Source organism: Bos indicus x Bos taurus, chromosome 3 (genome assembly GCF_003369695.1).
Source record: "Bos indicus x Bos taurus breed Angus x Brahman F1 hybrid chromosome 3, Bos_hybrid_MaternalHap_v2.0, whole genome shotgun sequence".
Classification (NCBI taxonomy): domain Eukaryota; kingdom Metazoa; phylum Chordata; class Mammalia; order Artiodactyla; family Bovidae; genus Bos; species Bos indicus x Bos taurus.
The window spans coordinates 66,549,509-66,834,784 of NC_040078.1; the positions used below are offsets into that span (position 1 = coordinate 66,549,509).

At 39.6% G+C, this 285,276-nt stretch overlaps 2 protein-coding genes, 1 long non-coding RNA gene, 2 other non-coding genes and 5 pseudogenes across 8 annotated transcripts in view; 6 read left to right on the forward strand and 4 right to left on the reverse strand.

The window, feature by feature from the left end:
- Positions 1–40,668: 40,668 nt before the first annotated feature.
- On the forward strand, positions 40,669–41,674 carry LOC113890335 (annotated as a pseudogene).
- A 4,515-nt stretch (positions 41,675–46,189) lies between these two features.
- On the forward strand, positions 46,190–50,967 carry LOC113890501. Its single transcript, XR_003510508.1, has 4 exons — positions 46,190–46,514; positions 46,638–46,754; positions 49,515–49,667; positions 50,764–50,967. It is a non-coding gene; the product is annotated as an uncharacterized LOC113890501 (long non-coding RNA).
- Positions 50,968–57,837: 6,870 nt separating this feature from the next.
- LOC113890502 lies at positions 57,838–58,183 on the forward strand (annotated as a pseudogene).
- A 36,601-nt stretch (positions 58,184–94,784) lies between these two features.
- Positions 94,785–95,218, reverse strand: LOC113889709 (annotated as a pseudogene). Its single transcript, XR_003510324.1, has one exon. The product of XR_003510324.1 is annotated as a 60S ribosomal protein L35a pseudogene (transcript).
- An 11,831-nt stretch (positions 95,219–107,049) lies between these two features.
- On the forward strand, positions 107,050–109,254 carry LOC113890336 (annotated as a pseudogene).
- A 25,483-nt stretch (positions 109,255–134,737) lies between these two features.
- Positions 134,738–234,466, reverse strand: GIPC2 (GIPC PDZ domain containing family member 2). The gene is given in 7 exon segments (XM_027536803.1): positions 134,738–135,464; positions 162,895–162,976; positions 168,758–168,864; positions 193,065–193,118; positions 193,121–193,244; positions 204,477–204,662; positions 234,106–234,466. Coding segments are annotated over 7 exon segments (939 nt in total). The 5' UTR covers positions 234,346–234,466; the 3' UTR covers positions 134,738–135,318.
- On the forward strand, positions 199,381–199,484 carry LOC113890581. The gene has a single exon (XR_003510544.1). It is a non-coding gene; the product is annotated as a U6 spliceosomal RNA (small nuclear RNA).
- On the reverse strand, positions 219,790–219,862 carry TRNAG-CCC. The gene has a single exon. It is a non-coding gene; the product is annotated as a tRNA-Gly (tRNA).
- Positions 234,467–258,338: 23,872 nt separating the features above from the next.
- The window catches only part of DNAJB4 (DnaJ heat shock protein family (Hsp40) member B4), a 45,761-nt gene continuing 18,823 nt past the window's right edge, over positions 258,339–285,276 (reverse strand). For 2 of the 3 annotated variants that reach the window (XM_027536835.1, XM_027536833.1), the window contains exons 2-3: positions 262,844–263,412; positions 258,339–261,454 (exon numbers count right to left, since the gene is read on the reverse strand). In XM_027536835.1, the coding sequence (XP_027392636.1) occupies positions 261,221–261,454; positions 262,844–263,278 (669 nt within the window). In that variant the 5' untranslated portion in view covers positions 263,279–263,412 and the 3' untranslated portion in view covers positions 258,339–261,220. Of the gene's footprint in view, positions 261,455–262,843; positions 263,413–269,444; positions 270,088–285,276 lie in introns of those variants that run through there. The other variant, XM_027536832.1, reaches the window with a different exon arrangement.
- LOC113890592 lies at positions 282,109–282,204 on the forward strand (annotated as a pseudogene).

Below are 285,276 nucleotides of genomic sequence, written 5' to 3' on the forward strand. Positions count from 1 at the left end.
GATGGACAGGGAGGCCTGGCATGCTGCGATTCATGGGGTCGCAAAGAGTAGGACATGACTGACTGACTAAACTGACTAACTACATAACAGCAAGGCTATAGATGCACCATTGGAATTAAGTAATGAAATGAGATGAAATAGGGGTTTCTATAATGATCAGCCCAGTTAGCAGCCATCAGCAACATTTTGTCTTTCAGTTAACCCAAGAGAATAGGCAAACTGTCAAGCACCACAGGAGAGCAGGTAACCAGTGGTAAAGAATCCGCCTGCCAATGCAAGAGATGCAGGTTCAGTTCCTGAGCTGGGAAGATCCCCGAGACAAGGAAATAGCAACCCATTCCAATATTCTTGCCTAGAGAATCCCATGGACAGAGGAACCTGGCGAGCTACAGTCCATGGGGTCGCACAGAGTCGGACATGACTGGACCGACTGAACAACAGAACGACCAGCCCAGTCAGCAGCCATCAGCAGCATTTTTGTCTTTCAGTTAATCCAAGAGAATAGGCAAACTGACAAGGACCACAGGAGAGCAAGTAACCAAGTATTAGACTTCCTCTCTTGAAGATACTTATCAGTGAATAAAAGTGTTTTATGAAGAAACTGAAGGTTAGGGTTTCCAGAAGGCTGGCCCCATTTAAATTGTGGGTTAGCACAACATTTGGCTGGCAAAGAACTTAGACCTGCTCCATCTTGCTCCCTTCAGCCATTCACCTAATTCTCCCTGACAGTTCCAACTCAAAAATGTCAAGGGATGTCCATTCAATAACAATAAATATGGTTCAGTAAGATTTTAGATAAGTGTATTTCTCTCATCTCCTTCCTCCAAACTTGATCTCTGGAAAGAGAAGAAATATTCATTTTAATTTGTTTGTTTTAGAATCTGGATTATATTTCCAAATTAAATGGAAACCAATCATCTAAAAAAAGGGATTCGTTAAAATCTTATCAATACAGAAAAAGACACATGAACCCCAATATTCACCGCAACACTATTTACAATAGCTAGGACATGGAAGCAACCTAGGTTTCCATCAACAGATGAATAGATAAAGAAGTTGTTGGACATATATACAACGGAATATTACTCAGACATAAAAAGGAATGAATCTGAGTCAGTTCTAGTGAGGTGGATGAATTGAGAGCCTGTTAGAGTGAAGTAATTCACAAGGAGAAACAAATATCATATATTAATGCATATATATGGAATCTAGAAAAATGCTACTGATGAATCTATCTGAAGGGAAGGAATGGAGACGCCAACATAGAAAACGAACTTGTGGCCACAGCAGGGGAAGGAGAGGGTGGGATGAACTGAGAGAGTAGCATTGATATATATACACTACCATGTGTAAAATGTGGGAAACTGCTGGCACATTTATAAAGTAATAAAACCTGTATTGAGGCACATCATACGGAGTGAAGGAGGCAATACCTGACAAGGACTTAACACAATAATCAGTCAATGACTGCTCATATTCATCTGCTCACTCAATGTTTAGGAACAGCCTACTGTGTGTCAGATGCTCTGCAGTGGGAATACAAAAATGACCGAGACAGTCACAGCCCCTGTCCTTACAGAACTCAGAGTCTAGACAGGTTGCCCAGAGTTCAGAGGGAAAAAACAAAAACAACTTGATTCATGGAAACCTCCTCCTATGTATCTGGAGGGCTGCTGTAGTACAGAGTCACCAGTGCTGCTTATGAAATATTTCCAGCTTTCCTCTTTCCAAATACATCGTGGGATTATACTATATTTGCCTTGATATTAGGTATGCCCATATGACTTCCTTTGGCCAACATATGAACAGGAGGGACAGATGTCCCTCTTGGGCTAAACTTTTAAGTCATGGCTCCTGTCCCCACATTTTCTTCTCTCTGACAAGGTGATAACGGAACACTTGTTGATGGGACCTCCATCATCCTGGGTTCTTAAGTGACAATAATAAGTGGAGCTTCCCCTGCTAAACATAGCATGAAGAATAACTATATTTTTATTATACTAAGCCACTGAAATTTGAGGTTATTTGTTACTGTATAATATTCTATCCTGTCCCAAAAATATGGATGCTTTGTCTAATCACCCAAATATCATTACAAACTGCATTCAGTGCACTGAAAAATACATTTAAGAAGTTGACCTGATGAGCAAAGATCTGAAGGACAAGTTGAATTGTTTTAAATGACACAGGGTAAGGTGGGATATGGTATGCACAAGTGCATGGGAGCACACAGCACAAAAGACCTGAGGAAAGAGGAAGTAAAAGCCATTTCAGAAATTGATGAAAACACATGTGACTGGAAGAGAGATGAAAGGAAGAGATTCAGGATGAGGTAGCAGAAAGAAGACACGTAGGACTTTGAAGCCCTGTTAATGATTTCAGTTGTTATTCTAAGAGCAGGAGGAAGCCATTAAATGGTTGTAAGCAGAAAAATAACATGATTAAATTTGTGGCTTTGAAATGATAGTTCTGGATGTAGCATGTAAAACAGACAGGACACAGGCAAGAGTTAATACAGGGAGACCCGTTGGAGACTATTGCAGTAACAGTGCAGGCAAGAGAACGTGCTGGCTTAGGCTTGATGACAGTAGTAAAGATGGAGAGATATATGAGGAAATTTTAGAGATATTCAGGCAGCAAGATCAAACAGGGCTTTAATCATAGACTAGAAACAAGGGTGAGGTGGTTTCCACAGCTGTTTGAATTGTGGTGCAATCTCTGGAACAATAAACACTGAGGAGGAAGCAGGCTTTGGAAGGAAGATCATAAATTTTGATTTGGATATGTTCAAATGTAAGCTCCTCCAGCATCTGAAACTTCAACAAAAGTCTAGGCTATAAACATTAATACGGGCAATGATTTATTTGCATTTTGGAAAAACCAGAACATCAGATAAGAAGAGGGTGCCTAGGATAAAGTCTTAACGAATTCCTACATTTAAAAACCAGGAGAAGGATGAGGTCAAGTAGGGTGAGCAGTTCGATTGTGCACTGGATTTAGAACAAGGAAGTGATTGGTAACGTTAGCAAAAGCTGTTTCAATGGAAGTATGGGAATGGCCAAAACAAAGATGACCTTAAAAAATGATCATATTCACTCCTTCATTATTTGTTAAAACCTATGATCTGGTCTGGAAATAAAAGGGTGAACGAGACCAAATGAGTCCTTGCCTCCATGGTGCTAACAGTCCAGTGAGACAAAATAATTGCAAGTTATTTGTTGTGTAGATTACAACAAACTGGAATATTCCTAAAGAGATGAGAATACCAGACCTCTTTACCTGCTTCCTGAGAAATCCGTATGCAGGACAAGAAGCAACAGTTAGAATCAGACATGGAACAACAGACTGGTTCAAATTTGGGAAAAGAATACATCAAGACTGTATTTTGTCACCCTGCTTATTTAACTTATATGCAGAGTACATCATGAGAAATGTCAGGCTGGATGAACCACAAGCTGGAATCAAGATTGCAGGGAGAAATATCAACAACCTCAGATATACAGATGATACCACTTTAATGGCAGAAAGTGAAGAGAAACAAAGAGTTTATTAATGAAGGTGAAAGAGAATGAAAAAGCTGTCTTAAAACTCAACATTCAAGAAACTAAAATCATGGCATCCAGTCCTACCACTTCATGGCAAATAGGGAAAATGTGGGAACAGTGTCAGATTTCATTTTCTTGGGCTCCAAAATCAATGCAGACAGTGACCGCAGCCACAAAATTAAAAGATGCTTGCTCCTTGGAAAAATACCTATGTCAAACCTAGACAGTAAGCAGAGATGTCACTTTGCCGACAAAAGTCCATATAGTGAAAGCTATGGTTTTTCCAGTAGTCATGTATAGATGTGAGAGTTGGACCATAAAGAAACCTTAGTGCTGAAGAATTGACACTTTTGACTTTGGTGCTGGAGAAGATTCTTGAACTGCAAGGAGATCGAAACAGTCAATCCTAAAGGAAATCAACCGTGAATATTCATTGGAAAGATTGATGCTGAAGCTGAAGCTCTAATATTTGGGCCACCTGATGCAAGGAGCTGACTCATTGGAAAAGATCCTGATGCTGGGAAAAATTGAAGGCAAGAGAAGAAGGGGGTGACAGAGGATGAAATGGTTGGATAGCATCACTGACTCAATGGACATGAGTTTGAGCAAACTCGGGGAGATAGAGATGGACAGAGAAGCCTGGCATGCTGCAGTTCACGGGGTCACAAAGATTCAGACAAAACTTAGCAACTGAACAACAACAACAGCAATGTTATGTATTGGAGAGAAAACAAAAGTAAAATATATATGTAGGTACATACATAAATGGGAAGGAGGGTAAAGACAGAGGTAACAATTAAACTGAGCCATGAAGGATGAGAATGAGCTAGCTGTCCAAGGAGGTGAAAGTAATAAGGGAACACTGACTTCAGACACAGTGAACAATGAGCATGAAGACTCAATACATTAAAAAAGAAAAATGTCTTGTCATCAAGGAATTTCTAAAAGACGATGATGCCTAGAGTTCAAAGAGTAGCAGAAACTTAGGCTGGATCAAATCATGAGCTTTGTAAGACACAATAAAATGTTTGCATTTTACTTACTATATTGGTTTACTAGCACTGTCATAACAAAGTACCATAGACTCGATGGCTTAAAAAATAAAAGCAGAAATCTGGAACTTCCCTGGTGGTCCAAGGGTTAAGACTTTGCCTTCCAATGCAGGGGATGCAAGTTCAATTTCTGGTGAGGGAGTTAAGACCCCACATGCATCCAGGCCAAAAAACCAAAACATAAAACAGAAGCAGTATTGTAACAAATTCAATAAAGACTTTAAAAATGGTCCACATCAAAACAAGATTTATTTTCTCACAACTCTGGAAGCAAGATGTCCAAGATAAATGTTGTGGGCAAGGTTCTTCTGAGGCCTATCTTCTTGGCTTATAGATGACTAGGTTCTACTTGTATCTTTGTGGTCTTCCCTCTGTATCTGTCTCTGTTTTAATCTTTTCATATAAGGACACCAGTCATATTGTAAAAGGGCTCACTCTGGTGATTTCTCTTCATTTCGTAGATGTTCCCCAATTTATTCAACTAATACCATAACTGATGAATCCATTGACATGTGGATAATGCAATGATGAATATTGTTGCATGTGCATTTTTTCAATAATAAAATGATAGCTGAGGTATAACATAAAAACACAAAAATCATATGTGCATAGCTTGATAAACCATAAAAAAATCAATAGACTTAGGAAACATCTCCCAGCTGAAGAAAGAGAAGTATGTCAGCATCCCACAAGGCCCCCTTGAGTCCCTCTTAATCACTACCCTTTCCCTCTTCCCCAATCTTAACCATTATTTTGATTTCTAGCACCACAGGTTATTATTGTCTATTTTTGCACTTTGTATACATGGATTCCTATAATATGTATTATTTTATGTATAGATTCTTTCATTCAACATTATAAATGTGTGATTGATTCATATTGTTGTAGCATTGATTCACTAATATTTATTGCTGTATACTATTCCACTCTGTGAGAATACCATATTTTTTTCATCAATTGGAAGACCTTTTAATTTTATTTACTGAGGTATAGTTGATTTATAATATAATATGAGTTTCAGGTGATAACATAGTGATTCAAAATTTTTACCTATTATGCTCAATTTAAAGTTATAAAATATTGGCTATACTCTCTGTGCTAGCCAATATATCCATGTAGCTTATTTATTTTATACATAGTAGCTTGTACCTCTAATCCCTTGTCCCTATCTTGCCCCTCCTCTCTTTTCTCTCCCTAGTGATAACCACTGTTTGTTCTCTATATCTGTAAGTCTGTTTCTACCATTTGTCCAATTTTTTAGACTCCACATATAAGTGATACAACCTACAGTATTTGTCTCCCTATGGTTTATTTCACTGAGCATAATACCCTCCAGGTCCATCCTTCTTATTTCAAATAGCAAAATTTCATTCTTATTTATGGCTGAGCAGTATTATATTGTATATATATACTACATCTTCTTTATCCGTTCATCTATTGATGGACACTTAGGTTGCTTTCATATCTTGGGTATTATAAATAGTGCTGACATGAGCACTAGGGTGCATGTATCTTTTCAAATTAGTGTTTTCATTGTCTTCAAATATATACCTAGGATCACTAGACTACTATCATATGGTAGTCTATTCTTAGCTTTTTTGAGGAAATTTTACACCGTTTTCCATAGTGACTGCACCAATTTACATTCCCACTAACAGTTTACAAGGATTCCCTTTTCTCCGTATCTTCTACAACATTTGTTAATTGTGGTCTTTTTAATGACAGTCATTCTGACAGTCATGAAGTGGTATTTTGTTGTGGTTTCAATTTACATTTCTCTTATTATTAGCAATGTTGAGCATCTTTTCATGTACTGTTGGCCATCTGTATGTCTCCCTTGGAGAAATGTCTATTTAGGTCTTCTACTCATTTTTAATCTGATTGGTTTTTTTGATAATGAGTTGTTTGAACTGTTTATACATTTTGGATATTAACTCCTTGTTGGTCATATCATTTGCAAAGCTTTTCTCCCATTCAGTAGTTTGTCTTTATTTTGCTGATACCTTCTTTTGTCATGAAAAAGCTTTTAAGTTTAATTAGGTCCTTATGCATGCACTTATGGTCAATTATTTGTTTATTTTTGCTTTTGTTTCCTTTGCCTTAGGAAACAGATCAAAAAAAAAGTTACTAGGCTTTATTTCAAAGACTATTCTATGTTTTATTCTCTGGGTTTTATGGTTTCAGGTCTTAGATTTAAATCTTTAATCCACTTCATGTTTATTTTTTAATATGGTGTGAGTGAAAATGAAGTCACTCAGTCATGTCTGACTCTTTGCGACCCTATGGACTGTAGCCTACCAGGCTTCTCTGTCCATGGAATTTTCCAGGCAAGAATACTGGAGTGGGTTGCCATTTCCTTCTCCAGGAGATCTTCCCGACACAGGGATTGAACCTGGGTCTCCCACACTGTAGGCAGACACTTTACCGTCTGAAAGTAGTCCAATTTGAATATTGTTCATGTGGCTCCAGCTTTCCCAGCATCATTTATTGAAGAAGTTGTCTTTTCTCCATTGTATATCCTTGCCTCCTTTGTCATAGATTAACTGACCATAAGTGCATGCATTTGTTCCTGGGCCCTCTATTTTGTTTCACTGATCTATGTATCTGTTTCTGAGCCAGTTCCATACTGTTTTGATTACTGTAGCTTTGTAGTATAGTCTAAAGTCTGGAGTGTGATACCTCCAGCTTTGTTCTTTCTCAAGATTGCTTTGGTTCGCCCTAGTGACTTTATTTTAATTATCTCTCTAAAGACCCTATCCCCAAATACAGTCACATTCTGAGGTTGCAGGAGTGAGGGCTTCAACATATGGATTTTGGGGGGACACAATTCAGCCCATAAAACCTAAGCAAATAGGTATACCACTAAAGGGAGTTAAGCAAGAAAATAACATAATCCAATTTATATTTTAAGAGCAGTGTGGCTACAGTATACAGAAGAGATTGGAGAAAAGAAAAGCGGTAATAAGAAGACAAGTTAGCAGATTATCTCTGTAATCCAGACCCCAAAATAGACATTGTTAACCTGGAGCCTATAGATAGGCTTGGGAGGGAGTGATCCAAAATTTCCTTGATGCTATATACAGAATCATATGAGGGTGCATATGTACCCATAACGTGATTTAGTCTCAAAGCTCTGTTACATCCAAGAATCACAGTGCAATGCCAAAAATAAATTTAAAAATTAAGAAACCCCATGTTTTACTCATATTACTTAAAGGGACTCAAACGCAATGCATAAAAGCACTTACTAAAATACCTTCCACTCTCCTGCCCATTTTAGTCCTCTTCTACAGTTAGCTATACCAGGATCTCTCTCCTCAAAACTCCCAGGGTAAAACATTCTTCCACCAACACTTCATTGCCCAGAGTGCTTTCTCTTCTCTACATCCCTGCTTCCCTTCCTCTTTAAGAACTTTATCAAGTAGATCAACATAGCTTCTATTCTGCAAAAAATTAATTTTTGAAGGAAGAGAAAGAAAAAATCACTTCACTTCACTTAAAGGCTGAGGAATCTATTTGCAAGGCAGGAAGGTGGTGAGAAAAATATCTGAACATTCCAATATTAATCATTTTTGTCTTATGCATTTTCTAACAGTCTTGGCGTTCATCATAATCTGAAAGGTTTTGTTGAATTTGTTAAGAATTATCAAAAGAACAAGGGAGAGAGCTGGAGGGGCAGGGGTAGGGAGAGCATTGTGATTCTCAGGAACTGAGCAAGGCCATGTGACTATTCTCTCAGAGTCAGACTGGCCCATAAGGAGGCTACCACCATGACTATCCACTCTACCCATACTGCATCCCCAAACAACCAACTGGACCAACTGTGCACTGATAAGACTTCAAGCAAAGCTAACAGATTGGCTGAGTATTGCCTCAAAGGGCAAGTTCGTTGCAATTAAATGTATTCTGCTTTGAACATGATCCATTAGTAAACTCTGAGTAAACTGCCAATTTGGGTCATTCAAATCAGAAATAAGTGATCTTTTCATTCCAACCAATTAAAAAGTTAATAAAGATATGTAAACAGTGGTTCTATCAGACCACAAACCTGCTGTGTACACACCATAAAAAGACTCTGTGGTTAGACACAAAAGAAATGAAACACAGAGTATAAAAGATAGAAATAAAATGTGCCCTACCCTCACTTTCCTATCCCAGTTAATTTCTACCCAACCTTCAAGTCCCAGCTAAGGGTTTATCTCTTTTGTGAGCCCTTACTCCAGGCTCAAGTGAATGTCTTATCTGTTATTCCACAGAATCCTGTTAGCTCTGTCATTTTACTACCACAACATAATTAAGATTACCTGTCTTCTCTACTCAATTGTGAGCTTCTACAGATCAAGGACAAGATTTTCTTTTTTGTTTTATGAGCACCTAGCACAGTGCCTCGGAGAAGGCAATGGCACCCCACTCCAGCACTCTTGCCTGGAAAATCCCATGGATTGAGGAGCCTGGAAGGCTGTAGTGCATGGGGTCGCTAAGAGTCAAACACTACGCAGTGACTTCACTTTCACTTTTCACTTTCATGCATTGGAGAAGAAAATGGCAACCCACTCCAGTGTTCTTGCCTGGAGAATCCCAGGGACGGCAGAGCCTGGTGGGCTGCCGTCTATGGAGTCGCACAGAGTCGGACACGACTGAAGCAACTTAGCAGCAGCAGCAGCACAGTGCCTGGTACAAAGCAGGTAAATATTCACTGAGAAGGCTGGCTTCAAACTCTATGCTGTTTCTAAAAGAGAAGCAGACTGACAGTTACAAAGAACAAACTAGTGGTTACCAGTGTGGGGAGAGGCAATACAGGGACTGGGGACTTTTTTTAAAGGGGTTATTATGGGATTATATGAAATCGTGTATGTGAAACTTTGGAAAACTGTAAAGCACTATAGAATTTTTTAATCAATTAAATTAAGAAATAAAACTACACATACAAAACATTTGTGCTGTTTCTACTCTATTACTCTGCTTCCTGGAATAAAAAGATCTAAATTGTTTGCCTATCGTTTACCACCTGGGAAATTTTGCAGAGATGCTAGTTCTACACAGGAATTGGAGATATCCACAGCCCAAATTCCTGACTAAGGATTAAGTAGTTGAGCCCCATTTTCTTGAAAAGCAGTGGGAGACAAAAGCAGAAAGCTGATGGAAGCTAGTAGAGGAATTATGGAAGGGACTGTTCACCCATTCTTCAGTCATCTGTGGAAGCATGTTCTCATATTACTCAATCTTTTAAAGGGAACTTCCCAAACTGCTTCTAACCATATACCATCCAAAGTTTCCCTCTGAATCATTCAAGAGACATCCAGATGTGGGTTGAACAGCTCTAATTTATTGCAATAGTGTTTTTCTTAAGTATCACGTGTGTTACAACATCTCAATAAGGCTGTTTGCGGTTTGACCTTCTGAATCAGGATACAGAGAAGTTCCAACATCTGAGATTCATTTAATGGAAGCAAAAAAAAAAATTGAACCCTTCGATGAATCCACCTGCACTAGAATCACCTACCATGCTGTGCAAAATGCAGATTCTTGAGTCTGCCTCAGATCTCGTAAATAAGATTCTTTGAGGTTGGAGGTTAGAGATCTCCCTTCTTAATAAGCTCCTAGATAATTTCATCATCAAAACTCAGCTAAGAAATGGCATCATCAGGAAAGTCTCTTTTGGACCCTCACCCAGCTTACAAGTGACCCCAACACCTCTTATCATGCTTCCTACATTATCTGTCTCCCCTGCTACAATGGGTTCCAGGAGGGCAGAAGCTTCATCTTCAGGTTCACTGCTGATCCCCAGGGCTTTGAATAGTGTTGGTGAACTAAATAAAGGATTCTTATTTACTCTAAAATGAATAGACAGATGCTAGGGTTAAAGCTCCTATCCAGAGTATGTAAGGTTCTCTGGGATCTGGCCCCTGACTATCTCTCCAGGCTTCTCCTTCCCAACTCTTTGTTCACACTCAACACTCCAAAAACATTTGGTTTCTTTTTGTTCTTTGCACAACCCTTTTCTTCTCTATGCTTTTGCCCAATTTTTCTGTTCTTATCCTAAACCCCTATCACTATGTACAGTCTCCTCCATTCATACCATCCCCCATATGCAACTCCTTGGCACTATCTGGATTATTCCCATTCTTTCCTAAGTTTCTACTGAGGCTGCTCCCCCTTGCAGTAACTTTCCCAACATCCACAACAGTCTTTCTTCTCTGGGATCAGGGACAGCTATGCATATTTCCACCTTTACCCTTACCACACGGTTTAGTAATTACCTCTCTCTCTGTTGGTCTTCTACATGAGATTATGAATTTCTTGAGGATGTAGCCCATATCTCATTAATCTATCCATCCATTTTTATTCCAGTTCTTGGCATAGAGTAGCTGTTCTACAAATCACTGTTTAATGAAGGAATGAACAGATTGAGCAGACAGAGCCAAATCCTCAGACATAACCATTAACTGAAACAGGAACATGTGTATCTGAACACAGGCAAACTGGGAACTAGAATGGTTGATTCCATTAGGACACCAAGAGTTGAAGGCCTCTATGCAAAAAGTCATCTTATCAGATTGGCAAAAAATGTTAAAGATAGAAAGAGTCAATATGTATGGACCCTAAAAACCAGACAGAAGAAGTGGAGAATTCCAAGGTTTATTAAACAACTTACAGCCAGAAACTAACTCATAAGCCTGGATGCTGGTCAGAGCAAATTACTCGGCAAAATGGTGGCCAGGGAACACGGAGGGGGACTTCACTGGTGGTACAGTGGTTAAGAATCCATCTTCCAATGCAGAAGACACAGGTTCAATCTCTGGTCCGGGAACTAAAATCCCACATGCCTTGAGGCAACTAAGTCTGCATCCCAAAAACCAAGCCTGCACATCACAACTAGGGAGAAACCCACGCACCACAATGAAGATCCCATGTGCCACAACTAAAATCTGATGCAGCCAAAAAGAAAGAGAGAGACAGGGGAAAAAAAAAAAAAAACATGGAGGGAAGTAAAGAAGATGGGGTGAGAGTGGGTCCAAGAGAAAATCCATATGGTAATGAGTCAGTCATGATGCTTTCTGGGTGAGTTAGCTTTCCCCTGTGGCTCAGCTGGTAAAGAATCCACCTGCAATGCAGGAGACTGGGTTCGATCCCTGGGTTGGGAAGATCCCCTGGAGAAGGGAAAGGTATCCACTCCAGTATCCTGGCCTGGAGAATTCCATGACTGTATAGTTCATGGGGTCACAAAGAGTCAGACTTTCCAGCGACTTTCACTAGCCCTCAGCTGCTCTGGTGAGCCTGCAATAACATCTTAAAGTGACAGTGCTCCCCTAGATAGGGTCTGAAATGACTTGTCACTAAATACTAGTTTAAAGGAATGAAAATCATATTGTGGTTTTTACTAAAAGCCCAGGGTTTTCATTTCTCATTGCTGCTTCAACAAAGTACCACAAATTTAGTGGCTTAAAAATCAAAAATTCATTATCTTGCAGTTTGGGAAAAGTTTAAATGAGAGTCATACAGAGCTAAAAGTCGGGCACTAGCAGAGCTGCGCCTTCAGGAGGCTTCAGGGGATCATCTATTCCTCACTTTACCAGCTTCCAGAGGCTGCCCCCATTCTTTCGGGGCATGCTCTTTCTAGCAATGGTATCACTCTGACCTCTGCTTCCATTGTCACAGCTCCTTCTCCAACTCTTTCACTCTGACCCTCCTGCCTCCCTCTTTTAAGAACCCTTGTGGTTATACTGGGTCCATGCAGATAATCCAAGATAATTTCCCTACCCCAAGATCTTAAACCAGTTATGATCTTAACATTTGCAAAGTGTCTCCTGTCATGTAAGGGAACATATTCCCAGGATTAGGACATGAACACTTTGAGAGGACAATTATTCTACATACCACACTCATTCATAGAAAAAAAATTATTTTAAAGAATGAATCAGGTTTTGATTTTTTAAAGAAAAAACAGGAAATATACAGCTCTCAATTCCCTATCAGTTACAAGCAACAAAGAAAATGACACAAAAAACCTGTAAAGCAGAGGACAGAGGAAGGAAAATTATAATTGTGTAATAATGTATAGTTTCAAAAGGTTTTTCTCAATTAAAAATTCAGATATAAATGTGACACTGTCATTCCTAAAAGAAGATAACAATTGGACACCACTCCCTGCTTTTTCATTGGTTAGCATCTTTCCTTTTCACGTCCCCTCTCTCTGTGCGCAAGGACATGCTCCTGATACAGATGGTAACTGCTAAACGTATTGATGCCAACAATACATGTAGCACAGAGAATCAATTGAAAGACATGTAAAGGTGAGATAGAAAAGGAGTCAACCCAAGGCATGAAAAGGAAAAGAGTCTTTTTTTTCTCCACAAAGGAATGTTTTAAATGCTTTAAAAGGGACCTCTGAATTTGATTAAAATTATGAATACTCTAGGATTTTGTATTTATAAATTATTGAAAATAAAAAGTAAAATTTTTAATGTCATACATATATGATCATAATTTAAATGTACATTTCTGACCAGTTCAGACAAAGGCAAGTAACAAATTTTTTAGTAAATAGTGGCAGATGGTGCTAGTAGGAGCCAGTGCTAAGGAAATCAGGACTGCAAGGATTGTCACCAAAAGCAATGTAATTTACCCTCCTTCCGGTCACAAGAAAAGGAAAGTTATTATCAGCAAATAGTTGGTAATGTTGACGGACACTCAGTATATATCTTTAATTTGTCTAATTTTCCTCCCTGGATATAATAAAAGAGAAACAAAAGAAAAGTTCAGACTACTTGTCTAAGTCATAATTGAGGGTCCACTACAATTTTTTTAAGATAGCTTAATTTATTCCCACAAAACTATTCTCACAAAATTTTGAACATATTGAAGACTAAGTTTTGTTTAAATCAAGAAAGATGCCAGCATGTTTATCAGCACTAGAAAAGAGCTAAAAGTATAATAGAAGAGGAAGTAATACTGACTGGAGACACAGAGACCATGAGGGAAATGTCACTTCAACCCAAGACAAAGTTCTGAAACAGCAAAGGTAGTGTACTAGCTTCCTGTGGCTGCCACAACTAATTACCACAAACAAATGACTAAAAACAACAGAAACGTATTATTTCACAGTCTCACATTTCTGGAAGCCAGAAGTCCAAAATCAAGGTCTCCGGAGGTTCCAAAGGAGAATCCTCCCTTGTCTCTTCCAGCTCCCAGTGGCTGACATCATTTCTTGGCTTCTTTGGCTTGTGGCCACATCACACCAATCTCTGCTTCTGTGTCTACCTTTTATATTACCTTCTCCTCAGTGGATCTGTGTCCTCTCCTCTTCTGTCACAATTCTCCTTCTTCTCTCTTATAATCTCATCTTAAGATCCTTAGTTTAATTACATCTGCCATGGCTTTTTCCATATACAGTAACATTCAAAAGTTCCAGAGGTTTGGATGTGAACACATCTTTTGGGGACCACCACTCAACCCATCAACCCATCATAGGTAATAATTGTGAAGAGAGAGGTCTGAGAATTATTTGAGAGGTATAGTCAGCAGAACTTGATGATTAATTGTCTGCAGGGAATGGAGTGGAATAATGAGTTGAGAATAACTTTTAACTAAATACCGAGGAATAGAAAAGCTGGATGGAAGAACCCTTTTAAGGAAGAAGATGGCTTCTTTTTAAAATGTTGATTCTGAGGTGTCTAGATGTGCAACAGATAATAAGAGCTATGCATCTGAAACTCAAGAGAGAGAGCTGACTGGAGATAGAGATTTGGGAGCTTGTGAGCATATAAGCTGTCATTAAAAACCTCAGAGAGGATAATATTACTCAAGAAAGCAATAGGTAGCAAGAGTAATAGAAGATTGGCAATAGGCACTTAATGGTAAACAGGTATAAATAATTTCAGGAGAATATACAGGAAAAAAAATTCTGGAAATGGAGAAAAATAAGCAATGTCAAGTGGAATAGAAAGAAAAAGTGAGATGAGTAAAGTACTGAAGCAGATGATAGAGGAAGATACCACGTGGGTCTCCAAATGAAAAACAGTCCAATCAGAAAAGGCCATGAACATTTCACGAATGCTCAGAGAACAGCAAGGTGGCCAGAGCGGTGTGGCCAGAGTGAACAAGAATATAAGTAAGAAAGAGGTTGAGAGCTAACAGGAGTCCTTTACCTTAACACAAGTAGAAATTTTCCAGCCATCTTAAGGACTATTCATTTTATTCTAAGTGAAAATGAAAAGATATCAGATGGTTTTCTGCAGAGGAAAGACATGATCTGACTTATATTTTAGCAAGATCACTTGAGAAACTGTGTGAGAACAAGAAACAAGGCTCAGGGGCTTCCCAAGTGGCTGAGTGATAAAGAATTCACCTGCCAAGAGAAGCCTCTGCAATGAGAAGCCCACAGTGAAACCAGACAGTAGCCCCCACTCACCACAACTAGAGAAAAGCCCAAGCAGCAATGAAGACCCAGTGCAGCCAAAAATAAACAAATAAAATTATTCAAAAGAAACAAGGCTCAAAAGATATGTTGGAGACAGAATGTGAAAGCAAAGATATAAGTAGGGAAATCAGTTAGGAGGTTATTGCAAAATCTCAACAAGAGATGATGGTAGCTTGGAAAAAAAAAAAAAGTAGCTCTGAAGGTGAGATCAGTTCAGTTCAGTTCCTCAGTCATGTCTGACACTTTGCAATCCCATGGACTGCAGCATGCCAGGCTTCCCTGTCCATCACCAACTCCTGGAATTTACTCTAACTCATGTCCATAGAATCGGTGATGGCATCCAACCATCTCATCCTCATCCTCTGTCATCTCCTTCTCTTCCTGCCCTCAATCTTTTCCAGCATCAGTGTCTCTTCAAATGAGTCAGTTCTTCACATTAGGTGGCCAAAGTATTGGAGTTTCAGCTTCAGCATCAGTCCTTCCAATGAATATTCGGGACTGATTTCCTTTAGGATGGACTGGTTGGATCTCCTTGAAGTCCAAAGGACTCTCAAGAGTCTTCTCCAACACCACAGTTCAAAAGCATCAATTCTTCGGTGCTCAGCTTTCTTTATAGTACAACACTCACATCTATACAAGACTACTGGAAAAACCATAGCTTTGACTAGACGGAACTTTGTTAGCAAAGTAATGTCTCTGCTTTTTAATATGCTGTCTAGGTTGGTCGTCAGAGAAGGAAATGGCAACCCACTCCAGTGTTCTTGCCTGGAGAATCCCAGGGACGGGGGAGCCTGGTGGGCTGCCGTCTATGGGGTTGCACAGAGTCGGACACAACTGAAGCAACTTAGCAGCAGCAGCAGCAGGTTGGTCATAACTTCTCTTTCAAGGACCAAGCATCTTTTAATTTCATGGCTGCAGTGACCATCTGAAGTGATTTTGGAGCCCCCCAAAATAAAGTCTCTCACTGTTTCCACTGTTTTCCCACCTATTTTCCATGAAGTGATGGGACTGGATGCCATGATCTTAGTTTTCTGAATGTTGAGTTTTAAGCCAACTTTTTCACTCTCTTCTTTCACTTTCATCAAGAGGCTCTTTAGTTCTCCTTTGCTTTGCCATAGGGGTGGTGCCATCTGCATATCTGAGGTTATTGATATTTCTCCCAGCAATCTTGATTCCAGCGTGTTTTTCCTCCAGTCCAGCATTTCTCATGATGTACTCTGCATGTAAGTTAAATAAGCAGGGTGACAGCCTTGACATACTCTTTTCCCGATTTGGAACTCATTAAGATGAAGGGATGTAATTACTGATATGCTTGAAAGTGGAGTCATAAAGATGGTTGAAAGATTAAACACAGAGTAAGAAAATGACAAACCAAAGATGATTTCAAGAATCTTAATCAAAGTTACTAGAAGCCTACTAGTCATCAGGAAGCAGTACCCCTTCTATGCATAAACATTGGTTTTACCATGCAAATGAAATCTCAAGGTAAGGTCCTTGATTCCTAGTCCGTTGATTCCTAGTCCTTTATTCCAACCAGATTGCCTATCCTAAACCTCTTCTATGTAGTAATGTTAGTGCAACCACTGTTATGATCCTTTGAGGGGCATATCAAACCGTATGTCACTGAAGTGCAAAGTGCAAAAGTGAGAGCAAGAAATAAGCCTCAAAACATATGATGAAGACAGACTGTAAAGAGCTAGAAAAGAAATTAAGCTACTTTGAAAAATCTCACTTGATTGTCTTACAGCCCACTGCACTGCACACTACAGACATGCAAATGCACACATGTTCCTCTCATAAGTAATCAGAAAACCCAGTGATTCACTCCTCAGCAAAAAAGGTCCTGGAAAACTTCTGTTACACTGAACCCACTCATGCCACATCATTGCTGAAAAATTCACACTTGGGAGGAAGGAAAATTAAGAGTGTTCTTCATGGAACTAGGAGCCAAGTGCACATGCTCAATATGCCCCCTATATCAGGAATCACAAGCTATTAATATCATGAAATAATACCAGCAAACTGAACAGGGCTGCTTCTTGAACTCTCTGGGAGTCCTATGAGACATTTTACAGGTCAGAGCTTGGCAACAGCTTGGTACTAAGGGGAAATGATGGAGGGGCAGACTCTACTTTCAGAGCCTCTCAGTCACTCAGGAAACTCCAAATTATGGGAATAAGCTATTGCATATGCATTCACTCTGAAATTTATTACTGTTGCTCCAACATCTTCCATTCAAAGGCAGCCAGATTATTTCCCATGGGCATATGACTCCCACCGAGTCCAGAAGAAACTGTGCCAATCTGAGAAGAATACATTGGATCCTTCAGAATTTGAAAGTAGAACTAACATTTTAGTGCTGAGAATAAATATGAGCATCCCAGCATCCTTTCCCCTGGGAACACATTGTACCTGGAGGTTAGATGAGCCCACAAATGTTTGTTTAATCTACAGAGTTTCTAAAACACTATAAGCAGTACTCTGGGACCTACCAACATGAGAACCTTGTTTCTGTTGATTTAAAGTGTATTTTTGGAACATTTGTTATGTACCAGGCATCTTGCTTTACTGGGGTTTCAGAGTTGCAGAACACAAAGAACAGGGTCCTTGCCCCTGAAATGCTCACAGGAATGGTACAAACAAGAAGAACATCAGATCCAGAAGAAAGCAGTCAGTGCTGTGACAATAGCATGGATAGGGTGGAGGAAGCATGGGTGTGGGTAATGGAGATGGGAAGGTGGGGACACCCAGTGCTGACATCTGAAGGAAGACAGGCTCTTTGAGGTAGATGAAAGGGCTGTGCAAAAGCATGGCAGCAAAGCCCGCTCGAAGCTTAAAGTTGGGTCATATTAATACATCTCCCCTAGAGTTGTTACTACCTCTTGCTCACATGGCCTGTAGCCCATGAGGCTTTGAGCTGTCTATGGAGGCTCTGCTGGGCTAAGGTGAGATTTCTGGCAGAAGAGGAACCACTTAGGAGGGTGAGGACTCAGAGCAACTGCCAGAAAGCATGGAGCAGGCAGGGAAGGGCTAAGAGAAATGTAACATCTCCAGGAAACAGGAATGAGACACTTTGGGAGAGAGAGTATCATCAGTTCAGTTCAGTTCAGTCGCTGAGTCATGTCTGACTCTTTGCGACCCCATGAATCACAGCACGCCAGGTCTCCCTGTCCATCACCAACTCCCGGAGTTCACTCAAACTCATGTGCATCGAGTCAGTGATGCCATCCAGCCATCTCATCCTCTGTCGTCCCCTTCTCCTCCTGCCCCTAATCCTTCCCAGCATCAGAGTCTTTTCCAATGAGTCAACTCTTTGCACGAGGTGGCCAAAGTATTGGAGTTTCAGCTTCAGCATCAATCCTTCCAATGAATACCCAGGACTGGTCTCCTTTAGGATGGACTGGTTGGATCTCCTTGCAGTCCAAGGGACTCGCAAGAGTCTTCTCCAGAACTGCAGTTCAAACGCATCAATTCTTCGGCGCTCAGCTTTCTTCACAGTCCAACTCTCACATCCATACATGACCACTGAAAAAACCATAGCCTTGAGAGTATCATAGATCCACCATTATGGAGAAATTATTCTACTCCTCATGCTACGTAAGTCCTGGGAATATAAGGATCCATAAACTGTGTTCCAAGTGAAAAAAATTTTGAGATCTAATGGGTGGACCAATTTTAGTAACGTAAAATGGTGAACATGAGGGTATCTACTTCAGATGATTATACAAAAACTGCAGAATATAAGACATATACATAGTATTTGGCACATTCTCTATTAATATTATCAAATGCAAGTATTACTCATGTTCATGAACAGTGTACAGGATGCAAGACAAAATGGCTCATTCTAATGGGACAAAGACAGAAAGAGTTTGGAGGCTCCAATAATGAGGGTGCTTACCACACAGACTATAACAGAGTCTACAAGACATTCAGAGAGGCCTGAGACAGAGGCAAAACTGGCCTGCTGTGTGTTGGCCTCAAGCAGAAATTCAAAACCGCTCTCTGTCCCCACCTCCCAACATCCATTTTCAAAGGAGAAATACTAATACAAATCAGTTAAGTTCAATATTTATTAAATGAAAATAATAATAGTCATTAGAATTAGTAGTAGTACTGTGTCCCAGATAAAGTGCTGAAATCTTGACAGATATTCATGTCAGTTAATCTTCACAGTTAGAACACAGGTGTGATAATGAGTCTCATTTTACACATGAGAGAGTTTCATCTTTGTAAGAGCCACACTCTTAACCTCTTCTCTGCTCTGGTACCACCTACTATAGATAACTGCTCCTTAAAAGCATCCTTGGATTAAAAGTCTCTTGCTCCTTGGAAGGAAAGCTATGACAAACCTAGACAGTATATTAAAAAGCAGAGATATCACTTTGCCAACAAAGGGCTGTATAGTCAAGTGAAAAGTATTAGTCTAAAGCTGTGGTTTTTCCAGTAGTCATGTACAGATGTGAGAGTTGGACCATAAAGAAGGTTGAGCACCAAAAAATTGATGCTTTTGAACTGTGGTGTTGGAGAAGACTCTTGAGAGTCCCTTGGACTGCAAAGAGATCAAACCAGTCAATCTTAAAGGAAATCAACCCTGGATATTCATCAGAAGGACTGATGCTGAAGCTGAAGGAACAATAATTTGGCTACTTGATGCAAAGAACTGACTCATTGGAAAAGACACTGATGTTGGGCAAGATTGAAGGCAGGAGGAGAAGGGGACAACAGAAGATGAGATGATTGGATGGCATCACTGATGATGAGCATGAGTTTGAGCAAACTCCAGGTAACAGTCAAAGACAGGAAAGCCTGGTGTGCTGCAGTGGGGTCATATGAGGTTGCAAAGAGTTGGACACGACTTAGCGACTGAACACCACCACCACCAAAAAAAGATATACAGGTGGCAAATAAAGCATATGAAAGAGGTTTCGTATCATATGTTACCAGGGATATATAAATTAAAATATTGATGCAATATGACTACACACCTATTAGAATGACCAACATCTGGAACAGTGACAACAACAAAGGCTGGTAAGGATGAAGAGCAACAGGAACTCTCGTGGGAATTGCTGGTGGGAATGCAAAATGGTATAGCCATTTTGGAAGATAGCTTGGAGGTTTCTTACTAAACTAAGTATAGTCTTACCATAGAATCTGATAATTGTGCTCCTTAGTCTTATTCAAAGGAGTTAAAACCTTATGTCCACACAAAAATCTGCACAAGATATTTATAACATATTTATTCATATTAATAATTGCCAAATTCTTGAAGCAAACAATATGTCCTTCAGTAACTGAATGGATAAATAAACTGCTACATCCAGACAGTGATTCAGTACTAAAAAATAAGTTATCAAGTCATGAAAAGGCACGAAAAAACCTTAAATGTATATTGTTAAGTGAAAGAAGTTGATCTGAAAAACACTACCTAATTTATGATTTCAACCATATGACATCCTGGAAAAGGCAAATCTGTGGAGACAGTAAAATGATCAGAGGCTGCAAAGGACTGGGGGTGTGGAAGAACCAACAGGCAGAACACAGGAATTTTTAAGGCAGTGAAAACACTCTGCATGACATCATAATGATGGACACATCATTATACATTTGTCAAAACCTACAGAAAGTACAATACCAATAGTAAATCCTACATTAATTATGGACTTTGGGTGAATATGATGTGTAGGTCCACCAATTTTAACAAATCTACAATAACAGCAACAACCATTGTCATGAGAGATACTGATAATGGAGGTTATGCACATGTGGGGGAAGGCAGTAGAGGGAACGCTTTGCATCTCCACTCAGTTTTACTGTGAACCTAAAACAGTTCTAAAATAAATGCAATGTGATCAATAAATCTGTTTTAGTTCAAATTCACCAATAGTTTTTAAAGGCAAAGTCAAATAATAAGTCACTTTTGTCTCCCAGAGGATGAAAGGTAAGGGGAAATGAGCACTCCCATCCATTCTTAGTGAAAGTGTATATCGAAGCAACATGGGGCAAGATAATTAAGCAAGTCAAATCAAAAACCTTCGTAACTCCACACTTCTTGACCCAGTGATTTTATTTTTAAAAATTTATCCTAAGTAAATTATTATGCTTATGTACATAAATGCATATACAAGGATTTTAATAGTAGAAATATGTGTGCTCAGTTGCTTCAAATGAGTCTGACTCTTTGCAATCCTATGGACTGTAGCCAACCAGGCTCCTCTGTCCACAGGATTCTCCAGGCAAAAAATACTGGAGGGGGTTGCCATGCCCTTCTCCAGGGGATCTTCCTGACCCAGGAAGCAAAATGTGTACATACATACACCTGCACAATAAAATACTACGAAATCCTTAAAATTGCTGCACTGGAAGAAAATAATTGAAATGTACACTGAAGCCATAAGTGGGGGAAATATTACTAAAAGATTAACAGTGCTGTGATTATGAGGGGTTTATTTTCTTCTTTGCATATATCTGTATTTCATAAATTTCCTACAATAAACATGTGCTGCTTTTGAATGAAAACATCCTCATTGTTTGACCCACTCTCACAAAAAAGAGTTAAAAGAATTCCTACCCTGTGTTAGGAAAGGAAAGGAAAGTGAAGGCGCTCAGTCGTGTCCAACTCTTTGCGACCCCATGGACTGTAGCCTACCAGGCTCCTCCATCCATGAGATTTTCCAGGCAAGAATACTGGAGTGAGTTGCCACGCCCTTCTCCAGGAGATCTTCCCAACCCAGGGATTGAACCCGGGTGTCCCACACTGTAGGCGGACGCTTTACCATCTGAGCCACCAGGGAAGTCACTTGGTGGCTTCCTGACCCTGATGGCTCAGATGGTAAAGCGTCTGCCTACAGTGTGGGAGACCCGGGTTCAATCCCTGGGTCGGGAAGATCTCCTGGAGAAGGGAAGGGCAACCCACTCCAGTATTCTTGCCCGCCCCCCAAAAATGGGCTCAATGAAATATCCTGTGTTAGGCACTTTGAATACACTGTCTCTGATCTTTACTATAGTAAAGCAGTACCTTTACTATAACAAAGTAGCTATTACCTCTGTATTTTCAGTGAGGAAACTGAAGCACAAAGCAGTAGTAACTTTCACAAAGTCACTCAGATATACAATGATGGTTAAGCCATAGGGTGTCCAGATGAAACATTATTTCTGGGTGAGTCTGTAAATGTGGTTCAAGATGAGATTAGCATTTGAATTGATGGTCTCCATAAAATGGATTACCCTCACCCATGAGGGTAGACACCATCGAATCCCCTGAAGAGCTGAATAGAAAAAAATGAGTTCCAAAGAATAGGAAGGAGAGGTAAGAAAGCCTTCTTCAGTGATCAATGCAGAGAAATAGAGGAAAACAATAGAATGGTAAAGACTAGAGATCTCTTCAAGAAAATTAGAGATACCAAGGGAACATTTCATGCAAAGACGGGTGCAATAAAGGACAGAAATGGTATGGACATAAAAGAAGCAGAAGTTATTAAGAAGAAGTGGCAAGAATACACAGAAGATGTATGCAAAAAAGATCTTCATGATCCAGATAATCACAATGGTATGATCACTCACGTAGAACCAGGAATCCTTGAAAGTGAAGTCAAGTGGGCCTTAGGAAGCATCACTATGAACAAAGCTAGTGGAGGTGATGGAATTCCAGTTGAGCTATTTCAAACCCTGAAAGATGATGCTGTGAAAGTGTTGCACTCAATATGCCAGCAAATTTGAAAACCTCAGCAGTGGCCACAGAACTGGAAAAGGTCAGTTTTCATTCCAATCTCAAAGAAAGGCAATGCCAAAGAATGCTCAAAGTTCCACACAATTGCACTCATCTCACATGTTAGCAAAGTAATGCTCAAAATTCTCCAAGCCAGGCTTTAACAGTATGTGAACCATGAACTTCCAGATGTTTAAGCTGGATTTAGAAAAGGCAGAGGAACCAGAGATCAAATTTCCAACATCCGTTGGATCATCAAAGAAGCAAGAGAGTTTCAGAAAAACATCTATTTCTGCTTTATTAACTATGCCAAAGCTTTTGCCTGTGTGGATCACAATAAACTGGGAAATTCTTAAAGAGATAGGAATACCAGACCACATGACCTGCATCCTGAGAAATCCGTATGCAGGTCAAGAAGCAACAGTTAGAACTGGACATAGAACAACAGACTGGCTCCAAATTTTGGGGAAGGAGTACATCAAAGCTGTATATTGTCACCCTGCTTATTTAACTTATATGCAGAATACATCATGAGAAATGCCAGGCTGGATGAAGCATAAGCTGGAATCAAGATTGCTGGGATAAATATCAATTACCTGAGATATGCAGATGACACCACCCTTGTGACAGAAATTGAAGAAGGACTGAAGAGCCTCTTGATGAAAGTGAAAGAGGAGAGTGAAAAAGTTGGCTTAAAATTCAACATTCAGAAAACTAAAATCATGGCATCTGGTCCCATCACTTCATGGGAAATAGATGGGAAAACAATGGAAACAGTGAGAGACTTTATTTTGGGGGGCTCCAAAATCACTGCAGATGGTGGCTGCAGCCATGGAATTAAAAGACGCTTGCTCCTTGGAAGAAAAGTTATGACCAACCAAGACAGCATATTAAAAAGCAGAGACATTACTTTGCCAACAGAGGTCCATCTAGTTAAAGCTATGGTTTTTCCTGTAGTCATGTATGGAAGTGAGAGTTGGACTGTAAAGAAAGCTACGTGGTGAAGAATTGATGTTTTTGAACTGTGGTGTTAGATAAGACTCTTGAGAGTCCCTTGGACCGCAAGGAGATCCAGCCAGTCCATCCTAATGGAAAGCAGTCCCGAATAATTCACTGGAAGGACTGATGCTGAAGCTGAAGCTTCAATACTATGGCCACCTGATTCAAAGAACTGACTCATTTGAAAAGACCCTGATGCTGGGAAAGACTGAAGGCAGAAGGAGAAGGGGACAACAGAGGATGAGATGGTTGGATAGCATCACCAACTCATAGGACATGAGTTTGAGTAGGCTCTGGGAGTTGGTGATGGACAGGGAAGCCTGCCACGCTGCAGTCCATGGGGTCGCAAAGAGTCTGACATAACTGAGTGACTGAACTAAACTGAACTGATAAAATGGATTGCCCTCTCCCATGAGGGTAGATACAATCCAATTCCTTGCAGAGCTGAACAGAACAAAATGAGGAGGAAAGAAAGATTTGCCCCCTTCCTGCCTGCCTTCTTAAACTGGGACATCTGTCTTCCCCTTCCCTTGGACTGAGATTTTCACCACTGACTCCTCTCATTCTCAGTCCTTTGGACTCAGACTGGAATTATACCACCAGCTCTCCCGGGCCTCCAGCTTGCAGATGGCAGATCATGAGCCAATTCATGGTAATTAATCTCATAGGTGGATGATAGATAGACAGAAAGACAGACAGATAGATTGTACTAGTTATGTTTCTCAGGAGAACCTGACTAATACAAACACTAAGCAGCAAAGCAATATTTCAGCCCAGGACTGCTAGATTTCAGTCATTGCTCTTCTCACTACATCCAGCTGCCTTTAAGATTACTGCATCTGTGACTAGCCAACAACACTTGTCTACAGAAGTGAAAGCACTGGCTCCTAACCACTATTGGTTACACTCCTAACAATTTTTAGTGTCTAAAATCTAAAAGTTGCTGAAGCAAGGTAATAAAATAATAAATTTTTAGAAATATTCATATGAAAAATAGGCTTCTATGGGACCATTATGGAGTCACTATACGCTGTACAGAATCAAGAGTTAAATGAGGTTTCTTCCTCTGAAAACTTCATTAACACAATCATTCAGAGCCAGAAAAAATCCATCAAAATCCCATGATGTTAACTGTAATTTGGTACACTTGAGTGGAGAAAGAATCTATATGCTTCGGTTCTTCAAAAATGCTGATATAATGACAAGCATTCTACCCACTGCTTCACAGTCTTGTTTCCCACCTACACTTATAAGCATGAAAGTACCACAAGTCACAAAGTTGCTATTTTTTAAAACTTCCTTGGTGCATAAGACCAGTGGTCTGTCCTGGAAGGCTTCAGCTGACAGTGATACCCTGTTATACTGTACAGATTGTCCTTCACATTACCAGTCTCAGAAGCTTTGGGACCCAAATCATTGGCCTCCCTCAATAACCTTATTAGGGCCTCTCTGCTATATTCATATATTCAATTTTGAAATAATGACTTTTACAATTTATCATTGAATGAGCAGCATTATCCCTAAATAATTTTTTCCAAGCTTTATATAAAGGGTTTCTTTTTGTTAAGTGTCAAGAGTACTGGAGAAAAAGTCTGTATATTATGTTAACCATTACTTCAAACTTCAACCTTAGCTTTAATCTTCCTGGAGTCATCAACCAAAAGAAATTATCATTATAATATACCCTGCCAGGCACATCTATGTTGCTTCTTAAACTGCTTACAGCAAATGGCATAAGATACATTATCTAGTCAACTTTATATTGGAATTCTAAAACTTATTACAGAAAAATTTATAAATGGGAAAGAAGAGCAAAAAAACAAGTATTCTTTATTAATTTACCAAAAATCATTCATGTTGTTCCAAATCTTTACAAAAACCTTTCTCAAAAATGTCTACCAAATCGAACTGTGAAAGACTCTTTGTTTTTTTTAATTAATTTATTTATTTTACTTTACAATATTGAATTGGTTTTGCCATACATTGCCTTGAATCCACCATGAGTGTACATGTGTTCCGATCCTGAACCCCCCTCCCACCTCCCTCCCCATACCATCCCTCTGGGTCATCCCAGTGCAGCAGCCCCGAGCACCCTGTATCATAATTAAACCTGGACTGATTCATTTCACATAGATATTATACATGTTTCAATGCCATTCTCCCAAATCATCCTGTGCTCGCCCTCTCCCACAGAGTCCAAAAGACTGTTCTATACATCTGTGTCTCTTTTGCTGTCTCGCATACAGGGTTATCATTACCTTCCTTCTAAACTCCATATATAGGCGTTAGTATACTGTATTGGTGTTTTCATTTCTGCTTACTTCACTCTTTATAATAGGCTCCAGTTTCATCCACCTCATTAGAACTGATTCAAATGTATTCTTTTTAATGGCTGAGTAATATTCCATTGTGTATATGTACCACTGCTTTCTTATCCATTCATCTGCTGATGGACATCTAGGTTGCTTCCATGTCCTGGCTATTATAAACAGTGCTGCGATGAACATTGGGATACACGTGTCTCTTTCGATTCTGGTATCCTCAGTGTGTATGCCCAGCAGTGGGATTGCTGGGTCATATGGCAGTTCTAGTTCCAGATTTTTAAGGAATCCCCACACTGTTCTCCATAGTGGCTGTACTAGTTTGCATTTCCACCAACGGTGTAAGAGGGTTCCCTTTTCTCCACACCCTCTCCAGCATTTATTGCTTATAGACTTTTAGATAGCAGCCATTCTGACTGCCATGAAATGGTACCTCATTGTGGTTTTGATTTGCATTTCTCTGATTATGAGTGATGTTGAGCATCTTTTCCTGTGTTTGTTAGCCATCTGTATGTCTTCTTTGGAGAAATGTCTGTTTAGTTCTTTGGCCCACTTTTTGACTGGGTCATTTATTTTTCTGGAATTGAGCTGCAGGAGTTGCTTATATATTTTTGAGATTAATTCTTTGTCTGTTGCTTCGTTTGCTATTATTTTCTCCCGTTCTGAATGCAGTCTTTTCACCTGGCTTATAGTTTCCTTTGTTGTGCAGAAACTTTTAATTAGGTCCCATTTGTTTATTTTTGCTTTTATTTCCAATATTCTTGGACGTGGGTCATAGAGGATCTTGCTGTGGTTTATGTCAGAGAGTGTTTTGCCTATGTTTTCCTCTAGGAGTTTAATTGTTTCTGGTCTTACATTTAGCTCTTTAATCCATTTTGAGTTTTTCTTTGTGTATGGTGTTAGAAAGTGTTCTAGTTTCATCCTTTACAAGTGGTTGACCAGTTTTCCCAGCATCACTTGTTAAAGAGATTATCTTTTCTCCATTGTATATTCTTGCCTCTTTTGTCAAAGATAAGGTGTCCATAGGTGCATGGATTTATCTCTGGGCTTTCTATTTTGTTCCATTGATCTATATTTCTGTCTTTGTGCCAGTATACTGTCTTGATGACTGTGGCTTTGTAGTAGAGACTGAAGTCAGGCAGGTTGATTCTTCCAGTTCCATTCTTCTTTCTCAAGATTGCTTTGGCTATTCGAGGCTTTCTGTATTTCCATACAAATTGTGAAATTATTTTTTCTAGTTCTCTGAAAAATACGATTGGTAGCTTGATAGGGATTGCATTGAATCTATAGATTGTTTTGGGTAGTACACTCATTTTCACTATATTGATTCTTTCAATCCATGAACACGGTATATTTCTCCATCTATTTGTGTCCTCTTTGATTTCTTTCACCAGTGTTTTATAGTTTATATATATATATATATATATATAGAGAGAGAGAGAGAGAGAGAGAGAGAGAGGGAGGGAGAGAGAGAGAGAGACAGAGAGAGAGAGGGAGGGAGAGAGAGAGAGAGGGAGAGAGAGAGAGAGACAGAGAGAGACAGAAGGCAATGGCACCCCACTCCAGTACTCTTACCTGGAAAATCCCATGGATGGAGGAGCCTGGTGGGCTGCAGTCCATGGGGTCGCTAAGAGTCGGACACAACTGAGCGACTTCACTTTCACTTTTCACTTTCATGCATTGGAGAAGGAAATGGCAACCCACTCCAGTGTTCTTGCCTGGAGAAGCCCAGGGACGGGGGAGCCTAGTGGGCTGCCGTCTATGGGGTCTCACAGAGTTGGACACGACTGAAGTGACTTAGCAGCAGCATATATAGGTATTTTGTTTTTTTAAGTAGGTATAATCCTAAGTATTTTATTCTTTTTGGTGCAATGGTGAATGGAATTGTTTCCTTAATTTCTCTTTCTGTTTTCTCATTGTTAGTATATAGGAATCCAAGGATTTCTGTGTGTTAATTTTATATCCTGCAACTTTACTATATTCATTGATTAACTCTAGTAATTTTCTGGTAGAGTCTTTAGGGTTTTCTGTATAGAGGATCATGTCATCTGCAAACAGTGAGAGTTTTACTTCCTCTTTTCCAATCTGGATTCCTTTTACTTCTTTTTCTGCTCTGATTGCTATGGCCAAAACTTCCAAAACTATGTTGAATAGTAGTGGTGAGAGTGGGCACCCTTGTCTTGTTCCTGACTTTAGGGGAAATGATTTCAATTTTTCACCATTGAGGATAATGTTTGCTGAGGGTTTGTCATATATAGCTTTTATTATGTTGAGGTGTGTTCCTTCTATTTCTGTTTTCTGGAGGGTTTTTATCATAAATGGATGTTGAATTTTGTCAAAGGCTTTCTCTGCATCTATTGAGATAATCATATGGCTTTTATTTTTCAATTTGTTAATGTGGTGTATTACATTGATTGATTTGTGGATATTGAAGAATCCTTGCATCCCTGGGATAAAACCCACTTGGTCATTATGTATGATCTTTTTAATATGTTGTTGGATTCTGTTTACTAGAATTTTGTTAAGGATTTTTGCATCTATGTCCATCAGTCATATTGGCCTATAGTTTTCTTTTTTTGTGGCATCTTTGTCAGGTTTTGGTATTAGGGTGATGGTGGCCTCATAGAATGAGTTTGGAAGTTTACCTTCCTCTGAAATTTTCTGGAAGACTTTGAGTAGGATAGGTGTTAGTTCTTCTCTAAATTTTTGGTAGAATTCAGCTATGAAGCCGTTTGGTCCTGGGCTTTTGTTTGTTGGAAGATTTCTAATTACATTTTCAATTTCTATGCTTGTGATGGGTCTGCTAAGATTTTCTATTTCTTCCTGGTTCAATTTTGGAAAGTTGTACTTTTCTAAGAATTTGTCCATTTCTTCCAATTTGTCCATTTTATTTGCATACAGTTGCTGATAATAGTCTCTTATGATCCTTTGTATTTCTGTGTTGTCTGTTGTGATCTCTCCATTTTCATTTATAATTTTGTTGATTTGATTTTTCTCCCTTTGTTTCTTGATGAGTCTGGCTAATGGTTTGTCAATTTTATTTATATTCTCAAAGAACCAGCTTTTGGTTTTGTTGATTTTTGCTATGGTCTCTCTTGTTTCTTTTGCATTTATTTCTGCCCTAATTTTTAAGATTTCTTTCCTTCTACTAACCCTGGGGTTCATAATTTCTTCCTTTTCAAGTTGCTTTCAGTGTAGAGTTAGGTTATTTATTTGACTTTTTTCTTGTTTCTTGAGGTAAGCCTGTATTGCTATGAACCTTCCCCTTAGTACTGCTTTTACAGTGTCCCATAGGTTTTGGGTTGTTGTGTTTTCACTTTCATTTGTTTCTATGCATATTTTGATTTCTTTTTTGATTTCTTCTGTGATTTGTTGGTTATTCAGCAGCGTGTTGTTCAGCCTCCATATGTTGGGATTTTTAATAGTTTTTCTCCTGTAATTGACATCTAATCTTACTGCATTGTGGTCAGAAAAGATGCTTGGAATGATTTCAATTTTTTTGAATTTACCAAGGCTAGATTGATGGCCCAGGATGTGATCTATCCTGAAGAAAGTTCTGTGTGCACTTGAGAAAAAGGTGAAATTCATTGTTTTGGGGTGAAATGTCCCTGACAGAATGTGGTCCACTGAAGAAGGGAATGGCAAACCACTTCAGTATTCTTGTCTTGAGAACCCCATGAACAGTATGAAAAGACAAAATGATAGGGTACTGAAAGAGGAACTCCCCAGGTCGGTAGGTGCCCAATATGCTACTGGAGATCAGTGGAGAAATAACTCCAGAAAGAATGAAGGGATGGAGCCAAAGCAAAAACAATACCCGGTTGTGGATATGACTGGTTATAGAAACAAGGTCCAATGCTGTAAAGAGCAATATTGCATAGGAACCTTGAATATTAGGTCCATGAATCAAGGCAAATTGGAAGCAGTCAAACAGGAGATGGCAAGCATGAACGTCGACATTCTAGGAATCAGCGAACTAAATTGGACTGGAATGTGTGAACTCAGAACACCATTGTATCTACTACTGTGGGCAGGAATCCCTCAGAAGAAATGGAGTAGCCATCATGGTCAACAAAAGAGTCCGAAATGCAGTACTTGGATGCAATCTCAAAAAATGACAGAATGATCTCTGTTCGTTTCCAAGGCAAACCATTCAATATCACAGTAATCCAAGTCTATGCCCCAACCAGTAATGCTGAAGAAGCTGAAGTTGAACAGTTCTATGAAGACCTATAAGACCTTTTAGAACTAACACCCCAAACAGATGTCCTTTTCATTATAGGGGACTGGAATGCAAAAGTAGGAAGTCAAGAAACACCTGGGGTAACAGGCAAATTTGGCCTTGGAGTATGGAATGAAGCAGGGCAAAGGCTAATAGAGTTTTGCCAAGAGAATGCACTGGTCATGGCAAACACCCTCTTCCAACAACACAACAGAAGACTCTACACATGGACATCACCAGACAGTCAACACCAAAATCAGATTGATTATATTCTTTGCAGCCAAAGATGGAGAAGCTCTATACAGTCAACAAAAATAAGACTGGGAGCTGCCTGTGGCTCAGATCATGAACTCCTTATTGCCAAATTCAGACTTTAATTGAAGAAAGTAGGGAAAACCACTACACCATTCAGGTATGACATAAATCAAATTCCTTATGATTATACAGTGGAAGTGAGAAATAGATTTAAGGGACTAGATCTGATAGAGTGCCTGATGAACTGTGGTCGGAGGTTCGTGACATTGTACAGGAGACAGGGATCAAGACCATCCCCATGGAAAAGAAATGCAAAAAAGCAAAATGGCTGTCTGCGGAGGCCTTACAAATAGCTGTGAAAAGAAGAGAAGTGAAAAACAAAGGAGAACGGGAAAGATATAAGGATCTGAATGCAGAGTTCCAAAGAATAGCAAGAAGAGATAAGAAAGTCTTCCTCAGTGATCAATGCAAAGAAATAGAGGAAAACAACAGAATGGGAAAGACTAGAGATCTCTTCAAGAAAATTAGAGATACCAAGGGAACATTTCATGCAAAGATGGGCACAATAAAGGACATAAATGGTATGGACCTAACAGAAGGAGAAGATATTAAGAAGAGGTGGCAAGAATACACAGAGGAATTGTACAAAAAAGATCTTCACAACCAAGATAATCATGATGATGTGATCATTCACCTAGAGCCAAATATCCTGGAATGTGAAGTCAAGTGGGCCTTAGAAAGCATTACTACGAACAAAGCTAGTGGAGGTGATGAAATTCCAGTTGAGCTATTTCAAATCCTGGAAGATGATGCCGTGAAAGTGCTGCACTCAATATGCCAGCAAATTTGGAAAACTCAGCAGTGGCCACAAGACTGAAAAATGTCAGTTTTTATTCCAATCCCAAAGAAAGGCAATGCCAAAGAATGCTCAAACTACTACACAATTGCACTCATCTCACACACTAGTAAAGTAGTGCTCAAAATTCTCCAAGCCAGGCTTCAGCAATACATGAACTGTGAACTTTCAGATGTTCAAGTTGGTTTTAGAAAAGGCAGAGGAACCAGAGATCAAATTGCCAACATCCTCTGGATCATCAAAAAAGCAAGAGAGTTCCAGAAAAACATCTATTTCTGCTTTATTGACTATGCCAAAGCCTTTGCCTGTGTGGATCACAATAAACTGTGGAAAATTCTGAAAGAGATGGGAATAGCAGACCACCTGACCTGCCTCTTGAGAAACCTATATGCAGGTCAGGAAGCAACAGTTAGAACTGGACTTGGAACAATAGACTGTTTCCAAATAGGAAAAGAAGTATGTCAAGGCTGTCATTGTCACCCTGCTTATTTAACTCATATGCAGAGTACATCATGAGAAACGCTGGGCTGGAAGAAGCACAAGCTGGAATCAAGATTGCCGGGAGAAATATCAATAATCTCAGATATGCAGATGACACCACCCTTATGGCAGAAAGTGAAGAGGAACTAAAAAGCCTCTTGTTGAAAGTGAAAGAGGAGAGTGAAAAAGTTGGCTTAAAGGTCAACAATGAGAAAACGAAGATCATGGCATCTGGTCCCATCACTTCATGGGAAATAGATGGGCAAACAGTGGAAACAGTGTCAGACTTTATTTTTGGGGGGCTCCAAAATCACTGTAGATGGTGATTGCAGCCATGAAATTAAAAGACGCTTACTCCTTGGAAGGAAAGTTATGACCAACCTAGATAGCATATTCAAAAGCAGAGACATTACTTTGCCAACAAAGGTCCATCTCATCAAGGCTATGGTTTTTCCAGTGTTCCTGTATGGATGTGAGAGTTGGACTGTGAAGAAAGCTGAGCACTGAAGAATTGATGCTTTTGAACCGTGGTGTTGGAGAAGACTCTTGAGAGTCCCTTGGACTGCAAGGAGATCCAACCAGTCCATTCTAAAGGAGATCAGCCCTGGGTGTTCATTGGAAGTACTGATGCTAAAGCTGATACTCCAATACTTTGGCCACCTCATGTGAAGAGATGACTCATTGGAAAAGACTCTGATGCTGGGAGGGATTGGGGGCAGGAGGAGAAGGGGATGACAGAGGATGAGATGGCTGGATGGCATCACCGACTCAATGGACATGAGTTTGGGTGATCTCTGGGAGTTGTTGATGAACAGGGAGGCCTGGTGTGCTGCAATTCATGGGGTGCTGCAATTCATGGGGTCGCAAAGAGTCAGACACGACTGAGAGACTGAACTGAACTGAACTGAACTGATGATCCCGTTGCCATTTGCTGTTTGGGGCTCAAATTTATACACCCTTTCTGTGTTTCCTGTCTAGAGAAGATCCTTTAGCATTTGTTGGAGAGCTGGTTTGGTGGTGCTGAATTCTCTCAGCTTTTGCTTGTCTGTAAAGCTTTTGATTTCTCCTTCATATTTGAATGAGATCCTTGCTGAGTACAGTAATCTGGGCTGTAGGTTATTTTCTTTCATCACTTTAAGTATGTCCTGCCAGTCCCTTCTGGCCTGAAGAGTTTCTACTGAAAGATCAGCTGTTATCCTTATGGGAATCCCCTTGTGTGTTATTTGTTGTTTTTCCCTTGATGCTTTTAGTATTTGTTCTCTGTGTTTGATCTTTGTTAATTTGATTAATACGTGTCTTGGGGTGTTTCACCTTAGGTTTATCCTGTTTGGGACTCTGGGTTTCTTGGACTTGAGTGATTATTTCCTTCCCCATTTTAGGGAAGTTTTCAACTATTATCTCCTCGAGTATTTTCTCATGGTATTTCTTTTTGTCTTCTTCTTCTGGGACTCCTATAATTCGAATGTTGGGGCATTTAACATTGTCCCAGAGGTCTCTGAGGTTGTCCTCATTTCTTTTAATTCTTTTTTCTTTTTTTCTCTCTGTTTCATTTATTTCTACCATTCTATCTTCTGCCTCACTTATCCTATCTTCTGCCTCCGTTATTCTACTGTTAGTTCCCTCCAGAGTGTTTTTGATCTCAGTTATTGCAGTATTCATTATTGATTGACTCTTTTTTATTTCTTCTAGGTCCTTGTTAAACCTTTCTTGCATCTACCTTCTCAGTCTTTGTCTCCAGGCTATTTATCTGTAACTCCATTTTGTTTTCAAGATTTTGGATCAGTTTCACTATCATTATTTGGGATTCTTTATCAGGTAGATTCCCTATCTCTTCCTCTTTTGTTTGGTTTGGTGGGCATTTATCCTGTTCCTTTACCTGCTGGGTATTCCTCTGCCTTTTCATCTTGTTTATATTGCTGTGTTTGGGGTGGACATTCTGTATTCTGGCAGTTGGTGGTCCTCTTTATTGTGGAGGTTCCTCACTGTGGGTGAGGCTGGATGGGTGGCTTGTCAAGGTTTTCTGGTTAGGGAAGCTTGTGTCGGTGTTCTGGTGGGTGGAGCTGTATTTCTTCTTTCTGGAGTGTAATGAAGTGTCCAGTAATGAGATGTCAATGGGTTTGGTGTGACTTTGGTCAGCCTGTACATTGAGGCTCAGGGTTATGTTCCTGTGTTGCTGGAGAATTTGCATGGTATGTCTTGCTCTGGAGCTTGTTGGCCCTTGGGTAGTGCTTGGTTTCAGTGTAGGTATGGAGGAATTTGATGTGAGCTCCTTTCTATTAATGTTCCCTGGATTCAGGAGTTCTCTTGTGTTCAGAATTTGGACTTAAGCCTCCTGCCTCTGGTTTTCAGTCTTACTCTTACAGTGGCCTCAAGACTTCTCCATCTATACAGCACTGATGATAAAACATCTAGGTTAATGATGAAAAGTTTCTCCACAGTGAGGGACACTCGGAGAGGTACACAGAGTTACATGGAGAAGAGAAGAGGGAGGAGGGAGATAAAGGTGACCAGGGGGAATCAAAAGGGGCTAGAGCAAGCTAGCCAGTAATCACTTCCCTATGTGCTCTCCACAGTCTGGATCCCTCAGAGATGTTTACAGAGTTACACGGAGAAGAGAAGAGGAAGGAAGGAGACAGAGGTGGCCAGGAGGATAAAAGGGGGAATCAAAAGGAGAGAGATAGACCCAGCCAGTAATCAGTTCCCTAAGTGTTCTCCACAGCCCAGAACACACAAAGAGATTCACCGAGTTGGGTAGAAAAGAAAATGGGGAGGGGGGAGATAGAGGTGACCTGGTAGAGAAAAAGGAGAGTCAAAAGGGGGAGAGAGCAATCAGGCCAGTGATCTCGCTCCCAAGTAAAAATGGGTATTGAAGATTGGGTTCTTAAAGGTACAAAGTTGAAAACAAATACCAAAAAGCAAAGATTAAAAATCTTGAGTAGAGGTTAGATTCTCAAAAATACAATATTAAGGGGAAAAAAAAAAAAAAAACACCACAAAGTCACAGAAATTATAAAATATATGTATACAAAGTTTGCTTTAAAAATAGGGTCTTTCCTTCTTTTTTTCTTTTTTTACAAGGTAATAGTAGGTTATAAGGAGAAGGCAATGGCACCCCACTCCAGTACTCTTGCCTGGAAAATCCCAAGGATGGAGGAGCCTGGAAGGCTGAAGTCCATGGGGTCACTGAGAGTCGGACATGACTGAACAACTTCCCTTTCACTTTTCACTTTCATGCATTGGAGAAGGAAATGGCAACCCACTCCAGTGTTCTTGCCTGGAGAATCCCTGGGATGGGGGAGCCTGGTGGGCTGCCGTCTATGGGGTCTCACAGAGTCAGACACGACTGAAATGACTTAGCAGTAGGTTATAAAAATGAAAAAGGAGTAATGGGGACTTTTTTAAGTTATAAAAAATGATAATAGTAAAAATAAATCTAAGACTTTCTCTGGAGCTGTTGCGGACAGTGTGGGGTCTGTTCATTTTCAGATAGTTCCTTGGTCTGGCTTGTACTTCTCATGGTCTATAGGCCCCTTCCTATGCAGTCAGTGCTACCTACAGGGTTTTAATCTATTGCACCTGTCACCTCCAAACCAGTTCCCTCTGTTTATTTTAGCTTCTTCTGTTTGCTTGTCTCTTCACTGTCTAATTTCCGCCCTGACACAAGGGGAGCAGTGGTGGTCATTTTTTTTTTAGGCTCACTTGTTCAGTCGTGCTTTGGGGAGGGAGGAGCACTGCAAACAAATATCACTGGCATGTGTTCACAGTGATTCAGCCGCACTGGGTTTGCCCCCGTTCATGGCATGTGTGCTTTTCCAGTCTACACTGCTCAGATTCTAGGTTGCTTTGCCGGAAACTGTCTGATGCGGGCCCTGGTTTGCATGCACTTCCCAGGTCTAAGCCACTCAGGTTCAGGTTCTCAGGTACTTCACAAAGGCGCAGATTTGGTTGGGCCTGCATTTTGCGCCCATCCCAGGTCCAAGCAGCTCAGGTGACCAGGTCCCTGGCGTGCATAGTTGCCCCCAGTTGAAGGCTGCAACTTATCCCCTCCCTTGTCCCAGCTGCTAGGTTTTCTGGGTGTACAATGGGTATGCCTTCTCAGGTGTCCTGTGTGTCTCTTCTGGGAAGCTGATCTCTGGCTGTGACTCTCCCGGCGGATGTTGACCATCCAGAATCCCAAGAAGTCTTGGTTAGCAACGAAGTCTGCTTGGAGTTTGGTATAGGATGCCTCTCTGGGCCCGCGATTGCCCCCTTCCAGCTCTGGCTGCCCTCGCCTGCCTGTCTCTGGTGGAGGATGGGCTGGTCCTTAGCCAGCTAGCTCTGCTCAGTCCTTTGTTCTGTGAGCGTGCCTGGCGGTGGTGATAGCTATCCCACAGTCTGGGTTGCTATCTCAAGCTAGGTCCCTCAGATTGCCCTCAGGGCATTCAGGCCTTATCCTTATCCTAAGCAATGCGGCCCGCTCCTCCCTGTCCCTCCCCCGCTTGCTAGTAGGGAATGGGAGCCTCTGGGCTGTTGCACCGCTGGGAGTTGCTGTTAAGCACGTAATCTGTGGGTTTTAATTATTTATTTATTTTTCCTCCCAGTTATTTTGCCTTCTGAGATTCCAAGGCTCGCCACAGACCCACCGAAGAGAGTGTTTCCTGGTGTTTGGAAACTTCTCTCTTTTTTAAGACTCCCTTCCTGGGACGGATCTCCGTCCCTACCTCTTTTGTCTCTCTTTTTATCTTTTATATTTTGTCCTACCTTCTTTCGAAGACAATGGGCTGCTTTTCTGGGTGCCTGATGTCCTCTGCCAGCATTCAGAAGTTGTTCTGTGGAATTTGTTTGGCGTTCAAATGTTCTTTTGATGAATTTGTGGGGGAGAAAGTGGTCTCCCCATCCTATTCCTCCACCATCTTAGGACCGCCTCCAAGACTCTGACTTTGAAACAGACATCTTTCTCTCATTCTAGCTTTATGCAAAGAGAGAAATGGATGAATTATAATGTAAGAATATCTATGAACTATACTTTCTTGTTGTTGTTTAGTCGCTAAGTCATGTCTGACTCTTTTGTGACCCCATGGACTGCAGCCCACCAGGCTCCTCTGCCCATGGGATTTCCCAGGCAAGAATACTGGAGTGGGTTGCCATTTCCTTCTCCACATTGCTAGGTGAATTCTTTAATAAATGCTTTAAGGTGTGCCAGTGGTAAAGAATTCTCTTGTCATTGCAGGAGATGCAGGTTCCAACCCTGGGTCAGGAAGATCCCCTGGAAAAAGAAATGGCAACCCACTCCAGTATTCTTGCCTGGAAAATTCCCTGGACAGAGGGGCCTGGTGGGCTACAATCCATGGGGTCACAAAGAGTCGGACATGACTGAGCACATGCCCACAGAGCGTGCAGTTTACTGATTTACCTTGAGTTTAGAAAATGATACATAGTAAGGAGTATAATTGTGTCCCATTTATTGTGGATTAGATATGGTTTTTAAAAAAAATAGTCATCTGATACTGGAAACTAGGCCCATTGTCAGGAGTCTAACATGCTCTTTACTGTAAAATAAGGAAAATTCATTATTTCAATTTTCTTCTTCCCTTTATCATAATAGCAATCTATATTCAGCCATATTGCCTATACTAGTTCTATTTTCTTTTTCCGGGATCCCAGCCCATAGGAGTTAACTGGGTTCCCCTCAAAAAGAGGACATTCTAACAATAAAACAAAATTATCTCACCTCTGTAGAAACTCTTTTTTTAAAGTTATAGTCAGTAATATTGCATTAACTTTGTATGATGACTAATGATAATACGACATGGTGGTGATCATTTTGCAATGTATACAAATATCAAATCACTATGCTGTACACCTGAAACTAATACAACACAGTATATCAATTATACCTCAATAAAAACTATTTTTAAAAGGTTGAAGAATTTTCCAATAAGTATAAAAGATACCAGCAGCTGCTCTATTTCATAAGACAATATTCTTATGACAAAACTTGGGTAACAACAGCCCGGGAAACGTCTACAGTGATTGTCTCTCTGAAATAAACATCTGTGTCGATGGGGAATGAAGACACACACACATCTGTATTCAGAATTCAAACACAATTCCCAAGTGAAGTGTAAGAATTTCACTGATTTTTATGGGAAAGAAAAGAAAAATCTTCTACACTTTGTAAAAATTTTATATAACAGCAACCAAATTCAACTACACAAGACCATATCCTTCATCTGTGTTTGGGGGAACAATTAGGAAAATTAAAACTGTGTTGTTGTTTTTTTTAATAAGCTGAGTATGTCCAACAGTCTCTACCTCAACCCTATGATCCTCCTGTCCCGTTGATGCTAGCCTGCTATTTGTCTATGATGACGGTTTCTTTCCTAGTCTAGTCATTGATTTTTCCATTCTACAAAACACTTAGTCATGAATGTTATGTTTACAGGCTCTGTTGCAGAAGCATTTCTGTAGACCACAGGCAGCAGGGGCTGTCAGTCATGTGCCACTACCTTGAAAAAATACATGTTCCTCCCTTGTATTCCCATTCTTCCTTCCAAGGGTAGCTCACAATGGAAAGATTACTTCACTGGTCTTAAAAACACACTAGAGCAATCCCACTTGCTAAAGGAACCACACCCTGCTTGTCACAAAAGAGAGAATACTAGGGAAACACAAACATGAGAAAATGATATATGTGAGCTCATCCTGTCTCCTTTTGAATGTCAGCCCCCTGAGGGCAGGAAACATTTCTTCTTGGGGCTCCTTATGGAACCAAGTGTCCTCTATAGACAAGTGAATTTATAAAAGAAACTGAGGATGAAACCCAAGAGGCTTTTCTTACTGTTTAGTCTCCATTGTTTATTTTTTGTCTCTATGTAAAACCAAATTTTTAAAAAGAAAAGGATAAAGGAGTAAGGATAAGTGAAGGAGAAAGCCTAAAGGAGTAGTGTAACACTTTATATACACATCTGCCAACTTCAGAGACAGCCCACAAGATGGGCACTATTACACCCATCTCAAACGAAGAACTTGAGGTTCATAAGGTGGTATGTAATTTGCCATACCACACAACTAATAGTTGGCAGAGCCACGTTTCAAGCTCTGATGAGTACCCAGAACTCAGGGTTTGTGTACTGCCAGGTAAGTGCAGAACGTTTGACAATCAGCTGAGCTAATAGTCTGAATGAAAAAAACACTACCATGATCCTAAAATCTGACAAAAAAAAAAACAGTAAAATTAAAAAATTTATCTTGGGGACTTCCCTGGTAGTCCAATAGGTAAGACTCTGCATTCCCAATTCATAGAGCTTGGGATCAATGCCTAGTTAGGGAATTAGATCCCCCATGTCCAACTAAGAGTCTAAATGCTGCAACTAAGAAGCCCATTTAGAAAACTAAAGAAACTTAGAAAACTAAGATCATGGCATCTGGTCCCATCACTTCATGGCAAATAGATGGGGAAACAATGGAACAGTGTCAGACTTTACTTTGGGGAGCTCCAAAATCACTGCAGATGGTGACTACAGCCATGAAATTAAAAGATGCTTGTTCCTTGAAAGAAAAGTTATGACCAACCCAGACAGAATATTAAAAAGCAGAGACATTACTTTGTCAACAAAGGTCTGTTTAGTCAAAGCTATGGTTTTTCCAGTAGTTATGTATGGATGTAATAGTTGGGACTATAAAGAAAGCTGAGAGCCAAAGAATTGATGCTTTTGAACTGTGGTGTTGGATAAGACTCTTGAGAGTCCTTTGGACTTCAAGGAGATCCAACCAGTCCATCCTAAAGGAAGTCAGTCCTGAATATTCATCGGAAGGACTGATGCTGAAGCTGAATCTCCAATACTTTGCCCAACTGATGCAAAGAGCTGACTCATTTGAAGAGACCCTGATGCTGGGAAAGACTGAAGGCAGAAAGAGAAGGGGATGACAGAGGATGAGATGGTTGGATGGCATCACCGACTTGATGGACATGAGTTTGAGTAAACTCCAGGAGTTGGACAGGGAACCCTGGCATGCTGCAGTCCATGGGGTTGCAAAGGGTTGGACACTACTGAGCAACTGAACTGAACTAAACTGAATATCCAAAACAGATACATATTAAAACAACAAAAATGTATCTCCACCAGAAAGCAAGCTTAGGAAAGCATCTATAAAATTTCTACTTTTAAGAAACATAACTTCATGAAGAGTCCTCTGTAACAAAGTAGCTACAGAATGCTTACATAATGAGGCAACTTGTCTTATGGGATTACTACCTACAAAGGAGCTAAGAGTTGGGTACCACACTCTCAATACTTTTCTATAGCTAAGTAGCAAACTGCCACAAATTCAGCGGCTTTAAAAAAATACCACTTATATGAGGGAGGGGATATGTGTATACATATAGCTGATTCACTTTGTTGTACAGCAGAAACACATTTTTTCAATTAAAAAATAAGAATAATTTTTCAGAAGTACCACTTACCAGCACACAGTTTTGTAAAAATCCAGCATGGTATGGCTAGGTTTTCTATTTTCAGTATTACAAGGCTGTGATTAAGATGTTGGCCACCTTTTCCGGGAGCAAATCCGGTTCCAAACCCATTGTCGTTGCCAGAATTCAGTTCCTTGCAGTTGTAGGACTGAAGTCCCTATTTTCTAGGTAGCGGATGCCAACCTGGGAAGATTCTGCATTTAAAGTGGCTACATGCGGTGGTTTTCAGCTGGGAGGGGGCGGGGGGGAGGCGTTGGGGTGCGCCGATGCTGGCCTGGGACACTGGACCCCAGCCCTTCTCCCCTTGAGTAAGAGTCCAAGCAAGCCCCCAGCGAGCCTAGGGCCTTCAGCCATGGGTTCTCTGCTTGCAAAGGATGCCTACCTGCAGAGCCTGGCCAGAAAGGTCTGCTCCCAGTTCAACCCAAGCCACAGAAGCACAAGTCTGCTGGCAAAACTCGAGTCTCAGAAACTGTTAGGCCCCCCAAAAAGGAAGAAAGAACAGGAGAAAGCATGGGAGGAGAAGGCTGCGGAGCCAACGACACGGGCCCCTGCAGAAAAGTCTCAGACCAGGAAGACGGCCTCAGCCACTGCAGACGGCCTGGCCCAAGAGCCGGACTCAGTCTGCCTTGGATGTCCTGTGACAGCGCCTGTGTGAGAAAATACAGAAGGCCGGGGGCCAGGGCAGCGCCAAAGAGCTGTCTCCCCGGCTTTGAAGAAAAGATGGAGGAGAAAGCAGGAGCAGGACCCAAAGAGGAGCAGAAGGAAGGAGAGCAAAGGCGAAGGCAGCCCAGGCCTCGGTGGGAACTGAGGCCACAGAGACACCCGTGCCTGGGTTGCTCTTCAATAAGGTGGAGGTGACCAAGGAGTAGCCCGCCAGCAAGAAGCAGGGCTGGAAGTAGAGGCAAAAACCGAAGGGGAACCTCACGCCGCTGATGAGCAGGAACTACTGGCAGCGCCCGCAGGCGCCACGGGCCAGGCTGGAAGGGCTGTGGGACCTGGACACGGGCAAGGCCGGGGAATTAAAGGGAAAAAGCGGTAAAAAGATCCATGATGCCAAACGCCTGTTACTGGAGGCCCCAAGACATCAGGTGCATGTGGGCGAAGCGCCCTGGAAAAGATGCCGAGTAGCCAGGACGCGCCGAGGCGGGGCAACGCCTAGACAAGGCCCCCAAGAAAGGCCGATTCTGTCCTGGAGCAGACCGGCCTGGCCTCAGGGCCAGGCAGCCAGATCCAGTCCCGCCACGACCCCAGCCTTGACCCAGGCCGAAAGTGGGCATTTGCCCTGCTTGCCTCTCCCACTTGTGGAGAGGGCTCAGGCTGCACGTGTAAAAGCACCTTCAGATCTGGGGGAGGGGTGACCCAGATCCGGCTTCCAGCCTCCTCTGGTGAGGTAGAAGGCTCCCTGAAAGTTGCGGGGTGGGGGACAGGAAGCAGTGAGGAGAGAGTGGGCACGTGGGAGGCACTTCCCTGGCCCAGTTTTCCTCTCCCGTGTCCATAGGATCAGCAGCCTTTGTGACTGCTCTGTCAGTCCAAAATTCGGTTGGAAAGGACAAAAATCAACTCCTATAAGGCAGAGCTGAAGATGGAATTGACCGGTGGGTAACTGTGAGTAGGTAGGATCATCCTCAGGTGTGCCTGGAAGTGAATTATTCTATTTGTGGGCTTTCCTAGTGGCTCAGTGGTAAAGAATCCACCTGCCAATACAGGAGCCAATGCAGGAAGCCTGGTTTCCACCCCTGGGTTGGGAAGATCCCCTGGAGAAGGTAATGGCTACCCACTCCAGTATTTTCGCCTAGAGAATTCCAGGGACAGAGGAGTCTGATGGGCCACAGTCCGTGGCATCACAAAAGAGATGAGCAATTTAGTGAGTAAAACACAACATACAACAGAACCACATTTATCTGTAAGTTGGGTAAAAATTAAAATTTAAGACAAGCATACACATTAAAAAATCCTAAGATAACTACTACAAGACAGAAACAATGTTACCAAACAATGAAGAAAAATGGAGTGGGATGGACGATATCAGTCTAGAAGAGAGGAAGAGTAGAACCTAGAACTAACTGAGGATTAGTTCTAAGAGGATGCAGAGTATGAGGGCAGAGTTAAGTCCAAGCCCACAGGCAATCAGAATGAATGCAGGACAAAACTCGGATGAATTTTATGGTATGTGGATTATATTTCAATAAAACTGTTAATCAAGAAAATAAAATAAAATGGTTATGTGATTAGGTCAGGGCTACCTGAATAATCTCCTTCCAGTCACATGCATCATATAGCATGACCTAACATGCACAGAGTTGGACACAACTGAAGCAACTTAGCAGCAGCAGCAACATGACCTAACCACAGGAGTAAAATCCATCAAACTCCCAGTCTGGGGAACTAAGCAGAGGAGGAGGTAGGAAATCTTGGAGGCTTTCCTAGCACTCTGGTAGGAAGTGATATAGACTGAAAATATATGGCACACGTGATACATTGAACAAAAGAAACTAACACGAAAGAGTAAATGTTGTTTGATTCCATTTTTATGAAGTTCATAATAGGCAAAACTAGTCTGTGCTGCCAGAAATCAAGATAGTGGTGACCCTATTGGTCAAGGAGGGATGGAAATAATAGCGCAGGGGAAGAAAGACTTACTCATTCAATAACTACACATTGAACACACCTACCAGAGGCTAAGTTAAGGGGATTCCATGGCAATCAAAATAAGCCTCTGTCTTCATGGAGCTTTAAAAATCTATCAGGGAAGACAGAGACCATTAGAAAAATATCTACCATAACTTGTGATAAGCATCACACTGGGGGAAGTGGGAGGTCCTCTGAAAGCGTATGGCAAGGGGACCTAAATAGTTTAAGGGCTCCAAAAATGACTTTTAAATGGAGACCTGAATTAAGCAGGCAAATAAGGGAGTAATGGTTAACATAGTGACTTTGGTTGACTGTGAACTGATTACTTACCTGTAAGATGTGACTAAGAAAGGCCACGTGGTCTGCCTCTCCATCGTTGTGAGAATGGTCTCAAGGCGAGTAGAAACACCAGTCCTGCTCTAAACTGCACTGGTCAAGCAGTTCCCTTCTTGCTATGACATTTTGTGCTCTGGATATTCTTCCATAAAATGAACATTGACAAGATAGAGTTACTTGAAAAATAACCACCACATTGACACAGGAGCCTGAGTCCCTGTGAAAAGGAATACAGAAGAATACACAGTGGCTTCTGGCTCAGGCTCTGGAATCAGACTGCCTGAATTGTCATCCTGTCTTCACCACCAGCCACATGTCCATGGTCATTTACTGTCTGTAAGCCTCCACTTCATCAACTCTAAAGTAGGGGCAGTATTGCTACAGTGCTAAGAAATCTTTAGAGGATAGCTTTTTTAAAGAAAACAGAGGGACTATACAGATGTCTTAAGGTGGAAGAAGCATAGTTGTACAGCACAGTGCTGATAGATTGTAAATGCATGCAAGAAAGAACTCTCTGGCCACACTTTCAGACTCACTAGCCATACGTACTTGTCGCAGCCCAAACACAGAGAGCTCTTAAATGCTGTGCATTTGCACATCTCAGTCCTTTCTTCTGGCACATTTTACCCACCTTTGTTTGCCTGAAGAGCTTCTTTTCATCCTTCAAGTCTCAATTCACATGTTGCCCCATGGGGGAAGATTATCTTGACTGCACAAGCCAGAAATGAATGATCACTTGTCCATGCTCTCATAGCACTCTGAATATCTCTAAAGTAACATATATCAGGTTATACCAAAATTGCTTATTCATATATTTATCTCCTCTTTATGAGCCTCTTGAGAGATGAGACCATACACAGAACTTGGCACATAATAGACAGCAAAAAGAGAACTGTTCTCTGAATGAATTGAATGAATGAATACTGATACCTTAAGAGGCAGCGAATTCCTGCCACCAGGTATATTTAAGCAAAGAAGAGACATTTGTTTAGCAAAAATGTACAGAAATGATTGAAGCATCTGATACTGAACCAGCTAACCACTAAGCAGGACCCTCGAGTCCTTGGGGTTAGGTAAAGAAAACTGAGAATCACAAAAGCACAGAGAAGGAGCAGATGCATATTTGAGGAACAGCAAGAGGCTCAGTTTGGGTGAAAGAGAACAGGATGGAGATAGGACTGTAGTAAAAAAAAAAAAAAAAAAACCAAGGTGATACACCCCAAATGGCAAAGGAACATCATTTAATAGGGGTACTGTCTAAGAGGAGTGGGGAGACTTCCCTGGTGGTCCAGAGGTTAAGAATTCACCTGTCAATGCAGAAGACACAGCTTCAATTCTGGGTAGAGTAAGATCCCACATGCCACAGGGCAATTAATTACTGAACTGAGCTGAACAATTAACACCACAACTACTGAAGCCCGTGTACCCTAGAGCCCGTGCTCCACAACAAGAGACACCATTGCAATGAGAAGTGCAAGCAATGCAGCTAAAGAGTGGCCCCCGCTCACTGCAATTGGAGGGAACCCATACACAGTAATGAAGACCCAGTGAAGCCTTAAATAAATATCTTTTTAAAAAGAGGAGTAGGCAAGGTAAGGTATCCCTCATGGAATGATAAAGCCTACAGGGCCTAACAAGAGCAGGCTGCAGTTCCACAAGCACAACAGAAAAAGAAGAGGAGTTAACAGAACCCTGTGAAAGGGAGGTGTTGGGGTGCCTCCATTTGAGTCTTGGCCTAAGTAGAGGAATGGGATTTAGTCACTGTCAAAATCAGGGATGTACAGGAAGAGCGGGGAGGAATAAATATCCAGGCACTTCATCTCCCTCTGCTGTCACCCTCCAGCACCCTGCCAGTGCCTGTCAATGGCCACATCCAATGACAAGCCAGACAGCAAGGGAACTGGGGAAGGTAATCCACAGAAGGCAGCCTCCTGAATCCCAGAGCAGGACAGAGAAAGAGAAGCAGACTAGTGATTTTGGTGGGTAAAGCCAGAGGGGTCACCAGGTGATGCATTTTACCCAGTGAATAGGAAATAGCTCCACCCTATTTCTTGTTTTCTGTTCAGAATGAGACTTTTTTTAATTAATATTTTCCTGAAATAAAAGAGTTGTGACTGTCTGAGTCCTTCACTGTTTCCTGATACACAATGCAACAAAGCTTATTAGGTTGAGATTTACTTTTTTCTCCACTGCCTAATTAGAAGCTTAGCACCTCTAAGAGGACTATTTACAAAGCATTATCGCTGAACACATGGAGCCTTTAAAGATTTTTGACTCTCACAAACTCCTTGCCAGACTTTTCAAAATTAAGGTGTAGAAGGAAAGAATATCTGAGAAAGGAAAAGGCTGAGTCACCACATACCTTCACTTGCTTATGGCATTATGTACATCATCAGCAACAGGATTCAGCAAACCCTGACACTTCCTATTTTCAGACTGAAGGAGCAAATGATACAAAGCAGCAACACCATGTGTGTGAGAGTATGCTCCCCCCACCCACCTGTGCTTACACACACACACACACACACTTATTCTTTCTAACCTGTCATAAAGCAATCCTCTTTTCATGATTAGAGGCTGCATTCATGTTTAACTTCTGAAAATGAATCAAGTGTTCTTGAAAGTCTTGCCTGATTCCCCCACTCCACCAATACATCCACTCCCAAGGACAGCAGGAATACCAATTGGTCAACACATGGGCTTTTGCTTAGACTCAGGGCTGTGGTGCAGACAGATGCCCTCTGTGGAAAACAGCGAGGCCAATAAAGGCCAATGAGGTAAGAAACCACATGTACCCCTCAAACAGTAAATAACATTGTGTGGGTTTAATAAATCATTCTGTTATGCATCCAGTACACAGTATTTATCTTGCTACAAATATGTTTTGTTTCCTGACATCTTTTAAAAGAACAGTTTGATGACAGCAAACACTTTCTTTAATCTTCCTGATAGTTGCACCCAGAGCTGTTTTTGATACTGAGAACTGCACAAATAAATTGCCCACATCATATCCTGGTGCAATCTAAATCTCTGATTTAACTATGCTGTTTTATTGTCTTTCAAATAGACACGCTACAGCCGCTTTCCCAGTGAAGTCCAGTGCAAAGAGGGAGAGGTGTGCCAAAGAGGCCTGAGAGATGGACGTTTCCTCAGTGTGGGTAAGAGAACAGGCTGGAGGCAGGGGAGGGCGGCTGGAGCCCTGTGGATCCACACGCTGTGACCATCATTCAGGTAACTGCTCTTTCTTCGTCTTCTGAGGGGGTGGTTCTTGGCTGCTGGCTTAACTTTCAGAAAGTACCCTCCTTCTCCAGGCTTCCTGGATCAACTTCTACTTTTGCATCTTCTTTTCATTAGTAAAAGGGAAAGGAGTCACCACTGGAAAGCTCTGAGATTCAGAGGAAGTGAGTAAACAGCATTTTTATTTTTCCTTCAATGGAATATAAGTTCCTCAAGAGGAGAAGAAGAGTACAGGTAATTATATATAATTATATCTTATCAGTGTATTACCAATCAGAGGAGTGTAAGGTTTCTTATCAAATCAGATTTGCTGAGAAAAAAGATATGAGGGGTCTGGACTTTTTTGTTTTTCCAACAGAACCTTGTTTTGGTTTGGTTTTGTGTGTGTGTGTGTGTGTGTGTTTATTTCAAGGAGACATGATTTTCCTGGCTGTGACATGTAATGCTCCATTTTACCAGACTGCATTAAGCAGTTCAGCTTATGACTATAAACAGTCTCTGGCTTTTGTCATTAGGATGAGTTGTTCAAATGTAAGGTACTCAAAGATAATGTCCTCAAGCCATTTAAGCCAAGTTCTTTTATTCTTCATTCGAGTAAACATGTCTTGGATAACTTCTACGAGTTCTGGCATGGACAAGAGTCATTTGAGTCATATTCCAAGTCGAGATGGGTACTAATCCCCTCTTATTACCCTACCAATTAATAATGTCACAGGCTAGAGACACAGCTGGCCAGGGTCTCACCTATATGATCTGTATCAGGGAAAGCTAACTGGCATTAAGGCATGTGGGAGAAACCATAAAGCACAACATTTATACACAGTGATGCTGAACTTGGTCCGGGTTCAGTTCCCACATCTGCCACCTTTTAGGTCAAATAGGATAAACAATTTAACCTGAGAGTAATAAATACAAAGGACTTAGATGAAGACTTAGCATGTGGTAAATACTATACTAAATGTTAGTTACTTTTAGGACCCTGGCTTTAACCAGGCTCTGTCACCATCAAGAGGCATCATTAGGGATCAAGGCCTAGCCTTCCTCCTACTGAAGTGGCCGAGTCATTCCCTACCTTTTGCACCAGTCCCTGCTGATGCTGCTCTTGACAGCAGTGCCACCGCAGTGACATGAATGTCCTTCACCACCGTCCTCTCCAGCCTCTCAGTGCTGTCCCACCACTCTCCTGGGCTGACCCTGTTGCTCTCACAAATATAAGGAAAGATTCTCTCTCCACTCTTGTTACATCTCTGCTGCTGCTGCTGCTAAGTCACTTCAGTTATGTCCAACTCTGTACGACCCCAAAGACGGCAGCCCACCAGGCTCCCCCGTCCCTGAGATTCTCCAGGCAAGAACACTAGATTGCTAAATGTGACCCTGCTCTCTTTTTTTAGTAAATCTCCTGTAAAGGGTAGTTTCACCTTTTTAGTCTCCTGTAGGACAGTCTTTCAAATAACATGATAAAAGCTACCCCCTGAGTTGTCAGAAAACATTTGGGTGACAACTCCAATAACCTATTCAAAAAGTTCTTTCCCAGTGATTATAAAGCACTGTTCCAAGCAAGGAGTTAAATCATCTTGGTCTGTGCCTATATGTCAGTATCATTACACTTTATGTTTGCTGCCCCACAGCAACACACACACACACACAGTCTTGCATCATACCTTACTGGATATTTTTAGGACTTCCCTGGTGGCTCAGAGGTTAAAGCGTCTGCCTGCAATGCGGGAGACCTAGGTTTGATCCCTGGGTCGGCAAGATCCCCTGAAGGAAATGGCAACCCACTCTAGTATTCTGGCTGGGAGAATCCCATGGATGGAGGAGCCTGGTAGGCTACAGTCCACGGGGTCGCAAAGAGTCGGACACGACTGATCTACTTCACTTTCACTTTCTAAGGACTGATCAACAAATTATCTTTACAATATTCTCAGGGAACCTATCAAGTTCACATGCAAAAGAGATCTGAAGCATGTTTGGGACATGCTGAGGCTCTTGATATTATAGATTGGTTGGTATTATGTATTAGCCCCTTTCTGAGGCTATATATTAGGTTTCCTCAACTCTATTTTTCTTTCCTGATGTTTCCATATTAGTGTTTCTTAAACTGTGGTCAAGGACCATTGACATCAAAGTCATCTGACTTATTAAAAACTTAATTTCCCCACATCAGCTGAGCCAGGGTCTCTGGGAGGAAGGCTCAAATGCTTGAAGTTCTACAAGCTGTTCCTTCTATGCACTCTAAATAAAGTTTGAGAACTTCTGTTCTACATCATTTTGAAATACACATTGTTTTGAAACAAGCATTATGTATCTATCTTACCAGTTACATTGCTGGAAGTATTACAGTGATCTTTAACATAAAACCTTATATTCCATCCTTTGTTATTTAAAATATGCTCTTGCTATTGCCAAGGTAAAGAATATCTGCAAGGCAGGACAGCCACTGGTCTCAGGAATCAATGAAATCAAGTCAGTTTGCTTTCTTTAAGATAAAAAAATTGGCATAAATATAAAACAAAGCCCGTAATAGGAACTCCAAACAGTCTAGGGGTAGCCTAGTTGTTGGTGGATAAGCTTTTCAGTCAGTGAGACTAGGGTTCAAATTCCAGTAAGGATACTAACTAGCTGTGTGACCTTTACTTTTCTTAATCAGTCTGTTTTGATTTTCTCACCTGTAAAATTTTAGATAATACTGATAATATTAGATTTATTACTGATAATATTTATTATCTGATAATATTTATTTACTGATGATATTTATTACTGATAATATTACTATTATTACTAATAATAATAGATTTGTTGTGAGAATGAAGTGAGAAAAAGGTAGGTAAGGCACTTGGTATAGTACATAATAAACGTGTTAGAGCAGTTATCATTTCCACATGAGAATTATTCCTGATGGATTCTGAAATAAAGCAGACAGCTCTCATCTGAATAAAATCTTCAAGATGGTTAGTGAACTACTGGCCAGATGCTATCTTTCCTCTTTTCCAGATATCTAGAAACCTCAAAAGTGTCTTTTGCAAAGCACCAAAGAGCAGGACAAACAAGGCAAAAGAGTCAGATATCCTACCAGACAACTCCAGCCCTAGAGAAGAGTCTAGGGAAAGCATGGCAAAACCAGCGTATAAGATGGAGCTTTCAAAGGTGGGGCAGATTCACTCAACAAAATAGTTCTAGGACACGTGTCAGGCGCAGTTCCAAGCTGAGAATACAGCATAGAACAAAACAGACAAAAGTTTTTCCCTTGTGGGGTTCATACTCTAGTGAAGGGAAGCACACAATAAACAACTCAATTAATAAAATATACAATATGTCTGATAGTGAAATGTGCTTTGAGAAAAATCAAGCAAAAAATGGGAATAGGGACTTCCCTAAGGATCCAGTGGTTAGGACTCTGCACTTGCACTGCTGAGAGAGAACTAAGATCCCACAAGCCTCACAGTGTGGCCAAAATAAACTAAATGTGGCACTACAAAAAATAGGAATAAGCAGAACCAGGGTAGATAATAGTTAGTCATGGTAAAGCAGAAAGACCTATGTATTACCCCCTCAATGTCATCTCCCTTTGCCCTAAATCCACACGTGAAAGGTGACCACTTCATTAATTAATACTCAGCAACTATTTTCTGAAAAAAGGATATGCCTCAAGAGGAAACCAAAATCTTTGAAAATAAAGCAACCTTTACATACCTGTTTCAGCTGGGTAGAATTAGTATCTGGCACATTTAAACACTCAATAAATCGTTGTTGCAGAAATCAGTGGCTCAGCAAATAAGTGGAAGGATTACCACCTTTCAGGAAGGATGATTCCAGCTCCATCCACAGAGCCAGGCTGCTCTCTGTAATGATCACAACCTCCATAATAAGCAACAAAAACATGAACCTGATTGCTCACTAATCCTTGGTATTCTCCCAAGCACTTTATATGGATTATCTCATTGGAACCTTTCAACAATACTGGAGATTCAGGGGAGGAATTGCCCAGTACAGGCCTGTGGACACCATCTCTGTTGAGTAGTGTCCCTCCTGTTGAGAAGTGCAAATCCTTCTCAGTCAGTAAGTCAGGTCCTAAGTAGACTTCAGAGCAATGATTATGATTATCAATCAATAAGGATTATCAAATTATCAAACACAGGTGTTCCCATTTTCCAACCCAGCTGCCAGTGTCTTCTCAGCAAATCACTGTTTCTGATAACCATCCAGTCCAGACTAGAACTTTTTAATGTCTTTTCTCTTTCAGTCATTCTACTGGTATTATCCAGCATTCACTATATACAAAGCTCAAGATGCAGTCAGAGGTCCCTGCCCTCCAGGAATCTACAATCAGATCCTGAAAGAAGGCTCAACCCCGTAGAGCAGTGGTCCCCAACCTCCGGGATCTAATGCCTGAAGATGTGAGGTGGAGCTGATATAATAATAATAGAAATAAAGTACACAATAAATGTAATGCACTTGAATCACCCCAAAACCATCCCCCCCACCTGCAGTCAGAGGAAACCAGTTCCTGGTATCAAAATAATTGGAGCCACTGCTTTAGTAGAAGGAAACAAAGCAAAGCAATGTGTTTGCCCTGGGGTGCATACAACAGGTGTAAGAGGAGACTGAAGACTTTGATTTATACCTTCGGAGGCTGATTCAGATTTCTGGTATGGAGAACCATTGGAAGAACCAAGGACAGAGATATCTGTGAGTCAGAAAGGGTGGTCACATGCCTCGGAGATACAAGCTAGGTATGCTTTGGATACACCAAAGACCCAAAACAGGGCCACAGCTTGAACACATGGGCAGCTTCTTTCCAAGGAAAGCCAGTCACTGACAAGGCCAGAAGAGTCTGTGCCTGCCCTGCTGGACCCCACTGTGAAGATTTAAAGCTGAAAATCAGTGCTGAATTACAGGTCACAGCAACCAAACACCCAAACCATAATTCAGAAAGGGAGAATTGGATTTACCAGGAAAAACAAATTGCCTACGAAGGTAGTGCTGTAAGCAGTTCTGGAAACAAACAGTGCCCAGTTTATTTTTTTCAGTGTTTTAAAAGGAAAGAGACAACAATTAGAGAGGAAGTAGAGGTAACAGTGCAGAGGCACAGAGGAGCAGGGCTAAAAGGAGGGCCCTTAGGACCCTGCGCCACACGTGGTCCAAGTTGGATGCCAATCTAGTTCTCTTGCTTCTCTGCTTAAACCCACCAGAAGCCTCCCTGCTGCTGCTGCTGCTAAGTCACTTCAGTTGTGTCCGACTCTGTGCGACCCCATAGATGGCAGCCCACCAGGCTCCCCCCGTCCCTGGGATTCTCCAGGCAAGAACACTGGAGTGAGTTGCCATTTCCTTCTCCAATGCAGGAAAGTGAAAATTGAAAGTGAAGTTGCTCAGTCGTGTCCGACTCTTAGTGACCCCATGGACTGCAGCCTACCAGGCTCCTCCGTCCATGGGATTTTCCAGGCAAGAGTACTGGAGTGGGTTGCCACTGCCTTCTGACTAAGCAACTATAAAAGTATTAGAGGGAACAATTGCAAGAGTTCACACCAGGCCATGAATACTGCCCACTCTCATTAGTCTTTATCACCACTGGGAAGAACAAGCAGGAGAAGGTGAAATGGTGAAAACAACAAGTTGGGAGGTTCTAATAAAAGTAGTTTCCTAGTCTAATAGTAGTGACAGATGAACTGAAAAGTGAAAGTGAAGTCGCTCAGTCGTGTCCGACTCTGCGATACCATGGACTATAGTCTACCAGGCTTCTCTGTCCATGGGATTTTCCAGGCAAGAGTACTGGAGTGGGGTGCCATTGCCTTCTCCGAGAAGCCTCCCACTCTCCTTTAAACAGAGCCCCAACTCCTTCACTTGACCTTCCTCCACCAACTCCTTCAAAGACTTGCAAAACGTAGTGCTTCCCTTGGCTTTATCTCACCATTCCCGTCTCCCCTTCATCTATTCTGAACTGCCCTCAAGTCTTCCCCGGTGTTTCTATCCCAGTTTTCATTAGGTCATCACATGGAACACATTTCCCCTGTCCATCTTCATCTGACTGCCACCTACTTATTCTTCAGATCTCGGCTTAAATATCATTTACACAAAGAAGCTTTCCTTACCCTGGTTGAGGTTAGGTCCCTTTGCTCTGTTCGCATAATTCTCAATATTTCCTCTCTCATAATATTCATCAGCTTTGTAATCATTATTGATTATGAGTCTTTGCTACTAAATAGTAAACTTCATGAGTGCAGAGATTGTTGCAAGAACCATAAAACACCCATTAAATTAATCAATAGATTCAATTGAAGCAAAATTTATTAGGGGACTTTAGGTCCTTCTTTCTCCCTGAATTGTAAATTGCAAGGGAAAAAAAAAAAAAACACATAACATTAAGCAACATCTCAAAGGAGAAGAGAAAGGATAGTTCTTGCCTGTTGTGGCCTAGCAGCTTAGCTTTATGATCATGCATGCCTTTCTTCATTAGCATGTGCCCCCTACCAAGAAAAGTAATTCTATAAAATAATTTTACCTGCTTCCCAGTCCAAAAAACATTATCTTTCCTTTTAATTTATTCTCACTTCATTCGTTCAACATTTATAAAGCAACTTCAGTGTGCCAAGCACTGGCTCTTCCTACATTTTTGTTGTTTTCAAATTTTCACAGGTAGAGATTTAGGAGTTGGCTATAATAAAAATTCAGAAATGAACAAGATTTTAATTTCAGGGGGTTAAAAAGCTTAATAGTCAGAAATACATTTAGTATTGAGTTGCTGGCAACAGAAAAACTAGTGTGAATTGGCTTAAATCCATGACTTCATTGGCTCACAAGTCTTTTAAAGGCCAGAAGTTTTAGGCAGGTTTTTTCTCCAGAACTTCACAGAGTCCCTAGGCTTTGGCTCCTTTAGGATTCTCTGGGCCCTACCCTCTGAATGACAGCTTGCCCTTCTCAGTTTCCCTTGTAATAGCAGTTATTAGACATCTCACCTCTTCCACCTTGCCAAAAGAAAAGGAGCTCTTCACCTATTTCCCACAAATGAAAATGGAAGCCTGCTTCCCAGGAGCCTCCAGCAAACAGGGGAATTTCCTCCCCATCACTGTCTTGAATCTGGCCATATAACCATCCTGGAACCAATTGCCTCACCCAGGGAATGAGATACACTGGTTGGTTTCAGCCCTATAGGATCTACCAAATATGTTGTCCATTCCACACCAGGTGTGTAGCTGAGCAAAGGAAAACATATCCCTAAAGGGAAAAAAATTTGAAGACTATTAGAGAAATGAAGAAATAGACATTGATGAAGCAGTCAACAAGTGTTCATTACACAGGTATGTGGTCAGGCCACCCAAGATGGCTGTTCTCTTGCTTTCTGTACATCCCCTGATCAACCAGTACCTGCTTCACCTACACCCTACTCACCTGATCAACCTTCCCTCTTAATCATAGAGCCTAATAGGTAACTGCCTATGTGCTTGCCCCCTGCCCTGGCTGCTGATTTCCCTGGTAACTGAGGAACGAACCTGACAACTGGTAGCCTCCTTCTCCCCCTGGTAGTGAAGACTGCTGCTATGTCCTGCCTGCCATCTGCTGTACATGGTGGGATACTCCTTCAGAACCTTTTGCTTCAGATGCATAAGATCCCCTGTCCAATAAACCATTGATGTCTCTGCTGTTGTTCTGAGTTCTTTCCTAGGTCTCACAGCCAGGGAATTACAAGGTTTACAGAGTTTTCCAGAGCAGCATTCCAGTTTCTCTATATAATGCTCAAACGCTCAGAAATGTTTGACCCTTTGTGACCCCATGGACTGTAGCCTCCCAGGCTCCTCTGTCCATGGGATTTTCCAGGCAAGAATACTGGAGTGGGTAGCCATTTCCTTCCCCACCCAGGGATCGAACCTAGATCTCCTGCATTGCAGGCATATTCTTTACCAACTGAGCCACCAGGGAAGCCGGTTTCTCCACCTCACATAAAGAAATATGTCATCACTGCTGGGTAGCTTATAGAATCCTTGATTCTTAGGATTAAAAGGAATTACACATAGAGTCCAATCTAATCCTTCATGTTATAGTAATTAAGGCTGGGAAGATTGAAGTAATTTGCCCCCAAGTTACACAATTTAGTGAGCACCATCAAAAAGAACATAACTCAGATGTTTTTATTTTTGATCTAACATTCTTCTTGAGTGTCATTACAACACAACAAAATCATACCATATGATAAGTCATTTCTGTTATTCTATAAACACTGAGTTTATTGGCAGAGAATATTTTTTGTTGGGTTTGTGTAAGGATAGATAGGAAAAAGTGAAAGAATGGAAAAAGAGAATAGTTTTGATGTCTTTTTAATTTTAATTCACACAAATTTCTAACACATTTATTGACTGAGAAAATATGACGCTAGGACTTTGATAATGAGAATCTTCATGGTAAGACTTCTAAGTCCTGATCCCAGGGCTGAACACCATTTGGTGAAAAGACAAATTCCAGGCTCTGCTCTCAACAATTGGTGTGTTTGAGACCTACGAAATAATGCACATTTATAATGCTTTTGATCTGAGGAAGAACTCTTCAGAGTAGAGAAAATGTTCATGCTAGTCAATAGATAAATATCACAGACCCACCTGTGCTCTGGGACCTGTGAACTTTCCTCCAGGTCACAGAACTGCATTGCATTTTCAGGGCAGACCAGCTAGCAAGGGCCAGCTGTGGGTGAGGGAAGAATAGACAAGAGAAAACCAAAAGTGCCCTCCCTGAGCCTGGAGGATCTCTTCATTAGTACTCACACACCCTCTGGATATGGAGAGCCTACTCAACGGCAAAGAGTTTACTCAGATGGTACTTATCTTAAACCCTTATTTATCACTAGTATCTCTGCAGCAATTAGTTGTTTGGGTTTTTTTTTATTAATTGGAGGATAATTGCTTTACAACGTACAACAACATGAATCAGCCATAAATATATTACACATATATCCCCTCCCTCTTGACTCTCCCTCCAAACCCCTGCCCCCATCCCACCACTCTAGGGCATCACAGAGCACTGGGTTGAGCTCCCTGTTACACAGCAACTCCCCACTACCTATCTGTCTCACGTATGGTAATGTATATATTTCAATGCCACTCTCTCAATTCACCTCACCCTCTCCTTCCCCGGGTGTGTCCACAAGTCTGTTCTCTACATCTGCATCTCTTTTCCTGCCCTGAAGATAGATTCATCAGTATGCTTTTTCTAGATTCCACACAAATGCATTAATATACAATATTTGTTTTTCTCTTTCTGGCACACTCCACTCTGTATAACAGGCTCTGGATTCATCCACCTCAGTTCAACTGACTCAGACTCATTCCAGAGTAATATTCTATTGCATATATGTATGTCAACTACAAGTTGGCACTAGCCAAGGGCATTTGCCATCTGCTTCTGTGGAGATTGAATCCTGTGCTGCTGCAGCTGTTGACCTTTAACACCCCTAAAAGGAATTCAGTATCCTCTGTAACACTATATTTTGGTCCTTTCTTATCTCTTAGTCTCTTCCAGCACAAGGACTATATTTTACTCACAATTGAATTTTCATCCATTGCACAGAGTAGATGCCAAATTAATGTTTAGTGAGTTGGATTGAACTGAGTCATATGATGTCTGTCTTGCCTTCAAAGCATATTCAAATCACACTTTTCTTCCAGAATACGTCCTAAACTATCCTAACTGTAGGTTCAGTCTATGTCTTGAGTCAACATAGTTGCTTCCTCTATCCAACTCCAAAACTTCAAGTGCAGCCCCACCTCAACTCCCAGGACCATGTATAAACTGAGCCAGGAGACTGAGTAACTAGTCCACATTCCAGAGCTCAGCATTAAATCATCTTTGCCACTAGTCCAATCGTCCATTTATTTGTTTCTTTAATAAACATTTAAAAGCCAGCTTGGTGCCAGGCCCTATGCTGTCATTGTTGTTTAATCCCAAAGTCACGTCTGACTCTTGTGACACTATGGACTATAACCTGCCAGCCTCCTCTGTCCATGGGATTTCCCAGGCAAGAATATTGGAGTGGATTGCCACTTTCTTCTTCAGAGGATCTTCCCAACCCACAGATGGAACCTGCATCTCCTGAATTTCAGGCAGATTATTCACCACTGAGCCACCTAGGAAGCTCAGGCCCTATATCAAGTGCAAAAGAAATAAGGATGAAGATGTTATGAGCTGGGCCCTCAGGGAGCCCACAGCTAGTTAGTTGAGGGGCAGGGGGGACATTAAACAGGCAACCCTGTGTCAGACCCTGTATCATATTTTGCCCAATCTCCAGTCTCTGTGCTCTATTTCGTTTTCTTGGTATTCTCTGTCTTCTTTCTTGTTCCAGAAACCCCAACTCTCCAGACTGGAAATTGAAATCCTACTTGCAATCCTACTGTCAGGACAAAAGACTTGTGCAGTTTTCTTTTCCATATAACCAGCCCTTCTGCACACCGCTTTCCATTGAGTGAGAAAAGTCTGACTTCTTCACAGGGTCTCTGATTCTTTGTTTCAGGACTCTCTGACCTGGCTCTCAAGTTTGGCATCTAATATGAATTATCCAGTACTCTTTAGGATTAAAGTACATAATTCTCTGTGTATCCTATTTAGAACGGATATCCTCAGGATTCATTCCCCCAGATGTTCTAAATATCTGTATTTATTACAAGCCTCCCAGGCAATTTTAAAACAGATGGTCCAGAGACTTTAAGAAGCATTGTCCTAAGATTCACATATTCACTTAAATTTTAGAATTATCTACACTGTCTCTATCTCACCCCACCATCACAATTTGGACCCTGAAAACCTTCAAGGATTGGGATAATTCCCCAATTCTCCTGCCGAAGGAAGTGGAATTCAGTCAGCAGAAGACTTACTGTGCATGACTATGCTCTTTGACTTTTGAATATTATCTTCCCCAAAGTCCCCACCACTGGGCAGCGTACCTATTGGGACAGCTTAGATGCTTAATCTTGACCTCCTGGCCAGTTATGTGCTTGAACTCTGATCTATTTCTATTACCCCTGAAACATCATGCTTTGTCCATCAATACCTGAAAGTCAGTCAGTCTCTCACCTCTCTATCTGCTGTCACTATCTAGCCAGGTTTGGCTCCAGATTCCAGAATTCCCCACCTGGCCTATCCAAGTGATAATTATTGACTGTCTGTGTAAGTTCTCAGAAATCCCAGGCCATGGTCATATTTTCTTAGAAATCCCATGCTCTTTGAGGAAGACTCAGACACCGCTGTAGCAGAGCCCTGTGCCACCCACTCCTGCTCCTGCCTCCCCAGTGCTCGCTCTCACTGAGGAACAAGTTGGTCAGGAAACCACACCACAGCCATGCCCTTTAAAGACACTGGTAATCCTCCACTGGAGCCAAAGGTGGAGGATCACCCTCACCAGCCTCAATGTGAAGTCTCTGAAGAAGGTATGTGCTGACCTGATGAGAGGTAGGAAGGAAAAGAATCTGATAGTGAAAGGACCTGATCAGACTCTGAGGCCCACCAAGACAGAATAACTATGAGAAAAAATTCCTTGAGGTGAAAGTTCTAAGACTTGGGATCAATTTCAGATGAGGATCCACAAGCGACTCATTGACCTGCACAGTCCTGAGATTGTCAAGCAGATCACTTCCATCAGTAATGAGCCAGGAGTCGAGGTGGAAGTCACCACTGCCTATGCCTAAGTCAACCTTTTTAATAAACTGATAATCAGTTGTTAAAAAGAAAAATGAAATCCCATAGCACCAATTGTCTGTATCACTCAGTTCACCTGTTATGCCTAGATCTGTTACCAACATCCTATCTCACCAGCAAGATTGTAAATTAATATTACTGAGTATTCGTGGGTTAAATAATCACATAGGCCCTAACTATGGAAGACACAAAATAAGATATTTATAGTAAAAGTAAAGGACCAGAGGAACTGACATTACCAGAAAAGTCAGGCTTAGAAGAGATGCTGGAGTTCACACTGAGTTACCAGGGAAAAAAGTGATTTTTAACCATCGTAGTAATATTTTCCATTCACTGAGGACCAATCATGTGTACCAGGCACTGTACTAGATATATTAAATGTCATTCTTCTAATCCTTACAACTATCATTTGAAGAAACCTTTGACGCTCAAGGAAGTCTATAAGCTTTCCCATGATGACACAGCTAGAAAGTGAAGGAGTTGAGATAATTTAGGTTGACTCCAAAGCCCATGGTATATCTGCACACGTGTGTGCTAAGTTGCTTCAGCTATGTCTGACTCTTTGTGACCCTATGGACTGTAGCCTGCCAGTCTCCTTTGCCCATGGGATTCTGCAGGCAAGAATACTGAGGTGGGTTGCCACCCCCTCTTCCATGGTATGTCTACTACACTACAAACCAAGGAAATAATTATCACCAGCTCCTCAATTTGCCAGAGCTATTGCTAGAGCACATTATTCCTGTAAAACTCTAATATCACTTGAAAATTTTCAATGAGTTCAAAAGATTGTAAGAAAGAAATTTTTCCAAAATAATCAGGGAATTAGTGTATAGGTGGGAATACAGAGCATTACGGGAAAATGTCCTGCCCAACAGCTGTGTTCATTCCTCCATTCAACTCAGTGGTACTAAACATAAAGCCAAATGAACTCTGGGCATTTTAATATTGTTTCCTCTTTGGGGAACCTAACTTCTCCTTAATAGGACAGAAAAAAAAGCCCACCTAGCTGACTGTTGCTTGGTGCCTCATTCTACTAAGGCTTTATGGCTGAGCTTCTGTAGTTTGTGTCTGCTTGAAAGAGCCTCTGGCCTCTTTCCTAGTTTTAAAGGCTGTCCTCAGCAGGAACACTGGATTACTAGCCCTAGTTAAAGAGCACTTAGAGCCATGCTGGTTAAAACACTTGCATGACTTCCAGGCAACTGCAATAGAGGCCAAGAATTAATTAATTGATGCCAGTGGGAGTTGAAAGCTTGGGATAAGGGCACTGCAAAGCCTGGGAGCATCTGCCTCACACCACAAAGCTCACATTCCCAGCACTCCAGCTGCTGTGAGGAGTAGTGCTGAGAGCATTGCATTGAAGGAGTTACAAGCCCAGGTCTGGGTCTATGGGAACTTGAGTCTTGCTGATCTTTCTGAGGCTAATTCCTCATCTGTAAATAAGAAGAGTAATCCCTGTACTACTTATTGCAGAAGATTTTGTGAGGCTCAGATGAACTATCTGTATGTGAAGCCTCCATAAAGACTGTGACTGGAGTAAATGCCTCCCTCGAGTGCTCCCAGAACAATCCGTGCTTCCCCAACAAGCACTTGTTGTATTTCACAGTTATTACTTCTTTGTCTTGTCTTTCTCTTATGTACTGTACAATTCCATAAGGACAGGGATGGTATCGATATTGCTCAACACTGGCTCCTAGAATCTACCACAGTGCAGACTGCTTGGTTGTTGCTCAAGAAATGCCTGTGAGATGAATGAATAGTGCACAATGAATAATTGTAGTCCTATGTAGTGTTCTTTATTTTGTGGAAGCTTCATGCCACATGGTAAAACAAATCCCATGTCACCATCACTGTCAGCTACAGGCAACTTTTTTTTTTTTTTCACTTTATAACTGTTGTTTCATGCTCAGAAGCAGTCCTCAAGAAGTGTACAGTCCAAAGAGAATAATACATGTAGAGATGAAAAATCAAATTAAAAAAACACAGTAAATGCCATTTCTAATAAGTTCTCACTTTCAATTCAACTTTTTCAAAGAACTAACCTCTGGGGTAATTCCAAACATCTTAAAATTACAAGTTTCTCTAGGACTAAAACTACCATATGACCCAGCAATCTCAATATTATGCATATACCTTGAGGAAACCAAAACTGAAAAAGATATATGTACCCCAATGTTCGGGCTTCCCTTGTGGCTCAGCTGGTAAAAAATCCGCCTGCAATGCAGGAGACTTGGGTCCAATCCCTGGGTTGGGAAGATCCCATGGAGAAGGGAAAGGCTACCCAATTCAGTATTCTGGCCTACGGAAGTCCAGGACTGTACAGGCACAACTGAGTGACTTTCACTTTCACCCCAGTGTTCACTGCAGCACTATTTACAATAGCTGGGACATAGAAGCAGCCCAATGGCAGCCCACTCCAGTACTCTTGCCTGGAAAATCCCATGGACGAAGGAGCCTGGTAGGCTGCAGTTCATGTGGTCGCTAAGAGTCGGACACGACTGAGCGACTTCACTTTCACTTTTTACTTTGATGCATAGAAGGAAATGGCAACCCACTCCAGTGTTCTTGCCTGGAGAATCCCAGGGACGGGGGAGCCTGGTGGGCTGCCGTCTATGCGGTCACACAGAGTCAGACACGACTGAAGCGACTTAGCAGCAGCAGCAGCAGATGTCCATCAACAAATGAATGGATAAAGAAGCTGTGGTGCATATATACAATGGAATATTACTCAGCCATAAAACGGAATGCATTTGAGTTGGTTCTAATGAGGTGGATGAACATAGAGACCGTCATACAGAGTGAAGTCAGAAAGAGAAAAGCGAATATCACATATTAGTACATATATATGGAATCTAGAAAGATTATACTGATGAACCTATGTGAAGGGCTGAAGTGGAGACACAGACATAGAGAACAGACTTATGGACAGGGGCGGCGGGAGGATGGAAACATATACACTACCTTATGTAAAATAGATAGCCAGTGGGAATTTGCTGTATGTCTCAAGGAAATCAAACCAGGGCTCTGTGACAATCTAGAGGGGTGGGAGGAGATGGGAGGCGGTTCAAGAGGGAGGGGACATATGTATACCTATGGCTGATTCATTTTGCCGTATGGCAGAAATCAACACAATATTGTAAAAGAATTATCCTTCAATTAAAAATATTCGGCAAAACTAATACAATTATATAAAGTTTAAAAATAAAATAAAATTAAAAAAAATAAATCATGTTTGTAAAGCATATTTAATAAAACAAAGCAAATGCTCATATGAAAAAATAAAAATAAAAAAAATAACTACAAGTTTTTATATTTAAAGACCATAGACTGCCTTGTGTGTCCAGATGGAGTATTTTAAGTATAAATTCAATTGTGTAGAAATCCCAGATATTTTTGTGGAGGAGTGACTATTTTCTGAAAGCACTAATCACCAGAAGTAAACATGTGTAGGAAGGTGTGGAGGAGCGGGGCAGAAGTGTGTCAGAGGATGTTTCTGTAGATTCCAGTGAAACCTTTTTGGAGATAAATATGCAAAGACTCAAAACACAAAGGTAGGCACTATCATTTGCAAAGACCTACACGCAGTGAGAAGAAATTGGAAAACCAATGTACATTGCTTCAAAGCCCCAATATTTTTAGTACCTTGAAATTATTAAATTTTTATCTGCTTTTATGTGAAAGAAATATGCAAACTAACCTAACAACTTGAGCAGAATGTCAAGGGATTCTTCTGAAGGTTATTTTCTCTGTGATAGGACTACAGAAGAGACTTGGGTACAAGAGCATCACATTATACCAGGAAGCCTGGCAACACTTTTGGCAAGGAAGTGTTTGGTGAAGTCTTCATCACCACTGGGAAGAGCAAGCAGGAGAAGGTGAAATGGTGAAAACAAGTTGGGAGGTTCTAATAAAAGTAGTTTCCTAGTCTAATAGTAGTGACAGATGAACTAAAAAGTGAAAAGTGAAAGTGAAGTCGCTCAGTCATGTCCGACTCTGCAACCCCAGGGACTGTAGTCTACCAGGCTCCTCCGTCCATGGGATTTTCCAAGCAAGAGTACTGGAGTGGGTTGCCATTGCCTTCTCCAAGAGATCTTCCCAACCCAGGGATTGAACCCAGTCTCCCGCATTGTAGGCAGACACTTTACCGTCTGAGCCACCAGGGAAGTCCCTACAGGTGAACTGGTGAGCCCCAAAACAATAAGTTTGAAAAGATAGATTGTAGAGTTTCCTTTGTTGTTCAGTTCCTAACTCATGTCCAACTCTTTATGACCCCATGAACTACAGCACTCCTGGCTTCCTTATCCTTCACTTTCTCCCAGAGTTTGCTTAAATTCATGTCCATTGAGTCAGTGATTTCTTAAACATTTTTAATACCTCCCTTAGAGAAAGCAAATTTTTGATGAGTAAAAGTCCCCCTGAATTCATTATACAACAAATAATTCTGAGATGGGATCTCAGTATTTTTTGTTGTTATTCAGTCACCAAGTTGTGTCCAACTATTGGCAACTCCATGGACTGCAGCACACAAGCCTTCCCTGTCCTTCACTGTCTCAGTATTACTTACTTGCAGGAAGTTCATTTTAAGCTTTTACCTGGAATTGTGCCTATGGGAGACACTTTGGGGAGTATAACAGACACAGAGTTGTTCCCCAATATCTGTGCTCCCTTCTAGCTATGGCTGAGCACAAGAGCACCAAAAACAAAGACTTCATTTCCACCCTCCCCTGCAGCTAGGCATGCACATGACTAAACTCTACAAAGCGGTTTCCAGGAACCTTCCTTAAGGACTGGTGCTTATTGTTCGTTACCTCATCTTTGCCTCTTTCTCCTTTCTTCCTCCTGAGAGAGATGCTGCCATTTGGAGGCTGAGGACCACATTCTTGGTTGAAGCCTGCAACCTGAAGACTTTTAGAGCATAAGTCACTACTCCAGCCCTGGATGGCCTATGTTTTGACTTAAATGAGAAACAATGCATTTTTATCCTGATGAAACCACTATTATTTAGAGGTTTTCTGTTATTGCTGAACTTAAGCCTTGTTGATACAGGGAAGGTTTGTATTCAAAGTAGGTAAGAAGCAGTCCCCAACTTTAAGAAGTTTCATAAACCTAAGAAGAACATGAGTGGTATACACTAAACTGCAAATTTGTACAAAGCATAAAATTATTATAAAATTTAGAGTGTCACAAGTTCAAAATATTATTGTTGAGCCTGGGAACAAAAAAAGGAAGACAAGTCACCTCTGTTAGAAGATAAAGAGGGAAGGAATAGTGTGGCTCAAGTGGCATTTGAAATGGGCCTTAAAGAAGAATAGAATTTTGATAGATAAAAGTGGAGAGAAAGACAAAACAGGCAGAAAGAACAGCATTTCAAAGGCTAGAAGGAGAAAAGCATGGATTGTGTTCAAAAAAGTTTAAGTGATTCAGAGCTCAGGTTGTAGACAGTGATCCTTACTGATCACCCAATTGACCTATTTCCTTTCCTTGCTGCATTTTTTTCATGACCTTTGTCATGATCTGATTGTGTCAACTCTGATATCTGTTTATTTTCTAGAATAACCAGAATTTCAGTTCTCCAACCTTTTGGTTTCAGCAACTCCTTTACATCCTTAAAAATTATTTAAGGCCCCAAAAAGCTTTGGTTTATGAAGGATATATCTATAAATACAAACTGTATTAGAATGAGTATAGAGTTTTAGTTATGTAAGATAAATAAGTTATAGAGATATGCTGTATAACATGTCTACTATTAAGAACACTACACTGTGCACTTAAAATTTTTTCAGAGTATAGATTTAATGTTAAGTATTCTTTCACTCTTCTCTTTCATGCATTGGAGAAGGAAATGGCAACCCACTCCACTGTTCTTGCCTGGGGAATCCCCGGGACGGCAGAGCCTGGTGGGCTGCCGTCTATGGGGTCGCACGGAGTCGGACACGACTGAATCGACTTAGCATAGCATAGCATTCTTACCACAAGACAGGTGCCGAGAAAACTTTTGGTGGTCACAGATATATTTATTACCTTGATTGTGGTGATGGTTTTATGGGTGTATGCATATATCCAAGCTCATAAAATTATATACATGAAATATATGTGATATTTTGTATATCGATTACACCCTAATAAAGATGTTTTAATTTTTTTAATTGATAAAATTTTTAACATTTATGTAATCACTTTAAAATAACAAAAATAAACCCATTCCATGTTAATGTAAAGAACATTTTTATGGAAAAAAATGTTCACAAAAAGTCATTAAAATATAGCATTGTTTCACATTTTTGCAATTTTCCTTAATATCTGGCCTAATGAAAGACAGCTAGACTCCCACATCTGCTTCTACATTCAATCTGTTGTGATATCACATATCAGATAGCCTCTGGGAGACTTCACTATATACACATAAGAAAAGAAAATGAGAGTGAAAGTGACAAATAACATCTTAGTATTATTATGGAAACAATCTTTACTTTGCAGACACTCTGAGAGAGTTCCCGAAGCCCCTTAAGTTCCCTGACTAACTTTGAGAACCACTGAACTGGAATATAAACTCAGTGATGACAGAGATTATATTTAGTTCACTGTTACATTCCCAGCATCTGGACCTGGCAGATAGTATGCACTCAATAATGCTCATTGAGTAAACGCATGAACGTGAGGCTTTATTATGAAAGACACTGAATGCCAGGCTAATGAGTTTGCTATAAACTTAGTAGAAAAGGGGGAGCCAGAAGTGAGAAATCACTGGATGTGGTGTATTATCCCCCAACTGGAAATCCATGAATCTATTCCTGACTTAACTGTCTGTGTGATCTTCCTCAAGACAATCAACTCCTGTTCAATTATATTTTCTTCATCAGAAAAATAAAGTATTGCAATAAATATGGATTGTCACTTTCAACTCTCTTAATCTGCAGATTGTAGAATTATGTCACAAAAATATTAATTTTAAAGGTCACAAAATCAAAATTCCTTACTGATAACTATTCTCACATTTATTGATGCTAAGACTGGTCACCATGACTTCCCTGGCAGTCTAATGGTTAAGACTCTGAGCTTCCATTGCAGGAAAAACAGGTTCGATCCCTAGTCAGGAAAGTAAGATCCTACATGCCTCACAGTATGGCCACCCCACTCCCCCCAAAAAGAAGACTAATCATTAACTAGGGTCTTTAAAAGTAAGATTAGAGAATCAACATTAAACTTCAGTATAGCTAAAAGTGTTTACTTGGAAGAAAATATTTACTAAGGGAGGTCTCTTAACTTATTTAAATCTCAAATAATTCCTGTGATGTAGCAGTTTCTTTCCTACATTTTGCTAAATCAGGAGATACTAAAAAAGACATTCCTAGCCCCACACCTTGGAGTAACTAACAAAGTTAGGAGTTAAGTCTCCTGTGTGATTATGACTGCGTCTAAAACTTACTGTCTTAAAAAGGTATAACACTACCTCCTAGAAATTGAGATACTGCTCAAATTGGATATGTTGCTTCAATTTGGAAGAATGGATTGACAAAAACAAAAATATGGCACTTATGGAATCCAACTAATTACCACATTAGTTAATCTAGAATTATCCAAGAGAATTAGACTTTATCAGGTTAACATGGCAGGGAAAAGTGACTATATCCAGTTAATTAAAATGTATGAGACACTACGGACAAAGGTGGAGAAAAGAGGACAGAGCTTGGAAAATTTTGAGGCAAACATAGAAGAAAAAAAAAAAGACATCATCTCATTTTATTTTCAAACCTGAGCGTACCACTGAGAAAGAAACAGGCTCTGTTCTTCATCATTTCTTTGTTCGTTTTTGGCTGAAACAAATTAAGGTCATCCACCCTGGGAATAAATGAGATTTGCTCTGAGGTCGTTACCAAATCAGCAGTGGCACAAGTAGTCCTGCTAATGAAAATTATCCCAACCGTCTGACTCAGACATCATCTCAGTTTCAATTCCCTGCAGCCATTTGGTTGAAAAGATTTCATAATGATTTTTGAGAGACCATTTCAAGTTTGTATTTTATCTTAAGGAAAGAGAGGATGTGTTTGTTCTCTGTTTCGAATAAGAAATAAGCTTGACTTCATAAAGACTACATAGTGAGAACATTCACCTGTAGTTCCTTTCTTTCTTTTTTCTTTCTCTCTTTTTTCTTTCTCTCTTTTTTCTTTCTTTCTTTTTTAGGTAAGAAGTAAGTTGATTGAGATAGATACACAGTCCATAGACGGAGTGTGGACCATCTCAGAAAGGGAGAGGTCACACCTGTGGCTTCTTAAAAATTATTCCTCATTGCATCTTTCTTCCATTAAATTTCCCAGTAGTTGGAAAACCAACCCGTCAGCCTTTCCTTACCTACGTCTATGGTACTCTACTCTTCAATTATAACATCAGAGCTTATTATTCTTCTGCAGTGTGGTAAGACACATCAGTAAACCTCTAGTTATTATTGATTTATTGGGTACAGTTTGCTTCAGAACTTCTATGTGCCAGGTACTGTGTTGATACTAGGGATCCAAAAATGGGTGAAATAGATCCTTACCTTCAAAGTGGTCACTGTCTAGTGGGAGTTAGACAGATAAGTAGATAAATATTTCTTTGATGTGTTCATATTATCAACAATATGAGCAGCTATTGCATTCTAGGTGTTCATGGTAGGTGCTGGGCCTCTGTTCTTCACCAAAAAAAAAAAAAAAAGTATTACGACCCAAGTTAAGCAAAGATAAATTCAGAAAAAGAAGTAATTTAAAAAGTAGGAAATGAGCATTCTGATATGAGCTATGTGAAAATGAGACAGACTTTGTCTGAGATAGTCCTAAGCCTTTGAAAATGAGACAAAAGAACATGAAAAGGGCAGTCAGGAAGAAAGAATGAGAAAGAAAAGTCAATACCCCAGAAGCTCTGCCTGGTGAATTAGTAGCCTGACAAGGTGCCCCCATCTGGCTTTAAGGAGGCAGGCCAACCTAGGTTCTCCTTTGAGATTTTTCCATCAGTTGCATTAATGCAGCAAATTAGCATATTATTTACACTACAATCAAACCTGGGTATTGAGGGGTGCGGATGGAGGGAATTGGTGGTTAGTAGTTGAGTGTAAAATTATCCTAACACTACTATTCTGGTGAGAATTATCAACTGCTTTTTAGACACATCCTATTACCCATTTACTTTGATTCCAATCCAGCACCATTCTTTATGTTTACTAAGCTTTGGGGCTTATATTGACTTCCAGTTATTTCACTTGAGTAATACCCTTAATTAGTATAAGCATGAGTCCTTTATTTTCTCTGAAACACTGCCAAATTCAGTTTTCCCCTCAGCAAGGGGAAACTTAATTAACATTTTGTTAATTTCTAGAACCATTTCAATTTTCCCTTCTCTGGGGTTTCCACCTGCTTAGAGAAGGAGGAAATGTTCATAGATAAAGAAAACAGTAGATGAGGCATAAAAATTAACATGGAACTAATCCAATTCTCAAGATGATTCAGAAAACCTAGACTGTTTTGAGAACTATTGTGTATATGAAGTATTAATTCATATATAACAGGGAAAGGGGAGCCTTGAGACACCCTTGCAATCCCTTTGTTTACCCTATAGCTCCCACCACCTCTTTAAACTAATCCTGGCCTCTGCTGCCCTAGGAAATCTTAGACCATCATTGAAATTCAAATAGGAACAAAAGAAGTTAATTTTTAGCTTTTAAACTTACAGAGTTGAGGTCCTGCCATAAGCAATAGATTTGGAAAACTATTTAACCATCCACCTCTTCCATCCCTTCCCCATTCACCAATGAGGAGAACAAATAAACCTTTGCGGATTGGAGAGGGTGGCAAGAGTTTGGAGAAAAGGCAAAAAAATAAAAAATTAGAAATTATATGAGAGTTCTGTTCTTTGTCCTGCCCAGCCAGGGACCTGTGGGATAAAAGGGAGGTGGTTCTTCCTTTAAGACTAAGGATATGAGACAGACCTCAGTAAGAAACTCCCCTGCTGCTGCTGCTGCTGCTAAGTTGCTTCAGTCGTGTCCGACTCTTAGCGACCCCATGGACTGCAGCCCACCAGACTTCTCCATCCATGGGATTTTCCAGGCAAGAGTGCTGGAGTGGGGTGCCATTGCCTTCTCCAAGAAACCCCCCAGGTAAAATTGTGGGCTGTCTGGAAAGCCTGGAAAGAGCCCTAAGTTTCCTCCCAGTCCTTGAGTGGCATAGCAAAGCATCTGAACTTCCTATGCCTCAGATGCCAAGAGACACAGAAGTTAGCAGAGAGAATTACAGCTCTGAGGGTCCCACAGTGTAGCTGGCAGAATTCTGATTAATCCCAAGATTCACACCCCCTTGTGTCTGCCCTGTATTCTCTCCTTCCCTTGAGTGTCGGGAACATTTGTGAATATAATGAAATTTTACAACTGGAATTATGCTATCTCGTATCATAAAAGTGAAGGTAATTTGAAGATGTAATTAAGGTGCCTAATCTGTTGACTTTGAGTTAATCAAGAAGGAGATTAACCTGCATGGCCTTGGCATAACCAGGTGAGCCCTTTAAAAGGCCTTCCCTGTAGGGAGAGATTGGAAGTGAGAGCTTCTTCTATTCACCTTGAAGAAGAAAACAGCCATGTTTGAGGAGGACCTGTGAGAGGGCCACATGGCAAGGACACCCAGGGCAGCACTAGATGCTGAGAGTGGCCCCTGGCCAGCAGCTAGCAAGAAAATGAAGACCTCAGTCATAACACCACAAGAAAATGAATTCTGCGAACAGCCTGAATGAGCATAGAAGCAAATGTTTCCCCAGAACCTCCAGGTGCGAATATAGCCTGGCTGACCTCTTGAGTTCAGCCTTGGAAGACATAGAAAAGCGGACCCAACTAAACTGTGCCTGGACTTCTGAGTCATAGAAATTGTTGGATAATACATGGATCTTGTACAAACAGGCCACTCAAGATGGCTATTCTCTTGCCCTCTGTACACCCCATGCTCAACCAGTTCCTGCTTCACCTACACCCTACCCTCCTAGCTGACCTTCCTTCTTAATCATAGAGCCGCATCAGTAACTCCCCTCCACCATCTGCCCCTGCTGGTGGTTGTTCTAATCCTTGATCAGAACGTCTCCACCATGATAGTTTATCAAAGGGGAGGTGAGGGACATGCCCCTCTGCTGATTTCCCTGGTAATCAATGAGCCAGAAAGTGTTACGTCACTCAGTCATGTCCAACTCTTTCCGACCCCAGGGACAGAGCCTGCCAGGATCCTCTGGCCGTGGGATTTACCAGGCAAGGATACTGGAGAGGGGTACCATTTCCTTCTCCAGGAGATCTTCCTGACCCAGGGGTCAAACCTGCATCTCCTGTATTACAGGTAGATTCTTTACCATCTGAGCCACCCGGGAAGCCCCATCCTAATGTCAGTCCTACCTGTAAGTGGTAACCTCTCTTTCCCCCAGCTAGAGAAGACTGAGACTGCTGCCGTGACCTGCCTGTAATCTGCTATAGATGGTGGAGTGTTGCTTCAGGAACTTACTTCAGACATGTAAGAGCCCCATCCAATAAACCATGATGTCTCCATTGCTAACTCCCGGCTCTTTTTTCAGTCTTACAGCTGGGCAGTTCTAGGGCTTGCGGGCTTGCAGGGTGCAGTCCATATGCCACTAGATGTGTGGTCATTTGTTATCCAGCAATAAAAAGCTAATGCACATAGCCAGGTATGAGAGAATACAGGCTTGTACCATGAGGCTAAAGACTGGGTAACAATTCTGTGGATGCTGGCCAGGATGGGAGAGCCAGAGGCTCCACAGGAAAAGCCCTTTCTCGGGGGATAGCAACAAAGACCTAGACACGCAGAACTCTCCTACCTATTTGGGATGGAATTTGAACCTCTCCACAAGTAAACCTTAGTGGTAACTCCAGGGACAATAAAGTTGTGGAAGGTGCTGTTAAAAATCCTAAATTTTCAGGTTAACAAGGAAATCAAAAGAAGAACTCTAAGTTGTGTGTACCTAAATGACAAATTCAATATAAAACCCTGAAAATTATATCCAAATTTATAACACTCATATTAAGAAAATTGTAAGAATAAAAATAAACATAAATATTTTAAAATAAATAAAATTGTTTTAATTTTTAAATAAATTTTAAAAATAAAAATCCTAAATTTTACTGAAATGTGTAAGAAAAATGTCAGAAGTATCTGAATTTATTCCTAAATGTTGGGAGTAAGATATCTGCCTTATAGTAGGGATTCAGGCTAGAAATTCTCAGTTGTGGGGGAGGGAAAAGTTTCATTTTTGTGGCATGTGCTAAATCCATTTCCAGCAGGGCTCATCTTGCTACAATGGGCCCTCCTAGAGAAACCCAGGGTCAAGGGTAGATAAATCTTTTCTCCAACACTGTTACCCTGAGAAAATCAGTTTAAAATGAATGCAAGGGCAGCCTTTAAAAGTTGCCTTGAAACTCCCAGGGTAAAATGGCAGAATGAAGCCAGAACACAGGCCCTTGCCCACTCCAAACTTAACAAGGAGAATAGCAGACACAGATTAAGAACCAGCAGCCCTCAAAGGAAGGAACACAGCTTCAATGCAACATTTGAAATAGTGACTGGACGACAGAGAAATAGAAGATTCCAGGGATCAAGGTATGGAGTGTGCCTCTCCCTGCACACTCTCACCCTCAGCCATCCCCTACCTCCACTCTTCAAGCAACCTATGGGACACATGGTGAGGTGAGAGTCCTGGGCAAAGTTCACCAGTTTTCAATGATGCAAGAGGTTCATGGAGAGGGAAAATAGCAGCCAGAGAAATATCCAGGGGACCCCTTGATATGAGAATCTTCTTCACATAAGCTCACCATTTTCCTTCTAGCCAAAAGAAAGCAAGCAAAGGAGGGTTCTACCGAAAATACAGAAATAGCATCAAAAGAGCTTTAAGAAAAATGTAAAAACCCAACAGAAAGATGTATAATATTCAGACACAAATGTCTCAAAAGAGAGGAAACAAAAATTATAAATATGTAAAAAAGTTTAACCTCATTAGTAATTAGTAAAATTGCATTAACATCATAGTGAGATTTTCTTTTATATCTAGCTGACTGGTAAACACTAAAATGTGTGGCAATAATGAGCATAGGTATGGATGTAAAGGAATGAGGATTCTCATAAACTTCCTGTGGGGATAGAAATTATAAGCCCTGGAAAGCAGTTCAGCTTTGTTTTGGATTGGAAGAACTCATACCACATTTGGGTGTGTGCTCTGATCCATTGACCAAATAACCCTTAGGCTACCAGTTTTGAGGGGAGCCCAGAATTAAAGAAGTCTCTGCAGCAATTGCTATGGAAAATAGTATGATGTTTCATCCAAAAAATTAAAAACAGAACTACTCTATGAACCTGTAATTCCACTTCTGGGTATTTATCCAAAGAAAACAAGAACACTAATCAAAAATATTTATGTATCCCCATGTTCACTGCAGCATTATTCATAGTAGCCAAGCTATGGAAGCAATCTAATTGCCTATGGATAGATGAATGAATAAAGATGTGAGATACATGTATACATATGAATACTACTCAGGAGTGAAAAAAGAATGAAATCTTGTTGTCTGTGACAACATGAATGGATTTACGCTAAGTGAAATAAATCAGACAGAAAAAAATATTGCATGATCTAACTTATATGTGGAGTGTAAAAAACAAACAAACTCATAGGTACAAACAGGTGGTTGCCAGAGAAATTGTGTACAAAAGGTTCAAATTTTCAGTTATAAAATAAATTGTGTACGAAAGGTTCAAACTTTCAGTTATAAAATAAGTAAGTCTTGGGACATTAATGTTCAACATGGTGACTACAGCTAAATGAAAAGACCTCCTCTCTGCAGGAGGTCCAGGTTTCTATGCACTGCCACCTTCCACTCACTGCTCATCATCAGTAAATTCAGGGAGCTCCAGGATTAATAGAGAAATGGTATGGAGTCACTGGTAAGCCCTAATAAAAGAATGACAGCAAAGACCCTTAGGGTCCTCATCTGTTGCTAACTACTCACCTTTTTAAAAATAACATCTCCCAGCTTACTCCTGGGCCAGTTGAGACTAAATGCTCAACAAGACCCCATTGCCCATCATCATCTGTTAGATCCACTGTTAATGGTACCTATTGCTGCAAAACAAATCACCCCAAAACATACTGGCTTACAACAAGAACCCAGATTAACAGAGTTTACCATGCAACAATCAGAAATGAGAAATGTGCTCAAATGATTCTTAAATCCCCTGATGATTTTTAAGACAGTCACAGATTTTAGTAACTTTTGAACTGTGGTGTTGGAGAAGACTCTTGAGAGTCCCTTGGACGGCAAGGAGATCCAACATGTCCATTCTAAAGGAGATCAGTCCTGGGTGTTCTTTGGAAGGAATGATGCTAAAGCTGAAACTCCAGTACTTTGGCCACCTCATAAGAAGAGTTGACTTATTGGAAAAGACTCTGATGCTGGGAGGGATTGAGGGCAGAAGAAGAAGGGGACGACAGAGGATGAGATGGCTGGATGGCATCACTGACTTGATGCACGTGAGTTTGAGTGAACTCCGGGAGTTGGTGATGGACAGGGAGGCCTGGCATGCTGCAATTCTTGGGGTCACAAAAAGTCGGACACGATTGAGCAACTGAACTGAACTGAACTGAACCAGTGAGAACTTTCTGCCTCACTCTGCAAATAATTTCCAGACTTTCATTGACTTAAACAGTTATGTCTATGAACTGTAGGAATAGGAAACTGAAGGAACAATAGGTAGTGTGAAGTAGGTAAAATATGTCCTATATAAATCCTCACTTTCCCATAGTACAGTGCTTGAGAAAATTTTGGAACATCATTACTCTGAAATCATAATGTCAACAAAAGACACTGTTGCTGCTTATTCTCAAATGAGTCCTTACTAGGAAATCAATCTTGGCTTGCAAACCTTGGCTGCAGAAAAAGATGGCAAATACTTCTAGTCTCTCCAGCATAACTCTCTCAGCTGCATCTTTTTCCAGACAGTCACAGAAATGGGTCTTCTGAGAGTGCATTTTAAAGAAAAGGGAATTAATACAACGCCAATAATCAGGGCTTCCCAGTGGCACTAGTGGTAAAGACTCTGCCTGCAAATCCAGGAGACACAAGAGATGTCAGTTCAATCTCTGGGTTAGGAATTCTGGGTTAGGAAGATCCCCTGGAGTAGGCAATAGCAACTCACTCCAGTATTCTTGCCTGGAAAATTCCATGGACAGAGGAGCCTGGCAGGCTACAGCACACAGAGCCACAAAGAGTTGGACACAACTGAGCACACAGACACAAACACACAAAACACAATAAGCAGAACTGAACAAATGACTGTCTCCAGCTCCTTAGATGAGCTATGTGCTCTCTGACAGACATATCAGCATCTGGAGGCACATTCATGCTATATCTGTACTGTTAGAAATTGCCAGACACGGTGAACAGAAGAACCCAATCTGTATAACTTCTGAGACCCCAGAACTACCACAAAAAAATCTTTGGTGAGATTTCCAGCTAAGATTTAGAATACTTAGCCAACTTTCAAAACTATTCCCAAGCACAGCAGTCCACTGGAATTTCTGGGGTAAAAAATAAGTGGCTCACTGCCATTTCTCCTGTTCCATAAAATCAGCAAAAATTTTGATTAAAAGGTAAATCTTATCCTGCTTGGGGCCACATCCAACAGAAATTACATATGAACCATTTCAGGTCACTAGAGTCATTCATATCATTTCTACTTCAAGTTAATGAAGACAAGGTCAAGTTTTCAGCCCCCTGTGGGATCAGGCAGCATCTCTGTTCTCTGAGCAGTGTTCAGCCCTCTAGACGGCATCCCACAGATATTATCAGAACCAACCTAAGTATCTTGTTTCCTTGCTTCCTTGCAAGGTCCCTTTAAGAACCAGAAACATCATTTGAAACTATTTCTCACTGTCTGACCTGCAACTTACCTTCCCATCCTCATTATTGTTAAACTACTGAGTTAATTCTTGGCTCAGGTGTGAGTTTCTTAAATTCTGTGCTTCCTATACCTCTCCAGGAAGTATAACTGGTCCTATCTCCTTCAAACTCCCAGACCCTTGCACACTTTTCCTGCTTAGCAACATTATGCTAGCACTTACCTCACTGCAGTATCATTGTGGGGCTCCCCTGTACACCAGAAGACCCTGAAACTGTGTTTGGATCACTGCAGTGAATTCACTGCTTAGCACAGGGCCCAACACATGGCAGTTTCTAGTCAGTGTTTTTTGAATGAATGATCTGGTTTCTTGATTATAACCCTGAATTGCACTTTTGAATTTAGCGTCCAACCACAATTTCTTCCCCATGGTTTGGACCTTTTACTTAAATTCTGGCCTGGCGTTCAGTTAGGAGCCCAACCAGTTGTAGAGCATTCTGATCAAAACAGTCTGCTGCTCTCTCCTGGCCACAGCCAGCCTTGTGCCACCAGCAACTTTTTCTCTATCCCAAGTGAGAAATCTAACATGGTGGCTCAGATGGTAAAGAATCTGCCTACAATGCAGATTCAGGAAGATCCCCTGGAGAAGGGAATGGCTACCCACTCCTGTATTCTTGCCTGGAGAATCCCATGGACAGAGGAGCCTGGCGGGCTACAGGCCATGGGGTTGCACAGATTCAGACAGGACTCAGTGACTAACACTGTGTTCTCTACTACTATGAAGGGAATGGCAGAGACTAACACTTTTCAAGTGAGAAATAAAAGTATCCTTGAATACAAAGGTAGAAGAACCAATGCAAATCGATATCTGTTCATTGAAATACAATTCTAAGTAGTCTATCTGATCTGATCTGCCAGAGACCACATACACAGTTGACTACCTACCAAGTGATAGGCACATGCTATGTTTTACAGTCATCCTCTCATTTAAAGCCAACTTTGAGAGGAAGAGATCATTATGTCCATTCTATACATGAAAAAGTAAGATTCAAAAGTTTATGTAACTAGGACTTCCCTGGTGGTCTATTGGGTAAGACTCTGCCTGCCAATGCAGGGTACATAGATTTGATCCCTGGTCTGGGAAGATTCCACATATCACAGGGCAACTAAACCTGTGTATTGCAACTACTGAGCCCTCAAGCTGCGACTACTGAAGCCAGTGCATCTAGAGCCTGAGCTCTGCAACAAGAGAGGCCACTGCAATGGGAAGCTTACGCACCGCAGTCAAGAGTACCCTCTACTCACCACAACTAGAGAAAGCCCAGGCACACAATGAAGACCCAGCACAATGAAATATTCATTAATTAATTACTTTTAAAACTTATGGAACTAACCAAAGATGACATAGCTAAGTCAATAGTGGGGTTGGGATTCACATCCAGGTCTGTCCAACACTAAGGCCAATGCTATTTCCACTATATTGCTAAGTCATACTACACTGATCTTAAAAACTGGGCTCTGTTTACAAATATCCCTTCCCTCTTGGACCTCCCTTTTAACACAACATTGCAAAGCAGTTATATTCCAATTAAAAAAATGAAAAAATACTGGGCTCTACCAATTAATGCTCTTGAAATAGTGAAAAACAGCTTCAAATAGAAGACACCAAGACAGAAAAGGATAAATCTTGGTAAATAAATAAAAACAAAATCCTTTGGTCAAAGAAATTTAATGACAGTTAAGATAGACATAGCAATGCAAAATGTCGTGACTATGGATGAATTGAAAATGATGGTGCAACACATTAATGAGTCATAGTAAGGTTTTAAATAATTAGAAAAAATCAGACTAGGCTTTACAAGTAAGAATCTCTTATTTTCTTTAATAACAGTATCTTAGCAAAGAGAACACTACAAAGAACCAAGAGTTAATTATAAAATTGTAATAGTTTTTCCCACTCTGCTTTTTCAAGCACACAAACTATCTCATTAGTTGTTGTGAATACTAAATAACCCAGGCCAGAAGTTAGCTAGCACACAAATAACTGTGCGACACAAAATGTTCTCCTACAATCAGATGACTGAGCAAGATTACTCAGAGAAAGCATTTTCACTTTCAGATAATATTTGAATACTTACCTAGAGAAAGTATTTAACTATTTCCTTGATCAAATGACAGATAATAGTACAGACAGAATTTACATGTTTTAGAGAAAGCTGGAGTTTTCATATATAAATCTGGCTCCTTAAACTAGCTCCAAGTCCCCCAATTTGCCTTCTCTCCCAACACCCCTTCCCAACAAATTGACTGCTTTAATTTATTGCCAGCATAAAAAAAATAATAAAAGTTTACTTACTCAAAAATTCCAGCCACACTGCCTTTCTTCTGGTCCCTCAACCATTCCAGCTCTTTCCCATGTCAAAGCCATCATTCCCTCCGCCTCAGTCTCGGATGCCTCTGCATCCTTCTGTCCCAGACTACAGATGTTACTTCCTTGGAGCGGCCTTTCCCATCCACTGGATGTGAAACCATCTCTCACGCTGTTTTCTCTTGCCACTCCCCTCTCTTTTCCACCAAAGCACTGGCCACTGTTTGGAAGGATATGTTCCTATGTGAGTTTACTTGCTTAACTGTATCCATCCCTAACCCCATGAGGATAGGAATCTGGGGATTTGTTCATCACTGTTTATCCAAGATCTAGCCTAGTGTCCATTAGTTAATAGGAGCTCAAAGATATTTGCTAGGTGGTGGATATACAAGTGTCAAATACAGGGGAAACATTTGGATTAGAAATTGGACTTTAGGAGTCATTAGCATATTCACGATATCTAGAGCCATGAGGCTTACATTAAAGAAATGTTCTTGAAATGTGTGTGAAATATGTCTGTTCATTAATCATGGTCCTTCCCTCTGCTCTAGGCACAGGGGGGACCACTGATGGATCTCAGGCCCCCTAAATAGGATGCTGAGCTTCCAGTCAGTCTCAGAACAGAGGTGACTGTGGGCAGGCCATACATCCATTCACTGCCCTATCCTTTGATTCTCCACTGTACCAATAGTACCAATGGTACCAACTTTACTAAGAAGTGAGGTATACGCAAAGGAAATTATAATGTGGAGGGTGAATATTCTTAACTCTATGGTAACTAAGCATACGGAGAAGGCAATGGCAACCCACTCCAGTACTCTCGCCTGGAAAATCCCATGGACGGAGGAGCCTGGTAGGCTGCAGTCCATGGGGTCACGAAGAGTCGGACACTTACTGAGCAACTTCACTTTCACTTTCATGCATTGGAGAAGGAAATGGCAACCCACTCCAGTGTTCTTGCCTGGAGAATCCCAGGGACGGCGGAGCCTGGTGGGCTGCCATCTGTGGGGTCGCACAGAGTCGGACACGACTGAAGTGACTTAGCAGCAGCAGCAGCAACCCAGCACATATGAAGGTTAAGAGACATTCTATCAGACTAATCAGGGCTCAATCGGGGAAGCAGAATCACAGTGACTGATGATTTGTCATAGAGATGAAATCTTACACAACTGTAGTTAGGGAAATAAAAGCCTGGAAGGGGAAGGAAGGAATCAAAGAAAAAAATTAGCAGAGACCATGAAAATGGGGGCTTGTGAAGAAAGAAATGAAAGTGATTTCCTCTATGTCTGGTAGTCAGTTTAAAGTCACTGTGAGTCAAAAGAGTTGGCAGATGAGGGGGAAAAAACCTGGACATACATCATGGGAGAGCAAGAACAATCCAGAATCTGAAGACAAACATGAACCTGAAAGGAAGACTGAAACATACAAAGCAGAACCAGCATCTGTCTCTAACCCACAAAACAGGCACTGTGTGTGAGAAACTGATCTCCTTCACCAAGGAACACATGTATTTCTAGCCCAAGACTCAGAGAAATTGAAGGAAGAGATCTGGTAAGAGCTGGAAGAGCTGTGGGCCCTGCTGCCCCACAACAACTAGAGGAGTCAGCACATCAGACAATATACAGGGCCTTCAGCAACACTCTGGACCCTGCACTGCCCTCTGAACATGAAGCCCAATGCTTCACCTCCACCACTGGTGCTGGAAAAACAAGGATCTTGGTCTTCACATGTAGACTGGCCCAGTAAAAAGAACACAGGCCTTAACAATAGAAATAAAAGCAAAAATAAACAAATGGGATCTAATAAAACTTTCAAATTTTTTTTCATGCCACTTGTTTGCAGCCTTTATCTGCCCTTTAGGGCCCTAAGGCCCTAGCTTGGGGCAATCAGAGTGACACCCAGTAGAACTAAAAGCCATTCCAGAATTATCAAAAACTGAACAGCAGCCTTGGGGGACCTGGGTCATCACTGTACTTCCACAGCTGGAATGTTTTTCTCTGGCCTCAATTCATGTCTCAGGACCCCACCTTCCACCAACAGCGGAGTCTTCCACACACAGCACATCAACCTCTACCAGGAGGCCTTCCCACCAGATGTCCCACACTGGATGCCGAAGCCTTGGGAGCCAACAGGGCCACCTTCCGCTCCTGAAAGGTAGAGGAGTCTGGGTCCCAAGGGGACAAGGAGCCTAGATTGCCCCCACCCCTCTAAGGGAATTCTCTTTGCCCTCTACCCCACTGGTGGGAAACCATAAACAAAAGGAAAAGTCAGGGACACCCTTGATAACCCAGTGGCTAAGATTCTGTGCTCCCGATGCAAGGAGCCTGGGTTCAATCCCTGGTCAGGGAAATAATTCCCACACGCCCCAACTAAGAGTTTGCATGCCACAACTAAAGATCCTGCATGCTGCAGCAAAGATCAGAGATCCCGCATGAGGAAACTAAGACCCAGCACAGCCAAATAATTAAATTTTTTTTTCTAAAAAAATAAAAAAGACAGCCCACAGACTGGAAGAAAATATTTGCAAATGATGCAACTGACAAGAGCTTAATTTCCAAAATATACAAGAAGCTCATACAATGCAACAACAACCAAAAAAACAACTCAATCAAAAATGGACAGAAGACCTAAATAGACATTTCTCCAAAGACATACAGATGAACAATGAGCACACAAAAAGATGCTCAGCATCTCTAATTATTAGAGAAATGCAAATCAAAACTACAGCGAGGTACCACTTTATAATGAATGGTCATCATCAAAGAATCTAGAAATAATAAATGCTGGAGAGGGTGTGGAGAAAAGGAAACCCTCTTATATTGTTGATGGAAATCTAAATTAGTACAGCCACTATGGAAAACAGTATGGAGGTTCCTTTGAAAACTAAAAATAGAGTTGCTACATGATCCAGCAATCCCACTCCTGGGCATACATTCAGACAAAACTATAATTTGAAAGAATAGGCAACCCCTATGTTCATAGAAGCACTATTCACAATAGCCAAGATGGAAACAACCTAAGTATCCATCAACAGATGAATGGATAAAGATGTGATTTGTGTGTGTGTGTGTGTGTGTGTGTGTGTATAATAATGTAGTAAGCCGTTAAGAAGAATGAAATAATGTCATATGCAGCAGCATGGATGTAACTAGAGATATCATGCTAAGTGAAGTAAGTCAGAGGAGAAAGAAGTATCACATGATATCACATATGTGGAACCTTAAATATGACACAAATCAGCTTTTCTACAAAACAAACTCACAAACAAATAATAGACTCGTGGTTGCGGTTAGGTGGGAGAAGGATAGACTGGGAGTTAAAGGTTAGCAGATGCAGACTATCAAATATAGAATGAATAAATAAAAAGGTCCTACTACATAGCATGGGGAACTATATCCTGAAACTCCAGTACTTTGGCCACCTCATGAGAAGAGTTGACTCATTGGAAAAGACTCTGATGCTGGGAGGGATTGAGGGCAGGAGGAGAAGGGGACGACAGAGGATGAGATGGCTGGATGGCATCGCTGACTCGATGGACGTGAGTCTGAGTGAACTCCGGGAGTTGGTGATGGACAGGGAGGCCTGGCATGCTGCGATTCATGGGGTCGCAAAGAGTCGGACACGACTGAGCGACTGATCTGATCTGATCTGATCTGATATATCTCAGTATATCCTCCAAGAATACTGGAATGGGTAGCCTATCCCTTCTCCAGTGAATCTTCCAGACCCAGGAATCAAACCAGGGTCTCCTACATTGCAGGCAGATTCTTTACCAACTGAGCTATCAGGGAAGACCACAATGAACCATAATGAAGAAGTATATGGAAAAGAATATATGTGTATGTATAACTGAGACACTTTGCTGTATGTCAGAAATTAACACAACATTATAAATAAAATATACTTCAATGAAATTTAAAGAAAAAAGAGCACAGGCTTTAGAATCTGCTATACATGGATTCAAGCCTAGCTTTACCCATTTGAGGCAGGAGAATTCTAACCTACTCTCAGTGACTCACACCCTTTTATAATTCCCCCCTTGACTTGTGCATAGGAAGGGATATCAGTTTCTTCATTAGTTTTTACTATATGACACAGCTGACTTTTAAAAAGAGCTTTAGTGGGCCTGACCTAATCAGGTAAACCCTTTAAAGGAATAGGGCTTTTCCTGGCTAAAGAGATTTAGGGCATGAAAAGAATTCAGCACAAAGAAGACTCTTTATTATTGGATTTGAAGATGGGAGGAACCACGTGGCAAGGAATGCAAGTGGCTTCTAGGGGTTGAGACTGGCCCAGCTGACAGCTAGCAAGAACACAGGGATTTCAGTCTTATAACCACAAGGAATTGAATTTCACCAACAAGAATGAGCTTATAAACAGATTCTTCCCTAGAGACTCCAGGGGGAAAAGAAAATCCTGGCCAACATCCGAATTTCAGCCTTTGAGAACATAAGCAGAGAACCCAGCCTCACTGTGACCAAGCTTCTGACCTACAGAACAGTAAGCTAATAAATGGACACTGTTCTAAGTTGCTAAATTTGTGGCAATTTACTATGTCACAAAGGGAACTAACACACAATAGCTAAATGAACTTGGATCCACTCCATAACTGCTGAGCTTGTGTATCCTCACATGTAAGTCCAGTTTAGTTCAATCGCTCAGTCGTGTCTGACTCCTTGTGACCCCATGGACTGCAACACACCAGGCTTCCCTGTCCATGACCAATTCATGTCCATCGAGTCAGTGATGCCATTCAACCATCTCATCCTCTGTTGTCCCCTTCTCCTCCTGCCTTCAATCTTTCTCAGCATCAGGGTCTTTTCTAATGAGTCAGTTCTTTGCATCAGGTGGCCAAAGTATTGGAGTTTCAGCTTCACCATCAGTTCTTCCAATTAATATTCAGGACTGATTTCCTTCAGGACTGACTGGTTTGATATCATTGCTATCCAAGGGACTCTCAAGAGTCTTCTCCAACACCACAGTTCAAAAGCATCAATTCTTCTGTGCTCAGCTTTCTTTATAGTCCAACTCTCACACCCATACATGACTACTGGAAAAACCATAGCTTTGACTATATGGATCTCATGTAAAATGGGCATGATAGCTGCACTGCAAGATTCTGGTGGAGTCTGAATGGAGTGATGGTAGCAAAGTGTTTGCTGTGGCTGCTGTGGAATGTTATACATAGGCACTTAATAAAGTCTAAATTCTTTTACTGTATTTATTTATTTTTTTGGTTGCCCTGGGTCTTTGTTGCTGCAAGCAGGCTCTCTCTAGTTGCAGTGAGCGGATGCCACCCTTCATTGCAGTGCATGGGTTTCTCATTGTGATGGCTGCTCTTGTTGTGGAGCACGGGCTCTAGGGCTCATGGGCTTCAGTAGATGCAGCATTCAGGCTCAGTGGTTGTGGCCTGTTGGCTCCAGAGCATGTGGGCTTCAGTAGTTGTGCTGCAGGAACTCAGTAGTTGTGGCTTGCAGGCTCTAGTGCTCAGGCTCGGCAGTTGTGGCACACAGGTTTACTTGGTCCATGACATGTGGAATCTTCCTGGACCAGCTATTGAACCTGTGTCCCCTGCATTGGCAGGCTGACTCCTATCCACTGTACCACAAGGAAAGTCCAAGTCTGCATTCTTTAATGTCAGAATAGTGAGATTTGACCCTATAAAGAGAGTCTCCTGGGATAGGAGATACATGGCTATTCCACAGGCCCCAGCAAGAAGGATTTAATTTCTTGTGGAAGGAAGAACATGGGTGTTAATACCCACATCCAATTCTTGGAACCTGTGACTATGTTAGGATATATGGCAAAGGGAAATTAAAGCTGTAGATGGACTTAAGATTACTAACCAGATGACTTTGAAATAAACTGATTATTCTAGATTATGTGGATATGTGTGTGCATTCATGTTGAGTCGCTTCAGTCATTTCCGACTCTTTGCAACCCTATGGACTGTAGCCCACCAGGCTCTCTGTCCATGAGATTCTCCATGCAAAAAAACTGGAGCGGGTTTCCATGTCCTTCTGGGGATCTTCCTGACCCAGGGATAGAACCCATAGCTCCCGAGTCTCCTGCATTGCAGGCTGATTCTTTACCCACTGAGCCACCTGCAAGCCCAGATACATATGTGTATAACTCCAAAAATGAAAACCATAATGTCTGAAAAATATACTGCTAAGATTAATAGCAAATTAGACATTCCAGAATAAAATTTCAAGTAAACTTGAAGATTGGATAAGAAAGTTACACCCAATTAAAAACTGCCTACTAGAAACTCACTTTAAATATAAAGACACAAATAGGTTAAAAATAAAAGGATGGGAGAAAATATACAATACTAACACTAGTCAAAAGATTCAGTGGTCACTTTGCTATACACCTGAAACTGAAAACATTGTCAATCAACCATTCTCCAATATAAAGCAAAAAATTTTTAACTAAATAAATAGGATGGGATTATCACAAAGAAAGAAAGGTTCAGTGGCTATTTTAACACCAAAGGAGAATTCAGAGCAAAAAATATTACCAGGACAGAGTCATTTCATAGTAATAATTGAGTTATTTAATTCAATGAACATAATAATCAGAAAATTTTATGTACCAAATAACAGAACACAATTCATGAAACAAAGCCAATTAGAACTGCAAGGACAATAAAGAAATCCACAAATTATCATCAGAGATTTCAATATCCCTCTCAAAAATTGATAAAACAAGTACACAGAAAAAGCAGTAACAATATGGAAAAAGGTTATTGATGCGGATTGTGTTCCCAAAAAAGATATGTTCAAGCCCTAGCCCCTAATGCCCATGAATGTGACTTTATTTTAGAAACAGTGTTTTTGCAAATACAATCAAGTTAAAATGAAGTTGTACTAGATGTACTATATGAGGGGGTCCTAACCCAACGATTGGTGTCTTTATCAGAAAAGGGAAATTAGGACATAGACAGGGAGAAAACCATGTGACAATGACCAGAGAGACTACAGTGATACATCTTCAAGCAGAAGAACACCAAGGATTGCCAGCAACCACCAGAAGCTAGGAAAAGCCAAAGAAATCCTCCCCAAGTGCCTTCAGAGACAGCATGACCCTGTTGATGTCTTGGTTTTTTATTTCTAGCTTCAAAAACGTCAGAGAATAAATTCCTACTGGTTTAAGCCACCCAGTCTGTGATACTTTGTTACAGTAGCCCTAGGAAACTAATACGACTGTCAACTAATTTGTCCTAATTGACATTTATAGGACACTCCACCCACCAATAGCAGAAAACATGCTCTTTTCAAGTGCAAAGTCAAACTATGGCTCATATTCCGGACCTTAAAACAAGCCCTAGTACATTTAACAATAAGAACAAGTATATTCTCTGATCAGAAAGAAAGTAAACAACAGGACTTCTCTGGTTGCTCAGTGGTAAATAATCCAACTGCCAATGCAGGAGACACAGGTTCAATCCCTAATCCAGGAAGACCCTACATGTCCAGGAGTAACTAAGCCCGTGCACTGCGACTACTGAGCCTGTGCTCTAGTGCCCAGGAGCCCACCCAGCACATCTACTGAAGCTGCACGCCTTAGAGCCCCTGCTCTGCAACAAGAGAAGCCATCGCAATGGGACTGTGCACCGCAACTGGAGAGTAGCCCCTTCTCACCAAAACTAGAGAAACGCCTGTGCACCAGCAATGACCCAGCACAGTCAAAAATAAATAAATAAATTTTTTTTAAAGAAAGTAAACTATAAGTCACTGGCAGAAGAATAGCTGGAAAATCCCCAGACATTTTTAAACTAAATAACACACTTCCAAATAATCTGTAGATAAAAGAAGACTGAGATAAAATATTTGCAAATCATATATCTACAAACGTCTTTTATCTAGAATATATAAAGAATCTCAAAACTCATTAATAAGAAAATACATAGTCTCAGAAAAAAGGGGCAAAAGATTTTAATCAGCAAAATGAAGAGGCAATCTACTGAATGAGAGAAAACATTTGCAAACTACACATCTGACAAGGGCTTAATATCTAAAATATATTTTAAACTCATGTAACTCAATAACAAAAAATAACAAATAATCCAATTAAAAATTAGCAAAGGCATTATTATAGAAATACAGATCAAAACTACAATGAGTTATCACCTCACACTGGTCAGAATGGACATCATTTAAAAATCTACAAACAATATATGCTGGAGATGATGTGGAGAAAAGGGAAACTTCTTACACTGTTGGTGGGAATGCAAATTGATATAGCCACTATAGAAAACAGTATGGAGATTCCTTTAAAAACTAGGAATAGAACTACCATATGACCAACAATCCCACTTCTACAAATATACCCTGAGGAAGCCATAATTGAAAGAGACTCGTATACCCCAATGTTTGTTGCAGAACTTTTTACAATAGCTAGGACATGGAAGCAACCTAGATGTCCATCAACAGATGAATGGAAATAGAAATTGTGGTACATATATACAGTGGAATATTATTTAGCTATAAAAAAGAACACATTTGATGCAATTCTTATGAGGTGAATGTACCTGGAGCCTATTGTACAGAATGAAGTAGATCGGAAAAAGAAAGACAAATATTGTATATTAACACACATATGGAATCTTGAAAGATGGTACTAATGAATTTAGAAAGATGGTACTATTTGCAGGGCAGCAATGGAGATGCAGGCATAGAGACCAGACTTGTGGACATAGTAGGGGAAGGAGAGAGTGGGACAAATTGAGAGAGTAGCATGGAACCACATGCATTACCGTATGTAAAGTAGATAGCCAGTGGGAATTTGCTGTGTAACACAGGGAGCTCAACCCCATGCTCTGTGACAACCTAGACGGGTAGGATGGGGTGGGAGATGTGAGTAAGGTTCAAGAGGGAGGAGATATATGTATACCTGAGGTTGATTCATGTTGATGTATGGCAGAAACCAGCACAATATTCTAAAGCAATTATACTCCAATTAAAAAACAAAAATTTTAATGAACAAAGAATCTACTTGACATTTTTCCAAAAGAGATATTCAAATGGTCAACAGGTACATGAAAATGTGCCAAATATCACTAATCATTAGGGAAATGCAAGTCAAAACTAAAATGAGAAGATCACCTCATACCTGTTAGGGTAGCTAGCATCAAAAACATAAGAGATAACAAATCCTGGTGAGGATGTGGAGAAAAAGGAACACTTGGTGCATTATTGGGAATGCACAAATTGGAATGTGAATTGGTGCAGCCACTATGAAAAACAGTATGGAATTTCCTCAAAAATTAAAAGGAGAATTACCATATGATCCAGTGATTCCACTTCTGATTATATATACAAAGAAGTAAAATCACTGTCCTGAAGAGACATCTGCATCCCCATGCTCACTGTGGCATTATTTACAATAGCCAAAACATGGAGGAAATGAGTGAAATTAGTCAAAAGGTACAAATTTCCAGTTATAAGATGAATAAGTCTGGAGATGTAATGCAGAGCATAGTGACTATAGTTAACAACAGTGTACAGTATACATATATATATATATATATACACTATGATTCTAGTTATATAAAAATCTAGAAAATACAAACCAATCTCTTGTGACAGAGAGAAGGGGAAGCAAGAGGGAGGAGGCAGACAGAAAGGATAAGGAGGGAGAGATTACAAAAGAACATGAGGATAATAATAATAATAGAGGACACGAGGAAATGGCTAGTGGGAAGCTGCGGGGAGCTCCGTTTAGTGCTCTGTGGTGACCTAGAGGGTGGGATTGGCAGGGAGAAGTGGAAAGAAGATCCAATAGGCAGAGGATATATGTATACATACAGTTGACTCACTTCATTGTACAGCAGAAAGTAACACAATATTGTAAAGAAAATATACCTCAATAAAAATAAATAAATATTTTTTAAAGAAAAAAGAACATGAGGAAACTTTGGGGGCTGATAGATACGTTCACTGTCTTGATTGTGGTAATGATTTCACAGGTACACTATGTCAAAAGCCATTAAATTGTATGCCTTTGAAAAGTATAGTATAGTTTATTGTATGCCAGTTATATGTTTTTAGGTGTGGAGTAAAGATCAAGGCAAACAGTGAGCCACAGATCACAGTCACAATTGACTGAGTCAAAAGCTGATCTGATACTATCCAGAAGACTCACAAATTTCTGCTGCCTAGGACCTGCTCACAGACACCACTCCCTGAAATCCACCTTTCTGTTCTTATGAGCCTGCTTTGTTCCTCACAGCTACATGTAATCTTATAATAAAGCTTTCTCCATAATCTAGAGTTAACCTGGTTGACTGTTTCTTAAAGCCAAAAATCCAAACTAAAAACTGGTTGACTCTCTGTTTCTTAAAGCCAAAAATCCAAGCTAAAAACGTCTTTGATGGAAACCTAGATGGTCAAGGCAAGTGGGCAGATTACAACAGGTAGGATTTAAATGTTTAATATAAAGGTGTCTGCTGCTGCTGCTGCTGCTGCTAAGTCGCTTCAGTCGTGTCCGACTCTGTGCAACCCCATAGACGGCAGCCCACCAGGCTCCCCCGTCCCTGGGATTCTCCAGGCAAGAACACTGGAGTGGGTTGCCATTTCCTTCTCCAATGCATGAAAGTGAAAAATGAAAGTGAAGTTGCTCAGTCATGTCCGACTCTTCGCGACCCCATGGACTAAAGCCTACCAGGCTCCTCCACCCATGGGATTTTCCAGGCAAGAGTACTAGCCTAAATAAATTCCTCAGAATCCAAAAACTTGCAAATATGAATGAGAAAAGTTCCATTAAGTGGTATTTGATACATGTTTATGGAACTACTATAGATCTCTAAAGAATCAGTGTGAACTAGAAAGGGATCAAAAGATAAAAGGGAAATCATATCTTTTTATTGAAATATAGCTGATTTAAAATGTATTAGTTTTGGTGTACAGCATGGGAAATGATATCTTAATTTCCCAAATATGTAAGGGATAGATTCTACAACTTTCACATCATGAGTTTGACATCAGTTCCAGGAAGAATTCTGAAAGACACAAAGTGGATGCATATGAGTTCATTCAAAAGAAAACAGCTGTCACCAAAAGCCAATATAGAGCCAGTCACAGCAAGTCACACTACTCTGAAATCATTTCCTTTATGACAGAATTTATAATCTGGAAGATCATCAAAGTGTCTTTCTCTTTCATTAAAAGTTGGTTTTTCTCCAGAATTCTGTCCTTAGCATCGAGTAGAGTTGCTAATTCAGTCAGATGTAAACTTGGAGCTTCTAAGAAGAAATGACTGAAGAGAATCTGCCTGGGTGTGAAGAAAACACAAAAGAAAACAGAATTAAGCAATGAAGACAGAGTTCAGATGATATTTGAGCCCCTGGATCTCCAGCTCTACTTAGAGTTGGACCTACCTTTGACTTTTTAGACGTTCGTCGATCCTCCATCACTTTCTTACTTGCTTGACAGCTTGCTTGCTTATTTGCTTACTTCATTTATTTATGTATTTCGTCATTTTGGCCGACCTTTTGTTGATCTGAGCTGTAGCTTTTGTCATTTGCAACCAGTTGTTCATACTAATACATTTGTATTATTTGTATTTGTTTTTTTAATATAAATTTATTTATTTTAACTGGATTTGAATGAATGTTTGTTCAACATCATACTTAGTTAAAAGTTTCTCCGCACTTCATTTTATCAGACTTGATTAGCAGCACTATGAGCCACTTTGGCACTAACATTTTAAAACTATATAGTGAAGTTGCATTTCATCCAAAACAGGGTGCCCAGCATGATGAAGAATCTTGAAGCAGATAGATAAGAAACTGAGGGTGTTTACTCTGCAGAAGAGAAGACACGGTAGCTGCCTTCAAATATTTGACAGGCTCTCATGTATTAAAGTGTATAGATTTGTTCTGGAGTGCCAAGGAGTAAAATTTAGAGGAAAGCAGATTTTAGTTCACCTGTGCTCATTTTTTGTGCTCAATTCATTTTGGCTAACCTGTGAAGAACACTAAAGATGAGGTTCAGGACTTTGCTGGTGGTCCATTGGTTAAGAATCCACCTGCCAATGCAAGGGATAAGGGTTTGATCCCTGGCCCAGGAAGACTTAACACATCATGGGGCAACTAAGTCCATACAGCAAAACTACTTAGGCCATGCTCTGCAACTACTGAGCCCGTGAGACCTAAAGCCTGTGCTCTGCAACAAGAGAAACTACTTCAATGAGAAGCCCATGCACTACAGCTAGAGAGAAGCCCACACTCACCGCAACTAGAGAAAGCCCGCACACAGTGACAAAGATCCAGCACAGTTCAGTTCAGTAGCTCAGTTGTGTCTGACACTTTGCAACCCCATGGACTGCAGCACGCCAGGCTTCCCTGTCCATCACCAATCCCCACAGCTTGCTCAAACTCATGTCCATCGAGTTAATGATGCCATTCAACCATCTCATCTTCTGTTGTCCCCTTCTTCTCCTGCCTTCAACCTTTCCCAGCATCAGAGTCTTTTCCAATGAGTCAGTTCTTCATATCAGGTGGCCAAAGTATCAGAGTTTCAGCTTCAGCATCAGTCCTTCCAATTAATATTCAGGATTGATTTCCTTTATAATTGACTGGTTTGATCTCCTTGCCATCTAAGAGACTCTCAAGAGTCTTCTCCAATACCACAGTTCAAAATAGACCCAGCACAGCCAAAAATAAATAAATAAAAAGGAAGTACATCATTCCAGCCCATTCCAACAGTAAGATACTATGATATAGTCAATATACTCTATCACATATTTCTCTGATTACTTGTACAGATAAGAATAGCCTTAGGAAGGACTTCCCTGGTGGCCCAGTGTTAAACTCCACCTTGCAATGCAGGGGCATGCATTAAGTCACTAAGTTATGTCTGACTCTTTGCAACAACATAGACCATAGCTCACCAGGCTCCTCTGTCCATTGGATTTTCCCAGCAAGAACACTGGAGTGGGTTACCATGCCCTCCTCTGGGTGATCTTCCTGACCCAGGAATCAAACCCACACCTCCTGCGTCTCTTGCATTGCAGGTGGATTCTTTACGCTGAGCCACCTGGTCCCTTCCAAGGCAGGGAGTCCAGGTTCAATTCCTGATCGGGGACCTAAGATCCCACATGCCACAGAGTGTGGCCAAAAAAAGAAAATAGCCCTAGGAAAATTTTAGCAGATGTTTATTGAGTGTTCCCTATGTGCCAGGAACCATGTGTCTTTATACTTACTTATACCTCCATCCTTCCATCGCTGATACCATGGCATCTCTGTAAAACTAAAAACATTTCAATACTACCACTGGTTCATACATACATACAGAATTTCATATTCTTGTTAATCCATAAAGAATTTCATATTCTTGTTAAAATTAAAATAATTTCAGGAAATAAAATGTAGCTCCTATTTAATTTGAGTATCAGATTTGGATAAAAGCTCAAATAACTCTGCACATGGTCCGTAATCCAATTTCCCAATTGTGTAGTTGAGCATCTTAGAATCCAAGTCAGATATTGTTAACTGACCATCCAACAGCTACTCTCTATTGTTTCTTGCTAAGAGATCCTGATTCAATTAGATAGGTGATATGCTCAGCCTCAATGAGTGAATCATATATTCGTTCCATATATATTTATTCAGTACCTCTTATGCACCAAGCACTCAAGACTCTAAGGCTATAAATGAAATAGCAGACAAAGTCCTATCGGTTTGAAGTTTTAATTCTAGTACAGAAAGACAGATCAGAAACAATAAATATACTACTACAGCAAATTAAATGGTTAATTACATGATTTATGGCATTATGAAGAAAAAGTAGAGCAGAATAAAGGGAATGGAAATGCCAGTGGTAGAGTTTGGAAGCAGGTTGCAGTATTAAATAGAGTGATCAGAATAGGCCTCATTGAGAAGGTGAGAGAGTTGAGCAAAGCCTTGAAGGAGGTGGTGTAGGAGTGAAACAGGCTGATATCAAAGGGAAAATCATTCCATGCAAATCAAAACTACAATGAGCTACCACTTCACATCTGTCAGAATGACCATGATTAAAAAGTCTACAAATAAATGCTGGAAAAGATACAGAGAAAAGGGAGAAGGAAATGGCAACCCACTCCAATATTGTTGCCTGAAGAATCCCATGGACAGAGGAGCCTGGAAGGCTACAGTCCATGGGGTTGCAAAGAAGCGAATTAGCATAGTTGTTATATAGCAATAAAATGTATTTGTATGCATTTATGTGTCTCCAACTCAGTTGTAAATGTCTTAAGAGCAGAGAATATAACTGTCATTTTTATATTCTCAAATTTCTCCACTAATGCCTAGTAAAATCATAGGCAATCAGTAAATATTTACTGAATGAATGTACTTGCCTCTAGAAACCTAAAGTTCAATGCATAAATACATAAAATTTTGACTGTTAAAAAAAAAAAGATACAGAGAAAAGGAAATCTTCCTACATTCTTGGTGAAAATGTAAGTTGGTGCAGCCACTATGTAAGACAGTTTGGAGTTTCCTCAAAACACTGAAAACATAATTACCATATGATCCAGCAATCCCACTCCTGGACATATAACTAAAGTATAATTTAAAGATACATGCACCCCAATATTCACAGCAATACTATTCACAATAGGCAAAACATGGAAACAACCTAAATATCCATCAACAAAGGAATGGATGAAGAAGATGTGATACATATATACAATGGAATACTGCTCAGCCATTTGCAGCAAAATGGATGGACCTAGAGACTATCACACTAAGTGAATTAAGTCAGACAGAGAAAGACAAATAGTATATTACACCACTTGTATGTGCAATCTAAAATATGGCACAAACGAACTTACCGGCAAAGCACAAATAGATTCACAGACATAGAGAATAGACTTGTTGTTGGAAAGGGAGTTGGGGGAGGAAGAACTGGGAGTTTGGGTTAGTGGATACAAGCTATTGTATGTATAATGGATAGACAACAAGGTCTTACTGTATAGCACAGGGAACTATATTCAATATCCTATAATAAACCATAATGGAAAAGGATATGAAAGAGAATGTATGTAGATGTATACCTGAATCACTTTGCCATACAGCAGAAATTAACACATTATAAATTAGCCATACATCATTTTTTTTTAAGATAGAGAAAAGCATTCCAGACACAGGACACAACTTGAGCAAAGACGCTGAGGAAGGATAACTGGCAAGTCAGAGGCAGAGCAAGGAGGCCAGTAGGACAGCAGAGGAGCTCACAGAGGGGAGAGCAGTAGATGATGAAGTCAGAGAAGACACAAGGGTCGGATGAAGCAAGACCCTGTAAGCATTAGAAGTCTTTGCATTTGAAGTAAGCATTGAAGGGACCCTTCAATGGGTTTTGAACAGAGAACTGAAATCAGTTTTTAATCAGTTAAAAATTGATTTCAATTTTGGAAGGCTCACTCTGACTACTGTATTGAGAATAGGCTGTATAATGGCTAATATAGACACAGAAAGACTAGTTTGGAGGCTACCACAGTGACCCAAATAGAAGAGGATGGTGTTTTGTATCAGAATGGTAGCAACATAGGTGGTTAATAGGGATCAGATTTTGAATATATTTTGAAAGTAGAACCAACACAATTGCTCATGGGTTGGATGTAAAGTATGAGAGAGAAGTTGTTTGCCTCCAAGGTTTTTAGTCTGGCCAACTAGAAGAATGAAAGTGGTCATCAAATAAAAAGAAAGAAGTTAGAACAAATTTATAAAGGAACAGCAGGAGTTCACTTTTAGACATAAACTGCATGAGAGATCTGACCTGGAGATATAAATGTGGACATTATTGCCTTCAGTTCAGTTCAGTTCAGTTCAGTCGCTCAGTCTTGTCCGACTCTTTGCGACCCCATGAATCGCAGCACGCCGGGCCTCTCTGTCCATCACCAACTCCCAGAGTTCACTCAAACTCACGTCCGTCGGTGATGCCATCCAGCCATCTCATCCTCTGTCGTCCCCTTCTCCTCCTGCCCCCAATCCCTCCCAGCATCAGTCTTTTCCAATGAGTCACCTCTTCGCATGAGGTGCCCAAAGTACTGGAGTTTCAGCTTTAGCATCATTCCTTCCAAAGAAATCCCAGGACTGATCTCCTTTAGAATGGACTGGTTGGATCTCCTTGCAGTCCAAGGGACTCTCAAGAGTCTTCTTGCCTTGTTAATGGTATTTAAACCATAAGACTGGAAGACATCTCTAAGGGTGACTATGGATAAAGAAGAGAATCAAAGACTGAGAGCAAGCCAATGTAAGAGGTCAGGAGAAGAGAAGGGACACCATGGGAGGTTGACAGAAACAATAGTGAGATGGAAAAAAGGCATGAAACCCTGCCAAGAGCCTTATCCCCATCATCCTGACAGAAAGATTGGGAAAGGATGCAGGAGCCTGCAAGTGACTCAAGCCTCCACAATAAAGGCCTAGCGAGAGTCAGAATGCTCATTTCCAAATGTCTGGCTCTCCATGAAAACTTTTGAATTGAGTGAAAATGAAAATACAGCATATCAAAATTTGAAGGTTGCAGCTTAAACAATACTTAGAAGGAAATTTAGAGCATTAAATCTTTTTTTTTTTTTTTCCCCCTGGGGAAAGTTTTATTTATTTATTTTTTTTTTAATTTTTTCTCTCTAATTTTATTTTATTTTTAAACTTTACATAATTGTATTAGTTTTGCCAAATATCAAAATGAATCCACCACAGGTATACATGTGTTCCCCATCCCGAACCCTCCTCCCTCCTCCCTCCCCATACCATCCCTCTGGGCCGTCCCAGTGCACCAGCCCCAAGCATCCAGCATCATGCATCGAACCTGGACTGGTATGGTACTGGCACAAAGACAGAAATATTGATCAATGGAATAAAATAGAAAGCCCAGAGATAAATCCACGCACATATGGACACCTTATCTTCGACAAAGGAGGCAAGAATATACAATGGATTAAAGACAATCTCTTTAACAAGTGGTGCTGGGAAATCTGGTCAACCACTTGTAAAAGAATGAAACTGGACCACTTTCTAACACCATAGAGCATTAAATCTTTATGTTAGAAAGGAAGAAAATTCTCAAATCAGTTATCTAAGTTTCTGACTTTAGAAACTAGAAAAGATGAGCATAGTAAAACCAAGCAGAAAGATAGAAAAAATAAGGATAACAGCAGAAATCTATAAGGAAAGAAAAGCAATAAGATAGAAAAGCAATAGAAAAAGCTAAATAAAACAAAAAGCTGATTCTTAGAAAAGATCAGTAACATTTGTAAACTCCTAGCCAGACTGATCAAGAAAAGAAGAGAGAAGACACAAATTATAAAATATCAGGAATGGAAGGGAGCATATCATTAGATAAATCTACACCTAGGAAAAGAATAATAAAAGAATATTATTTTATAAAAACTCCATGCCTATAAATAAAATGGATGAATTCCTTGAAAGTCACACTGCCCAAACTCACTCAAGAGAAAACAGATAACCAGTCCTACACCTATGGGAATTTATCTGTATTTGCTATTCATGTACCTGCAAGGTTTTGCCCCAGATCTTTATATTCAGCACCCAGCTCAAGAGTGAAAAGGCTTTCTCTGACCCCTCTAACTAAAGTAGGAATTTGGTGTTACAGTCTTCAAAGTATTTATACCATGTGAAGTTATCTTGTTTACGTTTTATGTATGTGTTCCTGTCTGTCTCCCTACTTGACTGTCTTGTTCACTAGTGTAGCTGCAGGACTTAGCCCAGTGCATGTAAGGCGGCAGACCTTCCACAATAAAATGAAGAGTACTTCAAAGTCCATTTCCTAACAGTCTCCAATTTCTCTGGACTAAGATGGATCCACCTGGAGTGCAGACTTCAACAGTCCAACTTCTCCATCTAAAGCCCAAGCGGATGACTCCTTCTACTAGGTATTGTTCTCCTAGTCCCACTACCCCGAAGACTGAAGGAATTAAATAAATTCAACTAATCTGAAATGCTGGGAAAAGATGACGGCAGGAGGAGAAGGGGATGACAGAGGATGAGAGGGTTGGATGGCATCACTGATTCAATGGACATGAGTTTGAGTAAACTCTGGGAGTTGGTGATGGACAAAGAGGCCCAGCATGCTGCATTCCATGGGGTCGCAAAGAGTCGGACACAACTGAGCGACTGAACTGGACTGAACTGAAATCTGCAATAAAACACCAACCAGGAAACAGAGGCAAACAAAATATTCTTCTGCTTAAATGTCTAAATGTGGTAGAAAAAATCTTTTTTCCCTTCCTGCTTCCCATTTACATACACATTTAATCATCACAGCAAACCTGAAGATTAGGTATTGTTATATTTCTTCTTTTTTTTTTACAAACCCACACTTTTATTTATTTTCAAGAAGTTTAAATTCTCGAAGGGTACAGCATCACACGAATTCTGTGTCCAATGGCCTTAGCAGGAAGGTTGCTTCGGAATTTGGCACGAACCATGCCACTGTTTCCATGAGCTCGAGTTATCTTTCCCCAAATTACTCTGGTTTTGTTAGGTTTTCCACCAGGAGTTACTGTGTTGTTCTTTGCTTTGTACACATAAGCACATGTCTTGCCTAAACAGAATTCAGTTTCACCTCCAGCATATACACCTTCAATTTTCAGGAAAGCAGTGTGTTCCCTTTGGTTCCGTAGACCCCGTTTATAGCCAGCAAAGATGGCCTTGGACCACAGCCTTCCAGACATATTTGTCGTTTTAGAAGTCCCGTTCCCAGCAGGCCTTCACAAGGTCCAAGATGGCTGAAAGAGCAGGTATTATTATATTTCTTTTTATAGATGAGGAAGCTGAAATAAGTCACACAATTATTAACTGCAGAGCCAGAGGTGAAATCCTGGCTGATGGGTGCCAGAAACTGGGCCCTCAAAAACCAACAAACAATACTGAGCTCCTAACATTAAAAGGTAGATTCCCTGCCTGAAAGATCCAGGGCACTTTTCTCTTCCCTCCATCCTATTCAACAAACCATCCATACCAGAGCAGACTAAGAGGATAGTCCCTGGGGCAGCATGATCCTATCTAGACAAGGCAGGGAGAGAGGGGGATTCCAGATAAAAGGGGGCCCAAAGGAGGAAGAGAAAAGTTTTTCCTTACTGACCATAATAGATGTCTGCACATGGCATGACCCTGTACAAAGAACTCACTCTTTTTTACTCAAGCCCAAAGTGAAATACTATTTTTTACCTTATCTCAACAATTTCTATATGACTGACTGCAGATGAGGCTTTCCCAGTGGCTCAAGAGGCCCAGGTTTAATCGCTGGGCAGGAAGATTCCCTGAAGAAGGGAATGGCAATCCACTCTAATGTTCTTGCCTGGAGAATCCCATAGACAGAGGAGCCTGGTGGGTTACTGCCCATGGAGTCAGGACATTTTGCCCAAAGCCCTTCGGATGCCAGCTTCCTCATAACAATTAGTAACCGTGAGGGTTTTGAGCTGCAGCATGAATGTCCTGCATAGTTCTTTCACTGAAAAAAAAGTAAACCTAAATCAAAAGAGATTTTCTGCCAAATTTGTTCCCTCAAATAAAAAGCACAATTTTTTGTCCAGCCAAGAGGAAAAAATTTAACTTAAAAAAAAAACTCACCTGAAAAGCCCAATTCCTTGGGTAAATAAGGTCAGATAACTTGACACCTAACACACAACATATAATCTCCTGAAAGACTTAATAATTCTTTCACATCAGACCCAGTAATGTTGCCAATGTAGCCAATAAGCCCGTCAGGAAAAGTCAACAACTCTGGGTTTTCTTGCTAAAAGAGATCTGCTCTTTACTGATTCCAAATACTGCATCTACTTCCATGGTTCTCAACCTACTAGACTTACCCCTTCCCTTTTCAACACTACTCCCTGGACAGCCCTAAAATGGAATTTATGCAAAACTATAACCTATCTACCGGAGAAGGCGATGGTACCCCACTCCAGTACTCTTGCCGGGAAAATCCCATGAATGGAGGAGCCTAGTAGGCTGCAGTCCATGGGGTCGCTAAGAGTCGGACACGATTGAGTGACTTCACTTTCACTTTTCACTTTCATGCATTGGAGAAGGAAATGGCAACCCACTCCAGTGTTCTTGCCTGGAGAATCCCAGGGATGGGGAAGCCTGATGGCCTGCCGTCTATGGGGTCGCACAAAGTTGGATTTAGCAGCAGCATAACCTATCTACACACATGACTTTTAATAAACCAACATAATGCCCTGACTATAACACAAAGGAGAAACAAAAATAATAGAATTTTTAATAAAATGCTCAGGTACAGCAATACACGAAGATTAGTGAAACAGTTGATGCATCTACATGTGGAATCCACGGGAATTTGACTTCTAACAAAGATTGATTTAGGTATGTTGTGTTGGGCATGCAAATGCCAAAAGCAGCCTGGCCACTGGGTGACGAGGTTTTCCAAAATGGGGAACAACCCTTGGTAAAGTCTGAAGCTAATCATGTACACTCTTCCTTCAATTTACACAACTTTTGTGGTCACAGAAAATCCAACCTATTTTTAACCCATAGAAAAAGTACTATGAGTAATATGTAAAGCTACTTCCCAGGTGATGAAAAGAATCTGCCTGCCAATGCAGGGGATGCAAGAGACACTGATTCAGTCCCTGGGTTGGGAAGATTCCCTGGCTCTGGAGTAAGAAATGGCAACCTACTCAACTATTCTTGCCTGGAAAATTCCATGGAGTGGGAAGCCTGATGGGCTACAGCCCATGGGGTCACAGAGTTGGACACAACTGAGAACACACACAGCACATATATGCAAAGTGTTATTAGGTTCCAGACTCATAAACAACCTTTTCACCTACTTAAGTGACTGATGAGACATTCAAAAGTTATGTAGGATATCAAGCAATTCTTCCTTGTAAAAGACTGTCCTGCAGATTGCAAACTCATTGTAGCCCTGGCGCATAAGATGCCGATAGCAATGTCTCACGCAACCAAAACATCCCCCAATTTTCCAACACGCCCTCTAGGTACATTATCATTCTTGTGATGATCAGACATACTTTTATCCATGTGTTTATGAAAATAAGAACATTTTAAAAGAAATCCACTTCAAAGTTCAATTTTTTTCAGACTTAGCTTTAACTCTATATCTGTTACCTACATCAGAAGAGTACAAATATGAGTTTTGGAGTCATATCTGAGTTTAAGGGCTTCCCAGGTGGCACTAGTGGTAAAGAACATGCTTGCCAATGCAGGAGACCTAAGAGACACAAGTTCAATCCCTGGGAAAGGAAAATCCTCTGGAGGAGGGAATGGCAACTCACTCCAGTATTCTTGCCTGGAGAATCTCACAGACAGAAGAGCCTGGTGGGCTACAGTCCATAGGGTCGTAAAGAGTCAGACATGACTGAAGCAACTTAGCACACACACATCTGTGTTTAAATCTCAATTTCATCACTAACTACCTGAGTGACCTTAAGCAATCCCTTAATCTCTCTGATCTCCAGCTCTTTTCAATGAAAGAAAGAAAGGATGCCTTGGTAGCAGGACCACAAACTTGACTCACACCCAACTCAGTGATGTCTTGATTGTCCATAAACAAATCTGGTACTTCTCCCAGGCTCCCATTCACTAGTTAATGGAAAAGAATTAACTGCAGTTTAAATTCAATCCAATCTGCTAATTTAAACAATCCCTTTGGGCAGTATTGAGAATCTTTAGTCAGAAAAAAAATGTTTAGATTCTCAGCCTGTGTTCTGTGTTTGAGACCTGTGAAGTTGGGCCTCTCATCTGGTTTAAGGCTCTGCTATCACAATCTTGGGCTTCCCAAGTGGCACAATGGTAAAGAATCTACCTGCCAAAGCAGAAGACACAAGAGACTCCAGCCCAATCCCTGAGTCTGGAAGATCCCTGGAAGAGAAAATGGTAACCTGCTTGAGTATTCTCCCCTGGGAAATCCCATGGACAGAGGAGACTGCCAGGCTGCAGTCCATGGGGTGGCTACAGTTCATGGGGTCACAATGAGTCAGACACAATTGAGCACATCACAGTCCTAAAATCATTAGTCTTTGAACAAAGTGTTTGTATTTCTGTTTTGCACTAGGCCCAGAAAATTATATAGCCAGTCTGGGCCTTCAGACAGCTGCCTCCTTGCCTAGCTTCTCTCCTGAAGATAACAACTGGGCATATGAAGACGAGGTATGAATGAGTCCTCATGACACTGATGGAAGGCTCTCCTGGCTTCACGGAGTCATTGGAATGCATTAGAAAGTTACTACTGGTCTCAAGATACTGACCATTACTCACTGGGGCTTTTAGCTTGGTCAGGATCCAGCAACACTTCTGCATGACTCAACCTTGCCCCTGTGATGCTGGCTGCAGACTGTACAGTGATTTCTCAGTCCATTATCCAGTCTACTGGCCTGGCAGTCCACCCTGTCTTGTCAGGGCAGGATAGAAAGATGGTGCCTTGGGAAGCCTACTGGCTTTTGTCACATCGTCCATAAAATATGGGAAGTAGGAGCATCATAGGAAAAATAAAACTGCAAGATCTCCTTTTGACCCTGGTGTTGTGGTCATACCCTCAAGTTGGTACAGATGGACAGAATAAAGATGAGATTTCTAGAGCCCCCAACTTAGAAACAGGCAACATCTCCCCTCTTTACCCTTACTATTGCTCTCATTTTTGAGATATAATTTGTTTCAAGCCATGGGGAAAAGTTATAAGACATAAATTATTATCTTCTCTTCCTATTTCCTTCCACAATCTCCTTGGCCAAAAAGTATGTGTGTTGGGGGTGGGGGGATCTTTACATTTAGTACATCATATCCTCCTACTTCTTGATGTCAATTCTGTTAAGCCTTAACTGTGGACAAGATGCCTTCTCTATATGATGGGAACCCCCTATGATCTGAGCTTTCTAGGCTCAGCTAGTGATGTGTGAAATGGAAATAATTTGGCAAACCCTCCATCTCCACAGCAACTGACTAAGAGGGTCAAAGCTCACCTTCTCCTTGTCTAGGACAATAAACCTCATGGCTCCCCCTCAGAAGTCTGCCCTTTGCAAATAAAACTATGACAGAAGAGGGAAATTTAAAGGCATCTATTTAATATTTGCAAAAATATTAAGCCAAGAACATTTATTTTGCAGATTAGTTTTGGTTTTTAGGTTTCTTCTCTTTCAGCAACCCAACATTTTCCTTGGGCTTCCCTGGTGGCTCAGCAGTAAAGAATCCACCTGCAATGCAGGAGACCCAGGTTCAATCCCTTAGTCAGGAAGATCCCCTGGAGGAGGGCATGGCAACCCACTCCAGTATTCTTGCCTGGAAGAATTCCATGGACAGAGGAGGCTGGGAGACTACAATCCATGAGGTCACAAAGAGTTGGATACAACTGAGCAACTAAATACACACCTTTTCCTTTTACAACTAATTCTTGAGTATAGACACTATCCAAAGCAATCCAAAAGAGATTCTACACAATATTTAGGGATGGAATCAGCTCCACTCCTAATCTCCTCTCTGAATCATAGCTCTGTATCTTTCTTTAAGTGGTCCATTGGGTCCTGACTTTGCATATACAAAATCGAATCCATTCATCTTTCCCAAAAACGAGCTTTCCTTTTTGACTTTCTTTTCTTATAAGCAGTAAAAAAAAAAAAAAAAAGTAAATTTATAACAATAGTTCACAACCTTTCCTGGTTCATGGCATCCTTAGTATTTTGTTCATTTTTTCACAGTGCCCCTGGACCAAAAGAAATACTTAATAGTTCCATTAATTAAGTAGCTAGATCCAAATAAATTTGTAAGTATGTATGTCCTAACAATTTAATTATATTTTAAAAGCAATACATTTAAAAATATTTAAAAGTAATACAAAATTTTAAATAATATTTTGTTTTTTAACCACATTTACTTAATAGCAGGACATATGCACCTGTTGGGACCACACAACTTCTGCAATCTTGGAACCAACTTGGACACCACCATACTCACGTCCTGCTTTACAATCATTTTCATGCAGTGCTTGCTTTTAATCACAGAAACCACCAAAAATCCACTTTGCAAAGATACAACAACACCAAAAGGAGCTTATCATTATGATGTTGACATTGTGACCTGCATCAAGCTAGTAGTTTTTGTGATGTCCAGCAGTCTTAGAATATAGTTATGTTTCCCTCAAAATGGTGAACTATCCTGCAACAGTCCCTGAGAATTCACTGTGGTGTCCCAGGCCACCTCCCTCACAGTTTAGGGACTGCAGGGTTAGAATGACAGCTTGGAACATGCTTTGATAGATGAATGCAGTAATGACTCCCATGAGTTATGCCTCCTTGTACCCCTACTCTCAAGCCAACATGACTTGCTTTGACCGAGACATTAGTAAATGTGACATAGGCAAAGGCTTAAAAAATATATGTACTTTGGGGTTTCTCCTCTCTCGCTGCTAGAAAACCTTCTGCTGCCATGTGGGTATACCCAGGCTATCCTCCTGAAGGATAAAACACTTGGTGGGCAGAGGGTCCAGTCATTCCAACCATCCCAGACATGTGACCATTCAGCTCAAGCCAAGATAACCCAGACTGAAAGAGCTGCCCACTGACCATAGAAAATCATAAAACTTTTTTCATTTTAAACTACTATGTTTGGGGCATTTTTTTTAGGTGATTAAACTAAACGATACAATGTTAAAATAACTGTATTTTATACTTTAGTCAATAGGAAAATCAACAAGAGAACTTTCTTAATTGAATTGAATAGAGTTATTAAATAAACGAATGCATGATCATTTAATTATCCCTTTAAAATTCTTTTAGAAATATCTTATGATTTCTATAGTCTCAGCAACAGATCTTGAAGTTTGATAAGCATTTCATTGACAACAAGATTAGAAACTTGACTTCATTTGTTTGAACCACAGTTCCTAAAATTATAATGTAAGTGATTATTAATCTATAAGGAAGCCTGATTGTAAAGGAAAACTGTGAATTTTAATTTCGTTGTCAAAAAGGTGACTATAAATTTTGTTGCAAAGTATAAGAATAGCCCCTTCAACAAGGTCAGACCACTGACCACTATAACTAAGTGGCCGAAACCCAGCTGCAAACTCAGAACTAAGTGAAAATGGCCTTAGAGCAACAGAAATGTTTGCCACAAGATGCTGAACCTTGCTACTAATCAGAGCCATTCCCAACCAAATGCTTTTTTGACATAGCATAGTCTCAACCACATCACACAGATGGTCAGATGGAACGGCTGTCAGCAGGGAAAGTAGGCCATGACCGTGAAGGTACAACATGGAGCTGCTCTTTGGGACTACCTGTTTCTGTGGACTCAGAGAACATCACCATTCCACAGCACAATAAGACATGTTCTTCGTAAGAATGAGACTGCATATCAGGAAAATATTGAAGGCTTGCGGAAATAAATTGAAAGCCCTTCAGTAAGATTTCCATTAAAAATGATGAAGAAAAATAGTATACATTTTTGAGGTAGTAAATGCTAGTTATCTAGAAACTTAACTTGTGTGGAAAATTCCGTTTCCCAGGAGCCATTGAGAATGATGATGATTTGGGCACCTCCATGAATTAGAGGTCTTTATCTGCACCAGCTCACCCTGGGCTTGTTAGTATCTACAGTTTTATTTTCTTGAGTAGAAGAATTCTCCCACCCCTCAATGGCCCCAAGATGTCTGAGGCACTGGCTCTTCTCAGACTTCAGCCCATCTTCCCAGGAAGGAGACCAAATGGGGCAGCGGGGGAACAGGATGAATATGGTCTCATTTCGGCCTACGTTCCTTTCTGACCAGGTGAGGCTCTGCAGAAAATGGAAAGGAATGGAGTCAGTAGCCACAGATCATGAGGGGGCTGGTTCCTGTGTGAGCGTCCATGTAAGGAGGTGTCCAGATGGAAAGAGATGACCCAATTCCAGATCTCCTCCTTGTGGCCAAGACCCTGCTCATGCCACCAAGAAAATCAAGACAAAAGAAGAAGGGAAAGCACACACTAGCCACCATGAACACAGAAAGCACAGTGGTGAAAACAGCCTGAAAAAACTGAAAACATTAATTGCTCAGTTATGTCTGACTCTATGCGACCCCATAGTCTGTAGCCCACCAGGCTCTTCTGTCCATGGGATTCTCCAGGCAAGAATACTGGGGTGGGTCTCTATGCCCTCCTCCAGGGGATCTTCCTGACCCGGGGATTGAACTCAGGTCTCCCACATTGCAGGTGGATTCTTTACCATCTGAGCCACCAGGGAAACGCAAAATACTGGAGTGGGTAGCCATTCCCTTCTCAAGGGAATCTTCCAGACCCAGGGAAGCCTATACAGAAGCAAACATGTAATGAACCTATTTTATGTCATTACAGAAACTTTCTAAAATAGAGATGAGAAAAGAGAGAGGAAAAGAGCAAACTGTATACATAGATATAATAAGTGTGTTTATACATGAAGTACTATATTAGAATCTATGTGTCAATATGGGCAACAATGGATTGTTTTGAATTGCTACATCATATCCAATTTTATTGACACACCTTTTAAATCCATCCCATGTTTTTTAATGTTTGAATTCTATTTTGTTGTTATTGTGATTTCTTGCAGGCATCAGGAAGCCCCAATTCAAGGCTATTTGAGCAATAAAGAGGAGACTGACAGGTGGAAATCAAGATATCAACCTTAGTTTTGATTTAAATTGCATAAAGAACATGGGTCAGGTATGCAACCCTTTGAGATTCCTAAAGCAGAAGCTGGAATTAAACAGAATTTCCCAAAAATGCACAGACAGGGCTGGGAAACCACAGCCTTCCCAGTGGAGGAACGCCTTCCCATAAAAGCGCCCCCTGCAGGAAGCTGATGAGAGCATATGCTCTCCACAGGCAGACATTCCAAAGCCTCCTAAAAGTGGGATTCCTAGTCAAAGCTGAAAGCATTTCTGAAACTTTGCACACATACTATCCAACTGCAGAGAAAGGTGGTACAGACATACTCCCAACAGCAATGATGAAAGTGCTTCCTCTTCACACCTTTTGTTATTGTGACAGGTTCAAATGGTATCACGTTGTTTGGTTTGCATTTCTCCTTGTGTAAATTGTTCCATATAAGTATTGGCCATTTTTATTTCTTATCTTCTGACTGCTTTCATACGCCCTTTATCCATTTCCCTAGTAAGAGCTTCATATTCTTATTCATTTGTAAGATGCAAACATACTCAAGCAAGTCGCTCTTCTTAATCTTGAAATTATGATGCATGGAGTAGTAGTCAGCATCATAAGCCTGACAAAGCATGATGCTGATGTTAAGAGTGATCATTTCCATATTTATTAAAACTTTTACTTGGGCCAAAACAAGAACCTATTTGAAGAAGAGATGGGTTTTCAGAAAAGACCAAGGTTTATTGCCCATAGAAGTTCTCAGATTTAGTATCTTCTGATATTTAGTCCATGCATTGACATTTTTATTCCAAATCTTAAGAAACTTGATTATTGATCCAGAAATTTCTGGATGTATCTTATTTCATTACATATTCAACACATATAAATTTTAAATTTTGGATAAAAATGTAACTACTTGTTCTTTTTTTTTTAACTTTACAATATTGTATTGGTTTTGCCATATATCAAAATGAATCTGCCACAGGTATACATGTGTTCCCCATCCTGAACCCTCCTCCCTCCTCCCTCCCCATAACATCCCTCTGGGTCATCCCAGTGCACCAGCCCCAAGCATCCAGTATCGTGCATTGAACCTGGACTGGCGACTCGTTTCATATATGATATTATACATATTTCAATGCCATTCTCCCAAATCATCCCACCCTCTCCCTCTCCCACAGAGTCCAAAAGACTGTTCTATACATCAGTGTCTCTTTTGCTGTCTCGTATACAGGGTTACTGTTACCATCTTTCTAAATTCCATATATATGCATTAGTATACTGTATTGGTGTTTTTCCTTCTGGCTTACTTCACTCTGTATAATAGGCTCCAGTTTCATCCACCTCATTAGAACTGATTCAAATGTATTCTTTTTAATGGCTGAGTAATACTCCATTGTGTATATGTACCACAGCATTCTTATCCATTCATCTGCTGATGGACATCTAGGTTGCTTCCATGTCCTGGCTATTATAAACAGTGCTGCGATGAACATTGGGGTACACGTGTCTCTTTCCCTTCTGGTTTCCTCAGTGTGTATGCCCAGCAGTGGGAATGCTGGATCATAAGGCAGTTCTATTTCCAGTTTTTTAAGGAATCTCCACACTGTTCTCCATAGTGGCTGTACTAGTTTGCATTCCCACCAACAATGTAAGAGGGTTCCCTTTTCTCCACACCCTCTCCAGCATTTATTGCTTGTAGACTTTTGGATCGCAGCCATTCTGACTGGCGTGAAATGGTACCTCATAGTGGTTTTGATTTGCATTTCTCTGATAATGAGTAATGTTGAGCATCTTTTCATGTGTTTGTTAGCCATCTGTATGTCTTCTTTGGAGAAATGTCTATTTAGTTCTTCGGCCCATTTTTTGATTGGGTCATTTATTTTTCTGGAATTGAGCTGTAGGAGTTGCTTGGATATTTTTGAGATTAGTTGTTTGTCTGTTGCTTCATTTGCTATTATTTTCTCCCATTCTGAAGGCTGTCTTTTCACCTTGCTTATAGTTTCCTTTGTTGTGCAGAAGCTTTTAGATTGCCATCAGAAACTTCAGGTATAAACTAATGACTCAGGCAAGTTGCAATGTCAAAATGATTGAACTTATACAGACGTTATGGAACTAACAGTTCCAGGATGTTGATCCATAACGTGCCAAGAATAGCTACTTTATATTTTTTGGTATTACCACTGACAAACAGAATACTCTTCAAAGAACTTTTATGGTTTATTCAATAGTAGTTTTATAAAAGGTCATAAAGCAGTGGATATTGAACAGTCACTCATAAACAATGGCTTAACAAAAATGACTTCAGCCATTCTTTCTATTAAGAAAATCACCAAATCATCAAATTTCAGAATTCTAGGATTCCTGCTATTATGCTGTTCCCAAATCTTTCCTATATCATCTTTATGTTTCTCCATAACAAAAATGATGAGAGCTATCATCATTCATCACCATTCATTAATTCAATAGACATTTTTAAGAGCCTACTAACATCCCTAAGAACTTAACTACATTTGGAGCTAAGGATAAAGGCAAGTAAAATAGTTCCTGCTGCTGCTGCTAAGTCGCTTCAGTCATGTCTGACTCTGTGTGACCCCAGAGACAGCAGCCCAACAGGCTCCCCCATCCCTGAGATTCTACAGGCAAGAACACTGGAGTGGGTTGCCATTTCCTTCTCCAATGCATAAAAGTGAAAATGAAAGTGAAGTCACTCAGTCGTGTCTGACTCCTAGTGACCCCATGGACTGCACCCTACCAGGCTCCTCCATCCATAGGATTTTCCAGGCAAGAGTACTGGAGTGGGGTGCCATTTCCTTCTCCAAAAATAGTTCCTACCCTCAAGGAAAACATGGTCTATAGCAGTGGTCCCCAACCTTTTTGACAACGGGACCAGTTTCCATGGACAACTTTTCCATGGACTGGGTCATGGGATGATTTAGGGTTAATTCAAGTGCATTACATTTATTGTATACTTTATTTCTATTTTGTGGCAATCTCAGGATATTCTGCCTTGACTTAGGGTTAGGGTTCAGGCTCCTATAAGAATCTAATGCCACTGCTGATGTGACAGGACATGGAGCTCAGGTGATAATGTTAGCAGAGGGGAGTGGCTCTAAATATAGATAAAGCTTCACTCACTTGCCCATCACTCATTTCCTGCTGTGCGCCCCATTTCCTAACAGGCCACAGACCAGAATCAGTCTGTGGGGCCCAGGGGTTGGGAACCCCTAGTCTATAGTTTATGGTCCAGCAGAGGAGACAGTCTACAGCTTACATAATGAGGGAGATAGGTAAGTATTAAAGAGAATGCACTGTGATATAATCAAGCACTAAGACAGGCACTGAGTCTGAGGGAATCAGAGGAGGCTTCCAGGAGGAAGTGATGAATCGCTGAATCCTGGAGAATGAGCAGGTTCTAGCCAGGAAAAGAAAACAAGGGTAATTCAGGGGAGCTTGTGTATAAAGGCACAGAGGCAGGATGGGCCACAAGGTGGAGAACCGCTATAAGAGGTTCAGTTCAGAGTAGGGGAGAGGACAGACAATGGTGAGAGACTGCATTACGGAAAGAATATTCCATCTTTATCCTCAATGAATGCTGACAAAAATTGATGACAAAAAGGCTATTCTTACCCTCCTCTTCCATCTCACAAAGAAACAAGCCCAGGGAGACTAAGTGACTTGCCGAGGGTTGTATATTTCACAAATGACTAAGATAAGATTTCAGTTTAGAAATTCTTATTCCAGAGCCACAACTCATCTGCTCAGCATAAACGGATTTTATACTATGCTAGGAGTTATAATTTGACCTGGGAGGTGATGGGAGGCCAAGAATTTTGGAGAATGACATGGTCCGCTGTGCCTTTCAAAAGGATGGCACAAGTTACTGAGGGGAAGAAACAGGGCTACATATGAGATGGAACCACTACATATAGTTATATGTGTTGTATCCTCTACAAGCTAGGAAGAGTCATGAAATGGCACCTTTGACATGGTACAGCGCCTGACCTACACGGCCAGATTTAGTGTAGTTGCAAGTAAGGAGGCTAATAAGGTACTCCAGACATAAAATGTAGGAAGAGTTGAAATAGAAAAGGGCAGTGGCAGAGACAGGAAGGGTTCGTAACACAGAAATAATGATATCAAATCAACAGGAGTTAGTGGCTGGTTGGTTGAAGAAGGTGATGCAGAGAGACCAAACATAAAATGGCTTTATTTTGTGTGAATCTTAAGTTGTAACCACATTTTAGAATCCCCTTCCCTATTTAATTCTGAGTTAGATGTGGTTCTTTTCTTTTTTAATTACTTTACAATATTGTGGTGGTTTTTGCCATACATTCACATGAATCAGCCATGGGTGTACATGTGTTCCCCATTCTGAACCTCCCTCCCACCTCCTGTGCTAGAAACTTGCACGAATTTGCATATGATTTCACAAGTGAAAGGAAGCTGCAGCCCTTATGCTCTGAAGGTCGTCACAGTTAGAGGTAAGGTGAGGCAGACCCAGAAAAGTGGCAGATGCCAGTCTGCCCTCTTCCTCCTTCCCCACACTATAGCCTTCAGGGCCAGCTGTTCATCCTGTCTGCCTCCTCTGCTGACCAAAGGCTGGAATCTAGGACCAGGTCCCAGCCTTGCACAGACTTCTACACTTGCCCCCTTAGCGGTCCCTCACAGCAGACTCCCCTCAAGCTCTGACTTGACCATGCCACTGCTACAGAAGGACGACTTAGTGACTCCCCTGATTCATCCACTCTCCTTTCTGGACCCCTCCTTCTCCAGCTTCAGTTTCTGGTCCCAGCAGGCTCTGTTGCAGCAATCTGAATAAATTGAGTCTTGTCTCCTGCTGTCCCTGACAGCACTATGGGGCCTCCATCCACTCATCATGAGAGGAAACACAGTCCTAATGCAAAGAAATTTGGATCAGAGAAAAAGCATACCGGGGCCATGCCAGTCCTCCAGGAACTGCAGGCCCTGAGGCTGCCTAACCTCCCAAAGTGCCTTTGCAACCAGATGGACAGAAGGACCTTGCCTTCATTCTGGAGATCCATATCTAGAGATTCATACCCAGACAAATGCCATGTCTAAAGGATATGCTGAAAATCCAAACTCCAGAAAAGTGTGAAATTTCTCTTGGAACTGGGCCTCTAAATAATTTTCAAACCAGGCTTTTCTAAGAAAAATGTGCTCAAAATCCAGTAAGCTTAGTTACTGGTATTCTTAGCAGGATTTTCCATTCTCTTTCATTCTTGGTCTCTTTATTACAACTTAATCTTTTTAAAATCCTATTTTGGATCATTTGAACTTCTCAGAAGTACTTTGGATTATTGGAATTACAGACTTCATTTTGAAATTGCTTTTCATGGCTCAAAAAGTCTTATTATAGTGGTGCCTTCTTTCATCATGCTTTTTAAAGTCAAGGGTTCCTGGGATATGCTCTTAGAAGAATTAAGTCAGTTTTACTGAATTTTATCCCCTACCAGTTTTGGTTTTATTACCTTATTTGCCTCAGGGAGTTTAACAGTATAATTAAATAGGTTCTTTAGATATTAGTTGCTTTATTCTACCTCATTTTAAAGCTTTTGGATTTTTTGGAAATCTAAGAACTTTCAGATAGGTTTGTGAATATTTTTTACACAACCAAGTTATGGAGTGACTTATTCAGATGTGGGTGATATTTGTTCAATATGTGAAGCTGAATTTCAGAAAAGTATTCTTCCCTTCTGTCAGCATATATTTTTTGAAGAGTGCATTACCTTATGGTTTTACAAAAAGAATGTATGTCCACTGCACAAGACTGTGATTTTAGACCATAGTCCCAAATGGAAAGATGGGGCTGTCTCATCACACCTTCAAATATAATTAAGCATTATAAACTATTAAAACCACAAAATACTAATTTCATTTGGTTACAGTCACTATTGCTAAAGGCATTAGGATGGATTTCAGTACTAAAAACTAAAAAAAATATTTCCAAACATTTTTAGAACACTGGACTAAGATTTAAGCATGTTGTAATTTTTGTTAATTTAAATGAGTGAAAGAACACTGTTTTTGAAAATATAACAGTCAACCTAATTTGTATGTCAACAATACTTCTTCAGTCCTAATTACTTGGCCTATGATTGCCATCTAAAATTGTAAATATGTTTTCTTGTTAACTTTACCAAAAACAGCAACTGGATAGCTAACTAGAACTAATTGTTTTAGAGGAATTTGGGTCTTCTTTTCTGACACTGTTTCAGAATAATGAATATTTTTCATAATATTTTAAGATAGATTTCTATTCAAAATCTGAAATTTTAATTTTCATAAGATATATTTTATATGAAAGTTTCATATGCTATATTTTACCTAAAACCATTAGATTTTCTAAGTGCATATTAATTTACTGAGGATGATATATTTTAATATGGTATTACTTTTTGTTCTATGATTAGCAATCAGTAAGAATTAACCATTAAATTATCTCAAAACCTCAGTGTTAGTGCAAAGATTACATTATGGTGTGGCTTCCACCCAAACCTACTGTCCTCAAGGTAACCACCATCAAGCTGAAACAGAAGGACATAGGGGCAAGGAGGCAAATAAATAAACTTGAGAACATCTAGGCAAAACTTTGAATATAAATACTAGCATGTGGAACTGACTAGAAACTAACAGATCAAAAACGTTTTAAACTTCTAGGTAAACTGTACTGCCAAATAAACATTATTTTAACCTGAAAAAGCCTTTGGCTGTTGCCCCCCAAAATTGAGAACATGAAATGTGATCACTAAGCTGACGACAGCTTTTGCAGTCTGCTAAAGCTACAACTCATACCAAAATGGACCCTGCTGAATTCAATAAGAAAATTAAGAATCAATAACCTCGAGAAGAAAAATTCTTCTTTTTAGGTTATTTTAAAGAAGTTTTTTAAAAAAGATTTAAAAAAAAATTTTAAACCTGCTTCTTTATGAAACTGTGTATATGCACGCATACACACACACATGTGTGGTATGTTTCCAGACAATGAATGACATTCATGCAACAGAACATAATGAGATGGTCTTCATTTAATGCCACATTTGTCAAGCTCCCTCTATGTGGCAAGTATCCTGCAGGTGTCTATGGTTGGAAGATAAATAAATGATTTACCAGGACTTAGAATCACTCACAGACTAAGACAATTGGTAGGGACATAGACAGCTTAACCAGGATACATGAGGGCACATGCTATTATAAAAATAGAAACCACCAGAACTACAAAGGTTGAGAAAGAATCAGGAGCAACTGAATTTCCTTAACCCAATAATGAAGATCATTCTTGATCAGACCCAGTCTGCCTTTGAAGGATGAAATCTTACTACTTTTCTTCACACAATTACTTGCTCTCATACCCAAGCTCCACTTTTCCACTTCCATGCCTTGCCCTCTGCCTCAAATTCTCTATGACCTATTGCTGGGCACCGTTTAAAGTGCTACTAAAATTTCACCCATGAAATCATCTCTGGTGCCAATGGGGTGGACTGTTCCCTCTCTGAGCTCCCATCAGCTCTTACTGCCTCTCAGGAAGTTACCATTCTCTGCCATGTAGCATAGCTATTTTCTCACTTGCTGTCTTTTCTGTGGAGACTAAACTGTAAACCCCCTGAGAACCAGGAACATTTCTAGTCATTTTTTATATTCCCAGTACCAGGTATGGCACTTTGTAGGTACATAGTGGATGTTCAATAGGTATTTTCTGAATTTAGAATTTTAAGCCCACAACTCACTCCCTGAGGATGCTGCCTCAGCACATATCAGTAGTCACTGTATGCTTTGGTCCAGAGCCTAAATGTTGGTTGATATATCATGTTTTCTCATGGGAGGAGGGCAACTGTGTAAGAGGATTCAGTAATAATGAACAAGAAAATAAAAATAATGCTTACTTGTTTCACAAAAATTAAGAAAGTTCAATAGACAGTAGTTTACTGGTTAGAAAAGATTGAAATCTCCAAGTTTTCTGTACTGTAAAGGAATCTTTTCTGGAAGAATCTCTATTAACTTTCAAAATATCATGTTCAGCATTTGCTCTTGAACAATCAGAAAGAAGAAAATGGGTGACCGCCTCCCTTTTGAATATCAATACCATTAGCAAATTTTGGAGTGAGGATAGGTAGGCGAGGAGAAAATATTGACGATAAGGTTCCCACAATGATGTCATAAGAGAGTTAGAAGCTAAAAGTTTTAGTATGCATAAGTTTATTTAACTGAGGTGAACTTTAAGTTTTTGTTAACAAGAGCAGACAAGAAAGAAAATATAAATAAATCAATCCATGGATAACATCTCCGTAAAGTATATGGATAGTAGAGAGATTTTTGTGGAAGTAGTCCCAATCTGTTGGGTTCTGGAGCCCCTTGACAACGGTAATTATTATAAGGAGATGTTAAACAGGAACAGCAAATCTTGCCTGTGGATATACCTACACGTACGTGCTACCATTTGACACAAACATGTAGATATTTCACTGATGAGTAACAGAATGTACGACAGGTTGGAGGAGCCAGGTAGGCTGATGTAGCTTCTCACATAGGAAGAGCTGTCAGAGGCAGAGATGGGACTCTACTCATCACCATCATGGGTGCACATGATCAGTGCGTGTGATCATGGCAGGAGCATGGGCTTTGAAAGCCTTGAGCAGAAAAGAGAGGTGGTAGAGTCAGCACAATGGCATAGGCTTCGTAGTGAACAATAGGATTGCTCAGATCTTTAGAAAGCTACCACATTCATAAAATTCTGTGTATGGTTACTTTTTTGTGGGAAATGGTTAAGGGGCTGAGCTTCTGGATTTGGCCCTTGGGCTCATTTGAAATAGAAAAAAAAAAAATAGTAGGAGTAAAAGGAAGCATGAGGCATTAAAGAGGGGAAACTCAAGGAATCGTGAGTAGCACTTTGCCTGTTACAGATCCTAGAAATAGAGCTCAAGCCTAATTTAATCTGATCTTCAGGGGACCTTGAGCAGTATCTGAGTTTCTTATATAAATTCACTTAAAAGTGTTCCTGAATTCTTAGAAGCGTTTTGTCATTGCGTGTTTCCTCAATTCCAATTGATGGGATAATGCAGAAAAAAGTTTTATATTTAAAAAATCAATTTTCATACTATATGAGTTCAGAATTAGTACTTTCAGAGCACTGACCTGTTATGACTGGTATCAAGACAAACACGAATTTGTTAGCTTCATCAGATAGGGAAGGCTGAACTGGATCCACTGCAGACTATAAAATGCCATGGAGGCCACAGTCTTTTCTGAAAGCATCTATAAAACTAAACACACCCTGCCCCATGTTCTATGAATAAATAGAACTGTTGGTCACAAGGAAGGCCCAGAATGGATGTAAATGGTCCAGTTCAGTTCAGTTCATTCACTCAGTCATGTCCAACTCTTTGGGACTCCATGGACTGCAGCACGCCAGGCTTCCCTGTCCATCACCAACTCCCAGAGCTTATTCAAACTCATGTCCATCGAGTCAGTGATGCCATCCAACCATCTCATCCTCTGTCGTCCCCTTCTCCTCCCGCCTTCAACCTTTCCTAGCATCAGGGTCTTTTTCAATGAGTCAGTTCTTTGCATCAGGTGGCCAAAATATTGGAGTTTCAGCTTTAGCATCAGTCCCTCCAATGAATATTCAGGACTGATTTCCTTTAACATTGATTGGTTTGATTTCCTTGCAGTCCAAGGGACTCTCAAGACTTTTCTCGAAAACACAGTTCAAAAGCATCAATTCTTCAGTGCTCAGCTTTCTTTATAGTTCAACTCTTACATTCATACATGACTACTGGAAAAACCATAGCTTTGACTAGATGGACCTTTTTTAGCAAAGTAAATGGTCCAAGCTTTCATCAAAGCTTCTGCTTTCCTTTTCTGTCACTATTTCATTTAATCCTCACAACAACTTTACATGGAAGTTAATATTATCTTGGTATTAAATATGGAGAAACTGAGGAACAGAACTGACCAAGTTCACACAGTTAGTAAAGTTCACACAGTTAGTAAATAGCAGGACCAGAGTCCAAAACTATTTATATGACTGTGAAGCCCATGAGCATAATGATTAATAAGTCAATTAATCAACTACTTTTTGAGCATCTACACTGTATAAAGTACTAAAATAAGCATACTGTTAGCAAATGCTACATACATTATTGTATTACTCATCATTCTCCAAAAAAACAGAACCAATAGGATATATGTATGTGTGAATATGTATATATTTATTATGGAAGTTGGCTCACATGAAAACAGAGGCTCATAAGGCCAAATCTGCAGTGTGGACTGGCAGGCTTGAGACCCAGGAGAAATGATGCATCTCTAGTCCCAAGCCCAGCAGGCACAAGCCCAGGAAAGCTGATGGTAGCTATGAAGTCCAAAGACCGTCTGCTAATGACTTTCCCTCACTTGGGTGAGGGTTGGCCTTCTTGTTCTGTTTAGGCCTTTAACTGATTGGATGATGCCGACTCACATTATAGAGGTCAGTCTGCTTCACCCGACCCATTAAAATGTTACTCTCCTCCGAAAACACCCTCACAGAAATGCCCAAAATATGTTTGACCAAATATTTGCACACCCTATGGTCCAGTCAAGTTGACACATAAAATTAATTGTCACAATTATATTTAAAATGAGCCTTCCTCTCTCAAACCTTTTTTATAGTAACTTCATAATTTATATACTTTACTAGCCTGGGATTTAATCCAAGTACTTTTTAGTCTCAAACACTTGCTGCTGCTGCTGCTGCTGCTAAGTCATTTCAGTCTCTGTGCAACCCCACAGATGGCAGCCCACTAGGCTCCTCTGTCCCTGGGATTCTCCAGGCAAGAACACTGGAGTGGGTTGCCATTTCCTTCTCCAATGCATGAAAGTGAAAAGTGAAAGTGAAGTTGCTCAGGCGTGTTCGACTCTTAGCGACCCCATGGACTGCAGCCCACCAGGCTCCTCCATCCACGGGATTTTCCAGGCAAGAGTACTGGAGTGGGGTGCCATTGCCTTCAGGATATCATTTACATTTGTACCTCTTATTTTTAAACTTTAAATTAGATTTTAAATGAAGATTTTTCAATTACTGTGTCCTCAGGAAACTTGTAAATATACTAAGACATAAGTCTGAAATTAATACTGTCAGGATTAAGCTCCTATCTAATAAAAACATTACTTAAATAAGTATTTTTTTTCCACATTTACCGTATAGATAAAGATAAGAAAAAAAAGTCAGGGAAATGAGTACTGAGGAGGCACAATGTGAAAGTGAACATGAACTTGCTCAGTCGTGTCTGACTCTTTGCGACCCCATGGACTGTAGCCTACCAGGCTCCTCCGTCCACGGAATTTTCCAAGCAACAGTACTGGAGTAGGTTGTCATTTCCTTCTCCAAGAGATCTTCCCGACCCAGGGATCAAACCCAGGTCTCCCGCATTGCAGGCAGACGCTTTACCTTCTGAGCCACCAGGGAGGAGGCATAAAAGAAAACTTAAATCAGGTGGCAAGAAATATTACTAATAACAGAATTAAAAATAGCAGTTAATAGAACGTCTGGTGAAAAAGAAAGCAAACCTTAGAACTATGAGAACAAAATCTAGAACAATGAGTCCCTACTCTCCTGCTCAGAGCAAAGGATTAGTGCAAGGGTTAGGACTAGGTCTCAGTTTTTAGGCTCCCTGAGGGCAGGAATCACATCTTTATGTACCCTGTATGTGGTAAAATACAGGCCTTACAATAACAATTCAATAATTGTTCAATAATTTTTTAAGTTAATAAATGGATATTTGAAGAAAAATAAACTAACAGAGGGAACAGAAAAAATCAGAAAGGCACATAGGGACTTCCCTGACAGTCCAGTGGTTAAGACTCCACACTCCCAATGCAGGTGGCACAGGTTTGATCCCTGGTCAGGGAACTAATATCCTATATGCCATGTGGGCAAAAATAAATAAATAAAAGGGATATGATGTGGTTTGGTTACAGCCCCACTAAGTACACAGGCTGAGACACCAAGACCTCTTTAGATCATCAAAATTGAAGGATTTACATGAGAGCAAGTGGAAGAAAAGTTATGACCAACCTAGATAGCATATTCAAAAGCAGAGACATTACTTTGCCAACAAAGGTCCGTCTAGTCAAGGCTATGGTTTTTCCTGTGGTCATGTATGGATGTGAGAGTTGGACTGTGAAGAAAGCTGAGTGCCAAAGAATTGATGCTTTTGAACTGTGGTGTTGGAGAAGACTCCTAAAAGTCCCCTAGACTGCAAGGAGATCCAACCAGTCCATTCTGAAGGAGATCAGCCCTGGGATTTCTTTGGAGGGAATGATGCTAAAGCTGAAACTCCAGTACTTTGGCCACCTCATTCGAAGAGTTGACTCATTGGAAAGGACTCTGATGCTGGGAGGGATTGGGGGCAGGAGGAGAAGGGGACGACAGAGGATGAGATGGCTGGATGGCATCACTGACTTGATGGATGTGAGTCTGAGTGAACTCCGGGAGTTGGTGATGGACAGGGAGGCCTGGCATGCTGCGATTCATGGGGTTTCAAAAAGTCAGACACGACTGAGTGACTGAACTGAACTGAAGTTCCCAAGGCCTGCTGGGCTTGCTCAAGTCAAGAAAACACTTTGTTCCCTAGAGCAATGTGCTCATGCTCAGTTGTTTCCGTTGTGTCCAACTGTGACCCTATGGACTGCAGCCCGCCGTGCTCCTCAGTCCATGGGATTCTCCAAGCAACAGTACTGGAGCAATAGGACATATCAAAAATGAGCTATGTAAGAACTTTACTGCTTTCTTTTATTCATCCACCCACCTGGTTTTTTCTTTTTTTCTAAAAAGCTAGTTATTTTTCTAGGTTAATTAAGAAGAGTGTTCATTTGTAATTCTTTTCTAATATTTCTTTCTACCACCTTCAAATATTTGCACTTTGCTTTTCATCTTGAAAAGTCCTTTTTGAAGCACTCGTATCTAATCCCTGTGTGCTGTTAGAAATGCAAGGTCAGTTTCACTTTACGTGTAGCATTATGGAAATTCTGATGCAATCACAAGTCAGACACTCCTTCAAAGCTCCAAGAATTCTCCTGCAGATATATAGATATAAAGAGAGATGCAGGCTTGATCCCTGGGTCAGGAAGATCCCCTGGAGAAGGAAATAGCAATCCACTCCAATATTCTTACCTGGGAAATCCCATGGACGGTGGAATCTAGTCAGCTACAGGCCACGGGGCCGCAAAAAGTTGGACGTGACTGAACAACTGAGATTTATTCATAGCATATATACAAATACATATACAGCAAACCAAAAAGCTTTTCACTTCATAGAGTACATTTTTGGGGGAAGAAACCCAAAGTTTTATCATCAATATATGTAAAGCACCAATTAAATAAAGCTATCATTTCACAGCTTTCAGAGCAAGAGCAGAATTCCTCGTCTAGAGTCCAGACTATTACATCTGAGGAAACTGCCTTGAGATTCTTCAAACTCCAACATCTCATCTACAAGAATTTGTTGTTGTTGTTCAGTCACTCAGTTGTGTCCCACTCTTTGTGACCCCATGGACTTCAGCTCTCCAGGCTTCCCTGTCCTTCACCAACTCCTGGAGCTTACTCAAACTCATGTCCATTGAGTTGATTATGCCACCCAACCATCTCATCCTCTGTTATCCCCTTCTCCTCATACCTTCAATCTTTCCCAGCATCAGAGTCTTTTCCAATGAATCAGCTGTTCCCATCAGGTGGCCAAAGTATTTCAGCTTCAAGCTCAGCATCAACTCTTCCAATGAATATTCAGGATTGATTTCCTTTAGGATTGATTTGTTGGATCTCTTTACAGTCCAAGGGACTCTCAAGAGTCTTCTCCAATACCACAGTTCAAAAGCATCAACACTTCGGGGCTCAGACTTCCTTATGGTCTGTTCAAATTTCATGCATTAAAATATAGTATTAATGTCAACTAATAGAGGTTTGGTTAAATAAATTGCAATATATTAAACAACGGGCAACTGTACAGTCATTTAAAAGATGGATAGAAGAATATGAAATGGAAAATATAGTACATGTTTAGGTTAGGAGCAAGATTATAAAATACTATTAGAGAATAATTTAACTTTGAGAGAAAGAACTGAAAAATGTGTATCAACATAATTTTAATTATGTATTTGTGGTAAAATTATGCATGATTTTTATTTTTTCCTTGAACTTTTCCATATTCCTAACTTTTCTATGGTGCTTAAATAGATTTAAAGTGTTTAAATACAGTCAGTATCATCCATTCAGCAAAAGATACCTAAAAAGCAAGTTACTGTTTCCTATTAAATCAAGTACAAGCCTCTTTTCCATGATCTTTGAACTCATTCTTGCCCTTTCTTTCTAGTCAAATGTAAGACAATTTATTCCAAAACTTAGCAGGTGGAAACAGTGCAGATTTTCAGCTCACAGTCTCCATAGGTCATGAGTCTGGGCACAGCTTATCTGGACTCTCTGCTTCATGGTCTCTCAGTCAAGCGGTTGGCCCAGGATCTACAGGTTCAAATCGGGAAGGACTGACTTCCCAAGCTCACTCCATGGTTGCTGGAGCATTCAGCTTCTCACATGCAGTTGGACTAAAGACCTCAATTCCTTGCTGCCTGTGAGCCAGAAGTTTCTCTCATCTCCTGGCCACATGTGCCTCGCCCACTCAGCAGCTGTTCACCAAAGCATGAGAGAAGACAACAGAGAGGATCTGTTAGCAACAGGGAAGTCGCAGTATTTTTTAACTCAATCTCAGAAGTCCGGCCATAGTCTATTGTCTAGAACTAACTCATGAAGCCCAGTCAACTCTCAAGGAGAAAATTGCACCAGGACATGAATACCAATAGGTGGGATCCCTGGGAGCCATCTTAGGAATGTGCCTACCACATCATCCTATCAAATTGGTCTTTTTGCAATTTCTCTGCTTTACCTTAGAAGTCTCTTTTATTTCCCTCAACTCCCTTCCTTCACAGTCTGTAAGTATATAAAAGTAAATAACAAAAGTCAAGTTTTTTTATTTTACACTTAAGTTTTTAGATAAGATAAAATCATATTTTTCTGATGATAAATTGATGGATTTTTTTGGAATGTGTATGTCTTTAGGGGATTTTGTGTTCCCCTAATGTGAAATAAAAAAAAACTCTATCACCACATTATTTATAATACCTGAAAGCTATTTTTAAAATATAAATAAAATATAAATTTTCACTGTATATAAATTATGATCTGAAGAGTAAAAATGTTAGTCACTCAGTTATGTCCAACTCTTTGCAACCCCATAAACTGTAACCGACCAGGCTCCTCTGTCCCTGGAATTCTCCAGGCAAGAATACTAGAGTGGGTAGCCATTCCCTGCTCCAGGGGATTTTCCAGATTCGGGGATTGAACCAGAGAATCCTTCACTGCAGGCAGATTCTTTACTGTCTGAGCCACCAAGGAAGCGCATGTAAATTATGATATCAGATCAGATCAGATCAGTCGCTCAGTCGTGTCCGACTCTTTGAAACCCCATGAATCACAGCAGGCCAGGCCTCCCTGTCCATCAACAACTCCCGGAGTCCACTCAGACTCACGTCCATCGAGTCACTGACGCCATCCAGCTATCTCATCCTCTGTCGTCCCCTTCTCCTCCTGCCCCCAATCCCTCCCAGCATCAGAGTCTTTTCCAATGAGTCAACTCTTCTCATGAGGTGGCCAAAGTACTGGAGTTTCAGCTTTAGCATCATTCCCTCCAAAGAAATCCCAGGGCTGATCTCCTTCAGAATGGACTGGTTGGAACTCCTTGCAGTCCAAGGGACTCTCAAGAGTCTTCTCCAACACCACAGTTCAAAAGCATCAATTCTTCGGCGCTCAGCCTTCTTCACAGTCCAACTCTCACATCCATACATGACCACAGGGAAAACCATAGCCTTGACTAGATGAACCTTTGTTGGCAAAGTAATGTCTCTGCTTTTGAATATGCTATCTAGGTTGGTCATAACTTTCCTTCCAAGGAGTAAGCGTCTTTTAATTTCATAGCTGCAGTCACCATCTGCAGTGTAGAATAGTCATCATTAATTAATAATAATATTAAAGTATTAAAATCATCTAGTAGAAGAACATTTAGAACATTGGAAATAATTATATTGTTAAATTTTTTTAAATCAAGATCTAAAGCAATATAGAAAGTGCTATACAAATAATATAATCACTTTGTTAAAATATATAAGTAACACATAGAAATAATACTGGAAGTATATGCATCAAAATATTAAGAATTTATCTTTGGGTATTAAAATCTCAAGTGTTTTTTCCCCTTCACAACTTTCAGAACTGAATATTTTATTAATACATTATTATTATATTTATTAAATGTTTATTATTATTTATAAATAATGTTTTATTTCCTCTCAGCAATGGAATATCTAAGATTAATGTCTATTACTAATATTTAATGTATACATGTGATCAATGTTATCCCAAAATTCCTAATGGAAGCTTTAAATAATCCTTATAGTGCCAAGCAGTTTGAAATTCAAGTAATGTAAATGGATTTTAAAAGGTTTTAAAAATTCATAAAGTTACAGCAATCTTACACAGTAAACAGAATATTATGTTAAGGCAAAGAGCAAGAGGGAAGATCAATACTCTAGGATTCTTCCAGATAAAATCTCTTTGGAGAAGAGCATTGAGTATAACAGTTTTTGAAGAAATTAATTTTTTTCATGTACTATTTGAGCAGCTATTATTGTGCAGGGAGATACTTCTACAGCTTTAAATTCAATTTGTTAGTTTGTAAACATAAGATCCAAGTTAGTATATAAATTTTTTTGTTCGCTATATTAAATTATTTTAATGTGTCTAACAGTATTTTCTAATTTGTTCATTGAATTTATGTGTAAAACAAGTTTTTAATAAATTTATTTATATTTAATTGAAGGATAATTGCTTTACCATATTGTGTTACATTTTTGATAAAAGTTATTTGTTTTTGTGTTTTTGGTAAATCAGCCTTCTCCTATTTTTGTTACATTATGGGAAGCAGGAAAAAAATTAAAAGAGAAAGCCCCCCAACCATTAAATATCCCCTAGAGAACACCACTATATTCCAAATTAGGATCATTCATAGCTTCTGGTAGATAAAATTCATCTGACTAAAAAAAAAATTTTTAAAGAACAAAATAGAAAATGAAGAAAAATTAAACCCAGGTTTCCCAGATTTCTCTTTTAATGTTTCTTCATTTTCTATTTTATCCTTTAAAAATTAAAAAAAAATTTAAGCAGATGAATTTTATCTACCAGAATCTGTGGATGATCCAACTGATAAAGAGCCTCTTGATGAAAGTGAAAGAGAAGAGTGAAAATGCTGGCTTTAAACTCAACATTCAGAAAACTAAGATCATGGCATCCAATCCCATCACTTCATGGCAAATAGATGGGGAAACAATGGAAACAGTGGCAGACTTTATTTTCTTGGGCTCCAAAATTACTGTGGATGGTGACTGCAGTCATGAAATTAAAAGACACTTGTTTCCTTGAAGAAAAGCTATGACCAACCTAAACAGCATATTAAAAAACAGAGACATTACTTTGCCAACAAAGTTCTGTATAGTCAAAGCTATGGTTTTTCCAGTAGTTGTGTATGAATATGAGAGTTGGACTATAAAGAAATCTGAGCACTGAAGAATTGATGCTTTTGAACTGTGGTGTTGGAGAAGACTCTTGAGAGTCCCTTGGACTGCAAGGAGCTCAAACCAGTCCATCCTAAAGGAAATCAGTCCTGAATATTCATTGGAAGGACTGATGCTAAAGCTGACTCCAATACTTTGGCCACCTGATGTGAAGATCTGACTCAGTGGAAAAGACCCTGATGCTGGGAAAGACTGAAGGCAGGAGGAGAAGTGGATGACAGAGGATGAAATGGTTGGATGGCATCACCAACTCAATGGACATGAGTTTGAGTAAGCTCCGGGAGTTGGTGATGGACAGGGAAGTCTGGCTTGCTGCAGTCCATGGGGTCGCAAAGAGTCAGACATGACTGAGTGACTGAACTGAACTGAACTGATACATAGCAGTAACTGACACAATATTGCAAAGCAATTATCCTCCAATTAAAAAATAAATTAATTTAAATAAAAATTTAAAAATAGAAACCTCCCAATCTTTCCAAAAGCAAATTTAGTCATGTGAAAGTGTCTAGCAAATCTTCTTTCATAAATATTATCAATTTTTTTATATCTTTCATGATAATATTTTGATGTAGTCAGTCTTCTTTTATAGTAATATTACTTTTCCAAGTATAGAAATAATATATAATTCTCTCATTGTAGAGAATTTGGAAAACAGACAAAGGTGCAAGGGAGAAAACAAAAGTCACCCAAATTGTAATACCCAGATTTTACTACTGTTAATATTTATATTAATTACTTTCCTTTTATATACTTTGCTAACAAAATGTATCCTAAATGTAATATGTCTTTTCATTTCACTTAACATTATACATTTTCTCATGATAGTAAATGTTTTTAAATAAAGCATTTCAATGACATTCCATCATGTTGATCATCTTTGTATCCAAAACTCTGTTCAAGCGTTCAAAAATTTTATCAAGTTTTATATCAGTTCAGTTCAGTTCAGTCGCTTAGTCATGTCTGACTCTTTGCGACCCCGTGAATCACAGCAGGCCAGGCCTCCCTGTCCATCACCAACTCCCGGAGTTCACTCAGACTCATGTCCATCGAGTCACTGATGCCATCCAGCCATCTCATCCTCTGTCGTCCCCTTCTCCTCCTGCCCCCAATCCCTCCCAGCATCAGAGTCTTTTCCAATGAGTCAGCTCTTCGCATGGGGTGGCCAAAGTACTGGAGTTTCAGCTTTAGCATCATTCCTTCCAAAGAAATCCCAGGGCTGATCTCCTTCAGAAGGGACTGGTTGGATCTCCTTGCAGTCCAAGGGACTCTCAAGAGTCTTCTCCAACACCACAGTTCAAAAGCATCAATTCTTCGGTGCTCAGCCTTCTTCACAGTCCAACTCTCTCATCCATACATGACCACTGGAAATACCATAGCCTTGACTAGACAGACCTTTGTTGGCAAAGTAACGTCTCTGCTTTTGAATATGCTATCTAGGTTGGTCATAACTTTCCTTCCAAGGAGTAAGTGTCTTTTAATTTCATGGGTGCAGTCACCATCTGCAGTATTATGCTACTATTTTAAATTAATTGATAAAAATTTAGCATTATGTTTTTATGCTCTGCAACAGGTTCTATAAAATGGGATTTATCTTTTTCCAAAACTTGAAAAAACTCACTTTTTCTAACTATGTGCATAAAGAGTCATTTGGGAGGTGATGAACTAGATTTTCTACTTACATTAAATCAATTTAGGTAATTTTTTCCAGAAAATTACATATTTTATTGGTGGTGGAAAGTCCTTCTCAACCAGGGAAGATTGTTGATGAATATCATAGTTTTCCATATTCTTCAAGATTATTTAAATGGTAAGGTATGAGAAGGCAAATTAGGTACTTATAGCTCACTGCAATCATATACAAGAACCTCTCTACCAGCTTATAAAACTCAATGTCTAAAATACCATATGATACCACTTACATGTGGAATCTAAAATAGGACACAAAATGAACTTTTCTATGAAACAGATGCAGACTCACAGACATAGAGAATAGACTTTGCCAAGGAGGAGGGGGCAAAAGGGGATGGATAGGTTAGGAGTTTGTGATTACTGGAAGCTTTCTATATATAAACTATCCATTGGTGTATAGAATGGATAAACAGCAAGGTCCTGTTTTATAACACAGAGAACTATATTCAGTATCCTGTAATAAATAATAATGGAGAAGAAGATGAAAATATAAATGCTGTTGTTCAGTTGCTAAATCATGTCCAACTCTTTTCAACCCTATGGACTGCAGCACGTCAAGCGATGCTGTCCTTCACCATCTCCCGTCCTGGAGTTTGTTCAAATTCATATCCATTGAGTCAGTGATGCCATCCAGCCATCTCATCCTGTCATATAAGTACAACTGAATCACTCTGATGACTAACAACATTACAATTTGATTTACAATACAACATTTACAATACAACACATTACAATACAATACAATACAACATTACAATTTGATTTACAATACAACATTGTAAATCAACTATACTTCAGTAAAATAATTTTTTAAAAAAACTCAACATCTACCTGAAAGTGTAACAACAACAACAACAACAACAACAATATTTAACAATACATTTGTTAAATATTTACTCTGCTCCAGATAAAATGCTAAGTGCTTTAGGTATATACTCTAATCTAATCCTTAGTACAACCCCACAGCAAGTAGGTATTATTATTCCCATTTAAGAGATGAGGAAATGGAATGTTGGAGAAGTAATTTATCCAATCTGTAGGTTGTGGCCCTGGTCTAGCACTCAAGTCTGAATGACTCCAAGTCATTTCTTTAACCATTTTGCAATACGTCTCCCATTATGAGCCATTTTTCCCTACTGTTCCTTTTGATATGTTTATATATATTAATTATTTCTCTCACTTATTGCAGATGAAAGAATCTAACTGAAAAAGAAGGAAAAAGAATTTGACACTATTACATATAAAAGGCTTTATCATCATGTACGAGGGATAGGTGTACAAAATTTCAGACTTTCCCCAAAATTGAAAATGTTATACATTTCTACAGCATTGTCTTGCCACAATGGAATTCTAAGCAAAGCTTGTTCTATGGTACATTAAATGATATAGCAATGATATTATCACTCAACTTGACATCTTATAGCCAAGAGATTTGCAGAAGCATGAATTTCTCAGTGTGTGGGTCATTTAAAATATTAATTATCTACAATTTTTAAAGCAAAAGTCAAAACACCTATTATGAGAATGGCCAAACTAGTATCACAACAATCAAATAGTCAGGGGTGGAATTATAGTAGCCACAAGTCAGTGACTAAAATAATTAGAGAATAAGCATTCAGTTAGATCAATTCTTAGCACAAATAAAGGAAAGTATCACTACCATTTAGCATCACTTGCATTAACAAAATCCAATTTGGAAAGTAAAAATGTAATTCATTGAGAAGATGCTTTGGCATGAACAACAGGGATGCAAGAAAGCCATTTGCTCATTTAGATCAATTAGGAGCATACTAGTTCCCTAATATGATTTGTCAGTGCCCATTGCAATGAATCCCCTATAATAATGAAGTAAGCCTAAGAAAAGTCCACTTTTGTATAGGAACAAAGGATCTTTTTAAGGAAAAGTAAGAAAATTGAACCATTTGAATCACCAAACAAGTAAAATACAAACGAAACAAAAACGCAGTGGACAGTAGCCCACTCCCTGAGTCCCAGACTAAAAACAGCCCTGATGTCCCATATGACCAATGAGAAATACAGAAAAGGGCGTATACCAACAAGTTGCCTCCCACCACACACCTCAACAAGTAATCTATGAAGCTCACTTTTGCTTCATATCTTCAAAAAGAAAATCCTATAACGTACACAATGTTTTCTTAAGACAACAGGGTCTGCTTGGGTGGTACTATTTTATTCTATGTCCAATGTTTCACCAACTTTCACATAAATATCTGCAAAAGATGCTAGCTATTTCTAATTCACTAAAAAACTGGTTTTATTTAAAAGTAGAAGTGTGGTGGCACAGATAGTTTACCAATTTATATAAATACATTCTGGCTATCCAGAAAAACATCTACGTCTGCTTTATTGATTACACCAAAGCCTTTGACTGTGTGGATCACAGCAAACTGTGGAGAATTCTTCAAGAGATGGGAATACCATACCACCTTACCTGCCTCCTGACAAATCTGTATGCAGGTCAAGAAGTAACAGTTAGAACTGGACATGGAACAACAGACTGGTTCAAAACTGGGGAAAGAGTACATCAAGGCTGTATATTGTCATCCTGCTTATTTAACTTATATGCAGAGTACATCATGTGAAATGCCTGGCTGGATGAAGCACAAGCTGGAATCAAGATTGCCAGGAGAAATATCAATAATCTCAGATATGCAGAAGACAGCATCCTTATGGCAGAAAGGGAAGAAGAACTAAAGAGCCTCTTGATGAAAGTGAAAGAGGAGAGTGAAAAAGTTGGCTTAAAACTCAACATTCAGAAAACTAAGATCATGGCATCCAGTCCCATCACTTCACGGCAAATAGATGGAGAAACAATGGAAACAGTGACAGATTTTATTTTCTTGGGCTCCAAAATCACTGCAGATGGTGACTGCAGCCATGAAATTAAAAGACGCTTACTCCCTGGAAGAAAAGCTATGACCAAACTAGACAGCATATTAAAAAGCAGAGACATTACTTTGCCAGCAAATGTCCATCTAGTCAAGACTATAGTTTTTCCAGTGGTCATGTATGGATGTGAGAGTTGGACTATAAAGAAAGCTGAGCGCAGAAGAATTGATGCTTTTGAACTGTGCTGTTGGAGAAGACTCTTGAGAGTCCCTTGGACTGCAAGGAGATCCAACCAGTCCATCCTAAAGGAGATTAGTCCTAGATGTTCATTGGAAGGACTGATGTTGAAGCTGAAACTCCAATACCTTGGCCACCTGATGTGGAGAGTTGACTCATCTGAAAAGACCCTGATGCTGGGAAAGATTGAGGGCAGGAGAAGGGGACAAAAGAGGATGAGATGGTTGGATGCCATCACCGACACAATGAACATGGGTTTGGGTGGACTCCAGAAGTTGGTGATGGACAGGGAGGCCTGGCATGCTGCGGTTCATGGGGTCGCAAAGAGCCAGACATGATTGAGCAACTGAACTATCATTAACCACCTAAGCATCCATGCTATTTCTGTAACCAATTACTAAACTCTAGGGATTATGAAATCCTTATAATCAAAACAACATAAAGACTTTGGATATTCAAAATAAAATCAATGCTTACAGCAGGGCTTTTCAGTAGGTCTAGTGAAGGGACATTTTCTAGAAGCCACTGATTCCTGCCAACTTCCATTTGCTTTAATATCTCCATGACTGAGCAACTTCACTTTCACTTTTCACTTTCATGCATTAGAGAAGGAAATGGCAACCCACTCCAGTGTTCTTGCCTGGAGAATCCCAGGGACAGTGGAGCCTGGTGGGCTGCAGTCTATGGGGTTGCACGGAGTCAGACACGACTGAAGCGACTTAGCAGTAGCAGCAGCATTCTCTGTGAGCCTCTGTTGTACCATGACCAGTCATAAAACCCAAAGAAAACATTTTGAATTGATGGTGTTAATTTGTGATTCAACTGCTTCTTTTATGGGCAACTCTACCTCATACAGCAGCAGGAAATCATTCATACATACCCTGGACCTGAATTAACAGGTATGATCTGTAAGAAAGCCATTCTATATTATTATAATGAAAGGAAATTATTATAATTCCAACTCTAAACACTCTTGTTTCTAACAAATGCCCTTTAACGATAGTTGATGAGTCTCTCAAGTAACATCAGGTGTTAATAGAGCTAATATACAACAAGAAGGAAATATCCTATGATGAGTGTAAAAGTCCTTGATGTACCTCAAATTTGTTGGTAAATTATTCAAATGAGAAAAATATCAGAGAGAACAAAAGCTAGTTCAAGTAATAACTATTGAAAGAGTAACATATGAATCAATGTCTGGCCAGAATTCTATCTCAATGGAAACAAGCTTTTTAGTGATGTGAATCATCCCCTTGATATTCAGTATGAAGTCCAAAGAAGCTCAACTTGTTTTATTTATTCAGGCAAAGAACAAGTAAATTCACAATTAACTGTTTGCTTGAATCTTATTTAAAAGTTTTGAAGTCATGGATGAGGTTTTAACGTTTTAAATGTTCCTATTTAATGTTATGCTTGGTATGAAACCGGCTGTAATTTTCACAGGATATTAACCATAATTACTTCTGCAGCATATCAGCACTCAGTCATTTCTCTGCCTCTCGGGTCTAGAGGAATCTTGGTTGGTTCTGTAGAATTAGTCATCCCTCTGAATACTACCTGAAACTGCATGATCTAATCCCCAAGAGTCAGAGGAGAAGCTATCTGGGTATCAAAGGCACTTTAGTTGTCAAGGGGCTATGCTTAGTGGGATCTCTGATGAGCTCAAAATCTGTAGACAAGTCAGAATGGATACAACGAAAGTATAACAAATACCTGATCTGCTATTCAGGTTCACATGGGGGAAGATAGACTCGAGGGAGAAGTCAAGGCAGGTAATGCCACATTCTGGACAGCCAAGGTAAATGTATTAAATTGCCTAGTGAATTCTGCCATATTGGACAAGAAGGTAGTGGAGAGTTTCTAGTTAATGAAATAAGCATTAGATCACCTGGAGGAATCTTTCTGGAAGCTAATTAATTTCTAAAGATTAAGCCAAGGTTATTAACAATGTTTATCAAGAAAATCAAAAAGAAGAACCACAGACTTACTCCTTGGACTTTTAGAATGATCACACTTGAAAATTCTACCTCTATCTCAGTCAGGGTAACTTCCCACTCCGAATTTCTTTCCACCTCATTTCAATAGGAATTAAATAAACATGTCCAAATTACAAATGAATATGTAACCCCCTGGAAGGAACATGATTGATTTAATTTTTAAATCACCACAGGTACAAATAGTCTTACTTTCAGTTTAATATTGAGGGAAGCCTCACAAATATTTCCTACTCATCAACTCAAAAGTTAATATGTTGAAATTGACTACTCATGTGTACAAAAGAACTGAGTAGGGAATATGTTCAGGGAATTTATAATCATCTCTATAAACTCACCCCTTTGGCATATAAATTAAGAATATGAGTCCACAAATAAGCCTTCTGAAACAATATAACTACCAATTCATTTCTCAGAACTCAAGTATCTTAGTCTTAAAATGGTTAATGATAAGATTCCATGCTCCATGAAACTTCAATTGCTAATGACATTTTCAAACAGTAAATGGCATGCAGTGTATCTGATAACAAGCTGTTGCTTTTTTTAATTTGTTGCATCCTATTAAAAACAAGTCTGAAGAACACAGCAGTCACTCCTTAATAGTTTACTGAAACATAAACAAATAATGACTCCAGAAGCAATATACCCAAAGCCCAAATCAAAACAACTAAACTATGAAATCACTTCAACCCAAAGAAGCATTGAAGGATTTCTAAGGCCAGTCCTTTTTCTCCAAAAAATGGTCAGGACTTTCTTTCCTTAATCTTGTTTTTTTTTTTTTTCCAGTCAAACTAGCAAGAAATTATTATGCCAGTGACTATAAAAAATCTGGACTTATTATTAATACTAATATTTTTTAACCTAAAACTATTAAACTATTAAAATCCTTTAGCATATGGTTTCTAACCTAAAATCTGTTACTTTATACTTCTTGGCCTGACCTCTGTGTATCTGCTCCCTTACTCAGAGCAGTTAACTAGGTCTATAAACCTTGTGTTCCTAGTTTTGATCCCCTCCACATCTTTCATCAGTTGAGTGATTCAGAACATTGCTCTGGTAAAGTATTAACAGGATCAATTTTGCAGAGAGTTCAGGACAAATTCAAAACTAGTTTCAAATACTGTCTTTGCCACTAACCAAAATATGTGCCCTAGAGCAAGTTAATTTTTTTGTACCTGTCTCTTTATCTTTAAAATGGGGATAATCTTGACCTACCTTGGAGGAGGCTGAGGATTAGGTGAGGTGATAGCATTTCCTGCGGTTGGACACACAGTAGGCACTCAACATATATTTGTTGAAATTTCTCATCAATAATTACTTTTTTGTTGTTGTTTAGTTACTAAGTTGTGTCTAACTTTTGTGACTCCATGAACTGTAGCCCACCAGGCTTCTCTGTCCATGGAATTCTCCAGGCAAGAATACTGGAGTGGGTTGCTGTTTCCTTCTCCAGGGGATCTTCCCAACCCAGAGATCAAACCCACATCTCCTGCATTGGCAGGCAGATTCTTTACCACTGAACCACCAGGAAAGTCCAATTACTTTTTTAGTGCTTGATATATATCAGGCTCCATGATGAGTGCTGGGGGTAGAACTATGAGAACGACATAAACATTCCCACCCCGAAGAAGCTGATATTCAAACAGGAAATACAGAATAAAAGCAAATTAAGAAAATAATCACAAATAACAATGTGTTGTGATGGAAACAAAGGCTGAGATCAAGAATACAGAGAATAAAGGAAATGGAGAAAACCAAAAAAGACTTTTCCAAAGAACTGGCCTTTAACAACAGAAAGATGACAAGGACCAAGCTGTGCAAATAGGAGAAAGGATGTTCAAGGCAGAGAAAATAGCAAGTGAAAAAGATCTGAGAAAGGTAAGAGCACAGAGGTCAAAAGAAAGTTCAACATAAGCAGAGCACAGAGCTGAGGGAGTCAGTGGAGCGGGCAGCGCTTTAGAGGGCACAGTAAGGAGCTTGAAAAGGAGTTCTGCCATCCTATTAATATTTCATTTGCCAGTGTCTCAGCAGGGGGTCATGTGCTAGCTCAGGTCAGCCTCCCAAGTATAGAAGTAACCCCCCACATGTCACCAGGTGTTCAAGAGACCATTTCACTTTTCTAAAGCTTATGTGTAATTTTTAAAAAAGAGTCTGGTTCAACACATGCATACAGGGGCTACACAAGCATTCAAACAATAACAACAGGGTTTCCGGGGTGACAGTGATGGGCTGTAACTGGGTAGTAGTTACAGGTGTTCCCTTTTCTCAACCATTCATACACTTCCTGCATGTCCTACACGACATTTAAAAATAAAACTATTCTAGGGTTAAAAAAAAGATGGTTAAGTCTCAAAAACATAACATTAAATGAAAAACATCAGTTGCAAAAGGGCACAGTCAGTGTGATACAACTGGAGTTAATTGTAAGAACACAAAGAGCAATGCTACATGTTGTTTATGGTTATATACATATACATTAAATGTATGAAAACTGGAAAAAAGAGCCTGGAAATTGAGCCGTCAGAGTAATAAGCCAGATGTTCCAACTGATGAGGTAACACTCCTGCAGGACAACCAGCAATTCTGCTGACAGACAAAACCTTCGCTAAACACTGATGATAGAAACAAATAGGGGGTGGGAAGAACTGGCTCTATGAAGGCTGGTGCTCTCTGGTCAATGATTCAAGCTTCCTCACAGGTCTTGGGTGCTCAAACACCACTCCTCACTATGGGTCTGTCTCCCTGTGTGCCATGATGAAAGATCGGAAATCTTTCAAAGAATTTTGTTCCTGTCGGTGTAAACACTCCATGTAACCATAATGTGGCTGCAGGAAAACAAGGTCCCATCCTCCCCCGTTTGGGCCCCTAAGACCTGCCCTCTCTCTGCCCTTCACACACACGTGCACACACACACTTTAGCCCATAGCCTTTAGTCTACCCCTGTGAAATTTCCTCATTCCCCTCCCCGCGTTAGTCCGCACCTGTGAAAGTTCTTTGTCTTGCCTCTGTCCCCCTAGTTCTTTCACAGTAGACTCTGTGAAACTTTTAGTAGAAGCTGAGTCTTCCAAAAAGTCGTGCCCCTTCCTTCAAAGAAAGAAGAGAGCTTCAAGTCAAACCTTTTCAGAGAAGAAAAAAAATGAGGCGCTGACACTTTCATTTTAAAGGAATCTGAACACTCATGTCCTGCAGTAAACCTCTTTAGAGCACCTTCATTACCAGTCAGCAAAGAGCCTGCTGGAGCAACCACAGGGAAATGATAAAATGTGGATAAAATAGCCGGCAGTGACACTGGAAAGAAGTAGACATATTCAGTAAGTATTTTTTAGAATTGAAATGACTTGCTGCTGAATTTGACAAAGTAAAAGAGCAATGAGGTGAATTATGATGCCATTTCCTATTACAGAAAATTAAGGAAAGTAAGACTTTTAAGAAAAGTCTAATGTTTCATGCCAGACATGCTAAGGATTTGACACACTTGGTGGAGATGTCAAGGAAACAGTTGAATATCTGAGGGTAGAGCTCCAAAAGAGGCCCATCCTTCTGATTTGGGGGTTGAAAATATAATGATGTTTAAAGGCACAAGAACAGATGAGTCACCTAAGAAGAGGTAAAGTAGGGGATAGGCCCAAGGCCTGAGGAACACCGTGGGTGGAGGTCAGGTTCCCTGGTAGCTCAGCTGGTAAAGAATCCACCTTCAATGCAGGAGACTCCAGTTTAATCCTTGGGTTGGGAAGATCTCCTGGCAAAGAGACAGGCTACCTACTCCAGTATTCTTGGGCTTCCCTGGTGGCTCAGATGGTAAAGAATCCACCTGCCATGCAGGAGACCTGGGTTCAATCCCTGGGTTGGCAAGATCCCCTGGAGGAAGGCATGGCAACCCACTCCAGTATTCTCCCCTGGAGAATCCCCATGGACATAGGAGCCTGGCGGGCTACAGTCCATGGGGTCACAAAGATTCAGACACGACTGCACAACTAAGCACGGCACCACACATGCTAAAAACACAAAGGCCTAGACAATCACGTGTGTTATTCCTGTCATTTGGACAAAACTAAGGAGTCTGACATTTAAAACCCCCAATTTTTGTTGTTTTCGTCATAAAAACACTCATCACTTTTTTTCATTAAAAGCTTTTTATTTGAGTTCTATTTGAAATATAAGAAATATAAAGTTATGTTAGCTTTGCAAATAATTTATATTTGATCAATACATGAAATTTTATACATTGTAAGTAGAAATACAGCAAATATTGTTTTTAAACAATATCAAATATAATTTTAATTTCACATATTAATAGATTTCCAAGTTCAATCTCAAAAATACATCTTAAAGTGTAAGATATGATTTTTATAAAAGAGAAAAAAATTTTCTTTTCAAAAAAATAGAATATTTTACCTGTATATAGTCAATGCTGTATGCATGGCACAAACAGTTCAAAATACAAAATGTTTACTTAAAACTATCCTTCAGAATTTTTTTATTTTTTTCTATAGCTTGAAAATATTTATGACCGTACATAAGTGTCATGGAGATGTAATGCCTCCAATGAAATAAAGATGTCATATTCAACTTTTGCTTGCCCTTCTAGCAGATAATAACCGTGAGTCATTTCTTGGAACTAGGTTTTCAGGTAACAGGTAGGGACAGGCTGTGCCACTGGTACACTTCACAATCTTAGAAACATTTTATAATCATGATAAATTACTCTGATAGCACTTTCAACCTGTGTCAAGAAGATAATAAAAGTGCATTTTACACAGAGCACTAATACTTGGGACTGTGAGTTGAATAGCAGCTTCTATCTCCTTACTCACCCACAGCTTGAGTAAAATACTCACCTGTCCTTTTAATCTATTACTTCCTCCAGAATCACAGCATACTATTAGTATCCATATTTTTCAGCTGTATCACTGAGTGAAAGGGTAATCATATGATCATTCTTTTACATCTTTGGTGGATAATTGTGCTCTATTAGAAGAACCATTATTTTGAAAACACCATTTGCAGATGAAATTCATTTTGCTACTATGCTAGGGAGGCAATAACTGAAGGAAACAGGAAGGCCCTCTCTGGACTTGATGGAGGTCTAGCAACAACAACAAGCTAAATAAATGTGCCTCACTTGGAAAATGTCTACTTGTTAAAGGTGTGGGGGAATACTGCAAATTAAACATTATTTGGAAAAATTATCTCTATTTAGCTAAATATCTGTCACATTAAACTATTGGCTATAGCAGCTTCAAAAAGAGGTTAACTGATTAAATCTTTTATAATTGAATTCTTAAAGAGTTTCACATGGTATAATTATATAACGGTGTTTCTGAAACATCACAGAAACCCAAAATGTACTCATTTGTAATCATCAGAATGTGTAAACCTGGTCAGACCCAAGCTATGCTCAAGAACCCAAAGTTCAAACATCCTTTGATTTTTCTCCATGGGGGGAAAAAAAATGGAGTGAGGTCTTAGTGGCCACTGAAAGGTGCTGTTTTGTGTGAAAGGAAAACAAGAATAAAATAAATAAAACAAGAATCAAAATTTTAAAAAGAATAAAACAATCATCCTCCACTATGAAAAAAAAGTTCTTTGAGAAAAAACAACAGAATTCTGAAAATGTTTAGTGGTTCCCAGAAACATGGCACAGTTAAAAAAATGTCCGTGTCATTGTAACAGTAGAAGGGTATCCCCATCTTGTAGACTGTAAGACCTGAAACCTGTTTTTTTAATGCACTGGGAATTTTACCAAAGGCACAAAAAAGAGAGATATTTTCAGGTAAGAGAACAAAATGACATAAAGAAACTGACCTTGTTATCAGTTTAGCAGTAGAGGTGAAAGAGAACATTTCAAGGCAAAAACCTATTACTAAGAAAGCACCTGTGCCCAGCTAAGACCCTTAATGATAAATGCTCATATAATGTTAACAAGCAAGTTACCGTTGCAATTGTACATGATTGTCAGTACCTTACACATCAAAATTCTAGAGAAATCATGGTAAGGACAACCACTTTGTAAATACGGGATTCCATAAATCACAGGGAATTTGCACCAAGTGTCAGCATTCATCCATATCCAAAAGAGAAAGAGAACCAGACAGCATCAATAATAAACAATGCCTCATCATTTCAGATCTAACATCTAGTGCCAAAAAATTTGTTTTGTTTAAACTGAAATATTTCTGTGAACCTCCTAAGTCATCCAATAACTTCCCTATCCCAAAAAATATCAGCTCTTTTATAGTATGTTCTTCTACAAGAAATGGTATTAAGAATTAACAGGTACGTGGGAACCTCCAAAAGAAATTCACTAAACAAGTAGCAACAAATTACTACAGCCTGAGCTGGATCCTATTTCCAAATGATGGGCAAGGGCAGTAAGACAATCCACTTCCTATAAACTATTTTTGTTACATGTTAATGACAAACAGTTTCTGTGAAGGTTTCAGATCAATGAGACAAAGAATATCAAGCTTCAAAGAATTAAATGTATGTGAAAAAGAGGGTGGAAGGCAGTAAAACTGAAGTTGCACCAGAAAACAAGTTATCTAAGCATTAACCCAGCATGAAAAGGGAACTACTTATGATTTCCTAGAATATACCTCACACAGGTTATTATTTCCGATTACTATGGCAGCATGCAGCATTTTCCATCTAACACTTTAGAAAAATGCTTGGTCACACCATGCTCTGCCTTATTAAGTGATCTATGTTGAAACCATTCATTTCCATTTCCCTTACATCTGTAAAATGTCAAGTAACAGTGATAAGACAGTCATTTACCCTCAATTTTCTCAATAATGTAAGGTTTTAGAGAGAGTGCATTAGAACTCCAAAGTAATAGAACATATTTTTCTCAACTTTCCCTTCCTCCTGCATTTTCACTTGGGGGAAATCTATTCTGATAGCATCTCCTTAAAAGTTCAGGAGGCTTAAAAGTTTTGCTCTTTAACCACCCCCAAAAATGTCCTCAAACACAGCTATTTTCTGAGTGAATATCTTTCAAAAGAAAAGTTCTACAAAGACTATAAAAAACTTTCTCTGGAATGCTTATAAAGGGTAACATAAGAGTAGGTATGAGTGGAAAAGAAATAATGTTGTAAGAACTGCTAAAAAAAATTAAATATTAGTGTTTTCTAACCTATCTTCCTCTTTTTCACCTTCTTCTACACATGCAAACACATATACAATAGATTTCAACAAGTTTAAGAATCAAGAAAGCAATTACAAAGAAGCAAAAAATAAAAGTTAATCAATCCTTGTTTTAATAAAGACAGAAAGTAGGCCATAGACTTAAACAGGCTGTAGGAATCTTCCTCCCCTTACTCAGCAGGTTTAAAAATATATATATGTTACTAGACATCTAGTAGGCATGATTCACATTTCATGTTCTGAACTCATCCTGATAAAACTAGTATAACAAAATGAAGACTGTATGAGGCAAACTATACTGCAATCCCAGTTTTTACTGAGTTAAGATCTTGCAAAATTACAAAGCTATTGCAATCAACTTTTATGTGAAAAACAAAACACGGCTGTCAATGGGAAACAAAATTATCTACTTAGAAATACTCTCTAAAACTAACTTTTAAAAAGCTTTTGAATGAATATTAAAATTGGTTACATTTGAGGTAATTTATCTTAAGCATACTCCATATACAACTGCATTTAAAAAGTGCCCAAAAATCAAGACTATATTTCAAAAGAATGTATTCATACACATAAAACCAAGCCAGAGTCCATAACAGTGTCTGAAGGCAGATCTTACTTTTTTCTTAAGGAACAATGGTTCATTCTTCCAGAGTCGATCATTCGCATCGTAATCATTCTTGTTTGGCATCACCAATGACTCCCCAAACATCAAAGACAAATTCATCTGGGAATGCAAAGTCTCCAAGAGTTTCATCAAGTGCCACAGCAAATTCATCTGGATTACCTTTGTCCTTTCCAGCTTCAAACATTGTAGTAGCTATCAAAAATAATTTTTAAAAATTAATGATACATGAAACAGCATCAGAGGACTGAGAAAAAGGGCAACAAGAAAAGCATTTTCTAAAAGTTACACAGATACATATATACATACTTCTAGCACAAAATAAGATGCTATCATCACATATCAAGTTAGCAAAGATGTTTTAAACCATCTATCTTCTGCACCCAGGTTTGCAGCTGCTACCCCGACCCCTCCTCTGTCTTGAAGTCCATCAGGTAGGAACTTCTGGTGTTCCTGTGGATGGAGCAAGAGTTCCTAAAAGAAAACCCTGTGGCTAACCCAGACAGGAAACCCAGAGTACACCCTTCCCCACTTCCCCATAGTCACTAGCTCATTCTGTCCCCTCTGCCAGTCCCCCACCCACAACTATAAAAAAAGACAAAGAATAACAGTTTGTAATGGAGCAATCAAGCTGGAGAGAAGGGGGGGAAATCTGTCTACTCATGGAATTGAAGTAGCTCTTTTTGAGTCCATTTCCAGTTTGGGTTAGAAAGTGAAGATGGTGCCCTGGTTCTGTTTTTCTAATGAGTTGCCTGGACATATTTTAAGTCTGGAAAACCAGCATCTTCAGCAGTAAACATTCCCATGAGACCTGCACCACCTGGCAGGGACCCCATAAGACAGCTGGCTTTTTGTAATTCCTCTAAAGCACTAGCTACCAGAAGAGACAGTGTGGATGCGATTTGGGACTTGGGTGAAAATCTGCTGGGTAAAGGGAAATACCAAAGCCCAGCCTCTTTGTCTCCCCCAGGTTAATGTTTATATATGTATGCTGCTAAGTCGCTTCAGTCGTGTCCGACTCTGTGCGACCCCATAGACGGCAGCCCACTAGGCTCCTCTGTCCCTGGTATTCTCCAGGCAAGAATACTCGAGTGGGTTGCCATTTCCTTCTCCATTATATATGTATACATATATATATAGTTGTGCCGGATCTGTATTGCTGCACACAGACTTTCTCTAGTTGTGTAAGCAGGGGCTACTCTTCACTGTGGTAAGCAGGCTTCTCATTGCAGTGGCTTCTCTTGTTACAGAGCACAGGCTCTAGGCACACAGGTTTCAGTAGTGCAGCATGCAGGCTCAGTAGCTACGGCTCATGGGCTTAGTGGCTCCATGGCACGTGGAATCTTTCCAGACCGGAGATCACACTCATGTCCCCAGCATTGGCAGGCAGATTCTTATCCGCTGTACCACCAGGGCAGTCCTCAGGTTAAGGTTAAACAAACCAAAGGTTGTATGATTTCTATGAATGAGCCAAGAGGTTGGTCCTTCCAATGAAAATCCACTAGATCTCTTAAGGACATTTAAGAACTGTTTCTCATCTCAAACATTTCAGTACTAACACGGGTAGGCTGGGGGAAGGGAAGAGATGTGGCCCATAGAGGAGCACCATAATCAGAGCAGAAGTGGATGTGGATGGGGTGACCTGGGGCAGGGGTCAAAGTCCTAATTAAGAAAGAAGGGCTTCCTCTTGGCTGGACAGCCTGATATAGGGTGGAGTCCAGGTATGGGAAGGGGGAAATGGGGGAGGGGAGAGGAAGACAGCAGCCACAATGATGAGACATTGGTTATATACATGGGCACGGATCACATAACCATATAAACACTGAATAATGGGAACCAAGTTTTGTCACTGTTAGGGAAAGATTAACAGGAAAAAGGAGAAAACTAGAATGAACTCTGCTAAATTAGAATTGTAGAGATCAGTGAAATACGTATTTTTGGAGAGAGATGAAAAACTATAGAGGTAAAGACATGAACACACACATTCCCCAATCCACTGGGAGGGCCTGGGAGAAGTGACATCCCAATAGCAATGAGCAGACAAAACACCCAGATCTTGGTTGTTAAACATCATTCTCCCCTAAAAAGAATCAGAGTTCCTCAGAGAAATGGCTGATTCCAGGGCTAGAGTAGGCAAAGTACAATATGAACCAAGAATGTCTCCTCCAGAAACTAATGTCTCCCCAAAAATGGTAGGAACATGTGAAAAGACACAGAAATCAGAATGGAAGAATTCCCATTGACCCAATGAGGGACAATCTGAGCATCAGAATTAGTGATGGTCATAGATTATAATCCTATTGAACAAAACAGGAAACCAAGAATCCATAATGAAATGATTGGTTGATTGACAAATAGATGGATGAAAGTTTGGTTGGTTGATTCACAAGGAACAGGATATTTACATAGCCTCAAAATATATCCTCACCAAATACTTATTATGAAGAGGATAACTTTACAGTGGAGAAGCTTAGCAGATACCACCTAAAGAAGTCATCAACATAACATCATAAACAGAACAAATCAAAGTCCTATGCCTCCAGGTAAGATATAATGAAAAGAACACAGCACTACATTTATGATATTTCTGCCAGAGGTGCAACCTGAATGCTATTATGGAAAAATAATCCAAAACTGAGGCACATTCTACAAATAACTGACTTGTACCCCCCAAAAGTGTGAAGGTCATAAAAATCAAGGCTGGGAAACTGTTCCAAATTGACACAAGGAAAAATAACACAGGATTTTGAACATGCTCTTTTGCTGTAATGAATATTAAGGTACTTGGTGAAATAAAAACAGGATATGATTAGATGTTAGTAATGTATCAATGTTAATTTCATGATTTGGATAGTTATGTTAGGGTTAGACAGGAGAATAGCTTTGTTTATAAGAAATACACACTAAAGTGTTTGGGGGCAATAGTATATTGTTCATTTATTCTCAAATGGTTCAAGAGAAAAAAATTTGTACTGTATAACATTTCTATAAGTTTTGAGATTGCCTCAAAAAATATTTTAAGCAATAAAAAGTGAGGGAAAATTGAATCTCTTCCCTTTATAATCCCCCTGTCTCTCATCTTGCCCCAGGCTTCAACCATGACCCCAAAGCTTCTCCATTTACCATTAACCTAGAAATACATACTTCAAAAGGGAAGGAGGTCCAGCTGCAGGCAGATCTGTTCCAATCCAAAGGCCTTGCCAGGTTTCTTAAAACTTTTGTGTATTTTTAATGTACGCCAAGGCTGGCCAGGATATAGTGAAGCAAACACTCAAATATACTGGTGTGGACCTTGGTATTAATAAATTTGGCTTTTGAAAAACAATTTGACAAGTATCTATCTTTTAAATGTTCACATCCTTTGATCTATTATTACTATTTCCACTTCTGAGAATCTGTATGTTTTCTTCCAGTTTTATTAAGATAAAATTGACATACATTCTTGTACAGGTTTAAGGTACCCAGCATAAAGATTTCACTTATATACATCATGAAATGATTACCACAATGAGTTTAGTGAACATCCATCATCTCACATAGATACCAAAGAGTGTTTTTTCCTTTGTAATGAGAACTCTTAGGCTTTACCCTCTTAATTTTCATAAATATCCTAGGGCAGTGTTAACTATAGTCAGCATGTGTGCATTCCTAGTATTTATTTATCTTACAGCTCAAAGCTTGTATCTTTTAACTACCCTAAGCCAATTCTCCCTCCTCTTACCCTCCACCTCTGGTGGCCACAAATCTGATCTTTTTCCACGAGCTTAGTTTTTGGTGTTTGGTTTTGTCTTCAGATTCCACATAGAAGTGAGATCATACAGTGTTTTTCTTTCTCTGACTTATTTCACTTAGCATGTCTTCAAGTCTCATCCATGTTGTCACAAATGGCAGGATTTCCTTCCTATGGCTGAATAATATTCCATTGTATATATACCTCAACTTCTTTATTCACCTGCCCATAGGTACTTAGGTTATTTCCTTAGTCTATTTTCTTAGACTGATGTGAATAATGCTGCTACAAACACAGGGTACAGATATCTCTTCAACACAGTATCTTCATTTTCTTCACATAAGAGAATCTATACTTTTTTTAAAAAGTCTTAAAAATAGAAAAGAATTTAGCATTCATATTTTGTTTTTAAAAAACCTAAGATACAGAATCATTTTTTTATTTAATAAGACACAGGATCATGAAGTCACCTTTAGCATGATGAAATAAATTACATGAACTATTTTGAAGTAATTTTAAACAATGTTTATAACTTTGCAATAACGTGAGGAAATATTTTTGTTTTAATATTTACTGAAAAAGAAGTACAAAAATTTTATATTACAATCACACTACATTTTTACAAAAATTTCTACATAGCATGGGTAAAAAGAGAAGTGTACGTTAAAGCAAGCCTGTATGCAAGACAGCAAAAGAGACACAGATGTATAGAACAGTCTTTTGGACTCTGTGGGAGAGGGAGGGGGGGATGATTTGGGAGAATGGCATTAAAACATGTATAATATCGTATAAGAAATGAATCACCAGTCCAGGTTTGATGCAGGATACAGGAAGCTTGGGGCTGGTGCACTGGGATGACCCAGAGGGATGGTATGGGGAGGGAGGTAGGAGGGGGATTCAGGATGGGGAACACGTGTACACCTGTGGCAGATGCATGTTGGTGTATGGCAAAACCAATACAATATTGTAAAGCTAAAAAATAAAATGAAATAAAATAAAATAATAAAAGAAGAAAAAAAAAAGAAAGAAAGACCCTTTGACAAAAAGAAGATGAAACCAGTCAATCTTAAATGAAATCAACCCTGAATACTCATTGGAAGGACTGATGCTGAAGCTGAAGCTCCAATACTTTGGCCACCTGATGCAAACAAGCCAACTCATTGGAAAAAACCCTGATGCTGGAAGAGTGAAGGCAGAAGGAGAAGAGAGCGACAGAGGATGAGATGGTTGGATGGCATCATCGATTCAATGGACATGTACTTGGGCAAACTCTGGGAGAAGGTGAGGGACAGGGAGGCCTGGTGTGCTGCAGTCCATGGGGTGGTGAAGAGTAGGATAAGACTTGGAGACTGAACAACAACAATCTTAATTATCTGCATTTTTGTTTAATTTTTAGTTGATAGCTCAAAATTCTGCTTGACATTTTCAAAATGTAGGTCTTGGGTTTGTTATTTTCCATCTTCTATCTCTAGAATAGTTTTTCATCTTAACTTTTGATATTTATCATAAACTCAAGTTATCATTTTTATGACCTTATGAATTAATAATACCAGTGCATTGTTTCCATCAACAAAATAACTATCCCATGTAAAGTAAATCTGTTATAAGTCTTGAACTTCAAGTGGATTCTTCAGACTTCTCCTGTCATATATTGAAAAGAGCCTAGCATTGTGCCTGGCATGTACTTCAATTTCAGTAAAAAAATAGATTAATAAAAAAAAAACATGTATAATATCATATAAGAAACGAATCACCAGTCCAGGTTTGATGCAGGATACAGGAAGCTTGGGGCTGGTGCACTGGGATGACCCAGAGGGATGGTATGGGGAGGGAGGTGGGAGGGGGGTTCAGGATGGGGAACACGTGTACACCTGTGGCAGGTGCATGTTGGTGTATGGCAAAACCAATACAATATTGTAAAGTAAAAAAATAATAATAAAAAAATTTTAATTAAAAAAATAAAATAAAGGGAAGAGAAAAAAATAAATAAAATAAAAATATTGTTAGAATCTAGGCAATTGCTATGAAATACTATTTTAAAAGTCTTCTAACCATACTGTATGTTTGAAAATCACCATTATAAAATATTAGGGAGAGAGACCTCTACACACACAATGGAAGAAAATTTAAAATACAGTAGATAAATCCAAATTGGAGAGAAAGTTTTTGAGTGTTTTTTTTTTTTTTAGCTATGGCCTATTCGATGCAGTAAAACTATATGAGCTCGTGGGTACCAGCTGTATTTTAGAAATCATTTCCTATGCCACTGAGAAACACTCTAATGTCTACAAGGAATGCTGCTCTCGACAGTATCACAGTCAAGAAAGGAGGAAAGCAGCCCTCAGAGTGCATTTCCGCACCGTGAGAGCCAGGTGCTCAGGAAACAGACGACATTCCCTGTGCACCTGCCTGGGTCCCTTCACTCCTCAGGTAGTCTTGCCTTGGGTCTTAACCACAACACTAGCTTCACCATGGCTGCTGCAGAGAAGTCCCGAAGCTTTGCTCCATCTCCGACTTCCCTCACAAGTTTACAATATTCCTTTCTGAATAAGGGGTACACAAGTCTTCTAGTTGTGTTCTGTTAGCATCTCAGCCAGCATGTCAAGGAACCAAATGACTTCTCTCGGAATGAACTGCTACTCCTCCTGTTGCTACCAGTGTCATTAACACTGCAATCATTCTCCCTATTACCTTTCTCTTCTTGCCTGTGTACCAAACACTGCCTCCCCTTGATTCTATTTCAGCAACCTCTCTAATCTTCACTCCATCCTCACTGCCACCATACTATTTCCTTTTACGCTATATATACATATATAGCATATATTATATACGTGTATATATATAATACACACACACATACAATGAAGGCTTGTTTTGTTCCAGGCTGTGGGATAAGGATTCAGCAAATAAAAATCTTCTTTTACCCTTGTGACAATCCTAAAAGGTAGATGTCACCATCGCTTCCCATCGCAGTTTTCTGTTGCTGCTCAGTAAACCACCCCCAACCTTTGTGGCTCACAGTTCTGCAGGTTGACTGTGCTCAGCTGGGCGGTCCTCCCTTGGGGTCTCTCATGTTGTTGCAGTCAACACCAGGAGTTGGAGTCATATGAAGCCTCAGCCGGCTTCTTTACTGACATGTCTGCATCTCAGCTGGAATGACTGGAACAGCTGGGGACTGATGAACATCTCTCTACCCTACCTTTTGTTGAGGTTATACCATGCTATTTCTTTAATCTCTGGGTCTAGTCACAAACCACCTCTCAGAGGCACATTAGATTTCTCTTCCTAAAGGACAGCTCTGATCCTTATAGGTAATAAGACGAAAGGACCAGGAAGCTCCTCTCCACCTCTGGACTGTGTCATTCACATATATGAAAATATTCCTTTGGTCACAGGTACAATCTTAAAAACTCTACACCCTAGTCTTGCACTCTGAAGTACCCCCACCTCCCAAATGGCTTACTCCTTTGCACTAATGCTGTACCTTAGAAATCTGACAACTCAAAAAAACCATCTTTCCTCTCTTTCCTACCTTTGCCCAGGACAGCCTCCTCCTAATCCCAGCTCTACCACTAAACTCCTTTGTCTCCCTCAAGGCTCCTTCCTCCATGAAATTCTGGGTCCCCAACCGGTGGAAGTGATATCTGCATTCCCTAAAGCCTTCTGCCTTCAAAGTGCTATCATACTTGAATATGTAAACATATTGTCTGAGATCTTGGCAAAATGCACATACTGCTTCAGTAGTTCTGCAATAAGGTCTGAGATTCTGCATTTCCAATGACCCTCAGGCAATGCCAGTCCCTAGACCACACTTTGAGGAATAAGGTCTTATAGAGCATATTTAACATTGCTCTACATTGTCATTATTTTCATCTACATATCACCCCTATTAAAAAAATAAACTCCCAATAGATCTTGAAAGTTTAGTCAGTCTTTTATGCCCAGGGGAACTAGTTTGGAATCTTATATACAGTATGTGCTGGTAGATGGGTAGGTACAGAAAGAATCCTTGTAATTACACTTAAAGAATTTTTGCACCTGCGCAGTTAGCATGCACTCAAGAAAGTGAGGCCCAGAACTCTGATCCTGTAGCCAGGATGTGAAAGAGCAGCCAAAACTTAAAATATTGCAAAAGTAGGGTTCAAGTTCAGAATTTTGTTTATGCTGCAATGCTAAATATTTCTCATAGGGCCTTTCTCATAGACAGCCTTTATTGAGACAGTTACCTGAAGATCATACTGACAATCATACAATCTCTTTAAGGAAAAAATAAGATGTGCACAAATAAAAGATATAAGGGGAAGGGGACATTCATTTACCTATGGTTGATTCATGCTGATATTTGGCAGAAACAAACACAATATTGTAAAACAATTATCCTCCGATTAAAAATAAATACATTTCAATAAAGCAAAAAATAAAAGATATAAGGAAATCTACAGACCATTCAGAAGCAGAAAAAAATGGTGCATATGATTGATGCTCTTAAATGCTGGAGGAAACAATGACCAGGATCAGATGTTCGCTGACGGACACTGAATCAATCAGCCTCTCCCTCCCTCCCTCCCTCTCTCTCTCTCTCTCTCTCTCACACACACACACACACACACACACACACACACAAGCTAAAAGAAACAACTTGCTCCATGGTTCTGGTGCCTCAAGAAGTTCAGCAGCCCGGTCTAGTACACTGAGCTCAGGAACCTGGACCTGACCTACCCTGACTTGCAATCTCTGGTTTGTGTTCCTTAGTCACAAAATGAAAAAAAAGAAAAAAGAAGATGGTTTAAAATGCCCAAACAACAACCTTAAAGTCCAAACTGTACAATCTCACTATGTTGGCACAGCAGAAAGAAAAACTCCCATCCTAAATACAGCCTCAGAGTTGGCCAGACCCAATGCATGTTTCTACCTTTACTACCACTACCAGTATTACTAGTAATAATTGTTAGTAATCATTGCTAAGAATGATAATAGCTATACCTATTATTCATGATGCAACAGAAACTTTATACATATTTAATGTAATGCCTTGGCAACCCAATAATATTATATCCTTTTACAAAGACAAATACCCTTTTACAAAGACAAATAAATTATGGTTCAAAGTTTAATAATTTGCCCAATGGCTAAAGCTTCAAAAATGATATCAGGACTCTTACTCCCAGTGGATTCACTATTTTTGTGCCTCTTAACAGACATTCAGTCAGTAAACATTTACCAAGTATTTACTCTGGGAGAAGTACTGGGGTAGGAGCTGGGATTAAAAACTGAGCAAGTTATCTGCCTTCCATGAACCCCTGGTCTTGTAGAAGCAAGAAAAGTATCAATTAGGCAGCTTCATGGTTATGTTGGAAATATTGTATGTAATATAATGTGCCACAGATCTTTGCAAAACCTGTAATTTGCTATTATATTTTAAAAGAAATTAAGAACAGAGCATGCTCTGAACAAATTATGAATTGTTTGCTAATGTTCATAAATTTGCTATGTCTATAAATTATAAACATAGATTTTAAATATGTTTTACAAGAGAAATTAGCTGGTATTATAAAAGATTGACTCTCTGATTTAAGAGAAAAGCAAAAGAAACTTTCAAAAAAGGAAGTACTTTTTAGAAAGTTTTATTACATTAACATAGTGACAGCTACTAAAATGCTTTTAATCTATTAACTATATTATATCTGCAATATGCCACAACAATATTTAGCACCTGAATTTAACCTGGCCAAAAAAAAAAAAAAAATACCACTAAAATGCAGAATTTGTTATACCACATAAAGCAGCTAAGTGCTGACCTCTAGTGGCCATACTGAGAATATCTTTATATTAATACCACTACTGAATAATCTTTGCATGCTAAGTCACTTCAGTCGTATTCAACTCTTTCAGACCCTATGGACTGTAACCCGCCAGGCTCTTCTGTTCATGGGATTCTCCAGACAAGTATACTGTAGTGGGTTGCCATGCCCTCCTTCAGAGGATCTTCCCAACCCAGGGATCGAACTCACGTCTCTTACATCTCCTACATTGGTAGGCAGGTTCTTAACTGCTATCACCTGGGAAGTTGGAACGTCTTGAGGAAAGTGATGCAGTGAGCTATGGAAATATCAGAAGATGCATGTAACTATGAGCCATGTAAATATCTGGAGATCTCTGGGAGAAAAGTGGTCCAGGAGGAAGTTCCAAGGCCCCATGAAGGATGCTAGCTAACATGTTCTGGTGGTGGTTTAGTCATTAAGTCATGTGCGACTCTTGCAACCCCATGGAGTGTAGCCTACCAGGCTCCTCTGTCCATGGCATTCTCCAGGCAAGAATACTGGAGTGGGTTGCCCTTCCCTTCTCCAGGGCCCAGCCCAGGGATCAAACCCAGGTCTCCCAATTTGCAGGCAGATACTTTACCAGCTGAGCCACCTGGAAATCAAACCTGAGTCTCCTGCACTGGCAGGCAGTTTCTTTACCACCTGAGTTATGAGGGGCACCCTCAATAACCTTTACATCATTATTAATTACAAACCTATTTTGGTGATATAGGTCAATTTATATTTTCCATTTTTAATACTTAAACATAACTTTTAGACATAAGATACCACTGCAGGTGAAAAATCTTGGAATCAAAGTCCCAAAACTAAATCTCAGTCCTTAATTTGTTAGCTGATTTTGGACAAGTTACCAAATGTCTCTGAATCTGTCCTCAAATCTAGAAAATGGCACATAGCAGGATTTAGATAAAGGTAAGTGACACTGACTGCAGCCATGAAATTAAAAGATGCTTACTCTTTGGAAGGAAAGTTATGACCAACTTAGATAGCATATTCAAAAGCAGAGACATTACTTTGCCAACAAAGGTCCGTCTAGTCAAGGCTATGGTTTTTCCAGTGGTCATGTGTGGATGTGAGAGTTGGACTGTGAAGAAGGCTGAGCACGGAAGAATTGATGCTTTTGAACTGTGGTGTTGGAGAAGACTCTTGAGAGTCCCTTGGACTGCAAGGAGATCCAACCAGTCCATTCTGAAGGAGATCAGCCCTAGGATTTCTTTGGAAGGAATGATGCTAAAGCTGAAACTCCAGTACTTTGGGCACCTCATGCGAAGAGTTGATTCATTGGAAAAGACTCTGATGCTGGGAGGGATTGGGGGCAGGAGGAGAAAGGGACGACAGAGGATGAGATGGCTGGATGGCATCACTGACTCGATGGACGTGAGTCTGGGTGAACTCCGGGAGTTGGTGATGGACAGGGAGGCCTGGCGTGCTGCGATTCATGGGGTTGCAAAGAGTCGGACACGACTGAGCAACTGAACTGAACTGAACTGAAGTGACCACTATTGTTAATTTTAACCATTAAATCTATAACTGTGCCTCTACATAAGGTCTCCAACACTTAGTTTCCCTAAGAGTTTCCATAAATATCAACCCATTTCAAGCAACTTACATATGTGTCAAACATCAAAAAACAGAGCCAGCATGGAATGTTTAAGGAAAATCTATTTCCAAAATTTCTTTGGCTTTATCTGAGAAGGATGACTTTCTATAGTGTTCATTGCTTTGAATTCACTGAAAAAAAAAAAAAAAAGAAAAGAAAAGAATTCTAGGAAGAAATGTCATTATCTCTAAATAATATTATCATACACTTTTAAAAGATCTTTAAAGATTTTACAGGGTTTCCCAGGTGGTGCTAGTGGTAAAGAACCTGCCTGTTAATGCAGGAGACATAAGAGACATGGGTTTGATACCTAGGTGGGGAAGATCTCCAGCATGGCAACCCACTCCAGTATTCTTGCTTGGAGAATCCCATGGACAAAGGAGCCTGGCGGGTTACAGTCCATAGGGTCACAAAGAGGCAGACATGACTGAAGTGACGTAGCAAATAAGATTTTACAGGAAAAAAATTACTGAGAAACTATCATTCAAATTTCCTTCTGACACATTTCTAGATCTCTTTATAAATTAAACTGGTGTCATCAGAACCTACTGTAGTTCCATATACAATTTACACTACTGCCTTAAATATTCATGAAGAAACTTGCTTGACAACTTTCCTTTAAGTTAGGTCAATCCCATATAAGGTCTTACAGGACTCAAAATCTTCCAGAAACCATTTTCTCCCATGGATAACATTCCAAGGCAAGCCACACCGACTGACATTGGGTTGGTTGTGAAATAGGTCACAACTTTACAGCCAAATGACGTACTATTCCCTTCATAGCAGTAGAAGAACACAGTGCTAGTTGCTCAGTCGTGTCCAACTCTTTACGACCCCGCAAAAAGACTGCCAGGCTCCTCTGTCCGTGGAATTCTCCAGGCAAGAATACTGGAGTGAGCAGCCATTCCCTTCTCCAGGGGACCTTCCCCACCCCAGGGATCGAACCAGGGTCTTCTGCATTGCAAGTATTCTTTACTGACTGCATTCTTTACCAACTGAGCCACCGGGGGAGCCCTTCATAAACTCATTCAAATTGTTTGCCATTTCCTAATGCCACCTCATGCGAAGAGTTGACTCACTGGAAAAGACTCTGATGCTGGGAGGGATTGGGGGCAGGAGGAAAAGGGGACAACAGAGGATGAGATGGCTGGAGGGCATCACTCACTTGATGGACGTGAGTTTGAGTGAACTCCAGGAGTTGGTGATGGACAGGGAGGCCTGGCGTGCTGTGATTCATGGGGTCGCAAAGAGTCGGACACGACTGAGCGACTGAACTGAACTTAACTGAATGGTAAACACATACTAGTGCTTTTCTGAGGATAGTGTTTCAGGTTTTAGTCCTTTTATTGCCATATTACTTCTTAAAATTTTTAACAAAAGCATATTAACAACTCCAAAATAACATGATATCAATGTAATTTGCATTAAGACTTAACATTTCTGAAAGCTAAGAAATACTTGGAATACAAACAAGTATATTCATTTGTCTGTTGAATCAGTGTCACATTTGTGATTCATATTTCATGCTAATCAGATATGAATAATGAGAGAAACTCCTAATTTAACAATGGCTGACATTCTCCAAATAATTACTTTCCTTAAACTTTACCTCCCTAGGTGACTGATCACATTGCTAATCATGTATAATGATAATGACTTTTTGTGTCATTGGAGAATTTGCTACAGATGATTAATTAACTTTATAAAGTGATTACTAGTTAATTTACAAGGAATTTGTGAGAAATGTTTAGTGCCCTGAATTTGTCAAAGTGAAAGAAAATTGATCCTTAAAGTAAGGATCTTACTTTAATTAAGATTCTTTCTTAATTCATCTATAATTATTGTACCATTGCCCAACACTCTTCCCTGTACACTTGTGTATTTTAATAACAAAAGTTTTATTGTTAAATATAATTTATTTAGCTATGCCTAATTTATACTTAAGTAGCAATAGGACCTATACCCAAAATCAAGTTCTAAAGCTGAGCACTGCTTTAAGTTCTCATTTTTTTAAAGTGTGGTTTTCCTAAAGCTTATCAAGACCCAGCAACTGATATCCTAATGCCTGAATCTTACAATATTTATAAAATATGAAAACCTCTTAATTGAATAGAGATATATTATTTTTCTAACATATACTACCTGAGTTTAAGCGGGCTTCCCTGATACGTCAGTTGGAAAAGAATTGGCCTGCAATTCAGGAGACCCCTATTCAATTCCTGGGTCAAGAAGATCTGCTGGAGAAGGGATAGGATACCCACTCCAGTATTCTTGGGCTTCCCTTGTGGCTCAGCTGGTAAAGAATCTGCCTGCAATGCAGGAGACCTGGTTTCAATCCCTGGGTTGGGAAGATCCCCTGGAGAAGGGAAAGGCTACCCACTCCAGTACTCTTGCCTGGAGAATTCCATGGACTGTATAGTCTCTGGGGTAGTAAAGCAAAGAGTTGGACATGACTGAGCAACTTTCACTTCACCTAAGTTTAAGAACATTGACATCTCTAAATCCCCTTTACTCTCATTGGCAAGTTCATTTTATAACTGTTACAGGCCCACATCATTTATGCAAATCTCTATATTTTTCCAAATACAAACAGATTGGGAGAAATGTTTTAAAGCACTTCTTTTCTATAGGATCATCTCAGCTCTAACTTTGGATCCGTGTATAGCAGTGAGGAATTATATGCAAATTTTATATTTCTCTTTAAGGAACTAGAAAAGAGTACCCCCTTTTTTTTAATTACATCATCTGTATAGCCAACATAAATTTTGGTTTTAAAGTTCAGACAGGCAGGGAAGAAATTAGGATAAACTCTATAAGAAAAAATGAAGATGAGTAGAAGTAGAAAAGGAAGAATGAGTTTTAAACATTCCTAGCTGATGCAGAGTAAAATACTTTACCTGGTAACAAGTAAATCAAATATTCCAAGTCTTTGACTTTAAAAAATTTATTAAATATCTGATACAAACACACTCATGCCAACACACACAGATGCAGACAGGTAACAAACCCCACCACTATCATGCCCATTCACTATTTCCCCACCCAGCACCCACTTGCCCTTCCTAAAGGGAACTCTTAATTTATCATCTTGCTTCAACATGGGAGAGGCCAGGACCTTCACAATCTCAGCCCTTGTACTTCAGAGTCTCTCTCTGTTCCACAGACAGAGCCTGTGACCCAGACCTAACCACTTTCTTGGTCTCTGTGACTGGTTCACTTGAGACAATGAGACAATTCTGAGCATTTTGTTTGAATGGCTTGATAAAGGCCCTCCCCCTCTCCTGTTGTGCTTGCCGCCAGGAGGCTGTAGAGGGTGGAGCCATGACTGTCATTGTGGCTCCATGAGGGAAGGTGTGAAGCTGTTAGGGGATACCATGGAGACTTGAAATGAAGCCAGAATTGAGAGAAAACAAACCACATCCTGATGACAGCATGAGAACTCCAGATCTAACCATTTTTGAAGCAGGATTTACCTCTGAACTTTTCAGCTGTAAGAACCAAGACATTTTCCCTCCTTTTTCCCCTTAAACCAGTTGGAGATTTCTTGAGTTCATTGTTTCATTTGTTATTTGCAACTGATAGAGTCTTAATAGATAAGTCAACACTGACATTCTAATGATGAAATAAGAAATGCACAGAATGCTCAAATGGCCTTGTTAGTCACACACCAAGTGTGTCTACTTTCTTTATGTGATTCGTTGTTCACAAGGTTTAGTAATCTTATTAGATGGGTACAACTTTAATATTGTAATAAATATATAATTTATCCATTAAATCTGATGTATTAAATTCTTTTCATACATCATTTACAAAATTTTTTCATACATATCTTTTAAATATGTACATATTGTTAAATATGTTCTTACTGAAAAACTCAGACTTAAATTGAAGAAAACCACAAGATCATTCAGGAATGACCTAAATCAAATTCCTTACGATCATAAAGAGGAAGTGACAAACAGATTCAAGGGATTAGATCTGATAGACAAAGTGCCTGAAGAACTATGGATGGAAGTTCATGACATTGTACAGGAGGCAGTGATCAAGAACATCTCCAAGGAAAGAAATGCAAATATGCAAATGGTTGTCTGAGGAGGCCTTACAAATAGCTGAGAAAAGAGAAGCAAAGATGAAGAAGCAAAGGAGAAAAGGAAAGATATACCTATTTGGATGTACAGTTCCAAAGAAAAGCACAGAGAAATAAGAAAGCCCTCCTCAGTAATCAATGCAAAGAAATAGAAGAAAACAATAGAATGGAAAAGACTGGAGATCTCTTCAAGAAAATTAGAGATACTAAAGGAATATTATTATGAAAACCTAGACAGCATATTAAAAAGCAGAGACATTACTTTGCCAACAAAGGTCCGTCTAGTCAAAACTATGGTTTTTCCAGTAGTCATGCATGGATGTGATAGTTGAACTATAGAGAAAGCTGAGCACAGAAGAATTGATGCTTTTGAACTGTAGTGTTGGAGAAGACTCTTGAGAGTCCCTTGGACTGCAAGGAGATCCAACCAGTCCATCCTAAAGGAGATCAGTCCTGGGTGTTCATTGGAAGGACTGATGTTGAAGCTGAAACTCCAATACTTTGGCCACCTGATGCAAAGAGCTGACTCATTGGAAAAGACCCTGATGCTGGGAAAGATTGAGGGCAGGAGGAGAAGGGGATGACAGAGGATGAGACGGTTGGATGGCATCACCAACTCAATGGACATGGGTTTGGGTGGACTCCTGGAGTTGGTAATGGATGAGGAGGCCTGGTGTACTGCAGTTCATGGGGTCGCAAAGAGTCGGACACGAATGAGTGACTGAACTGAACTGAGTGACTGAACTGAACTGAACTGAAGGGAATATTTCATGCAAAGATGGGCACAATAAAGGACAGAAATGGTATGGACCTAACAGAAGCAGAAGCTATTAAGAAGAGGTGGCAAGAATACACAGAAGAACTATACAAAAAATATCTTCATGATCCAGATAACCACAATGGTATGATCACTGGACTAGAGCCAGACATCCTGGAATGTGAAGTCAAGTGGGCCTTAGGAAGCATTCATTCACTATGAACAAAGCTAGTAGAGGTGATAAAATTTCAGCTGAGCTATTTCAAATCCTAAAAGAGGAGGCTGTGAAGTGCTGCACTCAATATGCCAGCATATTTGGAAAACTCAGCAGTGGCCACAGGACTGGAAAAGGTCGGTTTTCATTCCAGTCTCAAAGAAGGGCAATGCCAAAGGATATTCAAACTACTGAACAATTGCACTCATCTCACACGCTAGCAAAGTAATGCTCAAAATTCTCCAAGCCAGGTTTCAACAGTATGTGAACCATGAACTTCCAGATGTTCAAGCTGGATTTAGAAAAGGCAGAGGAAGCAGAGATCAAACATCTGCTGGATCATCGAAAAAGTAAGAGAGTTCCAGGAAAACATCTACTTCTGCTTTATTGACTATGTCAAAGCCTTTGACTGTGTGAATCACAACAAACTGTGGGAAATTCTTCAAGAGATGGGAATAGCAGACCACCTTAGCTGCCTCCTGACAAATCTGTATGCAGGTCAAGAAGCAACAGTTAGAAATGGACATGGAACAACAGACTGGTTCCAAATCAGGAAAGGAGTATGTCAAGGAGAACATATATTGTCAGCCTGTTTTTTTAACGTATATGCAGAGTACATCATTAGAAATGCTGGCCTGGATGAAGCAAAAGCTAGAAGCAAGATTGCCAGGAGAAATATCAATAACCTCAGATATGCAGATGACCACCACCCTTATGGCAGAAACCAAAGTAGAACTAAAGAGCCTCTTGATGAAAGTGAAAGAGGAGAGTAAAAAAGTTGGCTTAAAGCTCAGCATTCATTCTTAGAAAACTAAGATCATGAGATCCAGTCCCATCACTTCATGGAAAATAGATGGGGAAACAATGGAAACAGTGAGAGACTTTATTTTTGGGGGCTCCAAAATCACTGCAGATTTGGGCCATAAAATTTAAAGATACTTGCTCTTTGGAAGAAAAGCTATGACCAAACTAGACAGCATATTAAAAAGCAGAGACATTACTTTGCCGACAAAGGTCTGTCTAGTCAAAGCTATGGTTTTTCCAATAGTCATGTATGGATGTGAGATTTGGACTATGAAGAAAGCTGAGCACCGAACAATTTATGTTTTTGAACTGTGGTGTTGCAGAAGATTCTTAGAGTCCCTTGAACTGCAAGGACAGCCAATCAGTCAACCCTAAAGGAAATCAGTCCTGAATAGTCATTGGAAGGACTGATGCTGAAGCTGAAACTCCAATACTTTGGCCACCTGATGCAAAGAACTGACTCATTGGAAAAGAACCTGATGCTGGGAAAGATTGAAGGCAGGAGGAGAAGAGGATGACAGAGGATGAGATGGTTGGATGGCATCACTGACTCAATGGATATGAGTTTGAGTAAACTCCAGGAGTTGGTGACGAACAGGGAAGACTGGCATGCTGCAGTCCATGGGGTCACAAAGAGTTGTATACGACTGAGCAACTGAACTGAACTCAACATATTGTTAAATGATCACCACAGTAAATCAAGTTAACATCTATTATCATATATATTATTTAAGTCCATAAAACAAAAAACAGCTTATGCAGAAAATATTATTTGTAGATTAAAATCTGAAGTTTAAGAGAGCTATACAACAAACAACCCAATCAAAAAATGGTACAGAAGACCTAAATAGGCATTTCTCTAAAGAAGACAAACAGATGTCCAACAGGAACATGAAAAGATGCTTGACATCACTATCAGAGAAATGCAAATCAAATCTATAATGTGGTGACCTCACTCCAATCAGAATGGCCATCATCAAAAAGTTTACAGATAACAAATGCCGGGAAGGGTGTGAAAGAAATGGAACCCTTCTATACTGTTGATGAGAATGTAAATTGGTGCAGCCACTGTGGAAAATAGTATGGAGGTTCCTTTAAAAACTAACAGTAGAGCTACCATATAACCCAGCAATCCGGAGGGGCAGTCCTAAGGTGGCGGAGCACTAGGACGGGGAGGCCACTTTCTCCGCAACAAATTCATCTAAAGATCATTTGAACGCTGAGCAAATTCCACAAAACAACTTCTGAATGCTGGCAGAGGACACCAGGCACCCAGAAAGGCAGCCCATTGTCTTCAAAAGGAGGTAGGACAAAATATTAAAGATAAAAAGAGAGACAAAAGAGTTAGGGACAGAGACCCATCCCGGGGAAGGAGTTGTAAAAGAGGAGACGTTTCCAAACCCCAGGAAACCCTCTCACCGGCGGGTCTGTGGGGAGTTTTGGATTCTCAAAGGGCAACATAACTGGAAGGAAAAAATAAATAAAACCCACAGATTATGTGCCTAACCACAACTCCCAATGGAGAAGTAGCCCAGATGCTCGCATCCACCACCAGTAAGTGGGGGCTGAACAGGGAGGTGCGGGCTGCATTGCTTAGGGTAAGGACCAGGCCTGAATGCCCTGAGGACAATCTGAGGGAGCTAACGTGAGATAGCACCCCAAATTGCGGGATAGCCAGAGACAGAGAGAAAAAAGAGAGAGATAGAACCTTCCCCTGAAAAGCTCTAGCCTAAGGCACTGCCAGGCAGCTCACAGAACAAAGGACTGAGGAAATACCAGAGGAGAGCTAGACCAGCCCATCCCCGGAGGCAGAGAAGCAGGCTGGCGACAGCCTGAGCGGGAAAGGGGCAATCTTGGCCCCAGAGACAGCCTTCTCTACCAAACTACGAGCAGGCTCCCAGTTGCTAACCAAGTCTTCCTGGAATCCAGGATGGTTGACATCCGCCAGGAGGGCCGCAGCCAGAGATCAGCTCCCCAGAGAAGACACACAGCGCTCCTGCTGTGCACCCATGAAATCTAGTGGCTGGGACCAGGGAGGTGATAAGACGCACCGCCCAGCTGGGGAGAGTGCACTCGCCAAGCACCTGGTCACCTGAGCTGCTCTGACCTGGGAAGGGCACAAAACGCCTTTGTGGAGTACCCAAGAACCTGAACCTGAGCGGCTTAGACCTGGGAAGTGCACGCAACCCAGGTCCTGCCTTATACAGTCCCCCTGCAGAGCAACCTGGAGCCTGAGCAGTGTAGACTGGGAAAGCACACATGCCGTGAGCGGGGGGCAAACCCAATGTGGCCCAGACACTGTGAGCACTCCCCACACACGCCAGTGATATTTGTTTGCAGTGTTCCTCCCTCCCCACAGCACAACTGATAAAGTGAGCCTAAATAAGTGACCGCCTTCACCCCCTTGTGCCAGGGTGGAAATTAGACACTGAAGAGACTTGCACCCAGAAGAAGCCAAAATAAACAGATAGAACCACTTTGGAAGTGACAGGTGCAACAGATTAAAACCCTGTAGTTAGCATTGACTCTATTGGAAGGGGCCTATAGACCTTGAGAAGTATAAGTTGGAACAAGGAACTATTTGAAACTGAACTGACTCCATGCTGCCCACAACAGCTCCAGAGAAATTCCTAGGTATATTTTACTATTATCATTTTTTTTTATTTTTTAAATTTTTTTACTTTTAAATTCCTTATTACTCCTTTAAGTTTTATTTTTATAACCTATTATTACCTTGCAGAAAAAAGACCCTGTTTTTAAAGCAAATTTCATATATATTTTTAATAATTTTTGTGATTTTGTTTTTTTTTTAATATTGTATTTTTGAGAATCTAACCTCTACTCTAGATTTTTAATCTTTGCTTTTTGGTATTTGTTATCAATTTTGTACCTCTAAGAATCCAATCTTCAGTACCCATTTTTACTTAGGAGTGTGATTACTGGCTTGATTGCCCTCTCCCTCTTTTGACTCTTCTTTTTCTCCCCCAGGTTACCTCTATCTCCTCCCTCCCCTTCTCTTCTCTACTTAACTCTGTGAATCTCTTTGGGTATTCTGGGCTGTGGAGAACACTTAGGGAACTGATTACTGGCTAGATCTGTCTCTCTCCTTTTGACTTCCCCTCTTCTCTTCTTGATCAACTCTATCTCCTTCCTCCCTCTTCTCTTCTCAATGTAACTCCATGAACCTCTCTGGGTGTTCCCAGCTGTGGAGAGCACATAGGGATTTGATTACTGTCTAGTTTGCTCTCCTCCCTTTTGATTCCCCCTCTACTCCACCTGGTCACCTCTATCTCCTTCCTCCCTCCCTCTTCTCTTCTCCATGTAACTCTGCAAACATCTCTGGGTGTCCCTCACTGTGGAAAATCTTTTCTCCATTAACCTAGATGTTTAATGATCTGTGCTATATGGATAGAGAAGTCTTGAGGCTACTATAAGAATAAGACTGAAAACCAGAGGCAGGAGGCTTAAATCCAAAACCTGAGAACACCAGAAAACTCCTGATTCCAGGGAACATTAATCAATAAGAGCTCATCCAAAAGCCCTCCATACCTACACTGAAACCAAGCTCCACCCAAAAGCCAACAAGTTCCAGAGCAAGACATACCACGCTAATTCTCCAGCAATGCAGGAACATAGCCCTGAGCTTAAATATACAGGCTGCCCAAAGTCAAACCAAACCCATAGACACCTCAAAACTCACTACTGGACACTTCATTGCACTCACCAGAAAACAGACACAAGCTTCCCGAACCAGGAAACCTTGACAAGCCACTCGTCCAACCCCACCCACAGGGAGGAACCTCCACAATAAAGAGGACCCACAAACTTCCAGCATACAGAAAGGCCACACCAAACACAGCAATCTAAACAAGATGAAAAGGCAGAGAAATACTCAGCAAGTAAAGGAACATGATAAATGCCCACCAAACCAAACCAAAGAGGAGGAGATAGGGAGTCTACCTGAAAAAGAATTCAGAATAATGATAGTAAAAATGATCCAAAATCTTGAAAACAAAATGGAGTTACAAATAGTCTGGAGACAAGGATTGAGAAGATACAAGAAATGTTTAACAAGGACCTAGAAGAAATAAAAAAAGAGTCAATCAATAATGAATAATGCAATAACTGAGATCAAAAACACTCTGGAGGGAACCAACAGTAGAATAACTGAGGCAGAAGATAGGATAAGTGAGGTGGAAGATAGAATGGTGGAAATAAATGATGCAGAGAGGAAAAAAGAAAAAAGAATTAAAAGAAATGAGGACAACCTCAGAGACCTCTGGGACAATGTGAAACACCCAACATTTGAATCATAGAAGTCCCAGAAAAAGAAGACAGATTACTGTACCCAGCAAGGATCTCATTCAAATATAAAGGAGAAATCAAAAGCTTTAAAGACAAGCAAAAGTTGAGAGAATTCAGCACCACCAAACCAGCCCTTCAACAAATGCTAAAGGACCTTCTCAAGACAGGAAACACAGAAAAGGTGTATAAACTCGAACCCAAAACAACAAAGTAAATGGCAATTGGATCATACTTATCAATAATTACCTTAAACGTAAATGGGTTGAATGCCCCAACCAAAAGACAAAGACTGGCTGAATGGATACAAAAACAAGACCCCTATATATGCTGTCTACAAGAGACCCATCTCAAACCAAGGGACACATACAGACTGAAAGTGAAGGGCTGGAAAAATATATTACACAAATGGAGACCAAAAGAAAGCAGGAATAGCAATACTCATATCAGATAAAATAGACTTTGAAATAAAGGCCGTGAAAAGAGACAAAGAAGGACACTACATAATGATCAAATGATCAATCCAAGGAGAAGAGATAACAATTATAAATATATATGCACACAATATAGGAGCACCGCAATATGTAAGGCAAATGCTAACAAGTATGAAAGGGGAAATTAATAGTAACACAATAATAGTTGGAGACTTTAATACCCCACTCAAACTTATGGATAGATCAACTAAACAGAAAATTAGCAAGGAAACACAAAATTTAAATGATACAATGGGCCAGTTAGACCTAATCGATATCTATAGGACATTTCACCCCAAAACAATGAATTTCACCTTTTTCTCAAGTGCACATGGAACCTTCTCCAGGATAGACCACATCCTGGGCCATAAATATAGCCTTGGTAAATTCAAAAAAATTGAAATCATACCAAGCATCTTTTCTGATCACAATGGAGTAAGATTAAATGTCAACTACAGGAAAAAAAAATATATATATATATATTAAAAATACCAACATATGGGATTCATGTTGATGTATGGCAAAACCAAAACAATATTGTAAAGTAAAAAAAATTTTTTTTAAATACCAACATATGGAGGCTAAACAACATGCTTCTGAATAACCAACAAATCACAGAAGAAATCAAAAAGAAATCAAAATATGTATAGAAATGAATGAAAATGAAAACACAACAACCCAAAACCTATGGGACTCAGTAAAAGCAGAGTTAAGGGGAAGGTTCATAGCAATATAAGCTTACCTTAAGAAACAAGAGAAAAATCAAATAAATAACCTAATTCTACACCTAAAGTAACTAGAAAAGGAAGAAATGAAGAACTGCAGGGTTAGTAGAAGGAAAGAAATCATAAAATTTAGGGCAGAAATAAATGCAAAAGAAAGAAGACCATAGCAAAACTCAATAAAGCTAAAAGCTGGTTCTTTGAGAAGATAAATAAAATAGACAAACCATTAGCCAAACTCATCAAGAAAATAAGGGAGAAGAATCAAATCAATAAAATTAGAAATGAAAATTGAGAAACCACAACAGTTCATTTCAGTTCAGTTCAGTTGCTCAGTCATGTCTGACTCTTTGTGACCCTATGAACTGCAGCACGCCAGGCCTCCCTGTTCATCACCACCCGCGGAGTCCACCCAAACCCATGATCAAGTCGGTGATGCCATCCAACCATTTCAGCCTCTGTCATCCCCTTCTCCTCCTGCCCTCAATCTTTCCCAGCATCAGGGTCTTTTCCAATGAGTCAGCTCTTCGCATCAGGTGGCCAAAGTATTGGAGTTTCAGCTTCAACATCAGTCCTTTCAATGAACACCCAAGACTGATCTCCTTTAGGATGGACAGGTTGGATCTCCTTGCAGTTCAAGGGACTCTCAAGAGTCTTCTCCAACACCACAGTTCAAAAGCATCAATTCTTCTGTGCTCAGCTTTCTTTATAGTCCAACTCTCATATCTACACATAACCACTGGAAAAACCATAGCCTTGACTAGACGGACCTTTGTTGGCAAAGTAATGTCTCTGCTCTTTAATATGCTGTCTAGGTTGGTCATAACTTTCCTCCCAAGGAGTAAATGTCTTTTAATTTCATGACTGCAATCACCATCTGCAGTGATCTTGGAGTCCAGAAAAATAAACACTGTTTCCACTGTTTCCCCATCTATTTGCCATGAAGTGTTGGGACCAGATGCCATGATCTTAGTTTTCTGAATGTTGATCTTTAAGCTAACTTTTTCACTCTCCTCTTTCACTTTCATCAAGAAAAAATGAAGAAATACAAAGGATCATAAGAGACTACTATCAGCAACTAAATGCCAATAAAAAGGACTACTTGGAAGAAATGGACAAATTCTTAGAAAAGTATAACTTTCCAAAACTGAACCAGGAAAAAATAGAAAATCTTAACAGACTCATCACAAGCACCAAAATCGAAACTGTAATCAGAAATCTTCCAGCAAACAAAAGCCCAGTCTTCACAGCTGAATTCTACCAAAAATTTAGAGAAGAGCTAACACCTATCCTACTCAAACTCTTCCAGAAAATTGCAAAGGAAGGTAAACTTCCAAACTCATTCTATGAGGCCACAATCACCCTAATACCAAAACCAAAGATGCCTTGAAAAAAGAAAACTACAGGCCAATATCACTGATGAACATAGATGCAAAAATCCTTGACGAAATTCTAGCAAACGGAATCCAACAACATACATCATGACCAAGTGGGCTTTATCCCAGGGACGCAAGGATTCTTTAATATCTACAAATCAATCAATGTGATATACCACATTAACAAATAGAAAGATAAAAACCATATGATTATCTCAATAGATGCAGAGAAAGCCTTTGGCAAAATTCAACATCCATTTATGAGAAAAAAAAAAAAACTCTCCAGAAAGCAGGCATAGAAGGAACATACCTCAACATAATAAAAGCCATATATGATAAACCCACATCAAACATTATCCTCAATGGTGAAAAACTGAAAACATTCCCCCTAAAATCAGGATCAAGGCAAGGGTGCCCACTCTCACCACTACTATTCAACATAATTTTGGAAGTTTTAGCCACCACGCTCAGAGAAGAAAAAGAAATAAAAGGAATCCAGACTGGAAAAGAAGAAGTAAAACTCTGTTTGCAGATAACATGATCCTCTACATAGAGAACCCTAAAGATTTCACAGAAAATTACTGGAGCTAATCAATGAATATAGTAAAGTTGCAGGATATTAAATTAACACACAGAAATCCCTTGCATTCCTATCACTAAAAATGAGAAAACAGAGAAATAAAGGAACAATTCTATTCACCATTGCAATGAAAAGAATAAAATACTTAGGAATAAACCTATCTAAAGAAACAAAAGATTTATATATAGAAAACTATAAAACACTGATGAAAGAAATCAAATATGACACAAATAGATGGAGAAATACACCACGTTCATGGATCGGAAGAATCAATATAGTGAAAATGAGTATACTACCCAAAGCAATCTATAGATTCAATGCAATCTCTATCAAGCTACCAATGGTATTTTTCAGAGAATTAGAACAAATAATCTCACAATTTGTATGGAAATACAAAAAGTCTTGAATAGCCAAAGCAATCTTGAGAAAGAAGAACGGAACTGGAGAAATCAACCTGCCTGACTTCAGACTATACTACAAAGCTACAGTCATCAAGACAGTATGGTACTGGCACAAAGACAGAAATATAAATCAATGGAACAAAATAGAAAGCCCAGAGATAAATCCACACGCCCGAGGGTTTGGGGGCAGGAGGAGAAGGGGATGACAGAGGATGAGATGGCTGAATGGCACCACTGACTCGATGGATGTGAGTCTGAGTGAACTCCGGGAGTTGGTGATGGACGGGGGGCCTGGCATGCTGCGATTCATGGGGTCGCAAAGAGTCGGACATGACTGAGTGACTGAACTGAACTGATAGACATCTTATCTTTGACAAAGAAGGAAAGAATATACAACGGAGAAAAGATAATCTCTTTAACAAGTGGTGCTGGGAAAACTGGTCAACCACTTGTAAAAAATGAAACTAGAACACTTTCTAACACCATACACAAAAATAAACTCAAAATGCATTAAAGATCTAAATGTAAGACCAGAAATTATAAAACCCCTATAGGAAAACATAGGCAAAACACTCTCTGACATAAATCACAGCAGGATCCTCTATGACCCACCTCCCGGAGTAATGGAAATAAAAGCAAAAATAAACAAATGGGACCTAATTAAACTTAAAAGCTTTTGCACAACGAAGGAAACCATAAGCAAGGTGAAAAGACAGCCTTCAGAATGGGAGAAAATAATAGCAAATGAAGCAACTGATAAAGAATTAATCTCAAAAATATATAAGCAGCTCCTGCAGCTCAATTCCAGAAAAATAAATGACTCAATCAAAAAATGGGCCAAAGAACTAAACAGACATTTCTCTAAAGAAGACAGATGGCTAACAAACACATGAAAAATGCTCAACATCACTCATTATCAGAGAAATGTAAATCAAAACCACAATAAGGTACCATCTCACGCTGGTCAGAATGGCTGCTATCAAAAAGTCTACAAATAATAAATGCTGGAGAGGGTGTGGAGAAAAGGGAACCCTCTTACACTGTTGGTGGGAATGCAAACTAGTACAGCCACTATGGAGAACAGTGTGGAGATTCCTTAAAAAACTGGAAATAGAACTGCCATATGACCCAGCAATTCCACTGCTGGGCATACACACCAAGGAAACCAGAATTGAAAGAGACACGTGTACCCCAATGTTCATCGCAGCACTGTTTACAATAGCCAGGACATGGAAGCAACCTAGATGTCCATCGGCAGATGAATGGATAAGAAAGCTGTGGTACATATACACAATGGAGTATTACTCAGCCATTAAAAAGAATACGTTTGAATCAGTTCTAATGAGGTGGATGAAACTGGAGCCTATTATACAGAGTGAAGTAAGCCAGAAAGAAAAACACCAATACAGTATACTAATGCATATATATGGAATTTAGAAAGATGGTAATGATGACCCTATATGCAAGACAGCAAAAGAGACACAGATGTAAAGAACAGTCTTTTGGACTCTGTGGGAGAAGGCGAGTGTGGGATGATTTGAGAGAATAGCATTGAAACATGTATATTATCATATGTGAAACAGATCACCAGTCCAGGTTCAATGCATGAGACAGGGTGCTCAGGGCCGGTGCACTGAGATGACCCTGAGTGATGAGATGGGGAGGGACGTGAGAGGGGGGTTCAGGATGGGGAACACATTTACACCCATGGCTGATTCATGCCAATGTATGGCAAAAACCACTACAATATTGTAAATTAATTAGCCTCCAATTAAAATAAATTAATTAATTTAAAAATAATAATAACCCAGCAATCAATCCCATTCTGGGCATATATCCAGAAAAGATGAAAACAAAACTCTTTAATTCAAAAAGATACATGCGTCCCAGTGTTCATATCAGCACTATTTACAATAGCCAAGACATCGAAGCAATCTAAGTGTCCACTGACAGATGAATGGATACAAAAGATGTGATATGTATATATACATATACACACACACACACAATGTAATACTACTCAGTCATAGGAAAGAATGGTATATTGCCATTTGTAGCAACATGAGTGGAAGTAAGACAGATAAAGAAAAATATGCTAATATCTAGAGACTGGCATACTGAGTGAAGTAAGTCAAAGACAAATATCATATGATATCACTTATAAGTGGAATCTAAAAAATAATATAAATGAACTAATATACAAAACAGAAACAGACTCAAGGACATAGACAACAAACTTACTGTTAGCAAAGGGGAAAGGGAGGGAGGGACAAATTAGATGTTTGGGATTATCAGATATACACTACTATACATAAAACAGATAAACAACAGGGATTTACTGTATAGCACAGAGAACTATATTCAATATCTTGTAATAACCTATAATGGAAAAGAATCTAAAATATATATCAATATATAACTGAATCACTCTGCTATACATCTAAAACACAATATTTTAAGATCAGCCCTACTTCAACTTTTCAAAAATAGTTAAACATTTTCCTGTAAAAAAAAAAAAAAAACCTGGAGGTTTAGAAAAGTTGACTTGGCTTTCAGGCCTAAAAACTAGTAAGGGATAAGGGTCAAGTGTTCTTTTTACTTTTATATATTATCTTCATTTTCATTATGCTTTTGATCACTCCACAAACACTTTTTACCTTGAAAAGTATAATTGACTATAAATGCAAGCAAGACATAAATAAGCATTAAGTTCCATAAAATTAAGACATATGACTTTTTTAAATAGTATGATCTTACCTAAATCAGTATCTCGAATTCCCATGTACAATTCAAGAAGATCATCAACCTTTCCAATCGCCTTTTCCTTGGCTTCAGAAGGCTTTATCGAAGAAAAGAGAAATAAGACATTTTTACATGCAATCTCTTGAATGCTGAGGCACACATGGGGGAAATCTGAAATAGAGCCAGTTCCTGGTTGTGTACTTCAGCTAATTTTAATGGAAATATATCTAGAATGTGCCCTGTAATTCAATACAAATCAATACAGTAAATACTTATTTTTAGTGTTTGTGATAAGTATTATAGATTCAAAGAAGAAAAACTAGGAATGCTGTCTCCAAGTAGCTAGCAATCTAGAAGGGAGAGAGATGTGAAAAAAATAGCTATTTAACCACAATAAGGACAATTTCTAAAGGATGTCAAAGGTACAGAGGCATCATAGGGGCAATAAATTTTTTTTATTTATTAATTTATTTTTGGCTGTGCTGGGTCTTCTTTGCTGTGTGTGGGCTTCATTAGGTGAGGTTCAAGGGCTCAGTAGTTGCAGCTCATAGACCTTAGAATTATGGGCTCAGTAGTTGCAACACTCAGGCTTAGTTGCCCCACGGAATGTGGGATCTCCCCAGAGCTGGGATAGAACCCAGGTCCCCTGCATAAGCAGGAAGATTCTTAACCACTGGACCACCAGGGAAGTCCCAGTGGAAGTAAATTTAAATCTCTAAGAGTCCAGGAAGACTTCAGAAAGGTGACTTAAGAACTGTGTTTTCAAAATTAACTGGTGTCAGATAAACCAGGACAGATAGAAGGCAACAGAGACATGAAGTCTGTGTGGGGTCACAGAGTCTGATAGAAAAGTACAGCAAGTTAAAGGGACTGCAAGATATCCCATGTGACATGACTAGATCTCAAGGGGTCCTGTGTGCCTTGAAAAGGGCAGAGCTCACCCCAAGAGTAAAACATCCTAAACACATACGTCTAATTATTTGTACCATAGTCACCCATCCTTATCTGTGGTTTTGCTTTCCTCCTCAGTTACCTCAGTCAACTGAGGTCCAAAAATATTAAATGGAAAACTCCAGAAATAAACAGTTCCTAAGTTTTGAATTATGTGCCATTGAGTAATATGATAAAACCTCACACCATCTGCTCCATCCCAGAACCCCCAACCATCAACATCATCTGCTCCTGAGATCCAACCTTCCCCATCATCACAGCTAGATGATCCTCCTTCTGACCTAGAGTAAGAAGGCTAATGCTACGTCACAATGCCGGCATCATGCGCCTCACTCCATCTCATCACACTGGCATTTTATCATCTCACATTCGCACAAGAAGAGTGAGTCCAGTAAAATAAAATCTTTAAAGAGAGAGACCACGTTCACATAGCTTTTATTATAGTACATTTTATACTTGCTCTATTTAACTATTAGTTGTCATCAACTTTTACTGTGCCCAATTTATAAATTAAGCTTTATCATAGGTATATATGTACAGGAAAAACAGTATACACAGAACTCAGTACTATCTACAATTTCAGGCATCCATTGAGGGGTTTGGAATGTGTCTGCTGTGGATAAGAGGAGACTACTGCATGCATTCTTTATCAATTACATATATAATATGTGTATTAAGGGTACCAAAATATTTTTGTTCTTCCTAACTATTTAGTAAAAGTTTCTATGAAAAAACATGATCACATATATTTTATTGTTCTTTAAAAATCTTGGTTTAATATTTGGTAAAGTCTGGTTCTATATGTTTATTTTAATATTTGGTTTTAAATCACTTCAGAGCTGGGAAAAAAAACTGCCCAAAGATATTAAATGCGTGACCATAGGTACAAATATTGAATTCAAGATTAAGTTGCAAAAAATTCATAATACTTTGAATACTGCCATAAATATAGGTTGTTTTGTATTCTCAAAACTTATTTTAAAATACATTTTACGATGGACAGGGAGGCCTGGCGTGCTGCGATTCATGGGGTCGCAAAGAGTCGGACACGACTGAGCGACTGATCTGATCTGACACTAAAATTTTATTTTTATTTCCTTGAGGATATTATTACAACTTTCATGTACTTTTATTTATATTAACTAGGCCTTTAAAACAATGAGACAAGAGACATGATATATCACTCTTGACTTATTTACAATGTATTTTGAATAGTCTGCGTAAAGTGACAGGCTATGCAAAGTAACTTAGGTATTTATCTTTGCATTTATACAGATACATTGCAGGTTATTGCAACAAGTATCAGTACTCCTCACACAAAAATGGCCACCAAGATCTTACTATTCTAAACAGCTCTTGATTTCATCAACCCTCTTCCATTCACATTCTGATTGCCTGGGTTCAGTCCTAATTGTTTTTAATTGAAATATAATTGACATATACTATTAGTTTCAGGTATACAACATAATGATTTTATATGTGTATATACTGTAAAAAAAAAAATCACCACAGTAAGTCTAGTTACCCATCACTACACATAGTTTTCTCTTCCTTGTGATGAGAACTTTTAAGATCTAGTCTCTTAGCAACTTTCAAATATATAATATAGTATTATCAACAATAATCACCAAGCTGTGAGTCCACTCTCAGGACTTACTTATAACTGAAGGTTTGTACATTTTGACCCCTTTCATCCATGTCACCCAGCCCGCCTGCCCAACTCCCTGCCTCTGGCAACAACCAATCTGCTCTGTTTCTACACAAGGTGTGGTTTGTTTTGTTTGGAATGGGAGAGGGGGAAATAATAAAACTGAGGTCATCCAATATTTGTCTTTCTCTGACATATTACACTATTGTTCAAGTCCATCCACATCCTACAAATGGCTGGATTTCCTTCTTTTGACTGAATAATACTCCCTCGTCTTTTCTTATGTGCAGAGATTTCCTAATGGGTCTCCGCACCTGTAATCTTCACCCTCGCAAATCTACCCTGTTCAGCATTCCATCCCTAGAACCAAGGGATTTTTCTAAAACACAAAACCGACTTGCTGCTCCCCTTGCAATCTTTAAATAGCCACCCGCCCCGACCCTTAGCATTATTTACAGACCCTTCACGCCCTGACCCAGGCCTCTATCTCCAGTCTCAACACCTCCCACCAGATACTTTCAGCAGCCACACTCCAGCCTCATAGACATTTACAAGGTTCCCATATCCGTTATCATTTCATGCCCAGAACACTCTTCTCTCCATCTGTGACTAACTCAACTATTTCTTATGGAGGCAACTCTCCCAATTTCCCCCTTTACTGATTCCTAACTATAGCTCATCAGCTAGCCCCTTCCTTGTGACATTACAAAACAATCTGGTTTTTAACAGTTTATTTTCATGCCTCTTCCCTTTAAAGGAAAAACAAGGTCTTTAATCACCTTTGTGTTACCAGCCCCTGGACTGTGCCTGTCTCAACAAACACACACCAAGTAACTCATGCAAGTGGAGTATTGTTCAGTTTTCAGAATTTGTGCTAGGTGATGAGCTGCATGGTTTCAAATCTTTAGTGTTTGAAATTAAATCATAGGTATTAAATTTGTATCAAATTTAATATTAGTGCCAAACTAGTTTTCCCCCCCTTTATTATGAGCTATTTTAATTGCCCTATTTCAAGAAACAGGCTATGCAAATAGGAAGAGAGATTTAGAGTTTATCTTGGAATGAATCTTTCCACCTCCTCAGGCAGATCTTCAGTTATTCTTTCTCATTCCAGCACCTGATACACAACTGCTGCTCATAAATAAACAGATATATGTGATCCACGGTAACTGTTAGAAGATAGCCTCCCTCCTGAAGTGACATGGACTTTTTCCTGCCGACTCCAGTTTCTATGCAAGCAGTTTGAAGGTCTGTGCTTTTCCCCTCCCAGCCTCCACTGCAGAGCACAGCTGGGACCCCCAGCTCCTTCCCCCCTCTTACAGATTCCTTTCTTCCACCTAGGTGTGTTCACTTGTTCAATGAACACTTACTGGCCTTCAGCAGTATGCCAGGCAGCAGGCTGAGCACTGAAAAAGTAAAGACTCTGAAACGACCAGGAGTTACTGCCCTGGGTTTTTTCACAAACCTCATCATCTCTCACTTTCAAAATGCTTCTGGCCCTCCCGGCCCTCTCCGCTGTCACCAGCCTCCATTTCAATCTACTCATTCACCCAGGAACAAGACACCCAACTCGGAATCTTCCTCTGGAGTCCCCAAAACTGACAACATCCTAGGTGACTCCAACGTTCAAGATGACAACCTTGGCCTCATGGTTCCTTAAGTATCTGCTCCAACAAACCACACCCATGACTGACCCTGACATCGTCCCCCACAAGCTCTGGATCCTACAATAACAGCCTCCTTACCATTCATCTGTCTCACTCTTTTGTTCTTCAAGCAGCTAGACGCCCTAGGACAGTACATATACACAGACACGTCCCTCCCACCTCAGGCAGGCAGTCTGGAGCTCAGAAGCCTGCTGTCCTGCCTCCCCCACAGGAGGGCTTCATCACTGCTGTCTTCCTGTGGTAAGCAGGCCTGCCATTTGCCACTTTGAATCCTCACCACTGCTGCCCTCTTCTTCTGCTTTCCTTCCCTCCATTCATCTCTTCTCCTGGTGTTTTTCACTTAAATACTGACCTTTTCATAGACAGCCAATCAGCAAAACCCTTCCTCCCATCAAGCATAAATGAATCACTCACTAATTCATTAAATTCAAAGATCTGAGCTCCTCTGAAGTGTCAGGCATTGTTCTAGGTGCTGGAGATATGGCAGTGATCAGGACAGATGAGAACAAGACAAGGAACAAAAAGGAAACAAAGATCCAATGAGGCCCAACAGGTTCAGCGCCTTAGAGAAAATAAAGGGTAAGGAAGACTGGGCAGAGGGCAGGTGGCAGGAACTGCTATTATATTATGCTCAGAGGTTAGACAGGGTGGGACAAAGACAGAAATTGAAGGCAGCAAGGGAGTAAGCCATGCCCATAAGCAAGGAGTGCATCAGCCAGACATACCACCTCATACAGAGGTCCTGAGATAGGGATGCATTTAGAGTGTTTGTGGACAGTAAAGAGACTCAAGTGGCTGAAGCAGGAGGAGGCAAGAGGAGAGAGAGATGAGATCAGAGTAGAAACACACAGTCAAATCATGCTGGTCCTTCTGAGGATGTTAGCTTGTTACTCTGAGGGAACCCCCTAGAGGATTTCCAACAGATTGTTACAGAAAAGTAACAATCTCATTTGTATTTTCAAAGGATAACCCTAGTTGCTGTGTGGGTAAAGAGGGTAAGAAGGCAAGGGAGAGAGAAAGCAGGAAGCATGAACTAGTGACCATAATAGTTGAGATGAGCTGTTGCTGCCTTGGGTCAGAGTGGGGGGCCAGAGGTGGGGAGAAGTTGGTCGCTCTGGTCTGCTGTGGAGGTGGAGCCACCAGGATTTGCTGATGGAAGGGGTGTGGGACATGAAAGAGGAGACCAGATGATTATCAAATGCTTTGCCTGAGGAGACTGGTTTTCATGAACATCATCTTTCACTATCAAAATCTCAAATCTGTTTACTCCTACAGGTGGCTCAGTGACTTTTTCTTAGATCTCAGAGAGCTTTGGCTGATTTAAGTTTTTAGGCAGTCCAGATGTCTGTATACTCTAGAAAAAACTGACTGCAGGTAGCTGAGGACTGCTGTATCACAATCTCTCCTCACACACTTAGTTTCTGTATTTCCTTCTCAAATGCCTTCAATAACACTCATATTGTCTAAGTAGACAATGAATTAAAGACCATGCCTTAATTAGAATACAAAGCCTTTTACTTAATCTTGTGATTTTACCTTTATTTTCAGCTCTGACAAACATGAATGTTCATGCATTTCCAAGCCGAATAAGGATTAAGTGAACCTAACATACCACTTCCTCCACGGTGGCAGGACCTTTCGATCTCAGACGAAGTGTCTCCCTTCCCGTACCAATCTTTCCTGTTGATGACTTTCCAGCTTTTGACCTGGGCTCCATATCTATAAAAATACAATGGATAGGGAAAGGTACACATATTAAGAATTTCAAATGATGGCTATAAAAGCTAATGGAGTTTCCACCATAAATTTTTGTACAGTTATTGTAAAATTTTATAAAATCTGATAGAATTTCCCAAAATAAATTCACCTGTCATCCATTTTTCTCATGCAAGAGTCTCTCAAATGATAGAGAGGTATGGGAGGTCTGACTACAAAAAAGAAAAGGGAATATGTGAAATGTGCTGATGGGAAAGACTGGAAGTTACAAGGAACAAAAATTAAAACAGTTGGTTTTATTCTAAGAGTAAAGAAGTCTATGTGGCATGAAGGCAGAGGTTGGTGTGCAGCTGGACTTCATCAAGGTTATGAAGAAGGGAAAGAGTCATGTCTTAATAGAAGACAGGGATGGAGGCACCATTATTTGAGGACCTACCTTCTGATTGACACTTTAAATACAAAATCCCATTTAATTCTCACACTAACCTAAGAGGCAAGTTAGAGCCATCACTTTACAGAAAAGGAAATTGAACTCAGTAGAGATTGGAAGTGAAGTTTTAGTCATTCAGTTATGTCTGACTCTTTTTAACACCCTGGACTGCAGCCCGCCAGGCTCTTCTGTCCATGGAATTCTCTAGGCAAGAATACTGGAGTGGGCTGCCACTTCCTTCTCCTGGGGATCTTCCCACCCAGGGATCAAACCTGGGTCTCACATTGCAGGCAGATTCTTTACCATCTGAGCCACTAGGGAAACAATTGGAGCTGGGATTCAAATCCAGGTCTTGTGACCCCAAAGTCTGTATGCTTTCCTCCACAACACTTCACCACCACACCTCTCGGAAGCACAAGGAATACATTCAGAGGTGGATGGATGAGATAGGCAGGCTCCTCAGGAGGCTAGGAGCAGGTTCCCAGGAAGGAAGTCCTTTCAGAAGGCAGGAGAGAACAGGGAGCATGATGGAGCAAGAGTTCACGATGGTGCTGCTCCTTTCTATGTGTGTGTTTTATTTTGGTTGTGTTTTTCCAACATACCAAGAGTCATCCCTCAATATCAGACAGTAACATAAATGAGTGAAAGGGTAGAATGGAAATGGAGGATGACTCCCAAGAGGACCCTATCTAGGCCACTCCAGCGACTGCCTGCCCTGTCAGAAAGTAAACACTGCGTAGACAGATCTCCTGTTTGTTTGCAAAGAAAATGAATACTGTTTTGTGCCAGAGTTTTAACTTTTAGCAATTAAATCAAACTTTAAAACAACACAATGACAAAAATAAAAGATTTGTGGATCAGGTTCCAATCACAGGCCACCAGTTTTGAACTCCTGCAGGTATCCCCCCAGTCTTCTTGACTGAGGACTCTGGAGCAGCAGTTTGAGGCAAGGATGGAGGTGGGGGTGGGAAGACACAGCAACCAGCCCGGGAGATAACTGAGCTCCAATGCAGAGTTGCAGGGCAGCCTGTGGTGTGTGAGCGGGTAGTGAGATCTGTACAGAGCACTGAAGGACATCAGGTGGTCTGCATGAATGCATCCTTCCTTATAATCAAGGGTAATTTTCATCTTTAGCAAGCCCTGTTTCACTATTGGGGATCTACTCCAAGGTGGGTAGGATTTTACATGTTAATTTTAGCATGTATTTGAGGACAGAGTCACCAAAACACATAAGTTTTCCTCTGAGAGTGAAATTATTAAAAATACTAATTGAGGGACTTCCTTAGTGGTTCAGTGGTTAAGACTTCACCTTACAATGCAGGGGTGTGGGTTCCATCCCTGGTTGGGGAGTTAAGATCCCACATGCCTTGTGGCCAAAAAGCCAATGCATAAACAGAAGCAATATTGTAGCAAATTCAATAAAGACTTCAAAAATGGTCCATATTTTAAAAAAAAAATTTTTTTTAATGATCCTGTGACACCCAGGACAGTTCCCCTAACCCCAAACCTCTAAATGATAGCTGACAGAGCTCATGCTGATCATGATGGCCTGACAGATGCTCGTGAGACTAGAGCTGTATCGGCAAGTTTACAGCATCTGCCTTGGCAGTCACACTGTGTCCCATCGGAGGGAAGAAAATTAACAGGAGGAAAATGCTCACTCAGCACAGAGTTTCCAACAGAATACCCAAAGAAGAAGGTGAGGTCAGTCACCAGCACTGACCAGGATTTCGCATTGACCAGGCTGGAGTCATGTACAGAGGTGTATGGCTGTCAAGACAGTCTCAACCTGAATGATACTAACCTCCAAGATAAACGACCTTACACACATCCACCAAGATTTCACCAGGCAACCTACTCCATATAATGTGTCTTCCCATGGAAGTGTGCTGAAGGGTGGGAAATGCTCACTTAACGCCTGTGTTTGGTCTACCACTACATACACATTTCTGATTGCAAAGTAATACACAGGCGTTCTGACTTATCAACAAGTCTTTTGTAAATTTGGTAAGCATGCATAACCCTAGAGAATTGCCCAAGTCTTAATACACTGGAGAAATTAAAGATTTCTGGGATGTATGAAGCTAAGGACCCAGGCCCTGGAATGCTGGAGGGACTGTCATCCAGGCTTGAGAAGTCAGCCAGCCTCCCTATGTCTCTATGTACCTGGCTCTCACCTGAAACACCAGTAGCTAAAAGAGAAAATGTGATGTAGAGTGGAAGATTGTTTTCTAATAGGTTTTATTTTTTAAAGTCATGGTCTTTCCAGTAGTTATTATGGATATGAGAGTTGGACTATAAAAAACGTAGAGTGCCACAGAATTGATGCCTTCAAACAGTGGTGCTGGAGAAGACTCTTGAGAGTCCCTTGGACTGCGAGGAGATCAAACCAGTCAATCCTAAGGGAAATCAACCCTGAATACTCATTGGAAGGACTGATGCTGAAGCTGAACCTCTAATACTTTGGCCACCAGATGCGAAGAGTCAACTCATTGGAAAAGACCCTGATGCTGGGAAAGATTGAGGGCAGAAGGAGAAGAGGGTGACAGAGGATAAGATAGTTGAATGGCATCGCTAACTCGGTGGATGTGAACTTGTGCAAACACCAGGAGATGGTGAGGGACAGGAAGGCCTGGCGTGCTGCAGTCCATGGGGTCGCAAAGAGTCAGACATGGCTTGGTGACTGAACAACAACAACTTTTTAAAGCAGCTTTAAGTGCACAATAAATTGAGAAGACAGAGCTCTCCCATACACATCTTGCCCCAACATATGCATCACCTCCCCCATGATCAACACTCCCCACCACAGTGGTACATTCGTTACAATCAATGAAACTACACAGGCACACCACATCACCTCAAGTTCAGTTTACATCATGGTTCACTCTTGGTGCTGCACATCCCGTGGGTTTGGAAGAATAAATAATGACATGTCTTTATCATGACAGTATCGTGCAAAGTAGTTTCATTGCCCTAAAAATTCTCTGTGCACTGCCTGTTCACCCCATTTTTTTTTTTTTTAAATCACTATGTTTGTCAAGTCATCTTCGGCTCCAAAGTGTTATCTCAAAGCCAACCACTTGGTGGCACCAAAACAAAAGCTGAAATTTTAGGTCTGGCTTAGCCTCCCAAAAGGCAGTTTTTATGGCTGAAGAAACAGAAGCCATGTTCCTCTACCATCCTGATTCAGGGAAGTAAATCAACCGGTTTATACATAAAACCAGGCAGGATGGTCCTGTTAGCCTGCAGGGGAAAGAAAAGTTTTGGTTTTTTTTAATGTTTGTAAATATTGTTAATCTGGCTTACTTGTAGGGTGCTGGCCCATCTAAGCTTCTCAAACCAACCAGGCTGAGCCCTAAATCCACCATTTCACTCCTCATGAATGGATGTGCATACGGCCTCTCTTGGGGATGAGGATGGGAGGAATGCAGTTGACACAGGAGACACTGGTAATCAGTCTGCAGCTCCAAGGATCCACTAGATTCCGGGCTCCCCCCTGCCCCACCCCATGTCACCCAGAGCACAGGACACTCACAGCTCAAGGGTGCACAGCAGGCTCCCACAGCTGAGATGATGTCACCAGGAAGCAGTCGTCTCCCAAACCCTTTTGTGGCAATTATATCTATTACTCTAATTATTTAATTTAAAACTATATGAACTGATGAAAGAAGTGTGAAACAGAAGAGTTATTATTACTAGGAAAACCAGGTTAACTGCTTTGGAAAGATTCCATAAAGGCGAGTTGGGGGGAAGAAAAAAAAAAAGTGTGGGCAAGATGACACTAGGAGATTAGGAAAATATCTTTAAACATCCAGCATTTCACATATCTGGGTTTTAGATATGAAACAGAACCCATAGATGTGCATTACCATTCTGATCACTAAAGAAAGACTTAATGGAACTCAAATTTGTGTCCTCTCAGAGTTTTTTACATCTGAAGAGTAGGGAAAGAATGAAGATTTATGTTTTAAATAAAATGCTTATATCTACTTGTCATTTTTTATGATACCATTTTAACTGGCATTGTCAGTAAACAGCCCGGCCCCTGCTACATCCTGACATTCAGGGAGAGATGGGGGAACAGAGGAGGTGGGGAGATGTCTGTCTCTGGTCCCACCCTGAACCCCAGGACAAGAGGAGGGCTGACATCAGCCAAGGCCCTGTCTTCAGGCGGAGAACAAGTAAACCAAGTTGTGTGGGTTAGCTCCCCCACCCACACAGGGTGTGGGGAGGTGGGGCATTCTCCTGCTTTTGCACAGAACAACCTCTTGTTCTGTTCCCTTGAGGGCCTGAATTGGCCTGGAGTACAATTCAGAGTAGGCTCAGAGCCCTGATGTCCAATAAGAGGAGGGTACGTACAGACACAGTTGTATCCAACAAGAGATGGACTTAAAAATCAGAGACTCTGAGTTAAAACACAGCTACTCATTTACAAATTCTGTGAAGTTAGGAATAAGTCCTCATCTGCAGGGATTCCCTCGTAGCTCAGTCAGTAAGGAATCTGCCTGCTATGCAGGAGACCTGGGTTCAATTTCTGGGTCAGAAAGATCCCCAAAAAAGGGAATGGCTACCCACTCTAGTTTTCTTGCCTGGGAAATCTCATGGACAGAGGAGCCTGGCAGGCTATAGTCTATGGGTTCAGTAGAGTCAGACACGACTTAGCAACTAAACCACCACACCTCATCTGCGTGTGCACTGAGAACACCAGCTAGATAGAATGCTGTCTAACGCGTTCAGACGGCTGCCGGGTGAAAGGTGCCATGCCCAGTGGTCCGACTCACACACAGGGGCGGCTGCTGAGGCACTTGCTTCTGCTGACACATCCACCCTGGAAAGAGAGCCATCTGCTCTTCCCACACCCTCTCCCACAAAACCACTTGCATTGCTTTTCTCGGGATGAGAAACGTGCTAAAGTCTCTCTTTGAATGTTCAGAAAGCTATCACTTCAAATACAAAGGTCTCCTTTTCATTCTATCTCCTGTAGAACTGTGATTTTTCTCCCTTCCATTTACAGAAGGGTACAAACAAAAGATGACCCACTACCATACTCAGATTCTCCAAAGTGGCCCAGTTGAATTTAAGCCAAGCCCCTCAGGGGAGCACTGAGCAGTGGGGGCCCTCCAGTGTCCATCTCACTGGAGCCCCCAATCCCCACTCAAAACGTCTCTTGTTAGAGTTACATGACACCATGTGATCAAGTGAGCAGACACATCAACACCCCATCCTGGAAGAGGAAATATACAGCCTCCTCCTCTAACCACCTGTGTAGGTGAACTAAGCTACTTCACCAGATTCACTAATTCATTTCTATAATTTCCAGCTCTGGTGTTACACAGCAACAAAACGGCAGCCAGATGGCAACTCAGGACTTGCAGGACTTTGCAAGTTGTATATGCCAATGACCTTCAGCATTGCAGGCCCAGAAAGGCTTTTTTCCAGTGTTCCCAGAGCTGACCTGAGTCTTAGGGACTGATTCACATTAACCAGATTCACAAGAACAGATGTCATCACATCACTGTATTAATCATAGGGTCCAAGTGGGCTCCCGTACTTCCCTCTCATGAGCCAGAAACTTCCTGGGCAAAATGTATAAGCAAAGACCCAGCCATGAAGGTCCAAGACAGCAAGGCTAAGGGAAGAAAGAGAAGGCAGTGTGCCCCAGACCCTGGGTTCCAAGACTCCAAAAGCAAACGATGGACAGGATGTTTTAGAGTCCCTCCCAACTGCACGGCTCTCAGTTTATCAGGCCTCTACCCTTCTTGGGAATAAATCACTTGAAATTTTTTTACCACTGGGTACCTAAGAAGCTTAGTGAGCATGGCTGACACTGGGGAAAAGGACATGAGCACAAAGGATAATTCTTATGGGCCAAGGCTGTCAACAGGTAGCTCAGTGGCACATGGTCCACAGGCATGTTTGCAGAGTGGGCAGTGTTTTCAGACTTTTTAAATTAATTGCCAACTTTTAAAAGTTGGGTGATTTCTCATCAAAAATCAAATGTTAAGTTTCTCTTGGAGGCTGACACATGCCTACAAAACAATAATAATTAGAGTTGACAACTTTACTTTGGAGTCTGCAGCTCTCTGCCCTCCTTTTCAGACACTTGGGCTTCCCTGGTGGCTCAGCTGGTAAAGAAACCACCTGCAATGCGGGAGACCTAGGTTCAACCCGTGGGTTGGCAAGATCCCCTGGAGAAGGGAAAGGGTACCCACTCCAGTATTCTGGCCTGGGGAATTCCATGGGCTCTATAGTCCATGGGATCGCAAAGAGTTGGACACAACTGAGCAACTTTCAATTTCAATTTTAAATTTCATCAAGATATAGAGTTTCTCACTACATATGATTATGAAGCATTACTTGCCATTTCTTATACTAGTGCCTGTCTTAGAGCACACTTTTATTTCAAAGAAATAAATACACACACACACACACACACATATATATATATATATACTATAATTCATCTAGGGACAATAACGTGGATCATCTGGGGAGGACAATTTAAAGGTAATGTTGGGACTTCTCAGGCAGTCTAGTGGTTAAGACTTCACCTTCCAATGAAGAGGATATGGAATCAATCTCCACCATTGGTAAGAGCCCACATGCCTTGCAGCCAAAAAAAAACAAAAAACAGAAGGAGGACTTCCCTGGTGGTCCAACGGTTAAGAATCTGCCTGCCAGTGCAAGGGATACAGGTTCAAGCCCTGGTCTGGGAAGACTCCACTGCTGCAGAGCAACTAAGCCAGTGAGCCACAACTACTGAGACCCGAGTGCCTGGAGCCAGTGCTTCACCACAGAGAAGCCACCACAGCGAGAAGAGCAAACACCACAGCTAGAGAGTAGCCACCCCGAGCCACAGCGAAGACCTGATGCAACCAAACATAAATAAACACAATTTTAAAGTACAATTTATTTTAAAAAAAAGAAGCAATATTGTAACAGATTCAATAAAGACTTTAAAAAAGAGTCCACATCAAAAAAAAAATCTTTAAAAAATAAAATAAAGGTGATTTTTTAAAAAACTGATCATTTAATATGTCCCAGGTACTAGAAATTCTCCCAGCTGGTTGCTCCCAGCATCAGGGATGGGCCACACAAATGGAATCTAATTGATCCTCTCTATCACAGTGATGGTTTCAGAGGTGGACACATGAACAAGGTCAGTGAGAAAAAAATCTAAGGACTTCTGCTAGAAATTCTGAGATAAGGACACTCTCCTTTTCTGTTCTGTGTGAATAAGGAAGCACATGGTCCCAGCCGTTGCTGACCATCATCTTGGGCCACCTTAAGATGACCTATAGATGATGAAGCTGATGCTTCAGGCAGCAGAACAGAAAGGAAGGACAATAAATGGGGTCCTGATCACATTGTATGTGCCCTTACATAGAGCTTTGTTGATGGATCACTCATGGATGGTTGATTTAAAAGATTCCCTTTTCTGCATTAGCCAGTTTGGTAAGGTTTTCTACTGTCTCCAACTGAAAGATACCTCACAGATACAGAATTGTGTCTGAGCAATGAAGCTTCTAAAAAGACCTTCCAGGACTTCCCTGGTGGTCCAGTGGCTAAGAATCTGCACTCCCAATGCAGGCGGCCTAGGTTCAATCCCTGGTTAAGGAACTGGATCCTGAATGCAACAAGTAAAACCCAGCACAGCAAGATAAATAACATTTTTTAAAAAATAAAAAGAACTTCCAATGCCTGAACTTATACAAACAGCACTGTCCATAAACAGCTCCTGTGCTCCCCTCTCTACCTTCACCCCCACCACACACGCACTCTCTCTCTCTCTCTCTGAATAGTTGACATAATATCTAGCTTTGCCCCAGAATTTAAAAATTTTAACTGTCCATTCCCTTTTTCTATGTGTCCTTCCTCTCCTCAACATTCCTCATATGTCTTTAGCAATGGGGTTGTTTTTGTTTTGATTCAGCTGGTAGGGTGCTGGCGCAGATAAGAAGGAAAAGGAGATAAGTGGATGCCACATACACAAGGCAGCTATTGGATCAAAGGGCTGGCAACACGTGACCCAGCCCTCCCCACCCCACCCTCCCACAAAAAAAGGCTAAAGAAAGTGACTTAACTGCTCCTTTGATGAGACTTAACAGTGTATGACAAGTGTCAGAAGGGAAATACTATGCCAAAAATCATCTTGTTCTTTTAGATAAGGTGTCATCTAAGAAAAACTCAACCCTATTTTTCACAACTCCCTGAAATTACAGAATGCAACTCTGGGATAATTTTAATCCAGAGGAGACTATGTTACAAAAAAAATATTATAAACCTCTAGACTCTAATATTAATACAAAGAATTTTAAAGGATGGCTAAAGTATTTTCATCCTTCTATACTTATTTTATCCATAGGATGATTTTATGGGAATTCAAAAACTGTTCACTTTTATTAGTGGTTTATTACACATATTTTTCCTCCAGCTTTTAAAAAGTTTAGTAGTTGCAAAAACAATCCCACCAATTTAAAAAGTCGATACAGTGTAATCTACCACATTTCTAACATAGAACCACTTAAGATAATACTAAAGTAAACTTTCTAAAAAGAGTATATAATTAAAAACTATAAAGCCTCTAAAAGCAAAATGATTCTATTTCTCTACTTCCTAGACTAGGAATCCTTGTCTTTTTTTTTTTTAAATAACTGTTTTCTGGTTATAAAAGTTAATAGTTTATATTTAAAATGTGAAATATACAAGAAACCTAAAGAAAAAAGTCAGGCTTTCCAGATGGCACTCAGTCAGTTCAGTCAGTTCAGTCACTCAGTCGTGTCTGACTCTTTGCGACCCCATGAATCGCAGAACGCCAGGCCTCCCTGTCCATCACCAACTCCCGGAGTTCACTCAGACTCACGTCCATCGAGTCGGTGATGCCATCCAGCCATCTCATCCTCTGTCGTCCCCTTCTCCTCCTGCCCCCAATCCCTCCCAGAATCAGAGTCTTTTCCAATGAGTCAACTCTCCGCATGAGGTGGCCAAAGTACTGGAGTTTCAGCTTTAGCATCATTCCTTCCAAAGAACACCCAGGACTGATCTCCTTTAGAATGGACTGGCTGGATCTCCTTGCAGTCCAAGGGACTCTCAAGAGTCTTCTCCAACACCACAGTTCAAAAGCATCAATTCTTCGGCGCTCAGCTTTCTTCACAGTCCAACTCTCACATCCATACATGACCACTGGAAAAACCATAGCCTTGACTAGATGGACCTTTGTTGGCAAAGTAATGTCTCTGCTTTTCAATATGCTATCTAGGTTGGTCATAACTTTCCTTCCAAGGAGTAAGCGTCTTTTAATTTCATGGCCGCAATCACCACCTGCAGTTTGGTAAAGAATCTGCCTGCCAATGCAGGAGATCGAGATATGGGTTTGATCCTGGATTGGGATGATTCCCTGGAGTAGGAAGTGGCAACCTACTGCAGTATCCTTCCCTGGAGAATCCCATGGACAGAGGAGACTAGGAGGCTACAGTCCATGGGGCCGCAAAGAGTCACACGCAACTGAGCATATACAAACAAGTCATTTAAAACCCACCTCCAGAGATAACTGTTAACATATATATATATATATATATATATATATATATATACACACACACACACACATACTGCAAGTCATTTTTCTTCTATATTTAAATATAGTTTAAAAAAGGATATTACTGTACATTGTTTTGTAATTGCCTTTTCATTTAATCTATCAAACATTTTACTATACATTAAGACAACTGTTTATCTGCTTAACTTTTTCTGAAGACACACTCTGACAATTTTGAGTGTAATTTGTCAGATCCATTTCTTACAATTATATGACAACTCCCATTATACAAATACTGTTATTAATAGAATGTGCATTATTAGAAAAAGAGCAATTTTACCAATGTGACATTACCTTTACACTGTTACACCATATTAAGGAAGACATATCACATATTAGCATCAGTTTTGACCCCTTTGTCTATTGCTATTTTAATTACTAAGCCTACAAACAGCCAAGAACTATTATCTACCTTCTATTTGTGGTTGTCATTAATTCCAAAGGCTCCTTAAATGTTGTAGTTCTAAGAAATCAATCACTGTTTAGGGTAAGTGAACTGGTTAATACAGATGACAGAGTTTTTCCTATAATAGAATATAATAATTTTACTTTTCATGGGTTAAAAACACGAATACTTAATAAGTTTTCCTTAATGAGAGTTTATAGCTAGAATAGAAAAGACTGAATATTTAGCCTGGGTCTTTATCCAAGGCGGGGCTTCCCTTGTGGCTCAGCTGGTAAAGAATCGACCTGCAATGCGGGAGACCTGGGTTCAATCCCTGGGTTGGGAAGATCCCCTGGAGAAGGGAAAAGCTCCCACTGCAGTATTCTTGCCTGGAGAATTTGGGAAGATCCCCTGGAGAAGGGAAAAGCTACCCACTCCAGTATTCTTGCCTGGAGAATTCCATGGACTGTATAGTCCATAGGGTCACAAAGAGTTGGACACAACTGAGTGACTTTCACTTTATCCAGCTGAGTCTTTACATGGAAAACACATTTATCAGTTACACCCAGCATTCATCTAACACATCCGCCACACCCCACGAAAGAGAACTTGGCTCCTCATTTATCTTCTCCCGGAGTATCTTTGTGGTAAATGCCAAACCCAGGTCTATCTAGATATAAGAAGGGCAGAATAAACTCTGGGACATAAAGAGATGATTAAGTGGCATGTTCCAGCCCCCAAATTTGACCTTAAATCTTTGCCAAAAAAAATACATGAGAGCATCACTGTCACATAAAATGCAATGTATCTAAAATTAAACTTCTCTCCCTTTCTCCCAAACCATTACTACATCCAACTGCCCCATTTCCAAATACCACTTTTATCACAGGCTCTGATAATAGAAACCTGGGGTCACATTTGTTTCTTCCAAACCCTTGTCTCCTCCCTCTTTTAGCTAAAGAGCATAATCCTACCTCCAACCCCCATTTGTGCCTCTGTAATATTATTCAGCCAAATTCCCACTGCTGCCTCCAATCCCAGGCCCTATTATTTCCTCCTGGACTGCTGCAGCAGCCTCTGACATGGCATCTCCTCTAATCAAATACAGCCAACATTCCTCTTCCAGGCTTAATTCCCCAAAGGATTTCATTACTTCATTCTTTGGTTCTAATATCTCAATGATTCCCTGTTATCCTCTCCAACAAGCTCAGGTTCCCCACCTAGTTTCCAGAGATCTTCTTAACATGGCTTAGAGCTGCTTTTGCAGCCTGATTTGCTGTAGTCCCTCCAAGACTAGGCTGTTTTCCACAGGAAGCCCTCCTTCCTTGTCTGTACTTTCCCTGCCATCTTATAAGGCCAAGTTCAACTGTAATCTTTTTCAACAATCTTCCTCACCTACTAATATCTTTACCCTTTCTTCATCATTCAGTTGCTAAGGCATGTCCAGCTCTTTGCTCTGAGAGCTCTTAGTTTATGTAGTTCGGTTCAGTTGCTTAGTCACGTCCAACTCTTTGTGATCCCATGGACTGCAGCACTCTAGGCTTCCCCGTGTTTCACTATTTCTCGGAGTTTGCTCAAACTCATGCCCATTGAGTTGATGGTACCATCCAACCATCTTATCTTCTGTTGCCCTCTTTGCTTTTGCCTTCAGTCTTTACCAGCATAAGGGTCTTTTCTAATAAGTGGGTTTTTTGCATCAGGTGGCCAAAATATTGGAGCTTCAGCACCAGTCATTCCAATGAATATTCAGGGTTGATTTTCTTTAGGATTGACTGATTTGATCTCCTTGCAGTCCAAGGGACTCAAGAGTCTTCTCCAGCACCACAGTTTGAAAGCATCCATTCTTCAGTGTCAGTCTTCTTTGTGGTCCGACTCACATCCGTACATGGCTACTGGAAAAACCATAGCTTTGAGTATACAGACCAACTTAAATCTCTGCAGTGGATTTAAATTTTTGCTCCACAATTCTGGAGAAAAGAATATCAGATGGAATCTGACTAGAAGCCCCTCACTTTACAACCTTGGTGAGAAATTGAGTCTTGGTTTTGCTTTGGAGTCTCCCCCTCTCAGGATCCAAAAGACTGATGCGGTGCTCAGTGCAACACAGATGCTACCCTGAATCTCAATGTCCAAGTCAATACACCCATGCCCAGGGCACAGAGACGCTTTAACCTCAGATTGCAAGGAGACAGCTCTTACAGCTCTGAGTTCCCTTTGCAACTCTATCAGGGGTCCTATCACCTCTCATGGGGAGTTCCATGGGAATGAGATGCTGGTAATTTTGGATTACTTGCAGGAGAAGATGAGCACATGTCCTTCTACTCTGCCATCTTGGAGTTTCACACGATAGCAAAGTAATGCTCAAAATTCTCCAAGACAGGCTTCAACAGTATGTGAACTATGAACTTCCAGATGTTCAAGCTGGATTTAGAAAAGGCAAAGGAACCAGAGATCAAATTGCCAACATCTGCTGGATCATGGAAAAAGCAAGAGAGTTCCAGAAAAGCGTCTACTTCTGCTTTATTGACTAGGCCAAAGCCTTTGACTGTGTGGATCACAACAAACTGTGGGAAATTCTTAAACAGATGGGAATACCAGACCACCTTACCTGCCTCCGGAGAAATCTGTATACAGGTCAAGAAGCAACAGTTAGAACTGGACATGGAACAACAGACTGTTTCCAAATTGAGAAAGGAGTACATCAAAGCTGTATATTGTCACCTTGCTTATTTAACTTATATGCAGAGTACATCATGAGAAACGCTGGGCTGGAGGAAGCACAAGCTGGAATCAAGATTGCTGGGAGAAATATAAATAACCTCAGATATGCAAATGACACCACCCTTATGGCAGAAAATAAAGGAGAACTAAAGAGCCTCTTGATGAAAGTAAAAGAGGAGAGTGAAAATTTGGCTTAAAACTCAACATTCAGAAAACTAAGATCACGGCATCCGGTCCCATCACTTCATCGCAAATAGATAGGGAAACAATGGAAACAGTGACAGACTTTATTTTTGGGGGCTCCAAAATCACTGCAGATGGTGACTTCAGCCACAAAATTAAAAGATGTTTGCTCCTTGGAAGAAAAATTATGACCAACCTAGATAGTATATTAAAAAGCAGAGACATTACTTTACCAACAAAGGTCCGTCTAGTCAAAGGTTTTTCCAGTGGTCATGTATGGATGTGAGAATTGGACTATAAAGAAAGCTGAGTGACAAAGAATTGATGCTTTTGAACTGTGGTGTTGGAGAAGACTCTTCAGAGTTCCTTGGACTGCAAGGAGATCCAACCAGTTCATCCTAAAGGAAATTAGTCCTAAACATTCATTGGAAGGACTGATGCTGAAGCTGAAACTCCAATACTTTGGCCATCTGATGTGAAGAACTGACTCACTGGAAAAGACCCTGGTGCTGGGAAAGATTGAAGGTGGGGAGGAAAAGGGGATGACAGCGGATGAGATGGTTGGATGGCATCACCGACTCAATGGACATGAGTTTGAGTAAGCTACAGGAGTTGGTGATGGACAGGCAAGCCTGGTGCGCTGCAGTCCATGGAGTCACAAAGAATCAGACACACCTAAGCTACTGAACTCAACTGGGACACTGGTCTTCGATACTGTTGGGACATGCTAAAGCTATCTGTCCCATGGCTTATTTGTTAGGGAAATGCCTTCCCAATCTTACCACATCTTCTAGCCTCCCTCACTCTCAGCCTCAAGACCATTCCCAACCATGGAATATCAGCTCTCAGCTGAACTATGCTTTGTTTAAGTCTGTATTACAGCATATAGATCATATGGTTTGCATTATATTCTAAGAAAGGGGCTATTCTGGTGGCTCAGTCAGTCAAGAATCCAACTGCAATGCAGGAGACTCAGGTTCAGTCCCTGGGTTGAGAAGATTCCCTGGAGAATGAAATGGCAACCCATTCCAATATTCTTGCCTGGGAAATCCCATGGATAGAGAAGCCTAGTGGGCTACAGTCCCTGGAGTGGCAAGTGTTGAACACAACTTAGCAACTAAACCACCACCATTACCACCACTGTCAAACAGACAGTAACACAGAATGTTAAGAACAGAAGCCTCAGGAGTAAACAAGAATGGAGTACTATACTTGCACTAAATGACCTCCAGGAGGTATAAAACTGCCCAAAACCTCAGTTTACTTATCAGGAAAATCCTCACAGGAACAACACAAGGATTAAGTCAAGCCAGAATAGTAGAAATCCTAGTAGCAATGACTTACATTTATGTAGCACTATGTGTCAAGCATTATTGTGTGTGATTTACATATATTAACTCATTCAACCCCCACGACACTTTATGGATAAGTAAACAGACATGGGGCTTCCGCAGTGGCTCAGGGGAAAAGAACCCATAGGCAATGCAGAAGACTCGTATTCAATCACTGAGTTGGGAAAATCCCCTGGTGAAGGAAATGGCAACCCACTTAGTATTCTTGCCTGGAAAGTTCTGTAGACAGAGGAGCCTGGCAGGTCACAAAGAGTTGGACAATACTGAGTGACTAACACTTTCACTTCACTTCAAACAGACATAGAAGGGAATAAGTAAGTAGTCCAAGATCACATAAGAAGTAAGCAGCAGAGACAGGAATTCAACCCAAGCAGTCTGGCTCAGAATCTATGCTCTTATTCATTATACCATATTGCTTCTAATATTCTCTTATTCTTTATACCATATTGCTGCAAATGGTAACTATGACTGCTATTGGTAGAACTACTTGAGTGTTAATGTACTTGCCTCTTTATGTAAGTTGCAAGCTCCTTGAGGAGAATAAAAACATGCTGACTCATCCATAATAAGTGTTAGGAAGCTGGCTCTGGAGGCTCATTGCAGGGTTAGAAGCCTACCTCCCTCCCTCACTAGCCAGCTCTAAAACCTTGGACAGATTGCCTAACCTTTTAGAATGGTTGTAAGGATTAAATTATTTCCAATTTAGAAAGTACTTAGGAAAGTGAATGGCAGCTATGACAATGACATACTGATATATTTCATTATTTGATATGAGATGTGATTTACCATCTGTCCTTCCAGGATACAGAAGAGGGCCAGAGCTCTCAACAAACACTTGCTAATCACCAACTCACCCACTTTGCTTTCCTTGCTTCATGTGGGCTCATTTTGTTGCTAAAATTACTCTTTACTTCCCTGGCAGTCCAGCGGTTAAGACTCCATACCCCCCATGCAGGGGGCACAGATTCAATCTCTGGTCAGGGAACTAGATCCCCCAGGCTGCAACTAAATATCCCACATATTGCAACAAAGATCAAAGATCCCACATGCTGCAACTAAGAGCTGGAGCGGCCAAATAAATAAATAGTTTTCAAAATAAAATAAAATTACTCCTTAAAGAAAGGGCTATACCTTCAAGATAACAGTAATACTAGCAGCTAACTTTTACCAAACACTTCTATGCAGCAGGGATTATTCTACGATTATTTTCATGTGTTTAGTCATTTAATCCTCACAACAGCCCAATGTTGTTGATGCTATGATCTTTATTTTTGTGGAAGGAAACCAAAACACAGAAAGATTAATTCATCCAATATCATATTAACACACAGCCCAGATGTGGCAGAGTCTACGGATTTAACTACTTACACTTTGGTGTCCCTTTAGCAACATATTCCTTAGTACATATAAAAGTACCAAAAGCACTGTTGCTTGAATAATGTTCACTCAAAATACCATGAATAATAGAAATTATTTTTTAAGTGTTTGAAGTGTCTATCTAAAAAGTCATAGAGTTTCCCTTAATAGCAAATAGACTTAGTCCTTGAAAATGAACACATCCGTTAGGCTGAATCACAAAGATGAGGTCCGAGTTTTCCAGCTGTGAATGACTCAAAGGACTCGGACGTACTTCACATACTGAACATCCTATTCTGATGGGCACACAGCACAGAAATGAGGTCTCTAAAAGAAGACAGAGCCCAGAGATCTGTAACAAAATCTAACCTCAAAACAAAGACTATCAATGCTTTAGGAGGCACACATTCTTTCAACTCCCTTTTTGGTTTTCAAAACACTTCACAGAAATATTTTAGACCTCCTTCCACAAACCTCTTTCCATAAAGGGCAACAATAACAAAGTAAAGAAATTCTCCAGGATAAGTGAAGTGGAGACTCATCTAAATAAAACTGAATCAAAGTCTCATAATATTTACTAAAGACCTCATAGGAAAATAAACTAGTTGAGCAAGTCTGATCCTAAAGCCAGTTAAATGGAAGAATGAATTTTCATAGCCTTGGGAAACTTAGGTTTATAGGGCAGACTCTGGAGGGTTGAGCTCATTGTAGAGACATGTTCCTTTTCACTGGCAAAAGAGGAAAGGAAGTGAGCCATGCCCTAAAAAAAAAAAAAAAAAATTACCACTAGAGGCATTCCAGCCGCTACTTGATAAGGACTGGGAAGGCTGCCATCAACTCCTAGCTAGAAGGAGGAAAATTTGGATCTGAAAGCAGCTGACCAGGAGAAACCATGTTAGGTATGAATAAGATTTCCCATTAAATTGCAAGGTTTTAACAAGGGAGTCATTTAAGCCAGTTGCTACTGTGATACAAAGTGAGAAATATATATATATATATAATGTGTGTGTGTGTGTGTGCGCGTGCGCTTAGTCACTCAGTCGTGTCTGACTCTTTGCAACCTCATGGACTGTAGCCCCCCAGGCTCCTCCGTCCATGGGAATTCTCCAGGAAAGAATACTGGTGTGGGTTGCTATGCCCTCCTCCAGGGGATCTTCTCAACCCAGGGAATGAACCCAGGTCTCCTGCATTGCAGGCAGATTCTTTACGGTCTAAGTCACCAGGGAAGCCCAAGAATACTGGAGTGGGTAGCCTATCCCCTCCCTGAAAAATCTTCCCAACCCAGGGATCGAACTGGGGACTCCTGCATTGCAGGCAAATTCTTTACCAGTTGAGCCACCAGGGAAGCCCATATACATTATATCATGACCCATAAATACAGACCTAACCGAAATACACATATATGCATATATGAAAACATTGAAACCAAACACTTACCCTTACTAGGCACAAAGCACTATGAAATTTCCAATTCTATTCTATTTTGTGTTCTCAACACACTGGTTGAGACCTACTAGCTGAAAACAGTGATTTAAACCAGCAGAGGAGATTCTGAGGGTATGTTTTATAATAATAGCCATTATTCCTCCCTCAGAGCCCCACAGCCAAGTTAGGAAAACTGCAATGGCGCATCTGTTCTTGGGACAAGTGACTTGCTCCTGAGTGCTTGGGTAAAGGCCAGCCAGACACTGGCTTCTCCATGTCCAGCCATTCCTCACTGTGCTGACTATTCTTTCTAGTCCTTAAATGCAGGGTTCCCCCACAGCTCTGGTCTTGTCATTTTTCTCTTATTACTCTGAGTAACTGGATTTTATTTCCATGGCTTCAAAGTACTCAGAAATCCCATTCTGTAGGTCCCAATTCTAAATGCTCACCTACCTCTTACAGATAGCCAGCTGAATTGCCCCACAGATTTCAAACTCTTAAGACTCAAAATTGCACTGTAATTACAATCTCTTTTCCCTGTCTCCTCACCTAAATCTTTCTTTTCCAGTTTTCCTCCTCTCAAAGAATAGCAACACACAATCCACAAATCTGTGAGTCACAATTTGCGATTTCTTTTCCTTTATCTTTACATCCAATGGGTTACCAAGTCTATGTTCTTAATATTCAGTGGTGGTTGGTGATCCCATGCAGGGGCCCTGGGTTCGATCCCTGGTCAGGGAACTAGACCCCACAGGCTACAACTAAGGATCCCACTGCCACAGTGAAGATGGAAGATCCTGCATTCTTCAACTATGACCTGGGGCAAACAAACATTCAGTGGTATGCAGGTAAATGTTTGACAATCAACCTTCCAAATTAAAAAAAAAAAAAAAGCAGCAGCAGCCCTGACTTGCAGCACTTGCCTATTTCCATGATGTAAACACCCACCCAGGGCCAATTTCAAGCAACCAACTTGATGCCACTGAACACGGAATTGAAACAGATGGGTATGAATGGCTCCAGCACACTACTGTCTGTTCCAAGGAACCATTTCTTATCTCCATACCTACTGGTACTGCCTTCATTCAGGATTTCATCTTTCTTCTTCTCAACACAACAGTCTTTATTGATTTCCTGACCTCTAAATCATGCCCTACCTTCTGACATGTCTCCAAAATACCTATCTAAAATCCAAGTCTCATTAAGGTTCTCCACTGCCTAACCCCCCAGTGGTTCTCCACTGTCCACCCTTTAGCTGCATACATAAGGCCCTTGATAATTTGGTCACAGTGACTCTTGAGCTTCTTCTCTTGCCACACCACCACCAGAACCTCTATTCTAATCACACCCCCAAGACATCATATTCTGAGATACACAACACTGCTCTGTGATTCTGCACATTGCTTATTCTAGTCCTACTTCCTAGGACAACCTTGTCTAATTTGTTCTCTGAGTCAGCCTCTTAAGATTCAGCTCAAATTCCTTCTCCAGGAAGCTTTTTCTAAACTCCTTGGTTGGTTTGATATATCCCATCTTTAAGACCTCCAGTACCTTCTATCACTTCCAACATCCTTTATTGAAATTTTTTGTATCTGTCTCTTCCCACTAAATATGAGTTTCTTGAAGGCAAGAACTGGTCTTATTTATGGATATACCAATTATGTAGTGTGGTAATGGAACACACAGGAGGCTCTCAATAAACAATGACTATTACCCCAGCAAACTTGTACCCTAAGACCATTGTATGCTAATTACTCAATTATTTGTTAAATGAAAACATATCAGTATATTCTTACCATCTGCCCAGGGCCAAAGAACTGCTAAGATACCTTACCTATACCTTCTATATTGTCAGGAAGTCCAAGATCTACTGCCATAGTAAAAGAAATTGCACTATATTTTCTTTCTTTCTTTCTTTCTTTTTTTTTTTTTTTTTTGCTTATTGGCCTCTGCCTCAATTTCCCAGCACTATCACAATGAAGAACCACATAGCTTAAACAACAAAAGCTTGTTTTCTTACAGTTATGGAAGCTAGAAGTCTGTTGCCAGGGTCACTTTCTTCTGAGGTCTATCTCCTTGGTTTGCATTTGGCTGTCTTTATGTTCACATGGTATTCTCCCTCTATGTGCCTCCATGTCCAAATTTCCTCTTCTTATAAATACACCAGTCATATTGCACCAGGAGCCACTCTGATGACCTCATTTTAACTTAGTCACCTCACTAGAGATCCTATCTCCAAATATAATCACATTCTGAGGTACTGGAGACTAGGACTTCAACATACAAATATTAGGGGGACATGATTCAGTCCATGACAGCCTCCTAGACTGTGAGTGCCTCAAAAGGCAGGAGCTATACATTAAGTCTTCTTTCTTAATATCTGCCATGCCTAGCAGAGTACCTGGAACACAGCCGATTTTCAAATTATTTGTGGAATATATAAATGAAGGGTCTTCCAGGAGTGCAGTCCAAATCTACGGAGTGAAGCCCCTTCCAAGTTTGGTGGCCAGCATCAAGAAGAGTTTTAGCCCTTCCCTGAAAGAGAGCTTGATATTGTCATGGTCTCCAGATGGCCCTGTACTAAAGAGCCATTTATACAGAACCCAACACTTAGTGGAATAATAAAATCCTTAAGATTGGACACCTAAAGCCAGTTGACAATATTCTCTTTCTCTCCAGACTCATTCTGATATGCTCAGACTGATAGCATCATGCATGGCTAGAATCAAAGTCAAAAGAAAACAAACACTTCTTTACCTAAAAGACGTGTAACAGCTTAAAGAAATGGTTTGCTGCTAAGTCACTTCAGTCGTGCCCGACTCTGTGTGACCCCATAGACGGCAGCCCACCAGGCTCCCCTGTCCCTGGGATTCTCCAGGCAAGAATACTGGAGTGGGTTGCCATTTCCTTCTCCAATGCAAGAAAGTGAAAAGTGAAAGTGAAGTCGCTCAGTCATGCCCGACTCTTCTCGACCCCATGGACTGCAGCCTACCAGGCTCCTCCGTCCATGGGATTTTCCAGGCAAGAGTACTGGAGTGGGTTGCCACTGCCTTCTCCAAAGAAATGGTTTAAAGGCATGGAAATCTGCCTTTTCCTACCCAAAAAGAAAGTTCCTCCCCTTCAATGTTCACCTGTCAGTTAAGTAGCCTGCCTTCTCTGCTATCAAGATGGACATATGACCTAATAAACTCCCCCTCCAAGGAATTTGAATCCTAATTGGAGTAACCTAAAGATACATGCATTGGAAGTGACTTAGCAGCAGCAGCAGCATGAAGGGTTCTTGGTTCATACATCCCTGAAACAGGCTTGGTTCCTACCTTTCCAAGACTTGATTGAACTGTCTTTGTTTCTGAGACCAAACTGATAGTCTCTCCAAAAACTGACATTTCCTAACATTAGAAAGTGCTTATTGTGTAGCTCTCAAAGAATCTGGACACATATATGGACCCCAGACGTTGGGTGTTGGTAGTGGTGAATGTAAAATATAGAAATAGAGTGGGCAGCAAGGAGTTCCTCATCAGCAAGCAGCTCATCCTATCTGCTGTGTAAGCACATCGCTGCCAACTACATTATTCCCTCCTGTATTTTGGGACACAGTCCACATGCCTTCCCCAGCTAAATTGTTGGGAAGTTGGTAGGAAAACGTCAAGACACTGGAGTGTGTGGCTATTTCTGACAGCTTTTGGTAAAGTCCCAGAAATGACTTAGGTCATTTTGGCTGAAGCTATAAAATTCTGCCTTACCTAGACTGGCCCTTTCTCCTGGTAGGAATCCAAGATGACAGAGAGTCAGATAATCATGAAGAACTTTACATTTGAATCAATTCATCAATGAAAATGCTAGAAAAACACAGGCGGGAAGGAAACATAGTGAAAGATAAGATTGGGATGGAGAAAATGGGGCCAAGACTGGTCCCCCATGAACCTCCTGATGTATACTGCCTTCCCAGCAAAAAGCTAAGTGCTGGAAAAAGGTCACAGGATGAGAAACAAATGAATTGCCTTTATCCAAGAGGCAAAAAAGAAAGGCACCAAAATTAAGGGCTCAAAGCTAGGCAGAGAAACCAGTCTTATTCTAAAAGACCCCAGGCTAGAGCCCAGAGGCAAAGATCAATCAACAGAGTAGAAAATGCATATAGACCAGCAGGTATAATTTGAGTTAAATTGAGTGAAGCTGCCTTTGAAACCTTGGAAAACAAAAACTTGTTACTGCTCCCAAATCAATCTCTAGGTACCTTAACCTTTATCACCAGAATGTGAGCTGCCAAAATAACGTAACCTCATTAGGAAAAACCTATTCATTGTCCTTTTCAAATTTGTCCATGGAATTCACATGAAGCAAAGACCAGGTTCAGCCACTGCAGGCATGTAAGGCAGTGAAGTACACCAACTATCTACACATGTGTCTCAAATATTGAAGGAAAACTCTAATCATGGAGCTGCTGCTGCTGCTGCTAAGTCGCTTCAGTCGTGTCCAACTCTGTGCGACCCCATAGACGGCAGCCCACCAGGCTCCACCATCCCTGGGATTCTCCAGGCAAGAACACTGGAGTGGGTTGCCATTTCCTTCTCCAATGCATGAAAGTGAAAAGTGAAAGTGAAGTCGCTCAGTCGTGTCCGACTTTTAGCGACCCCATGGACTGCAGCCTACCAGGCTCCTCCGTCCAAGGGATTTTCCAGGCAAGAGTATTGGAGTGGGGTGCCATTGCCTTCTCCGAATCATAGAGCAGGAATAGCTAAATACAATGACCTCTGTGTAACATCCAAGACTATTATCAACCTAACATCCAACTTAAGGTGTATCAGCAACTCTCTACTAAAAAACACAGGGACCACAAAATTTATATGCAGACAAGGAAAAATAGGAAGAGATTAACTCTGGAAAATAGATTGTGGTAGAGATAAATGTAGAAAGAAACTATATTACTTGAATTGTTCTAAGAGAAAAACTTAGATTTACAAAGAACCTAAATCAAATACTATTTATCTCAAACTGCCTACGTCCTATCATTCTATATACTATGATGTCTGGGAAGCTGGTTACTAAACAAAGCCATTTCAAAAGGAGCTGCTAACGTTGTTTACAATAGCCAAGACATGGAAGCAACCTAAATGTCCATCGACAGAGGAATGAATAAAGAAGATGTGGTACATATATACAATGAAATATTACCCAACCATTAAAAAGAACGAAATAATGTCATTTTCAACAACATGGATGGACCTAGAAATTGTCACACTGAGAGGAGTAAGTCCAAGACAGAGAAATATCATATGACATCCCTTATATGTGGAATCTAAAAAGAAATTATACAAATAAAGTTATTTGCAAAACAAAAACAGACTTACAGAACAAAGTTATCATTGTCAGGGGAAAGGATTGGGGGGAGAAATAGTTAGGGAGTTTGGGATCGACATGTACACAGTGCTATATTTAAACTGGATAGCCATCAAGGGCCTACTGTACAGCACAGAGAACTCTGCTCAATGTTATGTGGCAGCCCAGGTGGGAGAGGAGTTTGGGGGAGAATGCGTACATGTATATGTGTGGCTGAGTCCCGTTGCTGTCCACCTGAAACTATCACAACACTGTTAATTGGCTATACTCCAATACAAAATAAAAGGTTAAGTGAAAAAAAGAAAAAAGAAGGAGCTGCTAGATGGAAATCTGAGTGCTGGCCCACCTTCCTCTGTGGTAAGTGAGCTCAGATGCTATAATACACCATCTAGAATCATGGTATCTGCAGCAGTAGTTCCTAGAATGGCCTCTCCCGGAGCAGCAAGGGCATAAGACATCCTTTTCTGACATCTTCTTGGAACTCTGTCTCCCACAAGCAATGCCACCTATACCACATTTCTATTACATGGCACAGAACCACTTGGAAGCCAGAGAAATTTTTTCAATTTCATATGGCTAGGATCTGCCCCTTACTTGTTAAGGGTGGGGAAATAAAATTGCCCAGACCTGCCACATTCTCCCATCACTGTCATTAACTGCCCTGAGAAAACAGACACTGGAAACAAACTATAAGGAATCTTTATGTTGTGCGATAGACGAAAGAACATAAGGTAGGTGGAGTCACGGATGAGTAAGGGCAGGCCTAGGATGATTCTGCTGAAGATATTTTAACACTGATGAACACTAGGCCATCATTTGGCTCATTAAAATAGTGCTGTGATTAAGGGTAGTGAGAGAGAGAGGCTGGCACATTTTCCTGTAGATGAGATGGCCCTGGGGGTTTGAACAACAGTTGGAACACAGCTGCCATGGCTAAAACCAAGCGAGTACAGATGCCACACCAAAGCAGAAGCAGTTCCCTACCATTCCATGCTGCCAAGTTCAAAATGCCAGTGGAGGAAAAGTATTGAAGGAAGTATTTAAAATAGACTAGATAGCTACTTTAAATACCAATTCTATGTGTAACTACAGTTTCTGCTACTGAGGTCCTTGAATGACAGTTACTACTGTTTAGAGAGCTCAGTCAAACATCTCCCTGCTCAGCAAGATGAATCAATGCAGTGTGCTGTTCTTCGAGCTTGGAACAAATTCATAGTCACTAGACATTAGACTTCATAACTCCAAATGCCCTTTTAAGAAAATGTTCTTCTAAGCATTTTTTTTCTCCTTTTATGTTTGTTTTCCTTATAAGTAGAGTTGTCTATCATTTCCTATGTTCTTAACTGATATTCAAAAGCACATGACACCATATCACAGTACTCAGTTCCCTGAGAAAGATAAGCTAAAATGACTTACCGAAGGCCTTCTTAGGTTCTATTAATGTCAAGGTAAAGAGTTCCTCTTTTTTAGTTCCTTTAACTTCTTAGCAACATCAAAGTGACGCCACCCAACGATATTTTCTCCATTGATGGCTTCAATGTGATCCCCCACACAGATTGTTTTAACTGAATCAATTATGCTGTCATCTTTAATTCTCTGAAAGAAAATTAAGGGTAATAATAAAAAAATAGCAACATGCAACACTACTTTTCAAGCTCTTAAGACATTATGTATAATATATTGACAAAAACCCATCCATGCAGCTTAATGTTCAGTTAAAGACAGAGAAGACCAAACAACAAAGATAAGCATCCTGCTCCCAAACATTCTTTTTTGTCATTCAGAATTCAGCTCCATCAGGTCACCATCTCCTCTGAGCAGCTTTTCCTGACAACTGCCAGCCCATTCCTCCAAGATTAGGCAAGGTGCCTAATCTCATGCCTCTGTAGTACTTTCTGCTACATGTGCTGAGCTCGAAGCTAAGCACTTTACAGTCACGATCTCATTTAACAACCTTTATGAGAGTCTCATGTCTTAGATCAGGAAGATCAAGCAACTTGCCAAGTTCAACAGACCACAGTGCAACTTTCCATTTTCTTGTCAGCCTCCACTTTTCCATGGACAAAGGAGCTTGAAGGGTTACAGTCCACAGGCTGGTAAAAGAGTTGGACATGGCTTAGCAACTAAACAACAACAAACTCCACTACTGAACTGTAATATCCTTGGGGATAGAGATGCTCTTATTCACCATCGCACGCCCTGTGCCTAGCACAATACCTACCTAAAATTGTTGTTGAATCATTTCAACATGAGACCCATTGTTATTGTTGTTGCTCAATCACTAAGGTACATTACATCAGAATAAAGCTTGAGCTTTTTCTATTGACTACATTCTTTAAACCCTAGTTACAAAGCCAAGACAAGAATTAGTACAACCTTAACCAAGAAAATTGATATGTAGTAGATAGGTGTAGTCACCACCGGGGAGCCAATGAGAAGGATTTTCATTTACATATCACTTTTTATTTATATATTTCAGGTGAGGAGAACTTAGGACCCAAGTAGAAATGTCAAATTGGTATTTCCTAACTCTATAATCAGAGAAGGCAATGGCACCCCACTCCAGTACTCTTGCTTGGAAAATCCCATGGATGGAGGAGCCTGGTGGGCTGCAGTCCATGAGGTTGATAAGAGTCGGGCACGACTGAGCGACTTCACTTTCACTTTTCACTTTCATGCATTGGAGAAGGAAATGGCAACCCACTCCAGTGTTCTTGCCTGGAGAATCCCAGGGACAGGGGAGCCTGGTGGGCTGCTGTCTATGGGGTCACACAGAGTCAGACACGACTGAAGTGACTCAGAAGCAGCAGCAGCAACTCTATCATAGGTATGTGCGTGTGTGCTAAGTCACCTCAGTCCTGTTGACTCTTTGTGACCCTGTGGACTGTAGCCCACCAGGCAGGCAAGAATACTGAAGCAGGTTACCATTCCCTCCTATCACAGGTATGAAAACAACACATCAATAGTCCAGACTTTCAAAATGAGATGTAAGACTCCCTGCTGCTGCTGCTGCTAAGTCGCTTCAGTCGTGTCCAACTCTGTGCGACCCCATAGACGGCAGCCCACCAGGCTCCCCTGTCCCTGGGATTCTCCAGGCAAGAACACTGGAGTGGGTTGTCATTTCTTTCTCCAATGCATGAGAGTGAAAAGTGAAAGTGAAGTCGCTCAGTCGTGTCCAACTCCCAGCGACCCCATGGACTGCAGCCTACCAGGCTCCTCCGTCCATGGGGTTTTCCAGGCAAGAGTACTGGAGTGGGGTGCCACTGCATTCTCCGTAAGACTCCCTAAGATAATACTAATAATTTCTGAAAGAATTTTAGGGACAAGAACTTCCACAAAACTCTACACAGGTAACAACCCAGCAGAAGATATATAAACTCTTCAACAGCATTGAAGAACACGGCAAAATGCAGGCCACAATCTGCCCTGGGCATCACAAATCCTTTTTGAGAATGACCCGATAGAATTATTAGGGGCTGCTGTTATTGTGTTGGAGAAGGCAATGGCACCCCACTCCAGTACTCTTGCCTGGAGAATCCCAGGGATGGGGGAGCCTGGTAGGCTTCCGTCTCTGGGGTCGCACAGAGTCGGACACGACTGAATCGACTTAGCAGCAGCAGCTGTTATTGTGTAATAGATCTGTGTGTATCCTGCATTTTTATCAGGTAGAATAACAACATCTTCTGAGTCAGTAGAGGATTGATCCTTGTGTCCAAGAGTTAAGAGAAAAACTGATCCCATGTACCCTAGCATCTCCATAATATTGTCACAAGAAAAAACAAGTTGTAGAAGACTAACCTAGGAAGGCTAGTCATTTTTAATTTTTAAACTTTATTACAATATACCAAATCCTATAGTAGGTTTCTTTTTTATCACCCAATTTCAAGAACATGGCTATGTTCACTGTAATAACTGTTAAAATGCTTTATGCAAATGATACAATAATGCCAATTCAAGTGGAAATTATTATCATTACAAGTAATTAATTATAAAGCAAAAAGCCTTGAAATTTCATAATCTGACAATATTTTCTTTAGTAAATCCATATTCAACTTACAAGCTACAGAAACAAACAAGGGTAACCACAACACATGATACCACTCAGTACAATTGGAGTTTCTAAACTGTCATAGAAACATAAGTGAAATTAAACAAAAGACTAGAGCTTAAGAAACAAAGAAAAAAATTAATATTTTGTCATCTCACCATTTTTAAGTCATTGGAGAATGTGAAAATCTATAACTCATTCTTAATTTTTATTCTAATTTATTTCTTGATACATCTTGAACCTATTTTTCCTTTGATGACCTACATTATACAAATTTCAGCTCCACATATTTTTCATTTTTAAGACTTATTGTTGTCATTTTATTTATAAAATAAGCATTATATAAAACTGAAAGATTTTAAAGACAACTATGAATCAAACCAGTAAATGAAGGGCAGAGTAACAGAATATAGGGTAACCAGAGCCTATGAGTAGCCACAGGTAGCCAGATCAGTGTCCAGAGAGTGGAAAGACAATTACCAGAAGTCAGCAGGCAGCAAGGTGAGAATCCAGGTGAGCAAGAGAAAAATCAAAGCATAGGTAATCATCAGAGCCAGCAGATAAGAATCTGGGATAAAGAGAGAGGAAAACCAACATAAGAAACTTGGAGAAGGGTATCATAAGGTGAATCATATGTAGAAGCAAAGTGGGAGACACTGATGCTATATTATGTGGGTTACCTGAACCCCAACTTCCTAAGTATAGAATAAAGAATGAGGTAGCAACTGAGACAAGCTTCTGTAATCTATTATACTTTAATAATCATACCATAACTTGATATGGGTTAAAAATATTGCTAAAAGTGCTGCTCAGGCACAAAGGACTTCGGAGAAAAAAAGAGGTATTAATTCTATATTTATATTTGCTGAGTCACTTAATATCATTCTCTATAACACTTGGAACTTTCTGTCATCAGGCTTTAGAGTTTGATGCTACAAAATGTAAAGACAACTTTAAATATTTTTTAGAAGATAAGATTTACAATATTATTAAACTTAGAAGTTCCCAAATATTTCAGATCATTATTATATTAACTTCTATAAATTCATCCCATATAATTACAAAACTCTATCTTCTCATCACATATCAGAACTCTAGGATGGCACTCTACCATCCTCAAAGTCGCAAGCGTTCATTCAAGGTTGTCTGAGCTGATCTTGCCCTCATGGTCAGCAACTTTGAGTCTCTGCTACTGACCCTCCAAATACTGACCTCAAACCTTGTTCATAATAATAAACATTCAAATAAAAATTGTACATAGTTATTTCATTTAGTCCTAATAAGCCTGGGAGGGAATGTTTAATATTCCATTAGTGAATGAGGACCTCAAAGCACAACAATGACACTGCTTAATCAAAGAAGCATAGCTCATAAGCAAGCAAACTGGGTTTCAAACAGAGGTAGTATAATTATAAGACATCATGCTCTTTCCTTAAAACACTCCCAATCAACCCAGATCTAACTAACTCAAGACCACATGGCTGGTTAAGAAAGAAAGAAAAGTCAGATGAAGAATCCAAAGTCTTCTGACCTCAGGATTAGAGTTTGAGTTTGTAGTTATCCCAGCTTATGTATCCTATCACCTTGATAGTCATTTTAATACACATAAGTGTATCAAATCAGCACACTGTACACCTTAAATTTACATGGTGTTCTTCCCTGGTGGCTCAGATGGTAAAGCGTCTGCCTACAATGAGGAAGACCCGGGTTCAATCCCTGGGTCGGGAAGATCCCTGGAGAAGCAAATGGCAGCCCACTCCAGTACTATTGCCTGGAAAATCCCATGGATGGAGTAGCGTGGTAGGCTACAGTCCATGGGGTGGCAAAGAGTCGGACACGACTGAGTGACTCCACTTTCCACTATACCTCAATAAAGCTAGAAAAAAATGAACTATCATCTTTGAACTCTGATTCTTTAACAACTCCCACCCTCCTACTTTACTTTTTCTTACCTCTACTAAGCTGTTCTTCATCTGTATCAAGCAAGGCCTCCAGATCTCAATGTTACCTCTTTTCTCAGATCACCACTTCTCACCACTTATACTCTCACTGTACATACCTCTTCTCAGAGATCCTAGCTCCCATCCCAGAACCTCTTGACCTTGTACATGTCCAACCTTACTAATTATTAGTTCTGGATGGTTAAACAATCAAAATGTTAGAAATAAATGAATACCGTATTTCTTAGAGGATCTTGCTAAAATGTGATTTAGTTCTAATAAAGTAAAAGTACCTCAAATCATGAAGATTTCTATATGAAGACATTCTGAAAATGACCATTCTGTGGTTATTTATAAGTTACTTTAATTCAAAGTCAGTTAGATTTTCATGTCTTAATTGCATGGTAAAGGCCTTATCTTTATTTTGAATCTAAAAGTATTTTCTTCACTTAAACTAGGAATCAGCAAACAATGGTTCACAGGTTGAGTATGGTCTACAACTTGCTTTTATACAACTGATGAGTTACAAATGGTTTTACCTTTTTTGGTGGTCAGGAAAAAATAAAATAATATCTATGACATGCAAAAATTATACAAAATTTGAATTAGAGTGTCCATAAATGAGGTTTCACTGGAAGACATCTATATTTATTAAGTATTGTATATAACTTTTGTGCTACAATGTCAAGTTGAGTAGTTGCAACAAAAACTGTATGACCCTAAATTTTAAAAAAGCCTAAAATATTCACTATCTGACCCTTTATAGAAAATGTACCCCAACTCTAGTATTACACTATTTTAGGAATTTGCAAAGTTAGTTGTAAATATACTATGATTTTTCTGATTAAGTTATTTATACACTTTTTCCTGGGAAATATTAACATTTGGGTACAAAAGTTACAAATATGTAAGTCTGCTGTCTCTCCACCTGAAGAGGCTCATTTAGGAGAACCATGCCTGGAAAATCCCATGGACGGAGGAGCCTGGTAGGCTGCAGTCCATGGGGTCGCTTAGAGTCGGACATGATTGAGCGACTTCACTTTCACTTTTCACTTTCATGCATTGGAGAGGAAATGGCAACCCAGTCCAGCGTTCTTGCCTGGAGAATCCCAGGGATGCGGGAGCCTGGTGGGCTGCTGCCTATGGAGTCGCACAGAGTCGGACACAACTGAAGCGACTTAGCAGCAGCAGCAGCATGCAGTACTATTTTTTTTCAATTTGTTTTTAATTGGAGGACAATTGCTTTACAATGTTGTATCGATTTCTGTCATACAAGAACATGAATCAGCCATCAGTATACATATACCCCTCCCTCTTAGACCTCCCTCCCACCCCTCTTATCCAACCCCTCTAGTGTGAGCACCATGCAGTACTATTAAATACATCTCTCTGCCATCAGTCTCATCTCCTAATTATATGATGATTTGCTGTTATTAAGATATTAGCTATCAATTATAGGTACTCTCAAACATTGCAGATATATCATTAGTTTATACCCAAATAATCATATAAAGTAGGTGCTAATATTGCTATTGGAAAGAAGGCATACAATGATTTGTCTAAGGTGTCACCCAGCATGTAAATAAATGGAAACAAGAGTGAAAACAGGCTTGATTCTAAAGCCCATGGTCCTGTGGGCCACACTGCTCTGCCTTCTTAATCAGGGACTCCTGCCTCCTTACCCTTGTCTGAATCCCCTTACATCAACCTACTCTGACTTCCAACCACTGCTAAAAGCATATAAGTACTCATTTCAGCAACACATACACTAAAATTGGAACCACACAGAGATTAGAATAGCCCCTGAACAAGGATAACATGCAAACTCTTGGAACATTCCACTTTTTCTGCTTATCTTGGCAAATCACACTGGAAGAGTGAGCCAGAAATTAATGAAATTGATTACTTTAAGGAGTGGGGGAAATGAGTAATGGGAGTCAGGGAAGGAATGACGTTTATAAATACAACTTTTATTATAGTTTTGACTTTTGAAATCATTTTATGTATTCAGAAAATTAAATCAACATGAGAGGAAAACCTCAATTCAAAGAGAAGCAAACGGATTCAACAGTATTTCAAATGAATAAAAATTATGGGGTGAAGGGAGGAGGAGAAAGTGAGAACCTATTCCACATAACTCCTGAAGAGAATACTTTGATTGTATACATGCATTTAAAGACAAAAAGGACATACAAACCTTGAAATCTTTTTAATCTTTTGGCCACACCACATGGCATGTGGGATCTTAGTTCTCCAACCAAGGACTGAATTCGTGCAGAGTCTTAACCACTGGACCACCAGGGAAGTCCCTACAAATCTTGAACTCTTAATAGGTTCATTTTTCAGAGTACAAATATATAGCAATTCTGAAACTGTTTTGTACATATTACAGAACTAAGGAAATGAGTAAATATTTCAATAATTTTGAAAGTAAATATTTCAGTTGGGAAGCCAAGGAAGAACACTTGGCATAATTATGGATTAGAGGCAGGATTAGAACTGAAGGCATAATTATGAATTCATAATTTCTAAAATACATGTTTTGAACCTCTTATATGGCACCTGAAAGGATCTAAAACAGTGACACACTGGTAGCAATGAATGCATGCAACCAGCATTCAGATCTTGATTTTGAAATACCAGTTCTCACTGAAAACAAACAAACAAAAGAGTTCCTTGAACACATGGCTGATTTTCAGTCTGGAGAAAAGAAGATAAAAGATGAGTTTAGAACATCTTGTTGTACCAGAAAAGAAGGAACTGCTCAATAAAATTATGGGAGGCAGATCAAAAGGATACATGAGCTGTCTGGATGGGACTCCTGCAGACCAAACCTCAGGAAATTTGAGCATCAAAATAAATGATATTTGGCAAAACCAATACAATATTGTAAAGTTTAAAAATAAAATAAAATTTAAAAAATAAAAATTAAAAAAATGATTGTAATGAACCCACTGAATGAGAAATCATGTGTCCTATACACACTACTATACAAAAAATACATAACTGCTAAGGACCTACTGTATCTACAGGGAACTCTACTCAATACTCTGTAATGACGTACACGGAAAAAGAACGTAAGAAAGAGTGGATAAATGTGTATGTATACATTTTGCTGACTCATTTTGCTGTATAGCAGAAACTAGAACAACATTGTAAATCAACTGCATAGCAATAAAGATTAATTTTAAAAAATCATGTGTCCATAGGTGATTTTTTTTAATTAACAACCCACTTCAATATTCTTGCCTGAAAAATCCCATGGACAGAGGAGCTCCAAGGGTCACAAAAGAGTCAGACATGACTGAACAATTAAGCATGTACCATATTGCTAATAGATAATAAATAAGTGGCATGCTTTCTTAGAATGTTTTAAAGAAATATAGGAAATTATGAAATTATAAAAATCACCATTTTGCAAATGAGTCAGGCAAGACTTATCAATAGATGCTAAATCTGTGGGGTGCAAGTAAGAGAACAAGATATATACATAATCTCAAGGTATCTCCCCACAGATATTACAAAGGAAAACATCACTTTGCAGTGAATAAGACTGGCAGACACTGAGTACACAAGGGACAAAAATTAACATCATGAATATTGAGACAAACCAATAAAATGCACCTTCTGACGTAATACACTGAGGACACAACATCACTTATTTACTTTTCATGCCAAAAATGCACAATAACCTCTTTCACAACATGAAGAGACATCAGAAAAGTCCACGTTAAGGGACATCCTATAAAAGGCTGAGGAATTGTTCTAGATTGCTGCTGCTAAGTCGCTTCAGTCGTGTCCAACTCTGTGCAACCCCATAGACGGCAGCCCACCAGGCTCCACCATCCCTGGGATTCTCCAGGCAAGAACACTGGAGTGGGTTGCCATTTCCTTCTTCAATGCATGAAAGTGAAAAGTGAAATTGAAGTCGCTCAGTCGTGTCCGACTCTTAGCGACCCCATGGACTGCAGCCTACCAGGCTCCTCCGTCCATGGGATTTTCCAGGCAAGAGTACTGGAGTGTGGTGCCATTGCCTTCTCCATGTTCTAGATTAAAGACCACTAAAAAGACATGATAACTAAATAAAATACATGATCCTGGATCGGAATTATACCAGGAAAAATACATTATTAGGACAACTGATAAAAACTGCAATATGAACATTAGATTAGTTTGGGAGTTTTGTATCACTATTAGATTTTTTTAATTTTATAGCTATACTGTAGGTATATTGAAGAGAATATCTTTGTTCTTAAAAACTACATTTTTAAATTATTAAGGAATAAAGAGATATTATATGTGCATTCTGCTTATTCCTATGGCTCAGGAAAATTTACATATAGATTTGAGTGTGTTCATATATATATACATGAAAGAGAATTAAGCAAATATGACAAATGGCAAAATTTTTTTTGAGTAAAGGGTATCGTGTGAGTTCTTTGTATTATTACAACTTTCAAGAAGTTTGAAATCATCCCCTCTTAACTTTTAAAAAAACACATCAATCTTTTATGCAGTATGATATTCATCTCTCTTCTAAGTTGAACTATAAGCCAGAGGTTTGGCTTAGACTCCACTTTCTCTTTGACACCATGTTCTCTGTCTCCATGGGGCTAGTGACTAGTACTCTGAGGCAGGCACATGTTTGAAGAGGCATAAAAAAATAGAAACACAGCTCTGGACATCAGAGGCTAAGATCTAAAAACTCCATGCGTGTTTGCAAAACTTCCAAGCCCTTCCCTGCTGACATTAGAAAGGCATTGCTCCATGTGCCTCATGTCCTGAGCTTCCCCCAGATAATCCCACATGACTTTCCCAACTCACAGATTTTCCATTTGGTCACCCACTCAACCTTCAGCAGAGTCATATCTTTTGCAGAGCTAAAAATAGCTGTTCTATCAAGTGGGAAGTTAAATAAAGCACTATTCACAGTTAAGAGGATAATTTCCCTAAGGCTAGTTTTTTTCAACGATGACGACGCATCAGCAAAATTTTTTATTTTGTTTGGACAAAAAAAAAGTATGAAGAAAATTCATTAGTAATTCTTTGCTCAGTTGTTAGGACCGCCAGCTCTGGAATCAAATAGCTTGGATTCAAATCCTGAATTTGTCTAGCTGCATAACTTTGGGCAAGCTGCTTAACCATCCCAAATCTGTTTCTATGTCTATAAAATAATAAGTTGATAATAGCGCCTACCCAGAGATGAACCTCATAGACATGTTGAGCAAAATCCAGAAACAGTAGAGTAAGTAATATGTGATTTCACTTATATGAAGTTCAGGAATAAGCAAAACTATGGTGATAGAGGTCAAACTAATGGCTACCTTTGTTGGGGAAGGGTATTGACAGAGAAGGAGAACAAGGGAGCCTTCTAGGTGGTAGAAATGAAATTTCCCTTGCTCTGGGCGGTATTTACACAGATCTGTGAACATTCATTAAAGGTTTATATCTGTTACACCTCAACAAAAAAGTAATCAAGAGACTTCCCTGGTGGTCCAGGGGCTGACTGCATGCTCCCAATGCAGGGGCCCCAGGTTTGATCTCATCAAGGAACTAGATCCCACATGCTGTGACTAATAACCAGAGCAGCCAAATATTTTTTAAGTAATTAAAAAGGAAACATGGTATCCAATAGAATTGTAAGCATTAAATGAGAAAATGTATGCAACATGCCTGAGACGCATTCAGTAACAGTCAGTGCTACAATTACTCATTACAGGGAATCCCCTGGCAGTCCAGTGGTTAGGACTCAGAGCTTTCACTACAGGGACTCACAATTTGGAGGAATTAAGATCTCACAAGCCCTATGTCCCTCCCACCCCAGCAAAAAAAAAAAAACAAACTACTTATTATAATAATAGAATTGTTATTTAAGAGATGAATCTTTTTACCACTCCAGTTCTTAAAAGTTTTTCATACCATTTCAAACTTCCTTTTCTTGCCTTTGCAGTTCTATATTGCTCTTTGTATTTAGATAAAGTAATTACAACTGACCCTTGAACAATGCAGGGGCTAGGGGTGCTGACCCTTTGTTCAATGGAAAGTCCCTGTACAAAATCCCAGCATGTCAGCAGTTCCCCATATTCACAGTTCCACATCCACAGATTTAACCAACCTTAGACTGTTATAGAGGTGGGCTACAGTCCATGGGGTCTCTAAGAGCTGAACACGACTGAGTGACTTCACTTTCACTTTTCACTTTCGTGCATTGGAGAAGGAAATGGCAACCCACTCCAGTGTTCTTGCCTGGAGAATCCCAGGGACGGGGGAGCCTGGTGGACTGCCATCTATGGGGTTGCACAGACTTGGACACTACTGAAGTGACTTAGCATAGCATAGACTGTTATAGTATAACATTTCCTACTGAACAAAATCTGCATATAGATGAACCCAACAGTTCAAAAGTGTTGTTCAAGAACCAACTGTACATAGTTTAGAAATTTTTAAAGAGCCTTGTTTAAAATAGGTGGCCAAATAAATATGCACTTCGAAATAACACTAAATCAATGGAAATCAACATGGAAGTCACCAGATGATGAGCTTACAGATGTACAAGAGCCCATATGGATGAGTAGGCACCAGGGCCAGGCTTTCCTCGTCTGTAAATGCAAAATCCTAGAGGAAGTTTAAACTGAAGGGGAAAAAATTCAAGGAAAGGGTAAACAAAAGAATGGTCTTTGAAACAGTTTTTAAAGGAAACATTACCACTCCATCCATTCCTACTGAATTAGTTCTCACTAAAGATCATTTCAAACTTTCTTTGACCTGGTAAATTTTCTTAAGTGTTACCCTCAATTAAGTCACACTGTTGTTTTTGTTTTGTTTTGTTTAAATACTTACCTTTATAAAAGCATAGCCAGCACCATTATCTGTAATAGTGAGACCAAGTGAATCCTCAGATTTGTACACATTCACTTCTTTTTTGATCCCTTTTATGTGGGCAAATATGAAATCTTCAAGACCTATTTGTGTTCCCAAGAGTTTTCCCATGTCAACTTTAGGTGTGTTTAAAGTGCAATATAAGATCTGCAAAGAAATAGAAATATTTTAAGTCAGTTTCCATCAGGAAAACATTCTGATCATTAGTTTACTCAATCAATACTTCAATTTACAATGTCAGTGAAATAGTCTACAATTTACAATGCCAGCAGTTATATCATTAACATTGCTGCTGCTGCTGCTAAGTCGCTTCAGTCATGTCCGACTCTGTGCGACTCCATAGACGGCAGCCCACCAGGCTCCCCCATCCCTAGGATTCTCCAGGCAAGAACACTGGAGTAGGTTGCCATTTCCTTCTTCAATGCATGAAAGTGAAAACTGAAAGTGAAGTTGCTCAGTTGTGTCCAATTCTGTGTGACCCCATGGACTGCAGCCTACCAGGCTCCTCTGTCCATGGGATTTTCCAGGCAAGAGTACTGGAGTGGGAGTATTGGAGTATTGGAGTGGGGTGCCATTGCCTTCTCTGGTCATTAACATTAGGTAATATGAATTGCGTGTTTCCTGCAGGCCAGGCTCTGTGTTGAGCAATTTATATCCATTATTATATTTAATCCTCACAACAGCTTTTTAAATACATTATCATCTTCATATTACCAATAAGGAAATTGAGCCTTGGTGAGAGTAAGTTATTTGCCTAAGGTCACAAAGATAGTACTTGTCAGAGCCAGGATTCAAGATCAGTTCTCACCAACTTCAAAGAGGTTTACATTGCTTTGTTACCTGTTATTTACAATGCTGACATCAAAGGCCGTGTTCCCAAAGGTCATGATATGTATAACACAGTGAAAATAGAGGCAACACTATTTTGGAAAACTCATAAGTTTTTTTTAAATAAGGAAATTTTTATTGATCTTGTATTTTTGTGCTTGAGAAAAGTAAATGGTGAATGAAGTCATTTTTTAAAAAATTGTTTAAAACATGTCTAAAATGGACCTTGAAGACTAGTCCAATCCCTTGGGTCTAAAAATGGAGGAACTGAGTGAGGGCTGGAGAGGCTAATGCAGCTTAGATACACAGGATGGTAGAAGTTGTATGGAGGTTGTAAAGGGACTTCTTACATTTACCAAGTCTTTGTTTGACCTCATTTTCCTTAAAAAATACAATTTATTTTGCTAAAATCTGCAATGCTACTCAAGCTTGCCAACCATAATTTCAGTAATTTGTAGGGCCCAACTACAAAATGGAAGAGGAGAAGGAGGGTTAAGAATATGCCTCTGGGGACTTGCCTAGTGGTCCAGTGGCTAGGACTTTGATCCCAATGCAGGGGTCACAGGTCGATTCCTGATCAGGGAACTACCCACATGCTACAACTGAGAGTTTGAACACCACAACTAAAGATCCTTCACGCTGTAACAAAGGTCAAAGATCCCGTGTGATGCAACTAAGACTTGGTGCAGCCAATAAATAAAGACATATTTTTTAAAAATTTAAAAAACATGCCATTGGTTTAAAGATTAAGTTCAATAAATATTTACTGAGTACCTTCTGTGTACCAAAGATGTTTTAATGCAGCTTTTTAATACCAAAATGACTAAGTGAAAAATTGTACCTTTTGTTATCAAGTAACATTTGCCATAGATATTGCCATTCCTGAGCCTTGGCCTCAGCTCTCAACTTCCAACCCTCTCTCTACCTCTCTGAGTTTCACACCATTTCTGATTTCCCTGCTTGAGCTTTAAACCATAAACACCCATAAACCTCTGGGAGTTCAAAAACTGCACTATTACTACCTGTTAAATGGCTTTTAAGCCCTACTAACATATGTCTGAATTGGAACAGCTCTCTCTGCTCTACAGTTAGAGGTCCAGCATGTTCATCAAAGGCCTGATCAAATCCCAGAGGTACATGAAAGGAGCTAGTGATGAGGACAAGGAAGAGGCCGAAGGGTATGAAGGATCAGTGTCTGCAAGCAAGAATTGCTGCCCCTGCCCTTTCCTTTTCTCACCCAGGTCTTTGGTGAGCTGTGCTAATAACTGCTGGACCTTTAACGTAACCCTTTGTGTCCCAGTAAGGACATAATACATTTGGCTTTATAGTTACTCTTTGCAAATATTTGCTGGTGTTAAATTTTTATTATTCAAGGTGGGGAGTGACAAGAAGTCATTTAGGCCAATAATGGCCCCAATTTCTTACTCCAATTGTGAAGTCAGTAGTATTAATTAGTCCACTAACAAAATTGATTATTAATGGATAAAAGGGAGAAGTAGTATGCATAGAAAACAGCTTTTCTCACTTCCTTTCTAAAAATGATGGAAAGTGAGTAGAAAAGTTTTCTCCTTATTCTTTTTCCAGTGAATCGTTAAATGGTGTTCATAGTAGATCCAACCACCACTAATAAAGCAACTTACTGAGTAGACAGGAAATAAAACATTAAAACATAACGATGATAAAATAGGGTAGGGGAAAAAGGCCCCCAAAGGAAATCCCACACAAAGTGAACATCTAGTTGCTAAGCTGCATCCTTTCTTTCAATCTTTTCATGTACTTCACTGCAAAGTAAATACTAGATTTCCTGTTAGGTATAACCCTTCCCCATTATGCTTCCTCCAAGACAGAATTATGTTCCACTCCGGGCAGCCAGCAGTTGGCAGACAAGGCATCAGGGTTTCTTTCCTGGAAGGCGTAAAGCCATGGAATGGAGTTCCACAGAAGGTTGTGTTGAAAATCAGCAGAAATGTCATGGTCCCTGGGAGGTGGAGGAAGAGCCCTCTGTAGCAGCAGGTAACTGAAACTTTGTGGCTTTATATTAGTCCCTCAAGGAAAGAAAAAATCCTATCACTCACACCATCTCAATGCACAACTTATCAGTGAATACATCTATATGTCATAAAGGTCTAGAGATTCAAAGACTCCTCATAGATACTGTATTTTGAACTGAAAAGTAAAAAAGTGATATATGACTCTCTAAATGCTGGAAAGTTCATGCTCATTCATCTACTCACAATCCTCTATTGGACAGGTGCTTTTTGCCAAGTTCTGTGGTGCATACTAGATGTACAAAGATGACTAGGACCAGCCCTCGTACACAAGAGACTCCCAGGCTAGGCAATGATCCACTGACATACAGTGGGGCAACATAATCCAGTTACAATATATTAAGAGTCTTAGAGATTTAAAACAATAAAAAAGGAATCTCATACATATTGTGAACTTTCATATCTCCATTCAGACATTTCCTGCAATCCAAAATCTAAAAAGCCTGCCACCCATGCACCCACCCTATCCCCATGCTCTTGTTTATTCAGACTCTGCAGGGATGTGACTGCCTGGGTGGAATCACTCTTTCTACTTCTCTCACATCATTTAAATCTAGCACCTCATTTGAGTGTCTGAGTCACCTTCCCTTCAAGTCCAATTGGTGTAACATGTATTTGTCACCCTGACTCAGAGATGAGATCTTAGTCATCTTTCTCTCTCCTATGAAGCTTAATACAGTGCCCTGCTCAGTTGATATCCTAATGGCATTTTCTGCATATTCACTTACTTCATTTAATAAAACCAACCTATGTACTAAGTTTTATTAACCTCATTTTGTGGATGAGAAAATTATGACTTTATCCAATTAGCACTATAATGTTTGATGTCAAAAGAAAGGGGAAAAAAATAAAAGAAAAGAAACACTGAAGCAGTTATAGATTCAATGCTCTTCTAAGAAATACTCGCTTCCAGAGATATACTAGGTAAAAGTCAGGACAACATGGTAGTTAACATCATTTTTTATACTCTCTGGTGAACAAATTAAATCAAAGGAAAGTAAACTCAGAGTAAGGTACTATATGAGGAAAATTATCCAACCATTAGAAGTACCTTTCTGATGATTTTTATTGTAAAATGAAATCCTTAACATCTTCTGGGGTATCTATATTTGGTGTTTTATCAACACCATTGCCAATTTTCATAAGCTTGATGGAGTACTTATGACTATTTCACTTTCTAAAGCAGTACTGCTGCTGATGCTGCTGCTGCTAAGTCGCTTTAGTCGTGTCCGACTCTGTTCGACCCCATAGACGGCAGCCCACCAGGCTGCCCCGTCCCTGGGATTCTCCAGGCAAGAACACTGGAGTGGGTTGCCATTTCCTTCTCCAATGCAGGAAAGTGAAAAGTGAAAGTGAAGTCACTCAGTCGTGTTCAGCTCTTAGCAACCCCATAGACTGCAGCCTACCAGGCTCCTCCGTCCATGGGATTTTCCAGGCAAGAGTACTGGAGTGGGTTGCCATTGCCTTCTCCCTAAAGCAGTACTACCCAATAGAAATGTAACACAAGCACCATAATTTTAAATTTTCTAAAAAAATCACATCAACAAAAGATATAGGTGAAACTAACCCCATATATCCAAAATATCATTTCAACATCTAATCATTTATTTTAAAAATGAAATTGAGAGTTACATTTTTAATAAGTTTTTAAGATCTAACATATGTTTACCCTTTTGCATCTGACTCTTTGTGACCCCACAGACTGGGGCTCAGCAGGCTCCTCTGTCCATAGAATTCTCCAGGCAAGAATACTGGAATGGGTTGCAATTGCCTTCTCCAGGGGATCTCCCTGACCCAAGGATCAACTTAGCGGCTGCTAAGTTGCTTCAGTCGTGTCCAACTCTGTGCGACCCCATAGATGGAAGCCCACCAGGCTCCACCGTCCCTGGGATTCTCCAGGCAAGAACACTGCAGCTACCATTGAGCAGCTTTGTTCTAGAATCCTGTTGGGGGCCAGAGTGAGGCACTCGGCCCATGGCAAAGGTCATGAGGAAGGAGGCTCAAGATACGCAAAGGCGGGATCAAGCCTCAGGAGTCCCCCTGGAAATCCTCGAGCACCTACCCACATAACCAGAGCCTGCCTACTTTACTACTTTGTGCTCTCACCTACACCTCTGACTTTACGGGGGGCTGTCCCCCACCACCTCTTTCGGAGAAGGAGTTAACTTAGAGCTCCAGTTAATAAAAACTCCTGGGCGTGACAAGAGTGTTTCAACCTACAAACTCCTCTGAAGGTTCTCTAGCCTGCCTGACAGGCTTGTCCGGCCACATGTGATTGTTCACAGCCTCCCAACCATGAGAGGCATGAGATGCTTTAAACCTTCTAAAAACAGGTTCCTTAGAAAAGTTAGAAAACTATTAGTATAAGTATAATGGGCTGATTAGAAATTGTATTGGTGAAGGGTTTTTCATTTGTTGAGCCAATGTTTGTTGCGAAGTCTCCATATCCCCTGCCCTTACACACATTAATGAATATATAGAAGAAATAAGTATTAACCTTTAATATAAATCACATTAGACCTTAGGCTAAGTAAATTCTTTCCTTAACTAAAACCCACTCTACCCTCACCCTATAGGAGTGTAACTTTATTTGGGTGGCGTCTGTTTTAAGAATAATCACCCCTGGAGAAATAAGTGTCCTGGTTGACTGACCGCTGTCACAAGGACAGGGTCATAAATTGTCAGCAGGCCCCCTGGCCAGAAGATGATGTAACACCCCTAAGACCTCTGTATACATTTGTATGAAGCACCTGACTTTGATAAAAGTCAGGACTGCTGACCCCGCGTGATTTTTGCATAACATCTCAGTGTATAAAAGTAGACCATGGAAAATAAAGAATTGGGATCAGTTCCTCAAAAGACTGGTCTCCCCATGTCGCTCTCTCTCTCTCTCACTCTGGCTGAGTCTCCATCTGGAGTGCGGAACCCGCCATGCTTACTAATTATGCCTGGGCTTCTAAGATCCGACCGGGGAGGCCTCAGTGTCTCCTCTCCTTCGGGAGAACGGAAGGATGCCTGCGGCCTACGTAAGTGATGCAAGCTTCTTGTCTTGAAGTTTTATTGGTCTCCCATGTAAACCAAGCTACTCAGCCTCTTTTCTCCACTGAATTTTCCTACTGAGCTATCCTCATTCTATTACTCTTTACATCTCTAATTAATATCTAACTGAAGCTATTGTATCCTGATCCTCGCCGATGCCGTCCCCGCTTCAAATAGCCTGGATCAGCCGGGGCTGGACCCCAGCAGAATCCCATGTCTTTAACAATTTTTTTTGTCTTTAATAATTTTATACTTTGTATTTTTCCCATCTCCATATATCTATACATGTCGTTCCTTTGGCCAAAAATGCCATGGCTGAAACTCGACTTCTAAATCTAGTCTATATTTATCAAAATCTTCCCCATCCAATAAAGTCTAGCTAAACAACATTTTCTAACAACACCCTAGGCTAATGCTATTACTTCATCTTCTATACACCTATCAAATTTTATACATTTCTTGTGGAACTTACCATGTGCTGCTTTGTAAACTTCTGGCAGGTAGGAATTCATCTTATTGTCATATTTGTCTTACTGCATGCCTGTCACTGATTTATAGGAGAGACAGCTTAAGGCAAGGAGAAAGCCACGGCCGTTTGGGGCCAGACGGAGAGCCTTAAATTGTTATTGTGCTGGACATCAACATCTACAGTACCCGTTCCCCTGCCCCTTCAATTAAATGCCCTTTCACTCCCTATTTTAAGCCATATGGTAACTTGGGGATGAGTGACCCCACCCTCAGTTCCATCAGAAATGAATCATGATTAGGTTTAAATCAGTTAATGACTAATTCATAATCCAACTTAGGCCAGTAAGATACAAAGAAGAGGGACTTTCCTGGTGGCCCAGTAGCTAAGACTCTATACTCCCAAGGCAGGCTGCCCGGGTTTGATCCCTGGTCACAGAACTAGATCTCACATGCTGCAACTAAAGATAGAAGATCCCATATGTCGAAACTAAGACTCAGGGCAGCCAAACAAATAAAATTATTTTTAAAAGATACAAGAAAGGATTTGTTAAGATTTCTGGGGAAGGAATCTTCTTCTCCACAGAAGCTCCTAGAAAGGTATCTCTCCCGCTCTGATGTGACTAACTGCAGCTGTCACTTCAACATTAGAAGACTGACCCTGGGGATAAAGCCGACACATGCAGAAGGGTACAGCCTCTAGATCCCGTCTCACCTGAAGACATTCAGTAATGGGCACTGGAAGCTGTTACCCGCTTCCCCTCCTAACGTAATATTCAGATAACAGGTATGAAGTGCCTCCCTGGTAGCTCAGTCAGTAAAGAATCCACCTGCAGTGCAGGAGACCCAGGTTTGACCCCTGGGTCAAGGGGAAGGAAATGGAGAAGGAAATGGCAAAGCACTCCAGTATCCTTGCCTGGAAAATCCCATGGACAGAGGAGCCTGGTGAGTTGCAGTCCATGGGTTACAGAGTTGGACACGACTGAGTGACTTCACTTTTACACCTTCTATGTGCTTTGGAGGAAAATTCACCTCCTCCGTTACAGACATAAGGCTCAAACTAGTAAAGCAGTGACAGGAGTAAGCATGTGGCCCAATCCTGGCCAACAGGACATGGGAGGAAGTCCAGGAAGCTTCAGAGAAGTATCTTTTCATTCCTAAGAAGCAAACACAGTAAGACAACCATCCCCTCTGCCCCTGTAGGTACCCTTACCTGTATGTGATCTTCCACCACCACCTTACTACTAACTGAGGAAGAGATCAACACCAAGAAAGGCAAAGATTTGGAATGAACCTAGGTCCTTGACATTGGTGAGTTGCTCTGATAACCAGCTCTGGCAACCACAATATCTCTCGTAAGTAAAACAAGTTGTCTTAGGCAGTTTAACTAGCTCTGTGCTACTTGTAGCTGAAAAAATCCTGTCTGATATACAGTCCTATCCCAGAAGCCAATAATTTCACCAACCAATTCCGGGCTAACAGATTTCTAACTGATAGAATTATTTTTTTAATATAAATTTATTTATTTTAATTGGGGGTATTTTTTGTGTCTTCATAACTCACAGGGGGCTTTTTTGTTTTGTTTTTGGCCTCACCACACCACTTGTAGGACCTCAGTTTCCCAACCAGGGACTGAACCTGGGCCAAGGCACTGAAAGCACAGAATCCTAACCACTAGCCTACAGGATCTCCTTATAATTCACAGTTTAAAAGGTCTTTCTACCTATCTCATTTTAGCCTGAAAAAAAAAAAAAAAGGCAACTCTGAGGTCTATGGTGAATTGTGTTTCCTTTAATACATAGAAGTGTTATGTAATTGTTATGAATTGAAGTGTTATGCAATGAAATGCTAGGCATTGAAGTGTTATGCATTCTTATCCTATAATTTCATATCCTCTCAAAAATTTCAGGCACAAAGTAAAGCCTTCCCTTACTCCAATATCAGCAAAACAGATATCTAGAAAGGAGCTATGTTATACTTGGAATGGTTATGAAAAAGAAAGAAAAAAAATAGCAGTAAACAAAAGAAGGAAACAGTGGGTTAAGGGGTAAAAGACCCACATCTAGTCCCAATTCTGTTCTCTCACGAGTTCAGTCATTTGACCTTCTTGGTCTTCATGGACATCCTGGCATTAGGAAAGCTTGGTCTATATCACACAGCTATTACTAAAACTCAGTAAGAGAGTATACATAAAAGTGCTTCTAAAGGTTATTATTAGTATTATCCCTGAAATACAGGTGCTCCTTGAATAATATTTACACCTACATTTGACAGCTTCTTAAATTGCATTATTTTTCCTGAAAATTAGATTTGCTCCTTTTTAATGTCATAACCAGGATGGACTTCATTTTCTCCCATAAATTACAGTATCCTTCAACTTTTTTTGTTGAGTGTAACTTATGACCATTTTTTTTACCATGCTTTTATATTTCAATTCCTATTTTTCAGTTCTTATCACATGGTTATGATTATTCACCCTAGAAACTCAATATGGCTAGGATGATAAGAGTCTGAACTACTGTATAGAGCCATTAATATAAAATAATATTACTTTTTCTCTGGTGGTGCCATTATATATTCCATAAGTATGCCTTGTGAATACATTTAAATAAATCATTTGCCATTAGTATTTCAAAAGATATTCTGGCCCACAGATCACAAATCTCTCCAGAAACACATCAGATTCATTTTTAAAACTCCAGGAAGTCCATTTCCAACTTTTTGTTTAATGCCTTCCTTAAACAGGAACTGAGTTGGCCCAAGATTCCACATGTTCCAAAATCTCTGGAAGAAATTATGGGCTTATATGGCTCGCGTTTCAGTATTTGGGAATGTGATTTTAAACATAAGCAACTAAAACAGTTACCTCCTGTGATTATCTAAAATAACAGTGTTACCAAATACTTTAATACAACTACTTTCCTACACCTCAATCTACCAAGAACCTTGATAACTCTTTATATTTTTCTAAAATAAGCATTATAGAAATATCAGCCAATGTCATTACAGAAAATAAAGATGAGAAAGTACATAATAATACTAAACCTAGTAATTAACCATACTTTCATCCAGAGTTAATACCACCATCTTTGTACACAAGAAAACCACTTGGATTATGTTTTCTTTGTTAATGACTAAGGTTCTTCTGGGCTGTTCTCAGACAGAACTATTTAGGCTATTATCTAAACCTCACAGACTTTTTCCCAAAAAGAGAAAAAAGACTGTATTTCCATCTAGTCAATTGCCTTTAAAATAACAGGAATTAAAAACAACCTGAAACTAAGCATAATTATTGAATAAAAAAGATAACCCACTTATCCTGAGTGCTTGAACAAAAGAAACTATAGCCACGTCAGTGACAGAATTATATTACTCAAAACTATTTCCAAAAACTGAGTGTCTTATTCTACGTGATTCCCCAAAATATTTGGTAGATGTGTTGTACCAAGGAACTTCTAGAACTCAAACAATTCTTCAATGACATTCATGACTGGGACACCTGCCCATCCCTCTCAGCTCTACACAGTTTGGAGACTGGCTCCCAGCTCTAGTAGACCACTGTAAAAGTGAAAGAACTGGGAAGATAGAGGTCTGGAAGAACAAAGTAAATAAAAATTAACATCTCAGAAACACTAATTGATCACTTATGTGTACCAGGCATTTCCACATACTACCTCATTTCATCCTATGACAATTCTATGTGAGAGGCATAGAATGAGATGAGATTTTTATCTCATGAGAACATAGGATGTGAGAATGTAAATATTTAAAGAGATGAGAACAGATGAGAACATAAATATTTTACAGATGAGAACATAAATATTTAGAGAGATAAAAACAGTTTGTGATTAAGTAGTATTTGGTGCACATGTAACTTCAGCCCTGGTTATCCAACCCTAAGCTCTTTCCCCTACCATATTGCCTCTCTCATACCTAATATCTGCACAGAGAGATCCAAGTTACTGATCACTTCCTAAAGCATTAGCTCAGCTAATCCATTAGCTCAGAGCATCAGGTCATAAGTGCAGGCATCACTACACCCTATGCAGAAGGAAAAAAAAAAAAGCTCAACACCCCTTATATGATTTGTCTAAAGTCACATAGCTAGTGAATGACAGAGTCAAAACTGGAATTCAGACTTTTGTGCTTTTTCTAAGCCATGATACCATAGCTGTGATGTAAATATAAATTCAGCTTTAAACCTAAAACTCCTAAAAGGCAGAGACTACAAAGTTTTTGCTCTACATGGAGCCAAATATACTGTTTATTTAATAAACCACCCACTTCTTTAAAAGAGTTAAGGAACTAACCTGATGGTCCAGTGGCTAAAACTCCATGCTCCCAATGCAGGGGGCTTGGGGTTAGATCCCTGGTCATGGAACTAGATCCTACATGCTGCAACTAAGACTTCATGCAGCCAAATAAATAAATATGTTTTTTAATTTTTAAAAAAAATGAGTTAAGGTAGCTTACAAAAAGGAGCTTTTGTAATTGGATTTTAAGAATCAAATGTATTAAAAAATAAAATATCAATCAAAATATTGTTATTAACCACCTAATATATTTGATTAATATCAAAATACTAATACAGGGAATTCCCTGGTGGTCCAGTGGCTAAGACTCCACTCTTCCAGTGCAGAGGGCCCAGGTTCAATTGTTGATCAGGAAACTGATAGGTTCTGCAGGCCGCAACCAAAGATTCTGCATGCTACAACTAAGACCCAACACAGACAAATAATTTTTTTTACTATTAATACATTGTTTGACTTAATATGTCATTTTAAATTATTTCTTCCAGTTTATTTTAAAACTGACCGTAACCTAAAGAAATGAATGGAATTAAATGGATATTTAAGATCTGTTATTTTCTCAGTATAACACATGTAATAAATTTCTAAAGATTTGTTTTTTTTTAATATATATCATTTTATAAATATGATATCTTTGCCTTCACCTTGACAATGGCTACAGTCATCTAGAAAAAAGTTTCAGTTTCTCAAAGATATAAAATTGGCAACAAGACAGATATTTAGAAACCTGATACTGTATGCTCTATTTTAGACCTTCATAAGGATATTGTACAAAGCCCTGCCTAGAACTATGTAGAACTTTCTATAAATGATTCACTTCTAAATTAGCTGTCCTGGGTCAGCAGTGGCTTCTTAAATAAAAGGTGATTCATCCTTTGTACTGTTCTTTCCCTGGTACAACCACTGTTTTTCCCCATTTTTTTTTAATGGACAAAATAATGTGACAAAAATAATTTTATTCCCTACCCCGCAAAAAAGGAAAATCAAGTCACATGTTTTAATCTATGAAATGACTTCCCAGAGTAACCAAACAAACATTTTACTTTGTTAATGAAATCTAATCAAAGCAACTATGTTATCAAAGAAAGTCCTTGATAATCTCAAACCAATTCTTGAAACATATGAAAAGGTTAAAAGAATAGCAATAAGTTTTAGTCTTGCCTTTGTGGATATTACATAGACACTAAAGCAACGAGTAAGATAAATCAAACATGGATAGCTATATATATCTATCCTCTTCCACAATATGCTTCAGGTCAGAGGAGATATCTGAGCTTTAGCCTAGTATAATAATGCTGCAAGGTTACGTGCCAATTTGAAAGACATCATAAATCACCAATATTCCCTATGTCAGGTGCTGTCTCAAATTTTCCAGGTTCTAAACCACTTATCCTCTTAAAAGCTTCCTCTTGTTTGACACTTAAGACGCAAGAGAACCTCAAATGGGAAGGAGAAACTATAACGAGATGTTTTACATCCAAGAATGTAGCAGTTTGTGAGATATTAAATTATAATTATTAGTAAAGAGACCTATGACTAAACTTTCCAGTTTACTAAATATACAAACATGAATTAAAAAAAAAATAGCTATTTGATCCCCAACAGGTCCTTAAACAAAATTTTGAAATTTGTTTGGCAAAATGCTCATGTATTACCACATTCATATCAACCAGGAAGCAGACTTGTAACACTTACAATGAAATATCTGTGAGGTATGTGATATTTCAAAACCACCCAAGGGAATTAATTCCCTGGCAGTCCAGTGGTTAGGACTTTGTATGTTCACTGCTGAGGGCCCGGGTTCAATTGCTGGTCAGGGGACTAAAAGACCACAAGCCCTGCAGCATGGCCAAACAAAAACAAAACAAAAAACCCATCCAAATAAATCATGGAAAACTGGGAAGCAAGCATGGGGAGCCACCAGGGGTCAAAACAGAGTGATGAGAGGATATGATCCTGACGGAAAGAGACGAGCGCTTTATGAAGAAAATGGGCCATGCAAGAAACTGTAAACATCTTGAGAAGACAGAAAAATTGCAATTGATTTTTATTCTAAACTAGGACACCTGAAAGACATTAGAAAAATATACTGCAGAGTGACAGGACAAGAGGAGACAAAGGAAAATGTACTATGGGGTTCCCTCGATGAGAGGTGACTAGGGGCTGGGTGAGGGAGTGGAGGCAACTTATTGACCACCTTAGACCCTTATTCATTAGAAGGCTTGAGATGCACAGAAAACCTCACCCATGGGTAGGGCCGGTGAGATGCAAGGGAGAGTGTGTAAAAATTCTTCTAGGCTTGGGTTGCTCAATTTTGAGCCACCTCCCACCCCACGGGTAGACAGCGCCAAGAAGAGAGACTGGGAAGACATGGAGAGGAGCTGCCAGGAATAGAATCCTGTCATAGCATTGGAGACACTTAGTCACAACCCCAGCTAGAGCCTCTCACCTTTGCTCCAGAGTTGTTTATGACCCGCTCCCACCCCGCCCCATCACGAAGCAGCTTCTTCCCACCCTCTGCTGGCCAACATTCCTGCCCTTCCTGCCCGTGGGACTCCTGGGACTGGGGTAGAGGGAGGAGTTAGAGAAGAGGGGAGGAGGACCCCGCAGGGCCAGGAAACTTCCCGAAGAAGCTGGCAGGCTGCTGCAGGGTTCCGTCCTCAACTCCCAAGAATGTGTCAGCAGGCCAGAGCCAGGACAGGCAGTACCAGAGTCTCCTGGCTTCAAGCTTAGTGCTGACACTGTACCTTCACTACCTGCTTCTATTTTTATCCCTACACCCTCCTCTCCCCACACCGTCCCTAAATCCCTACCATTCAAAACCTTCCTTACTGCCTGGGAAACTGGCTTGACTTGTGGGTGCTTAATTAGCAAATGTACAATAAACTTTCTCACGTCACCTTTTTTTTTTTTCCTTTTCTATAATTAGAGGGACTCTGAGTCCTAGTTTACCCCTGTTGTCCCAGAGTAATTATTAATACCTTCCTTTTCACTCTGTGAAGTGTCTGGGTAGGAAATATAAGTTCCCTAGCCATCTATTTATAATACTTCTTCTATTAAGCTGATCAAATAAGCACGCTTCCTTTTCAGGATGATAAGACCAGACAACATGAGATAAAAGGAAAAACATGTGATTTGCATGTTGAAGTAAAGTAATGGTAGAGTTCTTCCTCTATCCTTTAGCACCTAAGTAATCTTACCCAGAAGCTTCTTGGAAGTCAGTGTCCATGATTGAAGCACAATTAAGATTCTATGAGTCTTAACAAACGTGGGGAGAGTTGAAAATGAGCTCTAAGTGTTCTGTGGCAAAAGAGAGTAGAATAATTTAGAATTCCATGCTGAGGAAAATTCTGTCACAGGTATATCTAGAGATATGACAAAAAGAAATATGGGTATTCCTACAGAGTTATTTTTTGGCTCAAGAGAAACAAGCATCGATAATGCAATGCAAAATAATTCTGAATAAATTAATATATTTAATATTTCAAGTTTAACTGAGATTTTTGTTGACTGAAATAGTTTATTAGGTTTACACTAAGCTTTATTGAAGAAGCCCTTCTCACAAGAGTCCACGTTAGTTGCTGTAACATAGCATTCCATACTGAGATAGCTTAGTTTGAGGATCATGTATAGAGACAAACTTTTAAATTTGCTTTCCACACTTTCTGGGATTAGGCAAAAAGTAGGAGAATGAAACTGTACAGGTCTAGAATAGAAAAATTAAAAGGAAAAAATTACAAAAGATTAGTCAAAAAATTGCCTAAAAAGCATCTTTTTTGAGGAAAAGAAGGAATAAGAACTAACATTTATTGAATCATTGTTCTAGATACCTAATATGCTATTTCATTCAGTTCTAACAACACTCCTATAAGGCAGGCATTATTTGTATATTTTCCAGGTTCGATTGCATTACTTAGTTTTCCAGGTGAGCAAATTGAAGCTCCTCGGTGGCATCTCTAGGCACCAAACTCAGGGTATACCATCCTACCCAGAAACCACCTCCTCATTAGACTGACCTAAAGCATTGCTGTCATGCCACCCTGACTATCTATCACAGGATCCTACAAGCCTGTGAAATAGCCACAGCAGATACGTAGCTTTGAGCTATTGCAAAAGCTTGGAATCTCACAAATTTAACTATCCATGTTTCACTCCGTATAATTACAGTCCAATAAGACTGATCCTAAAACTAAAAATGTAAAACAGGAGGCCTTTCTACTGTTTCTCCCTTCCTGTTGCTTTCCCATTTTGCCCACTGCCCCCTCCTTTACTGCCTAGCTTCACAGCACAGAGCAAGTGCTCAACCTCCAGCAAACTGGCATAAAGCAATGTTGCCAGTGGGTGGGTGAGGTGATACTGGAAAACTATTTGAAATGTTGTGGGAGCTTTTTTGGTTGTTACAATGATGATGTGACACCACTGGCACTGGGAGAGGTAGAGGATGAGGTAAGGATACTGCATGAAGTCTAATCTCAGAGAGGTTCAGCTCAGTGAAGAGCTGTTTGGCATTCTGCATGATTTTCTCTCTCTCTCTTTTTTTTTTCTTTTTGGCTGTGCTGAGTCTTAGTTGCATGCAGGATCTAGTTCCCTGACCAGGGATTGAACCTGGGCCCCCTGCATTGGGAGTACAGAGTCTTAGCTACTGGACCACCAGGGAAGTCCCCTGCATGATTTTCAAATGTCCTACTAGAGATTCATGTCGGGAAGAGAATATATACATAATGATTAAAACCTAGATCCTCTGTGTTACAGATAAAGTAGGCTTTGTTATGAGTTTTCCTGGACTGCAATTACCACGTAAACCAAAGAAAGCCTTTCTTATTTGCATAGAACCTTATCAAGAGTTGTTCATCTCAGAAAGTCAAGTCACTGTGTCCATGTTATTTGAATTTAACATAAAACATATCAGCTGCTCCTATTATTGTTAAATAGTTCTACAAATATCTACAAATATTTAAGAGAGCAAAAGATAACATAGAATCAAAATATTCCTGTCTTATTTCTATTGTTCTATTCTTTTTAAATTAATCACTGCAGATGGTGACTGCAGCCATGAAATTAAAAGATGCTTACTCCTTGGAAGGAAAGTTATGACCAACCTAGACAGCATATTCAAAAGCAGAGACATTACTTTGCCAACAAAGGTCCGTCTAGTCAAGGCTATGGTTTTTCCTGTGGTCATGTATGGATGTGAGAGTTGGACTGTGAAGAAGGCTGAGTGCCGAAGAATTGATGCTTTTGAACTGTGGTGTTGGAGAAGACTCCTGAGAGTCCCTCGGACTGCAAGGAGATCCAACTAGTTCATTCTTTGGAAGGAATGATGCTAAAGCTGAAACTCCAGTACTTTGGCCACCTAATGCAAAGAGTTGACTCATCAGAAAAGATTCTGATGCTGGGAGGGATTGGGGGCAGGAGGAGAAGGGGACGACAGAGGATGAGATGGCTGGATGGCATCACTGACTCAATGGACGTGAGTCTGAGTGAACTCCAGGAGTTGGTGATGGACAGGGAGGCCTGGCATGCTGCGATTCATGAGGTCACAAAGAATCGGACACGACTGAGCAACTGAACTGAACTAAACTGATTAGCTATTAAGTATAGATACAAGCAACTGACTGCTTCATTATGTCTTCTAAGATAGTTTTCCCAAGTATTTGCATTGAAATCCATATTTGTTTCTAGTATTACTGTTAAGGAATATATTAATTTTTAAAGTTTTATATACATAGGTAGATGTTATTGTTTAAATATTTATTTCAGGATAAGTAAAAGTGATGCCGCAAAATATTTGTTATTACAGGGGAACTTTGGGTCCAGTAAGATTAAGAACCACTTGTATAAAGGAAAGAGCATGAGCTGGGAGTTTGACAAACATAAGATAAAAGATATCTCTTTGGACTACATGATTTGAGTAGTTTATTTTTGTTCTGAGCTACCATTGCCTCATCTATCAATCACAGTCATTTCTGGGAGTGCTGTTAAGAACTGCTATTTCAGACAAAATAGCACAGGTTAAGTAGTAATGATAGGTGTTCAACAATAACTCCCTTCTCAATGCTCAAGCTGTGCTTCCCTCCCCCACTTAGCTTTACAAAAAGGCAGGAAAATTAAGATAGGAAGCAGGAAGTATAAAGAATACAAAAGGAGAAAGGGAGTAACAAATCATGACCAGTACCTAATATTTAACTATACCCAGAACACATTGTTAGTATCAGATGTGAGCAGGTTTAAGTTACATTCTGGCCCTAGATCAAGTTACATTCTGGCCCTAGATCATGAAGAACAGGTTGTTAATGCCAATCACACAAACACTACTACTTAATGCAACATATGGCTATGCAAATTGTTCTAAGAATGGATACAGAATTATTATTTCTTCAATCTTGTTACTGTGTATCCCTGTAAGACCACTTAAAGTTAACACTGTAACTTAAGAACCTGTGACTTTTACAGACTGAGATATAGATCCTAGATTTTAGCCTTTTTTTTTAAGGTTGGAACTTTTCCTCTATGTGTGCTTTGATTATCTCCACGGAGATTTTTATACAATAGCAGATGCACTTTCTGGAGTGCTAGTGTTCTTGAGCCTCTTAGCCACTACTAATTGGATCCAAATACATCCCTAAAAGGCAAATATTCTATCACTGACAAGATCTAAGATCCTTTCTACCCTTTCACTTATCTGTAGAAGCCATAGGACCTCCCTGGTATTAGCCATGTCCAAGCTTCAACTTTCTACTCCACATTTTAATCACCAAAACTTCAGAGTACTCAGTACACCCCAAACAGAAAAGCTAGAGTTTCTAAGACAGTGAGAAAAAGAAGCAGTTTTTGGATCACAATACAGAGAAACAGTGGCAGTCATCCATTCTCAGTTGGCTTCCTCTTTTCTTTACCTTGGCAAGTATCTAGCCCAAAACTATTTGTTAGTTGCTTTATTGAATAAATAGTTTCAAGGAACACCTTTAGAAGTACACCAAAATTCACAGAAGCATTAATTACAATTGCCAAAAAATGGAAACAACCTAAATGTGAATAGACAAAGGTGTGTGGTATATACATACAGTGGAATACTAGTCGGCCATAAAGAAAAAAATTTTGCCACTTCAGCAACATGGATAGACCTGGAGAGTATTATGCTAAGTGAAACAAGTCAGACAGAAAAAAAGAAATGCTATATGATATCACCTATATGTGGACTCTAAAAAAAGTACAACAAACTAGTTAATAAAGAACAACAAAAAAAGAACAGGCTTACAGATATAGAGAACAAACTGGTAGTTACCTGTAGAGAGAGGGAAGGAGGGAGAGAAAGAGAGGGATAGGGGACTAAGAGGTACAAACTACTATATATAAAAAATAATCCACAAGGATACATTGTAAAACAGCAGGAATATAGCCAATATTTTATAATAACTAAAAATGGAACATATCTTAAAAATTGTGAATCACTGTGTTGTATACCTGAAACATAATGCTATGCCTCAACTCTAGTTCCATTTTTTAAAAAAATGAATACCTCTGGTTATGTCAGGTGATAGGGGTTTATCATAAGGAGACACAGGGAAGCAAAAGTACAGGAAATATTTTCAGAAGACAGGCTTCTTAGAAATTACTAAAAATTGGCTCATTGCCATTAAAGACACACTATCAGCTCTCCTGACATGAATGACACTCTGATGGCCCTCTGTGACCCTGAAAAGACTGCAGTGACTCTTGTCATCTCCAGGCTTCAGTGTCAGGTCCACTTTTTTGCTTCTGCTACTACCAACTGTACAGAACAGATATATTGTATGCTCCTAATTTGGTTAAAAGTAGAAAGGAGGTTTACATCCACATAGATATGTATTTACTTTCACACACATACTTATAAATTCACAAATTTTATTTTTCTATAAAGATGGTCAAAAAAGTGGCCAAGCCAGATGCTTCTGGGGAAGGAGGACTAGGGAACTATGGTTCCCACCCCACCCCCCCCCCACCAAAAAAAAAGTGGATACCCTTTCCACTAAGTGCATATATTATTTTTTCAATTAAATTAACAATTGGTTTTAAATAACATTTACTATGTAGCTCCACTGTGGACTTCTGCTTCAGAGAGTTATTTCTGCTTGGAGATTTAGTGAATGAATAAAACAAAACCACAGAAACCATTTTCCTTTGGTGGCCTTTGGTCAAACATAGATATGCTCATTAACTGCTGCTGCTGCTGCTAAGTCGCTTCAATCATGGCCGACTCTGTGCAACCCATAGACGGCAGCCCACCAGGCTCCCCCCTCCTTGGGATTCTCCAGGCAAGAACACTGGAGTGGGTTGCCATTTCCTTCTCCAATGCATGAAAGTGAAAAGTGAAAGTAAAGTCGCTCAGTCGTGTCCAACTCTTAGCGACCCCATGGACTGCAGCCCACCAGGCTCCTCCATCCATGGGATTCTCCAGGCAAGAGTACTGGAGTGGTATGCCACTGCCTTCTCTGGCTCATTAACTAAGAGCCAACAAATGGAAGGGAAGGTAGGTTATAATTAATAACACTGAAGAGGAGGTCAAGAGATGAGACAGGCTGGATTAGGAATATATCTTATATATTGATTATAGCAGGAGAAGGTAATGGCACCCCACTCCAGTACTCTTGCCTGGAAAATCCCATGGATGGAGGAGCCTGGTAGGCTGCAGTTCATGGGATTGCTAAGAGTCGGACATGACTGAGAAACTTCGCTTTCACTTTTCACTTTCATGCATTGGAGAAGGAAATGGCAACCCACTCCAGTGTTCTTGCCTGGAGAATCCCAGGGACGGGGAGCCTGGTGGCTGCCATCTATGGGGTCACACAGAGTCGGACACGACTGAAGTGACTTAGCATAGCATAGCATAGCATTGATTATAGCTCTCATGTTTATATCTAAAAAGTTTTGAGGTAACTACAAAAGAACTTGTGTGATACCACAATCCCAAATGTCTAAGAAACATATTTGATGTCACAAAAGCAGAAAATGTCTTAGCTCCTAAAATTTTATTTCAATTCATATTACTGTACCTTACTGAATCAGATACATGGCATTCTATTTCCCAAGATTTTTACTGAGTTTAAAACACTTCATCTTGGTTACCAAAGAGGGAAGATCGAAGGAGAGAGAGGGATAAATTAGGAGTTTGGGTTTAACATACACACACTACTATATATAAAATAATCAATAAGAACCTATGTATAACATAGGGACTTCTATTCAATACTTTGTGATAACCTATATGGGAAAATAATCTGAAAAAGAAAAGATATATATATACACATATAACTAAATTGGGCTTTGCAGGTGGCACAGCGGTAAAGAATCCACCTGCCAATGCAGAAGATGCAAGAGACGCAGGTTTGATTCCTGGATCAGGAAGATCCCCTGAAGTAGGAAATGGCAACCCACTCCAGTATTCTAGCCTGGAAAATGCCATGAACAGGGGAGCCTGGTAGGCCATAGTCCATAGGGTTGCAAAGAGTCACACACAACTGAGCACGCATGCACACACTCCTCTATAAAAACCTTGCCTCTGACTCCTGTTGGCACAGAACTCCCCTTCTGGTTTTTGCTGCTGCCCAAATCAATTTTTGTTCAAATATACTCAATTTTAATAAGGCTCAGTTTATCCTTTAATAGAGTAAATGGGGAAAGAATCAGTATTTTTCCAGGTAAAGGGAAGAATAGACAAAAATCAGAGAACTAAGAATAGTCTCACGTTCTGTACAAGCCATGGAAGATATCTTCAACACCCCTAAATCAAGAAGTCTCAGGCTACATATTCTCCCCAGTGTCCTCTCCAACAGGACTCCTTATCTGCTGTTCATCTGCCTTTGTACTACAGGACCTACACTGGACCAGAGACGAGCACTGATCCACAGGTCACCTTTGCCCCACCTGTCCTGTACCCTGACTCACCAACAGAAACTCATTCTCAAGCAGTTCAAGTTTGAGACAGAGTGGGACACAAATACAGAGGCCAAACCTCAAAGACACAAAGAGGAGGCAATAAGGGCCTTAAAGGAGCAAAATCAAAGGAGAGGACAGTCAAGAACAGAGTAAGAGGGACTTCCCTGCTGGCGCAATGGATAAGAATCTGCCTGCCAATGTGGGAGACATGTGTTCGATCCCTGGTCCAGGAAGATTCCAAATGCCACAGAGCAACTAAGCTTGTGCACCACAACTACTGAGGCCCCTCACCTCAACTATGAAGCTGGAGTGCTACAACTACTGAAGCCCATGCACCTAGATCCTGTGCTCAGCAACAAGAGAAGCCCTGCGATGAGAAGTCCTCACACCACAGCAGAGAGTAGCCCACACACGCCACAACTAGAGAAAGCCAGTGCAAAGCGACAAAGACCCAGCACAGCCAAGACAGATAAAAAGTAGATCAATCAATAAATAAAATTTAAAACTAAAAGAGTAAGAAGTAGGGAGAGAGTGGCAGAGAGGGAAGGTAAAGGACTTGCTCTTGGTTTCTCAGAGTCTAAAGTTACTGCTTTCACTCAGACAAGCATGAGTGATATTCCAGCAGTCTACAGAACTGGACTGTCCAGCTACAGAGGTGATTCTGGGCTTCCTCACCTCCCTGTATGTCCTAACAAATACATACACATTGTCCAAGGTAACCTGAGTGTGTCCATCTCTTAGCACATGCATTCAGGATGTCTGGAGGGGTGGGTGCAGGGGAGGGATGGCAAAGGGGCCACCATCTGTCTGTGAGGTAGGGGAGGGGTTCAGACTTGATTCTACTGTTGTTTACACACCTACTTTAGAGGATCTCCAGAACACAGAGCAACAATCTTAAATCCATTTCTTATCCTCCTCATAGCAACGAGGTCTATAGGACAGTCTGGTGAGAGTAACTTCCCACTTCTCAAAACGAGTTACAGCTCCTGTCGGGGGGCAGGGGGCGGGAGTTGTTTCTTTGATTTTGCTTGCATTCTTCATATAAAACCAAGGCTGATGCTCAACAGGCATAGTGAGCACACATAATGATTGTAGTATATTTAGAACTTCTCAGATAGTACTGCGCAGTTCCAGAAAATACCATCCTATTTGACTTAAACAAAACTTTATGAAGAAAACACAGCAAATGAATAGTCAGTTGTGTTTCAACTTGATAAAACACCAGCCAGGGATCACTCCTCTGCTGAAAAACAGTTGAGTTATTCTTATTGCCTACAGAATAAAACCTATACACCTTTAAGGACGTTTGTAATCTCACTACTGTCTACATCTTCAGCTTCATCTCCTACTGGATTCATCATCTATTTTTTAAAATTTTTATTGGGGTGTAGTTGATTTACAATGGCACCCCACTCCAGTACTCTTGCCTGGAAAATCCCATGGATGGAGGAGCCTGGTAGGCTGCAGTCCATGGGGTCGCGAAGAATCAGACATGACTGAGCGACTTCACTTTCACTTTTCACTTTCATGCATTGGAGAAGGAAATGCAACCTGCTCCAGTGTTCTTGCCTGGAGAATCCTAGGGACAGGGGAGCCTGGTGGGCTGCCGTCTCTGGGGTCACACAGAGTCGGACACAACTGAAGCGACTTAGCAGCAGTTGATTTACAATGTTGGGTTAGTTTCAGGTGTACAGCAAAATGAATCTGTTTGACATATACATATATCTTCCATCATCTACTTTTATTTATTAAACTTTAATGGAGCATCTAAACCATCTAGCAACTCTGAAAATGAGATTTTAAGGAAAAATATCCTCCCAGCCCTCAGTAAGAGATAGGGAAGTAACTAAATGTGCTAATGCTATGTTAAAATATGCAGTTGTGGGTATTAAACATGGCTAGGTTGACAGATTCACAAAGAAGGCTTCTTCGAGGAGGTGACAGTTGAGACTCGAGAGGTGAATAGGAGCTATCAGAACAAAAAAGTGAGAACATCAAGAGAAAAGGCACAGAGGACTTAAACAGTTAAACACTCTGGATTTAAAAGGTGGTTAGGACATGAGACTTAAGCACACACGAGGCAGGACTCTAGACAGGCAGGCCAGACTAGAAAACATTTGGCTGGTGGGGGTTATTTGTAAGTGCCATGGTCTGAATGCTTATCTTCCCTCCCCTAAAATTCAAATGTTGAAATCCTAGTGTCAATGGGTGGGGTTTTTGGGTGTTGCTCAAATTTTGAGGGTGGAGCTCTCATAAATGTGATTAGTGCCTGATCACAGAGGCTCCAGAGAGATCCTTAGCCCTTTTCACCAAGTGAAGACACAGAAAGAAGGTGCTGGTGATGAACTAGGAAACTGAGCCTTCAGGGGTAACCATGCCGGCACCTTGATTCCCAGCCTGCAGAATTGTGAGTAATAAGTTTTTGTTTTTTAATAAGCTACCCAGTTGGTGTTACTTTTTTATAGCAGCCTGAAAGGAATAAGACAGTAACTGGGAGCCCTGTAGTTTTTTGAGACTGGTATAATCAGAGCATCAATATTAAAATAGAGGATGGGTGTGGGACAGTTCCTGGCAGTCCAATGGTTAAGACCCCCCACTTCCAGTGCAAGGGCAAGGTTCAGTCCCTGGTCAGGGAACTAAGATCCTACATACTGTGTGGCACGACCAAAAAAACTTTTAAAAGAAAAAAAATAAAGGATGGGTGGAATCAGGGAAATCATATTCAGGGTGCCCCTTTAGAATCCGTGTTGTAATAGACCACTGTCAATGCCTTCCAGTCAAAAGCCACCAGGAATTCTCATTTCTAGTTTACTGTCCCTTGCAACAAAGGAGACAGCACACCATGGAGAACTGTGGGGAGAGTCTGAGTAGGAGGGTATTAGACAAGATTTGGGCTTGTGGCAGGTGATGTTAGGGAAGCTTGGACTTGCTGTCAGGAAGTGGGGCCAAATCTATGACTCAATATCCTAGTAAACTTATTAAAAGGTGGGAAAAAATGTCAAAAGTAAAGCTGTGGTTGGTAAAAGGAGCTTCAGTCAATTATATTAGTCAAGGCAAGGGGATGTCTGATTCTTTTTGTGGTATGGACAATGTTTGCATTTTTGTCTGTTCAGACATGATTACAGAGTAGTCTTATTTCTGTCTGACCCATCACAGTCACAGAATGGTCCCTTCTGATGCTGATGTTCTATGAAATTATCATGTCCAACATGAAACCATCATGACCTGCCTGTGAGCGTCAGGTCAGCTCCCAGATGTCAGGAACTGACTTTCTCTTTCTCACACTTCTGCTCAGTGTTGTTGGGCTTGCTTCATAATCCTCGGATCTCAATGATAAAGTGCACACCAAACTCCCAATTCCTTCATTTACCTGTGTTTTTACTCTTTTTCCTAGGAGAGCAGCATACAAGTCAATGAGCCCCATTTTGTTCTATCTTCCTAGATTTCTCATATGGGAACCAGAAAGACACTGTTCAACTTGCCAGTTATCTGCCATTGCTGGGAAATGATCAAGTTTGCATCACTGTTCACAGTCTCCAGAAAGTGCCACGATGACAGAATACTGACTTCCACAGGGGCTCAGGGCTGGCGTCAGCAAGTTGAGAAAAGCAAGCAGTTTTAGTTTCTGGAAGGTTTCACGAGACAGCACCCCATACACTTAACTTACTTAGGAAGCATTCTACTTACAGAGATTCCAGCTTTGCAATTTCTGGAATTTGTGGACACGTAAACATTGGATCCAAGTCATTTTTACTTAGCTTCTCAGTCTTCATACTTCACCCTCTTACTACTCCCCAGTGAAGATATGAGTGATGCTCCTCATGCCTAACCCCCTCAAAGACTAGTTTCTTTCCTCACACTATAGTATTAAAAAAAAAAAAATTAACACATACATAAGATACCAGTATTGTAATCAGTACTAAAGCTTTATGCTAAAGATTCAGGCTTTTAAATACCATATTTTCATGAAGAATCTTTTACTCAACATATTTTGAACTCCAACTATGTTTCAGGTACAATTCTAGGCCCTTGTGGGCTGCATCAGAAAACAAAATAGACAAAATTCTTTGTGGAACTTATACCCTAGTATATGGGAGAGGAAAAAGACAAGTTAAATATATACAGGATGCTAGTATCAATGGAGGAAATTAAGTGCTGAAGGGAACAGGAGGTGCTATAACTTAGGAGTTTTGTTCCCTCTTTTTTTAGGGGTACTGTAATTTTAAATGGAGTGATCGGTACCAGTCTCAGTGAGAAGGCGATGTTAGAGCCGACTTAAGGAAGAGCATTCTGAGAATTCTCTGGTGGTCCACTGGTTAGGACTCTGAGCTTCACTGCTGAGGGTGCAGGTTTGATCCTTGGTCAAGGAACTAGGATCCCTCAAACTGGGTTGTATCTGGCCAAAAAAAAAAAACAAAACAAAAAAAGAAGAGCATTCTGCTAAAGAGGGATAGCTTCTGGGAAAGATGCAAAAGCCCTAAGGCTCTAGAGTTCAAAGACTAGCCAGGAGGCCATACTGGGTGGAGCATAAAGAACAGAGATGACTGAGTGGCCCCAGGGCCTGTAACCATCAATGGATGTTGACTTTTGCTCTAAGTAAGATGAGGAGCTATCAGTCTTGAACAGAGAAATGAGATATGAAATGTTATCTCACTGGAGATGGCAACTTTTGAGTTTGTTATAAAGGAGAAATGGGGTAATAGTGTGGAGGGATGGGAGCAGGTGACAAGAAAAAGTTTGTTTCATTTTTTTAAGACAAATAGCATGATTGCATGTTGAATATACAGCTTGAAATTAAAAATCACACTTTTTGCCTTTTCTGCTTCCCAAGTACCTTGTATTTGACTGCTTTAAGTATTGAGAGACAAGGGGCCGTATTTGCTTGACCCATTCAATCAACAAATTATTTAGTAGTTACATCACATACAAACTAATATAACTAAATCAAAGTTAATCATTTCAGAAATCTTTAGAGGTTTCAGTTTCTGGATATGTAAAGTATCTAACAAAATTTATTTCTTAATAGCTTTCAAATTCACTCTTTTCCTGCAATCTTTCCACATAATAGAGAATTAAGAAAACACATCAAGACACAAACTGCTTGTCAAACAATTACAGTGGTTCAGATAATCAAAATGCCCTTCAACAAGTTTTATGACCACAGCTCAAGAGTGTAGTGACCAACTCAAATGAATCCTCAATATTTTAAAAGATGGTGTTAAACTTTTTGTAAGAGTGTCCCCATATTTATGAGTTAACTGTTCTTTTAGATGAGATTTTTTTTCCCTTTACTGAATTGCTCGTTTAGCTGTTTAGAAAAATGATATCAGCTGTAAGAGATTTTTTTGCATAATTGGCCATCTGTTTCAAGGTAATGATTACAGACTGCACCCTGCAAGCAACCCATAGCTTTCGTTAGCTTCCTCCTTCAGGAACCAGGAAATAGGTGAAATCCATAATTATCAGATTCACAACAGCCTCTTTCTGAGGCAGTAAGTATTTTTGTGGTTGAGTCTGAGGCTTTTCTTGAAAAGATCATTTGTTTAAAAAAGAAGTTTTGCTGGTTTGTATTTGGAATTCAAATGAAGTTACTGAGAATCCCATGGCTGCTACGTAGTGAACTTGGAACCAGGAAACATTTCGAATCCCAGCTCCACCCCACGCCAGTCCCGTGACTCTAGGCAAGCTGCTTGGCTTCTCAGAGCCTCACTTAGCTCAATGGCAAAATGAAAAGAATCTTGCCTCAGTGCAATGGCAAGGATGGGATGACCACCATGTAGACTTACATGCCTGGCACAGCCAGGGGCACATTATAGACTGCCAGTAAATCCACCTGGATCTGCTACACCTGCCATCAGGTCAGGCCAAAGCCTTCCCTTTCTTCCTTAGCAAAGAAAGTACAGCTCTTCAGACAGTGCCATTTGTATCCTTAGAGCCACCTCTCTAGAGAAAAGGCAGGACTTCTGAGATAATCATATAAAAGGGAGAAATTTTTTGTTTGGGGGGTTTCCTCCCCACTGACATCTCAAGTTTATACCACTATTCCTCTTGCTGGGAGGATGGGATGATAAATGGATCTCACTGGTGTGCATTTTATTTTAATAAATTACTTGTTTCAAAAGTAACTATTGAGGACTTTCCTGATGGTCCAGTGGTTAAGAATTCACCTGCCAATGCAGGAGACATGAATTCCATCACTGTTCCAGAAAGATCCCACATGCCATGGGGCAACTAAACTCATGTGCTGCAATTATTGAGCCCATGCACTGCAACTACTGAAGCCCACAGCTTGAGCCCATGCCCTGCAACAAGAGAAGCTGCCACGATGAGAAGCCCATGCACCACAGCTAGAGAGTAGCCCCCGCTCACCACAACTAGATAAAGTCATATGCAGCAATGAAGACCCAGCACAGCCAAAAATTAACTATTTTAAAAAGTAACTATCGAAATACTTTGACATATACTATGATGATGCATATATACTTTATCCTGAATATACTTAACTCTTTTTAATCCAAATGGAAAACCTGCATATAAACGTTGTTTATATACATAAATACTAACACATGGGGCTTCCCTGGTAGCTCAGATGCAAGGCAGGAGACCTGGTTTCAATCCCTGGGTCAGGAAGGTCCTCTGGAGAAGGAAATGGCAACCCACTCCAGTATTCTTGCCTGGGACATTCCATGGACAGAGGAGCCTAGCAAGCTATAGCCCATGGGGTCACAAAGAGTCGGACACGACTTAATGACAAGACAACAACAACATACTAAGATATATGCCTAGGGTTACAAAAATTTATGAACTTTGATAAAACACATCATAATACCCACTGTTTGTCTTGAAATTCTAATGCAAGTCAGCGCATTGGAAACCAAAAATGCTGAACATGGTTGTCAAGCTATTACTGAGACACCCTGGAAAACGTGGGAAGCAATATAGCAATATAACCTCATGGAATTTGGAGCCAGGAAAAACCCTGATTTTAGAGACTTCCCTGGAGGTCCAGTGGTTGATTTCACGCTTCTGCTGCAGGAGGCATGGGTTCAATCCCTGATCAGGAAACTAAGATCCTACATGCCTTGAAGGGCAGCCAAAAAAACAACCTCACAAACACATGTAATTTGAAACACAAATGAAACACAAATTTTGAAAATTTTCTAAACCTCAAAGCATTAATTTTCTATCTATGAAGCAGAGCTAATAATAATACTTCTCAGGTATTAAGTGGATTGAGTAAAGTCATGCATCTTGAGCTCAAAATAATAACACATTATGATGACAAAGACTTAATGCAAAGTAAATAAATCTGGAGTCCCTAGTTACAGCAGAGAAGTTTAAAGTTCTCAATTAAGAATGATAACAGGCTCACTTAGCTTAGAACCCGGAAGATCCAAGTTTAAATAATGGCCCAGCCTTTTTGTTACTAGTTATGTGACCATGGCCAAAGGCCAGTCACATTTTACCTCAGCCCCCTCATTTAATTGTTAAGTATTAATGACATTATTAATAGTTACTATATATAAAGCACTGACCATATGCCAACGCAATCTGATGTTTATCTATGTGCTCCAGTCTTCACAATAACCCTTCAAGCTAGAGGCTCTTACCTCTATTTTACAAATGGCTGAAATTGAGAGAAATTAAATTTGTTCAAAGCCACCCAGCTAGTAACTGGTAGAACCTGGATCCACAGCCTGGTTTATCAGTCTCCAAATCCTGTACTTAACTACCCAAATGACCTAACTCTCCTAGGGAAAATCAAAGAACATTACTCCTGCAAGAGTACTTTGTGAACTGAAACATCACAGAATGGGCTTGTGATTTGCCTACCCCTCAGTGCCTGGGAAACCTGAAAGGCTAGCTTCAATCTCTTTCATCTCATCTTGGAATTTTGTCTTTACCTCAATTTCACTTGAGCCGATCTGATAAACAACATTAAAGGACAGACAGCCAAAGACAGTTCTATGTACTCCCAAGAGTTCAGGGCAACAAAGTGTTAGTCGGTCAGTTTGTGTCTGACTCTTTGCGACCCCATGGACCGTAGCCCGTCAGGCTCCTCTGTCCGTGGAATTCTCCAGGCAAGAATACTGGAGTGAGTAGCCATTCCCTTCTCCTGGGGATCTTTGCCACCCAGGGATGAACCCAGATCTCCTGCATTGCAGGTAGATTTTTTACCCCCTAAGCTACCAGGGAGGCCTTCAAGGCCTCAAGACCTTGTGCTTCTCCTTGAAATGTGGACAAAATACTTTCTTGGACTAACTCCTCACACCTGCATTTGCAGTTAGCTTGTTAAGTATAAAAAGTCACATAAATGTCTCCTGAAACTAGCTATAACAAACTCCAGTTGCTGGCACACATGCCATCAATCTAATTAAGGCAAATTTCAGTCCCCTTTCAAGGATACGGTGTCAAATGTAGAGCTAGCCCCTCTGAAATTTCTGTCAACTAGTCCCCTGCAGTTCAGTATAACTTACTTAGTTATCCACCCTTGGAATAATAATCTTCTTGGAAACACCAAAGTGTTGGTGCTGGACATGACATATGAGGGACAAAGTGGGGCTCAGTTTGGCATCACCTAGCCCCTCAATCCTGGAGATTCTCAGCGTGGCCATCTCACCCCGGCAGAGGAAACAGGAGGGCAAGGTCCAGATAAAGTGAAGGGTGTTAATTTACCAACCAGATCTCGACGCTGGAAAGCCGCTGAAGCTGCTGAATCTGGGGCTACTAGAGTCTATTCATTTGCATGAGGAAGAAAGGTCGTCCCGCGTTTCCCAGAAGCCAGATTGAGCCTGGAGAACGTGACTCTCTCCGGTCCTGGGACTGCCGTTTTCCCTTCACAGTAAAACAATCTGGCTGCCCCTGGGGCGCTCACGAGGGACCCCGTCCCTCTTTCGACCTCGGAATCGGGGAAGCGCAGCCGGAGCCAATTTAAGCCTGCGCAGCGGGGGTGGGAGATGCTGAGCCCCAGCGCCTGGCCCTTACCTCCGACGGAGGGATCTCAAACACGCCCGCGATCTTGGCGTAGAGCTCCTGGATACTGGAGAAATTCTCCACTCTGCCCGTGGCGCTTCCGTGGGCCAGCTGCGTGTGGAAAACCAGCCTGCGGGCGGGCGCCGGAGGGCTGGGCAGGCTGCGGACAGCCGCATCCGTATGCTCGCCCTCCACCAGTCGGGAGGTCTCCTTGGTGTTGAATTTCTTTTTTCTCCGCAGCCCCAGGGGCATCTTGCCTGGCCGAGGGCGGCGGCCCACCTGCGCTGCCAGCGGGCTGCTGCCTCCTTGGCCGGCCCCCTGGACTTTGTGCCCAGCGGCCCGCCCGCTCGAGGCAGGTGCAGCCTGGGCTGGGCCAATAGCAGAGGGCCTTCGGCCGGGCCCCGTCTGGTCAGGGCCCCCTCCTCCACTGGGAGGAGCTGCACCTGCAGGCGGAGGGGCCACCAGCCCTCTGGGATCTGCGAGAAGAAAAGTTGGACCTCAGGATAGGGAATGTTGCCTGCCTTTCCCGTTCTACAAAGATCAAACCATCAGCCTCTGCTGCTGACCCTACCCCTACCCCGCGCCCTGAGGGGAATTCAGGATGCGGAAACAAGGAAGCATTCTGTGCTTTGGAGAGTGTCCCTAGATAGTTAAGATGCATATCTTAAGGAATAATTTCAGTGAACCCAGACTCTTTCATCTTCTCTTACATAGGAAAATTCTACAGTCATTAATTTGAAATGTCTGTTCTTTGTGATTAGCAGTAATCTTTTGATATTCCAGTACATGTTTTTATCCAACAGAAACACTCATATATCGTGGCTCCTCCCTTACCTCTTCTAAGCAGTTTCTCAGAGCTATCTGAGAGGCTGTCTACTCAGCTAGAGTAAGGTCCTCAAGTGAAACTTAACTCGAAACTTTCAGGTTGTGCATGTTCTTCAGTTGATAACCCACTGCCTCATCGCATTTCCTAGCTTCTTTTCCCTCTTTAAAAAATAAAAAAAGTTGGCTCAATTTCTATAAAAGCCTTAGGATGCTGATTCTACAGAGCACCACATCTTAGGATACAACATGATGGCCCTTCTGGTGACAGTCATAAACGTGTGGTAGGGGCTCACATGTTTGTGGCCGGGCCACATGCTTTCATGTCTGTACACAGAGGATAAGAATTTAAGTGGAAGACAATCTCCATCTTTTTTCTCTGTACCATTGGAGAAGGCAACGGCAACTCACTCTAGTACTCTTGCCTGGAAAATCCCATGGACGGAGGAACCTGCTAGGCTACAGTCCATGGGGTCGCAAAGAGTCAGACACTTGAGCGACTTCACTTTCACTTTTCACTTTCGTGCATTGGAGAAGGAAATGGCAACCCACCCCAGCGTTCTTGCCTGGAGAATCCCAGGGACAGAGGAGACTGGTGGGCTGCCGTCTATGGGGTCGCACTGACGCAACTTAGCAGCAGCAGCAGCAGCATATACCCTGCAAGGCAGAATTGGAAGGAAAAGTTTTGAGATTAGTACCACATTAGATTTATAGTCACATACCCTCAGCTGACCCCTCAACAACTCTCAGTAATCCTTGTTACTTTTTCCTGGGTACCTTTCTCTCACCAGTTTCCCTGGTGGCTCAGATGGTGAAGCGTCTGCCTGCAATGTGCGAGACCCGGCTTTGATCCCTGGGTCAGGAAGATCCCCTGGAGAAGGAAATGGCAACCCATTTGAGGACTGTTGCCTGGAAAATTCCATGGATGGAGGAGCCTGGTAGGCTACAGTCCATGGGGTTGCAAAGAGTTGGACATGACTGAGTGACTTCACTTTCACTTTCTCTCCCAAATGTTCAGCACTCTACCTAAGTGATTTCTCCACCTCTGCCCTCCTTGGTCTCTGCAGAAAACCCTGTTTCATTCTACAGAGGAAACTGAGGCCATTCAGTGTGACTCCTGAACTTCCTCAATTCCCAACCCCTTGTCTGTAACTCCACTCACCTCCTTTCTCCAAACTCTGAAGAAATCTCTTCTTTTTACTTGACCCTTGTTCTGATCTCTTCATTCCTCAAGGGTCTCTATGCTTAAGCTACCAGCTGACTCTTGTTTCTCCTCCCCACTCAGTGCCACCCACTGATGGTCAAAAGTCCAAATATTTTACATTGTTTTCAAGTCCTCCACACCTCCACCCCTGCAGTCACCTCTACATTTTCACAACCAAGCAAAACAGCCTTAAATTATTAGCTGCATTTCCTCAATTCCTCTTTGCTCTTAGACTCACTGTGATCAGACTTTACCCCCAAGTGTCACTGAAATTGCTCTTACTATGGAAAGCATTTAGTCATCAGATACGATAAACACTTTTTGGTCTTTATCTTACTTCAACTTTTGGAGTATCTGACTGCATTGACCACCTTTATTCTTAAATCATGCCTCTGTTTTGGATTCTGTCTACTGAAATAAAAATGTACAATATGGGAGTTCTGAGTTTCTGTTTTATTTGGAGATTTACTAAGGACTGAAGAGCGCCGAAGAATTGATGCTTTCAAACTGTGGTCCTGGAGAAAATTCTCAAGAGCTCAGTTGGACAGCAAGGAGATCTAACCAGTTAATCCTAAAGGAAATAAACCCTGAATATTCATTGCAAGGACTGATGCTGAAACTGAAACTTCAATACTTTGACCACTTCAATACTTTTCAATACTTTGATGTGGCTGACTCATTGTAAAAGACCCTGATCCAGGGAAGTTTGAGGGCAAGAAGAGAAACAGGTGACAGAGGATGAGCTGGTTGGATGGCATCATCGACTTAATGGACAGGAGTTTGAGTAAACTCCGGAGGATAGTGAAGGACAGGGAAGCCTGTCATGCTGCAGTTCATGTGGTGACGAAATGTCAGACACGGCCTAGTGACCGAGCAACAACAATAGCCCAGTGCGTGCAATGTGAAAGTTGAACCATAAACAAGACTGAGTGCAGAAGAACTGATGCCTTCCAACAGTGGAGAAGACTCTTGAGAGTCCCTTGGACTGCAAGGAGGTCAAACCAGTGAATCCTAAGGGAAATCAACCCTGAATACTCCTTGGAAGAGCTTATGCTGAAGCTGAAGCTCCAGTACTTTGGTAACTTGATGCAAGAGTTGACTCATTGGAAAAGACCCTGGTGCTAGGAAAAGTTAAAGGCAAAAGGAGAAGAGGGCAGCAGAGAATGAGGTAGTTAGATAGCATCACTGACTCAATGGATATGAATTTGAGCAAACTCTGGGAGATAATGGAAGATAGAGGAGCCTGGTGTGCTGCAATCCATGGGGTCACAAAGAGTCAGACATGAGTTGGTGACTGAACAACAACATAGCCCAAGAGACAGCCCCTTAGATAGCCTGAAAAACTGCTCAGATGAGGGGGGAGATCATTGTGTATGTGATTTTGGCAAAGGGGGTAGGTACATGCAAGCAAGCACACATCTCAGTAGAAGGTTGCTGCTAGACGTGTGGAACCTTCATTAATGGTTTTAGTGCTTTTCTAAGTGTGGGAAGATGCAAGAACCCAGGTTTATAAAAAAATTTCCTCTCAAAATATTTGACTATCTGAAGCCTGTTCTACCAGTGTTCCCAAAGCCTTGCTCTTAATCTGTGTCCTGATCTCCTTTCAGGGTGTGTTAAAGGTCAGCAGCTGCAGTGGCTAATAACTCAATTCCAGTTGTGATATCTACAAATTGGTATGAACTCCTCTCTTCTTGAAATCGCTAAGATATCTTGAAATCCCTGCACTTGTCAGGAGGTGTCCTTCATTATTCACATGATAGGCTGCTGGGAACCTAAAAGTTTCCAATTTCTGGAGGAATCAGGTAGAGAGAAAAGACAAATGTTTCAATTCTGCTTACAAGGATTGTTTTTTGTTGTAGTCCTTAAGTCCTATTTGATTCTTTGTGACCTCATGGTCTGTAGCCTGCCAGACTCCTCTGTCCATGGGATTTTCCAGGCAAGAATACTGGAGTGGGTTGCCATTCCTTCTCCAGGGGATCTTCCCCACCCAGGGATCAAACCCATGTCTCCTGCATTGGCAGGCAGATTCTTTACCACTGAGCCAACTGGGAAGCCACTTCTTTTCCCTTAACAAAACACATTTTCACTCCTCATATCTTTTATTGAAAATACAACTTATACTTCTCTTGCATACTGAAATGTTTCCATTATTATTTCTAGTAGCTTTAATACATATTTTAATTAGAATTCTCAACTCTTGAAAATCAATTTCTAGTGAAAAATAAGAAGTAAGCACTTAAGAACTTTTACATTATCATCCTATACATGGGCAAAATTTTAAATATTATTCATAATGTTTAAAAACATGTGCTTTCTTATAGAAAATGTCCCAGTGTTGCAGCAAACATACTTATTAATAGTCCTAAATATCTTTAGTTTCTCTGTAAAAGAAACCCAATGTTCAGTAATTAATGTTTCAGTATCTTATTTTATTTGAGAATGACCTAGTCAATAAACTTTCATCATTAACTTAATTTAGTAAAACTCTAAAATTTTAAGTTTCTAAAATCTGAGAAGCTATTTTTAAGTAAATATGCCTAAAACATAATTATTCCTAAAGAGTTTACCTAAATATTCTTATCTTATTTACATTTAATTTACTTATAAACAATGTTATCATACCAAGTGATTTTTCTTCCTTATAAATTTTGCACCGGATATAATAAGGTCTTATTTGACTTCTAGTAAACCTAGGTACAATCATACTATTATACTTAATGTTGATAGCTCTAAAGATATGTCTGTATTAAACCAACAAACTTAAACTAACTTTAATAATAAATATTAATTTAATACTGAATATTTCCCAGTTCATATGAACCTGAAATTCATTTGGGTTGGTTTCTTTTATATTTCTCAGAATTTATGTAAGCACTTAATTTTTGTTAAATCAACTAAATAGAACTCATTTCCAAATTAATTTTGGTTAAACCATCTGGAGGTAGAGACATATCGTATCTCTAACATACACACAGACATATATATCCATGTAGACACAGAGATCTCACAATTTGATTTTAAAACTTAGCCATGAATCAAGTATTACAATATAAAACTCACTAGTTTATAAACAACAATTGGAATACATTAAGTTTACTCACCTGAATTTAAAAAGGCCTGTCCCTTCTTTTTTTTCTCAGTCTCAGGAGTTGGAGATGGTCTAGGATAAGAGATGAGTTCCTAAGAGCCCTGGTAGAATATACACATCTCAAGACACAAAAAGAGAAATGCAAGTTTCTCCTAGAAGGACTTGTTCTCTTAGGATCAGGATTGTGAAAAGACATTTCATCAAGCTGGCTTTTTTTAACTTAACTGCATAAGCAATAAAAGAGCCCATTTTGACCAGTTGAGGGGACAAAATTTCCTTTAATTCTCAATTAAGTTGGTACTTGTAAATATAAGTTTTGTATAACTTGACTTGAGTGTTGGTGGGAGGCTGGCTTTCTGACAACCCTCATTTAGGAAAAATGTTAGGCCAGCCTCCCACCTAGTCAACCAGACCACTCAGTGTCTTTCTGAGAAAACTCCAGTATCTTTCAAATGGAGAGCCTGTTCTATACCACTAAACAAAACTTTGGTTCATCAACCAATAATTGGAAGATCTAAGAACCAGAAGAGCTTACTCCAGTTTGTCTGGACACACCAAGGAGGTAGACACTCACTAGGGGCCCTGCTGGTACCAAGGCTCCAGCTCCACATAGAATTCAGGTAAAGGAGAGAAGTCTACTCTAGGTCCCTAGTGTTCGTGCAAGTCGCTTCAGTCGTGTCTGACTCTTTGTGACCCTATGGACTGTAGCCCGCCAGGCTCGTCTGTCTGTGGAATTTTTCAGGCAAGAATACTACAGTGGGTTGCCATGCCTTCCTCCAGGGGATCTTACCCTCTCTGCACCCACCCAGGGTTCAAACCTGCGTCTCTTACATCTCCTGCATTGGCAGGCAGGTTCTTTACCACTAGCTCCACCTGGGAAGCCCCTGGTTCCCTTAGTGGTCACCAAAACTATCAACTGAAATAAACACACTGAATGTGAGAGCTCTGAGTTTCCGTTTTATTGAGAGACATAGGACTATAAACCAGGAGACAGCCTCTCGGAGGACTCTGAGGAACTGCTCAAAAGAGGTAAGGGGGGAGGTCAGTGTATATGTGATTTTGGCAAAGGGAGTACATACAAGCAGGCACACATCTCAGTAGAAGGTTGCTGCTAGTCATGAGGATCAGATATCTTCATTAATGGTTTTGGTGCTTGTTCAATTGTGGAAAGATGCAAGAATCCAGGTTCATAGAAAATTCTCCTGAAAATATTTAACTGTCTGAAAGCTTGTTCTGCCAATATGTGCCAAAGCACAGAGTACCTCACCCTGACCTCCTGTCAGGATGTGTTAAAAGTTAGCAGCTGCAGTGACTAATAACTCAATTCTTGTAGAGCCGAATGGTGATCAACCTTCACTAGTTGGGGTACCTCTCCTGTCTTTGCTAAGTGCTACTCTCGAGGAACTGTGTTCTGTGAGGCATTTTTTCTTGGCCATCTTGTCTTCCTACCCTACATACTCTACCTGATTGACCACTTCTAGTCTTCCAGTTTCAGCAGATGTTGTTGACCTCCAAATTTGTATCTGCAGTTCAATCTACCAGAAAGAGAATGCACTGTAGGAGACTAAAATTGAGATTATACAAACTCATCCTTTCTCCTGAAAATATCTTTGTTTCTCCTGATTTCACTAATCATGATCACATACTCTGTGGCCCAAACCAGACATATTTGAGTCATCATACCAAGCTTTTTCCTTTTCCCTAACCTCTTGGATCAATTCAGGCCTGAAATTTTCTGTTTTTCAGATTGAGGTTCATGTGTGCATACATATTCAGTCATGTCCAACCCTTTGCAACCCCATGGACTGTAGCCCACAGGCTCCCCTGTCCATGGGACTCTCCAGGCAAGAATACTGGAGTAGGTTGCCATGCCCTCCTCCAGGGCATCTTCCCAACCCAGGGATCAAACCCACATCTCTTATGTCTCCTCCATTGGCAGGAGGGTTCTTTACCACTAGCACCACCTGGAAAAGCCCAATATTACCCTTAGACCTGAGGAAAAGATATGGACTCCATAGGTTCAAGGGATATGGTCACCCGGAACTCATGCCCTCCCTTCTAGAACATGCTCTGGATACCCAGGATCCTGGATTTCCCAGCCCAGGTGGGCCCAAGTCTGGTTCCAAAAACTGCATAGTTTTTTCCCAGGGTCAAGGCAGGCCCACGCCTGATGTGCACAAAAGTATGCCTGGGTGGGGTGGGGGGTGGGGGGCGGTGGCCCAGGAGCCACTCTTTGCACAGTATGAGGTGGGGAAAGGGGAGGAGCACAGAGCAGAGCTTCAGAGGAATAGAATGGGGTAGTCTTCAGGCATAGACCTGTTTCTCCCCATGTCCCGCTACACTCCTCTATGTAACTGGGAACCTCAAATATTGAACCTGACCTTTTAGATCATTATTAAAATGTATTGGTCACATAGGAAGCTAGAACATACATTATTTGACAGTTTGTTTTAAGCAATTATTTTTCAGTAGTTAGGATATGGTATCTGGGTGTCCATGTCCCACATATATGCCTGCCCTGACCTCATTTTCCTCCCCAGGTCACTGGACCAAAACTCTGCTGCTGCTGCTAAGTCACTTCAGTTGTGTTTGACCGTGCAACCCCATAGACGGCAGCCCACCAGGCTCCCCCGTCCCTGGGATTCTCCAGGCAAGAACACTGGAGTGGGTTGCCATTTCCTTCTCCAATGCATGAAAGTGAAAAGTGAAGGTGAAGTCACTCAGTCAGGTCCGACTCTTAGCGACCCCGTGGACTGCAGCCTACCAGGCTCCTCCGCCCATGGGATTTTCCAGGCAAAAGTACTGGAGTGGGCTGCCATTGCCTTCTCCGGGACCAAACTCTACCATGAACCAAACCAGATGCCAGAGGAGAAAGAAAGTCTTTGCTAATATTGTCGACACTGCAGATGTCTCCAGGAAAAATTGGAAAAAATGAAAGTTGGGTCTAGAGAGGCTGGAATACCAGCCCACTTAACCCCATCTATTGTACCAGAAATAGTTCTATCCAAAGTCACATATTTTAATCACTCAAGAACTGTATTCAAAACTGAAAATATTAATTAGTTGGCATATAAGCCCTTGATGACTCTTCAGTTTTGAACTTGCATATATGCTCACTTTTTTCTTGTATGGGAAATTGTCTACCTAACCACATAGTTTCTTGAGGGTAGAAAACACGTTTCACATTCCGTTTTGGTATCCTCTCCAGATTTTCATGTAGAGTTGTATATGTAATGCTGCTGCTGCTGCTGCTAAGTCGCTTCAATCGTGTCCGACTCTGTGTGACCCCATAGATGGCAGCCTACCAGGCTCCCCGTCCCTGGGATTCTCCAGGCAAGAACACTGGAGTGGGTTGCCATTTCCTTCTCCAGTGCAGGAAAGTGAAAAGTGAAAGTGAAGTCACTCAGTCGAGTCCAACTCTTAGCGACCCCATGGACTGCAGCCCACCAGGTTCCTCCATCCATGGGATTTTCCAGGCAAGAGTACTGGAGTGGGGTGCCATCGCCTTCTCCGTGTATATGTAATATATATCAGTAAATATGACTGGCTATAATAAACTGATCTTTGTTTCTTCCTACCTAAGATAAATGATTAACTACAACTAATCAAAAATATTGTCTTTGCTTTATATCTAGGCTTACACTTCAACTTAGGTTATTAATCTGTATTTCCACTCAGTAGCATTTCATGTTTCTAGCCTAAGTATGAGTGAGTCACAAAAAAAAATTCTAGGATTAAATTAATATAAACTTACACGTCCACCAAAAGCAATAATATTACCTTGTTTGAAAGAAAAGGTGTAGTCATCAGATGAATCATAAGACAGATTTACTAACTTGTTTTTGTTTTTCCCAGGAAACATAACCTCTAATTACATGTAACATTAGGAATTGTGAAGAAATACACACTGCCCACCAAAACACACACTACCCAACCTCCTCAGCACCCTTCCCTTCCCCGACCCCAGTTATATATGTATCCAATAAGCAAGTACTTGGGAGAAAATAAACACAGGATTTGTTAAACCATATGCAGTTTTCCCTGGAACTAAAGATAGTGTGTTTTATAGTTGCATGGCAACAATGAACAACTGAAGATGACAAGTAGGCACAGAAATAACCCTTATTTAGCTGAAATCCAGATTAAATCCTTGTAGGAATAATTGGAAATTGAGAACTGGAAAGTGGGAAGAAGAAAAGAAGACAAAATAATATAGTGGGATGAATAAAGTTAATAATAAGTAGATTTTCACTGAGCACCCACTGCGTGCCTGGCATAGTGTCCACTATATTACATGCATCATCTCATCCATGGACACTTAGAGAAAATCCTCTGGTTTGGAATCCAACTTACTCTGCATCTCCAAGGTTACGGTAAATAAAAGAGTAAAGAAACAAAAATAATGTGAACAGTAAACTAAATTAACATAAGTCCTTCTATACTAATATAAATATTAAAAAGCTGTGTAGGATTTAGAAAGTCTCAGAAGTCACATATTTTAATCATTCAAGAACTATATTCAAAACTGAAAATAGTAATTAGTTGGCATGTAAGCCCTTGATGACTCTTCAGAGTTGGCCAAATAATTTCCTTTATACGGAACCCAAAATAGTATTTAGAGCAAAGACTGTTTAGAGTAACAAATATTTTTAATGAAAATAATAACTAAGTAACCTTTGAATGTGAGCATGTCAAGACATAGCAAAGGCAAAAAAAGTATTTTTTCTTAGGAAAAATTATCTCATGTAAGAGTAAAAATTCTGGAGCAGTTATATGTCAAAAATATGAAATCTGAGGTTGATCTACTATCCATTTGCTGGGGGAAAAGGTAACAGATTGTAAGCACCTGATAGTCATTAGTGGTGACGAGATAATTGTCCCCAACTGTTCCATTTTTAATTTGAAATACATGCAAATAATGAGTTCTCAAACATGCCCAAATATTTTTCATACTGTTCCTTGGTCTTACTGGAAAAATTATAGTAGTAAATGTTATCCAGAAATATTTTGCCATGCTTGATAATTAAAATTAGAATACTGAACTTACCCAGAAAGCTTTAAAACTATAATTTTATCTGAAAACTAATAATCAGTATAATATAATTTCCATCATTTAAGGTAATATAGTTCAATTTTTGGCTTCCCTAGTGGCTCAGTAGTAAAGAATCCACCTGCCAGGCAGGAGATGTGGGTTTGATCCCTGGATTGGGAATATCCCCTGGAGAAGGAAATGGCAGTTTACTCCAATATTCTTGCCTGAAGAATCCCATGGACAGAGGAACTTGGTGTGCTACAGTCCATGGGTTACAAACAGTCAGACATGACTTCAAGACTGAGCATGCACACACACATTTTATTAAACAGAAACGATATGGTGATACTGGGGCCAAGTAAAGACTAGTTAGGAAAAACACAAGCCTGAATCTGCACAGTATTGCTGGCATCAGCCAGAAATGGAAAGCTATTGCATGACATTCCACTTTGGGTGGCCCTGAAACACTTCTTGAAGGGAAATCCCCTCAGTGTGCAGAAATTTAGGCTGCTCATTTGATTGTCCACTTTGCACGGAGAGAAAAATGCCCTGGTATCTACTTAGGCCACATTCTCCTGGATAGTCTTCAGTTCAGTTCAGTTGCTGCCATGTCCAACTCTTTGTGACCCCATGGACTGCAGCAAACCAGGCTTCCCTGTCCATCAACAACTCCCGGAGGTTACTCAAACCAATGTCCATCGAGTCGGTGATGTCCATCTAATAATCTCATCCTCTGTAGTCCCCTTCTCCTCCTGCTTGCGATCTTTCCCAGCATCAGGGTCTTTTCCAATGAGTCAGTTCTTCCCATCAGGTGGCCAAAGTACCGGAGCTTCAGATTCAGCATCAATCCTTCCAATGAATATTCAGTGATTTCAATGAATATTCAATGATTCAGAATATTCAATGATTTCCTTTAGGATGGACTGGTTGGATCTCCTTGCAGTCCAAGAGACTCTCAAGAGTCTTCAACACTACAGTTCAAAAGCATCATTTCTTCAGCACTCAGTTTTCTGTATGCTCCAACTCTCACATCCATACATGACTACTAGAAAAAACATAGGCTTGACTAGATGGACCATTGTTGGCAAAGTAATGTCTCTGCTTTTTAATGTGCTGTCTAGGTTGGTCATAGCTTTTCTTCCCAGGAGCAAGTGTCTTTTAATTTCATGACCGCAATCACCATCTGCACTGATTTTGGAGCCCAAGAAAACAAAGTCTGCCACTGTTTCCCCATCTATTTGCCATGAAGTGATTGGACCAGATGCCATGATCTTATTTTTTGAATATTGAGTTTTAAGCCAGCTTTTTCACTCTGCTGTTTCACTTTCATCAAGAGGCTCTTTAGTTCCTCTTCAATTTCTGCCATAAGAGTGGTGTCATCTGCATATCTGGGGTAATTGATATTTCTCCTGGCAATCTTGATTCCAGCTTGTGCTTCATCCAGCCCAGCATTTCATATGATGTACTCTGCATATAAGTTAAAATATACAGGATGAAAATATACAGCCTTGACATACTCCTTTCCCGATTTGGAACCAGTCTGTTGTTCCATGTCCAGTTCTAACTGTTGCTTCTTGACTTGCATACATATTTCTCAGGCGGCAGGTCATGTGGTCTTGTATTCCCATCTCTTTAAGAATTTTCCACAGTTTGTTGTGATCCACACAGTCAAAGGCTTCGGTGTAGTCAATAAAGAAGAAGTAGACGTTTTTCTGGAACACTCTTGCTTTTTTGATGATCCAATGGATGTTGGCAATTTGACCTCTGGTTCCTCTGCCTTTTCTAAATCCAATTTGAACATCTGGAAGTTCACAGTTCATGTACTGTTGAAGCCTGGCTTGGAGAATTTTGAGCATTACTTTGCTAGCATGTGAGATGAATGCAATTGCGTGGTAGTTTGAGCATTCTTTGACATTGCCTTTCTTTGGAATTGGAATGAAAACTGACCTTTTCCAGTCCTGTGGCCACTGCTGCGTTTTCCAAATTTGCTGGCATATTGAGTGCAGCACTTTCACAGCATCATCTTTTAGGATTTAAAATAGCACAACTGGAATTCCATCACTTCCACTAGCTTTGTTTGTAGTGATGCTTCCTAAGGCCCACTTGACTTCACATTCCAGGATGTCTGGCTGTAGGTGAGTGATCACCCCATCATGGTTATCTGGGTCATGAAGATCTTTTTTGTGTAGTTCTTCTGTGTATTCTTGCCACTTCTTCTTAATATCTTCTGCTTCTGTTAGGTCCGTATCATGGCTCGCCTTTATTGTGCACATATTTGCATGAAATGTTCCCTTGGTAGCTCTAATTTTCTTGAAGAGATCTCTAGTCTTTCCAGTCTATTGTTTTCCTCTATTTCCTTGCATTGATCCCTGAGGAAGGCTTTCTTACCTTTCCTTGCTATTCTTTGGAACTCTGCATTCAAATGGGTATATCTTTCCTTTCTTCCTTTGCCTTTTGCTTCTCTTCTTTACTCAGCTATTTGTAAGGCCTCCTCAGACAACCATTTTGCCTTTTTGCATTTCTTTTTCTTGGGGATGGTCTTGATCACTGCCTATTGTCATGAACCTCTTCTCATGATCACTGTCATGAACCTCCATCCATAGTTCTCCAGGCATTCTGCCCATCAGATCTAATCCCTTGAATCTATTTGTCACTTCCACTGTATAATCATAACGGATTTGGTTTAGGTCATACCTGAATGGTCTAGTGGTTTTCCCTACTTTCTTCAATTTAAGTCTGAATTTAGCAATAAGGAGTTCATGATCTGAGCCACAGTCAGCTCCTGCTCTTGTTTTTGCTGACTGTATAGAGCCTCTCCATCTTTGGCTGCAAAGAATATAATCAATCTGATTTTGGTATTGACCATCTGATGATGTCCTTGTGTAGAGTCTTCTCTTGTGATGTTGGAAGAGGGCTTGCTATGACTAGTGCATTCTCTTGGCAAAACTCTGTTAGTCTTTGACCTGCTTCATTTTGTACTCCAAGGCCAAATTTGCCTGTTACTCCAGGTATCTCTTGACTTCCTACTTTTGCATTCCAGTCCCCTATAATGAAAAGGACATCTTTTAGGGGTGTTAGTTCTAGAAGGTCTTGTAGGTCTTCACAGAACCATTCAACTTCAGCTTCTTCAGCATTATTGGTTCGGGCATAAACTTGGATTACTGTGATATTGAATGCTTTGCCTTGGAAACCAACAGAGATTATTCTGTTGTTTTTGAGATTGTATCCAAGTACTTCATTTCAGACTCTTTTGTGTGACTATGATGACTACTCCATTTCTTCTAAGGGATTCTTGCCCACAGTAGTAGATATAATGGTCATCTGAATTAAATTCACCCATTCCAGTCCATTTTAGTTCACTGATTCCTAAAATGTTGATGTTCACTCTTGCCATCTCCTCTTTGACCACTTCCAATTTGCCTTGATTCATGGACCTTGATTGAGGACTCACACATCCTCAAACAGATAACTGAGAATAATTTTTAAACATCAAGGTCTTTTTTTCTAGTTGTTTACGCTCTGTTTATCAGTAGCTGATATGCAGGTACATTGTTTGATATATTAAATTATCTTTATTAATAAATATAGTCTCTTCAGCAGAAAAAATTCTTTGAAAAGACTTAATGGGGAGAAATAATGTAAGGTCAGTTGGTATAGAAAGGTTGAAACCAAGACTACAAAATAAATTGCTTCTACCATAAAATATTATGTTTTTTAAAACTTTTGATTGTAAATGTTTTCTGTACTTTTATTTTTATTTTCAAAAGGTAAGAATTTAAAATTCCAAAAATGTGCAGGAATATTATCTCTTATATATGAATCAGCAGCCTAAGAGCTATAGAACCATATGTCCTTTAAATTCTTCATTTGAAAAACTTCAGCCAAATGTAAATTTTTAACTTACTGTAATTTAAAATGTATTGGTAAACTTTTCTTTTAATATCATCCTGTCCATAGTTCATTGGAAAAGACTCTGATGCTGGGAGGGATTGGGGGCAGGAGGAGAAGGGGACAACAGAGGATGAGATGGCTGGATGGCATCACTGACTCGATGGACATGAGTCTCAGTGAACTCCAGGAGTTGGTGATGGACAGGGAGGCCTGGCGTGCTGCGATTCATGGGGTCGCAAAGAGTTGGAAACGACTGAGTGACTGAACTGAACTGAACTGTCCATAGCTAGTATTCTTTATATATTATCTTATTCTATTAGGAAGAAATAAATATTCTCCATTTACAAATAGGCAAAACAAGCCTGAAAAGAAATTTGATTGAGTCTCTATAGCCTGAAAGCCAGGATCAGAGGTCAACACCTTGACATTTTCTAGTTCCATTTTCTTTTTTTAATATTATCTTCTGCCTCTTGGGTATGAATTAGGAAACATCATATCAGCACTGTTTGAAAATTAGATTGTAAATCTTAAATGTATTTTTCTTCTTTTCAGTAAAGGTTCCTGTTTTTCAGGACTTTTATAATTGCTATTCCTTTTTCCTTAAATGCTCTCCTACCAGGTCTTGGACAGCTGCCCCCTTTGCGTCACTGAGGTCTGAGTACAAATGTCACTCTTCACAAAGAGGCATTCTTTGGCTGCACTGTTCTTTCTTTACCAGTCAGTTTCTATCCAACTTTTTTTTTTCCTTAATGCTTATCATCATCCAAAAAATATATTATTTTTAAACGTTTTTATTTTTGGCTTCCATGATTAGAACATAAGGTCTTTAGTGATGGGACTGTATCGTTCACATCTTCAACAGTGATGTACATACCACATACTCAGTAAAGACTTGTCTAATAACTAAATGGCTTTTTTAAATAAAATGATAAATGAATTTTATTTTGATACTTTGAAAATTTTTAAATGAAAACAATATGTTCTAATAAAAATTTTTAAAAATAAATAAATAAAAATAAAATTTAGAGAATTTGGAAACAACAATATGTGAAAAATAAACTCCTTATAAATCATGAGTTTGAATTTTTTTCAAAAAAGGTAAGCATGTGCTCCAGCTCAGAGTGAGCTGGGGCTCAGACACAGTACTCACTGGATGCCCCCGTCCTGCAGCCTCCTTCCGGCTGCTCTCCCTGCCCGCCTCCTCCTTCCTTCTCTCCCTTCCTCCAGCTCAAGTTCCCTGATGCCTGAACCCAGAGCTGAAATCTGATGGAACCACCACAGTGTTTGCTCCTAGATTCCTGGTTTTCCAGAAGATGAAATACCCAAGGCGGCACTGCTGATCAACCAAGGTAAGGATGGTCTGTTGAATAAATGATACTGTGACCACTGATTGAAAGTGAAAAGTAAACGTGTTAGTCCAGGCTCCTCTGTCCCTGGGATTCTCTAGGCAAGAATACTGGAGAGGGTAGCCATTCCCTTCTCCAGGGGATCTTCCTGGAGATCCGTCTTTGCAGGCAAATTCTTTACTGTATGAGCCAGCAAGGAATATTCAGGTGGAAATAATGAAACTGGAGGCCTGCCTCATACCATACAGAAAAAGTACTTCTAGGTAGATTAATATTTTTAAAACATTGAAAACATTTTTTAAAAATATATTAATAAGATTTTTTGGACTTCAAGATAGGTAAAGATTTCTGAAGACACAGAAAGTCCAGATTATACAAGAAGTGATTGAGAAACCAGATTACATTAAAAATTAATAGTTTCTATTCACCAAATAATGCCATGAAGAAAACCCAGAAGACAAACCACAACCTTGAAAGACATATTTGCAAACACATTTAATCAATGAGCTTCCCTGGTGGCTCAGATGGTAAAGCGTCTGCCCGCAATGTAGGAGACCTGGGTTCGATCCCTGGGTTGGGAAGATCTCCTGGAGAAGGAAATGGCAACCCACTCCAGTACTCTTGTCTGGAGAATCCCACGGATGGAGGAGCCTGGTAGGCTACAGTCCATGGGGTCGCAAAGAGTCGGACACGACTGAGCAACTTCACTTTCACTTTTCAATTAATATACAGAATATACAGAACTACAATAAGAAAACAGAAATAACCCAATAAAAAATGAAAAAGTCAGGGACAGTCATTTCATTTCACCAAAGAGAGAACACCACTGAGCAGTAAGCAGGTGAGAAGCTGCTCACTCATCGGTAGTCAAGGAAATGCAAAAGAAGAACAGGATGAGATGCTGTTTTTACATCCAGTTTATAAGAGCTCTGACAATATGATTTTAACTACTTTGGAGAACAGAAATTATCATGTGAACTTGGACACATCCTAAGATATGTCTTTTCTCTTCAGGGTATTTACCCTAAAGAAATTTCTGCACGTGTGTGCTGAGGGCAATCAACGGACAAGAATTTTCTCAGCAGTGTTGTACATGGTAAGCAAGACCCAAAGACAACCCAAATATCCATCTTTGGTACGTGGTGTGTGCTTATACAGTGGAATAGTATCCTGCAATAAAAATGAACTCCAGTTCCAGGAAACGAAACAGATAAATCTCAAAGACATGTTGCTGCTGCTACTGCTGCTAAGTCACTTCAGTCTGCGACCCCATAGACGGCAGCCCACCAGGCTCCTCTATCCATGGGATTTTCCAGGCAACAGTACTGGAGTGAGGTGCCATCACCTTCTCCGCAAAGACATGTTAAGCAACAGCAAAACATAAAAGGAAATATGAATCTCACCACGGAACACTGAAAAACATACAAACCAAATATATTATTAGGAATACAGAAGAAAGTATACCAAAAGCCAGAAAAAGATTACTGTAAAATCAGGTCACTGGTCACCTGTAAGGGAGGGAAGAGGTTAGTGCTGGAAAGGGTACACAGGGTGCTTTGGGGTCCTAGAAATGTTCTAATAATTTTTTTGCCTTGCTGGTATATGGGATCTTAGTTCCCTGAGCAGAGATTGAACCCACACCTGCTACAGTGGAAGCACAGAGTCTTAACCACTGGACCACCAGGGAAGTCTCCAGTGTTCTAATTCTTGACTTGGGAAGAAAAACAAGCTAGATTCTGTGTGCACTAAAAGATAGCACACTGCTCACATTTCCTGGAGGAGACTTCGGTAACCACACCTAGTTGTAAGGGAGGCTGGCATTGTAGTCTAGCTGTCTGTGTCCACTGCTCCTTCCCTCAGCTCCTGACGTCTGAGCAGGTACCAGTCAAAATGTTGTTGAATGAATACTGGCTGTGTGACTCTGGACAAGCAAATCAACCTCTAAAGACATTTGTCCTCTCTTTACTTAATGCCATGTGATTTTAAACACAGGTCATTATAAAACAACTCTCTGACTATAAATGTAGCACGTGCTCCTTGAAGAAAATGTTTTAAATTGAAAAATTAAAATGAAGGCAACAGTTATCCTTAATCTCACCATCTCAAAGTCTTCACTGTTATACATTCTGATTTCTTTTTCTGCAGTCTTTTTTCTTCCTTTTCTAAATTTATATTTATCTATTTGGCTATGCCGGGTCTTAGTTGTGGCATGCAGGATCTTCAGTCTTTGTTGCAGCACATGGGGTCTTTAGTTGCAGCATGTGGGATCTAGTTCCCTGATCAGGGATTGAACTTGGGCCCCCTGCATTGGGAGCATGGAATGTTAACTGCTGGACCACTACGGAAGTCGTTCCAGTCTTTTTCTATAGATACACTATAGATAGCATCATACCCTAATTTTAAAAATTTGACCTGCTGCAAAAAATAATTTGAAAAGAAAAATTTGAAGTCATCACTCCATAATTTTCCTTCTTAGAAATACAATATTAGAGATTGTTTTACTAAACCTTTTTTTTTTTTTAAACCTTTTATTTTATCAATGAGGACACCTAAAGCAGAGAAGTTAAACCACCTGCCCAAGGTCACAAATGTTGGTTATTAGTAAAACCTGATGCCTAATAGTATTCTTCCCACCAATGTTTTGTTTTCCTTCATTAGTAGATCATATTTTAAATAGACCACCCTCTACTGCTATATTATTATGCAGTTTATTTCAGCCTATACTTCAGAAGTAAACAAAAAATTACTCATTAAAAAAAAGAATAAAGGCACATTCATAGTCTTTCTCCAAAGACACTTGTTAAAATATATCATTACTAGCTTAGGCATCTTAAAAATTGCACTAATACAAACAACTAAAATATATTATAAGCAACTACCAATCACCCTTATAAGAAGCTTTTTTAAATCTATTAGGATTTAAAACTTATGTGGTTCTGGTATGAGACAGTAATGATCTGCTCCACAGATCCACTCCCCAATGAGACTGGTGAAAATTATTTTTAAAAACAACTATTTAAAGTCTCTGGAAATTGTTCTAATGGCCTATAGCACATAAAGAAAGAAACATTTATTCAAGGAAAGCCACTACAATTTTATAAGAATAGTGAGAATCTGGTATTTGAACCAAGAACCACACTACCCCTCCCTCTTCCAACTCAGTGAGATGGAAATTCCACTCCAGACCACCACAGCCAAGAAAACCCTGTTTCTCCAATGGGAGAAATTATAAGCCAGTCAGAAGATTATCTTCTAGGAAGTCAGGATGCAAGTATTTCTCATATTGTCCTGTTATCTGTTGCTGAGGCTAAGTTCTGAGTGCGTGCAAGGGAGAGTTGGGGGCTTCCCTGGTCGCTCAGTGGTAAAGAATCTGCCTGCAATGCAGAAAATGCAGGAGACATGGGTTCAATCCCTGGTTGGGAAGATCCCCTGGAGGAGGGCATGGCAAGCCACTCCAGTATTCTTGCCTGGAGAATCTCCAAGGACAGAGGAGCCTGGAGGGCTACAGTCCATAGGGGTCGCAAAGAGTTAGACACGACTGAAGTGACTTAACATACACACACAAGGGAGAGTTGAGGGATTGCTTCTTCTACTCTCGAATTAGGATGAAGGCTCTACCTTGGGAGTGGCACAGCTGAGAAGCCTGGAGCCTTCAGTGCCATTACACTGATTGGCAGAGTTTCCACGCTGGGAGAGACGAGCTGAGATCTGGTGTCACTCTCAAATTGTCCCCACCTCAGAAGCACTCATCTCCGAAAGCTGGGGTGTCACTCAGAAAGACTGGCAATATTGTTCCTACCTGCCATCATTAGTTTGCCTGAGAGAGAAAAGAGACAAGTGAGAGGAAGACTCCTGGGATCAGAACAAATTTCAAACAAGATTTCAGTACTGTTCTTTCAAAGGAATTTGATTGGATCAGTTTGTGGAGCACTTTATGGCCCAAGGGTGTTGTGTCAGTCAGCAATGTAACCGCAGGGTGTGGTCAGGGAGACAAAGAAAGCCGTACTAAAACCACTGTCAACCCGGGGTGACTGAGCATACTCAAGTCTGCATCCTCTGAAGAGCAATAACAGAGGCTTTCCATCACAAGGGAAAATAAACTTCACTATTCAGCCAGTCTCTAAACATGTAAATATTGTTGTTTAGTTGCTAAGCCACGTATGATTCTTTTGCAACCCCATGGACTGTAGCCCACCAGGCGCCTCTGTCCATGTCCATGGTATTTTCCAGGCAAGAATACTGGAGGGGGTTGCCATTTCCTTCTCCAGAGGATCTTCTCAACCTGGGACCAAACCGCACCTTCTGCATTGCAGGTAGATTCTTTACCATCGAGCCACGTGGGAAGCCTGCAAACATATAAATAACAAGTCCAAAAAGAAAGTGGGGACCAGTACCTAGAGTTGCCTGAAAATGCTTAATTTCGAAAAATAAATAACAAAACGTACAAACAATGTATGACCCCTCCATCAGAAAGTAAGAAGGCATAAGAACTGCATGTGAAGCAACCAGATGTTGGGTTTAACAGACAAAAATTTCAAAGCAGCCATTATAAATAGTTTCAAAGAACAAAAGAAAACTATGATTAATTATAGAAGATACGATGATCATGTCTCATCAAATAGAGTATGTCAATACAGAAAACTTATGAAAAACAAACAAATGGGAACTCTAGAGCTAAAATGACAATAACTGAAATAATTCACTAGAGGGGCTCAACAGTAGATTTGAACTGGCAGGAGGAAAAAAATTAGCAAACTTGACGATAGATTGATAAAGATATAATTAATAGAATAGAGAGAATGAAGAAAGAATAGACAGAAAAAAGAATGAAGGAAAATGAGCAGAGCCTCAGGAAATGTGGAACACCATTAAATTCATGGTGGACTTTGCTGGTGGCTCAGACGGTAAAGCATCTGCCTACAATGTGGGAGACCCGAGTTCAATCCCTGGGTTGGAAAGATCTCCTGGAGAAGGAAATGGCAACTCACTCCAGTATTCTTGCCTGGAAAATCCCATGGACAGAGGAACCTGGTAGGCTATAGTCCATGGGGTCATAAAGAGTCTGACACAACTGAGTAACTTCACTTTCACTTTCATGCAATACTGGAGTACCAAAAGGAGGAGAGAGAGAGAAAAAAGAAGAAAAAAAATTTTTTTAATAATGACTGGAAACTTCTCAAAGTTATTGAAAAATATTAGTCTATATAGCCATGAAAGTCAACAAACTCCACATAGGATAAGCATGGAGATCTATAGACATCATAGTAAAAATGCTGATGGTCAATGACAAGGAGAAAATCTTGAATGCAAGAGACTAACTACTTGTTGTCACCATTTATGAAGGAACCCCAATAAAATCAGTTTACTTATAACTGGAAATAAGGGAGACCAGAGGCAGTGGGATAAGATATCAAAATTGCTCAAAGAAAAAAAATCTGTCAACCAAGAATCCTGTATTCAGGATTTGCCTTTCAAAAATGAAGGCAAAATAAAGACATTCCCAGGTAAATCAAAACTGAGAGAATTTGTTGACAGTGGACCCACATTATAAGAAACACTAACAGAAGATCTTAAGGCTGAAAGCAAGTGGCCTCAGAGAGTAATTCAAATCCACATGAACAAACAAAGAGCCCTGGATGAGGTAATATGTAATTATAATTATGTAATTATAAAAGACAATGCAGATCATTTTTCTTCTCCTTTCTTTAACTGATTTAGGAAGCAATTGTATAAAACAACGAGTATGTAATGTATCAACCATAACATATAAAAATGTGGTATATTTGTAGAATATTTGCCAAGAACAACACAAAGGAGGTGAGAACAATGCCATATTGGAGAAATTACAAATACTAAATCAGTCTTGCATTCCTAAAATAAACCCCACTTACCTTCTTCAAGGATAATGAGAATAAACTTATATAAGCCATAACTAAATTTTTTCTGAAATCCTTCCAGATTTTAATGAATTGTAATTTAGTAGTAACAGATTTCAGTGATTCTAGTGTTTGCCAATTAAAATGCATATTTTCCCCCAATGAGTTATGTCAGAATTCTTCAGAAGAGGAAATCTCTGTACCAAGCATGCCTAGGGCCAAATCAAACAGGTCAATGAGTTGTTCTGCCTGTGGAATGATCTTCAGGTCTGCTGTCTGGACTTACTAACCCTCAAGTTCTTTGTGTCTCAGCACAGAAGGAATTTAGCAAGAGGCAAAGTAGTAGGCAAGAAATAGATTAATTAATATAGGATGCTTGTAAGAGATGCAAGCAGACAGGTGAGGGAACTCTGCCAACAAGCAACTAATTTTTAAATAATACTAAGGTCTGGTAGCTCAGCTGGTAAAGAATCTGCCTGCAATGCAGGAGACCCTAGTTTAATTCCTGGGTTGGGAAGTTCCCCTAGAAAAGGGATGATAGGTTACTCATTCCAGTATTCTTGGGCTTCCCTGGTGGCCCAGACAGTAAAGAATCTGCCTGCAATGTGGGAGACCTGGATTCAATTCCTGGGTTGGGAAGATCCCCTGAAGGAGGGCATGGCAACCCAGTCCAGTATTCTTGCCTAGAGAATCCCCATGGACAGAGGACCCTGGCAGTCTACAGTCCATGGGGTCACAAAGAGTCAGACATGACTGAGCAACTAAGCACAGCACTCAAGGCCCTCTGGGCTTCTCTGGTGGCACAGTGTGTAAAGAAACCACCTGCAATTCAGGAGACTGGAGTTCAATCCCTGGGTGGGGGAAGATCCCCTGGAGAAGGAAATGGCAACCCACTCCAGTATTTTTGCCTGGGAAATCCCTTGGACAACAGAAGGCTGGTGGGGTACAGTCCATGGGGTCACAAAGAGTCAGACATAACTTAGTGACTAAACCACCACCACCACCACCAAGGACCCATTATCAGTTAAGGGTTCCACTTCTACCTTCTGAAAAATTTCCTTCAAGAATTATGAGTCAAATATTTTTGGGGAAAAGAAGACATAAAATGTTTAACTAGTCCTATTGTATAATTACTACTCTGAAGTGGGCTATGCCAATGTTCATGTTTGCTTTAATAAGTGAGGGAGTGTAATTTGTAAAAGCTAGAGTGAAATACAATTTCCCCAGTTGAGAGGGTTACATTTCTGAAAGCATTTGGTAGGAAAACAATTAGCTGAGAAATTTTAAGTTGTTATGAAAAAGAAAACAAAAAAAAGCTTTAGGCAGAACCCTAAGATGTCAGATTTTTCTTTTTCATTTTTCTTTTCTTGGATTTGAGACTTTAAAATCCAAACTTGAAAATACTGGTGTTCCTTTCTGTTGTAGTTTATGCTTCCTTACCCCTAGTTCTGCCCCACCCTCACCAAATGCAAAGCAAGTTCATTATAGAAAAATCAGAAAATCTAAATAAGGTAAAGAGGAATCACACAGCCACACACACAAAGAGGAAACACACACACACAAAAACAGGAAATGTGCGTGTACACACATACACACTTTCAATACAGATGCAAAGGCAGAGACTGACCCTGGCTGTGTGGGTCACACCTGGGCACCTGCTGGCCACCCTACGGTTTGTAACTGACCTTGTGTTTTTAACAACCTCTCAAACAGGAACCTCTGGATAGTTCCAGACTTTTCTCCCCATAAACACCACAAAACAGGAACTTGCTGAAGGAAACAGAAACGACCCCACCCAAAGTTTCTGAAGAGACAGACAAAAATGAACACACACACACACACACACCTGCCGCCCTCTGCTGAGGATATCACACAGAAATAAAGACTCTCAGAACCTGGGCATATGGGTTTCCAACCCAATTGTCATCATACTCAAGGGGTTCTTAGATTAATGTTTTTCTAGGATCTGTGACATGGGGAAGGTGGATTGGCACCCCAGCCCCAGCAGCCAGGCCCTCTGATGAGGCCCAGCACCTGCCCTTCCTTCTGGCTGGTGAATCTGCCTGGCCAGAGCCAGGCTCAGCCACTGGCAAGCAAGGGTCTGGGGGCTGCCCTAGGAGGGGCTGTGAATATGTAGGATGGGTTGGGTGAGAAGAGGGGACCCCATGTACCAAAGGGCACAAAGAGCCCAAGGACTTGAGAAGAGAGGCCAGGGAAATGGGGTCACCAGAGGTGGGTTGGTCAACGCGCATGTTCCTGGGAGTCGGGGAAACTCAACCAGAGGGACAAGGGGGCACAGGAGGTGAGGGGGTATGGCCTGGAGGTAGCACCCAATCCTATGGAGGGTGGGGAGGAGGTCTGCACAGAGGAGAGCGTGGTGCTCCTGAGCAGGGGGTGTGGGGCTGCCCAGGAGTGGGGCACACTTTGACAGGCCTGGAGTGGGAGAGATTGGGATGAGGTGGGTGGGGGATCTAGGTTGGGGTGGGGGCTGCACCCAGAAGTCAGTTTTAATGCTAACTAAAATGATGGTTGTACTAAATAAAAAGTGATATTTATATTTTTAATTAGTAATAAATATGGTTTACCATTCCTTGCTTTCTAGAAACTTTTCAGGATCTCTTATTCTCAGTTTCCATAAGATGCTTGCAAATTTATTTTTACTTTGTTAGATAATAGACATATAAAGAAGGCAATTAATAAAAAAGAAACCTACCCTCATTCCAAAAGTTTCATATTTTCCAAGTTTTAGGATTCTCAGTTAATCCCATCTCTTGAACCCCTTCATTCCCAGTCCCAGATATGGAAAATATATACTTGATATTAAAAACACTGTGCAAACTTTAATCTATTAGATAAACAAAACTAAATATTTCTCAAGCTCTTCTCTAACATAGACCTCCTATTATAATTTAATACAGGAGTCCTTCTGGTCCAAGTTTTTTCTCTTCATCTCAGTGCCATCCCTTTAACAGAAACAGGAGTAGAGTTCTTTGCCTCTGTTTTATTTCTCATGTTTAAGGTTGCATCCAAAACTGACATAAATCTCCAGTTTTCTTTTCCTAAATCTCGTTTCCTCTTTATAAGAATGGCTAAGAACTACATTTACATAAACTGAGAATTCCCTGGCAGCCCAGTGGTTAGGACTCAGTGCTTTCATAGCCCATAGGCCAGGGTTTCATCCCAGGTCAAGATCCAGCAAGACACGTGGTGGGGCCAAAAGAAAAAAGAAAAGAAGAACTACATTCACAAAACCCCAAACTCTAATAGCTATAGAGATGATGTACTAAATTTTAGTTGTAAAAAAAATAAATAAATAAAAATAAATTTTAGTTGTAGGATAGGTAATATTTTATCTATTAGCTTACTAAGATCCACAATACTTTCAAAACTATTCCAGGTATCCAAGAACCTGGTTTAACGTAAAGAGAACCTTTTAAAATCAAAAGTACCTTCATAAGATAAGCAAGTAAGAAAACTTTAAAACTCTACTTCTACATTAAGTCAACACTCAACAAATGAAAATTGGGCACTACATATGAAGGTATTATTGACACCCTTTAAGACCCGGGAGATACTGATATACTGTTTTTTATTTTTGGCCTGTGCCGCGCAATTTGTGGGATCTTAGTCCTCTGACCAGGGACTGAACCTAGGGCCTTGGCAGTGACAGCACACAGTCCTAACCACTGGACCACCAGGGTATCCCTGATAAACTGTTTATATAGCAATGCCAATTAACTTTTTTTAGTATTAGAATAATTCTGTACTTTAACAAATACTCTTTAATCCAAAGATCATTCATCTAATCTACAAATCATTTAACTTGGGAGAAAATGCTTAATCAAGAAAATAATGACAGTGGGTTTTACATAGAAACCATGCCTACCAATCTCACTGATGCTTTTCAGCTCTTATCTCTTTAGATGTGAGAAAATCTCCACAATGTTCACATTTCCTTAAGGAGTTTTAACTGTCATTTAGAGAAAGTTATAAAGGAATTATTTATAAATTAATGGAAAAATATGCATGATTATGAATTCTCTGACATTTTCAAGCATTTTCCACTTGCAATTAAAGTATATGGTTATCCCCAACAATTTTATTCTTAGGTCATATACCCAAGAAAATTAAAAAATTATGTACAGAAAAAGTGGTACAAAAATGTTCAGAGCTGCATTATTCATTATAGCCAAAAAAGTGGAAATAACCTAAATGCCCATCAATTAATGAATGGATAAACAGAATGTGGTATATCCAAACAACAGAATATTATTCGGCCATAAAGCAAAGAACGAGTACTGAATGATACAACACGGGTGTATCTTGAAAACATTATGCTAAGTGAAAGAAACAAACAAAAAAGCCAAATATTGTTTAATCCCACTTATAAGAAATGTCCAGAATAGATGAATCCATAGAAGTAGAAAGTAGATTAGTGTTTGCCAGGGGCTGGAGGAATGGGAAGTGAGTGCTAATGGTTATGTGGTTTCTTTTTAGGGTGATGTAAATGTTCTGAAATTACAAAGTGGCTATATAAGGTGAATATACTAAAACAACTGGATTGTGTACTTTAAAATGGTAAACTTTTTAGCATGAGAATTACATCTCAATAAAGCTGTATAAAGTATATGGTGATTAAAACCTATGTTTTGAATTTCTAAAAGAAGACCATATTCTGCTAAAAGGTGATAGGGTCCAATAAACCTTGTATACCAATTATCCTGAAAATTTCTTTTGAACCAAAATCTTTGTTTCAAAATATCATTCTTACTATAGCTATAAAACAGAAAACAGAATAATTTTTTAAACGTAAATATATTTAAAAAATTAAAACACCTACGAAATGCAATCTATACATATGAAAAAGTAAAATATTTATATGCATAACAAGTAGTAGCAACATCATTCATAAGCAGCAGTTAGTGTTTATTTTCCCCATATTTTGGTTTAACACCATAGTGGTAGTTTATTCTTTTTAGGGAAATTGCATATGGTACATATAGCATATTATGAGTAAGTTATAGAAGACTGTGTAATTGGAAAATTAATTCCAAGTAACAATATTTCCTCTAAAAACACGTTTATTATCAAACAAATTATCCTTAACTAATGGACAATAAAATGTACCTATAATTTAAGTCCAAGATATATAGTTAATTTCCATAAAATTATATATGGCATTTTAAAAACAACCTATTTCTAAAATATCAGTAATTCAGGCAATTGGGATTTCCACAGGAGATAAATTGCCATTAATTTCCTTTTTATGAAGAAAACATCTGTCTTAAGAACATTATAACTATGTTATTAAGAAATGCTACAGCATACTTTTAAAATGAAAACGGTGAAATATATGTATTAGGATATTCTTTTATGGGTACCAGCCCTATAGCAGCATTTCATATGATTTTAATCTAGTTAACCAGATTTCCAAGTAACTTGGGTTCTTCTTTTCTAGAAGTACCCATCACATGTATAGTTTAGTTAAGAATTTAAATTTCCATTATAAATGAGAAGCTATCACACTGACAGTGTAAATATATAAGAAATAAAGTACTTGGATAGCCTGGTACTTTATTAGAAATACATCTATTAACTCCACAGAAATGAATTTTACATGTAAGCAAAATACTAAAAAATTCTGACCTGGGAGAAATGAAATAAAATACAGTGAGTAGTTTTCTCTTCATCTCTAACTGCAAAAATCCCTTTTGCCTTTTTATTTGACCCGTCTCTATTCATGCAATGTAATGAACCCTCAAAATAATTTACATGTCTTTATACAGAATTCACATCTACATCAGTAAATGGCCAGTCCTTTTATATTTTCAGTGCCTTATCAAAATATGGTTAACAAAGTTTTTCATTCTATGAGGCAGGAAGATGTTTCCTAAGTACTTCTTTGGACGATGAGGATATAGTATCCGGGAAGGAAACCTCAAATTCTATTAGAAGGTCACCACGTTGGTCAGGATTTTTCGGGAATGGTAGCCCATATCCAATAATTCTTCGCCTCATTCCAGGTTTCACAATATCATTTATTGTCATAGGTATGGTTCTTCCATCCATGGTTGGCACATTAATTGAGCAGCCGCACAATGCCTAAAATGAACCAAATAAAATTAACAAACTTCAAAATATAAAAGTCTAAACAAAAATATTACCAGCTGTGAAGAATGATTCTAAGGTAAACTTTTAACCCCCAAAAGAATATCAATAATTTTAAGACTTTTTCCCCACTAGAAAGTCCCTTCAGGATACACATAATCAGATAGTTTACAAAAGAAGGAAAGGAGAAGGGGAAAGAAAGGAAAAGGAAAAAGGAAAAGAGGAGGAAAGAATGTCTTTCACATTGTTCTAGAATGAAATGAATTGTTTGAGGCTGCTATTACAACATTCAAGTTGCAAGGATGGAATGGGAGAAGAGAAGAGGGAGAAATTAAGAACCAGAAAGAAAAAGATAGGAGCAACTATATACTTCTCCAGAGTGAAAACATTAGAACAATAAATACATTTATTGTTTTAGTCAGTAAATATTTACTGAGTACCATACATGCCATATATTTCTGCTAGATGCTGAACATATAGGGACCATGAACACAGACCCCACCTCAAGGAATGCACAAAGGATTCAGAAGCAAACCAGTAATAATAACTTTACAGTATAAAGTTGTCAGAGAAGTATGTGCAGAATTCTTGTCTGAGACAAAGGGCACTCAATGTACCCTCTTAGCTTCTGGGAATACAGATTGCTTGAGGTAAGCACCGGACCATTAGTAAGTGTTGAGGTAGAGCAAGGAACAGCAGTGTTCCATAGAGGACAACTCAGACAAATACAGAGGTATACAAGATAATAATATATCAAACTTAGGGAAATGTATACACATGTATGGATAGAATTTAGATTAAAAACAACCTGTTAGTTTAAGCTAAAGAGTTTAGACTTTATGGTAGATGCTCTATGAAGTTATTAAAGAATTTTAAGCAGGGAACTGACATGGGCATATTTGCAGGATTATAATCCAATTTGAGAAACAGTGCCTAAAAATAGAATAAATACAAACTAATGTATTAAAGCAGTACCCTCATAACTTATTTTCCCTTTTAATGCCTTGTTTGTTATATAATTATTAACTCAAGTTAACAACTTTGGAAGAAATCTTATACATGGACTAAGGTAATGAGATTACAATGCAGATTTGACAAACTGCAAAAACAAAGTACAGATAATCCATACTAGGTAGGCCTCATTGTATATAATCTCGTTAGCACTTAAAATTGGCATTTAAATTGTTAGTATAAATAACTGAACTTAGAAAATATAATCTTATCCACAAGACGCAAAGTAGTAGTACTACTTTAGAGGGTTCTTATGAAAATTGTAAGAATGCTGTGTAGTAAACATTAATGTTAGTTATTATTTAGATAAATTCCCTAAGATTACAGGCATAATTCTGTTTGGTTTCAGAATCCAATATCCTACTAACTTACCTCTCGTAAACTAATTTTAGCAGTATAAATTATATTTGACCCATCCCTTTTGAATTTGGGGTGATCTTTATCTTTAATGACAAAAACAATGTCTGCTGGAATACTAGTTGGTGTTTCATCTCCTTCCCTTGGAAAAGTAATTTTGGTGCCTTCTTTCCACCCTTTTTTAATCTCGATGGTGAGAATTTTGTCCTCAGTTCTATAACTCCTTCCATCAGGGTTTAACCTCTTCCGAGAAATCTTCATTCGTTTGGTACAACCACTATATATTTCTTCAAGTGATACTCTAAGTTCATGAATAACTGGAGGATCTTGTTTGAGGCGGGATGGGCCCACAGAATTCCTGTCCCTTGGATATCCATTCATGCTGAATCCAAAGGCGCCAAAAGGATCTCCATCTACTTCCATTTCATCAGAATCTCTACCACCACCCATCCGTCTTCCAAAGAAAATTTCAAAGGGGTTGGAACCTCCAAAAAACGCTGCAAATGTGGCATGAGGATCACCATGAAAGGTGTACCGGAAGGTACCTCCTTGTCCATCAGTGCCTCCTGCTCCGCCTTTCAACCCTAAACGACAAGATAAGCGTGGTTAGAAAAATACTTATAACTCTTGAAAGTTAAACTTGGAAAAATTGTATTACTCATAAACTTTGGCTAACTTGGGTTGCTATTTATTAATATTGGTCAGAAATGCCATTATAACTAAATACAAAAGAGCCATATAACTACCAATCATTCCACCCTAAGTTAAATTTTTAGCTTTCAAATTCTTTATCCAAATCCCCATCTTTAACGATAATTTATTTCCAACTTTTTGTTCCATGCATAAAAAAGAAAATAAATAAAAATTGGGAACCTCTTATAAGCTACTGGTTTGATGATCTGAAGTATATAAATTTAGGTTTTTAAAAAATGTCATTCAAGGGGTGGGGGGAGGGAAGGATTGGGAATTTGGGATTAGCAGATGCAAATCACAATATATAGGATGGATAAACAACAAGGTCCTATTGTATAACACAGAAACTATATTCAATATCCTGTGACAAACCATAATGGAAAAGAATATGTACATGGATAACTGAATTACTTTGCTGCACAGCAGAAATTAATATAACACTGTAAATCAACTCTACTTCAAATATATAATCTTAAAAATAGCAAAAAAAAAAAAAAGATGTCAATCGAAAGGTCTTCGGTAATCAATGCAAACAAAATATGTAACCTAAATCTTTTGAGCACCATCATTATCAGCGAACACAAATCAGTGATATAAAATATCATATTCAAAATAACTTTTTATTTCAGATCATCTTTCACTGTTTAAAAATTAAAATAGAACTCATTCATGGCAGAAAGGGAAAAAAATTCCATTAACAGAAAATTTTAGACATTAAAATTACTATCTATATCCTAAATAATGAAATTGTTTACTTAGGCATATCACATGATAGCATTAATTTCAACAGCATGTAAAAAGAAAACTGAAATCATGAGCTGTAAACCCTTTTGACCTGTAAGACCTTTGGGCTGGTTATTTTTGTCTATTATGGACAACCTGCTTCCGACACCAAGACAGTGACTCTTTGATCCTGCTCTCTAAGACTCAACTAAGCAATTAGTAATTCACAAGAGATAACATATTTGAAGTAGCATTTTCTACTACATACTGACGAAAGATTCTACTAAAACCTACAAAACAACAGTATAGTGATTTTCTAAGGGATCGATACTGACAAGGATTTATATCATTACAGTCTCAGCAAAGTTTCTGGATGATCCTTATGGGCATTCCTGACAAAGGAGACAAGCAGGAACAGAACCTAAAAATTATAAAACTGTAAAAAAAAAAAAAAACAAGAGAATTAAACTAAGAGGTTCAAATATGTTCATCAGTGAGTAATCTGAGGGCAGGAAACACATTTTATTTATTTTTGCACTGTTCATGCATACAGTTCTGAAAATGACGGCCACTCATGTTTGCTGAATAAAGGGAAGAACTAATTCTTAAAGTGTTAGAAACAAACACTAAAATGTGTCTTCAGTGTCAAGACAGAGAAAGGCAGAAACAAAAACAATATAAAGTATAATTACACATACACATATGAGAAATTTAACAGTAAAAAACTCTACTCAAGTCACTCAGCATACTTTCTCAGTTTTAAATATCTTATTCTATTTGGCACCTTTCACTCAGGATATGCCTTGTAGAAAACAATGACAAGCATAAGTAGGACAAGAACTTTTAACATACAACTCGTTCAAAACTCCTTTCTCTAAATTCTAGTGGTACAGTTATAACTCCAAATGTTAAAAAAAGCTAGTGGCAGATTTTTTTTTTAAATGATAGAATATGTGTATAACTCAAGGTCATTACAATGTGATTAAACCAATACTAAATTATTTCAATCACTCCATCTTTCATCCCACAGAGTATAACGATTTAACAGAGTTCATAAAGTAAATTGAATAAACTAGCCTGCCCAATTGAACCCTTCACAAGATAAAATCTAAATGTTTTGGATGTATAATGGATTCATGAAAAGAAAGAATTACATTTTAAGTTATTACATCATGGGTTTGGCTTTTCCCTAAAAGCCCTTTGCCAAAAATGGTAACTCAATCAGGATTACTGAGTCCCTGAGAAGATTCACACACTGTCTGAACTGACATTCATCAAAGATAACAAACAGCCTCCAATAAAGCTTTGACACTAAATAGTCAACTGTGTACTACTGTGACTGAGAAAATCCTACCAAAATTCACACCAATATAACATGAATTATTATGCAAGTATCACTTGCGTTGCCCAGCACTTGAACAAGCCTGTCATCAACTATACAGTCAACTTTTCACTACATACATTTTGACTGCTCATGGAAAATTTTAGTATGCAGCTAGACTACCTATGCTATCCAAAATTTTTTCTAGACACCATCATCACTTCGTGTGAGCAAGAAATGTACCCCAGAGTCAACATTTACTTATGTTGTACCAAGACTGCTATTATTTAAAAAACAAGCAACCAACCAATTTGCAATCCAAAAAAAAATTATGTCTGGGATATTATTCATAACAATGATATCCATTAATTAGTTGATTAAAGTTTATCAAAAGCAGCAGCACTGGAGAAAAATCAGGACTTCAAGGGAAAAAAATTATATGACTTTAATAACTGCTGAGGCCTGGCGTGCTGCGATTCATGGGGTCGCAAAGAGTCGAACACGACTGAGCGACTGAACTGAACTGAATATGTAAAAATCCAAATTTATAACAATACTTAAGAGTTAACTAGCACAGTGAGATTCTTTAAAGTTTTGATTCATAGAAATCCAATTTACTTATTTTTTTAAATATATAGTAAATAGATTGTTAATTAACTATATAAAGAACAGAAACAGCAAACTAGTATAAAGATTAATAGCTAGTATAAAGATTAATGTACTAAGCACAGATTTGATCATATAAATACTACCTTTCAGTACTTAAATTTTAAGTTATTGAGTGAAACATAATAAAAAAAGGAAGATATGAAGAGAAAGAAATGTTAGAAAACCAGGCCACTATAAGGATGAGTTACTGAAAATCTGTTTTTATGTCTTTTAATATGAACTTCTGTTGACATTCACAGAACAATTCAGAACTAAACCTAAAACTCTGGAGGAGAAATTAGATCAAAATTCAATTTCAAGTGTCAGTAGTCCTTTGTTTTTTGTTTTCAAATTATTCAACTATGGAGAAATGTCTCTCTTATAAAACAATTTTATTTATTCCATACTATAAAAGTAACCCATTGTAAATATACCATGGTCTTAGTGAAGTTATAGAACTGTGCAGCCATCACCACAATCCAGTTATAAAACATTTCCATCAACCCAAAGAGTATTTTCATTTCTATTTGGAGTTAATCCTTGCTACCAACTCTAGCTCTAGGCAACCACTGATCTGTTTTGTCTATAAATTTGCCTTTTCCATGCATTTCATATAAATGGAATAATAGAATATGTAGTCATTTATATGATTTATAATGTTTGAGGTTATTTCATTTACAAAGCATGTTTTGTTAAATCAGTCCTTTTAATTGCTAAGTAGTGTGTGTGTATACATATATACCACACTTCATTTATCCATTTACTAAAAGATGATACTTTCGGATATTTTCATTTGGGGCCATCACAAATGATGCTGCTATGAACACTCACGTACATGTCTTTGTGTGGACCTGCATTTTCATTTCTCTTTTATAGATTCCCAGGAGTGGAAATGCTGGGTCATACGGTAAATTTAAAACATCTCTTTTTTTATCCAGCTTTTTTAAAACCCAGCATTTAAAATTGTGGATATTAGACATTTTCAAAACACAAATATACTGGGATCACTGGCTATCTTAGGTCCTAAATATATAAATTTAGCACGTTTAACTCATGCAATTCTCAGTTCATGGTTTATTCCCATAGCTTCAGGTTGTAAAAGAGAATATAATAATTCGGGGGGAAAGTGTACCAGGTAAATTAGCGTTTTGTTACTTCTAGAGAAACACAGAGGGCTATGCAACCAGGCCTGCAAGCACAAACAGATCAATGACAGGCAAAGAAACAAAAATATTTTTCTACGTTTTAACAGTATACTTAATGAGATACTTTGAATAAAGGATAAATAATTTTAATGCTTTTCTGTAAAGGAAGAATAATTTCTAAAACATAATCAAATAACTTTCATTTTAACTATTTTAAAGCAATATAAGTAGAAAATAGTATTTCTGAATAATATATTTCAATGCTTTAAAAAACTTATTCTTCCCTCACTATTACTTTTATTGCTTATATCAACTATCTAAAAGACTTGGGGTACACAAATGATCCTGTTTTTTAAAAATTCACTTCACTGATGACGCTCAGTAAAAATCAAACTGGAGAAATATAACTCAAGAAAAACACTATTAAGAGGTAATGTTAAGCCAAGAAAAATGTATCATTTGGTGACTTGAAAATTCTGAAGATAAATATCCTTAGAAACACTAAATCTTATGGTTTAGTTATAGACAGATTTGGGCTGTTAGTGAGGTGTGGATTAAATCAATGGGTATTTGCTTTTTCATGGGAATTCATAGTGTTATATCATGTTTGTAGATTTCTTTACAAAAATTACAAAATAACTTCTTCAGAAAGAGTAGTATATAGCTAGTAGTATCTGAGAATCTTGCTTAGCTTTTGAGATGAAGAAACAAATCATAGTATTTTGAGTAGTACAGCCATAAGGAACCAGCAGGACTGAACTGCCCACTACTTGCTTTTTTCAGTCTTTACTTTGCAGGAACCTGACACTGCAGGTCCTCATAGCAGCAGAAACTGCAATTTGGGGCAACTCAGATCAAAAAGAAAAAGCATAACAAGAAAAAAAAAAACAACCTCTACACAATTACCCTGCTTAACTAAATTTAACTTTTTAACTCAAAATACAGTTACCACTTCATTGAATTTTAAGATAGATTTTTAATTAGGGAAATTTAACATTAAATGCAATAAAGCAAAAAAAAGTTTTCATAACTACAATGAATGATTTTAAAATAATATTTGGGGAGAAAAATTAGTAATAAAATAACTTAGTCCTGATATAAAAAGTTGAAATTCCAGAACTTGTAAAAATTAAAATGTTCTTGTTGTCAATCAGCAATTTTAAATAGTCTTACTTTACAGCTACATTTATATGGCGATGATGGACAATTTAAAATCCAGAATGATAAAAGGATAATCTTAAATTTTACTTCCATTTACTGTATTCAACTAGTTTCAGATCTCACAATCCAAGAAATAAAAGTGTGGCAGGGAGAGGAAAGGGAAGTTATCATGCCTTCCTCTACACCTAGATAGTAAAATTTCAAATGAAATAATGTTATCTTAAAGTAAATCAGTCATTGTTCTAAGGAGGTGGCCATTTTAGGTCAAAAATTGCATTTCTGAGATCTCATTTTCTTGGCACACAATTACTGTTTACAATTAAGCTAAAAACTTGTTCTGGTATTTTATGACATCAGGAAAATTCTTTCCTCTCCAGGCAGAATGCCAAAAACAACTACAGCTAAATGCCTGGGCCTTCGGCTTCTCAGAGAGAAGATTCTGTCCTGTTTAATCTAAACTAGCTTTGCCATAAGAAAAAAGGCAAAAAACTTCTTTTGTTTTTGTGAATAAAATATAAACTACCCAGAGTTTGAACTGCCAATCTTAAGATTTTAAATGACTGAAGAATCTTTATTGGCTCTGACAGAAAATTCATTAGAAAAAAAAAAAAAAAAAAACAGGTTGCATAAGACTTCTGACACAATTTCTTAATGAGTATGGGAATTTAAGGTTTCTTTTCAAATACAATGTCAACAATACAAATCTAATGGGAGAACATATATATTGCACAAAATGTCAAAATCCAAAAAAAGACAAACAAGTACATTTCATTCATAGCTATGTAACATTCATTCATATGATCAGGGATGAAATCTTGCTTTTATCCATTATTTGTCTTTCTACTTTTGAAATGTCAGAGAATTTAATAACCAGAAAGCTGATAGAGAAAAAAGAGAGACAGAAAGATATACACTGAATTCTTACCTTCCTCCCCAAACTGATCATATATTTCTCTCTTTTTAGGATCACTCAATACTTCATAAGCTTCTGCGACCTCTTTAAATCTTTCCTCTGCCTGAGGAGATTTGTTCTTGTCCGGATGAAATCTGAGGGCTTGTTTTCGGTAAGCCTTTTTAATATCTTCATCTGAAGCTCCTTTTTCAATTCCCAAAATGCAATAATAGTCTTTCCCCATTTCGAGTGCCTTGAAATGAACTTAGATTTCCCTTTGTGAAAGAAAACAGCGTCCCCAGTCTTAGCAATACAATGATTCTAAGAAAAATAAACCAAGCTGGGTATTTTAAAAGTTAAAGCAAATCAGCAATTCAGCTTCGCTGTCTTAAGGCAGCAAGCAGACAGCGCCTCAGTATTTAATTCCTTCCCCAACGGCTCACTTACAGATAAATATACACTACACGGGAGACGGCCTCCTTCTAGATCCTCCCATTTTCACTACGTGTCTCTGCACTTTCTAGAACAGCAAATGCTACAGGACGTCACTTCCCCAGCTGCCTCTAGTACCGAGCTAGGTTTTCTCCTCCTCCATGATTAACTATTCCTTTTCCTTCTGGCTCCACCATACTTGTTTCCTTTTTAAGAGGCCAAGTGGATTAAGAAACCAGTATATCAGCATAGAATATCATAACTACACATTTACTTAATCCATTCTAAGTGAAAAAGCAACAAAAAAATCATTATAGCCATTAAGTATCTTATTAAAATTAGATACATACAAATGAAGTTATTTTAATTTCAACTTCAAGTCATTCAAGATATACAGTATTAAAATATGGTTTAAATTAAAATTGTCAAATAATTTGTGTCATTTTCAAAATTCCTAGGGTCTGCAATCAAAAATGCCAGGAATTTCACATTGTAAAAGACTATATATCATAAGTATCAAACACAATATTTTAAAATAAGTAAAGGACTTAAATATGTCTTTAGCTGATGATTTTGGTAAGTTTTGTGGGGTTTTTTGTAGTATGCAAGAGTTAATAGTTCAGGCAGACTAATACTTGTGAAAGCTTCATATCTGATTTAGTTACTTCAACTAAAACAGAATGAGATCCGCCCTCCTCATTCCTAGGGTCACTATTTAAAGAATTTTTGTGCTGCTTCCGGAAAGACAGGAAAAAGTATCAGGTTTCAGGCAGTAAAAACTCAACGTTTCTTTTAAGACTTTAACTGGATCAGCTTACAATCTGGATATGCTATTTACAAGGTATAATATGAGAAATATTTTTTTCTTTTAAAAACACATTTTCCCTAATTATAAACACTCATTGAAGATTTTGGAAAACACAGAAAGAAAAAAGACAGAACAAAAGTTTTTAATCTTAAAAAACTTCCTATCTTACCACTTTAGATAATTCTCAATAAATGTCAGTGTATTTCCTTCTAATCCTGTCTTTTCCTATGAATATTTATGGTTATTTTCTGTAGTTTTCTATTTTTTATTTTAAAAAGTTTACATCATATATCATTTATACACTGTTTTGATGCCTGCTTTTCTAATATATATTTTGGATATTTATAAGAAATATTTTCAGTGTATATAACTCATCTTTTATCTTCTACATAGTTTCTTCCTTCATCTTTTCAAAACTGTTCCTAGTTCTAATATTGTAAAGATGGATTGATAAGAAAATATCAAAAGAATTGCACAGAGCACTGTATTTAAATATCTTAAGTCTGTAAAATGAAAAGAAAAAAGAGCATTTATGAGAAAAACTAAATGTACATATATGTGTAGGATAATGAAAAGGCAGTGATCACGTTAAGCTTTAACAATATGGGAACGCCTACTCTATAAACCAAGCAGCCTTACGAAAATGATTCAGCAGTTCTTTCATAATGTTCATCTTTGTGCATTTAAACAGCTAAGATTTACTATTTCTCAAAACTCTTCTTTAAAAACACCTTGGTATAGGAAAGTATAATATCTATCTAGCCTACTTACAGGTTACAGAGGTTTGTAAGCTATTCAGCAAAAATTTTTAGTACCACCAAGGAATACTTAATGTCAAAGATAAACTTTCCAAGTCCAAAAAACTTGGGGGAAAATGCTAAGATCAAAAGTTACCTTAAGACTCTTACTTTTTAGAAAAGCATATTGCAATTTGGAATCCAGTGCAAGGACCAGCACTGAGAGTAGAATAAAAATATAATAAAAATAATGTATTCTAGAATTAGTTTCTAAAAAAAGTCCATTAAATATTCATTATCAAAGAACACTGGTATAGCAGTATAAAAAGTATTAAATTGTTCTGGAGGGCAATTCTGGGAACTAAAAAAAAAAAACCAGATTCTTATCTGATTCAATCATTTTCAGAGAGCTAGAAATATTATTAGGAATTGACATATTAAATGATTTTAGAAGCCAAAGACTACTAGATCTTTCGCATTTCTGAAAGATGCATTACATATCAACAAATGGAAAGAAATCTGGCTTATCACGCAGAGAGAAGGGTGATAAACGATTTTCATATTTTTTCAAATAGCATAAATAACAAAAGGATTAGAGTAGCAGCGGTGAAATGCAAGAATTCACCTCAACTTGGAATTCCAAGTTAATAAGGAGGCAATTATAAGACTTTAAATGAAAAAATTCTAACTAGGTTTTGTTAAAATAAGCAGTATAAATAATTCTTTCCAACATTTGGGAATGGTTTATTTAAAATGATTTTAGAAGCACTATAAATATCATACCTGGAAATTTGTCCTTAGAAAATAATAAGAAAAATTATATATACAAATATACCCACTGCAATTACACGCAAGAGGGTAATAAATCAATGTGGTCATTATTAAATTACATAGTACTTGAGAAACATTTTACTCTTACATTTACTTTTTCAGACTGAGTTGTCTCTTCTACCACTTAAGAGCTGAAAATCCATTACACAATCACTTTGTATTGAATTTTCTTCATCAGAGTTTGTTTGAGATGAATGGGGGTGGCTTTTTCTTTTGCGGGGGGGGGGCGGTAAAGAGCAGTTGTTTCCCTGTAAATAATTATCGTGACAATAGAGTGTGTAAAAGGAACAATAATGGCAGCCTGTAGGGTAAATGGAGCAGAGATGTAAACAACATTCATTTAATAAATGTATTTTTAAAAACCAAAAAAATTACATAATAAGTCTATTTGAAACACTTTAGAAATTACATAAATCATTGCTTATTTGATTTTATAGGTATGTGTATATGTGGCAGAAAGCATGAAGAGAACAAAAACTAATGAGTTAGGAAAGCATACATTTTTTTCCTTTAATTTCTTTAAGGCTCTATATTTTTAACAAAAGATATGAAATTAGCATTTGTGTTTTTTTATTTTTACTATTCAAACACTGATGAGATTATTCCATGAAAACACAATTTTCTTCCTTTTATTAAAAGAAAATTACAAACACTGAGATTCTTTAATGGTTGCAGTTTACAAGGTCAAGTTCTTATGCTGGGGTAGAGGTGGATCCTCTCTAACTGAAGGACAGTTAAAATGTATTTTAAAGAAATGATTTTAATTTTTCAACCAAATCATAAAACTTTATATTTATTATTTTGTTTATAAAAGTTAATAGCAACAAAGCTTTTGTGCTTAATAATAAGTTTGAGGGGAGTCAAGGGCCAGAATCAAATATTCTAATGACATTACATTTTATTTTTAATAGATTTAACAAAATTCCCTTCTTGGAATATTATACTTTAATAATAAGTACAGAGAAATTATTTTTTAAAGAAGTATGAGTTCTTTATTTGATAATCACAATTTAAATATTAAATATGTTTAGATAATGAGAGCTAAAGGTAGCATTTTAACTACAAAAAAAAAACTAGAAGTTTATAACTAATCATTCAACTGATACCATCTTTACCTTCTACTTTGGCTTTATTCATAGATGATAAGAAAACAAGTTTTATTTCTCCAACTCACAAACCATTTCTCAGTTTATAATAAATACAGAGAAAGACAGTATGCCTTCTAAAGTCTCAGATGAAAGTACTATTAAAATTTACATCACTGAAATACTTGAAGACAAATGATTTCTAACAGTTTACTGATATTCCTGCTGAAAACTTCTATTAATATTTAATTAATTCTTTAACTGGGTATATTCAGACCTGAAATTTCTCATCTAGTATTAATGTTAGTAAATTATAACTTCCATTCCCTGATGCTTCTTATCCAAGAATAAGTAAACCAAGTCTTTTATACCTTGTTTAACAGTGTTGGAGATATTTGAATAGTGGCTATAAAATCTCCTAAGGTGCATCAGGGAATATTGATAGTGTAATGGTTAAAAGCACAGACTCTGGAGTTAGACTACCTGTATTAGAATCCTGGCAATACCACCTATTGGTTGTGTGGCCTTGGACTTAAACCTCTCTGAGCCTCAAGTTTCCTTATCTGTAAAACAGGATTGATATTACTACCTACTTCAAAGGGCTGGAGGGAGGATTAAATGAGATAAATGTGTGATGTACTTAAATGTGATTGGCAAATAATGATGTCCATGGAAGTGTTAGCTACTATTATGACAGTGCTTATCATATGAACTAGAAGAATTTTTTCCTAGAAAAACGATTACTGTAACATGTGTGTAACAAAATACCCTTATTTACAAGCACACGCATCCACTCACACAAAGCTATCCAACTAAGAAGAAATGGCCTTTTCCAAATATTCCAGTTAATATTTTCTACTTACTCATTTTGACTATGTTTAAAATTTTAAATCATCTTAAATCATTCTGTTATACGTGGTATTCATTGTGTTCAAACACACTGTATTTCAAATACAGTAATTAAGACAGTATGGTGCTGGTGAAAGAACAATAGATCAGAAAAGGCAAGCAGATCAATAAAACAGAATAGGGAGCCCAAAAATAAACTCATATAGTCAACTTATCTTTGACCAAGTAACGAAGGAAATACAATAGAAAAAAGATGTTTCTCATAGTGTTTGAACTACTGGACACCCACTTGTAAAGAAATGTATCTAGATACAGACTTCATACCTTTCACAAAAAATAACTCAAAATGGATCGCAGACCTAAATGGAAAATGATAAAACTCCTTAGAGCAGACGAAAAAAATCTATATGACATTTGTTTTGGCAATGCTTTTTATTTTAAAAAATATGATAACAAAGGCACAGTTCATGAAAGAAAGCGTTAATAGGCTGGATTTCATTAAAATTAAAATTTTCTACTGAAAAAGACACTGATAGAAGGATGAAAAGACAAAGCATAGACAGTAAGAAAATATTTCAAAAGATATATCTAGTAAGGGATTGTTATCAAAATACATAAATAACTCTTAAAACTCAACAATAAGAGAACAACTCAGTTTAAAAGATGAGTTAACATTTTTTAGACCTTAACAAACACCTTAACACATGTCAGCAAAGAAGATATACAGATGGTAAATAAGCATATAAAAATGTGAAAGTCACTCAGTTGTGTCTGACTCTTTGCGATCCCATGGACAGTCCATGGAATTCTCCAGGCCAGAATACTGGAGTGGGTAGCCTTTCCCTTTTCCAGGGGGACCTTCCCAACCCAAGGATCGAACCCAGGTCTCCCACATTACAGGCAGATTCTTTACCAGCTGAGCCACAAGGGAAGCCCAAGATTACTGGAGTGGGTAGCCTATCCCTTCTCCAGTGGATCCTCCCGACCCAGGAACTGAACTGGTGTCTCCTGCATTGCAGGTGGATTCTTTACCAACTGAGCTATCAGGGAAGCCCTAAGCATACAAAGATGCTCCATAATGTACGTCATCAGTTCAGTTAAGTTGCTCAGTCATGTCCGACTCTTTGCAACCCCATGAACTACAGCACGCCAGGCCTCCCTGTCCACCACCAGCTCCCGGAGTTCACCCAAACTCATGTCCATCGAGTCGGTGATGCCATCCAGCCATCTCATCCTCTGTTGTCCCCTTCTCCTCCTGCCCCCAATCCCTCCCAGCATCAGGGTCTTTTCCAATGAGTCAACTCTTCGCATGAGGTGGCCAAAGTATTGGAGTTTCAACTTTTGCTTCAGTCCTTCCAAAGAACACCCAGGACTGATCTCCTTTAGAATGGACTGGTTGGATCTCCTTGCAGTCCAAGAGACTCTCAAGAGTCTTCTCCAACACCACCGTTCAGAAGCATCATCAGGGAAATGCAAATTAAAACGATAAAATATCATAACACACCTATTAGAATGGCCAAAATTCAGAACTCTGGCAGTACCAATGCTGGCATAGAATAATAGTTACTCTCTTTCAGTGCTGGTAGGCATGTCTTCTACTTTGACAGAGAGTTTGGTGATTTCTTACAAAACTAAAATACATTTATTGTGTGATCTGGCAATCATGTTCCTTGGTATTCCTCAGAAGAGCTGAAAACCAACATCCACACAAAAACTTGCACATGAATGTTTATAGCAGCTTTATTCATAAGTGCCAAAACTTGGACACAATGTCCTTCAGTAGGTGAATAAACTGTGGTAAAATTCCATTCAGACAATGGAACATTATTCAGCACTAAAAATGACTTTCTCAAAATAAAATAAATTTAAAAATAAGAAAGTTAAAAGAAATTAGCCATCAAACCATGTAAAAACATGGAGGAAACAAATGCATATTACTAAATCAAAGAAGCCAGTCTGAAAAGGCTACACGCTATATATTATTTTCAAAAAGGCAAAACTATGGAGACAATAAAAAGATCAGCTGTTGCCAAGGGTTAGTGGGAAGGGAAGGATAAATAGGTGGGGTACAGAGGATTTTAAGGTAGTGAAACTACTCAGTATGATACCGAAAGGTAGGCACATGTCAATATACAGATTTGTCCAAACTCATAGAATATACAACACCAAGAGTGAAACCTAATGTAAATTATGGACTCTGGGTGATAATAATTTATTAGTATCAATTCATGGGGCTACCCTGGTAGCTCAGCTGGTAAAGAATCTACCTGCAGTGCAGGAGACCCCGGTTCAATTCCTAGGTCAGGAAGATTCTCTGGAGAAGGGATAAGCTACCCACTCTAGTATTCTTGGGCTTCCCTGGTGGCTCAGTCAGTAAAGAATCCACCTGCAATGCGAGATTGAGACCTGGGTTTGATCCCTGGGTTGAGAAGACGCCTTGGAGGAGGGCATGGCAACCCACTCCAGTATTCTTACCTAGAGAATCCCCATGGACAGAGGAGCCTGGCAGGCTGTAGTCCATAGGGTCACAAAGAACTGGATACGACTAACCGACTAAGCACACACAGCATAAGTTCATGAGTTGTAAACATATGTTCCATCTATAGTGGGAGATGTTGATAATGTAGCGGGGGGCGCTATGCATGTGTAGAGGCAGGAGGTATATGGGAAAATTCTGTATTTCTGTACCTTCCATTCAGTTGTGCTGTGAACCTAAAACTGACCTAAAAAAAGGAAGTTGTTATTTATAACAATTTTAAAATAAGTGGATAAGAAGTTTAGTGTTTATTTAATATATATCTTTGATTTTAGAGTCAGATCTTTTCAGTCTTGATTTCTGTTGCTGCTTTATATACTTCAATCATTCTGTATTACTTGAAAGATGCCTTGAGAAAACTATCATCATTGCATTTTCAACTATTAGGGGACTAGAATAAAGGGACTGCTGCTGCTGCTAAGTCGCTTCAGTCGTGTCCGACTCTGTGCGACCCCATGGACTGAAGCCTACCAGGCTTCTCCGTCCATGGGATTCTCCAGGCAAGAACACTGGAGTGGGTTGCCATTTCCTTCTCCAATGCATGAAAGTGAAAAGTGAAAGTGAAGTCGCTCAGTCGTGTCCAATTCTTCACGACCCCATGGACTGCAGCCCACCAGGCTCCTCCGTCCATGGGATTTTCCAGGCAAGAGCACTGGAGTGGGGTGCCATTGCCTTCTCCCATAAAGGGACTACAGATGTCTAAAGAGTAAGTCAAATAATAAAGACCTTAAAAAAAAGAAAAGAAAAAATAAATAAAGACCTTCATGTTGATGTACAGCAGAAACCAAAATAACACTGTAATCATCCTCCAATTAACAATAAATTTAAGAAAAAGAAGAAAAGACCTAAGAATTTCAATGCTTGGTTCCTACTCTCAGCTCTGCCATTTAATAGGTAATTTAGGCAAGTCATTTAATTTCTCTGAATTCCTGACAAAAGTTACTGTGAGAATCAGATAATATACATGAAAGCACTAAAATTTATACAATGACATTTATAAATTGTTTTCATTATTTTAAGTTATACAAACTATTCTGCTACTACTTGGAGGTCTACTGACTAATCGTCTCTCTTCACTGAGGAAATTTTACTTATAAAGCATTAGAGTAACTACCAGAATCATCCCCAAAGAACTTGGGCATCCTCTAAGATCATGCCCCTTTCCATGTCCCCTTTTCAGACCTTTATCTCTGAATTTTAGCCTCTTAATCAATGTTTTTTAAAAAAACTGTTCTATGTCTTCCCTTTAATAATAATTATATGTTTACAGTTTATCAAACACTACCATGTGCTTTCTCATATGTAATCTATATACAGGCATATACATCTGATATTGAAACTAGTGATAAGATTTCAAAGAGCTTTTCAGTAGTTATCAATCTAATAGTGATTTAAGATATTTCTAACAATAGTTAAATAGACACTGACCCAATATTAATATAAACAATATTATTGGGCTTCCCAGGTGGCACTAGTGATAAAACCTGCCTGCCAACGTAGTACACATTAGAAACTCAGGTTTGATCCCTGGGTTTGGAAGATGGCCTGGAGGAGGGCATGGCAACCTACTCAACTATTCTTGCCTGAAGAATCCCATGGACAGAGGAGCCTGGCAGGCTACAGTCCATAGGGTCACAAAAAGTTGGACATGACTGAAGCAACTTAGTAGGCGTGCGAGGAGTACTATTAGGCTGTGTCTGTTCTGATATTTGGCCCTCGTTTTAGATAAGACCTAAATAATTACATATAATCAAACTACTGGCCATCTAATATATTTTATCTCTGCATTTTATACTTTCCTAAAATGCCTTCAAAGCACTGAGGCATCATTATCATAGATTTATTACAGCAAATTGCTTATGAGTTTGAAATTTGGATTCTATATTCTCATTCTTGTGGAATGAGCATAAGTTATAATACCTAAAAATTTTGTCATGGGTACAAATATAACTTTAGGAAAAAAATTAAAATATTTTGAAAAGATTCATTTCTTACTACATCCAGGTCACAAAACAGAAAATTTAAACTAAAAACAAGTATCTTTAAGACATTAAACAACCATCTACTTAAATTGTTCTAGAAACCCTGTTTTTTTTTTCTTAACTCTAAATGTCCTTCTTTGGGTAATTACAGTAATTTGGACTCATATTTGGAATTAGGCAGTCAACAGAAGTATTTGAGTGCCCATTTTATAGTATCTAATGGGTACTACACTTGTTTTCAAAAATAGATATGCCCATGTGCCCTAGAGTCTGTGCTTGGCAAAGAGAAGCTATTGCAGTGAGACACCCACACATGGAAACGAGAGAGTAGTCCTTGCTCACTGCAACTAGAGAAAACCAAATTCAGTAATGAAGACCCAGTGCAACCAAAAATAAATTAATTTTTAAAAATCTAAGATTATAAAACAATAAATACAAATTATACTAAAAATTTGGCACTAAGGTAGGTAGTGGCTTGGCTAGAGGAAAAGCAGCAAGCCTGGGTATCATGCTTTCAGAAGATATAATGCTTTCAGAAGCTAACAGGCTGATAAAGAATTCTTAATGACCTCTTCAATTGTTATTAAGAAGAGATGTATTCAGCTCTTATCATCTTTTCCATTTTCATTCCCCATGTACAAATCTGTACATATCTCAAGTCTACAGCTAGCAATCAAATTAAATAGTTTGATACAAAGACCATAAACAATTAAAAGCTAAATGGTGTTATGTAACTAAAACAGGAGTAAAGGGGGCATTGAGGCACAGAAGAAAGAGCATCAGATTTGGGATGAGAGAATTTGGTTCCAGTATTCTTAGTTGTGTTATTTAGCATCTATACAAAGTTCTGGAAAAACCAGGTATTATTCCCTTATTCTCCAAAATGAGTAACATCATCCACCTCACTAGATTGACATATAGAATGAGAAAATATGGAAAGGGCTTTTAAAAGGAAAACACTATACAAATGTTAATTATATGCTCACTCTGGACAGAGTGGTGGGGATGAAAAAGAAAAAATGTTTCATTTTTCAGAAAAAAAATGTGTTTCAGAAAAATGTGCAGTATCTTGAAAGATTATTATAATTTAGAAAGAAAGATAGGAAGGGGAAGGGTTTGTGTTTTGGACCAAGAACTCAAAGCCCAGAAGAAAAAGCATAAAATTATTCATCAGATTAAATCATAAGATTTAGGAAGGCTCACTTTAAGAAGCTGACACAAAGAAGTTATGATCAGATTGCTGAGAAAGTTTTAAATGTCAATTTTTTTACCTAATGACTGCTCCTTTATGTTTCAAGAAGTGCTAATTCCATAGGTCTTCAAAATAAACTTTGGGCTTTCCTTGTGGCTCAGCTGGTGAAGAATCCACCTGTAATGCGGGAGACCTGGGTGTGATCCCTGGGTCGGGAAGATCCCCTGGAGAAAGGAAAGGCTACCCTCTCCAGTATTTTGGCCTTGAGAATTCCATGGACTTCTCCATGGTCCTTGGGGTTGCAGAGTTGGACACGACTGAGCAACCTTCACTTTCACTTTGAAATAAACTATTTCAAACCTTGTTTCCTATCTTAAGTGTCAATTTACTTTGAAGATAGTGAAATGCCTTTTTAAGTTCTCTTAGTAAGCTAGTGAAATTATCTTAGTTCTCTTACTAAGGTAAAAAGTTTCATCAATATTTGTAAGCTTCCAAAAACACCAGGAAAAGATATCAAACTAACATTAAAAGTTTGACAGGAAGGAGAGACTTATCAATCATAATTCTCCTTGGACTACTGTCTATGCCACCTAAATTTCCCAGTATTTTAATCACTATAGCTATATTAGTAATCCCCAAGTTCTCAAATTTTGATTTTTCCAAGTTTTGATTCCATCACTGCTTTTTTTTACAATAGTTTTCCCAGCACAAAGCACTATAATAGAATGTATCCATTCAATTTTACCACTTTAACAGTCTTTACCCAAAAAAAGTAATAAAATTAAAAAAAAAATTTAAGTATACACTCTTTAAAAAATAAATAAAATGGCTTTAATGTTTATTGAAAAAATAGTAGTGTTATCTGCAGACACTCAGGTATAATAAATAGTCCATACTTTTCAAGAAAGTATTTCCCTTTGGGGAATATAGAATTGATTTTATTCTGTGGTAATATTAAAATGTTTCCTAATAAAATAGCCCAATAATAACTTGCCCTTCTTTCCAACCCTCTTTTACAAGAAGTCACTGAAAAACTTCCACAGGGCTAGTGAATAGACTGTGGGCTAATCTCATACTTTCTTAAATTTTAGCATTAAAGAGTTCTCAGACTTCCCTCGGAGAAGGCAGCGGCACCCCACTCCAGTACTCTTGCCTGGAAAATCTCATGGATGGAGGAGCCTGGTGGGCCACAATCCATGGGGTCGCTAAGAGTCAGACAAGACTCAGCGACTTCACTTTCACTTTCCTGTATTGGAGAAGGCAATGGCAACGCACTCCAGTGTTCTTGCCTGGAGAATCCCAGGGACAGGGGAGCCTCGTGGGCTGCCGTCTATGGGGTTGCACAGAGTCGGACATGACTGAAGCGACTTAGCAGCAGCAGCAGACTTCCCTGGTGGTCTAGTGATTGGGACTATGCACTTCGACTGCAGGGAGCGTGGGTTCAATCCCTGGTTGAGGAACTGAGATCCCACTTGCCACACAGTGCAGTCAAAAATTACAAAAAGAAGAATCAAAGTGTTCTGTACAGTATTTTTCAATACTGAATCAGAAAGTAAAAAAAAGCTATAGAATTTCTAGGTCATTTTAAATGGGTCTTGTAAACTGGTATTTGATTATGTTGAAAGATCACATAATTTACAACAGTGCTGTCCAGCAGCGAGCTACAAATAAAGTAAGTTACAAACAAAAGCCACATATGTAATTAAAAATTTTATAATCCACATTTTAATAAAAGAAATGTGAAATTTTAATAATATATTTTAACTCAATAAATCTGATATACACTACAACATATAGTCAATATAAAAATTATCAATAAGATATTTTACAACTCTTTTTCGTTGTACTAAGTCTTCAGAATAATCCAGTGTGAATTTTACATTTATTCAACATCTCAATTCAGAGAGCCATATTTCAGGTACTTTGCTTCAAGTGGCTAGTGGCTACTGTATTAGCGTAGATCTAGAGGTTTCTTCTAATTACTAGTGCTATGATCCAGCTTTTCAGAAACCTTAACCTATGAACTTAAGTATATCATATATACACATCTTTTACATGCACATTTGGGGAAAACAAAATCTTAACAGGTGAATACTAAAGAGAAGTTCATTTTGGGGAATTCCTTAGTGGTCCAGTGGTTAGGACTCTGTGCTTGGGGAACTAAAATTCCACAAGCCACACTGCAAGGCCAAATAAAATTTAAAAATAAAAATTTTATTTTTACTTATAAAATAGTATCCCAGTGCTGACTTCAGTTGTACATTAATTGGCATAACGCAGAGAAGATTATTATAGCCCTTGCCCAAGGAACATGCATATTCATAAAGCATTTTACATTTTTAAAAAAGATAGGAAGGGAATTCCCTGGAATTCCAGTGGTTAGGAGTCTGAGCTTTTACTGCTGAGGGCCCAGGTTCGTGGTTGGGAAAGCAGGATCCCATAAGCCACCCTGGGATGGCCAAAAAAAAAGATAAATATGTGAAGTGATAGATGTATCAATTAGAGGGGAGTAATAGTAATCCTTTCATAATGTATACATATATCAGATTTTCACAATGTACACTTTAAATATCTTACAATATTGTCAATTATATCTCAATAAAGTCAAAAATCAAAGCATCTCATTTTTCATCTACAAAAAAGGACTTTTTTGTGAGGATTTTTTCAAATACTTTACTTTTAGGATAAAGTAGTGGGAATTGTTCTGTTTACACACGCTCCCTCAGTATATGCTTTCACAATGATAAAAAAGCAACACTGGGAAATGAGGAATTTATGTGATTTTTATTCTTTTCTAAAGTTTCTCCTCTCACAGGTAGCTAGGGAAGGCATCATGCTGCTGCTGCTGCTGCTGCTAAGTCGCTTTAGTCGTGTCCAACTCTGTGCGACCCCATAGACGGCAGCTCACAAGGCTCCGCCATCCCTGGGATTCTCCAGGCAAGAACACTGGAGTGGGTTGCCATTTCCTTCTCCAATGCATGAAAGTGAAAAGTGAAAGGGAAGTCGCTCAGTCGTGTCCGACTCTTAGCAACCCCATGGACTGCAGCCTACCAGTCTCCTCCATCCATGGGATTTTCCAGACAAGAGTACTGGAGTGGGGTGCCAAGGCCTTCTCCGAGGGAAGACATCATAGTCACCTGGAAAACTTAATTGGCTGGTCAGAGAGGTAGTCTGTGGAAAAGTGAAACCAACAGCTCCTCAAGGTAAGACAAGCACTAGAGAGAAAAAAAAATGATGCAGGAGAGGTAAGGCAGGAAAGGAAAGGATAAGCTGCTGTTTTGCCTAACTATTAGACTCTGGCAAGAATGCAATAAGCTGATTATTTAGCAAGTTTGTTTAGCTCTCCAACTGTTTATAATTCAATAAAATGATTTATTTTACATTAAAACAGTACCTAACCTTAACTACAAAATATCTTTATGGGGTGCATCTGTAAAGGCATAAATAATTAAACCACTGCCATTGTGGAAACTAAAATATGATTCAAAGGCTTCACTGAAACCTAGCAAATAGTACTAAGACATGTATAAAATAAGCCATTCTATAGTATTCACCAACTTTTATAAAACTAGGCCATTGACTGCCTAACTCCAAATACAATGAGCCCAAAGTACTGCAATTGCTTAAAGGAAGAGAAAGAAGTGGGATTTCAAGAATAATTTAATTTTAAATGGACTGGATTTAATGTTTGAGTTTTTAATATTTTAAAATACAGCCTTTTTATTTTCTAGGCTAAAGCAGCAAGTCAAGGCAACTGTTCAGTTCAGCTCAGTCACTCAGTCTTGTCGACTCTTTGCGACCCCATGGACTACAGCATGCCAGGTTTCCCTGTCCATCACCAACTCCCGGAGCCTACTCTGGCAACAGTTACTGAAATCAAAACAATTTTGGTCATGATCCCTCCCCTTATAATATAAACATAAAATAGTACCTACTGTATATTGCTGCTTTCCCCATACAGTAGCAGAGACTGTGGCCCATGTGTGGCCCTAAAGAGAAAATGTTTGCCAACCCCTGCTTTATATAAATTATTCTTTGACTGGAGGCAGAGGGCAAGCTAAAACAGCAGTGAACACAATAAAAGTCTATTAAATCTAGCAAATTTTAAAAAACAGTTTTCACTATAAACACTTAGCTTATAAAATGTTAGCCTGGCTGATGGTAAAATAAAACTTGTAAACTAAAATTCTCAACCTGGGCATGTTTGCTAAAGGGAACATATAAGAAAACTTAGGGTAGTGAGGTGAGATGTTTATCAGAAGAGGGGCACATATTTTAGAAGTTTCACAATACTTTAATAATTATACCTCTATATTGTCCAGCTTGATCTAACTCATCAATCCTAGCCATAAATGAAAAGTCAAATTCATGCTATCTCATTATTTACCAGTTACATTCTATAAACTTGCATAACACTGAATTAGCAAATACTGAATCATTGCCCCTAAGGGAAATGCTGCATTAAGTCAACTCATCAACACATAACCTTTTTTCACGTGTGTTCCTGTATAAAGACTGTTTATTACAAAACTGAACACATGGTCAAATAGCACTTTAACTCCTACCTGAATGAAGCTTATTTTAACACATGTATTCCCTCCATAAGGCACATCACACCTTTCTTGTGCTTAGTGGGAACATCAGAGAGCACTTCAGTACATCACTGAAATATCTCTTTAAACAGTAAAATTTTTTTAAAAAAGCACAAAAATGCAAAAACACACTAAATACACTACAAAGACCTGTTCATGCGAGCTGAAATAAGGTTAAGCACCGCCTTATTGGAAATCAGCTGTGAACATAAGACTCAAATTTTTTTTGCTGCTCTGCTCATGTACACGCACATGGAAAGCACCCTGAGTACTAACTTCAGGGTTATAAATAAATTTTAGTGAGTGCTCCAATTTCAAGATAATGAATATCTTGAAATATGGATAATGAAAGATCAACTGTGTAATGATGTACTACTACTGATAATCTAAATTATGATCAGTTAAAAATTATTTTTAAGCAACAGCAAAATGAATACTACATAATCACCCAAAGTAATGTCTTTAAAGTAATATTTCTTTAGTATGTATAAATCAAGTGATGTGTATGTGTATTTTCCTCTTCTCCACAGTCAGCTTAGTACTGCTTTGAGATTCAATCTCTAATTGAGCAAATCAGACTCCCAACTTGGGTTAGGTTCCTCTGACCACAAGTTTCCACATTTTTCTCAGTATCTATGTAACAATCTATATGCCGATACCCTACTCACTGGCTTATAGCCTCCCTACAGTGCTGGTTTTTTAAGAACAATTTTACTAGTATAAGGCCTTACTATACATTGCTGTTCAATTAACTTCTACTGAGCAAACAATTCAATGAAATGAGAAATTACAAGGACCTAAAGAAAGGCAATGCCAAAGAA